At 37.7% G+C, this 276,589-nt stretch overlaps 4 protein-coding genes and 2 long non-coding RNA genes across 6 annotated transcripts; 2 read left to right on the top strand and 4 right to left on the bottom strand.

Moving 5' to 3' along the window:
- Positions 1–68,101: 68,101 nt before the first annotated feature.
- On the bottom strand, positions 68,102–82,611 carry LOC118646776. The gene is made up of 3 exons (XR_004964216.1): positions 81,689–82,611; positions 80,921–81,016; positions 68,102–80,318 (listed from the first exon to the last, which is right to left on the bottom strand). It is a non-coding gene; the product is annotated as an uncharacterized LOC118646776 (long non-coding RNA).
- Positions 82,612–82,778: 167 nt separating this feature from the next.
- On the top strand, positions 82,779–220,669 carry LOC114255686. The gene is made up of 8 exons (XR_004964217.1): positions 82,779–83,331; positions 83,409–83,729; positions 83,842–83,968; positions 134,399–134,527; positions 135,200–135,295; positions 135,897–135,968; positions 206,470–206,639; positions 212,313–220,669. It is a non-coding gene; the product is annotated as an uncharacterized LOC114255686 (long non-coding RNA).
- Positions 109,329–115,233, bottom strand: LOC105838051. The gene is made up of 2 exons (XM_028188751.2): positions 113,989–115,233; positions 109,329–113,040 (listed from the first exon to the last, which is right to left on the bottom strand). The coding sequence occupies exons 1-2, from the start codon at positions 114,467–114,469 to the stop codon at positions 112,829–112,831; spliced, it is 693 nt and encodes a 230-aa protein (XP_028044552.1). The 5' UTR covers positions 114,470–115,233; the 3' UTR covers positions 109,329–112,828.
- Positions 220,670–227,567: 6,898 nt separating the features above from the next.
- LOC105838853 lies at positions 227,568–238,112 on the bottom strand. Its single transcript, XM_028195125.2, has 4 exons — positions 237,935–238,112; positions 232,896–233,150; positions 231,650–231,844; positions 227,568–228,317 (listed from the first exon to the last, which is right to left on the bottom strand). The coding sequence occupies exons 1-3, from the start codon at positions 238,110–238,112 to the stop codon at positions 231,684–231,686; spliced, it is 594 nt and encodes a 197-aa protein (XP_028050926.2). The 3' UTR covers positions 227,568–228,317; positions 231,650–231,683.
- Positions 238,113–245,907: 7,795 nt separating this feature from the next.
- On the bottom strand, positions 245,908–254,566 carry LOC105838837 (D-beta-hydroxybutyrate dehydrogenase, mitochondrial). The gene is made up of 5 exons (XM_012684709.3): positions 254,200–254,566; positions 251,608–251,848; positions 248,446–248,598; positions 247,588–247,795; positions 245,908–246,875 (listed from the first exon to the last, which is right to left on the bottom strand). The coding sequence occupies exons 1-5, from the start codon at positions 254,404–254,406 to the stop codon at positions 246,719–246,721; spliced, it is 966 nt and encodes a 321-aa protein (XP_012540163.1). The 5' UTR covers positions 254,407–254,566; the 3' UTR covers positions 245,908–246,718.
- A 12,377-nt stretch (positions 254,567–266,943) lies between these two features.
- Positions 266,944–267,831, top strand: LOC118646775. Its single transcript, XM_036290402.1, has 2 exons — positions 266,944–267,146; positions 267,236–267,831. The coding sequence occupies exons 1-2, from the start codon at positions 267,100–267,102 to the stop codon at positions 267,816–267,818; spliced, it is 630 nt and encodes a 209-aa protein (XP_036146295.1). The 5' UTR covers positions 266,944–267,099; the 3' UTR covers positions 267,819–267,831.
- The last annotated feature ends 8,758 nt before the right edge of the window (positions 267,832–276,589 follow it).

Here is a 276,589-nt window from a genome sequence, read left to right as displayed (position 1 = left end):
ATCATCTTCTCGCGTCAATAGGCAATATACGCAGACACGTAGAACTTTCTCTGTAGTCCCCTTACGTAAAGGAATTAGATCTCGGTGAGGTGTTAGATGTTAGATGTTCCAAACCGCTGTTGAAGACACTGCTCCTGATAGAATTACCGTCGCAATGTAGCGACGTAACTCGATTTCGCGTTTGAAGATAATCAGGGCTCTTAGGCTGCATAGGCTACGACTCTGATCAATTCCATCGGATCGTGCACAATACGATATACGATACACAGAAACGTAATACTCAACTTACTTTAATTAATCTCGGATAATTAAGATTACATCCGACGTCTGCTCTCCGTCACAAATCTGATTGGATCTCTTGGATCACGTCATACGGAAAGTTAATCTAATATATCTCTTATCAAAAATATAAAATATTATTTCAGCTTCTCGGCTCGAGAATTAAAATTATAGGATGTATAAGATAAAAAGAAACATGACCACTTAAAAGTTGAATTTAATCTTGACAATTAAAAATTGTGATAAATGATTACGCAAAATATACCAAGCTTACCATCTTTCATTTGTAAATTTATCGATTTAAAATTGATAACATTTTAATGGTTTTAGCAGTATTTTTATAAAGAATATTTTATCAAATTTTTATAAATACAAATAAAAATTTAAATAAATAACGTATACAAAAAAACAGTTTCAAAACAATTTTTTTTAAGTAAACGGATAAAGTTTTCTTGTAAATATTAATTTTCGAGATCCACTTGACCGATTTTCTAATGCTCGGATTTATTGCGAGAGTATTAAACATAGAAAATTACAAATGAAATGATAAATTTTCGGTTGAGGAAAGATTGATTTCAATTGATCAAGGAATTCAGTCAAAGTGGTTCGTTAGTTTCGGGGAGCAACCTGCACTTATGTAAAATCTCTTCTCTGTAACGGCGTCTCTAGATTCGTTCCCTGAAATATTCATATCGGGTTTCCGTGGAGCGCGGAGCATGCTCTTCCTCCTCAAAAATCGGCCCGCCGTGAGCGCGTGAGTAATCAGACGTAGTAACGAACTCGTTACTCCCGAAACGCCGACCCCGCTGACCCATGATCGTTCGGCTGATTCATTCGCCGCGAGGGCACCCGCTAATTTCGCACCGCGCGCGCACGACGATTACACCCCTCTAAAGAGCGATGTTAACTCGAGGGAAAAGAGAGTGTAAAATTTTGCAGCGGAGCTCCACGACCTCGCAGATAAATCCGGGCGATAGTTGTTGCGCCCACATGTGCGATTTGCGTTTCTATAATGTGTACACGCTCGAGAGATGTATGTGCGTACGCTGCGTGTATGTGTACGCACCCCCCTCCCCACACACACACACACACACACACACACATTTCTCGGGCAAAGTTGAGGGTAAACTTGGTACGCTCACGGCATCGGTTAATGGCGTGGCCGTAGGGTGATGTAAACGCTTGTCTCTAGCTCGGGTACAAGTCGGGGCGACCTCCTTCTTTCGCGGAACACGACCGCGACACACGCTAAGATTTCCGATATTCCGAAACTGGCGCCGATGTAACCGGGGTACGTATATGTATACGCGGGCAGGCAGATACGTGGCGGCGCGTACTCACGTTCGTTCGTACTTGAGCCGCCGCCGTCGTGCTCGTTCACGTGCACTGTCTTATCGGCGCGCGGCTACGCCAATAATGGCCCTGCGCGAAATTGAAAACGCGCCCCCGCACCTCCCTCTCCACATCCCCCGGGAGACGGGGATGCAGAAAAATACGTCACGCGCCGCGATAAACGGTTCCGCACTCTGGAAACGTTTGCGCGCGTCTCTCCGCGGGCCTCCTCGTGACATCGTCGCGCCGATTCATTGAGATGAAATCCAGGCGTTTATATAAATTGTACACGCGTATGCCTTTTAATCTACCAACAAATAAAAAAAGAAACTGGAACCGTCAATTAACGTCATCTATTGATAAAGATCGAATGTTTGATCGGATAACTATTAATTCCTCTTCGACAATGTACTTCTGTTTGAGCCGCGTGATATTTCTTTCCAATCGAGAGAATTGTTGAAAACAGCAGAACAGCACGCAGTACGGCCTGGGGGAATTATAAAAAGATATACTACAGCGATATCGACTAAATCGGATTGGGGGATGAACGCGCAAGTTGAAAAATCGGGTCCAGCGGAAATAAATATCTCTATGTTTAGAGCTCAAGGATGACAGAGGGGAAGATAATTGATGAGAGAAATTTTAATTGAATTGGATGTTTTAACGAAAGAGGAAAAGATGATAATAGCTCGCCATTTACATTTTGTACGATAACTTTATTAACAAATCGATATTTCGAAATAAAAACGTGACGATTAGATGTGTCAAATTGATTATAAACTTAGAGTTATAAAGTACTTATTACTTAGGATGTTATTTATAAAAGTGCGATGACACTGCATCAAAGAGAAACAGAAATGATAACGTGTGCCCTCTTACAAAAGTAAATTTAAAAAATTCATTTTATATTTAAAAAAGCACACTGAGAAAAAAAGTTAATTTTACTAAATTTTTCAACTTAATTACATTTCTTCAATTCAAACATTTATATATTTTAGTCAAATATATAAATACTTATTAAAGTTCAAGTATTTAATGTATTTAAATTAAATGCATAAATATTTGAACTGAAGAAATTTTATCAAGTTGAAAAATTTTGTCAAATTAACATTTTTTCCTGACAGTATTTTGTTATAAAATTATATATTTATTTAAAACAAAGAAAACTATATATGTAGAATACATACAAAATATATGTAATGTATGTAATCCTTCTCCATATAGATTGCAACATTGAAAATCAAATATATGTAACTAGATCAACAGTAGAACTATGAAACCTATCGAATAATTAATTTGATATGAATGCTTCGAGAATGAAGTCTGTCGAAGCGTTAGAACGCTTAAGGGACTAAATTAGCAAAATTTTATGCTATACTTTAACTTTGTATAACTCGAAATGTGTACAGTCGAATAAAATGTTAAATGATAAAAAGAACATTCAGGTGTACGTATATTCGTGTAATAATACGCCCAAGTTTAAATAGAATGAGAAAGTATGTATAATTAAATGCTACAGTGTATACTCTGAAATGTTTGAAATGCTTGAAATTAAAAATGTCTTATAACAAATGTTTGGCCAAAACGAGGTAACTACGTATATAGTTCGCTGCTTGCATTTGCGGTTAATGTCGAACATAATTTAGCATTACACCAGGGTTCGAATGTAAGCGCATGTTCTCGCATTTATATAAAAGGGAGGAAGTACAATGCAATATTACATCTACACCGACAATTGTGATTCCATAAGTAATCACTAGAATTCATCTCAATAACGGAAATACGGCGAATGACTATTACATCTACAAGGGCAATATGATGTCTTTTCTTCTATAAATCTATAAATTTTGAAATTTGAAAAAACTGTAATTATCTGTAATTATCGGCGCGTGGTAATTAAAAAGTAAAATATTTGCAATATTTATATTATAATTTTATATACAAAAATATAACAAATACATTATACGTAGATTTCTATCGGGCAATTTCAATTTTTTAACATGTAATTCAACTTAAAATTTGATTCATCCTTCAATCCCATCCGCTTGTTACTTCATGTTATTAAATTCGAGATTAATGTATGTGTTATAGCAAAATTGAAATGTTTCGTCGGCTGCATCGTACTTGTGAGGTATTTTGACTAAGTTTCTCACGTACTTTGAACTAAGTTATCCATAAACTAAACAGCCAAGTTCGCAAGATTATGGCCGAAACACGGCGACCCTCAGGTTACCCGTGAGTGCGGATTTAGGTAGAGAGAGCTAGAGAGATCCTGGTTGAATCGAAAATTTTGACAGTCCGCCAAAACGAGATAGTTACGTACAGTTCGCTGCTTGCATTTGCGGTTAATGCTGAACATAGTTCAGCATTACACCGCCGATCGAATGTAAGCGCGAGTTCTCGGATTCATATAAAAGTGAGCGAATGTAATGCAATGTATTACAATGACAATTTTATGCACTGTGTAAAATAAAAGATTATTTTAGACAATTCAAATACAGTAATAATTTAACACTATAACTGTATGTGCTAGAAATTTAGTATTAAATTTCCTTCAAAAAAATTTCCAAATTTTCAAAACCCACTCCTTGTTTAAATATTTAAATAGATATTATTATGTGTTATATTTTATGAACTATTATCTGCACTTTCATAATTTAACGAACAAAACATTTACATTCAATTTCAAGATTTTCTCTCGCAATTGCCGTGTTTTCAATTAAACGACTGTTTTGCATCTTTGCATTAAAAATGCTCCATTGTCAGATTTTTATGAAAAAGACAAGAACATTTAAACGTTTTTCCCAAATGTTTTTTTCGAAACTGATTTCAGAAGAGAAGGCAATTTAATGTCTATAGTCCAAGACTTCAGTTTAGAATGTCAATTAATTGGAGACACGGAAAGTCTTAATTATTCAAATGGAATATCTGAGACATGTCGAAACTTGGGTCGCAGTGAACCGTTGATGCTGATCGTTTCCTATACCGGCGACAATGGTCCTTGGCTGATAACAATCCCCTTTGTTATCGAGAGAACAAGCAAAGCCACCGGGATAAAATTACCCGCGCTTATACGACGCCGACACTTGTTACCAAAAGTTGTTACGTCACGATAGATTTACTTTGCGTGTGTGTACCGATTCGTGCACACGTTCGCGGGCGAACGTAGCCCCTCAGACGCGCCAAAGGGTTGCTTATTTAAGAGAAGTTGCTTCGCCGATGAGTTCCACTGCCACGACTCCACGGTTGCTCCCGGGGCCACACTTGACCGGTTCTCGCAGGGTCCGAAATGTTACGCGGGTATTCAGTTTGTTAACTAATCAGGAAACCTGCCGAATAGTTTGGCCCGCTCTCTGCGTGAAATTCGGCTCTTTAACTGCGAAATCGATTTCTGTCCCTTTGTACAAGACTCGCATTGTACTCGTTCAACGTGCGGGGTGTACATTGTAGCGAACGAATTGGAAATCTCCTTCGATTCTTTATTAAACTCTTTCACGCGAAACGCCGCGTTTTGTATTACAAGTATATAGATGTAATAACTCCACGCTCTTAAGCGACGCAGGGTAGCTTTAGGATCCAACAGAGATTTTAAAAATGTACTCCGTTACTTTAGCCAGATTCTTTGCGAGCATGGAGGCAAAGTCATCACGTAGCAGCTTTTCGGAGTAAATTAATAAAGTTCCATTGGTTATAGACGGAAATAACAATATACTTTTGCGAGGTATATTATACAAGTGTATAAATTTTATATTTTTACTCATGTCGCAAAACTCCACTGAATACTTTTAATAATTTTTGTAATAAGATGGCAACTTTTGGCTCCATTGTAACACAATTAAAAGTTTCTCATAATTATCATCCATTAATATATTACCTCGATGAATTAAAGAAATGCGTGACTGGAAAAGCGGCGTATTTCCGACTATGGACTTACAGTAGTTTGAGTTGTAGATTGGAACATTATCTTGTAACAAGAGTTATAAAGTAAGAAACCCACCGTGCCAAAAGTGCGTTATTACTCACATTGGTCTGCATTTGCTGCATAATTTTTATTTTACCAATTGCGACGAATGCGCAACGTGCACCTTTGTTTTTACGCCAACTATCTTGTCTCCCGCCGATAGGTCGCTATCCGGACTTCGTTATTCCTCCAGACCACAGACTCACATGCGCGCAAATTTTGCCCGGGAAGCCGCTTCTTGAATGATTAATGTGAGAAGTGATTTATGGGGAACCACATTTAACATATATTGATCCTTAATTACTTAGAAGCGACCTAAATGCAAAAAGGCACGAGCGACGTGTATCAAAAAAGCGCGCTCGTATAGCACAGCATCCTCCTTTTTCTATCCTCCACTCTATCTTTCCTTCGTTAAAATTTTATTCGATGAATTTTTACACAGTTCAAGAAAAACTAAATAAAAAAGAATGCTAAAATGTGCTTTTTGACCGGAGGTTACGTAAATATTTTGAGCACTTTGCACACTCAGCTTGTTCTTTCATCTTTTGCGCTCGTGTGTCTATCTCTCTGTCGCGTTTCGTGCGCTTCGCAGGAAAAAGAGCGCGCAACAAAACACTTAATTAGCGGCGAAGGAAGATTAAAAAAAAGGAGTGTGCGCGAGCGGAAAGCGCACCGCATAAATAAAACGGGGGAGAAAATTGTTACACGATGACGGTCAACTGCCTCCTTCCTTCCTTCCCTCCTCGACTCCCCCCCCCCCGCTCCCACCTCACCCCGAGGGGGTACACTCGTGGTCGTAACGTCCCCGGTTTTAATTTTGCCACGTAATTACTCGTATGAGGAGAGGAAGGGATGTACGGCGTGGAGCGACGTATACATCCTGGCGTCGGTGCGCGCCAACGTAAATCCTCGGACGGGCTTTAAGGGTTTCAGTGGCACGGTAATTTTCAGTTAGCCTGCGGCTTGCGGCTTGCGGCGATGAGGCTAGTACTTAATGGGCTGGCCCAAGGCACAGCAGAGGCAAACATTCTTGCGCCGGGATGACGGGCCAACTTTGCGAACTTGCGTGTGCAAGTGCCCCGGCCGCCTCCTACCGCCCCTCTACCTCTAAATATCCAGAAATTTCCACGGTATCTTTGTACATACACTAACGAATTAAACGGCATCCCAGACTCGACGTATACGTGTTCGCGTTTAAGTAATATTTAGCTGCACGTTACGGGAGTTAAAGGCTGCATCTCTCCCGGCGATCGCGACGCGAACGTTGCCGCTTATACTAGCGGACCAACGCGTCATTATACGGCGAGCATAATCGATTCGTGGATACAGATAAATTTAACAATGCACGGGAAGAGTATTATTATTCAGCATTATATTGAATATGGAATTACAATAACACAGGAACGTTTGTTCATCAGATAGATCGAACGTGTAACCGTATTATAGGTAACGAAATAACACGCGGTAACATGCAGACTATTCCGAACTGTTATATTGTATATCTCTTTTTTTTTTTTTTGTATTTAAAAACTGCATTAACTCGACGAGGTTTTATTCTGCGAAAAATGAATGAAGTTTATTGATCAACGCTATTACAAGTTCGATACAACTTTGAAATAATTGCGTGCACAACGGGCATTTAGATTCCTATTAAACTTCTTTTGCAATATTTATTTCATCAAGCACAATTTCAAGATAGAACTTTTACGAAATGTAATATAAAATATTTATTTGATAAAAGTGATTTTCATTAAATCGCCTAAGTGATTCAGATAAATTCCGCTATACCAATATAAAGCAGATGAAACCATCGTAATATCCCATTGTTAATTATTTTATCAAACAAAATTACGTACAAATAGCGAAAATTTGTTACTAAATGATATAATCCATGTCGCAATAATTAATTGCAATTCTTTGATTCTTCGCTTCTTCTCTCCATTTATTTTATTTATCCTCGCGGCAAAAATTCGAAACTCCCTTTGGCCCCGGACACAGGATTCGTGCGCGATTTTTGAGATCAAAATTCCTCGCTTCGACCTACGATGATATTTAACTGTCCTCGCTCGTATCCCCAGTTTACGTAATGCGCCCCCCGCCCCCCAGAAGCTTCGATCTCGTTTGCTCATCGCGCGATACATCTGTAAAACCTATGTACACATCCCTGTTCGTATTTCGCATTCGATTCTCTTTCGGAACACAGAGAAAGGGAAAGAAAGAGAGAGAGAGAGGGCGGCGAAACTTTTCCCGTTTAACTTCCCGCAGAGGTGCGCGCGCGCGAGGGTCATAAATGAAAATTGGAAATGTCCGTGTACGCGTTAACGACGTGCTAATGCCCGAGGAGCGGCCCGTCCTACCGTCGTTCTATTTTCTCCTCTCGTCGTAATTCTCTTCATTTGTCTCTCCTCCTTCGCCTTCTCTCTGGTGTTTATTGGAGTCCAAGTAGTTCCCGGCGACGTCGAAGACGGCGGCTTTGTTTCACGAGAGGAATTTCTCAAGTCCCGTTTGCATTAATAACTATATTCCTCAGTCTCCCTCACCCTTTCGCTGCCGTTGCATCCCGCCCCGCTATTAATACGAAAGACATCGTAGACGCTCCCGTCCTACGATGGCTATTGCGGGATATCAATCTTGTCGCAAATGACCGTTTTCCACTCGCGATAGACTCCGCAGGATTAAAAATCCCATTGTGGTGTGCGTGTGTCCCTTATTTCTGCCTCGCGATCAATATTGAAGTACCGTGACCGTGTCCTACCGGAGTATCCCCTATTTAAAGCCCGATCTTATTTCGTAATAAATTTTGTAAATTGACGTGTTATATCTGCGATCTACTTCTCCGATTACGTTTTGACATTGAATTATAAATACCTTGTCGCACGTCAAATAAAAAGATATTTATATGTCTAGAAGTTGCAATTTTTATACACAAATATCTTTCGTTCTTGCATTAGAATGCAAGATGTAAATGTACTTCTTTTGTACACACGTACAATCTCATTCTTCGTAATCATACATTGTGCAGGTTTTTCTATTCAAATGGAATATAGAGTAGCCGATGTACTGTGTGTCACTTCAATATATAGTTCTCTCTCTTAATCTGCCTTTTATATACGCTTTATGATTAATATCTATAGCCATAGTGCCTGCTTCGGGAGATTGTTTAGATTTATTCTACGCTCCTTTCCTGTTTCGCGGACGAGTTGGTTAGAGTTTCTTTGCGAACGGATATCTTTGTGTCGTCAAGAATTCCTCAGGCCAGAGCATTAACTTCTCGCTTTATTTATCATTTCCATCTGACGACTAACATTAAATGTAGTCTCAAATAGAATGTATCTGTGCTGCAATATCAGGTAGATAGAAAAATATCAGCATCATCCCTGGAGACAACTGTATCCTTCCCCGTAATTGGTACGGGATATATAATATTCAAGGATCTAAAAAGGGATCAAAGCTTTCTGCGTAAATATGAGGATTTAATAATATATTCAAATATAAAAATATGTCAATTAAAATTTTTATTTGAGAAAAATCTAATTACACAAAAATCGGAAAAATTAATGCAAAATTTTATAATTCGGTTCTCTTTCCCCCGTCCTCCGTTTTTATGTAACATATCAGATTAATATCTTCATAATTTAATTTTATTGCACAAGCAGTTATTTGCCTAAAGATATTCAATCTAAATCACTAGTCGCGATGCGCTCGTGTCCTCAGCGTTCGTTCCTAAATGGCCCATTAAACTTACAATTAAAATACTTCATTCATTTTAATTCGTCGTAGGGGATTTCAACATAGGGTAAATTTTCTCGCTGCAAGGAGCAAGTACTCACGTGAGTAACGGCGTGCTACATTATTTAGTCAATTTTCCGCGAGTTTTGCGGTCGAGAACGATTCATTTATTTATGATGTATCTTCCGGTTCTTCGTGCCCTGGTTTTACTTGTGAACTTTTCTTTCTATCGCCAATGTCATGCCTTTTTCATCATGTCGTACATTTGTTATTACTTTTTCTGTTCCTTAAATTTTAAACCTCAAAATGCTTTGATACTTATAATATGTACATCTAGGTGTCCTCTTCTCCGCGATTTTAAAAAGACATCAGCATAATGATCAGCATTATAATAAATATTCCTTTTATTATTATAACATTTTAGCGTAAAATAAATTACTAATAATAAATTAGTAAACACCAAAATAAACGACACACATTTGGAAACACAAAAAAAGACAAAATCCATACTTGCTACATTCAGAGAAATACGCCGGATGGAATCGCAGGATATAAATACTGTTGACAACAATAAATTCTAACGACGTTAATCGATATCAGCGGTGTGCGATATTTCGCAACGTATTTATCTGTATCGACACACGTCTCGCTTTTTCCTCTCTTCCTTCAAATCAGCCACCTTATCCTTCCCTCGTGTCTGTTTTCTGACTACTCTTTCGACCACTTGTCCGGCTACATTTTCCAACTACGTACGGAGAGCTATTTATTGCGATCCTTACGCCACGATAGAACCTCTCGTTGCCGTTGTGTCCCTCCTTGAGGAAACAGTTTATCCGGTTGTTCGTCTTCCGCCTCAGTATACCTCGAGGCCTTTTCCGGTTTCTCCTGGTCTTCCCCTTCGGCTCTTCCTTCTCGATGTCCCCGTCGCATTCAGCAACGACGAGCGCACACGTCTAAATTGTTTTCCGATTCCGACATTTGTTGAACATACGGCAGTGCTGAATAAAGAGTGAATTCGTCATTTTTCTCTCCCGGTCTTTGCAAATTTTCTCTACCTCCGTTTATCTATTGTGTCTTCTAATAATTCAACACTTGCGTTTTTCAGATTTGCCCCGCAGAAATGAATAATGACTGTGCCTGAAGCTAATCTCTGAAAATCTCCCCAGGAAGAACATAAATGAGAGAGATACTGTTATGGAACGCTTGTCGCAGATCTAACTAATTTGTATAAAACATTGTATAAAAAATTGTTTTTAATTTTATTAACACGTTTTATATGTGCCAAATGTAAACTTAAATTTTTTAACTCAATGCAAGTTGAATATATTAGACACAAATATTATGTAAACGATTAATAAAAAAATGTATCGGACACAATTTTGAAACAAGTTTTAGAAATATATTTTTACAATAAAAATAACATTTATACGTTAACACGTACATGTTATTCATTTATCTTAAAGTTTACATTTTAAAATACATTTTTATGCTATTTGTTTGTTTACTTATAAATTATTTTAGCACTAAAAAATATCAATTTTATTATTAAACTAGACCACAACATTGCGCGCGCTTCGCGCGCGCCACTTAGCATTTTTATATTGAACATTGCACTTTTTTTTCTTCTGTAATATTACTCTCACACACTTTATCATATTTAATGCCCTTCTCTATCTCACGCTCTTTCTCCCACTCTCTAAATTATTAATTATAATATTAATGATATTAATTATATTATTTTCATATTGTTCAATATTACTCTTACACTTTACTTTCTTATTTAATCCTCTTCTTTATCTCTCACGCTCTCCCACTCTCCTCCCTCCACCCCTCTCTCGCTCACTAAACACAAATTAGTGATTATATTATATTTTCATGTTTCTTAATATCACTCTTACATACTTTATCTCCATACTTAATCCCCTTTAAATAAATTAAAAATTATAATATATTATATGTAATGTTACCTGTTAATTTTCAATCAATTTTCAAAACTTTCACTTTCTGGCGAACTCTTTAGAAAATTATTGTACGCGTCCGGAACTATAGGAAAACTGTGTTAAAATAAATAGAATTCTCGATATTCGATTAGCATTTCCCGTCAACCCTCAAAATTCAAGTTTTCCGGAAAATATAATTGTTTACAAAATGTTTTAATTAATTATATCACCTGAATTCTATAGCAAATTATTGTACGCGTCCGGAACTATGTGAAAATTACGTTAAAATAAATAGATCAGTCGATATTTGATTAGCATTTCAAGTCTAGCTTTAAAAATTCAAGTTTTCCGGGCAAAATAATTGTTTAAAAAATGTTTTTATTAATTATAACACCGTAACTTTCCAAAAACTATTGTACGCGTCCAGAACTATATGAAAACTGCGTTAAAATAAATAGAACTGTTGATATTCGATTTGCATTTCACGTCTAGCCCTCAAAATTCAAGTTTTTCGGGCAAAATAATTGTTTAAAAGATGTTTTAATTAATTATATTACCAAAACTCTTTAGAAAATTATTGTACGCGTCTGAAACTATATGAGAACTGCGTTAAAATAAATAAAACTGTCGATATTCGATTAGCATTTCACGTCTAGTCTTCAAAATCAAGTTTTCCGGGAAAAATAACTGTTTAAACAATGTTTTAATTAATTAAAACACCGTATCTTTTTAAAAAACTATTGTACGCGTCCAAAACTATATGAAAAATGCGTTTAAATAAATAGAACTGTTGATGTTCGTTTAGCATTTCACGTCTAGCTCTCAAAATTCAAGTTTTTCGGGTGAAATAATTGTTTAAAAAATGTTTTAATTAATTATATTACCGGAACTCTTTAGAAACTTATTGTACGCGTCCGGAACTATATGAGAATTGCGTTAAAATAAATAGAACTGTCGATATTTGAACAGCATCTCACCTTTAGCCCTCAAAAGTCAAGTTTTTCGGGCAAAATAATTGTTTAAAAAATGTTCTAATTAATTATTTCACCTGAACTTTATAAAAACATATTGTACGCGTCCCGAACTATATGAGAATTACGTTCAAATAAATAGATCTGTCGATATTCGATTAGCACTTGTCGTGTAACCTTAGAAATTCAAGTTTTTCGGTCAAAATAATTGTTTAAAAAATGTTTTAATTAATTATATTATCTGAACTTTATAGAAACATATTGTACGCGTCCCGAACTATATGAGAATTACGTTAAAATAAATGGATCTGTCGATATTCAAATAGCACTTGACGTGTAGCCTTAGAAATTCAAGTTTTTCGGGCAAAATAATTGTTTAAAAAATGTTCTAATTAATTATATCACCTGAACTTTATAGAAACATATTGTACGCGTCCCGAACTATATGAGAATTACGTTAAAATAATAAGATCTGTCGATATTCGATTAGCACTTGTCGTGTAGCCTTAGAAATTCAAGTTTTTCAAGCAAAATAATTGTTTAAAAAATGTTCTGATTAATTATATCACCGGAACTTTATAGAAACATATTGTACGCGTCCCGAACTATATGAGAATTACGTTAAAATAAATAGATCTGTCGATATTCAAATAGCACTTGACGCGTAGCCTTAGAAATTCAAGTTTTTCGGGCAAAATAATTGTTTAAAAAATGTTCTAATTAATTATATCACCTGAATTTTATACAAACATATTGTACGCGTCCCGAACTATATGAGAATTACGTTAAAATAATTAGATCTGTCGATATTCGATTAGCACTTGTCGTGTAGCCTTAGAAATTCAAGTTTTTCAAGCAAAATAATTGTTTAAAAAATGTTCTAATTAATTATATCACCGGAACTTTATAGAAACATATTGTACGCGTCCCAAACTATATGAGAATTACGTTAAAATAAATAGATCTGTCGATATTCAAATAGCACTTGACGTGTAGCCTTAGAAATTCAAGTTTTTCGGGCAAAATAATTGTTTAAAAAATGTTCTAATTAATTATATCACCTGAATTTTATACAAACATATTGTACGCGTCCCGAGCTATATGAGAATTACGTTAAAATAATTAGATCTGTCAATATTCGATTAGCACTTGTCGTGTAGCCTTAAAAATTCAAGTTTTTCAAGCAAAATAATTGTTTAAAAATGTTTTAATTAATTATATCACCTGAACTTTATAGAAACATATTGTAAGCGTCCCGAACTATATGAGAATTACGTTAAAATAATTAGATCTGTCGATATTCGATTAGCACTTGTCGTGTAGCCTTAGAAATTCAAGTTTTTCAAGCATAATAATTGTTTAAAAAATGTTCTAATTAATTATATCACCGGAACTTTATAGAAACATATTGTACGCGTCCCGAACTATATGAGAATTACGTTAAAATAAATAGATCTGTCAATATTCAAATAGCACTTGACGTGTAGCCTTAGAAATTCAAGTTTTTCGGGCAAAATAATTGTTTAAAAAATGTTCTAATTAATTATATCACCTGAACTTTATAGAAACATATTGTACGCGTCCCGAACTATATGAGAATTACGTTAAAATAATTAGATCTGTCGATATTCGATTAGCACTTGATCGTGTAGCCTTAGAAATTCAAGTTTTTCGGCAAATAATTGTTTAAAAATGTTCTAATTAATTATATCACCTGAACTTTATAGAAACATATTGTACGCGTCCCGAACTATATGAGAATTACGTTCAAATAATAGATCTGTCGATATTCAATAGCACTTGACGTGTAGCCTTAGAAATTCAAGTTTTTCGGGCAAAATAATTGTTTAAAAAATGTTGCTAATTAATTATATCACCTGAACTTTATAGAAACATATTGTACGCGTCCCGAACTATATGAGAATTACGTTAAAATAATTAGATCTGTCGATATTCGATTAGCACTTGTCGTGTAGCCTTAGAAATTCAAGTTTTTCAAGCAAAATAATTGTTTATAAATAATGTTGTAATTAATTATATCACCGGAACTTTTACAGAAACATATTGTACGCGTCCCGAACTATATGAGAATTACGTTAAAAATAATTAGATCTGTCGATATTCGAATTAGCACTTGTCGTGTAGCCTTAGAAAATTCAAGTTTTTCAAGCAAATAATTGTTTAAAAAATGTTTTAATTAATTATATCACCTGAACTTTTATAGAAACATATTGTAAGCGTCCCGAACTATATGAGAATTACGTTAAAATAAATAGATCTGTCGATATTCGATTAGCACTTGTCCGTGTAGCCTCAAAAATTCAAGTTTTTCAGGCATAATAATTGTTTAAAAAATGTTCTAATTAATTATATCACCTGAACTTTACAGAAACATATTGTACGCGTCCCGACTATATGAGAATTACGTTCAAATAAATAGATCTGTCGATATTCAAATAGCACTTGACGTGTAGCCTTAGAAATTCAAGTTTTTCGGGCAAAATAATTGTTTAAAAAATGTTTTAATTAATTATATCACCTGAACTTTATAGAAACATATTGTACGCGTCCCGAACTATATGAGAATTACGTTAAAATAAATGGATCTGTCGATATTCAAATAGCACTTGACGTGTAGCCTTAGAAATTCAAGTTTTTCGGGCAAAATAATTGTTTAAAAAATGTTCTAATTAATTATATCACCTGAACTTTATAGAAACATATTGTACGCGTCCCGAACTATATGAGAATTACGTTAAAATAATTAGATCTGTCGATATTCGATTAGCACTTGTCGTGTAGCCTTAGAAATTCAAGTTTTTCAAAGCAAAATAATTGTTTAAATAATGTTTGTAATTAATTATATCACCGGAACTTTACAGAAACATATTGTACGCGTCCCGAACTATATGAGAATTACGTTAAAATAATTAGATCTGTCGATATTCGATTAGCACTTGTCGTGTAGCCTTAGAAATTCAAGTTTTTCAAGCAAAATAATTGTTTAAAAATAATGTTCTAAATAATTATATCACCGGAACTTTACAGAAACATATTGTACGCGTCCCGAACTATATGAGAATTACGTTCAAATAAATAGATCTGTCGATATTCGATAGCACTTGATCGTGTAGCCTTAGAAATTCAAGTTTTTCAAGGCAAAATAATTGTTTAAAAAATGTTTTAATTAATTATATCACCTGAACTTTATAGAAACATATTGTACGCGTCCCGAACTATATGAGAATTACGTTAAAATAATTAGATCTGTCGATATTCGATTAGCACTTGTCGTGTAGCCTTAGAAATTCAAGTTTTTCAAGCAAAATAATTGTTTAAATAATGTTGTAATTAATTATATCACCGGAACTTTACAGAAACATATTGTACGCATCCCGAACTATATGAGAATTACGTTAAAATAATTAGATCTGTCGATATTCGATTAGCACTTGTCGTGTAGCCTTAGAAATTCAAGTTTTTCGGGCAAAATAATTGTTTAAAAAAATGTTCTAATTAATTATATCACCTGAATTTTATACAAACATATTGTACGCGTCCCGAGCTATATGAGAATTACGTTAAAAATAATTAGATCTGTCGATATTCGATTAGCACTTGTCGTGTAGCCTTAAAAATTCAGTTTTTCAAGCAAAATAATTGTTTAAAAAATGTTTTAATTAATTATATCACCTGAACTTTATAGAAACATATTGTAAGCGTCCCGAACTATATGAGAATTACGTTAAAATAAATAGATCTGTCGATATTCGATTAGCACTTGTCGTGTAGCCTCAAAAATTCAAGTTTTCAAGCATAATAATTGTTTAAAAAAATGTTCTAATTAATTATATCACCGGAACTTTACAGAAACATATTGTACGCGTCCCGAACTATATGAGAATTACGTTCAAATAAATAGATCTGTCGATATTCAAATAGCACTTGACGTGTAGCCTTAGAAATTCAAGTTTTTCGGGCAAAATAATTGTTTAAAAAATGTTTTAATTAATTATATCACCTGAACTTTATAGAAACATATTGTACGCGTCCCGAACTATATGAGAATTACGTTAAAATAAATGGATCTGTCGATATTCAAATAGCACTTGACGTGTAGCCTTAGAAATTCAAGTTTTTCGGGCAAAATAATTGTTTAAAAAAATGTTCTAATTAATTATATCACCTGAACTTTTATAGAAACATATTGTACGCGTCCCGAACTATATGAGAATTACGTTAAAATAATTAGATCTGTCGATATTCGATTAGCACTTGTCGTGTAGCCTTAGAAATTCAAGTTTTTCAAGCAAAATAATTGTTTAAATAATGTTGTAATTAATTATATCACCGGAACTTTACAGAAACATATTGTACGCGTCCCGAACTATATGAGAATTACGTTAAAATAATTAGATCTGTCGATATTCGATTAGCACTTGTCGTGTAGCCTTAAAATTCAAGTTTTTCAAGCATAATAATTGTTTAAAAATGTTCTAATTAATTATATCACCGAACTTTACAGAAACATATTGTACGCGTCCCGAACTATATGAGAATTACGTTCAAATAAATAGATCTGTCGATATTCAAATAGCACTTGACGTGTAGCCTTAGAAATTCAAGTTTTTCGGGCAAAATAATTGTTTAAAAAATGTTATAATTAATTATATCACCTGAACTTTATAGAAACATATTGTACGCGTCCCGAACTATATGAGAATTACGTTAAAATAATTAGATCTGTCGATATTCGATTAGCACTTGTCGTGTAGCCTTAGAAATTCAAGTTTTTCAAGCAAAATAATTGTTTAAATAATGTTGTAATTAATTATATCACCGGAACTTTACAGAAACATATTGTACGCGTCCCGAACTATATGAGAATTACGTTAAAATAATTAGATCTGTCGATATTCGATAGCACTTGTCGTGTAGCCTTAAAAATTCAAGTTTTTCAAGCAAAATAATTGTTTAAAAAAATGTTTAATTAATTATATCACCTGAACTTTATAGAAACATATTGTAAGCGTCCCGAACTATATGAGAATTACGTTAAAATAAATAGATCTGTCGATATTCGATTAGCACTTGTCGTGTAGCCTCAAAAATTCAAGTTTTTCAAGCATAAATAATTGTTTAAAAAATGTTCTAATTAATTATATCACCGGAACTTTACAGAAACATATTGTACGCGTCCCGAACTATATGAGAATTACGTTCAAATAAATAGATCTGTCGGTATTCAAATAGCACTTGACGTGTAGCCTTAGAAATTCAAGTTTTTCGGGCAAAATAATTGTTTAAAAAATGTTTTAATTAATTATATCACCTGAACTTTATAGAAACATATTGTACGCGTCCCGAACTATATGAGAATTACGTTAAAATAATAGGATCTGTCGATATTCAAATAGCACTTGACGTGTAGCCTTAGAAATTCAAGTTTTTCGGGCAAAATAATTGTTTAAAAAATGTTCTAATTAATTATATCACCTGAACTTTATAGAAACATATTGTACGCGTCCCGAACTATATGAGAATTACGTTAAAATAATTAGATCTGTCGATATTCGATTAGCACTTGTCGTGTAGCCTTAGAAATTCAAGTTTTTCAAGCAAAATAATTGTTTAAATAATGTTTGTAATTAATTATATCACCGGAACTTTACAGAAACATATTGTACGCGTCCCGAACTATATGAGAATTACGTTAAAATAATTAGATCTGTCGATATTCGATTAGCACTTGTCGTGTAGCCTTAGAAATTCAAGTTTTTCAAGCAAAATAATTGTTTAAATAATGTTCTAAATAATTATATCACCGGAACTTTACAGAAACATATTGTACGCGTCCCGAACTATATGAGAATTACGTTCAAATAAATAGATCTTGTCGATATTCGATATAGCACTTGTCGTGTAGCCTTAGAAATTCAAGTTTTTCAAGCAAAATAATTGTTTAAAAAATGTTTTTAATTAATTATATCACCTGAACTTTATAGAAACATATTGTACGCGTCCCGAACTATATGAGAATTACGTTAAAATAATTAGATCTGTCGATATCGATTAGCACTTGTCGTGTAGCCTTAGAAATTCAAGTTTTTCAAGCAAAATAATTGTTTAAATAATGTTGTAATTAATTATATCACCGGAACTTTACAGAAACATATTGTACGCATCCCGAACTATATGAGAATTACGTTAAAATAATTAGATCTGTCGATATTCGATTAGCACTTTGTCGTGTAGCCTTAAAAATTCAAGTTTTTCAAGCAAAATAATTGTTTAAAAATGTTTTAATTAATTATATCACCTGAACTTATACGAAACATATTGTACGCGTCCCGAACTATATGAGAATTACGTTAAAATAATAGATCTGTCGATATTCGATTAGCACTTGTCGTGTAGCCTCAAAAATTCAAGTTTTTCAAGCATAATAATTGTTTAAAAAATGTTTTAATTAATTATATCACCTGAACTTTATAGAAACATATTGTACGCGTCCCGAACTATATGAGAATTACGTTAAAATAAATGGATCTGTCGATATTCAAATAGCACTTGACGTGTAGCCTTAGAAATTCAAGTTTTTCGGGCAAAATAATTGTTTAAAAAATGTTCTAATTAATTATATCACCTGAACTTTATAGAAACATATTGTACGCGTCCCGAACTATATGAGAATTACGTTAAAATAATTAGATCTGTCGATATTCGATTAGCACTTGTCGTGTAGCCTTAGAAATTCAAGTTTTTCAAGCAAAATAATTGTTTAAATAATGTTGTAATTAATTATATCACCGGAACTTTACAGAAACATATTGTACGCGTCCCGAACTATATGAGAATTACGTTAAAATAATTAGATCTGTCGATATTCGATTAGCACTTGTCGTGTAGCCTTAAAAATTCAAGTTTTCAAGCAAAATAATTGTTTAAAAAATGTTTTAATTAATTATATCACCTGAACTTTATAGAAACATATTGTACGCGTCCCCGAACTATATGAGAATTACGTTAAAATAATAGATTCTGTCGATATTCGATTAGCACTTGTCGTGTAGCCTTAGAAAATTCAAGTTTTTCAAGCAAAATAATTGTTTAAAAATGTTCTAATTAATTATATCACCGGAACTTTATAGAAACATATTGTACGCGTCCCGAACTATATGAGAATTACGTTAAAATAATAGATCCTGTCGATATTCGAATTAGCACTTGATCGTGTAGCCTAGAAATTCAAGTTTTTCAGGCATAATAATTGTTTAAAAAATGTTCTAATTAATTATATCACCTGAACTTTATAGAAACATATTGTACGCGTCCCGAACTATATGAGAATTACGTTAAAATAAATAGATCTGTCGATATTCAAATAGCACTTGACGTGTAGCCTTAGAAATTCAAGTTTTTCGGGCAAAATAATTGTTTAAAAAAATGTTCTAATTAATTATATCACCTGAACTTTATAGAAACATATTGTACGCGTCCCGAACTATATGAGAATTACGTTAAAATAATTAGATCTGTCGATATTCGATAGCACTTGTCGTGTAGCCTTAGAAATTCAAGTTTTTCAAGCAAAATAATTGTTTAAAATAATGTTCTAATTAATTATATCACCGGAACTTTATAGAAACATATTGTACGCGTCCCGAACTATATGAGAATTACGTTAAAATAATTAGATCTGTCGATATTCGATTAGCACTTGTCGTGTAGCCTTAGAAATTCAAGTTTTTCAAGCAAAATAATTGTTTAATAAATGTTCTAATTAATTATATCACCGGAACTTTATAGAAACATATTGTACGCGTCCCGAACTATATGAGAATTACGTTAAAATAAATAGATCTGTCGATATTCGAATAGCACTTGTCGTGTAGCCTTAGAAATTCAAGTTTTTCAGGCAAAATAATTGTTTAAAAAATGTTTAATTAATTATATCACCTGAACTTTATAGCAAACATATTGTACGCGTCCCGAACTATATGAGAATTACGTTAAAATAATTAGATCTGTCGATATTCGATTAGCACTTGTCGTGTAGCCTTAGAAATTCAAGTTTTCAAGCAAAATAATTGTTTAAATAATGTTCGTAATTAATTATATCACCGGAACTTTACAGAAACATATTGTACGCGTCCCGAACTATATGAGAATTACGTTAAATAAATAGATCTGTCGATATTCAAATAGCACTTGACGTGTAGCCTTAGAAATTCAAGTTTTTCGGGCAAAATAATTGTTTAAAAAAAATGTTCTAATTAATTATATCACCTGAACTTTATAAAACATATTGTACGCGTCCCGAGCTATATGAGAATTACGTTAAAATAAATAGATCTGTCGATATTCGATTAGCACTTGTCGTGTAGCCTTAAAAATTCAAGTTTTTCAAGCAAATAATTGTTTAAAAAATGTTCTAATTAATTATATCACCGGAACTTTATCAGAAACATATTGTACGCGTCCCGAACTATATGAGAATTACGTTCAAATAAATAGATCTGTCGATATTCAAATAGCACTTGACGTGTAGCCTAGAAATTCAAGTTTTTCGGGCAAAATAATTGTTTAAAAAATGTTTTAATTAATTATATCACCTGAACTTTATAGAAACATATTGTACGCGTCCCGAACTATATGAGAATTACGTTAAAATAAATGGATCTGTCGATATTCAAATAGCACTTGACGTGTAGCCTTAGAAATTCAAGTTTTTCGGGCAAAATAATTGTTTAAAAAATGTTCTAATTAATTATATCACCTGAACTTTATAGAAACATATTGTACGCGTCCCGAACTATATGAGAATTACGTTAAATAAATGGATCTGTCGATATTCGATTAGCACTTGTCGTGTAGCCTTAGAAATTCAAGTTTTTCAAGCAAAATAATTGTTTAAAAAATGTTCTGATTAATTATATCACCGGAACTTTATAGAAACATATTGTACGCGTCCCGAACTATATGAGAATTACGTTAAAATAAATATCTGATCTGTCGATATTCAAATAGCACTTGACGCGTAGCCTTAGAAATTCAAGTTTTTCGGGCAAAATAATTGTTTAAAAAAATGTTCTAATTAATTATATCACCTGAATTTTATACCAAACATATTGTACGCGTCCCGAACTATATGAGAATTACGTTAAAATAATTAGATCTGTCGATATTCGATTAGCACTTGTCGTGTAGCCTTAGAAATTCAAGTTTTTCAAAGCAAAATAATTGTTTAAAAAATGTTCTAATTAATTATATCACCGGAACTTTATAGAAACATATTGTACGCGTCCCAAACTATATGAGAATTACGTTAAAATAATAGATCTGTCGATATTCAAATAGCAACTTGACGTGTAGCCTTAGAAATTCAAGTTTTTTCGGGCAAAATAATTGTTTAAAAAATGTTCGAATTAATTATATCACCTGAACTTTATAGCAAACATATTGTACGCGTCCCGAAGCTATATGAGAGTACGTTAAAATTAATAGATCTGTCGATATTCGATTAGCACTTGTCGTGTAGCCTTAAAATTCAAGTTTTTCAGGCAACAATAATTGTTTAAAAAATGTTCTCATTAATTATAATCACCTGAACTTTATAGAAACATATTGTAAGCGCGTCCCGAACTATATGAGAATTACGTTAAAATACATAGATCTGTCGATATTCGATTAGCACTTGTGTGTAGCCTCAAATTCAGTTTTTCAAGCATAATAATTGTTTAAAAAATGTTCTAATTAATTATATCACCGGAACTTTACAGAAACATATTGTACGCGTCCCGAACTATATGAGAATTACGTTCAAATAATAGATCTGTCGATATTCAAATTAGCACTTGACGTGTAGCCTTAGAAATTCAAGTTTTTCGGGCAAAATAATTGTTTTAAAAAATGTTTTAATTAATTATATCACCTGAACTTTATAGAAAACATATTGTACGCGTCCCGAACTATATGAGAATTACGTTAAATAAATGGATCTGTCGATATTCAAATAGCACTTGACGTGTAGCCTTAGAAATTCAAGTTTTTCGGGCAAAATAATTGTTTAAAAAATGTTCTAATTAATTATATCACCTGAACTTTATAGAAACATATTGTACGCGTCCCGAACTATATGAGAATTACGTTAAAATAAATGGATCTGTCGATATTCGATTAGCACTTGTCGTGTAGCCTTAGAAATTCAAGTTTTTCAAGCAAAATAATTGTTTAAAAAATGTTCTGATTAATTATATCACCGGAACTTTATAGAAACATATTGTACGCGTCCCGAACTATATGAGAATTACGTTAAAATAAATAGATCTGTCGATATTCAAATAGCACTTGACGCGTAGCCTTAGAAATTCAAGTTTTTCGGGCAAAATAATTGTTTAAAAAATGTTCTAATTAATTATATCACCTGAATTTTATACAAACATATTGTACGCGTCCCGAACTATATGAGAATTACGTTAAAATAATTAGATCTGTCGATATTCGATTAGCACTTGTCGTGTAGCCTTAGAAATTCAAGTTTTTCAAGCAAAATAATTGTTTAAAAAATGTTCTAATTAATTATATCACCGGAACTTTATAGAAACATATTGTACGCGTCCCAAACTATATGAGAATTACGTTAAAATAAATAGATCTGTCGATATTCAAATAGCACTTGACGTGTAGCCTTAGAAATTCAAGTTTTTCGGGCAAAATAATGTTTAAAAAATGTTCTAATTAATTATATCACCTGAATTTTATACAAACATATTGTACGCGTCCCGAGCTATATGAGAATTACGTTAAAATAATTAGATCTGTCGATATTCGATTAGCACTTGTCGTGTTAGCCTTAAAAATTCAAGTTTTCAAGCAAAATAATTGTTTAAAAAATGTTTTTAATTAATTATATCACCTGAACTTTATAGAAACATATTGTAAGCGTCCCGAACTATATGAGAATTACGTTAAAATAAATAGATCTGTCGATATTCGATTAGCACTTGTCGTGTAGCCTCAAAAATTCAAGTTTTTCAAGCATAATAATTGTTTAAAAAATGTTCTAATTAATTATATCACCGGAACTTTACAGAAACATATTGTACGCGTCCCGAACTATATGAGAATTACGTTCAAATAAATAGATCTGTCGATATTCAAATAGCACTTGACGTGTAGCCTTAGAAATTCAAGTTTTTCGGGCAAAATAATTGTTTAAAAAATGTTTTAATTAATTATATCACCTGAACTTTATAGAAACATATTGTACGCGTCCCGAACTATATGAGAATTACGTTAAAATAAATGGATCTGTCGATATTCAAATAGCACTTGACGTGTAGCCTTAGAAATTCAAGTTTTTCGGGCAAAATAATTGTTTAAAAAATGTTCTAATTAATTATATCACCTGAACTTTATAGAAACATATTGTACGCGTCCGAACTATATGAGAATTACGTTAAAATAATTAGATCTGTCGATATTCGATTAGCACTTGTCGTGTAGCCTTAGAAATTCAAGTTTTTCAAGCAAAATAATTGTTTAAATAATGTTGTAATTAATTATATCACCGGAACTTTACAGAAACATATTGTACGCGTCCCGAACTATATGAGAATTACGTTAAAATAATTAGATCTGTCGATATTCGATTAGCACTTGTCGTGTAGCCTTAGAAATTCAAGTTTTTCAAGCATAATAATTGTTTAAAAAATGTTCTAATTAATTATATCACCGGAACTTTATAGAAACATATTGTACGCGTCCCGAACTATATGAGAATTACGTTAAAATAAATAGATCTGTCGATATTCAAATAGCACTTGACGTGTAGCCTTAGAAATTCAAGTTTTTCGGGCAAAATAATTGTTTAAAAAATGTTCTAATTAATTATATTACCTGAACTTTATAGAAACATATTGTACGCGTCCCGAAACTATATGAGAATTACGTTAAAATAATTAGATCTGTCGATATTCGATTAGCACTTGTCGTGTAGCCTTAGAAATTCAAGTTTTTCAGGCAAAATAATTGTTTAAAAAATGTTCTAATTAATTATATCACCTGAACTTTATAGAAACATATTGTACGCGTCCCGAACTATATGAGAATTACGTTAAAATAATTAGATCTGTCGATATTTGAACAGCATCTCACCTTTAGCCCTCAAAAGTCAAGTTTTTCGAACAAAATAATTGTTTAAAAAATGTTTTAATTAATTATATCACTGGAACTCTTTAGAAAATTATTGGACGCGTCTGGAACTATATGAAAACTGCGTTAAAATAAATAAATCTGTCGATATTCAATTAGCACTTCACGTCCAGCTTTCAAAATTCAAGTTTTCCGCGCAAAATAATTTTTAAAAAAATGTTTTTATTAATTACAACACCATAACTTTTTTAAAAACTATTGACACACGTTTAATCGGCATCGCGGAAAAGCGACAACAATACTTCGAGAGATGCGAGTATTGATGCCATGCCCTTTTTTAGAAAGGATTCTTACTTCTCCCCCCCCTTTCTCTCTTTCTCTCTCTCTCTCTTTCTCTTCCTCTCGTATATTTTTTATTTGGCTCTTTTTTCTTTTTCCCTGATTTCTTGTAATTATTTCAATCAGCTATCAAAAGTGACAGTTTGACAGCTGAAAATGACACGAAGTAGTTTGACAGCTGGAAATGACACGAAGTGAAGACAGTCACAACGCACTTAACAACTTTATAGCGAGACAGCCAATCAGCATCTCGGAAAAGCGGCAACAATAAATTCGATTCGATTTAACATCTCCTTTTTTAGATAGGATACTAACATTGTGTTAAATTAACACTTGGCTATGCTAAGAATTAAAAATAAAGTTTTATCGATGATCGATTTTTACAGAAAACTATATATATGAATTATTCAACAAATTTGATCCAAATATTTTTTTTTTATTTAAAAGAGTCCATGCAGATCCATTCCTCTATATCCCGGTTATGTTCGGTAGATATTTCTCCCCGATCTTGAAAAACGAGCGACATGCGTGTCCATGCGCCGTTCAAGTTTAGGAAAACAACATTCTCGATCACATGGAAAGATTCTTCCAAAACCGGAAAAAAAGAGAGAAGATGCAAGCGAAATCATTGCTTACGTTTCTAGTATATAGAATTCTGCGATGGCACAAAATATGAGAAAAGTATTTTCTGCACGGGTCTGTTTCGGGACGCAAATGACGCCGGCCGAGATTGCGTTACGTTATTTGCTATCGTTGGCTGTCGGAACGTTTCGTCAATATTCAAATAATGGAAATGCATCAAAATCTGTTAGAAAGTAAAATAAAACAAAATATTACACGAATGTAGAATTAATATATAAATCTAGTGCAAGATAATTTAATATAAATAATAACGAGTCTGAAACTTTAATTTGTTAAAATAAAAGTTAAATGTAATCGTATATTTGCGATCTTCTTTCATGTTAATTTTTTTTTTCTAGTATCTTTTTTCTCGCTTTCCTCGATCAAACTCTGTCGATTCAGATTTCTTGTAATATGATGATCGTATTTCGCAAACTCATCAAACTCCGATAGCAAAAACGTAATACCTTCCGTTTCCATCCTAACTTGTTCGAGAAAATCGCGGGAACGTCTTAACGAAGGCGCGAAAAGAAAATTTGCATTTAATTCCATTATTATGGCCGTATTCTGTATTCCTATTCAGCATACGTCGACCGTCATCAGTGGCTGAGGACGTCGGTAGAGGAGCGCATATTGGACGACGGTCTCGAATTTAAAATGAGCAGGACACAATCATTTAGATCCGCAACAGCGATATACAGAGTCGTCGCGCGAGATGCCTTCCTGGCAAACGGCCCGCGTTTTACCCGGCGCGTCGCGTTCGGCACGGTCGGCTCAGAATTGCGGGCCATTCGTCAGATGCCATCCGAGCAAACTGTAATCCGCCACTTCGCTCTCTTCCTCTCCTCCCGCTCTCTCTCTCTCTCTCTCTCTCTCTCTCTTTCTCTCCCCCCTCCCCCTTCGGCCACCCTCTGCCGGCATTAATAATTAGAGCGGATAAAGGGACGTAATTGAATCAGTGCCTTAATTAAAAATCGCAATTAGTGTCTTCGTCTGGTCCCGGCTACCTGCCTTACGTAAGCAAAATTGAATTAATATGCCGTCTGGTCCGGAGATGGCACTCAACGCCATTACTTAATACTAGTATTACGAAACGCGGAGAGATCCATAGCGGCGGCGCCCGGGGTGGAATGGAAGCGCGATTGCTCGAGGACGAAATTGCTCGGTGATGGCAGGTCGCTCGCAAACACGAACGTGTCCAGGACTCACGTGGTGGACACACTTTTTCGACGAGAGGCCTTCCGATTTGCAAGCACATGATTGGGCGATCCGCGCCCGTGCATGCAGACCGACCGGAATTTCACCCCAGGTCGCCGCAAACGCGATTATGCCGCCGTCACGAGCAGCAATCTCGAGCGAAACCTCTTAACGCCGAAATTAGAAGTGGCGCGGAAGATGGTGCAGAAATAGAAACGGACAGAGGGAGATGAATGGGTTCCCTCAGTGGTCGAGAAAGAACCCTCGTGGCCCTTTCTTGTCGGACTCGCGAAAGTTGGAAGCACTTCTCTCGGCATTTGTTATCATTCCGCTTGCATTCCGCATATCCTTCTTCTTTATTGTCTTCTATTAGCTCAATAATTTCGTTACTTTTTTTCGTTACTTGTGTGATTCCTTGTAAATTAATACATAAAAGTTTAATAAAATTAAACAGAAAAGCTAAAATTATCTCGCTGAAAGTAACACCGGAAAATTTATGTTAAACTTAACATATAACGCATGTTCCAAATGGTTTACTTTTTTGTATTAATTTAACACAAGATAAACGTTAGAAAGCAAACAAAAATATTATGTAAAATATTAATGAAAAAAAAAAATGTAACACTTTGAGACAATTTGGAAACAGATTTCTTCAGTAAAATTAACATTTTATTCATTTATCTTTGAACTTACGTTTCAAAACTGTATTATTTTTACGTTATTCGTTCTATAAATGTTTTTTCAACACGAAGAAATATTGAATATCATTTTAACACAAAATATTTAAATAACATATCCAAGTTATGTCAATTTAACACTCGAATTTAAACATGCAACACAAAAATTTTAACAAGGACCAATTTTAATGCAAATATCAGATAAAGAAATAAATTTGTCACGATTGATTGAATTTCTCTCTATAGAACATACATTAACATCATATTCACGTGTGCAGTCAGACAACGCACACTTCTTTCCCATCCTTAGTGAGGCAGCCTCCGCGTCGCAAGACGTTAGGATTCCGCCAATATGAGCACAATCATGGCGCAAAGGACCAATTGCTCAAGTAACTGTGGCGCATTACCGCGCTATTACATCACACACGTCAACGCTAATACTCATGCGGGTTACGGAGGGCCGCCAATTAACCGGAGGCGTGATCTACTGGATATACTTCAAACGGACGGCGTTATGCAGGTCAATTGCATTGAACTGCTAAGGTGTTAATTACGCGCCCGGCGAGATCGCGGGATAACTTTGACGTGGGGATCTGTCGCCGTGATCGCGATTACGATTACGAAATATTACATCGCGATAACGCGGCGGCACCTCGCGTGCATGTAACCGGTAGGCAGGCAATAATTGACCTTTTAGCGAGGCGACGCATGGCGCGGCTGTATCGCGATAGTTTTTTTTTTCTCCCCCGTCATCCGGAAAAGCTCCAAGTAAATGTAGCGAACGTATCCGCCGCGCCTGTCGAAACGCGTGCGCAATTTCTTTCGCCGGCTTTTACAAAGAATTAATTATGCATGAAGGACCGGGGAGACAATTAAAACTGTTATTTGTGTAGCTTTGACTTGTAGCTTTCACATCGTAAAAGCTATCCTTTATCGTGTCCCACTTTCGCCTACTTCACATGCCTACGTTACATTTCTGTACGCGATCCCAATTTTAACAACAAAAAAAAATCAACGCGGAAACTGCATTTGCATTTTTTTTGTTATTAATGTTATATATAATATTCCCGAGCAAATTTCTGCGAATACGTCGGATATGTCAAACAATGTTTGGCTCATGCCACATTGTTCAACTATTTTAATGTCAAAAACAATGAAATAAAACGTCATAGAATTACAATCCTTTGACGTACGTTACGGCATGTGATAATCCCGACAACACATGTATCAGGAAAATCGCCATAAATTGGCGATAAATTAAGGAAGTGAGATTTTATTTCCCCACGCGATTGCTCATACCGTGAAACCATTAATTCCACAGCCTAATCTCCACGTCCCGCGATATTAGCGTGGCATTAACTGCGGAAGCGTGAGCGAATTTTCGTAATACGCCGGGCGGGGAAACTATTTTTTTTAAACTCGTTCCGCGCCGCGCGGTCCGTGTTCCTTATTATTCTCATTTTAAAGAGCACCTTCCCCATCTTTCGCGGAGTATTGCGATGGTGTTGCTCGGTATATCTTCCGATAGCGCCACTTCACCTTCTTACACCTTCACCTATTGTCGCCGTCTCCTTTCTCTCTGCTCTCCGTGCACGAACTTGCTACTCATCACGTTATACCGTACGGTCCCACTTTACGTTCTCCGTATCGCATAGCTGGCGTACATGTTCATTACTCTTGGCATTATTTTCTCAATAAGTCCGGTATACACTCGGCATGACTCGGCAACAAGAAAAAAATGTTTTATGCGAGGGAAACGTTTATTCATCGATAGATTTATATTTATGGATTTTTGACAATGAAAGCCATGAATAAGGATGACTCTCCGTTTCAAATAATATTAAAATGAAGAATTACGTCTTATGTTGCGCTATATGAATTATAACTTAAGATCATGCATAAAATTTTGTTATGTCTTTGTAAAGTAAAAATTTTCACTTTGAGACTGTTTGTATGACAAGTTACGCTCACAATTTATAAATTTTTTCTACCTGTCGCTGATCAAAAAACATTAATATGAAGGAAACCTTCTCGTAATTTCTCATATAAATTTTTCTTCTGTACTAGAAGATATGAGTACATTTTTAATGTAAAGTTAAAAGGAAATTATAATTGCACATTTCCTCTTCTACTACTGCACTCAAGTTTATTATTAGACGCTATAACAATCAACCGGTACATGCTAATTGTGACGCGGGCATGCAGGCGGACGCATTTATAGACACGCATTGCATAAGGAACGGGAAACGGAGCATCCTATGTATTGCGGGCAAAACGCAAAAGTGAAAAGCGCGAGGGGAGCGCCTTTGTCGTAACTCGCGCGCTTCGTAATTACGCGGAACAAATACCGAGCCGGGTATTTTCTACGTCTCGTTTTTTATTCCGCGACTTCTCCCGCGCACCATTGAGAGGGAAATTCATGAACAAACGTTCCTCCGGTGTTCATTTTCTGTCCTTACTCTGCGGTCGTCAAAAGCATTTGATTGCCGAACAAAAGTGCGTTCCTACGTGCGGGTAGGTATCGCGCGCGAATTGAAATTTCGGAATTACATCACGGTCGAATAAACCTCGAGAAAAGAGACGACATTCAAAGAGTTCCATCTAGCTACAAACATTGAAAAATTTATTTAATGTTTTTCGAACAAAATGTATAATAATCAGCAATATGATACAGTAAAAATAAAGGATGAAATTTTCGGGAGAATAAACATTTCGATTTTCTCGTAAGCTCAATTCAAGCGGAACTCGATTAATTAATCCATTATTCCAATTTACGAATAATTAATTGAGACTGTGTAGGACGGGCGCGTTAATAACAGTGTTCCGCGCGAACATTTCAATCGGAATCACGATCGCTTACGAGCCAGCGTATCGCGATTGGTTGCGATGCCAGAGGGTCTGGCTGCGGAGCGAGTATCCGGCGCGGTTTGCATTGAATTCGAGTGACTTAGGTTTAATTCGCCGTATTGGCGAGCCTCGTGCCGGGGCTCGCGAATGCTCGGTGAAATTGGCCGCAAGTGTAGACTAGTTAAACTACGGGCGGCCGGTTGCGGCGGACAGTCGTCCGATTTGCCGCCGGTATCCCACGTCCGACCTCGCTGCACCTTGAAATTCTGAAGCGCCGCGCGCTCTCAAGGCGATACGCTTCGTGGATTTCTCGCGGGAGATACGCGAACGAAATATATACGTGTCCTTTCGGTACGCCGCTATAAAGGCCGGTCGTTCTCCGAAGTCTCACGACCGACAGCCTCGCTTCCCACGTTTGAAAGCGGGACTGATTGAATTTACTTACGGTCCCCAGATTGCATTTGTAACAAAACGCTCTACTAGGAAAAGTTATCAATTATATATCAGCCGGTATGAAGCGGAAAATCTGTTCGGCTGGAAGTTCTCTCGTCAAAAGGCTTTGTGTACCGCGACAGGGCACGAGTTGAAAAATTAAAATGAGTGGCATTTATATTTGAAGGAAAACAATCACATTGCAATACAAATTTGATATTTAGCAATCTTTATATCGCTTCTTAAATTGTCTTTTAAGGTTTATATTAATTGTTCTATTAATTAATACATGTTAATTAAACTGAATTTTGCATTATATATTCGCAAGTTGTTAGATATTATTTTTATCTTTTTAGAGAAATTTGCGCTTTTCATTTTTTATTGTTTCAAACCTATCTCAGATTTAAATTAATACTAGTTTTAAGATATTAGAAAACTAGTATTCTATCCCATTTTGATAAAAAGAATTTCGCAATGCACAGACTCCTGACAGTCGCAAGTTAGTTTAGAAACATACAGAAACAAAGTCCTAAGATTTTCAGATTTGTCTTTATTTTCTCTCCAAGGAAATATCATCCGTAGATATTGAATTTAACACACGAACTGTGTACGAATCTTGGACAAATCGTGTCCAACGTATACATACCGACCATCCGCAATCGAAAGCGAAGCACCCTCGAACAACGAATCGTCGACAGCGTCTGTAAATCTGCGCCAGGCTTAAGGGAACATTCACGAACGTCTCACGACTGCGCCGGTCACGTTAGTAGGAACAGAAAAGCATCGTTTAGGTCCCTTTGTCGAAAACAGTTTCGAACCGGTGAGTCAGTCTTGGCAGGCCGCCAGTTCCGCTTGCTCCTCACCACCGGCTAGGTGGTGAGGGAGAAAGAGAGAGAGAAAGAGAGTAGCGGCATCGAGGACGGCGGTCGAGAACGGGCCACGCGCGAGGTCCTCCTTCTCCTTCTTCCCTTAACCGGGGAGAGTTGAAATAAAATGAGAGGGGTCGCAACTCGGAGAAAATAGAAAGTTGCCACGGGGAGCGCGTAAACATATAAATCTCGTTGACCGAGTCGAGCGGCCGGCAGGTTAGCTGCAGTTAGAAGTTAACACCACGCTCCTTCACCGTCCCTCATCCGCGTGCCTCTTTTTCCTCCCTCTCAGCTCCTTTCTTCCCCGACTGCTCGTCCCGATCGCGGACGCCGCGCGTGCCGCCGCCACCGCCGCCACCACCACTCGCTGGTGTTTCTTTATCTCCCTCGCAGGCATCCTGTAACGCGGTTACGACGAATGTTCGACGCCGCGGGAGCGCTCGCGAACGCGCTGTAAACAAGTCGTGTAAACAAGCGCCGCCAACGCCGTCGGCGGCGTACGAATCTCTTCAGTTTTCCCTCGCGTGAATTTATTGACTTCACATGCAGATCGGCGCACGTACTTCTCCCACCTCCCGGAGATCGTTCGCGAATCTCGCTAATATTTCAAATAAGATAACGACGCGGCTGTCGCTGATGTAGGGAGAAAAAGTGAGTCGAAGCATGATGGACATCCGAAATGTGAAACATCGAAGTTTTGAGTTTTTCGGCTCCTTTGAAAAATATGTATGGAATTTTTGATGCGTCATAATGACGTGATAACAAATTGTGTCGTGCGATTTTGCCGTCGCGTCATCGATATGCAAAATGTGAAATTTCTTATTTATAAAGATTTAATTTCACGTCACTCAAGAGTGACGTAGAAAAGGGGAGAGAAGGAAGGGCAAGAGAGGAAGAGAGCAAGGAAAATGTATACAAAGAAGATTATGTATATAACAAACGATGAAAGTTCCCGTGGAAGATGATACAGCGTGCTTTCTTCAGAAAGAGACGGCATTTTCAAAAGTAATTGACCGTATCTTTTAAACATGACCGTTATACAGAGAATCCGTGGAACAGTCGAATAATCCTTACGTACACAGACTTTTCCGATTTATTTTCCACGTTCGAAAATAATACGCGTCTCCTCTATCCCCACTTTTCCCTTTATCAATTAAGTTACTCTATAGTTACGCGATGCTTGCAACATTTCGTTCGATAACCCGTTCCCCTTTGCTGGGAGAAGGGGGGGGGGAACGATGCGAGATGGAGATAAAGAGGGGAAACTAGGTTAAAGAAGAGCAATATCTATTTGTCTGCGTAATCCCGGCTTGGATATCGGAGGCGGATTCCGATTAGGTGTTGTCGCTGGTGGATCCACTTCGCCATTGATTCCCGGTCCCCTTTCCAGGTCGATACGCCATTCGATCCCTCGGAAGTGCGCTTAATACGTATACATTCGGAAAGAATTCTAGCTTACGCCGTTGCCGGCGAAGTACACGGGGCGTAGGCGGAAAAGTCCAAATCGGTCGCGACGCGCGTCGGGAGAGATGCAAATAAGAGGGATTAAGGAAACTCTCTCGTGAATCCCGTTCCGAAGCTCACGAAGAGAGAGAGAGAGAGAGAGAAAGGCGTCTTTCCCCCGACCGACGCGTTTCCTTCTGGTCGTACAAAGACGGTTGTTTACGCGACGGAAACCCGCCCCGTTCCACTCGGGCCGCGCGCGAGACTATCGCGCACATAATAATAAATAATATTTTCTTTCACGTCGCGCTCTCGCATTCTTCGGACAACGTCGTTCGCGCTCCGCGCGACGGAAAATCCTTTTTATCATCGCTGACGTCTTCGGTAATGCGTTCCGTCGCTGTCCGTCGATTCCGCGAATCCAAGTCAGCTCTCATTAACCTCATCGATGGATCTTCTTACGTACAGATCCTCTTACGTACATCACGGCGAGTTTTCTCTCACTCTCTTTCTCTTTTATAAAGGACGAGGGAGGATGACGCATAAATGCTCGACCTCTTCTACTGAAAACCGTTCTCCCGGTTATAGACGTGCATTATCTGCGCGGACTGTGTTTAAAGGTGCTCTATGAAATACGTATCCATATTTCTCCCCCTCCCTCTCTCCCTCCCACTGCCCTTGCTTCGGTCTCGCCGGACTTCCTCCTGAGGGAGGTGGAACCGCAGAACGAACGCGAAACTCCATATATAGATTCGCATAAACGGTTTTACTGCTCAGCGAAGTTAAAGATACGCGCTCGGCGTTCACACGCGACCGTAACATTACGCTTGTAAAATACCGGTAACCCCCCCTCGTCGCGGTTCAATGCATCCACGTGGTCTTTTGAATTGCCACGTTTATTGTCCCCTAGACGTGTAATTGTACATACATATACCGCCGGCGGTCGAACGAGCGATAAACCACTCGGCGATATATTTCTTTTTTTTCTTCGATGACGCGTTTCTCCCGACGACGTCTATTACATGCACGAGAAACCAAGTGGCAAATCGCTACTAAAGTAGAAAATGGTAGACCGGACGAAACAGATGACGAGTTCCGACTCGTTGAAAGCTAATCTAAATTATTTCTTGCTCCGCACTTAGAGAAAACCAAACAAAAAAGTTATCGTAATTTATTACTGTCTAATTAACATTTAATAAGTTAAAACACACATTAAAAGTAAATCATAAAATGCGTGTGAAAATTATGTAAAATATGTATTATTTTGTAAAGAAAAATAAAAAATAAAAAATTATTAACAGTAAAGTTAAGAATGTATCAAATATTGTCGCAGAAAACTGCATATGAAAATTGTGAAATTTTTTAGAGGATGTAGTAAACTATTATATAAAAAAAAGATCATGTTAAAATTTTCTAGGTATTTATAATTTTAGGCACTGTTGTTATTTCTGAGGATTTTAAATAAAAATTTCCGGCACACAAAACCCAATCTTTTTTATATAATAATTTAATATCTCCTTTAGATCATAATAATTTAAAATACATTCCTATAATTTTAATTTTAGTGATATTTCTTTTTTATATTTTTATTAATATTTACAATATGATTTATATTTTACATGTATTTTATAATTTACTTATGTATTTTTATTTTATTATTAAATGAGAATAAAATAATGTTAGTTTTGACTGCTTTTTTTTCCTCTATACCCCAATTTAATTAGAAACGACAAAATATAATTTTAATATTCAAATCAGAAGAAAAATTCGCCGCAAAATTCGATAAACTTTTCCAAATTTTTCAGCCTCGACGTGTTGCAAGATTTAAGGAGATGTCCAGTCATTCCGGCGAAATAGCACATTTTGCGAAAAAATGGAGAACAAACGAGAAGGCCATGCTCCTCGTCATTATGTAGTAAATGCCTCGTCCTTTGGTAGGATTATATGGCATTCTCGGTAGATCGACGGTAAAAAAAAAAGAAAGAGGATAAACTTATGGAATTTTTGAAACCGTAGCTCGCGATTCCGTATGTGGGTCATCCGGAAAGTAGGTTGCAGAAACGGACGCCGGTATTCAGCGAACCGGTAGCAAATGGTAAACGGATACCAATACTCTGACAACTTTCGTCAAATTTATTGATAGATTGCAAAATCACTACGTCTGTTTACGCATCGCGATTATCGTTGACAGATCGATGCTCTTTGTTAATTCTTTCTTGTTATTAAAAAAAGTATGGGACAGAAACGAGTGGGGAAATGTTATATTAGTATTATCTCTCATAAAGTCAGTTTTTCACACAGCTCCGTTGAAAAATAAATATTTTTAACGAAAATATGTTGTTAAAAATATAAAATATGAAGCAACCGTCGATAACCTGTCCCGATATTGGAATCTTGCGTCGAATCGTTCGCGGAAACATATCCATCGTAAGCATAACACGCTCGATTAGGTTGGGGGCATGAAAATAGAATAGGATCGGCTTCCAGTATATCGAATCTTCCAGTGAAACGAGCTGGGAGACTATTTCGTTAGATTACAGACAATAATGACGAACGATAAATTGATAACTTCCAATCGTCTCACTGTACAATAAAGAATACCGTTTGAATTTCGTCATCGGTATAAGCGTTGATCTATACTACTTAATCCTTTAAATTCATCGTCCGTGTCTGGATCATGGAAACCATCCGCTGAAGTCATATAACATTTACAGTCCTACCCCTGGAATACGCTGCAGTGCGTATATTTTACGGATCTTGCTGCGCCGATCGGGCGGCCGTAAAATCTTTATCGTCATTTAATGCCTTTAGCATCGTCTTCCGTCGTATTTCCGTAAGTGCATCCATTCGTCGACGGATGATCGTGCTGAATATCATACATATATATCTCGCAGGTATATACGCCGATATTGTACGTACCTGCGGGAAATGCAAATTTATCAGCAGCGCAAGAGGCGTCCCGTTAATACCTGATCGCGCGGCTGTGTGTGTTGTATCGGCAGATGTGTTTCGTTGAGAAAATTTTCTTTGAAATACGATCAGCGAGTCGCAACCATCCTCCGCATTCGTGTACTTCTCTGTACGTTACACAGTCTAACGGCTATAATACACAACAGCAACAGTTTCCCCGACGTTTCTCTTGGAAAACTAGGTACCTTTGGGTGTGCGTATCTAGTTACTCTCCGCTGCATTATTCCTCCGAGAACGTATACCGCCGCGTTTGAGGTCAGCTTTGGCTTTTACTTCTCATTAAAACTATAGAGAGATGCCTATAGAGAATAGAATCTGAACAGTATCGAGGTCGCGGTTATAGACTTTACCCCTCGTGTTGCGTGATGCATCGGAAAGATTGTTATATTATTTCTGTACTTTTTCCATGGAGAGAATAATTTTTATGCACCGTGTTAAAATAAAATTAAAGTCTACAGATTTTAAAATATAATTTATTTTGTATGCTGTTGTTTGCAATACTAATTTTTATGATAGATTTTCTGAAATATAAATCGCTCATTATTTTTTAATTTTTGCCATTATTTTAATTTTTAAATTTAAATCAAAATTTTATAAATGTTAAATTTACTTAAAAACATTTATAAAGAACGATGTACTTTTTATTTTAATTTTAAAAGGTTTCTTTTTTTAATAATATAAAATTGTATACGTTAAAATAAAGTTGCTGCTCTGCAAAATGTAATTTATACTCGTATTATTACTATTTCTCTATTTGCAGCGTTTATTTTAACTACAGATTTTCTGTATATAAAATCGTTTCTTTTTTTGTCAGAAATCGTTTATCGTTATTTTTCCCATTTCCATTGTTATTTCAATCGTATGTGAGTTCAAATAAAAATTCTGAATATAAAATCTATTTAAAAATAAAAAATTAAAGACGTCAAATATGTATTATAATACCAAACAGTTCTTTTTTAACAAGGTGTAACGCGGAAGCTGTTAGTGTTTTCCACATTTTTTTGCTATAAAAGAAATATAGTCTTCAACTTCGCCAAAGGATCTTGCGTTTATTTTACGGTCACAAGTTGTGGGATACTTTGTATTGTATACGTCATATTGAAGAGGCTATAAAGCAACATTTTGTGGAACAGACAGTCATATCCTGAGACACTGAATACGTAATGAGGAAGACGTATACTTCGTGATCGGGGAGCTGCATTAACGGATACATCGAGGAGCTGTCTTCGCCCGTATTTGTTATCTACGAGAAGAACTTTCGATCGACGTCGTGTTGCCGTAATCCGGCGACGCGTAATAGCTGCTTCAACTCGTCGTCCCGTCGGAGTTATCCTGTCGTACGTTCTCGTTAACGTTCGTCAGGATCGTAATTTACGCGCTCGCAGACACCGTGGCGCGACCGCGGCCATTATTAATGAGAGCCCAGCCTAACGTCACACCGGTGACGACGTCTCTCCGTAACCGTAGGGCTGCTTTCGTTCCACCCTCCTCCCCCCCCCCTCCAAGCCAGACCGACGAATCCATTATTGCGGGCCACTTACTCAAATTACGATCCCGATGCCTCGAACGATCGTGGCCTGCAAAATTGACTTCCTTGCGATCATGTCTCGCGTGACTTCGTAATCCGTACATCATCCCAGGATTCGATTCACGGCGTTGTTTTAATAGTATCAAAATCGTTTGCCACCGTTTACGGTGCTTGCACAATTGTAAATGGCGAAGAATCGCGCGAGCGAACGTGATATCAAACAATAATTATCTGCAAAAGAATGATTTTGAAGTATCTAAAAATTTAGCTAGAAAGAGAGAAGGATACAGACCTGCAAATAATTTTGTTAAATCATCACAATAATTAGGGGAGAATTGCTAAATGCGTACTAGCCGTCTAAATCATATTTCTTTAGCATTCGTTTGTATTTTTACTTAATATAAGCAACATTTAGTGACAAGAATGAGATATAAAATAAATTAAAAAAAATTAGTTGGAGACAAAAATTTAACAAACATTAGAATTACATTTTGTTTGTTAACAATATTTTTAAAAATCAGATACAAATAATGTTAATTTGTTATTTAGTTGACATTATAATTTAATCATGCAATTTTTAATTATTATATTTTTATGAAAGAAAATTTATTGTAGAATATTTAATATTCATTAAATATTTATATTTGCATATCTAATTAATTTTTAGATACTTTAATAAAATCGATTTTTTTACGTACAATAAAAAATTTGTTGTTTCAAAAATATTATTTTTTCGTTTACTTTAATAAATGTGACATGGCTTCCTATTTTTTATTTCATAATATTTTAAATTAAAAATAAAATCAAAGTTTGGTAAAAATGAGAATTTTATTGCAAAAACTTTGTTATTTGAAAGAAAAGAGTACTTTAATTTAAAGACGATGGTATAATGACTATAAATTCACACCCCCAGTTAGTTCAAGTTAACGGAAAAGAACAACCGAAACAAGATAAACAAGATGTGGAGTCGTAGCACTAGCAAACTGCTGTTATATGTGAACGTGTTTATCTATGGACGATGCTGTTACAAGCTCAGCGGATGTAAAGCCACGGTTATGTATTTATTTGCGGACTCCGCAGTGGTAATGCCACGTACCCCGGAGCCATTTTTGGAAGTCGCCACAGCGAGAGAAGGCTTGGCAAACAGGGACTAAAAGGTTTGAGAGGAGTACGTTGAAAAGGAATGGTTGAAGCGAACTGCCCGTTAAACCAGGAAATATATCCGCGGCGGCAGCGAACTGTAATTTACTCGACACCCCCTGCGACCCCAGCTCGCGCGTCCGTGCACTCTGCAGATTTTTCTTCTCTCTGGCGCAATGAAGCAGCGCAAACGCTGTCCATTAAGCGTTACCGTTTGTAAAATATCATCGCAATGTGATTCCCCGACGCATTGAACGGAATCTATACGCTACCTATCCGCTGACATCCATGAGGTACAACGGCAACAAGATTCATAGCGGTCGACCGTGTTGCAAATTATACAATCGTTTTCTCTTTATAGCGAATTCGATTGCCTGTACATTTCCTAAACATGAAGTTATTTAAATGCAAAGCACAAGCACCGATCAAATAAATATCCAAAGCACATTTCACCAAATAATAGTATTAATTAATAATTATCAGTATTTTTCTCTGAAATTACTATTGAACAAGATAAATAAATTTTTCTTAATAAAGCTACAAAATTTCTTTATGTATTAAGCAAGTTACATTTATTTAAGATTAATAATTTTTTAAAAGATTTTATATTCTTATTTGTATGAAATATGAATGCCATCATACAGAATGATTATTAGTTTTAAAATTTGACACTATAATATTTTTTCGGTACACACATATCTATATATATAAGTCACGTATTAAAGTCATTTAATAGTAGAAAATTTTTAAATGCATTTGAAACAGTTCTGATAATTAACCCGAAATAATAAACAAAAATAAAAAGATTGCAACGTCTTTTCTGTCTTTAGGTAAAAATTTTTCAAATTCTCACAAATCCAAAAATTTGTCCAACTTGGTGCTCCATCAGGAGTTGTTGCATACATGCAACAAAATGGTATTTGTGTATATATTTTGATACTAGATTGCATGTAATTTAACGCGTACACAACTGCACAGCCGTATATATATGTATGTATCTACGAAAAGAAAAATACTATTCTTTTATATTTGCCACAATTCGCTGGAGGGACGCCGCGCTGTAACACTTTAAAACTACGTGGTAGTTTTTTCAAAAAAAATTTGTAAACACACCGTTATTCTGTATACAGGTAAATGTACGTACGAGGCAGGCAATAAATATTTCTGCATACAGCTTCAATAGGAAACATTCAACGGAAACGTTATTATTTTCGTCGAAAGCGGTACAAAAGAACCTAATTTTTGCAATCGCGAAATTTCGCGTTTGATCTCTTTTCACAATTAGCGAGATTAAATTTCCTTCAATTGTTACCGTTGTTGGCCGCGCGATTTTTTGTGAAATTAAAAAAATATTGCATTTTGCTTTCATTTCCCGTCTATCACTTACTGCCGGATTAACAGCGATTGCGAAGATATCGTACATTCTGCAAAAATTCGATTTACCGGGATTTCCCGCAACTCTGGCATGCTACAGTCTGGAACTGCTTCTGTTACTTATTGTCAATAGCCACCCTGTACGTCCAGGGTGAGTAGAATGATACGGACGATGTTGAAATTGCCGTGGTACCACGGCGAGATTGAGATTTGCACGTATACACACGTTTACACACGCCGCCGGTGCGGTGGTGCATAAGACTGTGTGCAGGTCGAACCCGAGAAAAGAAAATTCGACCGTAGATCGTGCTGGCATTAGCGAGTCAGTGAAAACTGCAGATTACTTGTCAGTCGCCCAACCGCGCGAGAGCGGACGGGGAATTGCATGAGGCTGCAGTTTCTTTTTCGCCGCGAAAATTATACGTCTAATAAAATCATTCAGCGAATAAGATCCCTGTGTCACCTAAGTCTTCGCTGCAATAACGTTTTATTAAAACACGCATTGAATTTCTTTCGGGTTTTCCAACGGCAATGCAATAACTTTGATTCTTTTTATTTTTACAACAGAAATAGTTTTATCCTTCTAAATTAAAGAAATGCATCAAGATTCTTACTCCTAAAACGAATGCTTAATTTAATTAAAACTGAACTATCTTTCTAATGAATTTTGCTCAGCAAAATTCATTTATTTAGATATCATTCTTTTATTGGTTTTTTGAACTGTTTAATTTAAATATTCCAAACGCGTATTGTACACATGCAGTTGATCTTGCACTTGAATATGCTTACAATTAGTGAAATACACATCTCTCTGGCATTTTCATCTATTTTAGTAGCAAAGAGTAGCAAGTCTGAACATTGATATTCATCCACAAATAAGAGTTTCTCAAATAAGAATAATTATGTTTCATACTTTTCCCCGCCGCCCCATGCATTTCCTATTACGTTGCCTTCGTATTCTTGTCTTTATCTCATTCTATTCATTTCCTACGACGATTGTTAATCTTTGCAGACTTGTTCCGGAGTCTAACAAGGCAATCTACTGCGACTATTCCGCTGTTTTGCACTTTGCGCGTCGCTGCTTCGCGACGGTCAAATCAAGAAAATAATTTCTTACGATAACCGAACTCGTAAAAGGAAGTTTACAATGATAATTTGTGCAATCTATTATTAAGTTTGTAGTTGGATTACGATTCGCTTTGCAAAATTACATGCAAGTAGGCTATATATACCTACAACTATATACAACCATATTTAGCTTTTAGAGAGAAAGAAGAAGTTAATATTGAGTGAAAAATGCTAATTAAATATGTTAATATAATAATTAAAAAATTAATTTACTTTTCTTAATATTTAATAAATATAATCAAATTTGGTACCTATGGAATATGTAGGAAAACAAAATTATTTTTAATTAAAGGAACCAAATATTAAAAATTGACATTATTTCACTCAATATTTTGCAGCAATTAAAAACTCTTTTTTTTATACAAATAGACAGATCTTTCGTAGTGGAGACGATAGTGAGATAGCGTTGGAGCAACGAAAGGACTCAACGCAATTCTCGTTGTGTTCGTTAAAATAAATCGTCGCCGACGGTATCATGTGTCCCCGATCGTCGCCCCGGCACTATAGGTTTGCATTGGTATGCATCGAATTTATCTCACCTCCACTGAGAGCAATAACGCCTCTTACGTTACCTTACCAGTTTCCAATTTAACAATAGCTTGTAAATCGCCTTTAAACTTTAAATGTGCGGTCATTCGCCCATCGGCCATGCTTACGGCACACACGCCGGGATAATTCTATTTTCAGGCATCGCTTTTGAAACGTGATAGCGTGTCTTTCGGACGGGGGCATGGAATGTATGTTGGGACAAAAACAAAGGTGAAAAAAAAAACGACAAAAAAACGGTTCGAGCAAATTGACAAACAGAAAAAAAAGTATCGAGTATCCCTTTCAAATTAATTCCAATTGTTGAACAATCTGCTCCCGTCAATTGCTATTGAGTTGAATATTTATATACTCTTTTATAATTATCATTTCTCTTGAACAGAATCAGTTAGCTGTCATTTTGTTCGCGGAGCGTAAAGCGTATGTAAAAACTGACGGATCGGTGGCTCCATTTGAGAGAGAAATATAAATTATTCTAAGCATTTTTCTACGATAAATTATTGAAAAAGATTTTATTGAAATAGAATGTAAAATAATTCATTGTTTTACCAATCGTAATAAAACTTTGATATCCCTTCGACTTTTTTAAATTCTAATTTTATTTTGTTGCAGTTTCTTCCTCATGTTTCCAGTCTCCATGTCAAATACGATCATTAAACAATGTCAACATCATGACATTTTGTTTCGAAATGTTCCGTATCTCGACTGTCGCCGTTGGTCAACGATATTTCGATTTCCCCTAATCTTGACATTCGGACCTGAGGGAGTTGAACGACAGAGAGAAACATGTGCAATAGAGTATCTACACCAATAGCCTGCAACGATAAAGTACAGCGTTCGCCAAAAACGTAGGATACCTATTGATGCAGAATTTAGGGAAACATTTTACGTAACACGAACAGTCAGACGCGCACCTGTAGAAAATATTGCGCACTTCTTTCACCAATTACGTTCAATCTCTCAAAAGTTTCTTCCGTACGGAGATCGATCTCATGAAGCTCCCATTGTTATCCGCCCGGCAAGTGCGTATAAATAAAACATGGTTCCACACGCGGGAGAGAGATTCCGAATGCTTATTTTTCATCGCATTTCGACATCGCGCTATAAAACACTTCAACTGTTTTGCTCGTATGGAAAAGGTTTCATCCTTGAACGCGCAAATCTGATCAATACCCGCCTATACTGTAAATTTCAAGAGGAGACGGTACGTACATAAATTCATAACACAGTAGCGAATATATACTTATGTGTATGCGGAGCTATGTACAAACAGATTCGCAAATAGCCAAAACCCGCGAGCGATCCGCGAGCGGAATAACGTGGTATAGGGGGAGGACGAGAGGGGGAGAATCGCGGAATTTTCTCTCTTCCGCGCAAGAAAAGTAGTCGCCGGCCATTTATTCCGAAGTTCCCGCAAATATCGCGCTTACCCGCAACTTTCTGTCGCCGCTGTATGGAAGGGAGGAGTAACCGCGGTTTGTGTCTCGGCGCGGAGGAAGCACGCTCGTCGTACTTGTACCCGCGGGGACGTGTACATTTGTTCGCCGGTGCAGTCGAACGGCACCACCAATTTTCAAAGGATATTTCCGACCGTCCCCCCTCGCAATAGCAGCAGGCAGCAGCAGGATAATCGAGACAAATGGCCGGTCATTCGTCGATCATTGGAGCGGGGACATTCTTACGAATTACCCGGGAACGAGCCGGCGCCGAAGATCGATTTCCAATCGTGCGCGACTATACGGGGATTCGTTTCGCTTCCTACGCTTCGCTATCCTATCGACTTCGGAGTCTTTGGCTGCGGAGGAGAACTCAACGCGGACCGAGATAAGAAGACGACGGCGCTCGCGCGGATAAAAAGAAACGCGAAAGAGATTGGGGAGCGAGCACCGGTGAGACTCGCGAAAGTGGAAAATGGACGAAGCGAGTTTGGGGTTAAAGAAACCGAGAGGAGAGTAAATCTCCCGGCCGTCTCCGCGGACGGAATCTATGTTCAATGCCTCTTAATAGATTAAAGAGACGTGCGGGTAGTCCATTTCACGCAGCCACAGCTCTTTATTTCGTCTATTCGTCGTATTAGGACATACCTAGTCGGACGGGCGGTTAAATAAATAGAGCCGTCCTTCTCCAAAGCCCAGTCCGGAGAGAGCTGTAATCGCCTTTTCGCTGAGGAACTAAATTGTATTTATGAACATCTTAAGATAGAAGAAAGTCATTGCATTAAAACGCGATAGGATCGATTGCATTCTTGGAGATTAAAGAGATAACGGCAATAGTAATATGTAACTGTTGAAATTCATGATAATAGTTTCCAAAAATTGAGACTAATTTTTTTTCTGTGCACTGCTCTGGTTAATATGTCATTAATTTAACCAACAATTCAAAAAATGTATTAAATTCGACTTGAATTATTTACTGTTCATTATTTACTGAAGGCATATGTTAATATGAACACTAATTATTTTTAGAAATTGTACAAACAATTTAATCAAATGATAATAATCTAATATATCTTTACTTCGCCAGTATAAGAATAAAAAGACTCAAGTAATAAATTTAATTTTGACCTAACTGGCCAGATAGATCAAAATTAAATTTATTACTTGAGTCTTTTTAATCAAATGGATTTTGGGATTAGACGTAATTGTTTTTTAACCACAATACCATACATGTGTGTTAAAATAATAATTTTAGCACACATAGAAGTTAAAAATAACAAAATGTTATTTAAGGAATTTGTTTACATTTGATTCTTCTACAGTATTTGAAATAAAATTCAAATAGCAATACAAGAATTATGCGCATTTGTAACGGCATATTTGAAGCAAATGAAAAAATGTAATAATAGACTCTGATAAGTCGAGCTAATTTTAATATTTTACATTCTTTTTACTTTTCTATTTTACACAATTTATCATACATAATGTAGAAAAAAAAATTAGAAAATTTTCCAATCACGGCATTATTATCTTATCAGGAAATTGCCACATTCGCGTGCTGTCGTAGCAATGTTCAAATAGAGGAAACAAATCCAAGATGCAACATTGGAAATGGATTTCCAATACTACGGCTGCTATCTTCTTCCGCCTACTTGACAGACCAAGAAAATAATGTCGATTTTCCAACATACTCGAAAAATTCTATATCCGACTTGACGTGGCATTTGCGCTTATAGGACTTTCCGACGTTCCGCTTTGGATTTCGTGTAAACGAAACAGCTTTCACATGTGATATTTCGCAAAATGCGATTCACGTGTGCGTTTTATATTTTCATTGAAATCTACAAATTAACCGACGCGGAAAAATAACTGCGGCGTAATTGACGGTGAAAAAAGGAAGGAGCCAATCGTCGCTAATAGCGGTCGTACATCTTACGCGGTTGACATTGAACAGGTGATGTCAATCAAGAGTACAAATGGATTATTTGCCGCTGTCTCAGAGATTGATTTTGAGTGCCGTATCGAAAATCGATTTTCAATCACGCTGATTCGATTTACTTCTCCTTCAAAGTCCACTAGAATGTAGATTCAACGCGCACGGCGAATATAGCCGAGGGCCGAGAGCGTGCGAAGTCAAGAAGCGAAAAACAGGCGAGGCGAAGGAGGTCGTTCCGGTTCGTCCGTTCCTTTAATGGCCAACGGCATTTGCATAGACGATCGTTTTAGGCCCCGATAAAACCGTGTACACTGAGGTTCATTAATGCCTTGGCACTCTCGGAATTTAGGATCCTCATGCGTTTTTTCTCCGATCGAATCATCGTTAGTCGTTCACGACTCACCATCTGACTCACCGTCTATAAGTGTTTGATTTGCATAAAGCAGATTAAGCGTACAAGAGTAAAGATAAGGCAATAATTAATGTAGTATACACAACAGAAATCGATCGTTATATGATCATTAATTTTCTTATTTTTAGACAGTTATGATGCACTGATATAACTGATATGTCGTGATATGTCAGATTAAAAAACAATGTTTAACTCGAATAATCCGAAAGTGCCGCGCGAAAATTAGGCATTAATGAATCCTAGTGTACGTTGATTTGTCCGCAGTCGTTTTAATTGCCTGCTCGCGTACCGCACGGGCAATTCTTATTGAGCCTTTCTGCTAATTGAATGAGCGTGGCAAATGGGTGACTATTCTGTCGCCACGTCGAAAATCGATTTTCAATCTTGTGGTTTCAGACCACTCCGTCTCAGATCCACTTCTGTTCCGCGACAAGCAACCCTGCGATTCAACAATGACCAGATAAAGTGAAGATGGAAGAAAAGGGGAGAGAGAGAGAGAGAGAGAGAGAGAGGTAGACGAGAAAGAAATAGGATTTTAGTGAGACCAACCATTGTGCACAACGGAGGGTAGGTAGCTTTGTCGAGCCGCAAGGTAGAAAATAAACGAGATAATTTCGATATGGGTTGAGAAAACCGCGCGCGGTGATGATTGTGTTAAGCTGTTGGACTTACCTAGTAACCAATTCAGATTGTGAATTAAGCTAAAATGTTTGGAGACAAAATTCATTTTTCTATCAAAAGAACTTTGAACGCGGTATCAGATATCTAATGTTGGAATTAATTTAATAAGCAATAGCAGAAACAGAATACATTTTCACATGAACGTATCATAATTTAATTCCAACTATTTATTAATGCATTTAAATATTGAATGACCTAAAATTAATTAAGAGTTATGAAATATTGAGTTAAAATGTCTATATTACACATATCATAACAGTTAATATTTAAAATTTAAATAGCGAGATTCAAAATTTTGATCGGATTATGAAGGATTAACGTTACCGTAGGCTGTTTGGCACGCGTTGATGTATCTCTCCGAATGTCATGCTGCAGAAAGAGACAGAGAGAGATATGTATCGATTTTTTTCTTATTATATAAAATTTTATCTCATTTTTCAATGTGACTGCTAATATTGCGTACGAGTACCTTTACGGTATCACATATCACAACAGCCTTCCTGAATCTCTCAAAGACGCGTTTCTTGTAACGATTGCACGGACTTGCTGTGAAACCAGAACACGTCGTCTCTAAGCAGTTTCTCAAAGTGTCGGCCGCTTCTTCAATCCGTCAAATAGCTTCCCAGCGGCAACAGCCTTCCTTGCGAAGTGCTGTCGTGACATCAGTCTACTTTGAAAATCTACTCGAAAAGCTGTTAAGCTCTCTAAAATAAAAATGAGCGTAAAGAGAACGTACCGCATGAGTGGCGTAAGTGATAGCGCAACATAATCATCGATATCCACACAAGACGTTACATTTTGAATTTAAAAAATATATTATTTTAACATACAATAATAAGACAAACTTTTTTTAAAGAGATTACAATTAAATTGCACATTAAATATATAATATATCACACTGGGAAAAAAATATTATTGGTTTGACATAATTTTCCAACTAAATTAAAATTCTGTCAGTTCAAAAATTTATGCATTTAACTTAAATGCATAAAATTCGATTCAAGTATTTATATAAGTTAATTGAAATATATAAATATTTGAATAGACAAAATTTTATTTAGTTATAAAATTTAGTCAAAGTAACATTTTTTTCTCAGTGCATATATTAAAAATATATGCACGATATATTACATAAATTTGTGAATATATAGAATACAGAGCATAACATATATTAATTTGTATTTTTATCGCTTCATCAAAAGGCTTTAATTTGATATTAAATAACTTGGTAAACTCGCTTTCAATTTGCATAAGGAAAACGTTGATTTCAAATTTATCCGAAAATACAGATTACATATAATTTGATGTAAATTTTAAATTATTTAAGAAAAGTTTTATACGACTGAAGAATATCTGAAGGTTGAATTTCGATACTTTGCGCAGCTGGTGAGTATAAAAAAATATTGATCTCGGAAGATGCTAAAAAATGCATATCTGCGCTCCATGTGAATTCGTACGAAATAAAAATACCGATCCTGGGAATTCTAGGTGGAATCCGTGCAACTCTCTCTCTCTCTCTCTCTCTCTCTCTCTCTCTCTCTTTCTCTCGTATCCAACGAATTTCGAGGTAAAGCTCGCGTGTTCCCAGCGTCGATCATATCGCTCGTGTAATTCGGAAAACTCGCCTTTCCTCTCTCTCTCTCTCCCTCTCTCTGTCTCTCTTTCGGGACATTAACAACGGTCATTACTGAGCACTTAGCCACCGCAATCGGAGGAGCCCGCAGTGTCGGAAACGGGGGGGATACTTCGTAGCTGGATTGTACTAGCTGGAAGAGGATTTCGCAAACCGCCCCATTGGCGCTGTCGGTGAAGCATGCTGCTACTGCTGCTGACCCGCGTATCGACCACCACGAGGTTCGGCCACGTACCCCCGGACCTCTCGCCGCGGGAAAGGGGTAGGATCCTGCAGAAGATACGGTCCCGTGCGCACCCTCCGTCCTCCGACCTGTCGTGGCTACTTCGATACCGATATCCCTTCGTCCTCGCTTGTCCCCCACGTCTGTTTACGTCGTTCTTCTTTCGCTAAGGATACCGCGTATCTGTCTACACCGACGTAAACTACGACTCCATTTGTCTTTGCCGCTCGTTTGTTCCGTCCGTTCATTCCTTTGCTCCGTTTCTTTCGCGAGCCGTCTTAGCTATGCGCGCTTCCTTGTTCCTCGCTCCGCGGGTAGCGATCGTCCAGTTAAGACGATCGATCGAACGTGGATTGCAAATCTGGTTGAGGCTGTTTGCCATCTTAGCATTATTGCCATGATACATCGTTACGTCGATGTATCGGCATTTTACACAAATAAAAGACTATATGCGAGATAAATAATCCAATCACCGACAGTGGTCCTTAATATTGAAAATCCGGTTTTAAATGCTTTTAATTAGATTAAAGTTTTACTTTTAATGAAATATCATAACAATTAGTAGTCTTTAATAATTGAAATAAAATATATATTTATGTAATAATATAATTCATATATTCAAAGGATTTAGGAGTAAATTTTCAGTATTTAGGACACTGTAATTGAGCCATTTACTCCATTATAAATTGCAGGAGTGCAAATTAATAAGTAATTTTAAATAAATTTTAAATGTTGATGCGCCCAGTAATTAACATTAAAAAAATACGAATTTTAACTTGTGATCAGAATATCATCAATTTCATGTGCGCAGGATATTTTGCAAAAGTTACAACATACTTCAAGGATTCAGGAACTCAGAGATAATTCTCTCTTTTAGCGAAAATTTTATGAGATATCTTTTTCACAGTATTTGAATTTTTCATGTTAATTATCCTGGTAACGAAGCATCGAATTAAATTCGTCTTAAGCTAAAGCTTAGTAAAAATTAGCTGAAGTTTTTCCTTATCAATTTGCATTCTTGCTGCTTCGTCAAAAGCCTTTAATTCGATGTTAAATAGCTTCATAATTGTGCTTCGCTATAAATTTGCATAAAGAAAAAGTTGGTTTCAAATTTACTGGAAAGTGCAGTAGTAATGCAAGGCAACTTAATGTAAGTTGTACGAATGACTTTAATAATTTATATTACGATTTGTGTTTCTACAATTTCTTAAACGAAAAATTTTTATCATGTATTTAACCGATCTAATAGCTCCAAGAAAACTTTAAAGAAATTCAATCTACATGTTATATTGTTTAATTTATGTAAAACATGTCGATTTAAAGTTATGTATAGAAGATTAATTTTATTAGACATAATCTCATAATCGGAAAATATCAGGGTATATGTTAATTATCTTATCATAATATTATTACATATTAATATAAAAAAGTAACTTAGCATTTCAGTATTATTTCCTGTGCTAAATTTGTAAATTTTAAAATATATCACTCCAAATTTTTACTTTAAATTTAGAAGACTCAAAATTTAATAATAAAAACATTTCTACAATTAATGTTTTAGAAAATGAAATTCTGCTTTATTGCCAAATTTTGAAAAAGAAAACTAATGTAATTTTTCCACGTCTCGTTCCACGATTTTTACAACAAGTTCTTTGAGATTTTTCAAAAATGTGCTATATAAACGGAGAATAAAAAAAGCATTATTTTTAGACAAAGTAGCTGTTCTTAGACTTAAATAGCTGTTCTTGCTCAGAATACAATATTTTCGGGACTGCCGATTCACGTCGGGGATGTTTCGAATCACTAAGTCGCACCGTGCTAACCTTAGTTTATTTGGCTTCTATCTACCGAACGAATCACGGCGTAATAACACGGAAAGAATGTTGCTGCGTATTTTCTTCCTTCCATCCACAAACGTATCGGAATACTGCAGAAACTCCATTAAATGATTACATCGTTAGGATTCACGCGACTACGTTGCGCGGCCCGCTGCCGCGGTAAAAGTTACTCGTGTATACGTAACGGGAACATGAATGTTTCACGTAGCCTTTTCGTGATTGAACATCTTGACGTAGATTTAATGTGGGAAGGGCAGCCACAATTTTTAATTGAAAATTCTACAGATATATAGTATGCAACGAACTGAACTCAGAAAGAGAAAACAGAATCTGATTATCTGGAATATATGTTTGTAGAATACATATCTGAACTTCATAAACTTTTTAAATTTGATTCGTATAATAATCATTTAATAAAATTAGTAATATAATGTGTAGATAAGATAAGTTATACGTAGAACAAAACCTACTAAATTCTGCTGCAGATTAAAGTTTCACTTACGCTTTATTTATCAAAAGCTCAATCATTGTCCTTCGGCTAAGGTCCATTTCGATGCAACAAACGCTTCGAAGGGATTTTTTTTATTGGTCAGTACGTAAAATACTTTGTCCCGATTAGTCAATAAAATACTCCGGAGCGTTTGTAGCGTCACACCTTTAAATTATTTATACAAATAATTGATAAATGGGAAGTCTCTCGATTTTATCTCACGTGATTGCCCAGTCTAAATTACATGTCTGAGGTCAAAGCTCTCAAATCTGGTTATTCAAGATACTGTTTTTGATTCTATTTTGTAGGATCCTTTGCTCCCTGTAATTTCGAGAGAAAGATTACCGTTGTGTTTACTTGTATACACTAATTACGTCAAGCTAGCTGCTTTTGTATGAAAACCCTTTAGAAGCAATATGTGGGTGCGACGTGTTTGTGTTAGAAGACATCAAGAAATCGAGAGCAAGGTTAAGAGGCGTAATTGCCGACGATTCGATAACATACGACTAAGTGGAATGTGAGGTAAGAATTGTTATGTCAATGGAGAAGACGGCCCCGAAATGAGAGCGTTACTACAGGAGAGCGGAGAGGAAAGTCGAGAGATGGAAAGAAGAGATTATTTTTGTCCATTTGTTGAGTCACGCTTCTTGCTTCAGGTTAAATACGTCACATTTCTTTATCTTAGCTTTTTTTACTTCTCTTTTTTTTCTACTCTTCTGTAGGCTTTACTTTAGCGCGCGTAATGAAATATTGAGATCATGACAAATACATTTCGCATTTCTTACTTTTCGCAATGATTTGGTAACGTGTCAGAAATATGGAAGAGTTGCCGAATGCAAACCACTTACTCTCTACTATATTTCTTAAATGATAATGATTGGTACGCAACTCAATTAACTTTGAAAATTGCAACTTGATATATTTAAGATACCAATTACTAAAATGTTTAACTGTATAACAAATTAATTTAATGTAAGCCTCTTTGCAACATGTAAAAATTATTTAAGCATTCAGTTATAATGATTATACTTAATATACTATAATACTAATAAATTAAACTAAAATAATTTTGCGTTGGATGCTTAACATAATATTGCTACAGAAAGTATTCTGTGACATTTTGGCCATCGATTTAATTAAATTCCAATTAATAATGAAATGCTCAATATGATTTTTTAATAGTTTAATATCATTATTTTCAGATTTGTATTTCAGCAAGATTATTATTTCCGTGCGTATTTATTATTTATGCGTATATATTAATGTGATATTATATTAAAAATATTGCTCATATTTAAACAAATATACATTTACATGTCGACTATATAGATGTTTCTATATTGGATTTGTGCTTTTGTCGTATTCTATGTGTTTGTTGCTTTTCTCTCCTGATGTTAAAAATGTTTTGCTGTTGTAATGAAAAATAAAGTAGGATATACGTAATGCTCGAAATGCGTGTTTATGTGGCGATTAAAAACAAACGTGTTTTTTATTAGTAAAAGAGTGGTCCGGTAGTTATAACAAGTAATGTATCGACACATCGAGAACGAGTTACGACTAGGTTATTACCTTCTCGTGATAAAAAATAACAATCGTTTGATGCGTGAGAAACAAACACGAAAATGGTTACCTTGTATTGTATCTCGCTATTGTAGCTCGCAACGCTAACTCTCTGTGGCAAATTTTACTCGAAGCTACACGAGTCATTATCGATTACATTAATTATTAATTAACCCTGCGCTCATTGGCTCATCGTATATATCGCAATTACTTATTCGCTCATCTGCCACATCCCAAAATTTAATGTGACAAATTTCTGTGTTTATCGCACGTTAAAACGAGGTTAAAGCCTTTTAAATAATAATTCCGAAAGGATCGTTGCATAATTCAATTCGCCCATGAGCGATATTCTTTTTTTATCGCGTGTTTGATGCAAATAAAATCAACACTCGTGCGTTACGTATCGATATTATTGTTCGGAAATTAATTTATTTTACAACTTTATATTCGTGAAGTTCGTACGTAATTCGTACATTATTATAATAATCCAATAATAATAACACTTTTGCATTGGCCGATGCTGTCAATAATTATTTAACAATTATCGCTTTTAAAATAATTCTTTGAAACTTTTCTCTCTCTCTTTCTCATGCGTGCACATGCTGCACGCGTTCAAACGAGTTCGACAACAACTCTTGCTGTTATTTTGCAACTTACACAAAACATGGGCAGGGATTATAACCGATAAACAAATGCCAATAAATTTAGTTAAAAATATTTTAAAACTTTAAAAATTGCGGTTGTAAGTTTCCATTTAGTAATAATTTTTTTAGATTGTTTTAGACGTATCCAAAGAAATTCTTGATCATTTGAGGACAACGGAAAAGATAAAAGTGCCGAGCAAATGCCGCTTGAATTTAAAATCCGCGGTTACTTCCCGGGCAACCTAATACAAATGTAAATAACTGCACGTAGATTTTCATGAGATAAACTCTTTTGTACGGTACTAAAGTCTTAATTTGTATGCTATTCGTGCGCGCACGCTTTACGTCTTACAATGAGAAGTCTGTGGAATGTAATCGCCGTGTTTGAAATTGGCTGTTACTTCACGGATATATTCATAGAGCATTTACATATCTAAGGAATAATCAATTGTTGAGTAAAAAATTTCAGTGTCCAGTGGAATTTTACGGGAACCGAGAAATCCTTCGGAGAAAGCGCGCGCACGTCGATCAACCATAGACGTGCGATTGCCTCGTAGAAAATCGCTCGGGAAAGATCAACATTGTCCCGTATTATCAAAATAAAATTTACCGTGGACAAAGGGTGAGCAACCCGTCGTCGCGGGCGAGTCGTGTGCAGAGAGATTCAGAGCTGAATTATGGAGATTTATGGAGCTTCCCGCGTTGCGGCGCGGGCAAACACAGGGGGGGACCAGGCCAGCGACTCGTTATTCGTCGCGTGCAAAGTGTACCGGGCCTTAAGCCGGTTTCGAAGCGCGCCAGAACGACCAGGGAGAAAAGTCGGCGAAACCGTTCTTCATTCTGCTCTCGATGGCCACCCGTTTCCCGCGTCCGCTCTCCCGTGGGAGCCCAGTAAACGGGACTGGATTATCCGTGGTAATACTCGGACGACGATGAGTTGCACAACGATGCGCGGAAAGAGAAAGAAAGAGAGAGAGAGAGAGAGAGAGAGAGAGAGAGAAGGGGGTGAGTTGGCCCTTCCTTGACGTGGCAAGGAAGAAGTAGAAGAAAAAGAAGTAAAAGATGAAGTAAAAGAAGGGAAGAAATGGAGAAAGAAGAGGTTACTACGGGGGGGGGGGAGGGCGCGGCTACTCCAGACGGTTAGCAAGAAATTAATTCCCGTTTAATGCAGTCCCTGGTTAGCATTGCAAATCTTCGCTCTCGCGGCTTTTCTCGCTTTTCTCCTGGGCGCAGCATCCCCGTGGTTCCGCCCGACCGTTTGTTCGTCCGTTCGTCCATCCGCCCTTCCGACCGTCCGTCCGTCAGCGCTCCATCCCTTAACTGCAGCTACTTTTCTTTTCTTCTGGCGAGTATTAAGCAAATTTCTTGGCTTACCTGCCAGCAGCTCCGCCGGGTTTTAAAAAGCCTATCCCTATTTGTTCCGTGTCTTGTAGTGCCTTTGTCTTCGCCTCTCGTACAAGATATGAAACTCATTCGAGTGCAGATGTTTGAACATATAGATCAAGGTATACTTTTACTTTGTGTCGCAATTAATAAATATAGGCGTGTCACTTTACTGATTTATGACAGTAGTTCCATAGATATTTTCAATCTTTTATATTCTGCAGCTTAGAAACTACTTCTTTTACTTGTTTTTATTTATTTAATAGCAAGTGCGTTTTTTTAAAATAAGGTATATCAATAAAGGTTAATAAAAGGATAGCTTTTTAAGTTTTGTAAATATTCTAGGAACGTATATTGTTTCCAAATTTATTTTCTCAATTCTGTTGAACTGGTTTCACTACTTACTTGGACATACAAGTAAATTACCTCTTTTCTTCTTTCGTGATATTTCAAAAATTAGATTCTTATTATAATTAATGAAAATCCCAACGTTGCAACTATCCGTTAATCCCTCCCATACAGTCGTTCATTGGCACTCGGGGAATGCGCATTATAAATTGCTAAATGCGGAAATCTCATTTCATCGTAAACCTGCTTTTGAAACGGCTAGTGCGACAAAATTTGCTTTAGCGCGACGTTCCTCGGGCGCGGACCTGATTTATAGAATAAAAGATAAATGCATCTTGTTTATCCGAAGAATTCTGTCGGGATGTGCAAACGAGTGCGCGCGCGCGCTCGTGCACGCACACATAGGGAAAATAATAATCACCTTGCGTGCCAGCGAAACATGGCTGTGTTGCTGAACGTTCGCTTTGGGACAGGCTAAAGCAAGAGCCTCGCTACAAATAATAGGTTCTCGTAATTATCGCGTTTAACCGGCTAATTCCGGCTTTGCCAGTCAGAGCTCAGGCCGCCGCCGCCGCGTTGCGGGGTAGACGGAGGGTGGAAAGGGTTGGGAGACAGAGACAGAGACAGATAGAGAGAGAGAGAGAGAGAGAGAGAGAGAGAGAGAGAGAGAGAGAGGGAGAGGGAGAGAGAGAGCGCTGCATCAGGGATATATTGCTGAGCATATACCCGGTGTAATGCGACGTCACAATATAGCGACGCACGCACCTCACAGAAACGAGAGAGCAGACCGCCTCGTGATAATATGCGAAATATGCAATATAAACCCTTGGTTCAAAGCGAATCAATATTCGCTCGATCGCTAAGGGACCAATTGAACGATAACCCATCCACGCGCGAAGAATAGGCGCATTTTTGTTTTCCCCCTTTTTTTACGTGACATTTTGATTCAGTTCTCTCACGTGTTGCGTCATACTTTCGCAGCGTTCTCGCTCCGTCATCACACGGCGTATTCCTTTTCAACGTGTGTCGTCAAACGTTTGATATCGAACACACGGGTGTGTTTCGTGTAGATAAATATATGCTGTGTATCCCAAAGCAAGCAGCATCTGTCTAGAACTTCCAATTAATGCACTCCTTGCGGCGGAACTGCAACAACATTTTGCGAGCAACATCTCCCTCGCGACGTGCACGAGCGCGAACGCGAATACGGTGGGGTATACGTGTATCATACGCTCATGATAATTTCGACCTTGCAATTTTGACGCGGCGCGGAACCTTCGTATGAGTATTTCCGCAAGCTCGCGATCCCTTTACCAGCTGGCGAAATGTCGAGTGTGGGCGAAGTAAAAATAACGCGCACGACTCTCGCCGAGATCTGATTGGAATTGCTGATATACTCGGAAAAATATGCTTCCGCCCGTATTTTTATCTTGCGCGGCGGTTCCGATTGGACACGAGATCTTTTTTCAGCGTTTATTCTTAAATAAATTAACGTAATATCAGTCGCACATATAAATTATGTTAAAAATATGACTGCGTGCATATAAATGTATGAATAAAACAGAAAAAAATGTGAAGATATGCAAGAAATTGCATTTACATATTCCTTCTATTAATATTGAAAAATAAATTGTATATGTTACAAAACTGATTGTATCTCATTTCAAGTCAGATGATGTAATCGTTTATGTAATTTTTTTTGTTTAAAACCTATCGAATTAATGTCTACCAATTTAGCTTTTATCGATGTAAATTAATTTCAATTTTTAATTAATTAAAATTAAAATTAAGCAAAGCTTTACATTACTAAAAATGAATACAACTTACTCAAAGTCAAGTTTAATCTGTTAACTTAAACAATAATGATGGCAACGTATATTTTTATATAATCTAGCTCGCAGTTGGGATGTTTTCAACAAAATAGAGCTATAACTATTTTAAAAAGTGACGTAACAATTTTCTTCTTTTATGAATTTATAAATCAAAGTACTATAACAAGAATAAGGACTGGTCAATTAGAGATTACGTTTACAGTCGCCTGTTACTAATACGCTTGACTCACGAACATGCAACTATCCGAACGTAGTTTGCAATTGTTTTAAATCCTTATATCTCATAAACTACAGCTTGAAATAAAAACCTACAAAGAACTATTTTACTTAATTTTTCGGGAACATTCTTGCTGATAGTGTTTTGATTGGCAAATCTCGGGATATACGTCTAGAACACCGAGCCTATAAGTCAATTTTTGCTAATTCAAAAATTCCTTAGCTAATGTGTCCCCGTTTAAGTCACGCGCTCGTGCAGCATGACGTGCGTGACGTTTGCGACACATTCGCAACTCGTTGGGAGAGAGTCGCGAATCGATAGGACGCTACATATACGTATGCATCGACCGCTTGACTTTCGCGCGAGGCACCGTGTTATGTCACGAGTGCTCTTAACGGGTGGTATATAATTATAAATATCACTCGTCTCAACATGCTAATAACGATTATTAATAGAGCGCGTGGCGAAGATCGCGGCCTCGTCGCGTGTATCAAACAGGGGTGATGTATGGCGGCATATATAATGGCGAGAAGTAAAGAAAAACAGGCTTGTAATTGCGCCTGCAACATGCAGCGCTCCGGGAAAATGTATTACAGTCGCAGGCCTGTGCGCTTAATTTTAATAATATCAAAGTATTTTCTTTTTATAGACGCAGATAAGGAGGAAATAAAAATAATGCGCATTACATCCACCGTGTGCAATCGCATTCTCTGTGGCACTGACATTTTCTCTACTTATGAACTTTCCAAGATACGGAGAGCACTATAAGTCATTCTTATTAATGCTGTGAGAATTCTACATTCTTCTTACATTTATGTAAACATAATGAAACAATTTAAAATTTAAAAAATGAAACGCGATCTTCATATCTCTTCTGTCGACTTCATTCCATTTTTTTTTTAACACATTAATAAAAAGTTTTGCCCAATGTTATGCCGATGTTCACGTAATGTTTTTTTTTTTAATCTATCAAGATATTTAACTTACAAATATCTACTATTTTTTAGAATTATCAATACAATTCTAGATTAATCTTTATTTTTGCAAAGAAATAACCTTCTCTTCCTAAACATTTGTCAAGTTAGATGCGACTTCTATTTATTAGACGAAATATTTTTATCTTTTTATATAAATTTATTTCTAATTTAGATTAACGAAATCTTTAATATAAATAATAAGTAAAAATATAAGTTTGACACCGCTCCTGCGTATAATACGGGCTAGTACTAAGGTTAAATGCTCACGGGGTCTCTATCGCACCTTCGGTCTCGCCCACCGTTTCTAAGATCGCCGTTGATTTATATTACGGCGATACGACGAAGGCAAATGAGGGATCAGAGCGCAATGTAGGAAGTTGTGTTAAACGCGGGTGGTAACGCGAGGTAGCAAAGTAGCGACATTTGGCACGACAATGTATTACGTGCTGATTACCGCGAAACGGTTGCAAGGCGAAGAGATAACGTGCAATCATGCTAGTTGAAAATTGACGGATCGGATTTGTTACACTAGAATTTGTATCGCAAAAATGTTGCTAATTTTGTTGTTTCTTTATTCGCTGTTCCGCGACGTAAATGCTCGACTATAAGGCGAAGAGATTAGATAACATCGCGATTTGCACGATGTGATATTCGAAATCTGTATTAAAAAGTATTAAAGTCACCGGCGTTACAAAAAGTGACAAAGTAATCAATTTTGAAATAATTTTACAATAGAAGTTCTGGTAGTACAACGAATCCGTACGAAAATCTAATAAGTTACAGGAGTGGAGATTAAATGCACGACATTTCTAGAATATTTATATGTTTGAAAAAGTAGATAAGGAAAGAAAGTAGAGGTTCAATAATTTTGAAATAAAGAACGATAACAAATATTGCGATATCGTCTAATTTAGCTACAAAATCTTTCAAGACTTCATTTCTACCCCCCTCCCCCCCACACACACACCACACACACGCGTGCACTCGCTCGCTCTCTCATCTTCGTTGATAACCCAATTAATTCATTAGCGATAGGCTCTGATTACCTCGGCATACATATTACCTATAGAGCGTTGCTATATTGTCGAGTTCACATATTGCGCTATCCATATTCTCAATTAATGATTACATTCACCTCTCCTGAAAGGCATAAATGTCTAAGTAGACACGTTAACAATAGAAAAATGTATGCTGCTAAAGTCAAAATTATTTTAGAAAATAATAAATGATGGATATCTTGCAATAATAAAAAGTTATTGCTTCGATCGATGTTTAAATATTATCTAATAGAATTGATTTGTTGTAAACTAAAAATGGAAGAAAATATATGCTTTTACAATAATATTATCGCATCAAATAATTTATGCATAATTTATTATTTTAAGTCAAAATATACGGCAATGCAAACTTGTTATCTTTTGTGTTATATATAAATTTATTTATTTTAATAAAATTTACAAATTTCTTCCTTGTCTTTGTATAAGCAGTTTTTGCCTGCGCAGGGATCCTACAATTTGCAAAGGTGAACATTGCATTACATGTTGAAACGCGATAAACTTCAAAACGATCGTCGGGAATTGCATTAAAATCGGTCGAGTGGCTGGAAACTAAAGGGGAGACCGGAGAGAAGTTTACACGCCCGGGCGCGTATTTCCTTGCTTTATTTACCCTCGTAAAATGCAACCACGCGTCCACGTTTGCAGAATATAAAAACATCTTTCATCTCACTCGAAACGTTTTTATTCGACACGTACGTGTTTGAATCGCACGTGTCGGAGATGACTCGGCGCGCGAGTTTAAAGCCGCGAACACAAAGCTGCGGATAAAGGGATAGCGACTTTTAGTAACTTTTCCGCGTAGTTGTATAAAGAATCAACGTTACTAACTCTCAATTCATAATGTAATCGGTGTATCATGGAATATTTATATTGAACAATCTACATAATTATCTTATAAAATCTTATAAAAGAAACATTGTAAAAAAATTATAAATATATAATTACAATATTTTATAGCAATATTCTAGCATTTAATAACTTTAAACATTTGATCTCATTTGTAACTATAAACAAGATAATTATTTTAAAAGTTAAATTAATATTTTAATTTTATAATTTAAAAAGTTTTTTCTCTTTATCTTTATTTTTTTCCCTTCTATCCTTTTTTTTAAATTAAACTTAAAAATCACGAAATTTTGGTTCTTACTCTCTCGCAATAATACAATACAAGTACATAACACGAGAAGTAACAAGATTATCTCCTCATGTCGATTTCTTTGACAGCAAATAACGAATATAAAGTTATGCATCGTGTGTAGAAGCATCCTGGCTATACAAGCACATCACGATAGTTAATCGGAAAAATTAAAATCTCATCTATTCATTCAACTTTCGTCATAAAAATGTTCGATAAAAAAATCGACTTGAATTCGGGTATCATTGGACAGCTCGTTAACGTGGAAACTCAATTAACGTTAGAGTGGCATATGCCAAAACGCTGCGCCCTCCCGCTTACTTTCACATTTTATGATGTAGAGTTGCATAATTGGAACACACACGCACACACATTTGGGCGTTACTACATTGTGCAACATATATTCCCGGCACGCTTTTCTGAAACAGCGTAGTGCGCGTCTTGTCGAGGCTCGTATAAATTAACGCAGATCGATATTAACCCGTCGTCGTTTTGCTGTTGTATCGCGATAAATTTCTCACTCTTGTATAAGTGGCGTGATAACGCAACGGTATCGTGCTCTTATAATAATCATTTATCAAATCCGTGTGGCGGAGAACACGTCTCTCTTAGAAAAACGGAGCGTAATTGTGCTCTGCAACATATTTTTTTTAACTTAGAACAAAGTAAAAGTCTGCAAAAGTAGACTTAATTGAGTGTTTCCATCCCTCTAAAGGTTCTTTTTATTTTTATTAAACGATTCCTATTTATTTAATATTTGCCACATTCCAATTATTTAGGCCATTATAGAAGGCAATACAAAACAGACGGTTTGCCTTTATATTTCCGAATATGTCAGCAACGCACGCGAAAATCGTACATTACATAAACAATTCGCATTTATTCGCCGCACCGTTGTCGAAGATTTCATAATATACGTTATACACGAATTCGTTTATACCCTTCCCTCTCTTTCTCTCTCTCTCATCAGAGTTACGCCCGTGAGAAATGAATGGTAGAGAGCAAGTCGGGCAGACTCATATATCAGAAATTCCCTTTTGTGCGCGGAAGGATAGTTCGTCGGCGCTCCTCCCTGCCACCGAAATATTCAATGGCTACTACTTGGCCTTTGTCTTAAGTTGCGCGAAATCGTGTCGAATAACTTCCCCCGCCGTGATAATTGTCTTTACATCGCAGACTCGTCATGTAATCAACGCGAAGAAAAAGAAACATTATTACATTTAAAAGGAAGTAAAATTGCATATCTAAGGTTAGATATTCCTAAAGAGACATGACCCGAATTACGCGATCCACCCTATACGCTATAAATATCACCGACGAATTATTAATTTTACCTTTTTATTTGTTCTGCGTTTATATTCGGCTCCAGTTTAAGTTGGTAACGAAGGACATAGACATTCACATAAACGTGTTGTCAAACGTGGCTTCGGAGATAGAACGATAATCAATAGCGAAGCCGGGGATGAAAAATGACGTTTCATTGTCATTTCAGGCAAAAGTACGCTCGCGGAGTAATGTCTCCAATATTTCCGGTCAGAATACAGCGATATCGTATCCGCTGTGTTTTTACAATTACTCGCTCTCAATCCAATCGCAAGTAATAAGCGAACAAATAAACGCAATTTAAATGGAAGCAACTCTCGATCGCTTGTCTCGCGTAGTTATATCGCGCTTCCCGACGTTCGGCTTGTAATATTGTTTCGTGTACCTAATTCGGTGCTTAATTCATGTACCGAGTTAGGTTTTGAGTCAATTTGTATTGGCCTTGCCTCCAAACCCACGCGGTCTCCACGTCCGTGGGACATAATACGCGCCCAAGGAAATTCAGTGCGAGACGATGATATTGCCACCACCTTCCAGTTGCATCCGGAGCAACTGTTTACGATTATAACCTTGTGAACGAAATTTCGAGCTTAACGATAGCTCTAGGGACGCGTACGGCGTAACGAGCGATTTTAGAGCTAGCTGTAAATGAGATGTGGTTATACCGGCTTGTTGCCGTGAGGGATCGTCGATTGGTGGGATGGGCTCATAATACGCTTGCCACAGCAGCTGCTGGTTGTGTAATTACAATCAATTGCTAATGGTCAGTTTGAAAGAAAGCTATTCGTGGAATACGGTGAGTCGCAATTATAAAACGTTTAAAAATTAAAATACAAACGATAAATTAAGTAGACTCATGAATACCTAAAAAAACAAAGGAAAGTAATACAATAAAGAGATATATCAACACGAAATTTAATGCGCAAATAATTCAAATGTACATCAATCGAAGTATATTATAATATACATCATCTACACGTGCAATAAGTTTAAACTTTCAACTTGCATCGTGCCTCAATTACTACCGATTCTTCAAATCCCTCGTCCCGGGGAGATAAAACGCGGGAAGAATTTAATCGGGCATGAAGAGGAAGAATGTGGGATGTCGGAATAAATATCTCCTAAAGAAAAATATCCGAGCGATAAATTGATGATAGATACATATATCTATGGATTACATAGACCCGGTACGGTGTACCTTCAAGAATATTTTACAAGAAGCGGAAAATAAAAATGTGCATGTGTGTGAATATCGTGAACTTGCACGTGTAACTCGAGTTGAAAACGTAATTTTTAATGCTTCTGTCGAGGACTTAGAAACAAGCTTAATCCTATCAGTAAAGGGAGTTTTGCGAAACAGGGAGAGCAAGGATAAAAGCCCATTACTTATTTTCAGAAGTTACAGTGATCCAGCTGTTCGGAAGGCGTTCCCGTGGCCATTACTAAGCTGAATTACGGTCGTCTATCAAACACAGCGCGCAGCAGTATAATTTGCAACTACTTGTGATATAATGCGCCTTGATATCACCATGTCACTGTAACTTTTATATCGAGCGACTCTCACGTAGTAGTTTCCTTCGGTCAGCTGTAAACGTGAAAACGCTCGTTTCTGCGGGTAAACGTTTAAAAAAACGCTATGAAGCGTTACTAAAAAAATAATTTACTGCATATAACAAGACAGTTAGCTCTAGCATAAGAAACATAATAATTTGGGAAAAACAATTACTATAAATTATTAAAAAAGTTTGTAATAATTAAAATTGATATCAGTTAATTGTAAAATAAAGATTTGCACACTATTTAATATCCATAAAATTGTAAATTTTTTAATACTTGTAATTTGCAAAATTTATATCTGATTTACACAACTTCTAAAATTAATTTGTACGGCTCACAGTTTATATATTATCATACATTATTATATATTTTTTAAAGGTTAATATATGATATAATATTATTTTAAAATGACCAAATGAAGGAAACGCTAACAAGAGATTGTGAAATCTCTTCATCGGCACACGCACAACATTTACTCAAATACTTATCTCAACGTCATTCAATTAACGTAATTCCAAAGATCGTCGAAGTAGATGTCGGCACGTATTGGCGTGTGCGCAATTTACGGCTTGTAAGTGGAAAGTTGGAATCGATCGATGTAATGCGAAATTAATAACCATATGGGAAATCCTATAAATACACAATTCGCACTGTTTCCAAAACAAATTGCCCATGCCTGTTTCACAAATACGAATCATTGCGTGTGTTAAGTTAGCACACAGCATTTTCCTGATCAAACGTGATCTTGAACAATGTGATTGCAAAAATATTTTGTGAGCGCGATAATATTTCCTCTTTCCTCTGTCGCTTTATTCTAATTAATTTTACGGAATTATACGGAATACGTAATGTTTCATAAATTTGCCGGCGCAGACTGCTGCACACCGATACACAAACATCACGAGGATCGTATATTGCGAGCGCCGTATTTCCATAAGCAACATTATCGAAAATCGTATAATGCATCCGGCTAATGGATACATATCAATCATACTTGTGGCGAGGATGTGCTTTTTTTTTTGCTCTTATTCGGAACGTCTACATACTGCCACGTCGCTAGCTCTCGCCAATATCAGAGTATCGACCTAAACGCTCGTGACTTTGGCCGAGCCGGAGCGCGTGCTAAGGACGGACCGGCGGCGGATCGATTGCTCGTTTCGGGTCACCCAATTATCGACGGTATGGCTCTTCGATGCATTATCATCGAGGCCTGATCTTCGGGAATTTCAATGTGCATCAACCTCTCATTAGGTTTATCGACTCATCGGGAAAAGCACTGTACTATTTCCGGGATGGCGCATTTTGTCTCTACCACAAAGGCGAGTTTGAAGTTCTTACGACATTTCTTGAATGAAAATTTTATCTTTAAAAGTTTATGCCCTTCGTAATTTTTTAATACAAGAATCTAAGAATTAATGATCACTTAAATGAGAAAATATTTTAACAAAAAATGTTTATGTTCAGTTTTATTATATAAAACTTATTTTATCATTTTTTATGTAAACTCTCTCTTAAAATATTACTAAAAATTTTTAATAAAATACAATTTTATTTTTAAAATGACGAAAAAGGTCTTGGAATATTTAGCCTTAATTTGACAAAATTAATTTTAATGATTAATAATTTAAAAATTATCCGGCAATAAAAACAAAGAATCTTATTTTAAGGTTCGGCATTTGTAATCAAGATAAAATGTTGCATGTCTGAGATACTTTATATCTAGACTATGAATCGCTGCAGAGTGCAAACTTGGATACTAAAAATAAGATTGGGCGAGGATCGCGCTGATGGAAAGCAGCCAGTTAGTGAAGCGAAAAAGAAAAAAAAAACAGAGAGAGAGAGAGAGAGAGAATAAAGCGGAAAGAAAGCGGAAGAGGAAGAGAATAGAAAGCACAAAAGTAAAACGGAAGGGACAGCGAAAGTGGATGAGAGAAAAAGGAACAAGAGTAAAAGAGAAAGGGCGGAGATAGAATGACAGGGTGAGAGAGAAAAAAAGAGCAAGATGGGAGACGAGCGAAGACAGTGGGGACGAGCGAAACGAGATGACGACGGCATCGGCAGAAAGCGGGGATCTAGGAAGTCATCCGAGAACAAGAGTATGGAAGAAGAGTCGCTCCGGGTTAAAAGGGATGAGGAAAAGCGAGACACGAAGGACGAACGCACGCGAGGAATGAGCGAGTAGAGGCTAAAGTGATAAAGTTTGCGCGACGGAGAGACCATTTTTTTTCCGCGAGGCCTTTTTTTGCATCCCCCAGAACGACGTCGCATTCCCTCCCTCTTTCTTGCTCCTTTCCTTTTTCTCTTCAAACCAGGGGGGGCTCCGCAGTAATTTTTATTTATGAGCCTTCATTATCACCGGCTACCAATCTCCCTTGTGTCGGAGGCGCGGGGGCGGTCGCCAGAACTAGCAGATCGAGACGGCCGAACCGCGGGGAAGGGGAGGAGAAGTCGGAAAGAAAGGCTCTCTCAAAACAAGTCGTCGGGAAATCTCCGCCGAGGCTCTTCCGAGATTTTATCGCGCGCGGCGGATACTCGCCCGCGCGCGAAACTGTGCGCGGGGTCGGAACAGCATGAGTATAACGAGTCCGTAGATCTTGTGAACGCCCACTTCCGCTTACAGTTTGAGTACCCCGGCGTAACACTTCCAGAATCCGTTCCGACACACCCTCCGCCCGACACACTCCGGGCAATTTTGTAAACTTCAACAAATTCAATCCCTGGAAGTTTTAACGTGTATCTCGAATATACTGCGTGGTAATAAAACGCGTGCCTCTCGTCCCCCGCGATGGAGTGTAACCGCTCACATTCAACTATTTCGAGAGGAATGAAGTTTTATTCTTCTAGAAGAAAAAGCAATCAAAAAGAAATTAAAAATCGATATTTATATTTATCTCATTTAAGCGCATTTTTAAAATTCGCGACATCTTATAATCTTTTCAATAGATAAATATAATATTCAGATTTACGTTAATGTTGTATCATCAGCATTAAGAAGTAACGCATTACTTGTAATTGCTATTATTTTTTTTAATAATCGTTATTTTTTTTCTCTTTGTAACGATAATAGTAGTTTCATTGGATTTTTACAATAACTGCGGAATTCAAGCGTTATATTTTTATCGTTACTTTAACTTTGTATCCATTCAACCGAGTTTCACACCTCTTCAGTGCAAAAATACAATAATCGGTGTACCAAATCACTGGTTAAATGTAATAAATCCAATTATAAATTTTATTTATATACTTTATTATTTTCTACTATATTTTTTTAATATAAAATAATATTTTTTCATCTTATATTTTAGACTACAGTCTAATATAATTATTACCAATGCTGGAAGTTTATAGTGTATATATATATATATATATGTAAGATGGACTATAGATTTTCAATCTGGTAGTAAATATTAGATACATTTTTAATAATAATAATTATTAAAGTAAATATGTCTCTAATGTATGAATTATATATATTTTTAATGTATACATATATTTTTTAGCGTTCTCTGTGTACAGTTTCCCTTCCTCCTTTTCTTCTCTCATAAGATTCTTGGCAAAGCAACAGAGCATGAGGCTTAACATCGTAACGCGCGTTTATTCAACGCTCCTGTCCCCGAACTTAATCCGTCTCCGTTGCCAAACGAAGCTGATTGATGCTTCGAGAGACTGGGTTTTCGCTCGAGCCACCTTCATTCGCCTCCCGTAGCAAAATTCACGAATTTCAATGAATGCGCCGCGTCGCGTCGCATCGCGATCCATCAGTTACGAGAGCGCGTCCCTCGCGCGCTTCTCTTTTTTTCCTTCGCACTCGCGGTCGCCGATACACCGCGCGGAAACGATCCGTGTAATTTCGCGAGCAACTTATACGGGGAAAGGGACGAAGGGCCGCGCAACGGGGTGAGGGATACGCGCGCGCCTGTCGACGTGGCCGTAGGAGAGTCCGGTGATTTATACGCGCTCGGCGCCCAATGACGCGAAAAGATTACGCGCTCGGCCGGGCGCGCGCGACGCCCGATTAGGGACGAGCGCGTGTGCGCCTGCATACGCAGCGCAATTTTCTCCGTTGCCTAATGACCCATAACCTTTGATTGGACTGTGTTTACGTGGCGCTTTAACCGTAGCACGTCTGCGTGCTCCGCCTCTGGTCGCGACTGACCCCCGTGCGCTAACGAGCAGGCTGCCTCGTACGAGAGCGAGTAAACGATGCCCCGAGTAACGGGGCTCTCGGCTGAATATGTGCGTTTATATATCAACTTTACTGTCGGGTGATAAGACCGCCGACCATCCCGGCGAAAGACCCCGCGATTACGTGTTTTCAGCGTTGTTCTTCTTCTCTCCCTTTAATTGCGCTCTGGCCTCGTCTTTTTCTCCCTCGCTCTCTGCCTCTCTGTCTGAATCGCTCCGGCGATACACGAGCCAGTCGGGGAAATGAGCGATTACAGGTAATGATTTACGCTTCCGCGCTTCCAGAGCGCCGACAGGAGCAACGCCAACGGAGTCCCCGGAGTGGCGCGCCAAATGTTTAATAATGGATAAAAATGTTGGCGAGCGACATCGTGCCGCCCGATGCAACGTTGCATTTTTTAAATCTACTAAATATCGCCGTTAACACGACGGAAATGGCACGTCGACTGCTGTCGCGTTACTCAACGAAACGTTCCTGTTCGACCGCCACTCTCATTCCAGAGAAGTGACGCGTAAAGGCGACGGAATTGTAAGCGCGTCGAGAAGAAAAATGTTAGATGTTTAATTCACATTAAAAAAAAAAAGAAGGTTCGGTAGTAATAAGTTTAAATGGCAATTCATAAGCTGTAGTGAAAATTTTCAGACGTGTCAAAACTCTATTATTATACTGAGTATTACTAAATTTTATATTAATCAAACATTTAATCGAAATTATTTTACCAAAACTGTATCTTTTTTCTAAATTAATTTCTTTTTAAGTATATATATCACGAAAAAGTTCTGAGGTCGACGCAACGTCTGCATCTACATTTCATCGAATATGTGAAAGATATGTCATTTTCAAAATCCATTACAGGTTCCTAACGAAAATAAAACAGAAATTTAAAGAATGAATATATAAAAGTACAATTTTTTAATGCGAATTTTGAAACTGACGTAGTAAGCCGGAATGCGTGCCTTAATCTGACCCACGTCATAATCAAAGGTAAGACCGTTGTTATCCAATTTCGCTCGTACTAGGCTCATTACCTCTTTTACACCCGCACGTATATACGTACGTTACGTTGAACGATAATGTTCTACCGTCGTCGCGAACACGTTTGGATTAAATTTGCATAGGAACCGTGTGTACGGACTTGTCGGGATGCGCGTAACACACACTGATATTTTAATTTCGAAATTCCGCGCGGATCTCCATTATTTTCGCGCGCCGCGCTGCTCTCGCTCGAATTTCGAAGTTTTTCTCGCACGATCTCGCGGAATACTTGCGATGCGCGCCGCGGCATTAACCCTTTCGATCGGAACGGTGGAGAAGCGTCCGCTGAAAAAGCTGCGGATGGTATTTATCCTAGGCCTCTTTTTGCGCGGATGTCGCGCGAAAAGTGCCGTTTCTCCGCAAACGTTACGCAAACATCGACCTCACATGACGATTTTAAATTGAATAATTATAGTTAATTGCCGTTATGCTAATGCAATTCGGGCACTTGGCAGCCACCGCGACGCTGCTGCGGAGAATACGGAAATACTTGGCGCGCGCACTGCACACACAGAGAGAAAGAGAGTGGTCTCGGGCTCTCGCGCGAACTCTGCTTGCATTTCTCGGCTACTCTGGAGTACGCTACCTCGTCATTTCTCTACGTTGTTTCCGTACCTCCCGGAGTTAACGCGATAAGCACTCGCTGCGGTAGAAAATTACACAGATACTCGATGTCGTGAGTTTTTGACCCGCTCGTTCGAGTTTGCAAATAAGGACGTTTTTTTTCTTTTCGCTGTAATCCAGAGAATGGAGATTCTCAAATTAGGTTGAATGTGTGTTCTCTTAAACTCCGTGAAAGAAAACGTGGCTACGCGTGATGTCCCATGATGTAGGACGGAGAGAAATTAAGAGCGGAAACGCGAACATTCCGCGGTATTCGTTTCTTCGAGGTTCTCCCCCCCTCCCCCGAATGTCACGTTATTCCATCTCTCCCGTTGTCCTACTCGACAAGGCACATCGTCATCGACGAGGACGAACGCTGGTGTCCGAGCCGTTGGTGAGCTCTTGTGCATAACGCGGACGGCGCTTTTGTTTGCGGGGCCCTGGACTGACGTCTAGTGGTGCGACATACGGCAGATGTTGTGTTGCTACGTCGTTACGAAATGTCCGCGCTGATTAATCACGGACAATGAGAGCCCTTCGCGTCCGCAACTGTCTGCCGCAATCGGCCGGTGCACGCGTGTGCGTGAGTCGCGTCGCGTCGGTCGTGCTTCCGTTAAGTCGAGAGGTAAATGCGCCCGTATTATCGCCGCGAATAAGAATGACGCGATGACAGATTTCTTAATGGCGAGAATTTATGAATTTATGAATTTATGATTATGATACTTATTTAGTACACGGATAGATTACACAACAAGGACTATTTATTATTGAATGTATTAAATGACATTAATTAATTTGGTATCCTTATTTATGTATATTTCTTTAACTCTTAAATTACCGTCATGAGTATTCGGTGTCCAACCGATTTTCAGCCACGGAAGTTTCTTGAGATTTCAAAGATAATTAAATTTTTTTTTCAAAATGGAATTCAAACTTTGTTTTAGAAACTTGAAAGTATGTTTATACATTTTTTTAAATACTAGTAAATAGATACAGAACTAGTCGGAATAAAGAGATCCACGATATCGAGAAGATATGTTTTTTATATAGACCGAAGCTGACGGTTTATTAAATCTAATGTCAATTATAAATTATAAATTTTTTGTAATTAAAATAAACCTGATATTCATACTATTTTATACGAATTATGTATCATTCTTTAAAATTAATTAGTGCCTTTTAGTTAACACAAACAAATGGGTTTCACAGATCCAGCATTATAATGCCAGCTTGAAGGGTTAAATAATATTTTTTATAATTTCTTGTTCTTACACGCGTGGTAATAGTTTTAAAATAAATGCAAGTATCAATAAACTATGTACATATTGATGAAAAAGTTATATATTGATCTAATATTTTAATTCAAGTCGCGATAGGATAATATGTCGAATGTAATTTCTACTTGATTTCCAACCGATAGTTTGATCATATATCCGCTGTGTAGATTAAACAGACACGTTGAATGCCGCAATGGAGTAGATAAACATGTTAATTCTTTGTAAAAATAACGCGCTATTTTTGACTAAACAAAGAATGCACATTGAAAATAATATGCTAAAAGAGTGCGCCAGAAAATATGCGATGAATTAAAGCTTCAGTGGGCACGAGCATTTTGAGCACATTTATTTAACCATGTTATTATAATAGACGGACAGCGTTATTTCACCTGCGGCTGTTTAATGTGGAGAATAATACGTTCGATATTTTATATTCCGATATTTTATGCAGCGATATCGCCTATAATTCCGTTTATAGATAGCACCTATCTCCTCTATTCAGGGACTGTAATTATAATTCACTACATCCCCGGCCCATTTAATAAGCAACGACAAAATCCAGTTTACGTACGGCGCGTTGATTTATCTATATATATTAATAGATGGAATTTAGCAAGTTACCGCGCGTGCAACCACGAATAATTACGCCTCTCTTGCGAAACCTGTATTGAAATTTCGGAGAACTTCGAAACCTCGATTTCTACATCGCGCTGCTGCAGCATACGGGAACGTAGACCCCTAATTACTGACGTTATCAAATCACCGGTAAGCAACCGTTTAATTTTCACATATTTGCGAACAAAAGGCTCTCTCTCTCTCTCTCTCTCTCTCTCTCTCTCTCTCTCTCTCTCTCTCTCTCTCTCTCTCTCTCTCTCTCTCTCTCTCTCTCTGTTCCACCCAATATCGGTTCCAATTGCAGTAAAAAAATTGATGCACAAGATTTTCGACCGGCAGATTTCGTGCGATCGGCCGAAGTCACATCGCCTTTAAAGGGTTCCGATATTCCGGCTTCGCAAGTTTGCAATAATGATTTGCGCGTAACGTTCTTGCGCAGATCCCGTCAATAATTAAGAGCGGCAACGTATTGCAACTTGTAAGCTATATCGATCGCAACGTTTTGCATTACAAATGGCGAAGGGATCAATTCTCCGCGTTAAGTCGTGTGTCGGTTGTCTGAGGAAGAAACGTGATATTCCGTATGCGCGGAATCCAGCGGTATTGTCTTTGAATTATAAAGAATTAATTTACAGAGATACATAACCCCGTCAGAGGCGGGTCATGTGATATTGCTGGAACGACTTTCTCAAAATGGCGCCGAAATTATGGTACTAAAAGTTCTTCCTCTCGCACTAAAAGTTTATACCGATCCTCCGGCTGATGTAAAGCGCGCGGTATTTCGCTTTTTGCGCTCGTGGCGCCTCATACGCCACAGCCGGGACGACAAAAGCTGAAAGAATTTTACTTCGTTCCGTCTGCTAATACACGAGCTGCTTTGGACCACAGTATCGCCCGTAAAACGACCTCGTCTCATAAACACCCGCGGTTTCATGCTCCCCGAGTCTTCGGTCAGACGAGAGCTCCGTTTCCGTCTACGCGCGCTTTTTGCTCTCGCTAACGTGGTTACAGGGCATTTTCTAGTCCTGAAATATGCAACGTTAAACTAGCAATTAGCTTCGCGCGTTAGTAAACATGACCAACAAGCTGTACGATATGAGGAAACGAACTCATATGCGTAAACTTCGTTCATTTCTAACGGGTACGAGCGAGAGAAGAGAAAAAGAAAACTCATCGAAACCTCTCCGTCAAATATCGAATTTTCGTAACAGCTAAAAAGCTCGATAGATACGAAATGTGTGAAATTAACAACATTTTTCTCACGTTACATTTGCAAGTTCGTTCTTTCTTCTCTTTTAATAAAAAATCTAGATTAAATTGGTTTGCTAGAGAGTTCAATGATTTTTATTATAATAAAAAAATTAATCTAGAAATCAACCAAGGAAATAATTAGTAGAAATTTAGAATGGTCTTCTTTAAAAGAAAAAAACTAGATATACAAAAGTATATTGTTTAGTAAGTTTTAAATTTTAATACAAATTCAATTTGCACTTACAGATTAATGTGCAAGATAAAAAATTGTGAATCTGTGAGATATTTTTAACATCTTTGTATGAAAATAATATTATTTTGGTACACACACCTGTCTAGACATCAATACTCTCTTTTTAATGTGAGGTAACTAAAATTACTCGTGTATTAATTTATCACGTTCACAGATGACACGATACAGTTTTAATCAAGTTTTCGAATGAATTGATAAAGTGCAGTCAGATAAAATACGGTGTCCCATCTATTATTGAATTAAAACGATACACAGTAGTAAAGTTCATTAATGATCAGACAGACTTGATAACATTGCAACTACGCGCTATTTTTGTAATTAACTCAAAAATAGGGGCAATTACATTTACTTGTTTTTAATACTTTTAACGACCATCCGTCTGTTAGACGATAACACGATTTTATCGCTAATCTACTAACTAAACAAGTAGAGAAATATTCATTCATTCACTGAGTGTCGAGTACAAAGAGGACCTTGTAAAATACAATAAGCTTCGTCGTTTCTCCTAAGCAGATTGCAGTAGGAAATAAATTATACATTAGACGAGGGCTTCATTTAAACTTTAGGACCTTCGACTAATCCGTCGCATACAAGAGTTGAAGAGCTGCAACTGATGTTGCTTGAGGGATTACATTACGTGCACGAATCCCTTTTGGAATTAAGTCTCGGCTTTCACTCTTTTTTCGCCCGAGAAGTTGCCCGGGTAACGCGCGACAGTGCACGGGTTCATGTAATTATGTTTAAAGAGCGAAAAGTTCTTTCGGAATTCTTTCTATTTTTAGTTGTGGAACAAATGCCAAGCTGGGCAGCTTTGACCGACAGCATCGTCGTGATTCCCGCGGGTACTCCCGCGCGTATCACGCCGCCGCAGAGATATCGCAAGTTGTAATTAAAAAATCACCTAAAGTTTTGCATTTCCAAAAGCCCGCTATTTTTTTTTTCCACCGCAACTTTGTTCATCATGAACGAGTTACTGTCACGCGCACGCGAGAGTAATGAGTACGCGGGATTCGTTGCGGCGGATGCTACGAAATTTGCATAATAGTATTTCAAAATTTTAGGAAAATTAAGTTATGCTACAACGGTGGTGTCCAGCGTCATTTGTTAAATTTAAAAGTACTAAAGACTCAGATAAACATTTTAAATGATCACTCAATAGCCGTTAAACGCATTGTCTCAGACATATGAGCAAGAATATACCAGGAAAAAGCTCAAGGAGATTAAATAATAATGTAAACTAAATCTGAATTATACAAAACACGAAATGTACTTTTACAAAAAGTTTTAAATCAGCTTGAAATATAGTTCGTCGAGACGTTTGTATAATTTAACCTATCAGAAATACTAAAATATAGTTGACAAAGTCAAATGTTTCGGAAGTTGATAAAAAATTTATTGTGCTTGTGAATTCACGTAAACGCTCTGATGCCGTACAAATTATTTAAGAGGTTTTATATCATTTTCAATGTCTGCAATTGAATTTTGTCTGTAATTAAGTCAAGAGAAACTCATAACGTTTTTAAAGTTACATCTTGCGATCGTAATACAGCACATTGTGCTTTCAACTTTCAGCCATTTAGCGGAGCTTCGATTACCCTTCTACGAGCAGAAAATAATAGGTCGACGGGATGAAGGCGAGATTAAATCGTGATTTTCCCATGTTTTCGCCCGTAATATCGAGAGCTGTGATTGGAGTTGTCGTGCACCACGTAGAGGCGCGCACGCAAAAGTAACGTAAATTTTACCGTTGAAATTAAGTAGCGGGGATGGCACCAAATCCCGAGCTTTACCTCGCTTCCTCGCTAGTTCGTGGCAGCGAAAAGATGATCCGACAAAAGATGCGGCGACACGTGACAGAGATTATCGCGGCACCGGACATATGGGGCAATGGCACGAAACCAGCGACCGGCAAGGATTTAAATCCATCGCGATAATTCTTCGTCCATTTTAATTCCCCTTTTGTCCTCCGTGCATATCTTGCCGAAGATAGGCTTATCCGCCAGCGGCGTAATGAGTTTTGTCGCTCGTTATAACGTAAAGAATCCGTCTTTTTTCAGCCGCTATGTTCAAACAATTTTCATTAGAGCTTACATGGAAGTAATAGTATTGAAATGAAAATGACAGCTTTTAATATTCGGAAAATCTTTTTCTAAATACATTAATGTACGTTCTAATTAACAATCGGGAGATTACTGGCTCGTAATTAGAAAGAAATGACAGCCGAAATAAGTTTCAATAATGATTTTGATAAATTTTATATATAAATTAAATTTTGGTTCCTTTCACACACAGATACTACAACTTTTGTCTGGATCATTTTTTCTAGAATCTTTTCTTTTTAGGATATTTCAATTTCTATTAAACTGGGACACTCACTATATAGTACGTAAATATAACGCTTATGTACACTTTAATTGCAAATTATCATACATTTGAACTATTAACTTGCTTCTGAGTCCACACATCACCGTTCAATGGATTTTCCATGTAAAATAATATTTGCGGAAAATCAGAAAATAAACGTTCTGTTCCGGATATCGATAAAATATGTAAGTATAGCTCTGATATATCACGTCATATTTGCACGAACCGTTCATGTGTCAGTGACATTTCCACGAAGATTTTTCGTCTTTTCTGAGTATATATGTACATCGAAAGAAGAAAAGTGATTAAGAGCGAAAAAAACAGGATGTATTTTCTTTGCATATATTTGTTACATGATTCTTCTTCGACTTACTTTTCTATCGTATAATGAAAAATAATTAATTTTTGACGTAATATGTAAACAGTCGTTTTTATTACGTCTGTCGCGTACAACGAAAATTTCTCAGCAATTCTTATCGACTCGAATGGAGGACTCGATTCAGGTGGCTCCATTACAATGCTGTTTGCAAAAGATGGTAAATTTTTGAAGAAATTTTTGTTGGGAATTTTTGCCGCAGCATTTCTGCAGCATTTTAAACTGCTTCAATCAAAGATACGTAAATATATAAACCTTATTTTGCTGAATGTTATTATGAAAACATGAAATTCCTCTTAGAAAAACCTCTTTGCAAGACGCGCAAGAACCATTTAATATAAAGTATCAAATTCCAGTTACGTAATAAAGAAAGGTTGGTGATATACGTGAGTCGCACCTTGAAAGGAACGTCGGATGGCTTTATCCCCGTTGACGTAGCTCGAAAAACCGTCGGACAGCTTCTTTGTCTTCTTGCTCTCGTTCATTCTTCTCGGATGCACGGCACGATAGCGTAATGGCCGGCTTCCTGGTTCTCTAATGGCTGGACGTAATGCAGAGCAGGGGGCTCTCTCGCACCAGGTACAATATCCTATACGCGATAATCGAGCTGATTTAAGGCCGCATGCTTCCGACCATGCAGGAAAACACTTCGATGTTAGGCACACCTGCCAGGTGCAGTCGGGGGAGGAGGAGAGGTTATATAGCCCCCGGTCCGCAAGCGCTTGGCGTGCTCCTAGGTAATATTCGGCAAATTCATGTTATTTCTCGCTTCCCGCTTTACATTGGAGTATTTCGCCTTTGATTCGCGTCCGTCATATATCGCCAGCTTTCTTTTCAATATCACATATCTGCCCACAATCCATTTCCTCGCCTTAATTCACGGTAATCTACTCAGTAGCACTCGTATTGATAATTAACATTTGCTATCGAATCTGATGTACTATACTATAATAGCTTTTAATATTGATGGCAATTTCGAAATTTTCATTAGGGAGAGATGGTTGGTATCATTGCCATAAATGCTTATTAGCATTTGTTAAATTGCCGTTGTTAAATTGTTTACTAACTGTATGTTGATTATTAATTTAATATCATGATATTATTCTATTCTCGTTTAACTTATAACTGTGTTTCAAGACCAGAAATTCATTGTTTAGCAGTTTTTCTTCAAATAATTTCTCACATTCTGCTACTGCATTTACTAAATTGTTCTTTGACATTTCCATGTCTCCTTCACAGAAATAGTATCAATATATATATATTCCAAAATTGTCATTATCATTAGCTCCATGTCATCGAACTATGTAATTAATCGCTAATTAATTATCTGTAAAGCTTAATGTTCCAGTATAATTCTAATTTCCGTTGCGTTATCGTTGTCATGCAGCTGTTCAAAGTAAAAAATCTTTTTCAAGCAACTATTAACGGCTGCAGCGTGCATTATACTCGTGTATACGCATATTTGAAATTTCACGCTTCAATGTTCCTTTCACTTCAAACTAGACGGCAGCATCGAAAATACGAAGGATAATGCTCAATTGCAGTTAGATGTGCAAACTGCTGTGTAATCGAATTCTGCTCGTACCTCATCAATAAAGCAGCTCGCCATGAACCGCGCAGCGCGTGATATCCATTTAACACGAATATAAACTCAGATAAAGTACATTACGGGAGCCATCGCGTTTGCAATACCGGAGATAGAGTACGTAATGTGATCCTTGTAGAATTTTCGGGCTGGTCGTTTTATTGCCAAATTCGACTTCTCTAGCTCGCCCTCCTCCTGCGTGGAACGTGACTGCGGGACTGGTGTTGAGGCGCGAAGGTGTACCCCGGTGTAGATTTAATCCTCTCATAATCCGATTTGCGGCGGAAACGGAAGAGCGCGCCGCGCCGCCCGGGGTCTTTAAGAAAACGTTGAAATCCGCAGTAAGCCCGCGGTATCTTCGCCGCGAATTATGAAACTGGTTGTCGGTAAATGGCTCGAGTTAATTATAGAGGTAAGTACCGCGTTAATGCGGAATTTCACTGTGATTCCTCATCCGCTCGCGAAAATATGCACAAAAATGTTGCAGAGCCGCAAGAGGAAATCCGAAGAAAGCTACACCCCCTGCATTTCCTGATTTACAAGAAATTATCGATATAAATCTGACCTGCGGAATTTTTTCGCGTTTCTTCAAAGATATGGGTACTATATAAAAAATGTAGATTTTTTAACGTTCTCTTAAAATTTCTTTTTATATTAAAACGTACGTACACACACACGTACACGCGTTCTTAACGAACCGTCAAAGACCAATAAATGTTCACTCTAACAATCTTTATAATGAATAGAAGTTTCGAAGAAATTATAATTAATAATAATTAATGATCATTTTTAATTGCCCGTCTGACAAAATCTTCTCTGCATTTAAATGCGCAACACAATTCTCAGAAAAGAATCCAATTTACCTGTTGCGGATTATTTGCGGATAATACAGTGAGACTCGATTGATTTCGCTAATGCGCGATGCAATTTACAGGCGCATTGTACTAAATTGAATAAACGTCATTACGGAATAGCGCTGCTCATTACGAGATATAATGAGATTTGACGAGACAGTGTAGATTTATCGGGCCAATTCTCTCTATCCGCCTACGAGCCGTCACTGATTTCGATTTCGTCCGTTTATTTCGAGCCGCGGTGTCAGCAGAAATTTCCATCTTCTCACGGGTAATCACCTACGAGCTAGCCAAGTGAATGGAAATTTCTATACATATTTCATCCCGTCTTTTATAACCCTTCGAGCTATTTGCCTTTCAGCGACAGGATATCGATCTGTGCGACTGCGAATTTCTTGTGTCGCTCCTACCGGAAGGACCGTGGTCGTTTTAGCTTCGAACGGAATTTTCGATAGAAATCCATCATCCTCGGAATAATAATAATCAAACCGACCGCTAAATTTACTTGAGCTTAACTTATCTCTCTATTTGCTCGTACGTAATTCTCCATTAATCATTAATTGTTAAAGTCATATACCAATGCAAATAAAATGTGAAAAAAGTACAACTGTTCCGCACATTACTGTTTTGAAATACAATTTTTAATATTCTTAGGAGAAAAGCCGATTAATTCATCGTGTATCTTTATTTTGCTTTTAATTTCTTCTGGAATTTAAATACGAGATTGGAAGTAAGTTTTCAATCAAATCGTAATCATTTTCAAAAGGAAAACCGATAACTCATTTTCCGTGGAACAATAGACTGCGAATTAGGTTGAAAAGTTAATTAATTCACGTAAACCTAAAAAAATCGCGATTAATTACAGCAAAGCAAAATAACAAATTTCTTGCAAAATTTATGTATCGGGCAAAGTAGAATAAATTTCGAACAGCTTACAGCGTATTACGACAGATAATTATGTATTAATCAATTGCGCGGTTCGCTGAGCCGTATCTATTTATAATTGCATCGCACTTATTAATTTATCGTTACGATTCATACGAATTTGCATTTTACAGCAACTCGCGCCAATGTAATTTGCGCCGAGACTCTGCGTGTGTTTAGTTGCAGTCGTCTCATTACGGAACGTGTGCATTAATGCACTATCACTGTGATAAAGATTATCGCCGGAATCGGGCCCATTTTGTTTTTCTCGCTGTGACGCGAAAGCGCGTTTTCGAAACCACGGAACCACGGAAAAAAGAAGAGGCACACCTCGATGAGGTTGCAACGGCGCGGGTTTTTCGAAAAGTTCCTCCACTATACGCTCCTACCTCTCGTACGAATTGACCACAACAAGAAGTAACATTGCCGTAGTCACTGACCACATAGATATTGCCGTGGCGGCAAAAGGGACCGGGAGAGGTGGAAGAGATGCTGCGCGCGACAAAAAGAGAAACCGCATCGGGGCACGTTCGCCATATGTTCCGCGGTATACGTCGTAACGGCGGCGCCTTTATATCTCACTTCGTGATGCTACTACCGTTATTACGTATCGTCCTCGTATACGAGATAGGACCGCGCACGCCGCCGTATACGAGCCAGCACACCTCCGTATGATAACAGCTCGGGCGGCGAGCGAGCGATCGATAATCTATCCCGCTCTAGATGCCAGACAACGAGAATCGTCCCGGCGCGCGGGTCTCATTGAATTTTTATCGTATGTCGTCGATACAGCACGTCTTCCTCCCTTTCCCTTTAACGCACGCTCTATCGAAAATTTATAGGAAACGCGTGGCGTATCCTGCCACTCTCGTCGTAATGAGTTAAAATTCGCGGCGAAAATAAGCGCGCCTATAGTTGCGGTTCGCACTCAACTCGCGCAAATCGGATAAATCCGCTGGATTTGCGTCTGGAAATTTTGGTCATCGGTTCGGCGGGAAGTTACTTCCGATTCATAAAGCGCGCGACGTGTGCAGATCGGGGCGAGAAAGCCCCGTGACCTGCGCTCGGATAAACCGTTGCCTTTCGCTTTCGAGCCACGACTGTTTCCGAAAATGTCCTGGAAACTCTACTTAATTGTCGCTACTATTTAATGTAATTAGCTACGTTGAAGCAGTACCTATTTTATTATTTATTACGGAACAAATCATGAGCAGTCACGGTGAATATACCTCGAACAAACCGGCGTTAAATCAAGACTGTTTCACTTACAACATTTTTCCATAATACTCTTTTTCACGTGTGCTTGTGTGTGTGTGTGTGTGTGTGTTTTATTCCAGCAAAAATTGTATTAACAAATACGAAAACTACCTACTACATTGTTTTCTATATTTAAACATTGTTGTTCCATTCTTTTGCGACGTATACGTTCGTTTACGTATCGTTGCAACGATCAAACACTTCGCCTTTCTTCACGTCACGTGACGACGTGACAGCTTTTCAATTCCGATAAACACGCTCACAAATCGGAGCTGCTTGCAAAAGCTGGTTTTTTTATCCGTTCCATATTTTCCTTTACTTATAGATATTCACTCCTCTCATTTTCTAAGCGAAAATCTCGAAGGTATAAGCCAATATAATTATGATATCTCCGGTCCTTTCACAACCTCTTTTGCAATTCATGTCGTGACGTTTAATTTGAATTGCAGTCGTTCAAACGCGTTAATAATTCGTGACGTCTTTAATCCAAAGGAAGAAATATCCTCTGAGTAATATCCTTGCGACATTTGCGACGGATATTGGACCACACTATTGTAAGTTGTGTGTCAAACATTTCCTTCTTACGTAAGGATAACGAACTAAACTGGATTAGTCCTGCACTTCTAAATTTATAAAAATTTATGTCAATTACGAGCTACACCCTAGTATTAACTTTTCACTTTTTGGACCTTACCTCCATTACTTTACCCTTACGTCGCATGTTAAGTCTTAAAAAAAATTTATATATTATATTTAATTATTTCTAATAATCAATTATACAAATACTTTTTAGAGATGTTAAGGTACATGTGAAAATTATTGATGAACAATTGATACTTGTAAAAATAATGCAAATTAATTCAGAAGTACTGTGACATAACATGTGTATAGAGTGTTAAGAATAATAAAATTTCAAATTTTAAAACACATAATATCAGAAAATCATTGTAATATAACTGTGTGGTTTATCAGGTTTATTTACTTAAATTTCGTAAATTTCTTAATTTTCTACGAATTTTTTTCAAAATTCTATGTAAAATTACAAATTTTTTAAAAACAAGTTTGATATAAATTTATTACTGCACTATATTTATTGTTCCATTTAATGTTCTATATTCAATAATTAATTCGATTAATCATACAATCATTGTACAAATATACAACACCAATTCAGAACTATGTATTCCCTTTCATTATCAGTTTAATAAACACTCGTAAATTATGAAAGAATGTAGATATATATATTTATCGATTTTTTATATTACCAAAAAAAAATGACCGAAGAAACAATTTTGTTATAAATAAAAATTAAATTTTAATTTAAAAGTAAAATTCGTCAAAAATTTCTCCAAAAATTACCAATAAAATCTCACACAAATTTATAATTTTTAAGAATAAAGAAATAAATTCTTATATTTTTCCGGTAGTAAACACCTGGTTATTTACCTCAAATTACAGTCACTGAAAGCTACGATAATAATCTCAATACAAGTAACTCACTCACCGGTCGATGCGTCATCATTGGTCTCTTTCTCTCTGCTGCAACATATAGTCATCATTGGCCTTTTTCTCTCTGCTGCAACATATAATCATTTAAGTCATAAACTACTTATACTTGTAAAAATAATAAAAATTAATTCAGAAGTACTGTGACATTACGTGTGTATAAAGTGTTTAGAATGATAAAATTTTATTAATACACATAATACCAGAAAGTCATTGTAATAACTGCATCATTTACCAAGATATTTACTTAAATTTTGTAGATAATTTCTCGGATTTTCTACGATTTTTTTCAAAATTCCGGGTAAAATTACAGAATTTTAAAATACAGATTTGATATAAATTTATAATTACATTTAATGTGTCTTAATCGTACAATTGCAAATGTACAACACTAATTCAGAACAATGTATTCCTTTTCATCATCAATTTAATAAACACTCGTTAATTATGAAAGAACATAGAAATATATATTTATCGACTTTTTACATTATCAAGAAAAAACTGACCGAAAAAACAATTTTGTCAAAAAAAGAATTAAATTTTAATTTAAAAGTAAAATTCGCCAAAAATTTTTCCAAAAATTACCAATAAAATCTAACACAAATTTATGATTTTTAAGAATAAAGAAATAAATTCTCATATTTTTACGATAATAATTGCCTGGTTATTTACCTGATCAAATTACAGTCACTAAAAGCTACGATAATAATCCCAATACAAGTAACTCATTCACTGGTTGATGCATCATCATTGGCCTCCTTCTCTCTGCTGCAACATATAGAGTAATTTCAGTCATAAACTACTTATACTTGTAAAAACAATAAAAATTAATTCAGAAGTGCTGTGATATAACGTGTGTATAGAGTGTTTAGAATGATAAAATTTTATTAATACACATAATACCAGAAAGTCATTGTAATAACTGCATCATTTACCAAGGTATTTACTTAAATTTTGTAGATAATTCTCGGATTTTCTATGATTTTTTTTTTCAAAATTTCAGATAAAATTACAGAATTTTAAAATAGATTTGATATAAATTTATAATTACATTTAACGTGCCTTAATCGTACAATTACAAATGTACAACACCAATTCAGAACAATGTATTCCATTTCATCAGTTTAATAAACACTCGTTAATTATGAAAGAACATAGAAATATATATTTATCGACTTTTTACATTATCAAGAAAAAAATGACCAAAGAAACAATTTTGTCAAAAAAACAATAGAATTTTAATTTAAATTTTTAATTTAAAAGTAAAATATGCCAAAAATTTCTCCAAAAATTATCAATAAAATCCCACACGAATTTATGATTTTTAAGAATAAAGAAATAAATTCTCATATTTTTCAGGTAGTAAACACCTTGTTATTTACTTGATAAAATTACAGTCACTGAAAGCTACGATAATCTCAATACAAGTAACTCACTCACCGGTCGATGCGTCATCATTGGCCTCTTTCTCTCTGCTTCCGGTGTTCCTTTCCTTCTTTCTGTTGTAGCTTCTGTGTCTTTGATTATATTCCCACTATCATCACTCGCGCAATGCATGTGCATCGTCACCTATGCAAACGGCCGGATCAGTTGAGGTTAGGTTAGGTTAGGGTATCGCGACGCCTCTTAGGAATTTTGTAAAGACGATCGCCCGCTGTTCAATTCCACTCACACCGATATTCGTTCGCACGCGACAGCCACTTCTAAAGATAAAATGAAGGAGGAAAAGACGCGAGATCGCGGAATTCCGACGGTATTTAGTCTCAGTAACGGAAACGGAAGAAGCGGCTCGCCAACCATCTCGTCCATATCACGGTATACATTTTTCGAGAAAAGCGACCAGATGTTACGTAAACGCAAAGAAAGCTTGAGCACTGTTTTCGAGATCTCAATTAACATCGACGAAACGAAGAACGAAACGAAACTGTGCCATCGTCGAACAAACGGCGGACGCTACGAACTGAGCCGCGACGTGTGTCGAACGCGACGCACTTCACGACACTGAAATCCCGCGTATACTCACACACGTCGTTGTTCTCGTCGTTATTTTCTATAGGCTTCAGGTGGACACACCACGATCATTGTCGTTCTTCGCGATATTCGCGACGAACGAATAAAAAGATGGCGCGATAAATAAAGTACGACGTACTCGACACCGTCTCCCCGACAGGACTGAGGTTACTTCTCGAGATGTAGGAGGGGAGGGGGAGCGGCTCGCCGGTCACCACGATACGAGTCCACTTTTCGGGAAAAGAGAAAATGACGACGATAAAAAACGCAAGCGAGGCTCGCGGGCGTCGCTTTCGCGATCTCGGTTAATGCGTCGGCGAAACGAGGAACACGGAATCACCATCGGACACGGCGACGGGCGCGACGAGCGAACTGAACGCGACGCACTTTACGGTATTAAATCCCGCGTATTTCACGTGACGTCACGTCGCAAGCTCGCGGTCATTTCTCGTACCTTGGGCGGATTAACGAACACACCGAAGTCGGTCATCGCCATTGTTCGCTTGTGACGGTGTTACAAAAGAGATTAGTCGTTACGTAAACGGAGGAGAAGCACAAGCAACCACTGTGATCTCAATCGACATTTATATCGACGAGATGAAGAATGCGGAATCGCGGTTGGACAATCGACACTGCGGAACTGAGCTGCGACGTGCGTCGAACGCGATGGACTTCACGACACTGAAATCCCGCGTACCTCACACACGTTACTCTCGTAAGTTATTTTCCATGGGGTTTAGATGGACCGACGGACACACCACGGTCATTGTCGTTTTTCGCGATATTCGCGACGGATAAAAAGATGCGCGATCGCGGGATGAACAAAGTACGACGTGCCCGACTGTCTCCCCGACGGGATTGAGGTTACTTTTCGAGAATGTAGAAGGGGGGAAGGGGGAAAGCGGCTCGCCGGTCACCACGGTACGAGTCTACTTTTCGGGATAATAGCGGCGGTAAAAAACGCAAGTGAGGCTCGCGGGCGTCGCTTTCGAGATCTTGGTTAATGCGTCGGCAGAACGAGGAACGCGAAATCACCGTCGGACAAGCAACACTGCAGAATTGAGCCGCGACATGTATGTTGAACGCGACGCATTGCACGGTACTGAATATTCCGCGTATTTCACATGTTGCTCTATTTTTCACTCCACAGCGCGGACTGACGAACGCATCAAGGTCATCGCAGTTGCCCTGCGATCGCGAAATAAGCAATGTGACGTCCATCGGCGATGAGACTGACATGATTATGGAATATTTGGAAAGAATGGGAAGAGAGAAAACGGCCTTCTCGGTGCGAGCGAATTTTTCGAGAGAGAGAGAGAGAGAGAGAGGGACGAGGAACAGTCGCGAAACAAGTGCACTTCACACACGATGTCTCTCACGGTCGTTTCTCAGAAATACGAAGAAATGTTTGTCGGATATTTGGAAAAGACGAATCGGAGCGATCGACTTTTAGTGGTAACACAATTCACTGGTAAGACATTGATTCAATACTGCTTCAACATTGGCCAATACTGTGCCAATGTATTGTACTGTTGTTCGTTCGATTCGACACTCTCGACACTCGTTCGTTCACGATGTTTCAGCAAGTTCCAGAAAGAAAAAGCCACTGATCCCCGGCGGAACACACTGGTCAAAACACTGGCAACTGTGAATACAACACGCATTCGTGTCACCGCGGTGAGACTGACAGTCATTTCCAAAGGCCAAGAGGTAAGTCGTCAACGATTCGCTTGTGAGTCGATCAGAGTCGCATTAGTGGTACTATTAATCTTTACAGGGTGAAAAGTAGCATCTTATCCGTACAAATGAATATTTTGTGTTTGATCACTGTTTCATTTATTTAAAGTAGTCCGAAAAATCCATTTAAAAATTCATGAACATATTTTCAAGTTTATAGAATGAATAACTACCTCTTTTTGGAGAAAAATAAAATATAGCATAATTTAATTGCCTCTAAAGTGTATTTAAAAGGAATTGAATACAAATGTCAAATTAAATAAAAATGATTTGTATTCCAGTGTCAAAGATTTAGATTAGCAATAATAAAAACAAGGTCAAAATAAATTAAAGTCACTGTTTTAGACTCATCTTTCTAATCTTTTATACTGAAATTAGTATTTTAAAAAGTACATTATTCTCTCTTGATATAATATTTGAGAGTAATATCTGAGAAAGCTACTATGATTAACAGGTTCATTAAGCTTGTACTGCTCTGAAGACATTTGCATTTCTTTCAGAATGGAATATTGACTTTTTACAATTAGCGTAGAAATGGTCGAGAGACACTCTTTCATTACAAGTGATTTTTGCAGATTTATTTCTGTTTCCATCCAAGTGATCATAATATTATTCAAACTTTGTTTCTTAATTTTATTATTTACGAAACACACAGTGTCCAACTTCAACTATTATACACTCTCTCTCTCTCTCTCTCTCTCTCTCTCTCTACACGCTGGTATCAACATCCGATGTGCAATTTAACGATAATTTCCGATAACTTCTTCGAATTTAGTCATCTTGGAGCGAGTTCCTAATAGAATGCTAATTTCAGGACGCGAGCTATTTCTCCACTGGGACAAGTAGTTTCGTCGAATCCCATTCGCCGGGCGCGTCCCTTACGCGAGTTAGCAAGTGTGTCCTAAAGGGCCATCCGCCTACCACACGTGGGCCACTACGCCGCTTCGTGCACCTATAATACACATCCAGGGCGTCGAGACGCGCCTGGAATCGGGTGACAATAGACGCGTCGGGAAATTGAGTTGGCACTGATTAGACATTGCCGGCGTGCCGTCGTGCCGCGACGGTTCGTTGGAATCTACTCCGGCATACCCGGGGAGTCCAATTCCGCCTTGGAGGCCGTCCGATATTACTCAAGACTTTAAATCAAGCCCCCGGGTACCCGGGCCGAGGCGTTGCCGGCCTCGTTGCGGCACGTCGCCGACGGCAAGAACGTACACCCGCGCCCGGAATTAAACGCGTCGCACCGCGGGAAATGAGTTTCGTTGCGGCGTGGAATATCTCGAATGCCGAAACGCTTATTTCGTATGTTCTGATACGTCTTTGCGAAAACCGCTCGCGCGCGGTCTGACACTCATCTACATATATATTATAGCGCGGTTTTGTTCCCCGAACCTGCTCCAGAAGAACCCACTTACTCGGATTTAATAAATACAGAGATACCGAAGAGTCTCAGAATGTAATAACGTTATTGTAGAGGGATATCATCAGCAAGCAATATTTTTAAAAATATTTTTATACACAAGTGTTAAAAGTACACTAGGTTTCTCTTTTTTTTTTTCTTGAGAAACATTTATTTTGACATTTATAGAAAATGTGTTTTTTAATATTAAAGTCTTTTTACTATTTTGAGAAAAACAAGTATATTGTTAAAATAAATTGTATTGATTAACATCACATTCCAAAATACATATGTGTGGTAACATTATAAGTTAATGAAAATATTCAAAAAATTTTTTGAGATTTTTCTCAAGAATTTCTTTTAAGCAGTAATCAAAGCTAAGATTATCAACATTGGTTGACTATTGTGGTTGTAACAGGAACTAATATAATAATCATGAAAACTTTATATATTTATGTATTACAATAATAAATTAAATTAAAGTAAAAAAAAACATAAGATAATGAAATGACAATAAAACATTTTTTTCATAAATTGGATATTACAGATTTCAACTTTTTATACGCAAAATAGCATCTAAAAAAACTTTTTTGCTATTGATGGAAATAAAAACAGCATGGTCAGAAAAATTTAATGTAATATTATATAATAATTAAAATTTAATGTAATATTATATAATAATTAAATTATATACAAAAAAAATTTACTGGATTATTTCTAGTCGTTATTTTAAATAAATCAATGTAAAATAATATTAAATTATTATTTAATTAGTAATATAAATTAATGTTGAATATATATAGACGGTAAATATTTTTGAAAATCGTTATAAATGAGCAATCAATGTAAAATAAATACTCAAATATTTAATAATTTTTTTACAAATTAATAAACACTATATAATTAAAGACAAATATTTTTAAAACAATTAAAACAGACATTGTCTGCTAATTGAATACCTATATATTTGGTTCTATAATCGTGTTTGAATAAAATTAAACGATAAATTTATATCTATACAAATATGTATGGTAAACATACGATAGGTGACAAGTAGAAAAATCTACTAATCATATGATTTCGAAATGTTTTTATCTCGATCGTGTCAATCGCGAGTCTATTCCCCGTGTATTATATTGCGTTAAATCGTTGCATAATTCTCCTGTATTTCATAAATTGCATCGAGCTGCTTCCAACGTTATCAATTTTGTGCAGATACTGGTTGCGCCAGAATATTATCGGCCCATCCGAAAATTCTGACGAGCAAAATGCTTCGGGCACCCCTCATATTTTCAAGTTTTGCATTCGATAGAACATACATGCGGTCGTTAAATACCGGTCATCGATCAGTGTGACAATTTTCGATTTATCGAAAATGTCTCGAATTATTCAAATACATTTTTTTTCGCGTATCGATCGCGCCGTGCCTGCTTCGCCTCTCGCGATTTTTACACCTCTTCGTCACGACGTAACGAACTACCGCCATAAAATATAGAAAAGGAAAAATTCCGGGAAATCACGCTCGTATGTTAATTCTTTGCCGACGCCTTTATTATCTCTTTTCTTTTACAGCTGAAAAAAGAAAAATCAACGATACGCGAATCCCATTTTAGATTCAGGTACTGAAAAAGCAACGTATTTGCCGCGTGAGTGAAGACGAGAGCTTTTCGCTGTTAGTTTAACTTCTTTTTTTATTAACGAATAATAAGACCGCAAAAGCGACGTAGTTGTAAAAAGCGCCCGCGGTTTCCGTGCACGAAATTTAATTATCACGTACTTGTCCTGTTCATATCTACACGAAGCTTTGCCCTTTGCGACGTATGGAGCCGCAGATTATAGGGCTTCACGTGAAAGGAAGCTCTTATGTGTTACCTGCTTAAAACCTGTTTATACTTTCGCGACGATCTAATGAGCTTGTAACTGCACTTTCTATACCATTTGATGTACATCATTTCGCAAAATATTTTCAAGCGTTGATGCGTAAAAACATCAGAACATATACGCATTACATATTTTTTAAAAAATAAAGTAACAAAAAATTTTAATTGACATTTTTTAAATTTATTTTTTGTTTGTTCTTTTTTTTTCAAAAATTTGATTCGAATTTCTGCAACAGCTGTTAAACGATAGCACCTCATATTGTTCAATTTGCAACAAAAGTAAAATTGAAATGAATTTAATATTTAATTTATTGACAAAAATGTATATTTTGACTTCAATTTGTATGATTCAAACGATGCTCATCTTTCATTATAACGACAATTTTTCTTCGTGATGAACTATAATTATAGGAAATAAACGTTGATAATTAACTTCGCAAAAACGAAAAGAAATCTTGCAAAAAAAAAATCTTATCGAGATTCAAGCATCCGATGTAACAATTAATTTCCACGGAAACGCGAATCTCCCATTTTTAGTCTTCTCGAAATCAATGATGAATGAAAGCGATGAATAATATTCACATTATTTCACGATGGTTTTTCCCGACGAGAGTGATCGAGAACGGTCAGAGGGAAATCGATAGAAAAGGTCCCGAACCTTTTTATCCTCCGTGATCCTTGTTGACGTGGACTACATGACTTTTCTTATGCGCGCGTTATATATAATATATTTGGTACGATATGAGGCCGCGGAGCATGGGCCGAGGGACCAGTAAGCTCGTGAGAAAGATAACCCTGCGGCTCGAACCCTCCGGCGGTGTTATGCCGATAACGGAAACCCGTTTCCGTAAACCAATGCTCTCCTCAGACCCTTTGGGAGTAGGTACGTAATCTATTTCAGCCCTTACGAGGATTACGCGGATTTTACCGTGTTCTCCTTCTGCGAAGACGAAACTGTCCCCCATATCGCCACCGGACTCACATAGTATGTAGGATGGCCGAGTTATTCGTACGGCGAATTAAATTCGCCTCGTCCTGGCTTTACGCGGCGGATTCAGGCGATATCAAATTTACGCGTTTCGGGCGCGATCGTAGTAACGGGCGGAATTTGCGAGAGTTCCCGTAAGATAGAAGTAACGTATAGATTGATAAGAGCCGATGAGAAGAGAGATTTCAGAATGAAAAACACTTGTGACTCTTGAACGGTAGTATTTTGCCTGGGGCTCCAGGGAAATATGCGGAAGAGCACGCGAGAATATAGCGAGATTTCTTGCTGCAATAATTTCTTAAATATTTAAATTAACGTGTGGAAAGCCACGCGTTTATCCTGAATAACGGCGAGGTTCCGAAAATATATTGCCCGAGTGACTAGCGCGTGAGAGCGCACGTAACCTTACGCGACTCTGACTGCTTACGTAACCCCCACGGCCGAGGCACACGAATCCCGAGGTTCTTGGCAGCGCGAATCCTCGAATATGGATATGAGGATGGAGAATTAGGCCCCGTGGCGGTCACTGTTCCGTATAACTTCGGTAACGTACCGCGCATGCCTCTCGTCTCCCGAATTCGAATCTGTACTTTGGCAACGGTTGGTGCTCTCCCGAGATTACTGGGTGTCTTGAGAATTTCTACAGATTATCGATAACATAGAACGGGAAATAGCCAAACTAATTTCTAAATGGAAATGACAAATGGACAATATACGACATTTATCAATTGAAGAAATGTAGCACGTAATACAAGAGACTCGAGATTCAGAGGTCGAAGTTCAAACCGCACTAGAAGTGGTTTTTAGTGTATTTCTTTAAAAACAGCATACATAACAAATTAATTACAACAGTTAATTACAAATAAAATTATCATCACTAACAATTTTTCGATTAAAAAAGAAAGATTTATAAAATTTTTTATATCGGAGATACAAACGCAATTTTTTTTAGAGATCCTTTTTCTATTTTCCTTCTTGTTTTTGATGATACTAACTCTTGTAATTACGTAAGGTTTTTATTTCAACATATATCTCCAATTTTGGCAATACATGCTTAAGATTTTAGCTTCAGATTAGATTCAATATCATCAAAGTTGTATAACAATAAATGTGATTTCAAAGTTTTAAAGTCGAAAAACGTCGTAAATTGTATAACAGAAAATAAATGTCTACGGAAGTCAATCTCGCTTCGGTCTACCTATCGGAAACTCAGACTTGCGCTCACTGCTGTTTGTTCAAGAGGATCCCACAGATTCGCATAGGGAAAGAAATCGAGGACGAAAAGAAGAAAGTGTCGAGCTTTCGCACGTCCACGAAGTTTCGCTGAATAGCAGTGGACACGACGAGCATGGATCCCTCCCTTTTTCTCTCTTTCCCCTCTCCCCTTCTCTCTCTCTCTTATTCGTACGTTTGAGGATCGTATTTTTTTTCTCCGCACCACGACGGGCCGACTAACAGAATCCCGAAGTTTGGTGGAGCGCCAGATTATGATCCACTGTGCTATACATTGTGCCGATCGACGACGACGGACCGGTGAGTGTAACCCGGTTTTCGTTCAGTCGCCTGCACCAGAAGTTGGCGAAACTTTTGAAATAAAAAGGATTGGATTAAATTATCACTTCGTTTCTCAAAGCTCGCGAGTCGGATCGTCTTTCTTATGTAATTTTTCGCCAAGAAAGAAAGATGCCAAATCGCATTTTTGACCAATCACGATTTTATCGCATGTCGAAATGTCGTACACACGTATAATAAACGCTATCTATTCCGTTTAGTCGCAGAAAGAGGGTTTGTGATATAAAAAGGAATGAGAAATGTCTGTCAATTAAAAAGGATTTAATCGACAAACGACAGTCCATTGCTGCTCTTTTGGTCGCAGAACACACGCACATACACATACATACATTTATGCAAAAACAATTAATTATGGTCGGACTGATCACCATATGATAATTATGTGGCACTTTGAACTCTCGATATAATCGCACACGACGCGCATTTTGTTATTGTATACTGCTGTGATGAAATAATAACGAGAGAGTAGCCCGAAATTGCGATCCGCTCGACACCCACAACGTTTAAAAAATTGAAGAGCAAACGGTGAAGGGCTTTAATAAATGATCAATGTGTAAATACTGAATTTATGCTACGCGGTTGATAGCAAATATTAAACTATCAAATATCAAAATATTTAGATTAATTGCAATTATATTGATTAAATATGTTGCGCGATGCCGCTTTGATACAAAATCTATCTGCCTAGTATCGATTCGTAAGGTTATAATACAACTAATTATAGTCCATTGACTGTCAAAAAATGTGAACACCGCATCGGCATTTAATTGCGCATGCAATACATTTCGAACGCTAAATTCCATAAAGTAACAAGAGATATTATTAACATAACGACTGATATCATAATTTTCCAGTGCTTAAATCGCTCGCTCTAGCGAGTCGTGTATTATTCTAAAATCGAAATAATAAATGATATAATTTTATTTACATTGGCAAAAAATTCAAATTGCAATAAGAGATATATTTAAATTTAAATTTTATTAAGAGAATAATTATCACTTTTAAATAACATGAGATAATAATTTACGCTTCTCATCTTTCGACATTTTGATTTTAGTCTCGAATGAATAAATTGCGCGAAATATCTGCTTCGGCAAATAGCTGTCGCCTCAATGCGCTTATGGTCGTAAGAATGAATTATTCGTGTGGGCTGAACATTTAATAATTCATAATGATAAGATCGCATTTCGAAAACTAATGTAATATTCTAACGCAATGATTCGCAAAATATTGCCTGCCCGTTCGAGTTTTAATGTGGAACCAAATTGTATCAGCGAACAATAAACTCCAGTCAGATCATCGACGACACGACGTTACAAAATAAATGCAGTATACTCGGTTTATAAAATGAACGTGCTTCAAATATTTGGGGACCTATCCGATAACCTCACGGTTAACTAACCATATGAAGTTTGATAATCAGTGACGTACTCGTATCAGGATCTTTTTATAATTACGCAATATTTGTAATACGGTATTAAAGTACCGTGCAGTAACGTTATCCCGCACGTAAACCCCGCGTATCCCGCGCTATGTATCTCGGACTCGATGTATGTCCCGAATCCGGTATCAGTGCGACCTGCAATTTAAATTCACTAATCCGACGATACTAATTACCACGCCCGAGAGATTTCCAGGTCTGCGGCGTCTTCCATCGTATCTCCGGTTTGTTCCACTTTCGAAAGTTCCCATTGACAATTAATCAGCAGTTCCGAGGAACTGCGCGACAAAGCGCAGATACGTTTCCGAATGCGAGAGCGTCGCCGGACTAAAGGTAAATTCGTCGGGTACAGAGCGATGCTAATAAACGGCCGCGGCTAGTGCAGTTTACGAAGCGGGGGAGGCTCCATAAGTGCCGGACGAATCGTGAATGAGATTAGCCCAGTTCCAGTTACGGTTAGTCCGAAATTTTGTGAAACTGTTACGGCCACACGCTGCTTGCCGAGATGGAAAGCGAACGGGCGGACTGCAAGCTCCATCGCATTCCCTCCTCATTCCAGCGCTTTTATACTCGATCTGCTAGTGCGATTGCAGAGAGCGGCTTAGATTACTTCCGCAGATTCGAAGGAGAAAACTACAAAGAGCTTTCCACGTTTGTCGTGATATTGTCGTTAATTGCATACTAGTTTGGAAGGTTTAAACGATGAATTAAACTGGTTAAAACCGTTCAGGCTCTCAATATATTTCAGATAGAAAATTTATTTTACATTGTTAAGTAAATGACTTAATTTGCTAAGGCACGCGTTGTGAAAAGTAGAGGGTTTGATTTCTGGATAAGAATAATTTTTGCAGGACAAGATTTCTTTATAAAAATTCTTTTTTTTATATAACAATATGTATTTTTAAATTTGTGATAAATATATTTCAAGATGTCAGAAAAATATTCTTTAGAGAAAAATAACTGTTACTTAAAAGAAGGAAAAGGAACAATCGCGTTTTTTAGCAATAAAATAATATTTTTCTGTGTGCGTATTATTTTCGTTTAACTTCGAATTGTATTTCGAGATCGAAAAATTTATTTGACACGCAGTTTGATAAAGTTAAAAATATATGCAAAATTGCACAAGAAATATCGACACTAAGATTTAGCTTCTGAATAAAGTTCATTTTTAATCAGTTGTGTTTTTACTATCAGTCAATATTCTCTTATTATTTATATCAACGTTTTATTATTGTTTAAAAGATTTAACTCATTTACTTTTTTAACCTATATCTTTTCTATTTATATATGTCTACAAAGAGATTTGATAATTGTAAATAAACACATTAAATCCGAGCTGTTTATACTGCAATTTGATTTTTTTCATTATTAACACAATAACATTATAAAGGTCCGTGATTATTATATATAATTATTATAAATTTTATATTATAAATATAAAATAAAATTTAATGTTACTTTTAATCATTTTTATTATAATTTTTTTGTAACGGCAATTATGCGAATAATGAAATAATAATTAAAGCGAATATTTAAATGATAAATAAACTTTTATTCTATACTTTAATTATATTTAAACTCTTTTAGAATTATTGATGCTACTGTATCAATCAATTTTACCTGTAATTTTTAATCCTCAAATTTTTTTCTATAACAATATCGGTTATACGATCCAGGGTTGCGAAGGTTGCTCGCAAAATAACGTCATGTCACACTTGTACTATTTTACAAATAAACGTACAATACCGTTGCTTGCTACACGTGGCATTCAATTTTATATTTGTAAGAGTAAAATTCGTTTCGATATTACTCTTCCAATACCGTGAAACTCGATGTCGAATGCTATCCGTTGGCCCACAAGAGATTAAATTGCAAAAGCTTTTCATATTACATTACAGCAGAAATTAATGCAATATGTTCCATGATTTAAAATTCACTAATATATTATTAATCCTGCAAACGAAAGCTAAAAGCACATATGAATACATAGTAGTATAAGTTTACATGATATGAGTACAAGAAACGAGTATTATCTATTACAAAAATCAATCAAGACGAAATTTCTTTTCGGATAACGATCTATAAGTGAAGATAGGAAAAATCACAATGAGTCGTTTACAGGATAAGTTTTGTTACGCGGTCAAAATTTTTTCCATCGCCGAACGCGTAAATTGCCGAGTTATCGCGCAATTTCAGTTGTCCAGCAAATCACGAATCACGCCTGCTTGTTAGCTGCAGATATGCCTTGTTTCGTTCATCGTTTATGTCATTAGTCTTATACCGTTCGCCCTAACAATGCATTTCTCTGCGTTTATCGGGCTCCCCTTCTCCGTTCCTCGCACGCACACGCGTTTCCGGTTCGTTGAATTGGCTTCGTTATGTCGACGGGACCTCAATTCCCAATGCGATACGAGCCAATTTGTATCCTCCGGTGACCCGCCGCATCTACTATAGGCCGCACTGACGATACCGTCTAATGATCGGAGCCTGTGTATCAGGCACGCAGGTTCTCTGACAGATTATAAACTTCGACGCATATCCTCCCTGTACGTGTACAAACGCGCATTCTCCGGCAACGTAGGCTCGAAATACGCACGCTCGAGCGCGTATTTTGAGACGCCGACTTCGTACGCGAATGCCGTCCCGATATGATTCCTTATCATGCATCAGCCCGTCGATTGCATCGATTTATATTCGCAAAGGGACACTGTCGTATAGGACGCAGCTTCTATGCGAGAAGCCATTATGCGTAAATGAAAATTTAAATTAACATATTCAGCAGAAGAGCGAGAAAAAAGGATGTTTTTTATTATCTTTTTTTCGTTCAAGTTCTTTTCTTAATTTATTCAGCGCACGCGAGAAATGCAACAAGATATCAGGAGAATGAAGGAAGCGGTTCGGAAATTAAATTTTTGCCTCTGGTTATTAAGCAACCACGAGAAACGGATTTTCTACTATTACTAACAGTAATAATAAATATAATTTTCTTATATGAAATGAAATAGTCTGTGTAAATAATTATAAAATTGTATAACTTTTTTTTCCTTATTAATTAGGTTATAAAATTTGTTATACGCATTTATATATAACATTTGTATCTTACATATTTGTACAACACTCTCGAAACGCGTCAGACTTCTTTCAAAATTTTCCGAAATTTCAAAAAGATTGTCGTGTCCCATTGAAATCCATTTGCAATTCTCTCCATCATTACCATGATATTTTTTTTTTAAACTCACCCCCTATTGTACATTTCCTGTAAATTTATAATTCCAGATTTTCGCATTGGAATTACCGACTTCGACATTTTCCGATGCCCGTAAACTTTTCACGCTTTACACCCGCGATATCGATTATTGCATTTGCATAAGCGATCTTCCTTATGAAAAATAGGATGGATGCCTATAACAACGTTTTTTTTTTTTTTTTTCATCGGAGTTTTCTCTTCGAAGTTGCGGGGATGCAGATGAGTGCAACGTAGCGCGTGGCCCGATGCATTTCCTTGCTGCATCGCCGTTACGCTCCATATACGACGACCGGGTCGATATTCGCAAAGGGATTCGCGATATCCGATCAAGCTTGTCGACGAGATATCGTCGTGCGCACGTCGACCCATATCGCCCGCAGTTTCACGACTCCCGTGGATTTTCGTTTCACTTACAGGGATTGAGGAACCGGTCTTACAGGCTGCGTTACGACCGCGAGCGCGAATGAAATTGTGATTTTCGGATGCCGAGACACGAGGCGCTCCCGAACTGCTTCCTCCTTGAAGACATACAAGAGCGAATCGTGAGAAATATCCGAAATCACGTATGCAACACTGCGCGACGCTCGTCGAACAATTTGTGAAATTATTATCGGCTCCTTCGTGGAACAGAAAAATTGAATCCCGCTGATGAACTCATGACCGAAGTTTGACAGATTATGAATAGATGCGTGATGGAAAGTTATTATATAACGACTTTTTCGAAAATGCATCAGCGCGTAAACTTTTCTCATCATCTACGAGTTAATGGGTGCGCGTTGCTTCGCCGTAGACTTGACGAATGGATTTACGCAATCCATCTACTTTTATCAAGATGAAGACTGAGTTATTTCGTTAATAAGATTGAGAAAATCGTAATAATTTCTTACAGAGATAATCTTCGCAGAGAAATGTTTTGCTAATTAAAATGCCAAATGCGTAATAAGCGCAGTATCTCATTCTCCGGAGAATTATAATTAGGAATAAAGTTAATAAAAGTGAACTTAAACAAAGTAAAACTCTTTATAATAAGAGATATTATACTGTTTAACATTTTATATATAATAAAAAGTTGGATATTAGACCGTGTGAATAACGCAGAAAGAAAATCAAGAATTTCTTGAGGAGATCATTTTAATAACATTTTTAGATTAAATATATTTAGCTGTTCTACAATACTTTTACATTATTTTTACCTCAAGAGAAAATTATTTTTAGCATAAGTGTAACGTTTAAGTGTCATGATTCTGTGACCGAGTTCCACTAGGGAACTCAAGCGGAATTTTAAACGGACAGTTGTTTATGAACTACGCGTGACGAAAAAAAAAATTATGTCTCAGACTAAGGTGTGTTAACGTAATATAAATCTGCACGAGCGCTAATCCACGCATCCTTGATGAAAATGATGCGCATAATACCGATAAACATCGTCAGATATGCATTCAAATCAGTTGCTACTTCTCGTGGGGTACATGACAAGATTCATTTACGAGCAGATGAAATCGACGGAGAGTGCCGGCGGTGCCATCGGACACGCTACGCTCGGAAGTAATTGACTCGGGGATGAGCAGTCACATGGCACGCGGATCGTCAGGACGTGTTCGCGTCCCGCGGCATCTGGCAAACTGGCGCGCACGACGGCAAGTTTCTAATTTATTTAGTTTACGCGCTAAACAAGAGTTATACGCCGCCCGTCGTCGTCCCACCTCCTTGTCGTCGTCGTCGTCGTCGTCGTCACGGCGAGGCCCTCGGTAAACACGCGTACGTAAACGAGCGTAAATCTTCACGCGCGAGAAGCTTGAAATCGCATATACGAAGAGAAATCGCGAATGATGTCACTCGCGTTAACAAGACCGGGAGATGAAAGCAAATGTACATGCAGTTCAGCAATTAAATGTTACGAGACATTTTCGCCCGTATTAACTAAAAAAGAAAATGTTACATATGTAGTTTTTTTTTAAATAAAGACTTTTACTTATAACGTATTTTAATTACTGTGTCGTATATAGATAACGAATATTTTTACGCGGAAAGAATGATTTTGCTGAATTCAAAAATAATTATATCGAATCATTTTAAAAAATTATTGGACGTTTAAAAGCTGGTTGCTAGAATGTCCAAACTTTTTAGAGTAATATTGTCACGTTTGAGCGTCCTACATAATTATTTTGATGAAAATTATTTTCTGATCTGTACTTTACTAAATTTTTAGATATTGCAGTAAAATTGTTCTTACGAAATATTATACGATAAAGTTTATACGGTATATATTAATTGTTATATCCGTATTTAATAAAAAAAACTGCGTTAATTTGAGTGTTGTTAAAATTCAACGATTAGTATCGCAAACAGATTAAATAACGTTGTAACTTAATGCCGATAGTATGTATGAACGTTTATATTTTCCGAATCTAATACCAAATCGATGGGCTGTTTCGTTTTGCATACCGCGAGGATTCGTTCGATATTTTTCATCACATCAAATATTTCACGACAATGAATACCGTGGAAGCAATAACGCGCGACCGGGATGCAAACGCCAAGGAAAAATATTCTAAGCAAGATAGAGGACGGATATCGATGAGTAGTGAGGATCGAGCTGGCAGGACCACTACCGAAAAATTCCGTTGGTATTCAATGGGCCATCACCGGAATTCAATAGTTTCTCGATACGCTGCGCCGAAATATTACGAAAATTTTGTAACCAATTTCCATATAGAGAGAAAGACAGAAGCTGAGAGAAAGAGAGAGAGAGAGATTTGTATATGTATTCCAAAAGGAATGCATTAAAATGATGTGTAATTTATAATTGAAAATAGATAATTTGCGGGAAGTAGAAATATGTAACGTATGATTAATATCTGCGTTATTACGCGCATTAAAATTAATTTTCACTTACAATTACATACATACTTGGTCTACAACGATTACAAAAAAGCAAAATTTTCAAATTTGTGATAAAATTGAGAAATGTGTAACATATGTACATTAATTAACTGAACTGTTTTCATTTAAAAGCAGAATTTTTTATAAATTTTTTTCTATTTTAGCATATTAAAAAAATTGCGTATATAAAAAGTTAGGGGCGAATATTAATTTTATCTATTGATGCAATAAAATGCAGAATAAAGCAACGCATATGAACATTGAAAAAAAGTTGGTGAGTTTTGTATGCAAACACGCAATAATAAATATTATGTTATTAAAATTTTACAACAATACGCAACGTAAAACATGTGCAATAGTCGGTAAAGCGTGTACCGCGGTATACGCGGGAATATGCAACGTCATGACGAACGCGAAAACGCTTGGCAGTGGATACAGATGCGTCAGACGACGAATGGAAACGTTTCTCGTCGGCGTCTTCCGTCCCGCGCGCAAACCTGACTTGTCGTTCGGCGTTTTTTTTTTTTTCACCGTTCCGTTCTCGCTTCTCGTTCGACAGATATAAAAATTCAATTGCCACTCAGGTGAGGAGTGGTTCTACTTTCCTCGCCTATCTAGTCCGCGCTGCGAGTTGGCCAATTTCCAAGCCTCGGCGGAACGAATATCTCTCGGTCTCGGTCTCTCTCCCCCTGCCCCACGTTTTACCCTTCTGCGTTTTACCCTTTTGACTCTTTTTTTTTTTTTGCTCGCGCGCGCGTAATCCGCGAACGGAGGTGCGTCACCGGGGTGCAACAGAGCGATTTTCGCGGCGTGTTTACGTATCGACGTATCGGACCTATCTGTAACGAATTTTTATGAAAACGCCGACGTTTGCGCGCGCGTTCACAGCGATATGCCTCGCGTGAACGTCGAGCGTGAAACGCGACGTTCTGCAGGAATATTGGCGGGTAGTCAATTATCGGCTGCACTAGCTGCGCATCTTTTCAAAACAGCTCTCCTCTTCTCCTGTCCCACTTCCGTTGTTCGTCGCTTCTTTTCTTTCTTCCTTTTTTTTCGTAAAAATCGGCTTTAAAAATTGAATTGTTCGCTGCACAAAGAGTTCGAGTTGCGAAACAAAATATTTCGCGATCAAGAAAAGATTTTTTATTATCCTTGTTACGCTTGTCTATTTCCATTATTAATACGCCTCAGTAAAATATTCCTGCTGCAAAATGTTTCCGTACAATAGGGAACAATTGAATAGTGAAGCAGTTTTGCAATTAAGTCTCTCAAAAGCTAAATTAATTACAATTCCTTTTTTTAAATTTCTTTATTTTAATATCAAACTTAAAGTGATTAATTTAGAACTTTTTAATCAATCTTCTCTATTTTTTATTTCACGGAGTTAATTGACTTTATTGTTAAGAGAATTGGTTATTAAATAATTTGGAACATACAATACTGTTGAAATGTAATTAATAACAACAAAACGAATAAACTATCCTTTTATAAACTGATTACTTTCAGATTTAGAATAAGAATAATATTGCAAACGTATAATCGCACAAGAAAATTCAAAGATTGTTATTTGTCAGATTTACTAGAGCTAAAGCAAATATTTTTGAAGAGAAAAATCAGGAGTCAAAGCTCTTCTTTTCTAATTACATTATTTTAAGCCAATATTTGAACTATATGACGCGTTGTCTCAAAAGTGTACATACGCGCACTTTGTTGTCAAATGCTCATGCTCGATTCACGAAGACCACGTAATTAACTCAAGCTCCATTTCGCGAGTGCCTTAGTATCCTCGAGACGCTTTCATCGATGATACTTTAATTTCAACAAGTTGCTAATTGCCATCCCGTGGGATCTTAGCGGTGATCGAAACAGTTCAAGCGTAAACTACGACAGAGACTTCATCATGTCACAAACGCGTTCCGCACACACAAGCAATTCGACGGCGCTCAAAGTCGAACTCGACTCGATAGAAGAGAGGAAATACGCTGGGTTACTCGGGAATATGGTCTTCTAGAAATGGCTGACTGTATTTATCCTTTACCGCGGAATCGTCCGGCGACTAATGGCGTTATGAGATCACATTCGATCGCGGCCGCATTTAATTATCCGACTGAGTTATCTCGACAGTGTAATGCAGACAGACAAACAGACAAAAGACTGATAGGATACAAAAAGGACGGACAAAAATTTGTGTATTAACTGTAACTGAATAAATATGTTAGTCATGTAAAACGTGAAAAATGTAAATTGTCAGAGAGAGAGAGAGAGAGAGAGAGAGTACTGAAAATGTACACACACAATTATTGTCCCGGAAAATAAATCAATGCAACGACTTTCACAGATTTTCACAGAAATGCATAAGGCTCCATATATATACATTTGTTGCTATATATTTGTAATAATAAATGATTTAGTGCTACACAAGGAGCTACAATGGCGTAATATTTCGAAACACGGTCTCGAACCATATCTTCACATTTTCACCTCTGGTCTGGCATGACTCCAACAAATCCTAGAAATCTCAAAAGGATTACTGCTTTGGCCGACTACGCTCCTACATGCACGGATATTCCAAAAGAAATACGTGCGATAAACGAGCAGAGTTGAACACCGTATTGCCGGTCAAATAAAACGAATGTTTGCAACAATTGTCTTTTCAATAATTCACATTTGCACGCACAATAGTTAACGAGCACGTAACTAACCCAACACTCTGCAAAAGCGTGGAAAGAGAACCTCGATCATTAATTCTATAAAACAATTGCACGATTGCAAAATAAAAAAACCAAAACTGATATAACATTTCCTGATTAAACAGAAAATAATAATGCAAAATAGTATATGTTTAAACAAAATAGTGTACATTTTTAAAAATGGAATAGATATATAAAATACAAAATTGAGCAACGCGTACACTTTTAAATAATTTAATAATTAATTTCATTAATCTTTTATTCAAAACATTTAATTAAAGAGTTTAAAAAAAAAACTGAGACAAACATGTATATAAATATAAAAATATCTCTTCAAATTTTGAAATTTGTTTCATTTGGAATAACGGATTTATCTCTAGAAGGAAACAAAATCAAACAATAATATCTATCTATTAACAAATAATATCAAGGTATTATCAAAAATGTTATTAACAATGTTTGCTTTGTTCCCCTTTAACAGAAATGTGTCTCGTTCAATATGTGTCGTACATACACATCGCGCAGCCCGATATCTCGGAACTAACGAGATGTTATCCGTATCATCTCGGACGGTTATTTGCTCTGTTTCATTAATTTGGAAACTACACTTCGACAAAATGGGTGAACGCTTGATAAATAAGATACGACATAATGCGAAGAGTTGCCCCGAGTTCGTCCATCACGCGCATCTACGCGTCGCGCTCGAACTCGTTTACTCACGTTTTATGTACACGATGCCAACGTGCAACGTGCAATCCCGCGGGAGTCGGCTGAGGGTTAAGTAGGTGCCAGGATGATACCAGGCAGCCAGCGAATGCTTCGGCAGTCAGGCACGATGAAGCGTCTGACGGTTCCTCCTCGGAGGATTTGGCGTCACTCCGAACGCAAAACGTGACGTCGCATATTCAGCATCGTGCAGTATCACATCCCTCCCTCCCCCTCCCACATATTCTCGGGTTGTACTGTGTCTACCCCCTTTGTTATCCTCGAGGCATCTTTCCCTTCTTCTCCCTTTCCTCTTTTATCGAGGACCGCTTACGCGCCTATCTATTGGATTTCCCCGCCGAGGTCGAGAAGCTCGAGGAGACCCTCGCGTGTCGTCGAAGTGGTTTAGGCTGATGTGGCTCGTTCAGCTCACGTAGGACGGATCCTTTATCCCTATGTGCGTAACGGATCCACAAGGGGAGAAAGAAATCTTGACATCAGAAGTTTGTATATTTTTTAGAAGATTGTATATGAAATCATCTACAAGCTACTTGTATAACTGTATAACTTGTATAACTGTAGAATTTGAAAATACTACTTAAACGGAGCAAGCACTTTGTAAACTGATCTAGAAAAATTCAGGCGTCAAATTGTTGCTGTTAGATAAACGGAGCATGAGGCATAACATGTAAAATGTTTCAGTAATAATCAAACCAGCACACTCGGCAAACCGATATTTAAAAAAAAAAAACAAAATAACTAGAACGGTTCTTTAAAACCAGCAATGAAAATTAAATGTAATATGCAAAGTGGTACTTTTAAATTTTTAATTTTCTATCTCAAATATTTTGATGTCTTTAATGTCAAAATGTATTTAATATAAAAACGTTTTTAATTAATCACCAGATGTATCAGAAAAAAGATTATTTCATAAAAATTTTTGCATTTTTTGTTTTTACTGTACTTGTACGTATTTGGCACACATAATATCAAGTTTACATCAAATAACGCGCAATAAATGATAAATTAAACTGTATTTCTATACGCAATTATATCTATAGTTGGGAATTTAGACTAAACAAATAATTAGTATACTTTAAACAAAGTTTTGTTCATGATTTTCTTCGATCCCGCAACACACACCTTATTTAATCCTTGCTTATCTCCTTAAGGACAAACTACATGCTTCATTGTTATAAGCGTAAATGAATCTACATACTCGTCACGGAGCTCTAATCCTGCGGGATACGAGGCGCATGAGATACATCGAGTATCATGCAACGCTCTGAAGCATCATCGAACAGTATCGAGTTCGTAGATCGTCAAGTGGCGATTCGTATGTTATGATATACATAATAGCATGCAAAAGTTTCCCCATTGTCGAAAATTGCCCAGTTGTGCTGCACAATCTATTGCTTCGAATACAAGGAGCGCTTTGTTTCCTTCACCCTAGTAGAACAGCATCCGAAAATATAGAAAAACGGATATAATCACGTTTTTCTCGATTGCTAATAATATTAAATGACAATTAATATGCGATTTCTTAAATTTGATAATAATTTGGCAATTTATTAAATATAGATACGGTAATTTTTTATTTGTTGTCAGTGTTGTTATATTCTCAGTTAATAAAATTTTAAAAATAAAATGGGGTGCTTAAAATTCACTGACATTAATTAATTTTAGTATTAAAACGTAACTTGTTTTCTTCAATTTTACATTAGAAAGATAATTTTATATGTTTGTATATTTACTCTGTTTTCTTATTTTTTTATTATACTCCTATTATATTATTTCTGTTAGTTTTTTCTTCTTTGACTTTGCAGACAAGAAATCACAGGGATATTATGCAATTAGATACATAAATTCCTTTTTATACAACGTAATCCAACACACAGGTCATCATTAGTAATCGTAGCTCTATAATTTCATAACGAAGAGATTATTTGTAATCAACCGGCTCCATACCAAGATTCCATTGTGTGTACAGATTCGAGACTAATCGAGTTATCCAAGATTATCTGATCGCAGTTGGTTACAATGAGGACAATTGTTTACGCAACTTTATCAGATTTGTGTAACTAAAATTGATACGGACAAAAGTACGAATGTGTATTAAAAACATATTTCCACTAAACCGAATAACATTGGCGATCGCGCATAATATTATAGACCATTAAGTTTGAAACGGCGGGCGTTTGTATGAGCGCGTCATTTCCCTGGTATTTCTTTCATTGTCTATGATAATTTTTCTCATAAATTCTTGCCATGCGCTTTTTATCTTCTCGGAAAGATTACGAAGAGGCGATTTATCTTCGGACGCGTCGCTTTATCTCTTTTTTGGAGGTAGCGTCATGATCGTCACGACGACATGGAAAACGCCGTGTTTTTTCATTGCAGCCGATATTAGAATAAAATTGAGGAACGTTAAAAAATATTCGTCAATAATGATAGACATTATATTGCTATCTGTCCGGTAATAATCTCGTTACAGGTGCAACTTTATTATTTTATTTTACGACGCTAAACACAATTGGCAATTAGTCTCAGTGCCATTATTCCTCGGAGTAAATTTCATTTTTAAAATGTTTATGAGTTGAACATTTTTGTATTTTGCAAATTATTTCTCTGTTCTCGTGGATTTTATTTCACAGTCTAGGAGAAACCATTTATAATTTTGCAGAGCGTTCAAAATGTCATAACGCGCGATGAGCGCGCGCATACACGTTCTCTAGAGAATGCACGTTGTGTAACAAAGCGGTTTACACGCGAGACGCGACTGGGAAGTCATCTCCTTGGAAGGCCATTATACAGAAGAGTTTGTGCGGCTGCAAATGTTTTTCACGAGAAGAGTTTTCATACAAAAGCCAACCCGTGCTTGTAATTGACTATACAGGTTTTCGAATTAAATATTTTCCCGCGTTGACATTGTAATCCAGAAGAGAAAAGGGAGAGACGCGAAATTGCCAAAGCCGTAACGAATGGATCCTGTTGGTAAGCCAATTGCATAATTCCGCAAGCATGCACTATGTATCGGCCGTGAACGATGAAGCCCACTGCGAAACGTTCTCGGAATTCATTTATGAGAAATGTATGAAGTGCTTGTATCAGCGCGCACGGGAATAAGACTGCGGTACACTGTTAAATTTATAACGTTGAATTATATTTAATTTGAATTATTTTTCATTTTATTCTCATTGTTACTCGGTATGTCGTCAATTTAATTAAAAAACAAAGGATTTAATTTAACTCAAGAAATATTACATTTGACTTAAACTTAATTTATTATTCATCAAGTGCATATACGTTAATGTAAACGCTGTTTGAAACTTAGCAATTTAATCATAGAAATGAATTGACTGCATGAAATAATAAATTTCGACACAGGTGGAAGCTAAAAATAATAAAATATTATGTTTAACTCTGAGAATTGATTTAAATTTGACTTGATATTTTTTAAATATTTATAAGAGCTTAATATTAAGGAACTGTGCAGGGACTGCGAAAGACGAAGCGAGGGAGGCGCGTGTGTACGTTACGTGCGTATTTGTGCGAGAGCGGAAATAAGGAGCGCGAAGAGAGCAAGTAGCACGAAAAGAGAAGGAATGAGGGTGGTAGTAGTCGAACGCGCAGCTAGGACGACAGGACGAAAGAGTGAGAATTGGATAACCCACTGGTATGACCTACATTTGGCCTACGGGTCACAGTAGACTGGGTTATTGATTCAGTTCGCTCTTAAACACAGTCTCCGTTTCATTTCGTTTCACCTGCTCTCCTTCTCCCTCGATGATCGCTGCCGTTTCGCTGACACCGGTCGTCCACGGTGTCATTCGAATTACGGCGAGCAGTTATGCCCCGTTTAGATTAATGAATTCTTTCTTTAATGAATTCGCAGATTTTAAAATAGAAAATTATTTATTCCGCAAAATTCTTTGTTTTCCATTTGTACTATCTAGTAAAGCGCCGAAATAAATAAATGTCAATTAGCTATATTTTCAGAAACATTGTTTGAAAGTTAAAATGATTATAACCATTTTTTAAGCTTTTGCATTACCTTAATTGACTTTTTTCATGCAATATTTATTTTATTTTATCGACAACGTCATAAAAAAACCTTACAGAAAATGTTTGCCAAAAAATAATTAATTAAACTTTTTTAAAAGTATTTTTACTATTAAAATACAACTATTAAAATAAATCAGTGATATCTTTACAAAGTTCATTTAATTACTTTAAAGTGCTACTGTAGGCGAATTTTCAGCCAGGTGATAATTCAGTTTTTGTTATTAAAGTTTCGATAATTTAAAATAATAAGATTTTTTATATTGAAATCATATAAATTTAGTTCTAACTTGCAACCTATAAAGTAGAAATATAGTGTAGAAGAATTTTTAACTATGTGTGTAAATTTTCTCCACCCTCCGTCTTACGTATGCGTGTGCACGCACGCGCTCGTGAAATTCGATTCGCGTGAGCACGGCAAGAGATAAAAAGTCACGTTCGTCAATCTCCGGCTTTTCCTTCCACCTCGGTACTCCGGGCGAATCGAAAGATTAAACCAGTACACTCGCGGTCGAATCCTCGCGGTTGAATCCGCTGTGCCTCGCAAGTTGCAAGTGAGATATTCTCGAGCGTGAGCGTTCGATTCTTCCTCCAGAAGGACCGGAGGGACATTTCTCTTTTTCTCCCCCAAGTGTGATTCTCTCCGCGCCGAAAATTTGTCACTTCCGCTCGGCACACTTTGGCGCACTCGGTACGCGCGCGAAAGTCTTTCCACAAGCTCTCCATGACGGTCGACCGTGGCCGGACGGACCCGCGCGCGCTTCGTGCCGCGCCGCAATTGAACCACTTAGCTACTTTGCGAACGTTGTACTGCTAACCACCTGACGCGTTCCAAATTAAATAGAGAAAAACCCCGCGGAAAGTTCAACTACGGCGGGAGCCGCTCTGTAAAAATAAAGCTTATTAACGTGAGGGGTGAGAGAGAGAGAGAAAAAGAGGGAAGATTCAGTACTTTGCTATCTCCCGGGGGCGGTTAGAAAAACAGTCGACAGCGCGAAGTTTCTTTAAAACCCTTTCTTAAAACTACCTCTAGATTACGCGTTTAATAATGTTACTGCAAACTTTAAGGCCAACTTCGATCGTTTATAACTTGGGTGGGAGAACCGTTGTGCGGACTCGGCGGACGGCAATTTTCGTTTCGCGGCATTTTTGTCTCTAATCTCCCGAATACGCCGTCAAAACTCATCAGCTCGGTCGCGGGACACGCTCGTTGTAGTCCGCGGCTGGTAAAACTTACGGGCGAAGTTATAAGTAGATTTAACCTGGAGTTCTCTCGCGACGGTAACAACAACGTTAGGTAGCGCGATTTAAATCCTACATTTATTTGTTTAGTACATTTGCACCCGCGTTTGCCCGTCGGCGCTCCCTGAATAATTCATTACGCGAAACGCTAAATACTTCAATCGTAGATAGCAATAACAGACCCGGCGTTTATAATGGAAACAATAGTGATCTCGCTAAAACAAACAACAGGTCATTAAACAGGATCCGTCAGCAACAAACTACGGAACGACCTTTCGCGAACGCCCGTCCATTTAATATATGCTATGTTTACGCTGCCATAAGCTGCCATAAATACGATAAGGAGTATCAAAATAACGCGGGCTTCGGGCGTATATGCACATATATGAATAACGGGGCACGGTCAATTTCCGCGCGGGTGTCAGCGTGAAGGCGCGACGCGACGTTTCAGAGAGCATCGGCACTTCGCAGCCTGTCGTTCCGCGTAACGCGCGAGCGAGCGTTAACGTTAACTCCCGCCACGCACACGCCACGCCGGGAGAATTCAATTACGAGATAAAACTCCGCGAAGGGGGGATGGGGGGAGGAACGATTTATCGCGCGCGATGGCAGGATTATTTCGTAAAATAAACTCGTGTGAACGTTACCGCGCGGGCGACGACAAGCACGACGACAAGCACGGCCCCTCGCCGCGCGCGAAATCGCGCATACATCAGCCGGACGTCGGCCACTTTGACGCTACAATTATAATAAATCAGTTTGCAAATGGACGGGTCGCGGGATAGAAACGCTGCGGCCGGATAATCGATATAGGTTTGCCGGTTTGCAAAGCGGCCGAATAGAGCGGCCGATACCGGCCCCCCGCATTTCAATCGGCCGGGGAGGAAATACCGGCGCGGTCCAGGTATAGGCCGTCGGTACCGATTGCCAATTCCGCGCGTGTACGCACGTACGTATAATACTCGCCGCACGCGTGCGCGTATGTGTGCGCGGCCGCCTGGCACACTTGTTAATTGTAATCTGAACAAACTGTTGCGATGGTGGGTGTAGGTTCCTCTTAGAGTGTAGGTTCAAGTAACATTTCTTTAACAAAATGTCTACGGAATGGAGACACTTACATTTTGTTAGGGAAATGTTACTTGAACGTAATCTCGATTGCACGGTCAATTTCCCCCGCATTAATTGGTAAATGTTCGTTATCGGTTGAGCCTTGTAGAAACGCCTTGAGCTTTATGGAAACTTGACTACCTCTCTCTTGAGAAAAATCTCATCTTACGTGTTATTGAATAACGTTACATAAAATTAATAATAAATGATAAATTCTTACTAAAAATTATTCAGAGGACCTGAATATTTATAATTATAATAACGAGTACATGTTTTGTATAATTAAAATTTTTTAATTGAAAAAATGGAAAAATTAGATTTTTAACATCATATAAAGGTTATTTTTTGCAATTAAAAAAAAATTATATAATTTCTTAAGTATAATATGGTAATTATGTAATTATTTTACATATAAAATAATTGGGGTAAAATTACTGAAAATTTATTTTATAAGATATTTTATATACTTTATTCTAGTATATTTTAGCGTAAATATAAAATATTTCATGTACTATTAATTTTTTGATAATTATATTTTAATATTTTTATGTATAAAATAATGAGATACATCAAATGTAAAAAAAAATGCATAATGGCTAACATTGGTTCAGCGATAATTTTTCGTAACGCTTTAAATACTCTACTGTATACAGATTTATTTTTAAACATTTCTAGTTGTTTTTTTTTTTTTAAGTAAATATTGGACTTACAGAAAATCTATAATAAAGTAAGCATGTAAAAGTAGACAATATAATTTCTCATAATTAATAAGTTTTCAAAACGACTGAATTTTTGAGATTCTTGCGATCGCAGTGCGGTTATGCAACAATTTGGTGCTGTTAGGTTCAATTATTATCGTGCGGCATACGCGAGCCGAAAATATTTTGCTGGCATGACTATCGGCAAATTTGTCAATTTTTAGTAATGCCTTTTATTATTTTCCAATCGCGAAAAATATAAATCTCTGAATAAAAGCCATTCCAAGAACAAATTGTCTTTAATAGTCTGGTTTTAAAACGAAAATACAAGTGTGAAAATTATTCTTTTATAAAACTTGATTTGTAAAACTTTCGAGCAATTGCTCGTAAACATCATCGTGAAATAACGTCTAATAAATCTAATTGTTACATCTGCAATTTTTATATTGTATATGGTTTATGGTCACAGAATATCTGTACGAATAGATGCTTAAAACAAATTATTTTTAAACTAATGTGTTCATTTATAATAAATCGAGAAAAATTGATATTTTCCTACTTTAAATATTAATTTTTCTAACTCATTGAAACGTCATTACTATAATTATTACAATTAAATCTCCTAAAATAACTAAAAATAAATTTAATTACGTTTCACAAATATGTTAAAATATGTTATAAAATTTATTTATTAATTATAACATTTATGCATTATTTGTTAAATGTATGTTATGAGTACATTAAAATATATGTTGAAATATTTAAAATATTTTTTTCCGTAAAAAAAATTTTACAATATTGGGGTCAGCTGTCCCATTATTTATGTACGATTATTATATCTAGCGATCCCCTTTCTTGATCGCACGAGATCCACTGGTATTACGCAAAATGATTTATTACTGCAAACACGCGCAGAAAATGATTCGCAAAAGTTACGATTCGCCAATCGGCTGTCTACTTTTCTCCGCTGTTTCGTGAGACGAATTACATCTCGTGCTTTTTTTATATCAAGCTCGCTGGTCGTGCGTGGATTTACGGCCGAGTCGAGCTCAGCATGGCAAGTGCATCATGCAGAACCTTTTTCCGAATATTCAAGACATCACATGTACGTTTCTCCGGGAATCCGCGGAAAAAGCTGATTTGAAAATCGGACAAAGGCTATTACAGTTACTCAAATGAGCTAACGGGCATAATTTCGCACTTGGATAAAACTATTGCTGATTTTGGTTTACAATATCAACATGTTTTATTAAAAAATATGTAATTATAAATAATTAACTTGACGTTAGTTATATAATTACAAATACATTAAACAATGAAATTTCAAAGTTTATTTGATACAGGGTAATAGATTTATAATTAATAAAACCATTAACAAAGAACATTAATATAGACGTTATCAAAAAATGAAAAAAATTTTTTTAAACATTCTAGTAATTTATTACATATTTTCCAGAAATTTTCTATTCTCAAAGCGCTTTTGTAACAGGAGGGCGTGCTTTTAGGAAATTACAATCTGCGTAACTATAATATACACGCGTTGATATGATGCTGCATAATGCATGTTCGCATTCTAATTATTATAACGCTCGGGGTACGCAAATAAAACCACGACGTTCTCGTTATGTTGACGAGACAACCTTGATTGCGACAATCATACGTTCCAATCAGCAATATGAATTATTAATTTGTTCGTTCTGCAGGCATAAGCAATGGTTATCAATTGATTTGATAAAACGTAGAACCGCGTTTTGGGCAAAATCCCTGCTGGAGTATAGTTACGCGACGTGCCGTAATTAAAATTATAATTGCATTGATTTAATACCTCTCTTCGTAATTTCATAATTTCGATTCATTACAGGAAAACGTAATTGACCCGTTAACGAGAAATTTTTCAAATTTTTCGTTTGTTTCCCACGCCTCTGTTTCCGAATACACGAAATTTGATTACGATATATATTCCCGGCGAGATGAAATTCGCCTCCGGAACGTTCTCTGGAGGGTTTCCTCAAACACGGCTGAGGATCACGTCGGAGGTAAACCGTATAAACTCTCCTTTGTTAGACAGCATGCGACATTTACGCGCGCGACAGCGCGGTGGCGGCGGCGGCGGGGTCCTCGATCACGAGCGATTTGTTGAGGGTGCGAGCAGCGGGAGGAATAATCAACGCGATGCCAGCGGTAATTAGTAGCTCGCGCGCGGCGCTGCGGAAATTGCCGCAGGCGGCCGCTCGACTCTCGGGGCTGGAAACCTCCCTTCCGACCCCGAAATACCTACGTACGTATATACATATAGTACGTATACATATCGTTATCGCGAACCGTTCGGAACGAACGACGACGGCACGTAAGGTCGCGGCAAGCGCGATTCCGATACGTCACGCGAGCGGCGAACTTTTCAGACGCGTGATAAAATTATCAGACCCCTCTCCCCCGACGCCACACTGATATGAGATTCATCGTTTTTTTTATTGAAAGACGCTGCTGCTGATTCATCGTAACACGTGCGTCGGGAATAATTATCGGGAAGCGCCGATATCGATTTAATGACGTAATAAGCGTAATATTTGGAGCGTTAGCGTTGAACGATTTTTCATCTCTTTGCCTCTCTTTCTCTCCCTTTCTCTCTCTCTCTCTCTATATATATATATATCTTTCCACTCTCTTCTTCCTCCCAAGCGTCTTTTCAGGTATCGCGTCATTGTTAGCTCGAGAATGTGTTTCTTCTTGTCTTTCCTGGAGTCGTGTAACACAGTATTGCCTCGGATGCATCCTCGACGGGATTACGCCTTTTTTCCTTGAAACACTTTCGATAACGATGTTTCGTCACCGGAGAGTTTGCGCGAGATGCAGTTTAACGACGATGTGCCCGTCTCTATCTATACGTCCCAGCGTAATAGAATAAAATTAAATGGCTCTTTCTTTACGGCTTGTCGATAGAAAATCGCCTCCGAATATTCGGCTGTTACGTCGCACATAAATTTGTACAACTTGCACTACGTATCTTTCTGTGTCTCGATTCGTTTCACAGTATTCTCGACTCACCTTTGACTGACTTGTTTCTCATTTTCCGGAAACGTTGCGTTTAATATTCGCGAAACAGCACTTTATAATGTCCACGTTTGTTTTGCGACTATATGTGGCGTTTTCGTGAATAAAACGCGCGCACTCTTTTCGCATACTTGAAAAATTATTCTTTTTGAAATACAAGAAATTAAATTAGTAAATTAACCATGTGAAACATAATTGTGAAACGACAGAAAGAAAGAGAGAGAGAAAGAAAGGGAAAATTTCCTATTCTAAATGAGCTTTTTAACTAAATGAGCTCTTTTAAGTCTTGTAAAACAATGCAAAGAGACACATTTCTTTCCACTCGGTCACTTTACAACAGCATCCGCGCCGACAATTGATTTTTAACTTGTAGCCCGCGCGGCCATAATATTCAATGGATAATTCAATCCCGTGACCCGGATTTTCATTTCGCCGGCGAGTCGAAGCCCCGCGCCACTCGTTACTCGATAATCCCCGTGATCAGTGGCAATTGGAATCTCCTCGCACTTCGGGGCATCAGAAGTTATTACTCGCGCGCTCCTGTTACGAGCAGTTTATTTTCATTAGAGCGCGATATTCGCCGCACAACGTCGCACCGCCAATTCCAGTCCAATCGTCACGTACATCGCGCGCGGATCTTTCGCCGTACATACAGCTTCCCGGTTATTAATGATCGATAGCCGTGTCGTAATAAGGTGCCCCGTCGCGTAACAATGTGCGTATCTGCCACGCTGTTACAGAAACGTGCAATATTACGTCGCTCCCCGCTGAAACGCGCGACAGACAATTACGTGGCGCAACTTTAAAGCAATTGCGCGCCACGTGTGTATCATCATTGTCACTTTATCTTTCTGAGCTGCGATGTAATGTGTTACGACATAGTTCTCATCCTGTACCGTCTACGTAATCAGCTCAGCCGTGTATCAGTTAATATGACTTGAGCGCACGTCACTAGTGTTTTTGCCGTGAGCCGTTATAATTTGGAAATGTATCACTCTTCAATGTACATTATACCCGTTGAATTTACGAAAATATGAAAATTTATGTAAATAGTAAATGCTCTTAAATAACTTTTCCAGTAAACATGATAGAGAATATTTCGGGAAAATGATAATGAATTTCGTGTATTGTATTTTCAACAAATATTATATTTCTCAAATATATTCTATATTGCTTTTTTTAACGAATCCGAGTAAAATTCGGGCTATTGAGTAATTTTAGTGCAGCACAGAAATTCTCGCAAATTGAGTAATTATAACTTGTGGGTGGTTTATACATATAGTATATTTAACTTTTCATCCATTTTAACGGGAGTTTTCAAATAAACGCGAACGCTCGATTAAAATGTTAATCAATTAAAAGGTTTTCGATAAACGTAAAAAGAGTTTATATGCATAAAAGAATAGGAATGCATAATAAAAAAACATTTTCGGTCACGTTACTTCTATTAAGCGAAACGTCAGTTTTATTTATCGGAAACCTCTATTAATTTTGTAAATCCTTATTCATACAGTTCATGTGTCTATCATGTTTCGTCAATAATTATTGACAAAATTTCATATTCTGTCGGGATAGCGGGGCAGTACTGCTGTCCAGCCAACACAAAAGGAATAAACATGCATTCTTCCGTCATGTTTATGTCGTGTATAAATGCGGGATAAAACTATATTTACAATGTATAATATATACCATATACGTTATCCCTGCATGTGACGTCGGACGGACAGCGGGCCGTTGTTGCCTTTGGTATACAAAACGGAAACATCAACGTTGACGATTTCGTAGAACGAGGAAAAGTCTAATCGTGCCAGGTACAAAAAGCGATCAGTCACCGGTTGTCATAGGCGGTCGCTAAGTTTTCCCGTTTAGTACGTCGCCGCGTGCGCGGCTAACGCGGCGTAGTCGTGAAGATGGGTCTCCACGTCGTGCCCTTGACCGCCGTACACCCCGCCCGAATGATCGTTCTTCCCGGAGGTGTGCACCATAGCGTGAAATCCCTCCTTGTCCGCGTGGTAGGTGACGATCCGAAGACTACCACCTGGATCCTTCACGGTATATTCTCCGGACACGCTGTGTCCTGCGGAAAGAAATGTCCGATAAAAGGCAGAAAGGAATTTCTCGACGCAGCGATTTTGAGATTGTAGATTATGATAGATGGTCGGACGCTGCAACATCAGTCTGATTGATCGGTCATATTACTAAATGATTTCAGTCTTACACAGTTATATAAAGTGCCACTTAAATGTTTGAATTCCACTTTGTAGCGTGTCTCTTGAATAATTTAAAACTTTTCGACTGAAATATTTAATAAAAAATGTGTTTTTATACCTTTTCTTATTCGTGTTCAATATTAAAAATGCGACATATTTAAGAGTTGAATTAAAATTCTATTCAAGCAAAGTCTAGTCATAACAAAGTGCAGATAAAGGCTCTTTTGCTTGTTCGAACTCTTGAATCGTAATTCTCGACGTGTCTTTCACTTTCAATCGCTTGTAGTTCAAAAACTAAACTAAACACTTTTCGATACTTTAGCTAAGGAAAAATTGATTTCAACTTGGTCAAGGAATGCATCTGTAAAGTTTGCTCAATTTCAGGGTGAGTTTATACCTCCACATAGCACGCTAGTACAACGATATCACACCGATGCGCCGTTGAAGCCAGTTTACAATTCCTCAAGTCAACTTCACTCGTCTCGAGTAAGAAAACGTAGTTCCGACTGAAGAGTTGATACGAAACGCGCGCAGGCGCGCGCAAACACACACATACACACACACAAACACACACACACACACAGACACATGTGCTCTCGAGCAGTCTCCGTAGAAATGCAATTTTCTTTTCAACCATGGCAATTTTTGCCGACGTCAACCGACGTCGGAACGCTAAGCCGCCGCCACGGTGGCAAGCGGATAAACGGTAGCCACAGGTAGCCGACCCATTCAGAGACTCGGTGGCTCTCGTCGCTGTCGTCGTCCCGCGAAAGTCACGAAGAGATATAGAAGTGACTTTGTCCTTTCTCACTCACCGTCGCTGGACTCCTTCTGTCCGTGAAAGTCACCGGTGTGATGATCCTCGACACCGTACGAGAACTCGTATTTGGGCTTCGCCACGTAGTCGACCGTGTAGCCGTCGTGAGGACGATGCTCGTGGTGAGTGATATAGTTGTGCTCGCCGTGATGGTCCACAGGTACGTGTGGCACTTTCACCTCGTATTCGGGTCCCTGCACCGGCCCATGGAAATGCATGTACGAGCTCGCCACCGAGACATGATGATGATCATCCAGCGGTATCACGCCGGCGATTGATCGATCGACCAGGGCGAGGCCGATGGTTAGTGCGACGGTGACCTGCAGCACAAGAAGTTTATGTCGGCGGTGTCGTGTTGTGTCCGGCGACTCACCTCCGGCACGACGGAAGGGGCTTTCGATGCTCTGATAGTTATCGATCACGGTTGTAAATAGCGCGTGTTGTGAACCGAAGAGTTCATTTACATAACCGTTGGACATATATTTACCCCGGGACCCTTCCGCAGGTCTTCGTAATCTCCCGGTCTATTGCAGCTTTCTTATTTACGGGGAGAAAAAAAAAAGCTGCCTTTAAAGAAAAAAATATTTCTTGTAAAATAAAATCAATTGACAGGGAGAAATTGTCGTGCGAAGGGAAATGTAATTTAAACGCGTTTTTACGCGTTTTCAGTGCCAAATGCTTTTTCCCGTGCGCGCATATAAACAGTCGAACAAATTGGAATATTTCAAGCTAGTAGAACGCGTTCGGCGAATCGAAATTGCACCGGAAATGTAATCGTGATCTACACGATCAATGTCGCCTGTGTATACAAACTCACTCGCCATGATGAAACTCTAGAAATTTACGATATAAACATCGACATCGGGTAGCGTAGACCGGGTCGTCGACCCTTCGTTTTTAATTACGGGGATCCCGAGAGTTCGATTGTCAATGTTTAAACCAACATGGACCAGTCCAACGGAAGTGACTCGATTAAAAGAGCGAAATGGACGGGTGATTCATCGGGGAACGTTTCTTCGTTTCCACGCTTCATCGGCCTTCGCGTCTTAAAATTAAAGCTCATTCGATATTTAAATCCTTTTAATTATATGGAGTTATAGATTGATATAATAAGGAGATTACGCTGTCTTCGGGCAAAGCTGAGCGAGTCTGATGTAAAACAAAAAGCACGGCGATACTCGCAGATTATTTTAAAAAAATCAATACTCAAAATAGTAAGTTCACACTTTAGATAAAGTATACATAAAAAATATAAAAAAGATTATTTTATTTTATGGAAATTTTGTGAAAACTAATGTCACACCCAGGCACTGTTTTATAGTAATTGTACATATAAAATGCACGTAGAAGTGCAGTTTGCATTACTGCATATATAAGTACACGCCCAAGTTAGGAATATAGTGCAATATATGCGGAAAGAGATAGAATATGTGCATGTTAAAATGTACTATGTAAGATTTTACATGCACTCGTCGAGTTATGAAACTTTGCAATATCATGTATATTTAATGTATCATTAGCAAAAGGCCATATATAAATATATATATGTGTGTGTGTGTATATATATATATATATATATATCACATTATAATTTGCGCAAAGTTTGGAGCGTGTAATAAACAAGCTACTTTAAAGACAATTATCTATATTAACTTGATTTAAAAGCCCTCGTAGTTCTAATATCAGTTTTCCCTACAATAGAGGCGTAACACGAGATCGTTAAAATACATAAGAAAGAGGTGTATGTCCGCTCTGTACACGCGCACAGGCACATTTACGCGAGAAAATAATAGAACTCTTGGCTATAAAAAAAAAAGTCTTCTGAGGTTGAGAAGATCTCGAGATTAGCTGGGTACAAGAGAACGAGCGCTTAATACAATTAAAGGGAAGCGTTTGTTACAAGTCGGACCGTGCACTTTTTAATTTTCATGAAGTTCAACCCCGCAGAAATCTTTACCCACCTCTCGGGCAACGCCCTGCCGCGCTGCGAAACGGACGCTATCTTTCGCCAAAAACTTACGTTTGCAACAATCCGGTCGAACGAACTAATTACATCGCGTAGACTTAAATACCGAGGAACACTTTAATCCCATCTTACATTCACGACATTGCTCAGGTCTCCGCGACAAAACCGCGCGTAGAGCTACCTCTCTTCTCGCTCCGTTCCGAATTATTTATTTCGTCGTCTCTTCTCATCACGCTCGTCTCACCGGACCAATTATATGCGTAATTTACTGCAATTTAAAATCCATCGCCCTTTACATTCCCTTTTTTTTTAGATCTTTTGTACTTCACTCTCTCTTTTCGCTTTCAATTCTCTTTCTCTATTTCTCTGTCTACATGTCGAGGGACTGTTCTTTTAACGAGCACTTTCTCCGATCCGCGTCACTTTTCCTTCCTTCGCGAATGTATTTCGACACTCTACCTTGAAAGTCATCTTCACCATTACGATATTTCAGGCGGCCAAGTGAGTACTGCAACTTGCTAGCTTGTTTTCTAGGCTTTTATACCGGCACGCTCTGCATACACGCCGCTACGCATACACGCGCGCGTGCATCCGCGCCCGGTTCCGGTTCCGATCGCTTATACAGATGTCCACGTGAAGATGCACTTCCGAGACTGGCAGATAAACGTCGCACGGAGACGTCAAAACACGCAATTATCAGTAAACAAGGAAGTAACTAACAATAAACTAGATAAACAGGTAACAAAATTAAGTACACTAGAGCTTCACTCTCGTTAGAGACTTTCAAGCATAGGTACGTACTAAAGTAAAAGAAGAAAGTTATATTAAAAAAAAATATAGCGCTAATTCGAATGTAGCGGTCTGTCAATCAGTGTACAGAAACGAAATAAAAATAGAAAATAGTTTGCGTGAAAGCGAGATTGCATACGCAGAAACTTGGAATTACGTATACAAAAATTTAACTTGAAATGAGTATCCACTTTTAACACGTAAAAAAATGCAAACTTTACATAATTATAAATAAATCATGCATAGCTTGTACACAGAAAGAACGATTTTACTGAAGTGTCTAAATATTCAGACTGCCTCCATTAAAATAATTATGTACACACTCAAACTGGTTACTAGAATGTTAAAACTTTTGATAGCATTGCTCAAGATGCTTTATAATTATTTTGATATTCCAACAAATTTATTTTCAAATTTGCGTCTAGCTAAATTTGTAAAGGCTTTAGCAAATTCATTCCAATTGTGTGTGCGCGCGCACACACATAGATTTTTAAGATTTTACAAGTCATTTCAAAATTTTTTTTAATTGATATTATAGCATAAAAGTACCGTAGTCTAAAAATATTACGAAATAAAAATTAATATTGAAGAGGAACTTGGTAAATTTTTGTTAGGAATCTATTTTAGGAATTTATTTTAGTTTCTTGCATATACGTGTTTTGTTTGTTGTATGTAAAATTACTGACAGTCCTGTGCGTAGCATGCATTCCACTTCGCAAGAGTTGGCGCGAGTTCCAAATGGCGTTTCACGATGACTTGCAATGTCATAAAACCGATTACGTATTAATAGACAGCGCATCTTCAGGTAGCGTGCATTGAAAAATGATCCAGGAGATCGCATTAAATCGCTTCCTTCCTCTCAGCTGGCATCGCAAATGGCTTCCGCCTTCCTGTGAGATATGTACTACAATCGCGAGCTTTCCTCAACGTCGAGACGCAATACTTGACTTGCTTGAGAAGAGGAGAGTTCATTTTTATCTGTGAATATTTATTTGAAACACTTTTATTTCAAACCCAAACCTCTTTTCAAGGGATGTAAATAATTATTAATAAAATATATAAAGCGCGAGAATATTATGCATATATGAAGTGTCCATATAGATAATGCGATATAAATCATATAATTAAATTAAATTAAATTACGTAACTGAGTATGCCTACCTGCAAATAATTATCTGTACTTTATGGGATGCAAATAATCAACTGTAATTACACTCATGTATAAAGGTGTTATTATAAGTTAAGAGAATAATGCATTTTAATCATATTTTTATTATTTTTTAAAATTAGTTAATACCCTATGTATAAAATGAATTACATAAATATTATCCAATGCTACTAATAATTTACGAGGAAGTTGTATGCGTTACTGATATTAATTTAAATTTATTTTGTTAGCTAAATAAAACCGTACATATATATGTTATATTTGCGTGTTATTCTTGCGCTGCAATATTTTTTGAAAGAGTAAATATTTATTGTGCATAAGAGTATTACGTTAGTTTTCAGCCTCGAATATTTTTCCGAGTAATTTCCACAGATTTATTGGAGTTGCATTGCAATTTTTTCGCTCAATATTTTTAATTTTTAAATTAACTTATTAATTAATTATTATAAATAAAGACCATTCTTTGCTCCTGAATGATTCTCGAATCAAAATTCTCGAAATTATCCGATTCGTTCGAAAACAGGACCTCTATAGAAGATGTGCCCATTTGAATAGAAAGCAATCCTTAAGCGCAGCTCTCCATTCATGTAAGATTCTATTGCTGTCTGTTGCTCCTGAAATGGAATAATAACAGTAGAATGATGGGAACAGCAAAAGAAATAAAACTGTACAATGATTGTTGAAAAATATTTTACCGTAATCATGTAACAACTTTCGACGGTTAGTTTTATTTTTTTTTTTAGTCTTCTATAGTTTTTCAGTTAAATTATCCGTATTACAGTTTGTGAATTATCAAGGGGAGAGCTAGAGACAACGAGGGTCGCGTGCTTTGTAACAATTCACATTTTATATTTAAAGAGCAACATTGACATTAAACAGCTGACACAGAACTTTTTTTCTTTACTACAGTTTAAAACGCGCTCGGGGGAGATACGGCTTTCACGAAAGAGAGCCAACCGGAAGTTGGCTTGGCGCTCGATGGAAACCGTCTCCACCGTCTTCTTTGTCGTGACGATAAGAAACGTCGAGTTGATGCAGTTGCGAAAATTCTCTTTACAACCTCCTCTCGCCGGTCGCGCGCGACACACGCGATATTAAATCGAACACATGCGTAACTGGTTTTTGCCGTTAATTCCACAGCGGGGCTTCCCGATTAGCGCTGATGATTAGCATATTCACTGGAGTGCAGTGTATTATATGGTATACATGGAAAATATCCGTGCGATTTGTCTATTTGAAATAACAAGCGGCGTTATGTGCCTGTAATATGGTAAATCTGGCGCAACAACTGCACGTGCAAATGCGATCATGCGATTAACGAGCTACCGTTTATACATTATAATACGCGCGGATTAATAATATAAGTATTATTATAATATATTATTATCGCAAATGCCCGTCACTCGTGACATACATAATTTGATCGGCGGGATTTACGGTGGTGTCCAATAAGGCACGATCGACGTTAACGATCGACCTCGCCACACATTTGATAACCCGATTAATGGACTACGACTATGATAATGAACGTGAAGGGAAATACAGCCGCGGGCACTCGCCATACGCACCGCTAATTGGATTTTCTTTGTGAAGAAATTCTGCGGATATATGTAGTAAAGAGCGCCGCTATTAGCCGGCGCGCGACAACCCTTTGAAACGCAAACGGCTGTTTCGATGGCGAGAACGACGACGAGTATGCGCCACGCGAGTCCGTTTCTTTGGCGAATATAAATGCGTTCAATTATGCGCATACATAGCCAAATAGTCCATATCTCCACATCAAACGATTAAGTGCATTTGTGACAGCTCTCTCTCTCTCTCTCTCTCTTTCTCTCTCTCTCTTTCTCTTTGTGCTAATGTCTCTCTTTATTATTGTCGCTCACGAAAGCATATTTCAAGCAAGTCGAACGCAAGATATTACGTATGCATAGCGATAATCAAATGAACTTACGGAGTCCCGGCGGAACAATGACACGATACAATCGTCGTGCCGCTGTGGTGGCGCGTTTCGTATCGGAAAGCGCACGTTAAATTGTTTTTTATCTTCATCTCGAGAATTGGAGAAGATTACATCGCAAGTGTATTAGGTGCGTCACCCTCCAAGTAATTTATCACCCGCGGATAATAAATTGACCATGCCGTATCTCCGTCCAAGTATTCGATAAACGGAAATGATGTACGCGCGATAAAAGTAATAAATAAATTAAAGTCCAAACTCTCATTAACATGAGAACTGTGCGATTGACGGTACACAAACCGTTGAAGCTAGCCGCGACGAGCCAGCGTAAATAATTTAGCGCACATTGCATTTCGCGATTTGCAGGTACATTTGTAAACGTCGCGCCGCCGCCGTCGCTGTATTACGCGTTCGTTTTGCACGTGATATGCGTCAGAAGGTGAACGAGACTCGATTAAACTAATTGGCGTTTTCATCGTGCATATTGAGAGATGTACTTCGCCATTTATGAGCAATCAATTTAATGGGATATCTAATTATTGTAATGCAACCCTTAACTCCGATTGTACCAAGGTATTTATGATAATTACATTCATCAAATAGACGTATCTAAAGTGATATCTCTAGCACTTTAAATTAATCTTGTTATCCGCAAGGAGCACAAATGGATCATTGGCATATGCAGGATTTTTTCGAGTAATATTTTATCAATTCTTTTATCACATAAATGACAATTTTTTTCAATCAAAATATGTAGCTTTTTAATATTGCTACTATTATTAGATTAGATTATTAGTAATATTACATAAGTTATTACATATAAAATATTTATAATTGTGCGTGACTCTCTTTCGCCCTCTCTTTTCCTTTCCGTCTGGCCGTATCAGTTAAAGATTAATTATAATCTAATTGCAACCGTACAATCTGCTCGTGATAACTTTCTTTAAATTTCGCGTGTTGCCTCAGCTCGCACGATACCCCGTCGTCGAAATTCCGCGAATCGAAACAGTTTCGCGAAGCCGAGGGTCTCGCACCGTATATGAAAAGATCAGCCGTGTACATGTGGTCCGAGCTATAAAAGTCGCGATACGCGCAACTTCGTATCCCGAATCGTAAGTCAAGAAGCTCGAATCTCCCGGCGCGGGTACGATTCCATCGGGGCGATAAGGGGCTTCCGGGGCCGAGAGAAAGAAGACTCTCCTGTCTTACGGGGAAACCTGAGTCCTCTACATTTGCGGCTTCGTTTAATCGCGGAGCGCTCGGTCACAGTTCCGACGACCCGTGGCACACCGAGGATCTGACCCAGATCGGCTGAATCTACGGCAATTTGCACTTGACGCGTTTGCCGAACAGCGGAAAGGAAAGGTGACCAGACGACGACCCTTCCCCGTTGACGGCGGGCTACCGATTTCTCGGGGACATTCCTCGAACAACGACATACAAATATCTTGTATGTAAGCGTAATTGCTTCACAGCACGACGCACAAAGATGCGCCGAAACATATAAATATAAATTAGAGATGTGGATTTATTATTAATCAACTTGTTTCTTGTACATATATGCAAATCTCTTTAATACAAATGTAATACGATTAGAAATTTGGATAACAATGAATAAACATAAATAATATATTATATTACAATAGCATACCATTATCGTAAAGGTAACAAGTTGCAAAACTGGTAATCTTTATCAATTCGCATCGTAAAATATGAAATTTTAATTTTAATATAATATAAAAGTTCGATTTCCTTTAACAGAGATTTATTTCGAGGAGAGAGAAAGAGGACAATTCTCAACGCGGAGATAACTGTCAAAGGATAATTATGTTAAAATACGGTAACAATGACGATTGATGGAAAATAAAAATTCAGAAGGAATTTCTGTTCTCTTTGGATTTGCTGAAATCAGGCGAGCACGAGACGAGGCGAGCAAGAGTCCTCGAGTAAAAAGCAATAGTAAACGTCCGTGACAAGCTCGTAAAAATGTATTTACGCGGATTACGCGAATTCCAAGCAAGGAGAACGGAGTTTTTATTCTCGGTGGGAGAAGGGGGAGGGGAGAGAGAGAGAGAGAGAGAGAGAGCGCGCAGACGGGGTTGTCGCTGGACGAGATCACGAGCAGTCGGAAGCAGTTCGCTTGCCAGCGCTCGCCCGCGCTTATTGCGCCCCAGTCGTCAGAAGCTCAATTAAAATTCCCACGGAAATTTCTCATTCGCTCGGGACACTCTCTCTCTTATCCCGACGGGGGATGGGGGGGGGGAGAAGGGGAAGGGCCCCAACGGTGAGCCCCACGGCCACGTTGTACGACATGCTAACGTCGCGGAATTTCCCCGGGCTATTTTTCTCCCGGTGCAATTTCAACGGCGCGCTGTACGTATCACTTGGAAAACGGGCACGCGGGTTAACGGCTAACGATAAGGCTAACGTAATTCTGTCCGCCCTGTTCCGCACGAGATATCGCGGTCGCAGCGGTCGAGGGCGAGGGGAAGGGTAGTTTTAGAGCCGAGGCCTCGTCTAGAGGCACCGCGCCGAGCGTTCGGCGATTAATCTCGGGTACATAATGTCCGCGGCGACGTAACCGGCGACTATGAAGCTTTTAATTTTTACGTTTCGTCACGTACCGCCCGTTGAGAGCGCGCCCGAATTAATTCCCCGACCGCGATGCTACGGCGTTACAAATTGTTAAGATGTACACGATCACTAAACAATTCTTCTGTTATCTTATTGCCGCGGAGATAAAAAATATGTTACGCTCGGCGGTACCGCCATTTTCTCCCGCTGTACGTTCTGCGTTTGAATTTACCAAGTTGATGACGCCTGAATAAATTACCTGAACTGGCAGTTGCTGAATTGCTAAAAATTCAAACTATATAAAAATGTTTTAAAAAAATGTTAGAATGTTCTCGTAATATTTTTTGTAAGACGTAAAGGTTTTATTTTAGTGAAATCTCTTTGATTTGATAATTATACGCAATTGCGTGTGGAACTATTAAATCGATAGTAATGCTTTTTTTTTACAATTTTAATCCGCTGGTTATTTTTATGGTGTCGGTCAAACATTATATCATCTTCCTTGAGCCCTAAGTGGCCACAAAAACACGGGACGGCGAGAGGAGCTTTCGACAAGTTCGCAATACAAAAGCGATGAGATCTTAACGAGCATCCCCGCGTAGTTAATCAATCTTCATTCCGGTACTTAATTACTCACAAACTTACTCACACGGGGCGCGAAAAGGATTATCGAGTGTTGTTTCCATTACGGTAACAAAGCCGGCAAATAAACGACAATTAAGATAACACCTGTATCGACACAGGCGATCTTCCCACTCGTTGAAATTGTTGATAAATACGGAATTTAAGCGAAACATCTCTCTGATTTATGGCTTTTTGTATCGGTTTTCATTGCACACTTATAAAAACGAATAAACGATGAAACATTATATAAAGAATATATTCTATTCTTAGCAATTTTTATTACATACACACACACACACACACAATCATTATTATTATATAAATTTTTTTTTTCTCTTATATTGATATATGAAGCAATTACTTTGTGTAAATCTTTAATGTTTACAATCTGCCCGATATTTATCGTATTTTTTGTTTCTCATTTATAAAATTATTTATTTATTTGAATCTAATATTTCTCTTAATTCGAGAAAATTTACAATTTATATAAACTGAACAAGGAGATATTTTTCATGAAATATTAAATATATATAATTTCTCTCTCTCTCTCTCTCTCTCTCTCTCTCTCTCTCTCTCTCTCTCTCTCTCTCTCTCTCTCTCTCTTTCTCTCTCTCTCTTTCTCTCTCTCTCTCTCATTTCAATGCAATAAAATAATAATCCCTTTCTTCATTAAAAGATTCAAGTGTCCGTAAATGTAAGAAATTTTATCTAAATAAATAACAGAGATGTATGCAGATTTTTATCAGATTTTGTACGTAACTTTATTAATGCGACAGATGCGATAAAAGACGTAGCCACGTGTTCCCGCGGATTAACATGTCGGCGGGCTGTCAACGATTCTTCACGGATCGGTAGTGCTGTTACGTAAATCAAAGTTCGAGATTCCAATACACTTGCACTTGTCACGCTTGCTTGCTCAAGCGCAACACCTTCGCTCTGTGTGTAAAGCGGCACTTGTCGCGATCTTAAGACCTGTTGATCGAGCGGAATCAAGTTGCTCGTTACCGAACAATGTTCTACATGTGCTTAGACGAGATACGCAAACAAACGTACTTCAATAAACTTGCCCGTACTACTCTCTGAAACATTGGTCTCTTGATAGTCCTTCATTAGCCGTTTCTAAGAACATGTGCAAACTCTTGTTAATTTGTTACTCTCTTTTTATTATTTATTATTATATGGATGTTGTCATATCTACATTAGTTGCATCTATTAATGCTTTGTATTGATGAGAAAGAGAGAGAGAGAGAGAGAGAGAGAGAGATAATTTATGCAGAAAACATTTTACTCATTATTTATGTATTTTATCAAGACCTGTTGTGTGTGCAACAAGTTATTACTTCCAAACGTACTGAACGTTAATGTTGTATCAATAAACAGTAGAAATGTAGCTATTTATCCACGTTTAATGCATTTCATTCTATTAATCGCAGTTGTTCAGTTTCACAGGTACTTATCAATAACAAGTAGCGCATACATACTCGAAAATAACTAATTTTGTGCATGCACGACAAACGTGACATATAAATGTTCTAAAAATCTTTATAAAAGTTATTATTGTATATTTATACATTCTATAATAAAAAATTATTTATTTCTTTGATTTGTAGTCAATAAATTTATAATTTATGCATTTTTTGTATTAAAAAAATTTAAGCACAATAAACTTTAAACATAAATATAGATTTTATTTAGCTATTACACTTATTATATTGTTTTTTTTACAAGTTTATAATATTAATTTATATTTTAGTTAATTACAAACCTAATGCTATTTATATGACATTTAGAGATTACCATTTTATTTAAATATCATATATCCTAAAGGCAGATATGGATTTATTAATAAATTGTTGTTTCGTACGAAATAGCGCAAAATCGGAATGACCAGTACTTGCGTCAATAACGGTTTCTCTTGGCAAAATCCAGCCACAATTACTCCAGCCATGATTAGTGCTGCGCGAGAAAGATAAATAGCTTTGTAAACACGTCGCGACAGCTGGTGCTCACAATGCTCTATCCGTGGTTATTAATGATCGAGATTAGAATTTTATATGACTTGATGTATCGCGATGGTAGTTTCCCTTTCACGCGTACTAACGCGGTAATACGCACGTTTCTAATATATCAGCGCATTTATCGTCCTTATCGCTTCGCTAGCGCGGCGCGACGAAAAATTGTATTACGCGTGGTGCGAACTGTCACACCGTGATTTATTTCGTGCAACGTTGTCTCGCGAGATTATCAACAGAAATTTATTCGGTCAATGAGCGTGTGATCAATTACACTTTTAATCGCGTTACTCGTAATAAACGACTAAGTCACTCGTTGCATTAACGCAGGCATTCGTCGAGTTTAAATATTCATACAGTATGCAGAAGTAATGCAAATAGTTGTACTACATGTTACAAAACACAGGTATTATACGTGGATATTATACATATAAATTATATCGATTAATACAAATGTGCATGGTCACCATTTGGTGCCATTGTTGAAACAAATGTCGTGAAATTAAAGAATTTTATGCCAACAATAAAAAACTAGCAATACAATTTTTTTTTATGTGTAAATCTAATTTTGCAGAATTGAGATAATTATTCTCAACAATGCAATATATAATTCTCATTAAATAATTTTAAAACCTGACAAAATTATTCATAAAATTAAATATAGTTACTAATATACATTATTTTTTCAAATAAAAATAAGATTTATTAATAAAAAAATTGCTATTATTTTTGCTTTATCGCATTTCTCTATTTTTTTTTAAACGGTACGATTTTTAAAAAAATTTCTGTTATCACTAACATATAACGTGGATCCACTTTAAAAGTGTTTGATATTACATGATATTAACGTGTGATATTATATTAATATTTTGTGCATTTAGCGCGATCAATTTTTCTCAATGAGACAACCGTATCTTTGTCTTTGGCACTTAAGGCAATAGTGGCGCGCTCCTCAGCTCGCAGCACTTTGTCGAAGTGAAAGATCAAAGCCTTTGTAATTCTATATAACTCTACGACGCGACGTTACATGAAAGCGATCCCGCTCGAATGTGTTTCTTGAAAGACCCCGCGCGCGTGCCACGTACCCACAAGCGGTCAAGTCGAGAACCCCAGAGCAGAGTTTGTCTATCCAACGTGTACCAATGCAAAAGGAATTCGTGATTAACCGCCCGCATAGACGGGCTCCTACCGGGACTACTAAATTATCGAACTTTAGTAGAGATATCATTTATACTATAGCGAACAATACGAGACTAACGATAACGTCTTCGCGTACGTGTAGGTCATATATATTTAAAGTATATAAAATATCGTGATAGACTTCTACAAACAAAAAGAAATGTTGCAAATTTATTACATTGCTCATTACTTTCATTTCTTTATAATTAATAGGCCAAATCATTAAACTAAAATTATATTTCTATATAAAAATGATACAAAATTTTTATGACTCGATACATTCAAATTCTGAACTCATTAAAAAAAAAAAGGAAAATTATATATATATTGAAAATAGTAAAAATAACACGAATAATTTTTACTAATTTAACATGAATAATTTTGGCAGACTTCTAAATTTACATGTTTAATTGTTAGATCTTAATTTAAAGAGAAATTAGAAAGCAACATACGATAAAGCAATTCTCTCATCTTTTTAAAGTTTTATGTTTCGAAAAAGTCTAATTGATAATCTAACAAAATGTTATCATAAAACAGGTTTTAGACTCAATTTTCAGTAACATATGTATTTTTTAATTAAAAACTTTTTCACTTAAACGTGATTTTAGCATGCATCACGACCAACTTGGTAATAAAAAAGACAACAACGATGCATAAATCGACACGCGAAAATCGCGGTCCAATTTTCGCTACACATTAATTTAGTTTCTCAGTGTTGAAGATTGTCGTCGTTAAAACAAATGATGTGCAAATTTCGCTAGAGAAGATGGAGGACGAACGAAATGTCTGAACGAGCGGACTTATATCTCATGCTTACATCTCATCCGCCTTTAATTAAAGCTGTTTCCGCCGCCCTTGGGAATTCTTTATCACGTTACGCTGTCGCATTTTCTTCGTCGTACGCGGTGATGCTGCGCCGCGAAGAAGCAAATAGGGTAGCTCGTAAAAATTGCGAGAAACAGTCGCACCACGATTAATGCAACTTCGCGCAGTGCACGCATTTAACTTGCGCGTTATGCAAGTCGTATTTTTCCCCTTCATCACTTCACGCGACAGAATTCCTCGCTATATATAATATATATAAAACAAACAATTCATGGCTTCCTCCCATTACTATTGTAATTATCATAATAGATCGCGGCGGCAATATTATATTACACGCGGCGCATTATTCCGACATGACATAAATGAGCTCCGATAAAGCTGATAATTGACTCCTGCTCATCCCTCTCGCAGTCGCGCCTTCGAAAAATTATATGTTCCAACTTGGAGGACAGAAAGTACATTAATCAGTGTCTAGATTAAATTTAATACGTAAATAATATTTTACAAAATTAACTTTTACTTTAACTTAAATTAATTTAATCTTAATTTCTGATGTAACTTTTAATGTAACTAAATTAATTTTAACTTTATTTTAACTTATTTTTAACTTAACTTTATTTTAACTTAATTTAGTTTAAAATATTAACTTATTCAACTCTATTAATTACACGTAATTGAGATCATAATGAATCCAAGAATGAGCGCGGCTTTGTAAAATCCACGAACACATAGGTGAGATAATACACATAAATTGCGTTCTTAGTATCTCTTTGTGATACGCTGATGCTACTTATGGTTGTTATATTTATTTTACCACGTTTAATTCGTGTTTAAAAAAAAATGGTAGAAGAAACTTTTTACAACCGTTTAATTACTTCCTTCTTTCTAATCTTATTTTTAACCTCATGTGTAAGAATTTTAATTGCAATTTTTATTCGTGCATATTTTTACGGTAAAATCGATGGTCTTGCTTACAGCAATGTTAATAGCAAATATATGCACTGAAAATTGACTACAGATTATAAATATTTGGTTCAACTATGGAATATTATATTACATTTTATACTTGCCGACCTTATCGGTTCGTTCTTTATATCTATATTCAAACTATTCTTTTTAGTTCTTCATGAACATTGTTCCTCTTCAATTACACTCATACGTATTTTCATTCGTTCTCGAACTTGTAAGTTTTACTGGTTTCTCATTTCACAGAATCTCAGAATATTCTTTCTCTCACATTTTATTATTCTTACATTTCCTTTTAGAGAGATAATCTTACTTACTAAGCTAACATTTCTTACTCTGTAATTTCATATCTATTATATAATTTTATTTATGTCGGTCTTCATCTTTTAAAGAAAAATGAATGTGATTAGAGGTGTATTATATACATAAGTATTTATGAAATAAAATCTAAAATCTAAATTTGTTATAATAAAGTCATAAATAATTACAAATGTAGAATTAAATGAAAAAATCAATAAAATAATAGAAATAATAGCAATATTACAATTAACAGAATACTGGCTTGTTATCGGAACGTAGTCAAGTTATAAATTGAAGTAAGCGAATGTTTGCGACAATGTGCACTAAATGTTATCACACGCAGTTAAGATCCTTGCTATTGTGCTGTAATGCAACTCGGCGTTTAACGAGAACAAGTGTAAGCACTATCTAAAGCAGATGGAGATGTGTATCTCCTTACGCGAAGTGGCATGATATATTGTGTCAGATCCGCTCGCGGTTTTCCTCTCTGATTAAATCTCTGATTGCTGGCGATCCGGCTGAAGCTACGTAAATGACGAGCGGGTAATCAGTTCCGAGTGGAAGAGGAGTTAAGTAATTTGTGAAAATAAACGCTGACGGCGTAGGCGAAGCGCGCCCATCGAATGGCGGCTAGGTGCCTGATTAAACTTTCGCTATCCGGCCTATTCGAGGCGTCTTGATTAAATTCACAGCGGGATAAGGGCCCCGCTTTCAGGCCGATGAGAGGCGGCTCTCTCGACATGTGCCGAGCCCTCGAAGGGAGCAAATCCGCGTATTCGAATCCCAGAATCCGAACTCGCGGCGAATCTCGCATCCCGCCTGGCAAACTGAGTTACGTGATCCGCGCATTGCGGAAAATTACGCGTCAAGCCGTGTTATGGCTTTTAAGGTAAACAGGTACTAAACACGGAAATATACAGTGGTACACACTGCAAAACGGCACACTGTAAATGTATTTCTTGCATAAACAATGCACGCGCGAAATTGCCTTACACTTCAATGCTTAAAGTCGAAACATAAAGATGAAACAATATAGCAGACATATATATATATATATATATATATATATATATATATATATATATATATATATATATTGTGTGTCTGTGTGTGTGTGTGTGTGTGTGTGTGTGTGTGTGTAGATGCGTGTATATTGTACAAGTAGCATTAAATAAATAGAAATGTCTATATTAAACGCAAATATAAAGATTAAACATGTTCACCAAGTTATACAATATACAATATGTATGTACATACATTCATGACTTAATATAGTCACATATATAAACATAGCATTTATAAAATACAGTTTTTTTTACAAGGTACCAATTCCTTGATGTAAGAAATTATATCTGCAAAATTATTTGAAATATTTGCAAATTTATAATTGAAATAATATTATCTGCAGACATGTAAACTTTGATTTTGATGTCACAAAGTACTGCGAACCATATTTCAAATAAATCCATTTGGCAGCTCAAATATTTAAATCTATCAAATTACTTTTAAATAAAAAGCAATCAAACTCTAACGGAGTTTCGTACAAGTTTTGACTAAAACATGTCATTTTTAATATATATAATAGTGTTTAATTTAATTAATTAAAAACATTTAGTACGAATAATTACTTTAAAATGTAAAAGATGTACACAATTGCATATGTTATATTACATTCAATAAAAAAGATACATGAATAATACGCATCAAAAAGTCGAAAAGCCAATATGTCCAATATATCCGCGGGCGCAAGTTCTCCTAAAATAAATCAATATTGACAGCATAGCCACACTAAAATCGTCAGCATGTCGCACAAAATCCGCACACCATGCGCTGTGTACCTATATTACAATAGTGAAAATAGGAATATATGACAGATAACCCATTGTGTGTTTGTAGTTTAACAGAAAATTTAATTAAACTCACGCGTTTAATTTATAAATTACACGCTTCTATTACTTGTTTATATTTCTAATTTTAGGTATTTTTTTAATTAAAAAATACACCATCGTCGTATTCGAAACGTTTGTATTTATTTTGAAAATAATGAAAATTATATTCTAAATTGTAAATTCTTTACAATATAAATTTTTTATCTCATCAGTATTTTTTGTTGCTCTTTTCTAATTGTAAAATCTCGTGATGTAGGTAGTCCTCATTTATAATATTTAATTTTTTTTATACTGTCTTCAACTTTAATTTAAATAAAATCGATATGTAAATTTATATTTGCGAAATAAAAAATTTTGCACATTATAACCTGAAAAATACCAAGTTAAATAAATACTGAGTTGCATAATCAACATTGTTAATCGCTTAATTATTAATTGGCGAGGGCGATATCTGTTGGTCCGATATTGGAAATGCGTAATATTTCGCGAAATAAAAAAATTGGATTACGCAATTGTATTACTGAGCATTTGTGCCGGTTGTCGAAGTGTCGTAATGCGGAAACGAAAAATCATACTTAATGTGCGAGCGTAGAACTACGCGAAATGTAATCCTATCTCTGACATGGGATTTGGAGTTTGGTATTTAATTAAACTTGAGATAAGGCTTACCGAACTTGATAGGATACACTACAAAATGGAAAATAGATGCGTTAGCGAGCAGTCATCAGTGTTGCTTCATGTAGGTACACGATTTATTGTTAGGATTCTGCGGACTAGAAATGTCTTACTGTCAATTATTTTTAGTATTTTCTATTTCTCGACTTTATAAACTTCTACTAAAATGTAAAGAAAAAAAAATATTTTTTCTGATCGGTGCTACGTGTACGTAAATAAATAATTAAAAGATGAACAGAATTTATACGTCAATTGAATAAAATTTAAAAGAAAACTGTATAATAATCTCTTATAAATCTCGCATTAATTAACAAATAGAATTCTTTTGTTTTTCGTCATCTCAAGTCTGAAGTAGAATAGAGTAGGATTAACAGAAAAATAATTATTCATTATTTGTTTAGATTCACTCTATTCGTCCCGACGATCATCTTTTTAGCTTCCGGAAGCGCGTGGAAGTTTAATTGCGGTACTCCGAATCTCATCATATGCTAACCGTCTCTTTTCGCGGTTCGCAGAGCGTGACTCTGCGCAAAGTACGAAATTCGATTTAAAGTTGAACACGATAGACGGACGGGGGGGTGGTGGTGAACGAAAGTATTTGCGGCGGAGCCTCTGTTCTCGGTAATATCCCAGCGGATTTTTAGACGGCGTAGCCATAAAAGGTTTTGATGTCTCGATCAATCACCTCATCCGACTGATATTGGACGAACCGCGGCAGGCGCCAGCATCAATCTTTGATTATCCATCCTCCGATGCTCCCGTTCCCGCTCGATCTCTCGCTCGATCTTCCCGTTGTTTTTAGGCACAATGACGAGGCGAGGACGATTTGCCCATTTATATTTACGTCTTGTGCGATCGTTGAGACTCGACATATGGAATCCTTTCAAATAGGCTTTATATTCAAATAGGCCCCCAACACACATACACGATACTCAAACAGATATTATAAATAAAGATGCACGGACAGTTTAACAGTTTTAGATTGCTACTTATTCATTTTTTATTTTTCTTTTTTCTTATGTTGACACAATACTCTCGATAAAAATTCTCTTACAAAAATCATTCATAATAGCATTTCAGGATTAATATAAGTATTTCTTATAATTTTGAAGAATTTTAATTTTGAAAATTGCTAACTTTAAACATTCGTCTTTTTTACAAATGGACAAACTCGTCGATTATGCATAATTTTATACTGATTATTATTATAACTAATTATATACAACAAAGAATATTTAATCATCAGAGAAGAATCATATCTTCTAACAAGCATTATACCAAGAAATTTGATGAACGAAGCACAATACATTTTATATGACGGCATTTCATGCTTCATGTTTAGCAGTAATAAAGGTAGAACAATGCGATATATTTTGAACATAAACAACGATCATTAGCATGCGATCTTTATTGCAATCTTTACGGATTTTGGCGCCGTAAACGTCTTTATGACGATCCTTGTTATTATAAGCGAATACATATTTCGAATTAACCTGATAATCTTCGTTTTCGTTACTATCCTTATCCTTCCAAATGGGTTTCACTGTTTTGTATCCATGATGATGTCGGAGCAGAAGAGCCTTATCGGCTCCGGCAAACATTAATGCAGTTGCCTGAGTCACGCTTGAACTCGAAAATATTTCACAAGCCGTGGCATTAAGATAACGGGAACAACGATTTACATATTACATCGCGATATTAAATGAAACGTGTCATGCCTGCTTATGTATGAAAGCGACACTTACTACCGATTACGAGGAATTTGCATAATGAGAGTTAAAGTATGTCTTCAATACTAATTTCATATACTTTTCGGCGAGATAACGATTGCACGATTATGCAGCTCTTATATATTTTTTAGGAATTACGCGCATTCTAACGTAATAACTTCTATTTTTAGAAATTACAATATGTCACACTTATATTTTATTAACTCATTTAACTTTATTATACTCATTTTTGGTGCTCAAAAGCAAAAGTACTTAATATATTATACCTGATATATAAATTAGATGATAAATTTAAGTAAAATAATATATTAATTGTGTGAATTCAAAGAAAGAAATAAGATTAATATACGAGCATAAGAAGACAAAATTTGAAAAAGATAAAGACCTTGTTTCTATATTTGCTAATCTAAATCTTTGACACTGGAATACAAATTATTTTTATTTAATTTGACTTTTTTTTCAATCCATTTTAAACATATTCGCCGGGCAACGGGCGATGACCTCGGTGTGTTCATTAATCCGCCCAAAGTACGAAAAATGACCGCGAGTCTGCGACGTGACGTCGTGTGAAATACGCGCGATTTCAATGTCGTGAAGTGTGTCGCGTTCGACACACGTCGCGGCTCAGTTCAGCAGTGTTGCTTGTCCGACCGCGATTCCGCGTTCTTCATCTCGTCGATGTAAATGTTGATTGAGATCTCAGTGGTTGCTTGTGGTTCTCCTCCGTTTACGTAACGACCAATCTCTTTTGTAACGCCGTCACAAGTGAACAACGGCGATGACCTCGGCGTGTTCGTTAGTCCGCCCAAAATACGAGAAATGACCGCGAGCTTGCGACGTGACGTCGTGTGAAATACGCGGGATTCAATACCGTAAAGTGCGTCGCGTTCAGTTCGCTCGTCGCGCCCGTCGCCGTGTCCGACGGTGATTCCGCGTTCCTCGTTTCGCTGACGCATTAATCGAGACCTCAAAAGCGACGCCCGCGAGCCTCGCTTGCGTTTTTTATCGTCGTCATTTTCTCTTTTCCCGAAAAGTAGACTCGTACCGTGGTGACCTGCGAGCCGCTTCCCCCCTCCCCCCCCCCTCCTACATTCTCGCGAAGTAACCTCAGTCCCGTCGGGGAGACGGTGTTGGGCATGTCGTACTTTATTTATCGCGCCACCTTTTCATCCGTCGCGAATATCGCGAAGAACGACAATGACCGTCGTGTGTCCGTCTGAAACCTATGGAAAATAACGACACAACGACGTGTGTGAGTATACGCGGGATTTCAGTGTCGTGAAGTGCGTCGCGTTCGACACACGTCGCGGCTCAGTTCGTAGCGTCCGCCGTTTGTTCGACGATGGCACAGTTTCGTTTCGTTCTTCGTTTCGTCGATGTTAATTGAGATCTCGAAAACAGTGCTCAAACTTTCTTTACGTTTACGTAATGGCTGGTCGCTTTTCTCGAAAAATGTATACCGTGATATGAACGAGATGGTTGGCGAGCCGCTTCTTCCGTTTCCGTTACTTCCAAATTCGCGATAAATACCTCAGTCCCGCTGGGAGACGCGAGTGCGTGAGACTAAAACCGTCGGAATTCCGCGATCTCGCATCTTTTCCTCCTTCATTTTATCTTTAGAAGTGGCTGTCGCGTGCGAACGAATATCGGTGTGAGTGGAATTGAACAGCGGGCGATCGTCTTTACAAAATTCCTAAGAGGCGTCGCGATACCCTAACCTAACCTAACCTCAACTGATCCGGCCGTTTGCTTAGGTGACGATGCACATGCATTGCGCGAGTGATGATAGTGGGAATATAATCAAAGACACAGGAGCTACAACAGAAGGAAGGAAAGGAACACCGGAAGCAGAGAGAAAGAGGCCAATAATGACGCATCGACCGGTGAGTGAGTTACTTGTATTGAGATTATTATCGTAGCTTTCAGTGACTGTAATTTTATCAAGTAAATAACAAGGTGTTTACTACCAGAAAAATATGAGAATTTATTTCTTTATTCTTAAAAATCATAAATTCATGTGGGATTTTATTGATAATTTTTGGAGAAATTTTTGGCATATTTTACTTTTAAATTAAAAATTTAAATTAAAATTCTATTTTTTTGACAAAATTGTTTCTTCGGTCATTTTTTTCTTGATAATGTAAAAAGTCGATAAATATATATTTCTATGTTCTTTCATAATTAACGAGTGTTTATTAAACTGATGAAAGGGAATACATTGTTCTGAATTGGTGTTGTACATTTGTAATTGTACGATTAAGGCACGTTAAATGTAATTATAAATTTATATCAAATCTATTTTAAAATTCTGTAATTTTATCTGAAATTTTGAAAAAAAAAATCATAGAAAATCCGAGAATTATCTACAAAATTTAAGTAAATACCTTGGTAAATGATGCAGTTATTACAATGACTTTCTGGTATTATGTGTATTAATAAAATTTTATCATTCTAAACACTCTATACACACGTTATATCACAGCACTTCTGAATTAATTTTTATTGTTTTTACAAGTATAAGTAGTTTATGACTGAAATTACTCTATATGTTGCAGCAGAGAGAAGGAGGCCAATGATGATGCATCAACCAGTGAATGAGTTACTTGTATTGGGATTATTATCGTAGCTTTTAGTGACTGTAATTTGATCAGGTAAATAACCAGGCAATTATTATCGTAAAAATATGAGAATTTATTTCTTTATTCTTAAAAATCAAATTTGTGTGAGATTTTATTGGTAATTTTTGGAAAAATTTTTGGCGAATTTTACTTTTAAATTAAAATTTAATTCTTTTTTTGACAAAATTGTTTTTTCGGTCAGTTTTTTCTTGATAATGTAAAAAGTCGATAAATATATATTTCTATGTTCTTTCATAATTAACGAGTGTTTATTAAATTGATGATGAAAAGGAATACATTGTTCTGAATTAGTGTTGTACATTTGCAATTGTACGATTAAGACACATTAAATGTAATTATAAATTTATATCAAATCTGTATTTTAAAATTCTGTAATTTTACCCGGAATTTTGAAAAAAAATCGTAGAAAATCCGAGAAATTATCTACAAAATTTAAGTAAATATCTTGGTAAATGATGCAGTTATTACAATGACTTTCTGGTATTATGTGTATTAATAAAATTTTATCATTCTAAACACTTTATACACACGTAATGTCACAGTACTTCTGAATTAATTTTTATTATTTTTACAAGTATAAGTAGTTTATGACTTAAATGACTATATGTTGCAGCAGAGAGAAAAAGGCCAATGATGACTATATGTTGCAGCAGAGAGAAAGAGACCAATGATGATGCATCGACCGGTGAGTGAGTTACTTGTATTGAGATTATTATTATAGCTTTCAGTGACTGTAATTTGGTCAGGTAAATAACCAGGCGTTTACTACCGGAAAAATATGAGAATTTATTTCTTTATTCTTAAAAATCATAAATTCGTGTGGGATTTTAATGGAATTTTTGGAGAAATTTTTGGCGAATTTTACTTTTAAATTAAAATTCTGTTCTTTTTTTTGACAAAATTGTTTCCTTGGTCATTTTTTTTTGATAATATAAAAAATTGATAAATATATATTTCTATGTTCTTTCATAATTTACGAGTGTTTAACTGATAATGAAAGGGAATACAATACATTGTTCTGAATTGGCGTTGTGATTTGGTGTCACATTTGTGATTGTACGATTAAGGAACATTAAATGTAATTATAAATTTATATCAAATCTGTATTTTAAAATTCTGTAATTTTACCCGGAATTTTGAAAAAAAATCGTAGAAAATCCGAGAAATTATTTACAAAATTTAAGTAAATACCTTGGTAAATGATGCAGTTATTACAATGACTTTCTGGTATTATGTGTATTAAATTTTATTATTCTAAACACTCTATGTCACACGTTATGTCATAGCACTTCTGAATTAATTTTTATTATTTTTACAAATATAAGTAGTTTATGACTGAAATGCTTCTATATGTACCTTGTTTCTTTGGAAAGTATTTGTACAATTGATTATTAGAAAAAGAGCATAAATGTTATAAATTGCAGTGCTCTTACAATTATTAGATTGTCCAGGGAAAGAGACTCGCGGGACAAAATTGTCGAATCGTATGTACGGAGTGTTAGTGTGTCTTACCTCGTGTAATTAATTTACAACATGGCCCGCTAGCAATTCTTGGTTTACCACGCGATCCAGGCACTCTTGTACATTCCTGAGAATGTGACACAATTGGGCTATTACGGCCATTCATTACAGTGGTAATTGTATTCGGCTTAATTTCACGTTGCGTTTTCGCGAGTCGCAAGAGGGAGGAGGGGGGGACAATGGTGTCCCGCGACGTTAATGCATTGTCGTTACCGCGAATAGTCGCCGTTGCGCTCTTTATTCGTTGCGCTTTATAAACGCCAGCCGGAGGGCGCGATTTATGTGTGATATTTTTGTAATTTATCGTCACCTTCGCTACGGCCCATGGGCGATAAATCTCGCCGCGAGATGCGTCGAGATTGCGGACTCTCACGCCGGCGTTAATCTTCCGGCGCGAGGAACGCCTCTGACATCCGGGCCGGGCCTTTTAATTTAAGGCCCTTCTTAATTACAAATTGACAAGTGTCCTCGTGGGCTTCAGGCTTAGCCGGGCAAAATCTCCCCTACGACGGTGACGAATAATGTTTTGAAAGCTTCAGCTTTCCAGCGATACCTACCCGTCTTTTTATAGTCGCTGCACTTTTTTTTTTCTATTTATCTAATGCACGCTGGTGTTGGATAAATGTAGAAGAGTTAAGAGTTCTATTTTACTATTTGTTTATAATATTACATTACCGATTTTTCTATATTATCATTTTAACGATATCAGTACGGGAAATTATGCGAAAGTAAAAATTTAGATAGTTTTTTTATTCTATAAGTTTCTTGCAGCGTTTTCTAAATTCATGGATTAAATATACACTTTAATCTATTTTAGTATAAGAATCCAATTTTTAGGACAAATTTGACAGATTTATTATTCTAATACAAAATTTCATTACTCACTAATTTGGCGCGCGGAATTATCGGCTGCGGTGATTTTGTATAAAATAATAATTGGCGTTAATTCAAAATAATGAATTTTCTTAAAGACAATTTTTATATTAAAAATAATGATTTTTTGCTATTAAATATTTATTAATAAAGAATTATATATTTCCCAAGAAGAAATCTTCACTAAATTTTTAAGTTATTTTTCTCAAATTATTATCCGGGATAATATCGGGATAAAACGACTTGAGAAACAAGAGGGAAGATTAAATTAATTTTATATAGGCAAGAAATTATAATATACTCACCCCGGTTGTTCCAGAATCCTATTTCTCTCTTAGGGCTCATCTTTCTCTCGGGATGTCAGGCTTGTTAGGCTTCCTCGCGTTGTACAGGACACTCGGATTAATTATTGATAAAAATCTTTCGCGTGACTACGGCACTTCCGTTTCATAAAACTCACGCTAATAACAGATCTTTAAAAAATCCTTTTAGTCCGATTACTTGAACGGCACTCCCGAGACGAACGCGCGACGAACGGGCTGCGATTTCTTTCTCCAAGTAAATAAGTTATTTGAATCAAAAACAAATTATATTTTAACTATCGTCATTGGATTGCTCGTTTCAAAAACTATAACAAACGATGTCCATTTTACTTGTGTAAAAGCAGGACTTTTTTGTTCTTCTTTAAACACTCTTCCTTAAAATTTAATCAGTGTTATAAAAAAATATTATTAATTATAGATTGCGAAACATTTTCTTATAATATTCATTTTTCATTACTTCCAAAATTTTACGTTAAAGAAAATTACGCAAGATATATGGTTTTGCAAAAAAAAATTGTCTTGATACGCTTTATAAATCGTTAATTATACAAGCCAGTGACCATTTATTGCAATAATCAAGGTATCGTGATGTTCACTATTTTTTTTGTTATTTGTTGCGATCTCGCTCTGTAGGATAATGCGACAATACGAGGCAGCAGTTATGACCCGCTCGAGTGTCAGTAGTCGAGTGTGAATGATAGCGCGGCGGCCTGTAAACCGCGCAATGACGCATTGTACGAAAAAACAAATGCGGCAGACCGCGTGTCAAAAAAGAAAGAGCGATTTTCGTTATCACTTCCATATACTCTTAATGATTTATAAAATAATTTTACTTTTAATATATTTCGTCCCTTGCATCACAAATCAGTTTCGATGCAGCGTAACATTTGAACATCGATCCGAAGAATAAGGTTTACCTTCTTTCCATCGAAGGAAGTGTTTTTAATCGTATTTTTGCTAAGTGTAGCTGGTTGCGAAACCTGCAAGTTTAACTTTTTCTATTTTCTATTCGCCGCATGGTAGCCAATCTTTTGTTTCGCGAGTACGTGCTTCAGTGACAACGTCGTTATTTACGAGGCCGCTACAATCTACGCACACGTAGTTACGAACTTTAGCCGTGTAACGGAGGATCGGGGAAGTCGTTTGGCGAGTTTTGTCTAAGTTAACGAACTCGGAGAGCGGAGGTATCGGTCGAAGTTCGTTAATCGATCGCCGGAAATTCTTAGAGATACCTCGCGTGGTTAGTTGTCAGCGGTAATTTGGAGTATGTGACAAATGTTCGATACATTTAAAATCAACTAAAATTTCGGGGCTGTTTGTTCTCCCTCGAATGTGTTGGAAGTTTAAAAAAAAGCATTCTTCATTATAATGTAAAAAAAAACTGGCATACAATGGATTGAGAAGAAATTTTTTTTATTTTGTTAATTGTAATAAAATAAAATCGAGGTGATAAATTAAAGTTTCATGGAGTGACCGAAATGTGTAAATTTGTAATTATCAGTTCAATCATCAATTTTTAATTGTTGACAAAAGTATCTATTTCCAATCCCGAGCTGTTCTTTAGTTTAGTTTTGTAAAAACAATTTGATTTGACTTGAAGGGATCACGCTTCGAATGAAAAACACGGACCGCGTATCTTTTGTGAGCACTTTAATTTAATCACCGGCGTTATTTTATTTCGACGTTTTAAAATTGACGCAACGTAGGGACCGAAACTGTAATTTTGACACTGTCAATTGTTATCTGATTACGTGAAAGCTGCAAAAATAGTGACAATATTTCGCCATTGCACTCTCTTCAGCGACGACAATTTAATTGTGCTTCGAATTGGTCCGCAATTTGATAAGACTATTTGAAAAATACCACTTTGAATCAAGTGGTAACTTCTTATCGACTCGACAGTAATAAGGATTTGCTTACATCGCAACGTTACGCGGGTAAAGTACACCAGCATGCTCCCAATTCAATAAGCATGGGGACAGGTGTTCCGTCAATGGTTAACTTTTTATTTAATTTCCACCCCGGCGCGGCGCATGGAAATCCTCACTCCATACGTTGGTCGGAATAAGAGCACGGAAGATTCCCTGGGAAGATACGCCGGTATTTCAGAAGAGCCCGGGATAAATTCAACGTAGACGGGGATGAACGCGAGAGGGGATGCGGGAAGGGTGGGACTTTTTGGTACACTTCCTCCATTCGGCGGATGAGAACGGCATAATGTGGCGTATTTTGATGGGGCATCGTGAGTTTGACGCGCCATGTAAAATTTCGCCGGCGAGGAAGCGGATCACCGTGAAAGCGGCTTTATCGCGAGTGCGCGCCCGGCGTCTGACGTTAGGGAAAAGGCCCCGCGCTAAAATTTCATGTCACGACGAAGTGGAAGCAATTTGACACGCGTCCCGCCACCGCGCGGTGTATATCAAATTCAAAAAAGCAACGCTCGGGTTCCACTGAAATACGATAACGTGCTGCTTTTTTCCCCTCCGCCCCTCCTCCCCGTAAACACAGCAAGCTCGCATTTCTTTATGCGTCGGTGTGGGTGAATAATGTTACGCGGCTCTCTCCAAATGATACTTGTAATAACAATAGTTGTACATTGAAGTTTTTTTATTGCGCGACATACGAGTCGTTAAAGCTATCGACGTTATTGGAATGGCCGAGGAAGTGACACGGTAAATAAAATATTCGCGGAAAATAGATATTGGATAATTCTGGTATGAACGCCGCATTTATCAGGTATATTAAGCTGGCTGAGCCATATCATCAAAACACATCGATTTCTACATTGGAATTATTTGCTAATTATTTGCTATTTTTTGCTGAAAAAAAATTTTTTTACTCCAGTCAAAAAAATACCAGTGACTAGCTAGCTTAAGCTATCTAGCCACTATTTTTTTGCAGCAAAAAATAGCAGATAATTAGCAAATCCAATGTAGAAATCGATGTGTTCTGATGATATGGCTCAACCAGCTTAATACACCTGCATTTATCAAAAATAGTCTTAATTTATCAAGTATTATTTACGTTTAAGGTAAATATAAATTATATCAGTATAAACTTAATACAGTCTATTAAAAAAAAATTTGGAAATGCGAAATATTTATTTTTTGCATTTAGAAGAAGAAATTTTTTAAATTCTTTACTTTTTTGTCGTGTATCAAAAGGGATGAGATAGCCATGGATTGCAAAGAATGCTCATCTTTATCCTGTATCCTTTGTCTTTTTGTACTTATGCATCACGAAATAATCAATTAAATCTCTTACGCTCCTTGCAGAAAGAATTACATAGTTTATAAGATATACTTAATACAAATTAATTCTACTCATGATAATTTTGTTAATATTAGCAGTAAAAGAACTTTGAAGTCACAGCATGGTTATGACATAAAGACCTATAATGGAGCAGTTGTATGCAAATTATCTTTACTCTTTGTATTTGTTCTGACTTTTGCGTAAATCTCGCGCTATGTAAAGATCGGGATTACCATAATTTAATAAAATAACGAAACATGAGAAAGTCGAGTAATTGATGCACATGTATTACAATTTAGTACGATAATTTAGTACAATATTGTTACTAATTACGAAAACTGTCAAATTGTTTTAACTCTAATTCGAGGTATTCTTGAAAATGAAAATTGCACAACAAAAATCTCACAAGAGTTTGGTGTAGATCATAGTTGTCATAGGTAAAATTTAGTCGCTGTGTCATCGCGATTGCAGAATGTAATCTGTGTTATTAAAATGTAATCAGAGCTCTTTCACTCTTTCCAAGTAAATCACTCAAACTTTTATTAATTTTCCTAATTACATTTTATTGATTTTAGCACAAGTATCTTTATCTTGAAGTATTTCTGTGATCTCAATGATGTAAACATCTTTATCTAAATAAAATAAATTATCGAAATGAATTATCTCTTTTCAGTCTTGGGTGGCGCAACCGAAAGTTATAATAGAAAATTAGGAGGGATCATTTTGCCAATGCCTTGATCCTTTCTCTACGACGGGGTCGCGACCGGATGTTAAATTGAGCGTGTAATACCGAACGAATCGGCATTAATATCCGTGGAATTAACCCGATACTCGGTAATTAAATCGATTAATTTCCATTTCCGAGTGGCTCGCGCAATTTTCGAACGCGTCCCGCGATTAATTCCGGACCCTCTAACGTTCCCGCGATATTTTATACTCGGCCGCAAATCAACGGTCACGGGAGCAAATTTGCGATGCATTTAACGGACACGTGAAGTAATACGAGCGTAATTAATTTCGTATTTTTTTACAGTACACCAGGTGTATCGGTTTCGTATGCGCTGATGGTAGAGCTTCCATCCCCTGTAACGTTTTAAAGTTAAACTCTAAGAGCACAACAGTCGGCTATTAAGGCGCTTTGAGAAAACGGAGGATATATTCAGCGAAGTCTGTCGTACTATACGATAAACTAATTGATTTATTTAGAAACATAAAGATTTGACGTTTTATTTGAAATAAAAAACGACATATTTTGTTAACAGGGTAGTCACACAGAAATTAATCTTCCATAAATTTTACTTTCTTATTTTGCATTAATAATAGAATGAGCGATACGATGTTACATTTCCGCCATCTCCCGATATTCAACTTGTTGATACTCTGATCTATTCTTCTCTTCCATGTTTTTAACTACTCATTAATTTTACTCAATAACTCATACTTTTTCATATCTATTAACTTACACTTCTTACATACTTGATACTTTTGTCATGTTTAGGAAATTAAAACATGAAAATAAATCTTTGTTTTTTCTCGAATATTTTAAATGTAAATATTATCTTTGTAATATAACGTGTACATAAAGCGGATTTTCTTATTGATATTAGGGATATTTCTATTAAAATTTCGTTAGTCTTTTGAAGTCACTTTGGCGATACTTCTGAAGGTTTCCACATTTCAAGTTAAGGATTTACTGGACGTAATCTCGAGTTAGCAGAGCTGCAACCGCTGAATCCTTTTTAATAGCCTTTTTACAAAAAGTCGACATTTATTTTCAATACCATGTAATTACACGTGAGAGAAATAAGGAAAAATATCTTGGTCACGAGGGAGTACTTGCCAAGAATAAAAATGTAAAAAAATGTTAAAAAATAATAATAGATCCCTATATTAAATGCAAAAATTGAATTTTGTCGGTGCCGCAGTGATCAAAACGAAAACATATATAATAACATTGAGATAAAATTTTATTATTAAAGTACAATTGTTGCAAGAGTGACAAGATCTGATCACTCTTCCACAATATATATGTAACTGTATTTTAATAATGATAATTTTATCTCGGTATTATTATATTTTCGTTGTGACCACTTTATTTTAATATCAGACGAATGTGCATAGGCGCATTTAGATTGGCTTACCCATAGGATAAGCGACACGGAGTAATCCCTCGGGAAGTTATTCCGTGACGCTGCGACGTCAGTCGTCGTTATAAGCAACTGGCGTGAACCCAGCAATTTTATTCAAAATTAAGTTATGCCGTTTCAGTCATAGCTTTTACTTAGAAAGATTGCACGCGAGCTGTGTGCACGCAGCGAAGAAATCAGATATTTTTGAGGTACGTTCCCTTAGGAAATTATAATATATTACTTTGCAAAAACAAGTTTGAATTTGTTTAATATATATATATATATATATATATATATATATAAAGTGTTTATTTTTAAATAATTCACGCTGAGGGGAGAATAGAGATGAAAATTTTTTATTTTAGGAAAATTATATGACTTTTTTATATGACGTTTTTTGCATTGATATTTGTATCTCGCAATCATCAAGATTAAATTCAGTTAGTAAAGTAAAAAATGAACAATTACCGATATTATTGCTTCGGATTTTTTATAAATGCTCTGCAACAGCGGAATGACAATGAAGATTCGACGGCTTCGTCAATTTGCTGTTTTAAATCGTAACGTTTACATACGGATGTGCACGTGGTCGATTGTACGGTTGTAATGCATTAATAATTTCAGTTACCGTTCATTCAGTTTTTGCGTGTACCAACTCGAGAATTTACATTGCGTGATATGTATTCCGATCGATAAACACATCTACATTTCAAGATGATTGTCAGTGTCATTCAATCAACCTCATTGTATTTTTTATTTCTTATTTTCTTTTTTTCTTGAAATCTCGACGAGCATTGAGCGGTTCTCACATAACTTATGGATTTAACAGAACACAGACTTTTTTTTTTTAAAGATTCTAAGACGCCCTATATATATATAGGGTGTACGCCCAAAGCCACTTAGAGGGCTGACAAATTAACGAAGTTTATGATTTTTATTGCGGACAGGATTCCTCCGGTCGTTTGGCGCTGTAAATTAATCTCGCGCGATGCGGTGGAGGTGAAAGGAGAGGTCTGCATCGGTTCTCCCGCGGGATTACCGTCCGGCTAAGCGCAGTTTATTTCGTCGTGGTTGCCGGTGTAATCGTGCGATGCGGTAAGACGTTCGTCTCCAAGGGATATTAGGAAATAAGAGATCGTGAAATCGCGATACACTGTGCTATCTGTGTTTCCTCTCTATATACGATTCTCGGGCACTGTGCCAGCTTCTCGCTTGCGTTCTTTAATCTGCTTAATTTCTTTAAAATACTTTCCAGTGGCTGTGTGCGCGTCCCCCCTCTTTTTTTTACACCCCATTCCTCATTGTTTGCAGTTGGCAAACGCGACGACGTACGATGCAGAAATATGTAGATGAATAGGGACTCATTCCGACGGATTGGTTTTGTTTTACTCTTCAGGGATTGCTTCTCTCACTTGAGCTTTCCCGGCAACATATTTTAATTTAAAAAAAGCCGAACGCAAAATGAAGCATCGTGTTTTGTTCCGTTCGAGATAATCCGTTATCGACAGCTTGGATTACCTTCCCTCCCCCCCTACAAGCTCGGTACATGTATGTACAATAACTGGCTCCTGAGCAGAGCGCGACGTGAGTTTCTTCGATATCATTGCGAACGTCGGTGTAACACAGACAATACGATGAGAATCGATTCGGTTCGATGAGCGCTCGCTTCCCGCGCAATGAGGTTGCTTCACTCGATCTTGGTGAACCACCTCCTGCATAGGGAATTTGCCACCGTATACCGCCTGAAACCAATCTCCGTCAACCGAACCGTTTCACCATTTTAATCCGCAACATCGCGGCGAACGAGACATTCGCGGAAACGAACTCCGGAACGGTCTTACGAAACGAAATCAGTCGAATGTGCGGGATATCCCGGACGAAGAGAGGGATCTCTCCTCCGAGTAGTACGCGTGACGCTTGCGAGCGTTGGGGCAGTGTCGAGCAAGTTCAGCTTATGAAGCTGCCAAACGGAATGGGAGCATTCCAATATGAAAGGAAATTACTTATTAAAGTAAAGAACATATTTTCGGGTGGCAGTCTCCAACATATTCATCCTTCTCTTTCTTTCTCTCTCTTTCTCTCTCTGTTTCTCTCTTACTCTCGGATTAATACCAGAAGACTCGGAGAAGAAGTTCGGAAACGTCCAATTCAGGACCAATTTCCACGCGACATTGATACAGTTCGAAAGCTACTGAGAAGGAATCAAATCAAGTCCTTCCTAAACTTATTCGAGCGTGTTCCGGCACCTGCGGATAATTTTGCGAGACGACGACGTCGCGACCTATGAGAAAGTGATGTTTCGTTAATCTCGGTTAATATCAGCCGCGCGGGGCGGCCTTGTAACTTCGTCGAGAAATTTTGGCGACGTTCCCGGCTCAGAGTGGATTTACAGGGCGGCGAGAAGGGGAAGGGGCGAGGAAAGAGAGAGAGAGAGAGAGAGAGCAATCGCGGTACCAACGTCGGAGCGCGGGAACGCTCGCGCTCGCGCCGCCCTTGATGCGCGTCACCATTAGTGCCGGGTACCGGTTTACCCCCGGCTATATATGTATCCGCTGAAATTCGCGATGCACGCGAAATCCGGGATAAGCCGTACGATTTGCCGTGCGGCGGGCGAATCCGCGCGACGGCACGTCGACCTAACGACGGAATGAATAACAGAGGAAGCGCGGCGGGCGCGCGGTTACCCTTCTGATAGCCGGCTGTCGTATTTCGCGTAGGAGAGGGCCCCCGACGCGCTCTCTCTCTGTCTCTCTCTCTCTCTCTCTCTCTCTCTCTCTCTCTCTCTCTCTCTCTCTCTCTCTCTCTCTCTCTCTCTCTCCGTGACGTCGTCGCCTGCCCGGGGATAATCGATTGCCGGTGCATTCAGCGCGACGATACCTCTGCGGGATGCATCGCGCACCGTTATTGTTGGAAACACCCAGGAGTCGCACGTGCGCATTTCAATGGTGCCGTCCGGAAGAGATAAATAGGTGGGCAGTGTGAGCTTTATTTTTGGCCCGCTGCACTCGCTCGCGAATGCCGCGATCGGTCCACTCGTCGACTGCCGTGATCCCTATTTGAGGACCGCGTTGGAAATAGCAAAAAGTGATATATCGCGCAGGGGGAGGAGGGTTAAACTGCATCCATTACTGTGCGCTAGAGCAGAGAGAGAGAGAGAGGGAGAAAGAGAGAGAGAGTTTCCGGAATTATTCGGTTAAATGCGAGGTAAAATGGGTTGAATGTTAAATAAATATTTGATTAAATGTAAACGACATATAGTAAGAATTTTGCAATGCAATCGAATTATTTTTGTTATTAATAAACATTTTAGTCTCTTGTAAATACAATAATATCTCATTGTTCCGTGAGTTAAATTATGATTTTCAATCAGCGATCTTCCAATTTACGGCTATTTGAGTAAAAAAAAAAAAAAACATTTATTATTAACTGTTTAAAATTGATTTGTTAAATTTAATTTATTTTGTTATTTATAATAAAAATACCCCGGCGAAAAGAAGTTAATCTACTCTTCGGATGAAATTAATTGAAAGGGAAAAAACGCGGAGCGATATATCATCGTGAATATTAGAATAGATCTTTGCAATATCCATCCGTTCGTGAGGATCGATGATCGATGTTTCGTTCGGCAAAGTTGTGAAGCGTATTGAGCCGATTTATTGTCGGGCCTCAGATCGGATGAATATAAATTTTTCAAAGATGCCACACAAGAAAGAAAGGAGCTACAAGGTGGACGTCGGGATGACATCCAAGAGTTGTAGATTCACTGAAAAATATATGGCTGTAGTCCCCCTCCCCCGACGCTAGTAAATCAATACCGCAAATACCAATCTGGTAAATGACGCGGAGAAAATCTTAATGAGCTGTAACGTGTCGATATTATGCGTATCAGATCGGCGCGAGCTTGTTATTAATCATTGAAACTAATCTATTATATCACACCGTTGTATAATGTTACGCGTTTTAAGATAATTAAATTGTTAACGTTTATCGTTGACGTGAGGAAAGTTTGTATATTTCTGGCTTTCTCATTCTCTGATAGCCTATTGATTAAAACTCTCAAGTACAAATAATGGATAGTTACATTTTATTTCTAAATTTATTTACAATTGTTGTTTCCCAAAGTGGTACATTTATTTGGAACGTGTGTATTACATATATTGTAATGGAACAATTTATGAAGAACTTATTATATCGCAACGTAGCATGTAGAAAATTACGTAATTTACAACTAGCAAAGTTGAGATTGCAAAATAGAACCTGTAAAACTACACTGAAACACTACTAAAACGCAGGAGAAATAAAATCAAGCAGAGTCTTTATATTCCTCCTCTACAGAACATTTTATTTCGGGGGGATCTAAGCGATTCGATTGCGATCCACTCAAACTCGTTTTACGATCTCTCTTGCTATACGAATCCGATTCGCGTCTATAAAAAGTAATACTCGCGCCGATCATTGTGTTTATTCGCCCGGAAAATTCATATAGTATATCTCTTTTGAATTGTCGTTGTAATGGCCTCAATTCGGTAAGAATGGAAAATAACGTTCGCAAAAGGAATGAGAAATCGACTCGATCGCTTGAGACTCGCGTCCGACGAATGTATTACACCTCCCCCTCCCGCTCCCCTGCCCCTCTCGGTCAGGCCTAATATAAAAATGACGCGGGGGATCGCCAATCGACTTCATTTTATCCTGCACTTTATTCTCCGTGTAGCCTCAACGTGTTATTGCGCAGATACACGGCAGGTTAAGCCGCCATCGATTTCTGATACTATCCTGGCTCAGAAATAAGCCGGCTCCTCGACATCTCCACTCTTTTCGTTCGCCGTCACCGAAGCGTTTACGCGATTCGGACACTTTTCCATCGGTAAACAATATTTACCGACGCATACGCGATACGATATGCAGCGCGGCGGATTATTCTTCTGGGATTGTGGAAATGTATGGGATACATACATTCCGGTGCAACTCAGGAAGGTTCCGTGGGAACTGCCAGACGAGATGTATCGATTTTTTTTAAACAAAAGCAGATACGTTACAGAAAGAATAACGAGATACTTTTCGTAAAGATAAATTGATATTGATTTTAACAATGATTTTAGAGACGACTGAAATGCTTGATCGAAAAAAATGACATTTATATGCTAATATATGTAAGACAATAAATTTTACGTGACAAAACTGATGCTACAACTGTGGCAAATGCAATTCTTCACGCAAAAAGTAAGTTGAAAATATAGAATAAAGTTTTTTGTACAAGACAAAGTGGTCTTTGAAAATATAGAATAAAACTTTTCATACGAGAGACTTTGTCTTCGACAGAATAGACTCGAAAATTAATAATATTTTTGCACTTGTTTTAAAGCTCAGAAAGATATATTCTGCTCATTTTTTTACGAGGAATTATTATGTTGTCATCAATTCTATATTATTTTTTTCATGTTATAAATTATTTTTTGAATATAGTGTATCTAGATAATAAAAGAACTCTATTTTTTTACGATTAATTTTCGAGATAATAAAATTAGAAAGTTAACAAGTGCCACATACATATATACAAAGTAATTAGTGCAAAGTAGGTAACAGAACTTTAATGAATAATCTGAAAACTTTGAACGAATAAATGAATGTTTTTACTTGGTTTTAACTTTCCGCGATACCATTCACGTTATGATCAAATCTCGAATATGGAACAACACAAGCTTTTTCTACTATTCCTATTCCGCAACGTAGCCATCGTCCTATACGAGACAGGTGATTGACTCAACAACTACGCTCAGTAGCAACGTTTATTCGACGAACGATTGTACGTCTGAATGATCGTAAAATGACGGAAGTAGAAAAAGAGCGTCTCGCGCGCGGCCGTTCGTGTCCTCGGCCGTCTGACCGGCGACGTTCGTAACTACTCCGCTCGGCGCACCTATTAGTCACTCGCATCACGTAGATCCGAAACTGACGGAACGATTGAAACTAAAACGGGAATCGAATCTTACAGGCCTGAAGAAATGTCACGAGCGGTATATTTCGAACATCGAAATACGTAAGATTGTTATTGCGATGGATGCATACAGATGTGTTAAAATATTTCGATTAAAACGTGACTACAAATAAACATCATTTCTTACATGATTAATTTCAAGACTCTATACACACCCGTTGTTTTTCAATATCTTCACTACGCACTCTCACATATACTTTAACATCTCCAAAAAGTATTTATATGGTTGTTTAAAAAGAATGCGTAAATGTTATAATTAATAAAAGTGCTTTTAGTTTTTAAAAAGAAAATAAATTTGCAAAACAAAATTGTCGAATCGTGTAGCCAGAGCAATATTTTACATTGATAAAAATTTATAAATGGCAAATAATGTAATTATTTGCAATTTTTTCCTCTATTATCAAATAATAATGTTTCCAACGTGTGTTGTTAGTACTTAGAAGTAAAGGATGTTTTATCGAGAGATGGAACGTTATGTAATGTTTAATCAATTTTATCGCTCTTAATATGTTTACACTGTAAAAACATGCATTTGCCGCATGGCGTTTAATGGGCTCGGACGTTTTCGTACTTCGGAATGATTTTTCGCTCGAATACACGCTCGCCATAACCGTTGGACTAAAAAAGAGATCAAGCGATCGTCGACGACGGCGCGCTGACTCACGGCTGCCGTTACGGTCCTCCACTTGCAGTTACGATAAGATTTCGTACGGTTGTCCTGTTGTTCTCGCAGAACTGCCGAGTCATTGAAGGCAAACGAGCTGCAGCACGCGGGGGATTTGCCGACAATGGCGATACTATCGCAAGCGAATTCGAAACTCGATGATTCAGTCATTTTCTAGCGCATTCCGGTGCACGCAGTCGTAAATCAAACGTGTATCGCGACAAGCTTTCTCGTTGCAAAAATTGCTGAAATAATGCTTTCGATATATGAAGTGACACGTATTGCGTTGTGACGATTGGAGGTTCGACAGCGCGTCCTGCGTGCTGACAATTATTGTTATTAATCGCAAATTGTTACGCGTTTTTCTCCAACGCATTTACGCGAGAATAAAAGCAATTTTTTTTTTTTAATGAAAATTCTTTTTTCGTTTACAACCGTAATATCACTCTCATTTTATAATATCTGCGAGCTACACGGACGGAATAATATCAGAGAATAAGAGCAGTGTAACGGTTGAAAAATATATAACAGAAGACAGTATAATTTTAATTTTTAATTACTTGTTCACGCATTAAAAAGATTGCAAAATTACGTAAACTAACGTGATGTATATGTAAGTTTTATCATAATTACAAATTTTTACTTGTTTATGCAATTTTATGTACGTTTTTACCGTTTGCATCACACAAGTCATAGTCAAATAAAGATTACATGAAAATAAAGATCCTAGGTTTATCAACGCGAAGAGTCGAGCAGCTGTTACACTCTTTCACAACGCAGTTGTGAAAGAGAGAGAGAGAGAGAAAGAGAAAGAGAGGGGAGGGACATAGAATCGACGAGCAGAGTGATTAAATGCTCGATAACGAAAGGGCGGTGGCGTTCTGACAACCGGTGTGTGATGACTTCCGTCGAAGCGATCAATCGATTCAAGTTCTCGCGTCACAAGTACACGTTGGGAACAACGATAAAGCGAAATGATGATGATTAGCGTCGGGCTTGCCGACGATAATTTCCTGATCTTCAACGCGATCGTCCGAGACCGTAGATCGAGACGAACACCTCCTCTTCGACTCGTGTTGCCGCCGTAAAATTGTAAATCTTCCCCCGCGCTCGTAAATTCACGCGGCGAAGCCGTCTGTTCGTGACGAATATGATTACGCGGTGCACGAACGTTGACACCGAGCGAGTTTTCCTCGTGTTGTCGAGGACCGAAGCGCGATACAATCGTGATTTATAGAGTGCACGAGTGCGTTGGGATGCGAGGGGAACGAATACACGCTCTTTTCATCCCCCTCCAGCGCGGTATTTGTTGATGTCCTAAAAGAAAGATGAGCTTGTTAAAAGAGAGGATCTACTTGTTATTATCGATGTCTCATATGAGATGATATTGATGTAAGATGACCCTCCAGCTATTCGAAATAAATTACATCAGCTCGCATTTTTCTACGTTTTTGCACCTGCTTGGTACATATTCAATAAATACCTACAAGTTTGGATATTTAGCATTTGTGTTACGTAATTAAAAAATAAATTAAAATTGCTTAAACTAGGATTCTTGCGATATCTCTATTTTTCATATATTAAATTCCAGAGATTTTGTTAAAACGTATCACTTGTTTTTTTTTAAACTGTGCCATTTAATAATTTGCAATATTTTTTACTCTTTATTAGCCGACTGTAAAAGTTTCCTTTTAAATTTAGTTAACATAAAAAACTAATAATTATTAAGAGAGATGTACAAAGGATTGGAAGATAGGTTAATTGTTAGCTTTATACTAGAATATTGTAATTGATTTAATTTTCATATTGATTAATATATATTTAATATGCAAAATGTGTAGAATGGATCGGGCTGTAAAAATGCGAGCTTTTCCATTTGTCATGAACAAAGGTTACTCTTCTCCACAGCTGCCTGCGCGACGGACCTTGAGAAACGCGTAACGGTGTGACGGTATCATCGATCGTAAAGGTTTGATGGACCATCAAGGACCATCATGGACGAATCAAGGTACCACAGAGTCGTAAACTCCGCCACGTCGTTTCGCCAGTCAATTACCGGCATGCGCACTTGTCATGCGAAAAGATTGCAATATATGCCCGTCAGACGTCCATTATTAATACTTTAATGGCACTTCCTAGATACCACGAGGTTAACAAGGAAATAGAAATTCGTGTATTATTTAAATATTCCCCGGAGGAAAAGTTAAATTTAGCTTTCTCTATTTTATGGAAATCACAAAAATACACACTTAGCAAGCTACTCTGAATTTTATACGAAGTCTTTCATTTAGAAAATTTAATATCATATATATCTTAGGTTGAATTACTACATTTAATCCATGAGTTAATATTTATTTATTACGAGAGGAAAAGTGTACGCGGTAAACTCAAGACGGGGGGCTGCAGCGATCCTGATAATACACCTGTAAATGTGCATTTAAAGCGTTGCGATTTGTCCGTGATACAAAAAGATATTGTCAGTACGTGAAGCAACTTCCACGGAGATAAGCTCTACGGAAATAAAATCTGTCGCATCTTAGGACCGGTATTACTCCCCTTAATGCCGTTTTATGCCGCGTTTGCATTCTGCAGCGCAAAACTCCGTCCTCCTTTTTCCACCTCTCTCTTCCGCAACTCGCGGACAATTCTTAACGCTTTTATTTTCACGCGCTTATGCGTTTTCTTTTTCTAACTCCCTCGCTCGCGTCTCGTCCGTTCTTATCATCTGCCTCTTTGTACTCCCTTATCTCTCTCCCTTTCTGCTCTACTTCATATTCTCATTTCCCCCTTCCTCGCTGCTGCACTACACCATCGGCGCATTTCTCGCTCGCTGCATATTGACGCGGAGACGTCGTAAAATTCAGTCGCTGGCCGGAATAGCAAGTCCAAGGCGCGACTAAGGGCCTGCACGTAAAAATCGCCGGGTTTCGAGGCCGATGCCGCAGGCTTTTCAAGGTAAAGCTCGTTTTCCCCAGCGTATCAACGCGTCGCATCGTGGTCGGACCGCGAGCCATCGTGGCCAGCCTCGGAACACACCGTCCACTTCTCACATCGAGCTCAATCCGGACCGCAGGAAGGTTCTATTTTCTGTACAGGACACACAACGCCGGGATGCGCTACGCGAAGTGTGCACCGCGTTCCGAACTTGCACCGACCGAAACCATTAGTTCCCCCGACAAACTGTTGCGGGGGCATTATCGTTACTTTCTTGGATTTCCACAACGTTCTCGCCTCTCGTAATACAATGCGCACGAGAGGAATGGCCACTGTAAGAGAGTCCGATAAAGCCCATTTCGAATCATTTGTAACTCGTGACGTAATCTGAGAGGAAAAATTCTATTTCTTTTTTTTTTGCCATAATATTAAAAAAAGGAATTGCGGAACTGTGATTCTATTCGTGTGTGAAGTCAGGATATTTTAATTATAAAACATGTTTTCTACAACGAATTGACTTATACTTATGATCGAGTTTTTGTGGAATATTTTTATACACAGAGAGAAAGATTTCTCTAGATTTAATAAATAGTTTTGTTCGACTATTCCAAAGCATATATTTCTTTGCTTTTAATCAATTCCGTACACATTTTTTTAGATTTAATAAAATTTATTAGAAACAAAGAAATATATGCTTATCAAATTTAAAGAAATCTTTCTCTCTGTGTACTTAATGTATCCTATGAATGCCATAGTATATTGTAAATTAAAATATTGAAAATTTGTTCCGCACAATAATTTAATACATTATGTACGCACAGACATACATGCACGCGCAGGCAGGCACAAACCGTTTTCGTTTTATTCGTAAATAATCCCGATCTTTCAGCCGCTTAATAAATCAAAACTTTTGTGTCTCGCCGGTAAACAACCGCGTGAAAAATAAATAACGTGGTTAAAAAATCACGTATATCCGTTTATTATGCTCGAATTCCGCGGCAACGCGCGCGCGCACGGCGCTGACCCTTTATGCACGAAAATTCAATTCGAGCCGTAAATCCCATTATATCCTCTTCTGCGGATTACAGGCTTTAAAATGCCGCAGAGAGAGAGAGTGCGGGCTCGAATTTTTTCTCACCCGTCTGCGAATCGCGGCGATGGCGGCGGCGGTTGGCGTTCGTTGCGGAGGAAATAATTTTTCTTTAAGCCGGCGCATCCCGGAATGGGCACGGGCGACATTTCGCCACCGGTATCCCATCAAACATCATCGTTTGTTTGCGCAAACCTTAAAACCCGCGGGAGCCCGAGAGACGGCGGGGAGGGGGGGGGGGGAGGGGAGAGAATTAATCGTTAACCGGCGCTGCACGGTGGGCAGTGTGGAAATGACAGGTCATGCGACACAAACGCCGCACAAACGCACGAACCGATGGATATAGAAACCGATGCGATCGCCGCTAGGTGCTCGGAACGCGGTCCGTCCGTGTTTGTAACACACGAATATACGTGCGTAAATCGCTTTTCCGCTTGCGGAGAATATCACCGGAGACTATTTGCAAAGCTGACGACAGGTCGTCTCCAATTTTACGTTATTATGCTGAAAATTCAATATTTACGAAAACTGCGTTATTATTGATAGACACGTTTTATCTAAAATAAATTTGCCCGCGGATAAAACTTTTATCGATTATCGGATCCTTAATTTGTGCGCCACGAATAATTAGGAAAATATAACAAGAAATTTGTTTAATTCGATACTTCCCTTCGGATTATATTCCCGCGTGGAAAAATTAAAATTCGCTCTATAAGAAATAATAAACAGGATTATAATTTCGAGTACGCAAGAAAATGAAGAGAGTAGCATGTAGAAAATTAAACGATTAACCCCGAGATATACTGTGGTTTTGATAACTAAAAGTATAAGCGTCGTGCTTAACGAACTTCAATTAACGTTTATTTTCTTTCTTTCTTTTTCTCCTCTCTCTCTCTCTCTCTCTCTTTCCGTTCGTGAATAAAAAATCAGACGCTTGCCAAAAATATATCTCGCGAGTGTCCGAGCGAATTTTTCCTTCGATCGAAGGTGCCCGTCGGAATATCGCGCAGTCGCGCATTTATTTTTGCCATTCCATTAAATTAACGCTTCCCTTAATTCGAATTGCAAATATTCGGTAGTGCGCCACGTCGAATTTGCCTCAATAATGAAAACTGGCTACTTTATGCGCGATATGCGCTCTCGCCTCGGGCCAGAAGCGGCGGATCGATCGGCGTAAATTGGAAAATCGCGTTGAGTCCCGTGTAACGCACCCACGTATTCGACCGCGCACTAATCCACTCTCACCAGCCCTCCTGACAGTGTAAATATCTCCGTGTGTCCCACGGCTCGCTGAGTGGCTCGTTCTCATCGAAGTTCGATTCAAACGGAATAATTCGCTTCCTCCGCTTAGCGGCCGGTCGGAGACTCTCTCGCGCACGCGCGCGTATGTAAATAGTTATCGTTTTTTTTCCACGCGGAAATGTCCCGCGACGCGTCCCCCCCGGTGATAATTAAATAATCGCGCCCGCTCCTCCTCTTATCGGGTTCCAATGTTTCACTGTCAAAATGGTGACTCGGTCGTTCAATTCGCCACTCGTGAATTTCATGACGATTCTTTTAAGCCGCGCTCTCATTGTGTGTTCCGAGTGCTCCTGGTGAGAAAAATGTTAACGCTTTGCTCATTTTGCCTACAAAATCGAATAAACCGCGCTAGGTTCAATACGTTTTTTTCATTAAATCGATTGATTCGCTTATTAATATGATTTTTAGAAAAACGAATCTAATCTTTATTATTAAACTTAGGAAAACACGTTCCGTCGAAACCGTTTTCTTCGTTTTACTCTTGCGCACGGGATATGCAAAACTACAATCTTATCTCCATACTTATTGTTAAGTTTTTTACTTTATAAATTTTCTACGCGAGAGTGTAATTCCAAGTGGGACAATTGCGGGCGCGTCGCGTCGACTGCACGGAAACGATGTTGACACTTTTGCGACTAACCGTTACGCAAGATAGTTTAACAAACTGCCGACGGCCTGAAAACGGAAGCCCGGATAGATGGGAAAATAGTTGCCGTTCCTTACGTTGAAGAATCGTTAACCCTTCAGAGTTACTTCGTTGACGCCGCTCGGGGGCGTCCTGTCGGAACGTCAGGACGTTGAAAAACACAAGAATTTACGAAGAATGCTTTCAGCGAACTTTAAGTAGCTCGAGAAAAACAAAGGAGAATGCGAATTCCGAGGAAAAGGGGTTAACGTGCCCGGAAAGTAAAATGTTTTTCTTAATTAGTAATATAAGACATCGTAAGAAACTTAATTCTGATTCAGTCCTAATGATATCTATTCACTGAAAATAATTTTTTTGGTACAGTGAGGTTTTCTAATAAGCTTTAATTAGAATTAATTTGATTTCTTTTTCTCTCGTTTCTTTTACATTTCTTCAAGACACTCTTTTTTCAGAGAAAGTTTATTGAAATGAATATTCAAGAAACAACGGGAACTCTTAATCTTAATTAATATTACTTCGAAATATACACGTATACGTACACAAAATCTTTCTCAAGTTTATTTGACAGAAATACGCGGCGAGTTTCTGTTACCGGCCTAATAAACGGCCTCACAATCGAATCCTCAGTTTTTGTTGCGAGTGGCATTATACCTATTCAACCCTTCTGACGGCGAGCCTCCCCAGCTCGAGTTTCAGCATCGAAAGCGCGGTGCATTGTCCGTGTTGGCCAATTCAACCCTTGGCAGGCCGTTTCACCGTCGTTCGCATTGGAGAGATTTTGCCGAGAGTGTTGCGAACCACGCTCTCTCGCGATGTGTCACGCGTAAACACGGGCACGCATACACGCGAACGCGCCGCACAAAGGTTGCCATGCTGTCTCTTGCATCTCTCTTTCTCTCTTTCCCGATGGACGGTATCGCGCACCAACCAGCAAGAAGTTGGTTCTCGTGTTTGGGTGTTACGTGCCCGCGACGCATATCAACCGTAACTTTCTACCGCTTTTTGCGGTCCCCGCCGTCGGCATTCACGGTGAAAACTGCTGATTTCTAGCGGCAGGCGCTCTCACGGGGCCCCACATATTGTATATCCTGCAAAACGAGCGTCGACTCTCGCCGAATCGAGACGAAATTTCGCGCGTCTCTCTCTCTCTCTCTGTGTGCGAGTCGGCGGCTGTGTTCACGCCTGCCTCTCGCAGGAAGTACTTGCCTCGCGTGTCGATGACCGATAAGTGTGCGAGGAGGATGTCCTAGTCATCGACGAGTGTCACCTTAATCAGCGAGTCTTTTGTAAGATGTAGAATGGAAAGTATCAGCAGGTGTTGAAAGCAACGATCACATGATTGACAGAAATATATTCATACTGCACGGAAGTTTATGCGAAATACTTGTAGTGAATGCGATCGTCTATACCGCACTACTCTAAATTTCTATGCTAAAGAAATTTCTAAACGCTATGTGTACACGAAAGTGCGATAAAAATATGAAACAATTGTGGTGACTGATAATATTATTTAAGTCGTGATAATATTATTTAATAAAATATATGAACATGTTTATATATTTAATTGAATAATATTATCATGATTTTGTAAAAAGAGAATAGGAAAGATAAGCAAAAATGGAAAGAAGAAAGGAAGATTTTTGCAAACAACATTTGTGAAATTGCAATAGTATTTAAATGTTTTTTTTCCATTTAATAATAAATAGAAATTCGAAGAATAAGAAAAATAAGATGCATCTGCGAAAGGGGAAGGAAGCGGTACGATCGACACATTTGTGATTTTCATCCCCATTAGATTTCGAGAAGCCATCTATTTTGTTTCCATCTCTATTTACACTATTTGCTAACAATGCAGTCAAATTTTGCAGAATATTTATAATGCATGTTCAAGGAGGTTTGCGTACTTTAAATCTTCACAATGACTGAATCCTTGATTGCTTTTGTAAAATGCGCAGCACTGTGAATTATGAATTTATGGCGTCTGAAGTAAAATTCATATCAGAGATAAACGGAAATAATGTAAAAGTTACATAACGTATGAAAATTTATTCTTTCTTTCTCTTTCTCTCTTTCTTTTTCTTTATATGAGGTTAACGAATGCATTGGAAGTTAAATAAAAACTCCATCAACGATAATATAAAAATTATAATCGATATTTTTTCTATATTTTATATAAACAAATTACGTATTGTTATTTAAATGAATTTGCTCTGGATGGATGAAGCTCTGGCAAGACCTTCTATTAATAAAAAAAATACAGTTTAAGTAATATGTTTTATATTTCTAGAATTCTTTATGAAAGTAAAAAAGAGTTTAGCATTTTTTATATAAAAAAATGTGCTAACTTCGAATTTAACATGACATCTTTCTCTTTAAAATACAAAAATACAATAAATATTACCACTTTTTCAACAACAGGTCCAGTTAGTACTATTCGAGTTTTACCATTATGTGTAATAAAAACATTTTTAATTATTATTTTTTACATTTTTAATATTAAACCCGGCAGGTCACTCAGAGGAAAAGTGTCACACTGTTTATTTATCGCAGTTCTCGCTAGTTCCAACGGAGTTCTATGCTTTACAATTATTTTTTAGCAGAGTCACAACAGTACACTAAAAATTATTGTGCAGCATATTTCTGGGAAACAGTATCAACTGACCATCGTATACGCGACGAATCGTAAATCGTAGAAACTGAGTAAAGAGACACGGAGATCAAAGCGAATAACGAATACCAGAGAAACTTGATTTAGCGACATTTCGGTGCACCTCGTAAATATTGCAGACGTAAGGTGAAAAGCATTACCGATGTGAGAGAAACATGTCACACGAGATGTATGCGAGATGTGTATTTCTAGCGTGAATTTTCATGAATTCCGTACACATCTTAAGGAAATTTAAAGCGGTCAAGAATACCGAAGAGAAATCCTCGTTTGCAATCACGTCCGCGCGCGTATGCGCAAAATGCGTTTAAACTGATAATCACCCCTAGGAAATTAATGAGATACCTTTTGTATCACAGCGTCGTGATCGTATCATGCCCTTGATACGTTAGCTTTTGACGAATAATCAATATTTCACTCGGAGAGAGCTTAAGGAATAAAGCCTCTTTGCAGGAAATGGGGGAAAAAGCTTCTTAGGAACGCTCGGTATGCCATCTTCTCGACATCCGATAAATACTTTCGACAAGTTACGTGTGGTTAAGTACACGTTTTCACATTTTACTGCGATGCGTTTACCGAAGAATGATCTTCCGAGAGTTTTAACGAGGCAACTGCTCCGTCTTACATAGTGCCTCTCCTCGCAAACTCGCATCTTTTGTGTTGTTTGCCAGGAAAGAAAACTTACTCTCACCGTACGTTGCTTTCAAAGCGAGAACGCGACATCACGGTACGCGTGTAAATATTACGTTTATTAAAAAGCGCTGATTGCGAGTAACGTTGTCATGCGGACCGACTCCCTAATTAATTTAGTGAGGAAGGAAGGCCTGCAAAATTTTAGTTAGAAAATAGCTATTTTAATTTATACTGTCGACGTGAAAGTACCCCCGATGTTAATGAGGGTTTTTTTTATCTTATATGTATGCTTCTTCTCCAGCTTCATAAAAAAAACGCGTCAAAGCCCCCGTCTCTCGAACGAGCGACTGTATAGTTTTAAAAGTTTGCTGTAGTCAGTAGTACATCTAAACGTAATATTCGCCGAGGTATGTAATCGCGTAGGTTATCAAAATGATTTATTTCCCTTTCATTAAAATTTAATTTTAGATCGAAACGAGATGTGAGTTAATCTCTTGAATGTTTTTATTAGTTAATGTGCGACGTACCTACGGTTCATCCCTTAACAGTTTGCGTATGAACACAGCAGGTGCTTCATACAAATTACTTGATTTAAATTAAAATTTAATTCACAAAGCGATCCGATATAATTATTATTTATTAAAGAGATTATGAACACTAATGTTAAAGCTTCTCCAAAACAATCAGTGTCTCATGACATAGATGTATCTTTTAATAAACAAAACAGAAGGTTTTTTGCTGTATTAAATTAATCAAACAAACAAGTAATTAGTACGCATCATAAAAATGTATGAAAAGTTTCAGACTTAACTACTTGAGCGATTTTTTAATTAAATTTATATTTTTAGTTAACACATTTTCTTGTCAACACTTGCATTTAACTAATATTTTGGTAACAAAGATATACAATATTAAATGAAATATGACTCAGAATTAATTGTAACTTATGAAATATATTTATAAATTTATATTGAAAGTAGAAAAAATTGGTAAAAATATAAATTGACTCTCTGCAATCTGATTTTTTTATGCAGTCTACATTTTTTTATTCTAGGTTTTCAAAAAGTTTTGAAAAATTCAGAATTATTTTTCAACATCTGCATTACGTTGTCAAAATTTGTTGAATTCAAATAATGAAACTGTGAATAAAACCTGAAATTTTGAAATAAAATTTTGCTTTAGTAAACAGATTTAGATTGCAAACAGAGGATTAATCGTGCATTATTAGAAACTTCAAAATGAAATTGATTGGCTTGGCGTCTGCGAGAAACTCGTTTATTGATCGCGCCGTTAGTCTCACGGCGGCGGGGAAGCCTTCGCGAAGTAGAAAAAAAAAAGAAAAGAGAATAAGCATTGATACACGAAGCTGTCGAAGTCTCGTAAGCCGCACGTTATGTGGGGCAAGCAACCGCCGGAGGCTTCGGGTTCGGCTTCGGCGATCCTGAAAGCCTGCTGTGTCGCGTCGGCGCCACCTCGTCCTGTCGAAAGCCGGCTTAAAGTGCGCGCGGCCTCGCGATTCCGATAAAGTTTTCGTTACGGGATACATCGTCCGGACGCGCGCGCGGGGGGGGGGGGTATACGAGATACGTTCATGAGAGAAGCCGAGAGTCGATTTTTCGCCGCGCCGGAGAACGGCTCTTCCGGCGATGCGACGCGGGGTGCACCGGTGGCGCGCGCGCGAGAGGGAAACGAAGGGGAGAAACGCGGTGCAACGTGATGCAATAGTGGTTTATAAGTACACTCATGAATAATGCAGCAGCGCGAACAAAAGTGCGCGGTGTGCGCATTCGTCTCTCCCTCTCTCTCTCTCTCTCTCTCTCTCTCTCTCTCTCTCTCTCTCTCTCTGTCTCTCTACCGCATCTCGCCATATAATACTTGTGTATTTTACAAACATCGCCCGACGCTGGCCGCGTTTTCACGGCGACGCCGCCGCCGCACCTGGCCGCGTGTATACATGCACGCGCGTATACGCGAGATTTAAATAACGCTTATCATTTTCATTTTGCGGCCACGGGAAGCCGCGTCCATAAATTAGCATAGGCGATCCCTTACGTTCATTTTGCGCCCCCGACGACGCTCGCGCGCCACCGTATTGACATTTATTTCCGGTTGAAGGTGCGAGGACAATTTCCCGCGTTACGCTGCGGTATGTATATGGGTTAAATGTAAATAACACATGCTGACAGTTTGGCACGAGAGCTTTGTGAGAGGCCGACGGGGTCGACGTCTGTCTGTCAAAAAGTTTTGTCTTTTTTAATCGAACACTGTCGAAAATGGATGGTTATGTTAAAATTGTACGTTTACTTTTACCCGGGTTCAGAATAATGACGACTCTCACGCGAGCAAATCCTCGTCGTTTCCGTTTTTTATTATTTACGAGAGTGGTCAGTAAGTTGATTAATTGTTCGACGACCGTGATATAAATGCTTATTTGACCTGGTTCATCGCGAAATAACGTTTTACATTTCTCTTCTTTTTTTCGCACCATTTTTCCACTTTCCTTCTTGTCGACGAGTTTAGCTTTCAAGTGCTCGCAACGTTTCGTGCTCCTAAAAGCTTAAGAAACTTCTTAACGTCTGCAAAAGCGCCGTTCCGTCGCGTCGTTTATACTTATAAAAAGAAGCAGAATTATGACCCACCGCGTTTGCACGGCGAAAACGCAAGCGCGATTATGTATTACTATTGTTTACCTTTTATACCCACAAGTGACAGGAAAAGTCGATATTAAGTTAATGTATAAGACATTAATTTCTTTAGTTGAAACTTTATTTTTATTTAAAGTTTATGATTATCTATTCACATAATATGGGGTAGTTTTTCTACAAATATAAATTTAGAAGTCAAAGAGCTATTATTAAAAAATTGATAGAAACAGATAGGAAATATTTAATCGTTTTTAATCGTACTTACGAATCGGAAACAAACACACAGTTAATTGTGACAAAGTTTTAATCATGATAAATTGCTTTTAAAACTATAAAAAACAATAGATTAAAATAAGAATTCTATCATATTCCAACGATTGAATCCATTTTCACTAAATAATGATGAGAAACAATAAAATTTGTGGCAGCTATCGTGTCGGTCGCTATCGTTTGATTTCTCTAACGTTTATCTTATTCTAGATAATAATAATATTACTATGCACGCGATACAGAGGGAGAGTCAGAAAGAAACGTTAATTACTACTGTAATCTTTTCACGTATCATCGTGTGCGCTTTCATACTTCGCACTCTTCCACATGTGAAATATAACACGTCGTAATCGAGCAGCACATCCGCCGCTCGCGATGCCGATCGAAACGTTCAACGTCGGCGATAATAACCGAGTTTTTGCTTCCGCGATGTTACGTCCGCCACGCCGCCGATCCGAATACGCCGGAGTAAATCGGCTTTCACCTCTCGCGTAATTCCCTTTGAATTGCGCGCATTACGAGCGTGCGCGTGAATAATCGTGTAACGCGATTCCGCCGCTTTCCAGCGATTAACGGTGATCGTTTAGGTCTGACGGATCGTTTAATCCGAAGTCAAACATCTGTCGACGCGCGACTGCGTCGCTTTACGTTTCAGCTGAGCGGTGGCCAATCATGGTGACACGAGACGCTCGTGGTGGCACTTGGACATTGTCCTGAGACGCCGGCTTGATGCCCACGGCAACCGATTTCAATTGACACAAGAGGAATTAAATTGTCAGGCGATCCGTTAGTCGCGAGGGATTACATTATTCCGTTTAATTCGTCCTTAGCTGGACGCGACGTTATTCCGCTCTCTGTACTCCTTCCAAACAATGAGATTTCTTGCGGAAATCTCGACGTTTAATTTCTACACAAGATAAATTGTTACGATGTGGAAACGCAGTCTTTATTCTCTTGCTGTGAATAAAGCACAAGTTTTTTTATCGTGTTTGTACAAAATAATTATTTGAGGCAAAACGATGTTACGAGGTATAAAACTTGAATGCTGTTAAACATTACCGATAGCTCATTACAAGTGTTAATTGCGGTTAATGTTTTATTTTGTGTATTTTTCACTTTGTTGTTACTAATTGTAGATGTATAATTAATGTGAAAATTTTCATAAAATTCAAAATAATGGGAAATAAATTTATAATATCATTTTATAAAGATGGAATTCATATTATGCACGTAAAAGCTATTTTAGTTGTGTTGCATTCAAGAAAAGATATCAGATCAGTGATATACATGTATGATAACATGATAAGGAAACGGCCAGCAATAGGAAAGCAAAACTAGGAAATAGTCTACAGCAGCTATCCAATTCAACTGCCTGCAGGCAACAATGTCGGTCTGATAGATAAACCCTAAACCTGCTCGGAACATATATCAATCTCTTCGTAGCATGGAGATTCTATTTTCTCGAAAGGCTCAGCGTATCTCATCGTTCTAGAATATGTTATTTCTCTGTCACGATAAGAAGAGAATATTCCCCCTGTGAGAATCTCGGCTCGGCGTGCGTGTATCGGTGAGAATGTAACGTCTATAGTGACGGTTCAATAAAATCTTCAATTCACGGGAAGTTTTAGAAATTATCTAGTTAATTTAAAAACAAATAAATGAAGGCATTTACTATTTGACAGTCGGTGTTACGATTCAAAATGAATGTTTCTAAATTGTTAAATAATTATGACTAAAATAGTTGTAATATAAATTCGAAAAGGACACAGTTTATTCTATATTGGATAATTACTTTAGTTACTTAATATTTTTAATTAATTAATTATTTGTAGGTACGAATAGACGTTTTTTTCCGGAATATATTTTACTATATAGATAATACTAATATTTTGTATAAATATAAATAATTATGCATCACTACGGTTCTTTTCTGACATGTGTGCACAGTAAACGAGGGTGCGTTGAGTAAAGAGCGAGGGTGCACATCAAAAGAATAAGCTGTCTTTTGCAGGTAAACTTTTGCATAATCGATACACCTGTTTACCTGCTTGCTTCGCTGAAACGCTTTATTGAAAGAGGGAAAATCTTATTCAATTATCTCGTGGTGAATACGGATGAGCTTGCTCGTTTTTACTATAACGAGACGTATCCGAATACGTGCCGAGAGTTCGATAAAGATATCTGTGTCAGTTGTCAATGCGCGTCTTTTTCGCGTTATACTTTGTACTTACGTATAGTAATGTGTATAAGTGCCTCCACTTTCTTAACCTTAAAGAAATATGAAACAATAACGTTCGCGAACGAATTTAGCTTGGAATTAAGTACCCCGTAAAAAGTGGTAATGGAGTATATGCGCGCGTACAATTGACGTGAAGAAATTGATGGGCATGACATTACTCGCAGGCTAGCCACGTCGCTATCTTTTCTTGTCCACGTTAATTAACATATTCTGATGCATTCATCAACCGCACAGCTGCACCCTTACATTTGCATACATTCACCGACAGTATATCAAAGTCATTGTATTCGAGGCCTCCTGGAGCGGCGCGCTGCTTTATTGGTATAGTAAAAATAAAGTGTGTGTGTGTTTGTGTGTGTGTGTGTGTGTGTGTGTGTGTGTAAGCAACCGGAGCGAACATAAATAAATGGGACGTGAGGTAGCGATGGCTGACCTGTTAATCACAGGCTATCGATCGATCTAATTAATGCACCTCGTTATATCAATCGGTGTAGAGCTCTCTCTTGTTTGCGATCGCCGAGGATTTACATTGTACGTGGATTTCTTTGTATCCACAAATGTACCGACTCCCTCGAGCGGCGCCAAGTGACCCGGTGTAATCATGGTATATCGATCGCGCCCCTGTTCATTAAGATAATTAATTTGAGCCTACACGGTTTCATAATTTGTAAAAAAAAAAGAAGTTATACAATCAGAATTACAATCTTAAAAATTAGGGATGTATCTTTGGACTCTGAGAAATTAAAAACGTTCAGTCTAGGCGAACGTAAGCTCAATAGATTGTATTAGATATTGAGATTTTTTTCTAGTAAAAGCCTCCGTCGCTTTGAAAAGTTAATAAGTAAATGAAATTTTCGCCGTAAAAAGATTGCAGCAATAAATTGCAGTGAAGCTGTTCAACTGCCGCTGTTTACACCTGCGTACAACAATTTTTATTGTTACATTAAAGATTTCGAGAGTTTTCTCCGTTTAACCCAAGCGAGCATCAATTTATCGCGTCCTCCTTTGAGCATTCTTCACGGTTGCACCGTTCGCCAGATAAAAACGCTGCTCGAGACGATAACCTCCCTCCCTCCTCCTCCCTCTCCTTAATACAAGCTGTTCTCGTATCGCGCGGGCGATAAAGGCACGCGTTCTTGTCTAGGAGGAGCTCTTTCTACCGGCGCGGTGCGCGGGGTTCTTCCACGTCTGTAAATCTGCCTCGCTCATAAAGAGCCCATCGTGCCGAGCGAGGAGTATCTTCCCAGACGCCCGCTATTGCGACTTGTCGATAAGAAGAAATATTCTCCCGCGCGAGAGAGCCGCTTGCGCGCGAACCAGCTCTCGTGCGCGAACAAGTGTGAGAAGAATGGTGGGCTCTCCCTCTCTCCGGGCGGGGGCGCGAAATCCGAGCGGATGCCGGCGCCACGCGCGCGGCTGTGTGCACGGGGAAAGATGATACGTGGAAACCGCCCCACGTAACCGGAGTATACGTATCCTGGCCGGATCTCCTCCACCTCCGGCTGCCGTTATATATTCCAATTCGATAGACACGTTTTTCCAATGTCTGATAGGAAAATGGCTGGCTCTATCGGTTCCCAGCCATGGATTACCCGCTTGTGCCGGATAGCGACGGTCGGGGGAGAAAAGATAGCTGCGGATAGAGTGGATAGAGCCGGAAACTCGATTTTTCCGTGAAAAACCTTCAAAAGTTCTTTCGGCAACTCTTTCTCTCTCTTTTTCTCTCTCTCTCGCGCGCGCGCTCGATCGCAGTCGATCAATTAATTTCACCGACGTGTTTACGTGCAGAGCGAGGAGAACGAATTACGGTAACTGGATGAAGCTCTCTTCCTTTCCCCATCGACGTGTGTCGCGATACGTGCTAATGGCGCATCGATAAAGCACCAAATACGTGTATTCGTTCTCTCGCGATCAAAACAGAGGAGTTTCGCAAATTAATTTGTTTTTGTGAAACCGTTATTTAAAACCCTTTTTGGACATCTCCGGTAAATTGTAGAAGGCGCACAAAGAGAGTTGCACTTGCAGTTTGTCCTTTGACAAATAATTGTTAAAATTTGCTCTCTACCTTTCCCTGGTGCAGTAATAAATTTGTCTGTTGCACTCTCTGCGCATATGAAGAATTTCATTAAACATAACGTCCGGTTAAGTGTAATAAATAGAATGTCAAAGAATCTAGCGTTTAACTTTTATTTTTTAATTATACGGTAAGTTATTATCGGAAAAAAGGTGTCTTCAGCAACGCGCTCTTTGTACACACGCACACCTGTACGCGCATTTTGTTCATACGCTGCGGTTTCCACGTTGTCAAGATCCCGATGCGCGAGTGCTCTTCGTTAGAATTAATTAGCGTTAAAGCGAGCCTGACATGCTCGCGAGGTCGGATAACTGTGATGCGTGCTACTTTCAAGGGGTTAGCTCTCTTTAATGGTTTACCATAATATATTTAATCTCGTACCGCATAAACGCGTACACGTACGGCGATCTTAACGGTGGCAGGGGGAAAAAGCCGGCACATTAAATGTTACATTTTACATGCGCAGTACATTAAGGAATTAAATGGCTGCCTGTGCGTAATTTGCATAAAACGTCCGATTATACCATTACCCGCGATTATTGCACTAAGTCAGTGGTATATCAGTGGCCAAATGAAGTAAAAACGAACCGCAATATACTTACTGTAGGAAATTTAAATTGCATCGATAAACAAATAAATTACAAATATTAACAGGATCTCCATAATCAATAAGATATACACTGACAAATATATATATTTTGTTTGGTCATAATTCCAATTACTGTGTTTGTACGTTGCTTTTAAAATTGCTTAAATCCTTGAATTAAAATAGGAAATTTATAATTGAATTGACATTGAGAACTTTATTACATAATTTTAATTTTGATATCTTGCATTTGTATATTTTACGTATGTACATTTGATATTCTTTATTGGCATCAGTAAATTAAAATATAATTATAATACTGATAAATAATAAGTTGGATTAAAAAAATAATTGGTAAATACAATTTTAAAACACAATATTTTACTGTTAAATAAAACCACACATTTTGGCGCATAAGCATGAGGTATTATTAAATCACGAGTTAATTTGCTATAAAATTTGTAGTTATAAATAATTTTATTAAAATAGGTAGTAATTATAATAAAGAAAAAGAAGCTGCGAAATTAAAATGAATGATGCGGGAAAATAATTAAAATCTTTATTTATATAATAACGTGTACACTGGAAAAAAATTTATTACATTGAAATAAATATATTTTTTACTACATTGAAATAAATATTTTTTCAAATAGTACCAAGCAGAAGTTTTGTAAAAAATAAATAATATTTATTTTGAATAAGATAATATTTTCTATAATTTAGAAATTGTATTATACATTTTCCAGATTGATAGAAAATGTATAATGCATTTTCTAATTTATAGAAAATATTATCTTATTTGAAATAAATATGATTTATTTTTTACAAAACTTCTGCTTGGTACTATTTGAAAAAATATTTATTTCAATCTAGTAATTTTTTTTTTAGTGTACACAGCTCATGCATATACGTCTAAATGCTTAGTGTTGCTACAGGTAACTTTTGTAAATTTTAAAATTTAACAAGTACATAAAGAAGAGAGAAAAACGATTAAAAATTTATGTTCTAATTTTTCTGCATTTGTAAACAGAAGGTTGAAATTTAGAGTTTTTTATGTTTTGATATTTTGTAAACGCATTAAGTTAATTATAATGTAACAAATTAGGTTAATAAATTGTTACATTAAATTAATTAAATTATTTTTTTAACTTTTATTATATACGAAGAAACAAAACTCGTGACGCGTATATGGAAGACGACGGTATTTATGCTATTCTTGATTTTTAAAAAATTTCTTTAGCATTAATTTCCTTCCTTCGTTTCTCCAACTCTACAATTCAGTAATAAAAAGTAGGAAGAGGTAAAAGTACGAGATACTTTATCTTGCGTTGGTAGTCAGAAGGAATGGAGATATTCGCGCAGCACTTGCAATAGCGAATTTCCCAACTAAGGTATTTCACGGGGGTTGAATTTGCACTCGACACTTTTTATCGCGAGGTTTTACAAAGAATTACGCAAAATCAATTGTACCGCTTATTTAACTATGAAATGCTTCGTGTTCTTCATGCATTACGTCCTTAGAAAAGCCCTTTTAAAAGTCTTTAAAGGAAGCCCGTAACGTTTATCTTCCAGTCACTGGTTCAATTCATTGCCTCTTGCGAACGGGTACTTGAAAAATTCCAGTAACATCTAATTTCATTCTCGAACCATCTTCAAGCGTTATGAATTAGTTCCGTCGCACAAAAGCTTTATAAAATTCCTGTCTCACGTTTCCATATACTTATTTAAGATTACTTATCTCGCTCTACTACAAGCTTTAAGCCATTATGTACTCTTATAATAAAGGATTTTGCAAATAGACAGGTCTTTTTAATCGAAATTTACAAATAAGTACTTCTCTGTTACATAATCTGGAATAGATCGTACGGAAATTTAATTCGTATATCGTACTAAACGATATTTCTATTGTTTTTGCATGAACAACATTTTTTTTATCTCTGCTAGAAACTCTTTTTATCACGTTCCGAATATTTCTCAAACATCCTATAAATAAAACGAAGATAGAAAATCTATTTAGCAAGATAAAAATGTTTTATTTCTTGGCGGAAGGGAGGGAAGGGGGGGAATTAACAATGGCATATTTTAAGCGAGGTCTTATCTCTTTCTCTCCTGTACGCTCTTCGTAGTGAAAAATTCAAACGATAGATAACTCACTCGGGCTAAATTGACCTTACGTGAGTGCTTAAGAGTTAAAAGCTTTTCAATACGTAATAACGTTACGCGGACACGGGAAAGGGGGGAGGGGGAGTTACATTTGTCATGTCGGCCAATATTCAACTATCCGTCCGACTGTTCTCTCCCGTGCTGTATCCCGTTTTCGCGCGCGTATTCGTGCGCTTTGTACAAAATATACCCGCGCGTTGTAGTTACACAGTTGTTCCGTTCTCCCCGATGAATTTCAATGAAAACCCACGGGGCGAACGTCGGCCCCTATACGCGTCGTTCCAAACGCCGCAGTCGCGCCGACCGCAGCAGTCGGCCATCGGCATGTCGTTTGCGGCCGCTGTTAATTCGTCACTCGTTTCTAACGACCGCAAACAAGTTCGGCCTTTCGATTCTCCCGCCCCGCCATTGAATCGCGCCTCGCAATTAGGCGGTGGGCACACGAGCCCACTAACGGCGGAAATTCGACCGTGACTATTCGACTTCCGCTCGCGTGCATTTGGATCTTGGAGGATCCCACAATTCGCAGTTCTCAATTAGAGAGCATTCACGAAGGAGACTAGCAATTCGATCGAGCGATCGAGCGACGGATGGACGAGCATGACTCTGCTGTTCCATGACTGGAATACGATATATATGAATGTAATCGGCTGCACACCGACAATTTCTTGCGATTTCGAGAAAGAAGAAGAATGCTTTGTAATATTGACGAGATGTTGAAGTTTAGTGTTATCTTTCTCTCTTAGACGAAGAGGAAAGAAATGAAAGAGAGGATATTCAGCGTATAGAAAAAAAAATTACATCAAGTTTTAGCGAAACCGGAAACGATTTAATCAATATCTGTGATTTTTCGTATGTCAAAATCAAATCGGACAGTATCATAAATAAAAGTTTATGATTTGTGTTGAGAGTTTTGAAATTGTTTGTAACATAACATTCCTATTTCCCGTATAAAATGTTGACTTGTTGACTTTATGTGAAATTAAAGAATAACGAAGAATTACCTCGGAAATGAAGAGAAATGAAGAAATAAAGCGCTGCTGCAAAAAAGTGCATTTATTCATTCTGTATCGACACATAACGAAATATTCGTGGCGACTGAAACGAGCTGTATCCATTGTCCACTTCTAGCCAGGCACGTTTGTTTTCCATATTTCATAGTTACGAGAATATCAGTATTCGGCTACATTCGCTTGTTCCGCGAATCTGTTGTCGGATGCTCGACCTGGTATTCACTGTAAATGCACGACTTTTATTTGTCTCTGCTAAATGTTGAATTGTTGGTAAGATAAAATGGCAAAGGAAATTTAATTACCGCGCGTAATTTTTAGTGCATATATATACTGATTTTTATACGGCATATTTCTAAAAATCGCTAACCTCTCCCACTTTCTCAATCTCGTTACAAAGTCAAAGTCCGTCGATTATTCCGCGTATTTGATTGCGTTCGCAGTAAAAATTCAATTTATCACGCGCGACATAAAAAAGAAGACTAATGTTGCACTATAAATAACTTATTTCTATAAATTTTCAGTTTTTAAGGAAATGAGAGATGGTTTTTATTAAGACTCACGGGCTTGACGCGAAGACAAATTTTGCAATATATCCCATTTACAGTGACATCCTTCTTGGCCAAAGAATCGATTAAGTTCTATGAGCGGAATACTTCGACAAATGGCCGTTATTTATCTCAATCCCGCGGCGGGGTCTCTATTCGTCCGCGGTATTATAATACGAAGATCCCTGAATATAGTGGATCATCGTGACGCGCGCTGTACTTTCCGGCGTGACGCATTAAAAATATGGCCATTATTTTAAATTCAATGGATACAAAGGATCAGACAAGCCGGGATATTCATATTCTTTCATGCATACTTGCGGGTGTACGTAAATATTTTAGGCGTGTGTATACCAGCGTGCGACATGTTTTAGAGTGCGGCCGACAGTGACGCACAGCCTTTCTATTCGCACGTGTGCGCGAGATATCTCCGGCATTTTATCAGTAAACTTTTATTTAAGTTGCAAGTTAAAAAACTACGAGGACAATCCGAAATCGAGCGCAAAGCGATATCTTTCCTCGAAATTTTCTAAAGTTTAATTGAACGTCACGTATACAAAAGAAAGAAGGTGCATTTATGACAAAACTATGAAAAGTACTTTTTTAAAAATTCATAGAAAGAAGAATGTGAATACATCCGATAAATATATGAAAGCTTTTTGTCAATTAAAATTATGTAATGAATATAATGATATTAATAACATAAGTATAACTATTACTTGTCAAGTTAATTCTAATAAAACTATATACATATATGTATATAAAAGTAATTATAAGTTAAATTTAAATAAAAATTTCAAGTTATAAAATTTCAAGCTCTAAATTCTCAACTTTTGAAACTGTCATATTTAGAACTTTGTTTTCTCATTATTCAATTTCCTTCTTTAAGTTTTTAGACACGAGCATCGTCGCTGCATCGAAATCGAGACAAGCGGCATTCTGTTAGCTTGTTCTCCATTATTCGTAGTTGGAGGGAAAATGCACGATGCTCCGAGACACTCTGAATACATGCGCCGAGTTTTCTCTCCTCCGAGTGGACATTTCTCTACGTTCCTTTTTCTTCCCCTTCCACCCTCTTTTTTTATCTGCATCACAAGCAATTTTCTTGAATGAGCGACGCGATACGCGAGGAGAGAGGTGTGTTTCGTGTTATTACGCGACAGGTACGAATGGCGCTGACGCACGAGCGCAATGGTAAATTGTTGATGCAAGTCCCGTTTACATACGTCTTACGTACACCTGTATGTATTTTCACGTGGAAATTCAACCACCGGTATACCGGACGCGTTCCGGCAATGGTTCCGCGTTACCGGGGCCGCGCCAGAATGAGAAACGCGCGCGTGGACCTCGCGCGCAAGCCGAAGCGCAAATAATGGGCCGCGAACGAGGGTGTTACGACGGGGTCTGAGTGAATTATTCCGCGAGAATAATTACCATGGCGAATAAATCATTTATCACGCTTTTGTGTTACGTGCCTGAATTCGGGGCGGGGCGGGGACTCGGCCGAGAAACGAAATTAACCCGACCCTTAGCATTTAATCGGGTAAAGATATACGGGGGTGATTTGCGCGGGCAGCTTGTCAAGATAATATTTAAATCCCCTGACGACAGTGTCGTTAAAATTATCGTTTACGTTTAGAAAGAAATTGTTCTTTGTTAGCACGAAAGAAGTTAAAATATTCTATTACATGCATATATAGTTTCAATTGTGTTCTTTTTATCGACCAATCTCGTCTTTTATATAACGTTTTAATGTGACTGATATTACTACTATCGATTAGTTTACTAAATTTTGTTATAAAAATATTTCATGCGCCTTGTAGGTATTCCGACAACAAACTAGAATAATATATACGTTAAAGCGGCAGAATTAACCTGCTTTTTCTGCGTTATAATTATTAAAATTTCGGGAAAATAAAACGTGTATCGAGACACAAATTTAATATCGACCATATCGTAATTAAAATACAACATTTTGTGTATTTAATAACTCTACAATCCTATTGTATTTAATATTGAGATTATCATAAGCTTATTTTGTTAAATTTGTTAGAAAAAAATTAATGTGTGAAGATTCTTAATATACAGGAAATATTCCTGAAATTATTTATTATTTTTTTTATATTTTTATACGTGCTTATTAATTATTAAAACTAGAACGTTGCTTGCGCTGGTTATAATGTTAATAAAAAGTTGCGATTTATTTTTTAAAGTATTACTTTTTGAAAGTAATAATAAAGCGAAAAGAGAAAAGATTTAGTACAAAAGTGTAGAAGCATCACTTATGCACTATAACATTTGATTCAATGGCTCGTTTGGCGACGCGCACTCGGAATAGCTCGATCGTCGCGTCGTTCATTAATCGCCGCTGATTTAATCGCCATGCTGTCAAATCTGAAAGGGACGTCTAATGCATCGGGTCAACGTGCAGCCAAGTTGTTGAAACGAGATTCGACGGCGGTGCATATCTGTACCGTGCCTGTGACAGGAGACGAGGAAAACAGACTTTCCGTCTGATCCTGCCGGCTTTGCTGCGGTTGCAGAGCAAAGTTAAGCTCGTTAGTTTCAGCTTTGCGTTTCTTTCACGCCATTCCGATAACATTGGCCCCGTCCCGCTTTTGTTGCACACAACCGCGATCGCCGCACGTACCTTACATATACATGTACGTATGTTTAAGCGCATAAAGAAAAGCATGCAAAACGGCAAAAGCCGGGTCCTGCGGAGGTGCGACACGGTGGGCCGTTTGTGAAGGATATAGGGATGAAACACAGGCGTAAATCCCGAAAGGCAAACGTTTCAAACGTGCCCTGATTTAGGACTTTGACCTCACCGAGCTGGTAGACGATTGTAACGTTGGTTTTGTCTGTGTTACATGGAAAGAGAATTGTAACTTTCATCAGTCCGGTGTCACATTCTATTCGGTCTAGATAAATGGGATGGATCAATTTATTTGAATATTCCGCTTTCATGTAAGAAGACCGTTCCTCTAGCTCTCTCTCTCTCTCTCTCTCTCTCTCTCTCTCTCTCTCTCTCTCTCTCTCTCTCTCTTTCTCTCTACAAAGGATTATATTTTGATGAAATCAAAGCATTGCACCCCGCGAGAAAAACGAGTTGTTATACCAAATCGTTATAGCTCGACGATATTACCTTTTACGAGCGTCGCGGATTTTTTTCTGTAAACTTATTTAACGGATGTATGTATAATTTTTTCCTATTTGGATGTAGGAAAAAATGAAAAAACACGCGGTTTCGCGCTTGCAATATGTTTATATTAAAACTGAAAAATATAACATTGTTTTACTGCATTGCTAAAAGTAAACGCGGCACACATGTGTTCTCAATTGTCTAAAAAATCCTGCGGATTACCATTGGATGCATGTAGAACAAGTTGAGATTAAACGCAATGTCGGATACAGTTTACCAATTTTTCATTCAACAATTTATTCGATTTGCCGGGCATGAAATAAAAAGAAAGTCTAGCATAACGGATCGACTGTTGCAAACTAGCGCGATATTTTATTTTCACGAGCGCCTATAAAGCGCATAGCTTCGAAATTGGATACATGCAGCAAGTGTTGTATACAAACTTAAAATTACAGTTTCTATGCCTAGCTATACCAAGAATATGATAAGAAATTTTCTGCAGATATATATTTCTTTTCTCGTATCTTTGTACTTTTTTTATTTGAAAACTCAAATATAATTTAAAAAATTCTTCTTTTCTGCAACTTTATAGGATGTTATTAATCGAAAAAACAATTTTTCTTTTTAAATTGTGATTTTTGTAGTCAGTTTTTTTAAATTTTATTTATTACTGCCGCTTTTGTCGTCATGTTTACCTTTAAAAGAACTTTTAAATTAAATTTTATTACGTTAAATTTTAATATAGCATATGTGTGTGATTAAATATATGTAAGCTGCATGTACATTGAAAAAATGTTTGACAAGAGAGAGAGAGAGAGAGAGAGAGAGAGAGAGAGAGAGAGAGAGAGAGAGAGAGAGAGATGCGGCTTCGAGTCATTTATATAAACTCGCGGAATCTAACAGCAGCGCGAGTAAAAGTATCTCCTAAAAAGCAACTTGATGCTTAGGGAATCGGATTTGGATCGCAGACGCGCACGAAATTTTTCCAGTTTCCGCTTGCGCGTCGAGTGAGCCGCGGAAATAGATTAAATCCGTATACCCCAGTTACCCTATATCTCCTGCGAAGTAATTCGAGAGGTGTATTCGAAAGTTGAAGCGCCTGAAAGTTCCTCAGCGCGACCTGTAAGTACGCTGAAACTTTTCGCAGCATAATATTTCCTTTTAAACTGGCAGAAGCATGTATCAAGGGAGAATGGGAATGGGATGGTGAAAATATTAAAAATACCAGCTCTCTACTTGCGAGAAATACACATATTTAAAATATTTTTATATCTGTAGCAAAAGAGATATGTATATATGTATTCCTTGATTGTCTCCGGGATTCCGAATAATCAATCGGAGTTACGCAAGCTATTTTTGCTTCCATCGAAAACTAACGCTTGATTTGTCAGAAAATTTGTATTTTGCGATCGATTATACATACATACACACATACATACATATAGTACATACAGCGAGATAGACATGTAGGCTCTTCTTATATTGTTAAAATTACGGCGTTGCCAGCGTTTTAGCTAAATCACGTGATCATCTACAGCCAATCACGTGAAACATGTTGCAACATTATCAATGGATTAGACGCTTATTACAACGTTGCTAAATCTACAACAGCAAAGAATCCGCGACAAACGCTCTTATCTTTTCTTCTCCTCACCATCTCGCGTAACCAAAACCGACGTACATTTAAGCGGTTCTTTCCGGGGCCCGTAACACCCCCACACCAACAAGTTTTCTCTGCACACCCCGCACTCCCCTCGAAGCTTTAAAACCGGCCTAGTATTCCTACTACCAAGAAACTTATTTCGTTAAAAAAAAACTTAACGACATGAAACAGACGTTGCTTTTGTATCGTTAAACACTTAAATGTAACGTTGTTCGCTGCCTTTCCTAAAACCGATGCGTCACTACGGAAATTGCACGCGCGGCGCGCAGATAATTCACGACAAACTTTTTTACGGTTTGTCCTGTCAACGCGATTAGCTGATAACGCGTACAAGTGCCGGAACGGCGGCGGGGAATAAAAAGGTTCTCGATTTTCCAACATGACGTTTTCACGCTCGCGCGCTCTCTCGCGACGGGTCATCCCGCCGATGTTGTTCGAAAGCCCGGACGTGGGAGGAGGGGGATTTTCGCGACGCGCTCGTGGAGTATTTTAAAGTGGATCCGGTAGAACGTTTTTGCGTCCCCGCGTGGCAAACGGCAGGTTTTACAACTGTTTCCAGCATCGAGAGGCTGCGACGCGCGGCGGGTAGCGAGGAAGGAGATAAAGGGGATAACAGGGATGAAGCGCCGGGCTGTGTTCCTGTCGTTGTCGCGCGGTTTTACGAGTGCTATGACCGGCGCGCTTAGAAATCGTTTGCGAGTGAAAAAGTTTTTCGCGAATCCATTCAATCTGTGAAACTTACGTGCGCGCGCGCGCGCACTAAACGTATCCGCTTTCGAGAAACAAACGAAACCAAAAAACGGAAAAAAGGATTTGCATGGATCGTCGAAAAAGAAGTTAATTTACGGGATCAAAATTAAGGGAAGAGTTGTTAAATGCGTACCAATCACTCGTTTGCTTGCTTTTTTTATTTCGCTCTTTTTATTTCAACGTTACATTTTTTCACTTTAAAAAAAATACGCTAGAATGTGTCGATAGATTCAAGCAGAAGAAGAAAGTGGTTTCTAAATTAAATTAAAAAAAAAGAAACCAAAGAATAATATTGATTTCTGATGAAGCGTTCTCCAACTTGTAAAAGACGCTATAACATCTCGAAACAAAATTGCTTTTTTTAAAAGATGCACTTAGTGTCGAAAAATATAACTTTGACGAAAGAAAAAAAAAATCTTACGAAGCACACACTGCTGTGTCTCCCGATGGTGCCGATTCTTTTTTCCTCTCTGTTAGTACATGGGAACGAATGACAACGGTCGAAACGTCTGAGTATATGGTTGTACGCCCGATATCGTTGTACCTGTTAAATCCGACATGATACGTGACGAGCGCGGGCCAATCGATTATACCGCCGTTTGGTAAGTCATCCCCGCGCAAACAAGGAGCTTCACGTCAACTCTGTGAACTCAAAGACATCGAGATCGATCAATGGCGCACGGCGGCGATGTCGGGAGTAATATCGAGTTGTTTGTTGTCGGTCAACATCAATTAAGCTGTCGACCGTGCTTTAAGCTCCACGGCTCGCACGGACGAATGGCGGGAGTGATCGACCTCTCGCGATCTAGCGTTCCTCTATCGACAGGTAACTGACGTATCTCTTCGAAATTGTTACGAGTAATACGATCGTCGAATACGCTTTAATTCTCTCTCTCTTTCTCTTTCTCATGCAGATCTGTACGGCATTAAAAGCTCAATTCTTTTCTCTGAGTCGCTGATAGCTTATCCCGCGATCGTTTACATTCTCTCTTTTCCGTAAGAGGAGTCATATCTCATGCTCCTTAATAATATTTCACCTACCATCGAATTCCGACCGATCCGACCATTCGGATTATAGGCTTAGGGGGTAGTAGAGAGACCCCTCTTGCTTCACCACCTGACGCGATTGCCAATCGAGTTGAGCCACGGCTTAAGTCGAAGATTATCACGATGTACCATATGCGTGCTTGGTTACCCGACGTGGTTGCCGGATGTGCATCCTCTTGCCATCTCCATCAATATCGCGCTGTCCAATTTCTTGTACGATCTTAAAGTTTCTATTATTTAGTGAAATGTTTTATTTTATTAATTCATGTTTCTGATACTCTATAAAATGTGCGCTCAGCATTTTCATTGAAAATTATAACTTGATTAATTTATAAAGTAAAAAAAAAACCGCACCTTTAATTTTTTATTACAATAAAATCTAGTCTGTTAATTTATATTTTATATACACATTATTTTAACGTATTACTTACGTAATTAAAAGCATACATATTTCTTGAAATTCTTTTTTAATTTTATTACGTGCTTGTTTATAATTAAAATTTTAGAATTTTTGAGCGCTTTTGTGTAACAAAAAAGAAAAACGTGGTAAAGAAATTTTTTTATTACTCTACTGATATTATTATACAAGATCAAAAAAAATTATGTGCGTCAAAGGAATTAATAATATTTCAATGTTTTACATAATTGAAGACTTTTATTAAATTTATCATTTAATACCTTTTCTTTAAGCTATTAAAATCTAGGACAGTGTGATTAAAAAGAAAAAAATTACGTAAAACTAGAAATATTCAAGATTTTTAATCACTGTCGAAAACAATACTTTTTAATTTTTATTACAAAATACGCATCTCTTTTTAATCTAGATATTATCAATTCTCATTATCTGATTGCGATTAATGTAGACCTGTACAGTAAAAATAATCGCGAAGCGGCGAGATAAATTAAGAACTCTCGACAAAATAATCCACAATAGTCGTAATCTTTCCGTAATTTTTCCCAACTCCCGCGCGCTTATCCCTAATCTTCGTTAATTCTTTGTAGCGACCGTCTCGGAAACAAATGGCCAAACTTGAGACGGCTGAGTATCCGCGTTTTCGTCGCGGTAACCCCGCGCGCGAGGAAGCAGTATCACGGGAGGAGAGGCGAGACGAGCTAAGAAAGCTCGGCGTTCCCATTCCAGTTCCAGAGCTATGCAAATTTCATTTCAAGGGAACGCGTCTTAAAGACCGATGCCTTAAAGGGGGCTGCTCCGTTCACTTTAATCGCGGCCGTGTCCTTAATTGTCGAGCGTATACAACGCGAGCGAGTAAAAACCCGTTGTTTGCGAAACCCCGAGGCGCGAGAACAGGAGAGAGTTGGGGGGGGAGGGGGAGGGGGATGGAGACGGGCGTTAAGCGCCGTATAATTCGCTCCTTAATGCCCGATTATCATGCATTATCTTGGCGCACGTGCGGCCGCACGACGCGCGCAAAGCGGAATGAAATTATTATCAGAGCATCTTCTAGTTTTGTAGCCTGTTGTAGCGGATGACTTGGTTATGTTATCGGGTACTCTCGGTAAATAACGCCGTGCCGCTATTATGCCAGCCCGTTTGCGCCAAAGAGATTCGATTAAGCCGACGTAGCTCTGATGCGTCGCATCAAGGTTCGAAGACCGATTAAAATGAGCGCGAGCGATAAGGCGAGACGAAGAAGATGAGAGATCGTTTCCCACGTCTTGGTGGAGGGATTAACGATTTTATTTGATTATAAAATATATAATATATACGGTAAAATGAAGTACGCGCGCGTGCTACGCGGGAAATGGATTGTTTCGCGCAACTTGCTATGGCAAAGAGCTAGAAACTAGCAAATTCCGTATTATCGCATAATCCCACGGAACGCGTATCACCGCGACCTCGTTAACCATTCTCGGGACCGCGAAATTCGATTAATGTATTTGTTTCTAATGTATCCGTTTTCGGTGTAAGTTCAAAGCCCATTTACAACGACTGGCAACTTCAACGTCGGCGATGGTAATGCTAACTCCCTGCATGTACATGACATACTTCGTGAATCCGACAACGTATATACGTGTACCGTGCACCTGGCGCTTGGTCCGCAGGAAACCTAATAATTGGCAGTTTAAGATAGAAAGAGATAGGTTTCTCTTTCAATATGTCTTTTCCGTACGGCAAGAAAAGATGAGAGAGATTATCGCAAGAGAGAAAAATGCATATTGAGAGTAATCGTTTTTTGGTCTATTAAGAATAAGATTAAGATGCAATGAAGATCAAGTAATTTGACGTTATTTTATTCCTTCGCGATATATTTCGAATCTTTTTACTTAGAATTTAAAATGTTTCTCGGCGAGACCGTATAGAAATTAAAAATATAATAACGTCAGAGAATATAAATATATATATATTTAATAACGTCAATTGTATGTGTGTGTGTTGAAATGTTTTAACGAAGGTATTAAAAGTACTTTGAGGTCATCGCCCGTTTAAATAACGAGGCAAAAAAGTCTGCTCCTGCGAAGCACAAAATGAAGAAGGAATTAAATCGAAAGAGAATCTTTTGACGCACGACGCGCTTTAAAGTTCGTTTGCGCAAACACGATCGCGAACGCGGCGACAGTTATTGTGAGGGAATTGCGAGCTCTTTTTTTCCTTCTTCCGCGGGCTGCCTTTTTGTTTGCAACCGTGACTTCGGAGATGGGAGGTGTAATAATGGGAACAACGCCGATCGAACAGCCGCATAGATACACCGCAGGCAGGGGTGGTGTGGCGTTGTGCATTGGCGGCGGCATTGTATTGCGTTCGACGTTAACGATAATGTAATACAAGGTCCGATGGTTCTGGGAAAAAAATCACGGTATTTATGAATGAAAGTTTCGCGAGTGCTCCTTTATCAAGTTTAACTTGATGCATTAGCTGCAGTTAACGCCACGCTCTCACCCCATTCACCGCAACTAATCTCTCTCTCTCTCTCTCTCTCTTCCTCTTTCTCTCTTACTTTAATTTCTAAATTAGTCCGCTCATTATGTAGATGATGTTACAGTGTACCAACATATAGCAATGATCCTTAACTCTATTTACAAGTTTTTAATAGTAAATGACATCTGAATTTAAAACTTAAATTTTTTATTTGCTTTGTTTTTACGATTTTTTCATTTTTTTTTTTTTTTTTTGTTAAAGAATTTTAATTTCTCTTTTAGCTATTTGCGCTTATTTTTTTATATAATATATAAAGTATGTGTCGAGAGGAGAATCTTTTCAGAATTATGTGACGTGTAAAAGTTTTCACAAAGTTGTCTGGCTTTTTTCGTATTTTTGAACCTTTCGAAATTTATGAGTAATCCTGTGTGATCTCGGAGCCGTCTTCCGTCTTGCGTATACAAACCTGGAATGTCGCTTTTTCGAAAAGAACGACGAGTCATGACGTGAGCATAAGTGATTTCGGTTTTGTTGTGTGTACTTTGGAAAGGGTGGTAAGGTCGGGTCGAAAGATCTTTCTTATTCATACAGTCACGATGACAGCCTTTATTTTTGCGATGATCGATTTTCCATCAGATGGTGTTAAGACGCTACCGTAATGCTAGGAATGCCATCGTAGGACAGTGCCGCGCTAAATATTCGTAATGAGATAGAAATAACGTCATAGATTACCGACATATTCGTTCGATTTCTCTGCAACTGCAGACTTTTTGAAAAACTTGAAATCGCATTCTTCGTAGAATAAATTTTAAGTTGAGTTTTATTATGACATTGTTTAATGTTGGAAATTAGAGACTTCAGAACGAGTCAATTTGTTATTTTAAAAACTACTAATACTTTATGCCATAAGGTATAAATTTTTGCCGAAATTTTTAAAATCGTTTTTTGTTATCGGCGAGACCGATCTTTAAAGAAGCGGAATTGTGAACTTAATTGTCTTAGCGAGGCACAATTTCTCCGGATTTCTTTATTCAAGCCAAATTTTGCATGGTTCATGGCAATTACTCATTTTGTCACGATATCTTGACAGAGAAATGGCAATTATTTATCCAATAAGTGTGCAATTAAAGTCCGAAAAAATAGGAGCCCTCTACTCGTTAACTTAGTTGCTTTAATAACAAAGAGATTAGCATATTAAACAGTCTGTTACACCGATCGATACATAAATACGTTCGCTAAAATTCTAGAAGATAAATTCTTTGAATATTAAGGTATTATAATATATATATATATATCGAATATTATTTTTATCTTTTATATATATATATATATATATATATATATATATATATGCTATAATTTGATACAATTAATACATCGATAATAAGTAATTTAAAATATATATATAATAAGATAATAGATAAAGGAATTTTTAGTAAATAAAATATTAATACAAAAAGAAGGAAGAAAGGAAAATAGGTTGTTTAATTAATAATATTTGAAAATTGTATTATAATTGATATTATAGTTATTCATTATTTTTACTTAATATAATATTTATATTTTCTTTATTATTCTTTATTTTCGTTACCAATACTACTTTTATGAATAGAGAAATTGCGTGTTAATTTTTAACACCTAACTCTTTAAATCAATTTGAAATTATAATTGTCAGAAAGAGCTCTATGTAGAAAGCCTTTATTTTTTATTTATCTTACGAAAATACATTTTTTCCGTCCTTAGATATAATCGACCCAATCTGTCTTGTATAAACTCTTTATACCGTATACTAGCACAATCTCCATTTTATGCATTGTTATCAAACTGGCACGCTGGAAATCGCGAGCAACGTATCAGAATTTTTCATTCCGGCGCACTTGCGAACTCTTTCGCTCGATCCTCTCGGAAATTCCGCTACGTAAGCGAAACCTTCACCATGGACGGAGATACTGGGATTCCCCTCGATGCCGCTAGGGTCGAAAAATCTTTTATCAGCTATTTAACCAGAGAATATTAAAAAGATTTTTTTGCATTTTCCATATACATGCGAACATCATATCCAGTTGTCGAAGAAAATAAGATATGGACGGATATTTCTTGATTAAAATTTGTAGCAGGAGATCATCGATCAATCAAGTAAATTTTAAATCTTTTTGATTTATTAATTATGCGTCTTAAAACAAAAGATTATATATGTATATCATTTATATTATATCAAGGAAAAATAATTTATTAATAATATTAATAATGACAATACTTGTAAATTTTTTAATTAAAATTTTTATACGTTTATTAACAATGTAATACATGGGAAAATGATGATTTTCTATATATTCGCGAGTACACTTATAATATCAATTAGACCAGACTTTATAACTAAAGACTCGAGAACTCCTGCTGCGTGGTTTCCTCTCTTTTCTTATTCCGTCAAGCGCTCTTCTACCTAACTCTTTTGTTATTACATGGCAAATGTTGTTACTCGTTTAAAGTTCGTCGTTATAAGTTAGCGACGGAGAAGACGGGAGATGACAAACATACAAAATATTTCATAACTTGCGATCTTAATTTTAATGATATTACAGTTAGCTGCGTAATATGCCGGTGTATCAATTTTAATACTAATATCTTTGCATTTATCATGAAAAAAAGGAATGACAATGTCGATATTATTACAAAAGTATTTAACTTATTTGCATTTTGCTGTTGATCAGTTTAACCTATATAAATTTTTATTAATGAATAAATTAAGAATTTTAGATTTTCTTCATACAATCTATGAGCACTGAATTTACTTTTTGCCTGCAAAAAAGGTTTGTTAAAAATAGAGTTTTCTTTTTACTAAAGAAATTACGTCTCTGTTTGGAAATTCTCCTATTTTTCTCTCATACATTTTCAGTTTCACTGTTAAATTCGATCGCGTCGCGAGTTTACGAGCAATTATTTTCTGCGAGTGCGCTTGCGGCACTTCATAGGCGCTCACGCGACTAATTGATAATTATACACCGTTCGGCTCGCGCTAAAGGCTCCGGTTGTCCGCGTGAAAATTGGCCTTTATGTTTGCATCGCTCTGCTATCTCGGAGGATTCGCTTACGCTGAAGGTCCTGATGATGGGCTGGGTAATTGGCTTCTTGATCCCGTTGCAACGGTTCTGCGCATTTCAAAGCGCGTGGATGATATTTGTTTATGTATTTATGACTTTTACGTGTCGCTGCATTAAATATCTCTAATGAGAGTAGACAGCGAGCCGGGATTTCTGTCAGAGAAGTCGCGTCCTTTCGCGGTAGTTTATCTCGTGATTGAGTTCAGATTGATAAAACTTTCAAGACTATAAAACGTCCATATAAATGAAAGAATGGTGATAATTTAAAAGAAAGACTTATATACATAATAATTAAATGATAATTTTATTAGAGTTATTTATAAATTTAATAGTAATGGTGACTGGATATTAATTAATGATCTTTCAATATTGAAAATATATACGCGACACAATTCAGAGGGTCATGAATTTAAACATTTAACTTTCTCCATTAGAGTATAAATGTAAGCGGTACAGATATCTGTGTTCGCAATTTACTATAGTCAGTCTGTTTTCTCTTTCAACAAACGTTTAATCAAATGACCGTTCCCCACGTGAATTTAAAGCTTCACACCTATTAAACTTATAATTGTGATTGTCACAGTATACAATAATACATATGTGTATATAATGAAATTATTCAATGTTGTTGTCGACCGTATGCAAAATTTCAATTTATATCACCTAATTAATATGTGGAATAACAATGAAGGCTTGTTTTCGTATTTGCACATAATAGATTATTGTAGTAATTTTGTCAAAGAAACCGTCGGCGTTTGGGTATAATTAAACATTAAAAATGTCACGTATTTTGAGAAACAAAGCAGATTTATTATTTTTTTTTTTTTTATTATTAATTTGTATATATATTTTAGGAAGACTGGAAAGTAAAGTTGTGTATATAAATAATGTAAAGAGTATGTGTGCTTGTTAATAAAATTTATATAATTGACATTATTTTTATCGATGATTATTTACTTATTTATTTTTCAATTGTTTATTTGAAAAGAAACTAGTCGGCTTTAATTCGAAAAACATAGATAAAATTCAAACATTATTCGCTCTTTCAGAGGTTTTTTCCTGTACGATGTACTCTGATGATCGGAAGAAATGTTAATTCGATGAGATGAATATAGTGAAAGAGATTAATGTTATCCATATTTTCTTTTTTTAAAATCTGTTTTGTTATGTACGATTAAGCCATTGTCATGTTACAGAATCAAAGGTTAATTTCTTCGAGAAAGAAATTTAAAAATTAATAAATTGGACGGCTATCATAGAAGTAACAGTAATTATATTAAAATAATGAATTAACAAACCAAATACTATATGTATATATATTACATTACTTATAAAAATGGCATTACTTTCCAGTGTTTATAATATTATTACTTAATGTTTATTAATTATTTATGTTAGAACTGTTTGGATGCGTGACATTTTTATTTTTAGCGCTTTTATTTCAGAAAATTTAACGCGTTCTTGACTACCACATTTTAGTTGGAGAACGAGACTCTTAAACTATCTTCAACTTTTAGAGAGACAGTTTCAACGACCGGCAAAGATGTGTTGTTTCTCGGTCATAAATGCATTTCTGTGCGTGCACGTAATCGCCGATTTACACCAGAGAAATGGCCGAAGGGGACGAGTTCCGCGTAACGTGCGTTTTAAGCGTCACCTCGTAAAACGGAACTTTTGTAGTTTTTTTTTTTACACGACAGTAAAAATACGTGGACGAAGTTATTAAAGTCACCGAGCTTACTTCTTCCCCGTAAGCGCGCTGCGGATTCTCCAAGCTCCAAATGCGTCTACTTAATATTGTATAAGAAAATATACGTGGTAACGGCGGTTTTAAGGCAACTCATCAAAGAACTTGTTATTTTTGTGTGTCAGATTTTTATTTACCTCGCCAGCAATTCTGATTGTGCACCGAGTTTAATCGACTGTAATTGTGATATAATATTTAACGGGAATTAAAATCGAGTAAAAGATCGCGAACTTGTTTAACCTGGCGACTTGTTCAACTACTGGACAGCTGTTTTATTATGACGATATTGTAAAACACGTCGAAAGCCAGGAAACGCGATAACAGATCTTTTCATGTCGGTACTTTTTTTAATTATATGATTTTTAAGCGCCATTCGGCATAATTATAGATTAATTATAGATTAGAAATAATTAAGAACGCCGGCGTACGTTATTCACGCGAGACGATGTTCTAGTAAAAGTCAGACTAGAGCTGTCATGACTGGAGGATGCGTTAACATAAAAAAAATCAATTAAAATAATCTAGTTTTCATTAAAGTTTTATGTATGTTATTTAATTTAGGGCGAATCATACGGCGCTGCTTAATCTTTGATGAATAATTTAATTGTAATTCAAATCTGCGAACAATCGCTTTTGCCAGTACGTTTCGCTATTGCGTGAACAGCGCACGCACAGTAGTCAGATAAACAGAAATGATCTCGCGAAATCGGATGGAGTGATGCAGCACGCAGATCCCGTACGCTTTAGCTGTATTAACAAATATAACGCCGTGCTACACAGAGCCGTAAAGCAGCCGCGCGTTCACATGATTAGAGTGCTTTTGTTTCAATCTCACCAGCTCGCAAGATAATAGCGAATTCGGATCTACAGAGGACGCGTTTGCGTATTAATTAGCGGCCACGTGCACGATTGCGCGACGACGAAGAACGAACTGTTCTCGGAGCCGCTGCGAAATTAGAGAACGCTAGAAACACGCGGCAGTAGCAGAAGCAGTCTAGCTATGTAAGCGTCGATTCATTCGAGGACGACGAGAGAGAGGGAGAGAGAGAAAGAGAACACCTCTTACGTTCGATGACTGTGCTCGGCAGACAATGGCTAATTGGGAACAAGTGGCACTCGAAAATGCGTCGATTCGCCGACGCGAATGCCGCGACGGAACGGCGGCGCGGCGACGATGCCTCGATGGGCACACCGAAAACGCCATGTTTACGCGAGCTCGCATTGTTCGTAAACGGAGCCATCGCGCGGAGAAGTAATGACGGTAATCCAGCTATCTGCCGATTACGTTGCCCTGATAATTAGTGGTAACTCCCTGTGGTGTATAGCGAAAGCTTTATTTTCATCGCTGTTTGTTCAGCGGGTTAAAAAGCTTTTCGACGGATGGGTGCGCGAAATGTCGGGGAAAAACAGCGCGTTTTCATTGCAAATATTTGTCCGAGCGAAAGAGCAATATCGAATGTGAGAAAATTAATAAAATGCTCACAGTTTGCGATTGCGTTTTGTTGGGGTTTTTGATTTTTTTAGCGGGTTCCGCAATTAGAGAAAAAAGTTATCGAAATCGCTCTTAAATCGCCGCCACCTCACAAAAAAATTTTAACGACTTGTACATTTACACAGTTTTGCGATTATTTGAGAACTATATTGTATTCTCTAAATTGCAATCGTTATATTTTCACTGATTTGCAGTGGTATACTTGTAACTGTGAGTATTTACTGGCTGTTAGTGATTTTTACTTCAGAATTAGTGTATAATCACTGAAAGATCGGTGTATTTATTTCACAAGGTTCATTGGTTCACAAGCTATACTTTTTGTAGTTGAATTGCAGAGAAGTTGAGATAAATGGCTAGATTTTGATTTTATATGTAATAATCACAACTGTTAAAATTAGATTAATAGGATTAAATATTTTTGTTTTCGCAGATTAGATAAACAAAGTTTTACAACATGCCTTAATCTTCTAAGTGTAATGCGATTTAGGCAATCCGCTTTCCAAGTCACAACTTGCAGGCTTTAAAATCTCTTATTTACAAAATTATAATATTAAAATATTTATGAAAAGAATGCATGAAAAAGGGAAAATATTGTACTTTATTATGATGTAAAAAATTAAAAAATGTTATTTATAATTTTTAAGTTACAAGCCTCTATGTGAAAAGTGATATATCTTCTGATAACTTGTATCTAAGTATTATAGTATAAACGAGATAAATTTTTGCCGAATCAAATAATGAATGGCAAGTAAAATACAAAATGAAATCTCTTAGTAGTAGAGTAAAATAATATTTAAAGATGGTGGCGTATTTATTCTCTAAATTTCTTAGGGCCAGTTCCAACTTTTTGGTAAACTTACCTATCAGATAAATATATGTTTGTCTTTATTTATTTAAGAAAAGAAATGAAGATAGACACATGCTTATCTGGTAGATAAGTTTACCAAGAAATTAAAACAACCGGCCCTTAGAGTGAAATATTACTCCAAATGAGTTGATTTTCACATCAAGCGATAATGGAAATATTGCAACTTCTTGATAGTGAAAATCTACTTTTCACAAAAATGATTGTTTTAACTCTGAACATGGAGTAAAACGTGTTACTCATTTCAAAGTAAATATTCACTTGATGAGAAAATAAAGTCTTCACTATTTCATCGAGTGAATTTTTCTCTTTTATGTTACGAGTGAACAAATTCACTTATATTACAAGGCTTTAACAGAATGGCTTGTAATTTTAGAACATTGTTTTAAAATTATAAGCCCTTATAAATCTCTAATGTAAGTCGGCTTTCACAAATAAATTAAAAAAAACATCACAAGTTATAAGAAAAAAACATTTATATCAAATTAGAAATCATACTCTTCACGAATGAAAATATTCCATTCCATATTATGTAGAGTGGAAATATTTAACTACATAGAGTGAAAATATACTTTGCATAATAAAGTACATATGTTTCACTTTATTTTGCAAAGTTAAAAATTTATTCTATAACAAAAAGCGAGAGAATTAACTCCATATGAGTAAAAAGTCACTCTAACTCGAGTGATTCGACCAGTCACTCAATTTTTTGAGTGAATTATCACTCTAAGAAATTCAGAGAGTAAAAGATTAATTACAAGGAATTCCGTAGAAATTGAGACACTTTTGTAAGTTATAAGTTACTTTATATAATACTGGATAGTTTCTTTGCTACGACGCAAAGTTTTTCTCCCTCGTGCAATCTCGCTTCATTCCGCGACTATCTATCCAAGCGATAACTGAAAAGTTCAACAAATTTTGAACAAATATTCGCAGTCTATGCAATCAGGCAATGATGTCACTTGAAACTCAATTACCGGAGTGCTGTTGCCACAGATTGCTAAACAAATCCGACGACGAGAGGCTTTCGAAAAAGTCGTCAAATCGGGAAGCGGCGCGAGGTAGAAACGCTCGCGAGTTGCAAAATTTGATTAAACTAACATGACTCCGCTGATGAGTTTAAGTTCCGCGCGCGAAACCCGGCGTGATCGCGATATTTTCTCGTAGTTCGCGCCGAATGTCGTAATTAGCGATAATTACCATGGGAGTGGACACAGCAGTTCAGTATTTCATTATCGATAATAGTCATCCCGTTTTACGACATCGAAACGTTGGCGCAAGGCTGAAAATGGGGTCGGCGAGCGAGCCAGTCAGCGTACGCGAGAGGGCGAAAAGTCAATCAGAAATCGGGTGTTGAGGGCCAACTCGGAATAGGGACCAGGGCAGGGGGAGGAGAAGTTGGTCGGTGGAAATGGCGGATTAACCCGAATAATCTGTGGAATAGGCGAGAAGAGGAAAACTGGGAGAGTGCATGTCGTGAGCGTGTATACGTGCGAACGTGTGCGCTCGAGAGGGAGAGAGAAAGAGTGAGAGAGGGGGGGGAGTGGAGGGAAAGAGAGTGAGAGCGAAAGGACAGGGAACGTATGAAACGGGAGAGAAATGACGGAAAAAGAGAATACATGGAGCGATAGCCTTGGAACGAGCGGCCTGAACGAGTTTCAGGGTACCTTGCACGTGACGCCCCGTACAATCCGCTAATTGAAGGAAAGCAATTAAAAATGTTTAATCGAACGTTCGTTTATGACGCGCGGGTACGAGTACGGAGGGGGAGAGGAGATGGAGATATCCAATCGCGCTGCCGTCAATTTCTATCAGCGCCGCGTGTTGTTCGACTTATGGATTATAGTCTTCACGTTTTGCTTCTAATAGCGTAAGCTTATCGATCAAACATATTGATATCGATGCACCGATGTGTATTGTTATGCTGTATTGCATAGCGCTGTTGCGTGAGATTATTATCCCCCTTTTACCTTTTTCACACACGCGCCGCGGTACGCGTACATTCCATAATTCCGTGTAATTCCACATGGTACGGACAAATTGAAAGAGATTTCACGGAGAAATGTGTACCCATGATTTCTATTAACGAAATAAAAGCGGAAATCCAGCAAGATATTCCTGCCACACGCAGTACTATTTGACTGCTTCCGACTGGAATAATCGAATGATTCGAATGAATTCATCGCGTCGGTCCTGATTACCCAAACATTAATTACATAGAATTCAATGAGTCCTCTTTGATTAAGATATAATAAACCTATTTACTTTTCGTCTTTGTTTATTAGACAAATAAGAAAACAAATGAATAATATATTTTGTTTTTTACTAGGTAGGTCAAACACTGTGCCGATAATATAAAATCTTATTTTTTTTATGTCACATTATTTTTTTATGTTCTGATGAGTTCCCGTTTCAATTTTTTTTAATTCTCAGGAACTCGGTAATCGCTAAAATAAAGCTATTGAGCCATTCAGAACTATTTGATTTGAAATTTTGATAAGAAATTAGCACCTCGTTTTTTTAATTTCACTTTGCAACCATTAATCAACAGAACTCTTTTTCTAAACTACAGAGGACTCTTTATTTCTTTAAAATGGAACGGGAACTCATATCAGAACTATATTTTAATGTATAGGGGCTAATGTAACACGTTAAACTAGCGCTGTTTTCATTTCCAGCAACTTGAAAACTTCTATAAATGATTGCTAAGAAAAGAAACTCCATTGTACATTATGTATGTTCATTATCTCATTGTATTTCTTAGTAATGTATAAAACAGGTTGTAAACATTCCATTGACATAAAAGTTTTTCTTACGTAAATTACGGAACGACATTAATTCTTCGTTAAACATGACGTTGCGTTTAATATAAAACTCCTATTTGTTGCATGTTCCACATTAAGGACATTTTTTGAGATGAGCTCTCTTTTTATCCATCCTATCACATTGAGGTAAATTAAATTTACCATCTCACGTATATAAACAGAGAATGAAACTTAAAACTGATCTCTTTAATAATTTATGAAAATATGTTCTCTTTACTTTTGCTAGCTTAACGCGTGTCATTGTCTGCATACTCTTTATTAATTACAACTTCCCTTACATTATATATTTAAATTTCTACATATGTACATTTATTATTCTAAATTATAAATTTCTAAAAATACAAGATATAGTTTCATCCGTTACGTCGCATTGCTAGTAAATTATTTTTATTGTGGATGAAATTATCACGCAAGGATTTCTCTTAATAAAATTTTGTCTTCAATCTGTAAATATTCTCATTGCACTAAGTTATGAGCTTACCGAAGCTAATTAAATGTATAACGCATAATTAACATATCGTTATATTTAGCGTGATGTAAGAAGCTCATAGGATATTAAAAACGAAATGAGATCTTAGAATATCATCTTCTCTCCCCTGTCTTGTCAACACGTGCATGGAGCGGTGCATTTTCCATTTCCTGCGAGTTTGCGTGCTCTCGTGCCATTTCCGCGAGTTTCATCTTTTTCTTGAAGGAAAACATCATGACTTCATAACGAGCTGGCAAGATGCCGCTCTTTACGCAGTCGGAGCACACCGGCAACGTAACTTAATTATGTGCCATATTGCGAGACTTCTGATGGAATAGCTAGGCAGAGTTCTTCTTCTGGAAAATCATAAATATTTTCATTGGACCATTTTCTGGTTTACCGTGAAAAAAGCCAGAGCCGCGATTCGTCATTGACGATGAAGGTGGAAAACGCGGGGCTGATTATAATAGGGCGATTACATTGAGATAAGAAGCTCCTCTTCATATATTCTGCGAAACGTTATGTCCTATTTTATATCCCTCATTTTAATGACCATCTCGCGCTACGCTGCATAATGCAAACATCTTTTTTTTTGCTCGTGCATCGTATATGATATTAAAATATGAGTTACACCATAAAAATTTAAGCACTGGTCGTTTTGAGCAGCTCAAAACAGTAATAAATGTAATAAGTTTTTCTGATGCATTTCTTAATATTTTCGGTTTTGTAATAGAAAATTAAATTGTTATATAATTATACCATATACATAATATATATAAAAGAGTACTAATAAATTTCCCGTGCCATTAACAATATAATTTGTGGCACAATAAACAGAACAGAAAAAGGATATCTTAATGGGCCGGATATTTTTATGTCCAATTATTTTTTTTATGTATTTAAATGGTTCAAAAAGTTTTTAAAAATTCATAAACATACTTTCTAATTTCTAAAACAAATGTACTTTTTTTGAAAAAAGTACAACGTAGTATAATTATGTTTAAAATTTTGAGAAACTTTTATAAATAGAAATTGGACACTCAAATTAGTTTAAATGTTAAAACTGCGGTTTTCATATTTGAGCGTTTTACGTAATTATCTTGATTGTCCAGCAAAATTATTATAAAATTGGTATCTAGTTAAATTTTTTTGCATGATTGAGCCTTTAAGTATTGAAATTTCGTAGAATAGGTTTGCTTATTTTAGAGTTACGTAAATGTAATTTTCCGTGATATAACTTAATTTTTTAAATATGCCGTTAATTAATGAGTTAATGAAAAAGATTTTTTCTCATTTTCGGAAGCAGTTTATTGCGCTTTTATATAACTTTGCCTAACTGAGTTTTATGTAACTGAGTTATATAAAAGCGTGAGGAAAATTGTTTCTTGGATAGGATGACGAATCTTCTCTCGTCATACCATCGTTAATAACCTTTGACCCAATACGTAATTAACAACGTGTTATGTCTTAATATTAAGGAGAATTTGAGCTGCGCTGCGAGAGAACGCTTGTCGTACGAACCTCAGGCAGTTGTTCGCATTGTCCGTATTGTTCGGGAAAACAATGCTGGTAGAGACGAATGGACCGCGGGCGTTGTACGACGGTCCGTGTGTAGAAACTGTCGGTACGATGTGGAATCCGGTGACCACTCTTGTTTCCCGGATTTTGGTTCCGCTCCGAGAGTTCGAGATGGTAATCGCCTGGTTCACACAGCTCGGCACACCTGCAAGGGAAGGTCAATAACATGATAAATTTCTAATCCAATTAATCAAAGCATCAAGTGCACTCGATGCACTGATATAGCTTTCAAGGAGACATAGACGGGCAAACAAAGATATCTTGTACAGGAATGTTGTTATTTTGCCACTTAGGAAAACATATCGTGAAAAATTTTTTTTATCACTTATTTATTAAAATGTAAAAACTAAAGTTAATTTTTAAGACTTTTTTTATATATTATGTTTTATTGATAAAATTTCTTACTTTTATAATATTGATTAATTGATGAAATAATATTAATTACTCATAAATTTGTCAACTTGTAGCTGCATTTGCAAAATATAATTTTAAAATAGTTGTATGTATCAAGAGATACATGAGAAAACAGTTGAAAATCTTAAAATTTCTTTAGATCTCTATATATAATAAATACGATTTTACTCATTAAGTTTATAAATATAATAATCTAAATATTTATATACTTTATTTACATGCATTTTTTTAGTGTGATGATTAGAGATCTGCTAGTCTGTCTGTTTCTTCAAATATTTTGTGCTTATATCAAAGAATCATTATCTCGCTCTCTATTCGCACGCATTGCAAAAACGCAAAATAATTTTGTGTATCATTCTTCATTTATGTATAACATTTTTCATGTACGCTTACTGTAAAGAACGTCCGTTTTTTATATTTACATAAATATAATATAATAATTTGCCCTTGCTGTATGATTTTTTATTATGTTAAAATGATCTCTGACTGCAAATGGGAAGAATATCGTGTAATCTAAATTATTTTAGTGAGTGCAGCATTATTCTCGACATTCCATTACGTTTACTGCGTTAGAATCAACATAATATAACATTAGAGCCGTGTGTAATCTTTTTCATGAACGTTATCCGGGAGTACACAGGAGGGCGGATTGTACATCGTGGCATTACATCAGAATAAGCTAACAGCGCTCTGACCTAAATGAGAGACGAAAACATTAATCTACTTCGTGATAAACCGTGTTTTCGCGACTGCGTACCAGCCCCTGGTCGCGAAACCCTTTCAAAAGCGGAACGTGAATTGAAAGGCGACGAAGCGTATTATTATAATGGAATATCTGAACATCAGATATACCGTCTGCGACAAGAGCACTTTACTGACGCAAAAAAGACGGTAAAGCGGAGAGGACTTAAAGAGCCATTTAATTTGAGATGTTTCAACGTGAACTGCATATCGAATGCGCGTCGTTGAATGCGGTTTTTAAACATCAAACGATATTTGCTGCAAAACGTAAAATGCGCATTTGATCAAATAAAGTTTTAACGTATTTAATTAATTTTTTTTCTGTAGAGGATAACGTTTTGCGTCTCTTTCAATTTGTGCTCTCTATCAGTTGCTGTTACAAGAATTGTTAAGACTTTTATATATAATTGTCCTACATATATATGAAGCAAAAGTTTATTTTCTTCAAATATACAAATCATTAAAATTAAAAATGCAATAATATTTACCAGAATCTTTCCGTTCTTTACTCGTTGCACAGAAATTTTTACGATTAAATTAAAATTGTTTATTTCTACTATCATTGTTTATTCTTGCGCTATCGATTTTTTACTTAAAAAAATTGACATATTTCGTAAATTGTTCCCGAATATAAAAAGTTCTTAATGAATTAATAAACTAATTAATCGTTGAGATAGACAAACTTTTGTGACAACACGCTGGGGTATCTTCATAAATAACACAAGCTACGATGTGTATACTTGAAACTTTTGCATAGCGTGCAATTCTCTTTATTTTTTCGTACATACAGCATCCAAAACTTGCGGTGGGTTACATCATCGATGATTTATTCGCGAAAAATAAATGCTGAAATAAACACTAGAATAAACAGAGTTTTCCTCTTTCCGCCTCGCGCGTTATCGCGTTTGGCAAAGTTTGGGCTCTTTTCAAACATACTCGAGGCACTTCGGTCGCGCGTGTGCGTTCTATAAAAAGATATTTTTCCCTATTTTTTTTTCTTTTGCGTCATATACACAGCGTATGCACTTCTAACACTAAAATCTCCAACGTTCACGTACGGTTGGAACGTGCCGCGTATCTACTTCGCCTTATATGCGATACTCGGATACTGCTAGAACGCTGGCAGTTTCTGACGATGCAAATTTAGAGTCAATATTGCTGCAGGTTTCCAAGCTTTCCAAGCTGAAACTAAGAGTTCAATCAAAAGTGTCGGTAAATGCTTATTTTTCAATCGAATATTCGTCTAAATAACAATTTCATTTACAAAAGCAATATTACGCCACGGGTAGATTTACGAATTGCCCGCGAGAATATTGGAAAATCGAGAGCACCGCGGAATATTTAAAATATCATATTTTTCATATTATATTTTATTTTTTATATAATTATATTTTTATTATTTTTGATCATTCTTTGCGTAACAACTTAACCTTTTCTTGCAGCTCTCTTTTATTTGAAATCTTTCAATACTGTTTGTAAAATGATATTTTGCTTGTATAAAATTCTTTTGAAGTTCGAGGAATAGGATACTGCTCTCAATTTGATACATTCATCGAAGTTTGTATCGCAAGAGAAACGCGCGCTTCATCTTCAATAGCTTATTACTCGAAAGCCATCAATGCCTCGCCATTAAAATTGACGGCATTCTCCTCTCTACGTTTGGCCTTTAGCATCGATCACTATACGGAAAGCGTTCAATGCCCGCGACGTCACTCTGTATAACTGACGTAAAATGAGGAACAAGGCGGACGCGGAGGCGAAGAGGCAAATCCATCGTGGGTACTTTAATTCGAAATTGATTTCTCCTGCCGTGTCCTCCTCCCTCCTCCTTCCCTTCTTCCTTTCCAGTATGACCCGCCTTTCGGCCCAAGTCCTTTCTGCCGTGTCTCGTCATCTCTAATCTTTCCGATCGATTTGAACTCAATCATTCTCTCGCCCTTCTTCTCTTTCTCACTGTAAGTTTCCTTCCTTTCGGCGTTTTTCTTCTTTCGAGGACATATCTCTCCGTTGACCCGATTGCTCAGGTTTTTCCTTCCACCTTACTGTTTCGCAACTGCCTTTCGTGCGACTTCGATGCATCTCTCTCGACCCCGACGTCCGTGCCATTTCACTCTTAAGTAATTCGCCCAACCAAAACGATCTTATTCTTGTCCATTTCCTCCAATTTCATTTCCGCTCGACAAGCGATATATGACAATATCGAGTCAACCATACAGAAGGTAAATGCAGCAGCAAATAAATTCTAGAGGGACGTTGTTAGATAAAAATGCAACTTTTTTCTAAATATTACTTTTATTATACATATATAGCTTTTTGGTTTAACACTTTTAAATTATAATAATATTATATAAAGAACGTATTATTAAAAAACAAAACAGAATTATAACATAAATTATATATATTCTGTATGCTTATGATTTTTTAGAAATACGTTAAAATAAACTATTTTTAAATGCTTTCAATTATTTGCGATTTCAGTTCTCTTTATTTCTACTTTATTTGTATTGTAAATTATATTTTATACTTGGATGTAATAGAATTGTTATTAGAGAGCATACAAATTTGGATTTTGGATGCATTAGAAAAGTTATAATTGTGTACAAAACGGAAAATGCAACAAAACAAAAAATGCTAAATACGACTAATGGGATCCACTTCACTTTTAATTATACGAACGTTTTTACTCATTAGTGTTGCAATGGACTTAATTAAACGTATAAATTGGACACTAAATTGGTCGTTTTCAATTGTTTCGATACTGCATCGCATGTGTCATTATCCACAGCAAATATAGTTCGTAAATTAGAAACGCAGAGGGGGTTAAAAGCCTTTACTAGAATTTAACGCAAATGGCTTAAACGTTACTGTTTAGTCTCATTACAGGCAACGAATTTACTAATCACAGAGCCAATCTATTTGATCCCAAATTAATGTGTTGTTGGAATCTAATATTGAATAGCATTTGATACTGCATGTTTGAAATGTTTAATATGAATTATACGTTGATAGTACGCGAAATAATGTTAATACAGTTACTAGCAATGTAGAATAGCAACATTGACTTTAAAACAGCAACAATTAAATATTCAATACATAAAACAGTAAAAATGTGTCAAATAAATCAAGTTGCTGTGATAATAATTAAATTTATCCTGTGCATTAACTTTAAAAAATCGCTTTAGATTTATATTTGTTCCAAAGACGAATTTGTATTAGAATAGTGTTTGTGTTGCAAGTTTACAAGACTCTGGCTCTTGAACTGTTCGTCTTGTCAGACTCACAAACGATTGATCGACAGATCACAGGTGCATTCCTGACAAGCAGGTCTGCACATTGCAGTAAAATGCCTATCAGGCGAGCTTCTCTGTACAACTAGCTAATCACAAGTTCTATTGCGAAGAGATCTACACCATCAGCGGGAATTCTCTCCCGTAACGCAGCTAAGATTCTGGCGGATCACTTTACGGGTCACCGCGGACTAAGCTGTTCGCTATGCGGGGTAGGTCACATATACCGTACAACCTGTTTGGGAAGTGGAGAACCGGAAACGTTTATTCGGCTCCCGTTTCATCGACCTCTCGCTCTCGCTTCTCCCGTCCTTCTCTCTCCTCGTCTATCTATCTATCTATCTATCTATCTAACTATCTATAATATCTATCTATCTGTCCAATTATCTCAACAGCACAGTTCACTGTTCTAATTAAACTGCTTCAACTAGAAGGGACAAAGGATTAGTTCTAGCGCCTTGTTTAAGAGAGTGACTTTGTATAGGAACGCATGCAAGAATAATTATGGAATGTATGGATCATAAATTATTGCGTAACTATGGTTAACTGCGAGCAGATCATACATTACTACTGCGCAAAGTGATCTGGCTCTGAGTGAATTACAACTGGAGAAGCTATTAATAGATGCCTGGGATTAGTATTGGATTCACAGCAGGTATTAACAATAATAATTCATAGGATACCGCATTAACAAGCGAGTAGTCGGTTCTCCATGTGACAGAAAGGTTTCCGCTGGGTAGGGTAACGACGAGGAAAGCGAAAAAAAAAAGAAAAACAGAACGTCGAGACAAGATCGCTTCGGACAATAGGTGGGTAATTCGATACTGACTAACAGCTACGTCCGCTCTTCGGCGTCACCGCCGTCGCGACGCTTGTACTTCGTGCTCTAGCGACCACACCCCCGCGCCATTCACAACCCCACGCGCCCGAGCGTGTGTACACACCCTTAACGCCAACTAGGCTTTTCATTACGCAGCGTGATTGATGACGACCCATCGTTCCGCGATATTATTTTGAGTAGGTGCGCGCCTAGGCCGGCAACCCGCAGCAAGACCCATTATCTGTCGGTCCTTTCGCCCCCCGACCTCGTCGGCCGCCACCTCTCTCTCTCTCTCTCTCTCTCTCTCTCTTTCTCTTTCTCTCTCGCTCTCACCATCGTCCTCGTTTCAACGGTCCGCCATCGCGCGCACGCCCGCCTTTCGTACCCAAACCCTTTTGTTCGGCGTGGTCCGACGGCGCTGCTAATGGAAAGCACTTTTAACCGATGCTAATGGAAACGCGCGCCACCGAGTTATCTCATCGATGCCCGACGCCGCGCCAGGAGAAATCACCCCGAAAAATTATCCCTCCCTCCAGGGGCGTGCTCTCCCTCGTCACGACTTTCGATCGTCGGATTTAATACTGACACCGCATAGCTGAGGTTGACGCTTGAGGGCTGAAATAATCAGTCAGGGCAACGATAAGGGCACGGGAATGTTGCTCTTGCGGTACCTTTACGTGCGCACGCGCGTCTTCCGCAGTCTCTCTGTGGAGTCGCGCGCGGAATTTCGCGAATTCGGAAAATCTTACCCGTGATGGTACGTATGAGCGACGAGGCATACGTGTATATTCGGAAGAGGTGAGACGTGCGTAGGAAAATTTATGCGAATTCTATGAACGTAAAATATATTTATGTGCTGTTTTATTTGTCGGAAAGCTTGTTCATTTAAGTGCAGTTGTAAGTAAACGACGTTGTAAAAAGAAGCGCTTGTATACGTAATACCATCATTTTGCTATGAAACAAAAGGAGAAATAATAGTAGAAACTGCGCAACAAATTTTGAAGAAGAGTGTGATTTTAAAGATGTCTTGGATACTTTTAAAAAACTTTTGGAAAACAAAATAAATACGTAAAATTAGAAATACATTAAAATTGTCTGCAACAAGATTAATTATTGTTCAAGAATTAAATCGGGATTATTTAACGCGAGGAAATAGTCAAAGGATAAAAATGTGAACGGATACAGGATTGGACGCGTTCGATTTTCCTAACGATCTTGTTTCAGCTTTAGTAACGTGTCTTCGCCGAAGGATTGAAACCGTCGTGCTCGCCCGACGTTATTAAATGCCGTCATCAGACCGTTGTTACGGAGTACATTTTCTCAAGCGGATAAAATCGAGACTTTCTTCGCTGAGGATGAAGAAAGTGGATTCCTAACGAGAGCGTCGCCGCGCGCGGTGGCGTTTACGCCACATCGATCTTTTCCGTGACGAATTTTCGTGTCGTTTCACCTCGCGTCTCTCCATCCTTCCCCTTTTTTTCTTCTTCTTGCCACCACCGCGGAGAATTTGTCTTGGTCTTATCTCGGCGTCGTGCTGTAACCATCTGCTGCGCGAGAAGGCTGGCGTACTCTCTGCCATAAATTCCCATCATGTTCAAAAACAAACAGAGTAGAATTGATCCATTCTCTTTCTTTCTAAAAAAAAAAAAGGGATGAGCTTCCACCGTGCTTTCGCTCGTATGTACACGCGCGCGCGGTACATGTCGTTTATAAGAACTATATTTGTTATTGACAGCGAGATCGCCTCTCGCAATTGCGTTACGGCGAAATATACGCAATTTACCGAACAGAGATACGCAGGGCAAAAAGTACTGAAGATAATGTTTTATGTAATTGAATAACTCGTAAAAAGAGATAAATATTATGACCTACAAAAATCCCTTACTTAAAATATTTTTTTATCGCGGCAGAAAATATTCCACTTATGCTGAGGCAGGAATTCTCAAAGTATAGGTTGCGAACAATTTTTCAGCTATAGCTGAAAAATAGCTATAAAAATAACCATGTATAAAATAGCCATATATGGATTCGAATTTCGAAATAAATTACTTATTAAACTTTTTGCCTATGAGAATGATTCGCTTTGATGAGAAAAATATGAGTAGAAATATGAAATATGTGCTTTTTTAATATCTTTATTCTTCATATACATATTTTGAAAAGATGTATAAAATCAGATTTAATAAAAAAATTAAAAAGAGGTATGGGAGTGAAACAAATAAATAATCAATTTATCTCCTCTTCTTACTTTTTCGTAATCCGTAAAGCCAAATGGCTCGCGGATGTTTGCAGTTTGAAAAAAAAATAGGTCGCGAGCTACATAAGTTTGGGAGAGAGAGAGAGAGCCTGTGTTAGGGATTATTTGTGGACATAGTTCACATTTCTCGTCTACCCGTCCTTGCATAAAGCCTGTACGGATACACAACGACCGGATAGTTTACTTTTTACAGACGTCGTGATTGCGTATGACAAATTAATGACCCGGCACGCCTCATGCATGAGAAGTTTCATTGCGGCGCGAAAAAAGACGCGTTTCGTCAGAGAGCGCCGTGTTCCGGAATGAAAATCACGTTTGCCGTCCGTCAGTCGGGCGGCTGGACAACGTGCCCAGCATTCCCTCAAGGATTTTTCGTCTAACGGTAATTATACCTAAAGATTCGTTTAGCGGAAGGTCCGGGCTTCGAGTGTTCTTTTCAGCCCGCGGTTGGAATAGCAAGAGCGTATCGACGACGATGACGATTCTACCGTGGAAAATGTATGCGAGGGAGAGGCCTAGTTTCCTGATGATCGTAAACTCGAGAGGCTTCCCCGTTCGGCGCGCATCGTAGAGAAATTCTCAAAGTCAAAGTGGATCACCGCCGTGATAGGGTAACCGAGCGTATGATTTATAGCGAATTGAAGAGCCCGCATTCATTTCTAGGAATGGTCTAATCCCTTAGCAATCCGCCTACGACGCGATTGGATATCCTCGCACGAGTTAGTTTGTTCGGCCCGATTGCGACTGTCCATTTGCGTAATTCGCCACGTAAACTTTGCTCTTTGGGGGAAAGAGTTAGCCGCGCCCGCGCGTGGAAATCGAATAAGAATCCTAAAGCGAGCATACCAAAAAAGGGAATGAATGCGCACTATCCTCGCAACAGAGCGCGAAATACGGGTGGAAGCGAGGAGGATTTTGAAACACCATTTTTTTTCGGCGGTAGTTTTAAAATACAATTTTTTTTCGGGTCAGCCTCCCGCGAAGAAGCACCATTTTTTTTCGGACAAAAGCTGTACTATCTACAGAGTATCTACATTTCTCTCACTCATAGTACCTACAGTTTACAGTGTGAAAAATGGTAGTTCTTCTCGCTCGAAGCCCGACCCGGGCGAAACTGTTACGTAGAACTGCCTTGTATTCAAAACTTTTCTCCTCTCTGCTTGTCTGTTCTGTTTGCAAAATAACATTGGATGCGGTTAGGTCAAGATTTGATTTAGTCAATTTGTTCCCAAAATTGGGTTATGTGCATTATGTTAGTACGTTTGTGGCAGGTTTTTCTTTCCTCGGTTACATCAAAACGTAAATCGAACTTTTTCTGTAACTATCATTAGGACTTGAAGCTTGTTTCCTGTTTTTATACATATACTATAATTATTTGTAATTTAAGTAAACATATCAATGAACGTATCTATAATGTGCTCTGAAAAAAGATACTTAAGCGTTCATTTGTGGGATATAAATTTATTTCGCTGAAACAAATCTTTATTTAAATATAGTGATATAATATTTTATTTCTAGCAGATAAGCCAACTATAAGAAAAATGAAATATATTTCATTTTTATTAAGTTACTTTCTTATATATATATATTGACATTGTTCAATATGTCCATAAGTCAATTAATTTAACTAACAACTGTTAAACTTAACTTACGTAAACATAATTTGTTTTATATTGTGTGTGTTAATAGTCGGTTTGTACTCGCCCAAATGGAACGCGGTACTAAATTATTGCAAATGTTGCTTTTATTTAATTTGACATTTATTTAACTAAAGTCAAAGATCATTAGTAATTGCTGTTTTAATGAAAAGCATGAGATAACCGGATGCACAGCAGATATTCCTCATCTCTGGACGCATTAAGCGATCTTACGAGGGTTCAGTGGTTCGATGAGTTCCGATTCCCACGATTTTTGTGCCGCCGGCTTCCTATGTGATGAAACGTTTTCCAATTACTTTTGGCGCAAGTGGAATCGGAAGGCACTTACGAACGACGCTACCTTCTCGAATACCACTATATATTTACTGGAACGAATAAGCGCGCGCGATCGCGAATGGGAATTACGATCGTGTTTGTGTAAAAATTGTGTTGTGCTAGCGCGGCGTACCTTGAATTTGCCCCGGTGAGTTACCTTCACGTTAGAAATCGACGACCCGCCCTATGAAAAGTTTTCTTTCGACCCCGCAAACTTCCAACCCCGCCCCGGTGATTTATTCATGCCTTTTGTACTTGCTTTACACGGCGGCGTTTGTTTCTGTTGCTTAGCGTAGCGTGCCATGTCGGATTTGTGACGCGAAGTTTATGCGAAGTACACGTAATCCCTCCGGATGATATACGACCCGAAAAAGCAACAATTAATTTTGAAACTTTTCAGAGCAGCCACATTAATTACGAAGAAGCTCTTTGCATTTGAAAAGAAAAAAAATTGATGTAGAATTGATCCGAGATAAAGAGAAAGTGTTTCAGTCTCAGCACACGAATTTTTTCCCTTTGTAATTTTTATCTTGCGAGACTCAATTCTCTGTTGAATCGCAATTATCTCTCAAATTTTCTTCATCATATTCTATCCATCTTTCGAATCTTCAGGCATTTTTCAGAATTTCACTCCAACTCCTTCGTTTTTATTCTCTATTTTCCTATCAATTTGAGTGAAATCGACTGTTCGTGATCATTTCGTGGCTCTGTTTAAGAAAATGAGTAATAAAATAACTTGTTCCCTTCATTTTATTGTTCTTGCAACTCTGAAAGTTTTATTTGGAGAAAAAGAAGGATCGTCGAGTTCGACGTGAAATGGAAATGACTCTTGAGGAATAATAATACAGATTGTCAGATCCTGACAATCCATAGAGGCAGACTCCATACAGAACTTGTTGGAGATTTGCAAGTACGGTTTAATATTCGCGAAATTCTCTCTCCGGATCTTTCATCCGTCATATATGTTTGCTCGTCGGGCCGTATCATGAGGACAAAGACACTCTCCTCTTTCGATGTGTACACGCTCGTACTACGTACGCCGGATGTACCAATAACGACAATGCAGCTCCGACGTTCAATTCGGTAAATGTTCGATTTTTCAAGGCGTCGACGCGCGCAGAAGTCGGAGCTCTTAACGCGATCGCACGGAGATCGTAATATCCAACTTACGAGCGCTTGAAAAATAGAAAGAAAGAGAGTGTCGGAGTGCTTATTGGAAAGTATGACGCTCTTAACCGTACCGAACTCGACTCAGCTTTTCGCGCAGGATCAAGCAGGGGCGTGTCGTCTCATTAAATTCGCGACCTCTCTTCGCGGCGCCGTTCTTTCCATCTCGTTTCTTCCCTGTCTTCATTTCTCTTTTTCCTTTCTTCATTTTTGTTTTGTTTTTCCCGCCTTGACGATGTAATGTCAAAAAACGATGAAAAATTTGTATCTTTCTACCTGTGAGTGGAAATTAAGTAGAGTATGCGATGTAGAAACGAAAGACGCTACCGTTAACTCGTCGCCAGGGGAGCCTTGATGTTGTAATGATGCGTGGGAAAGGGGAGAGTTTCATAGAATATCGGCATGAGGACGGATGTGCGCGTTTCAATCCAGTGGTTAGCTCGGCCAGATTACGATCCGCAAGCGCTTCATTTCTCTGATATCTCGCCACATTAGAAGCAAATGAGGCCGCAATGCTACGTCGAACGTAAACTCGCTGCATCTCTATGTGAACCCGCTGTGGCCAAGAAATTCATGTCCCTCCTAATGCGCTTCTCGCATTACGAAGTTATATTATACAGGCGTGTAGAGTAAAACTTTGCGTTACTTAATTAAATGTTAATCGAGCCCGAAAAAATAATTTTGCCCGCAAAGTGATAATCTTTTACAGTTGTGTGTAAAAGAGGAAAGGGGAACACGTTTTTCTTTCTCTCCCGAATGCATGCTTCGTTGCCCGCGCGTAAATTCTGAAAAATTATTAGTTCTAAAGTTCAATAAATCATCAATTATTGTCCCAGTTTTGCACTCGATGAGAAATGTACTCGTGTAATCGATGAATATTAAGCTAAGAATCTTTTTGACGCGCTCAATTTAACAAATTTACTGATACTACAATTACAATTACAATTTTATATTATATAATTAATTAATTGGTTTATAACACGATTAAAAATCAACAACGGTGTATCTAGAAAATTAAATTGTTAAATATACTTTAGACATTGTTAATTTAGACTTTATTTTATTCCAGTAAGAAAAATATGTTCTTTATAACAATTTGTTTTATAAATCCACCATCATACACTTGAAACATACCGTTCCATTATTTTAAATTTCTTCGTCTTTGATTACTGTTTTTCTCCTTTAAATCGAACCGTTTATTTCAAAGTAGAGTAATAAATCCCACTTTATCGGAAGAAGTTATGAGAACTCAATGAGAAAACGTAGACAATGATCGGAAGGAGTCCGTTCATGAGGTATATGAGAATCGATCTTGTCCGAGTACATCCCGTAAGAAATGGGCGAAGAAGCCGAGGGACAAGGGCGCGAAAAGTGCAATGAGTTCCAACAGGTAGCCGCGGATGCGACTGTGGTTTAAAAGCAATTTTCTTGTCACACCCCGTCACATTCTTCTTCGATAGTTTGGAAACGATCGACTTCCCCTTGATTGCATACATATTGGGAGCTTTGTCGGTCGATATTAACGGCCACGGGCTCTTCCCGCGTTGGAAAATTATGGCTTGGCATTGCGAGTTATTTACAGGGGCCTCTCCACTAAATGCCATCGATACTATTTCCGCGTATCGAAACGTCCGGACAAATATATCATTCCTTTAAAAAGTTTTAACACGTCACAGTTTTTTAAATGCTCCTTCGTAATTCGGGCTGGCTCGGAAGTTTGATTTATCGCATTTATTTGATGCACTTATGGAATATCAATTTTTTGGGGGGGCTTCGCGGTTTGCCTCTCGCGTTTGTCAGAACTCGTAGTTCTTCTGAATGCGTAATGTCCGATGAAAGCAGAGTAGTGAAATTTGAAGCGTGAAATGCAGATAACGATCGCAAGTGTATAAATGAATAAAGTTAGAGCTTGCGCCGGTCCTCGAATTTTCGGTACGACGAAACGAGGCCGAACGAGCGGCCACGTACGAAGTTAATGGTTGCATAATTTATGCAGATCGTCCCGCTCCGCGAAAGCCTGTACTTCCAAAACGGCCAACGGAAACGTACACGATTTTGAATGTCGTTGAATGCGCGCGCGTTGATCACGATGGACCATACATTAGTGAAACGTCGGCCGTCAACGCAGCCTGATTGGCTCACGTGACAATAGACGCATGAATAATTTATCGCGCAATTGTCTTCGTTTCCAACTTTGTTCCCCCGAGTGCGAGACCATATATTTATTGCATTTCGGTCCTCGCCGGGTAGTTCTATCGATTTCAGTGTCTGTTCCGGGAACGTAAAAATTTTAAAGCTTAACAGGACACAACATTACCATTTATAATGTATTCGTATATCGCGCATATATATTTTTGTGTAAACTTTCGGACTACTTTGTTGCTTATCTTTAAAATATTGATCAAAGGAGAAGTGTTATTCTTTTAGCTAGTAAACTCCGCGAAGAATATTGCGAAGTTTCGCCTTTGAGATAGAATAATCAAGATATTCCGTTTAACAATTAACAACGAAGTTCTGGCAAACAATGATTTATTCCTTAATTTTCTATTATTGCGCTATAAATTATTTTTGCGATATGAAATGTTACATGTTCCTTCTTCTAAAAATAATTCTGGTCTTATCAATTTTCTTGTCGATTTGATACAGAGGCATGTCACTTTTTTTTTTAACAAACTGACGTAAATTTCTAACGGGAGATAAATATCTTAGTGACCGAACGTCTCTATACCCGGAAACTTATTAATTTTAAATATATTTTTATAACATTTTAAAATTTAATTATATAATAATTTAAATACTTTATATAATTTATGTAATGTAGGTTATTTTAAATATTATACTTTATATTGTGATTATTTTATATTGTGAATTCTTATAAAAATTTAATAAGCTTGGCTCTCCATTATTACATGCCCGTTTACTGAGACATTTGCCTTATGTTTTGCAAAATTTTAACTTATTTTCTTTGATATTTAACTCACAAGGGAAGTCATCCGACGCCAATTTGATTCTCCATGAAATATGTTATTGAACACAAAAATCAAAGAGACACGTATTTTTTTAATGCGGAATTTCATGTTTAGAGGGTGAAACACCTCTTCGGGGAAAAAAAAACGATTCTTACACCTTTCGGAGCGAATATCGTCAGAGATATAAAAGAAAAAACTTTTTTAAAATACCATCTCTAAACATGAAATTCCGCACATTAAAAGAATACGGTCTCTTTGATTTTTGTATTTAACAACATATTTCATGGAGAATCAAATTGACATCGGACGCCCGTGACACTTTCTTTGCCAGAGTTTTGCTTTCTATATAAAAATCCTTGAGTACATGTTACCCCGGTATATATTATATTATTTTCTCGCAACGATTGATTTTGACATTTCCGATATGTTTCAGGGCACGCGTATTCACGCGTAGATGAAGACGTCACTTACACCCTCGAGACTTTTGGCAGTCCCGCGAGGAATTCCACTAGGCGCTGCAGAAAATCCTTAAAAGCCGTAGTTGCCAAGTTTTAAAATACAACGCCAGGCTATGGGACGACGCGTTGTCCTCTTCTTCGTAAGGTAAGTCGTCGCAGCTACCATCACCATTTACCCATTGGTAAGTTTCCAAACTTGAAAGTTTTGCGAATCGCGCATGTACTTGGGACGTATCCGAGTATCTCGCGGATGGAGTTCGTGTGCATTCGCTATGTATATGCATCGCCATACTCTCTCCTCCCTCCCATCTTTTCCCCACTTTTCAGGCCTTCCTCTTCCGCCGCCTGACGACGCGCGTTTCGCATCGCGTTTGCCAACTCGCGCGATCGCGTTTCCTCGTCGAGGCAGAGGAGTCCTCCCTGCCTATGTCATTACGAAAAAGAGCAAGCTGAGTTTCTAATCCGCTAAAATCCGTTCTCCTCCCCTTCCTCCAACTTCACTACGTCTCGCAACTTGACTACGTTAGGGGAAGGTACGATGGGAGGATGGGATGAATCTTCCTCTCTTTCGTCTTCGGATAAAAGTAAATAATCCGGCTTCACGAAATAATCGGACACAGTTTGAATAACGGGAGCGTGCTCGCGGAAAAATTGTAAGTTGCATACAAAGCGTATCGCCTTTCCTTCTGCGCTATTTTCTTACCTGTCTACTTCTTAGTCTGTCGTAGGAGAAAGGATTTTTTTTTAAAAAGGAAGTTACAAAACTGTTGTAATTCTGAATCGTTTAGGAAATAAGTTTTATTCTGTGTGTTTATTATAAAACCATACCAAAAGTATTATTTAAGCCTTTAACCACTAAGATCTGCTATGAGTACTTATTGACTCTTTTCAAGTTTTAATTGAGTTATATATATACGGTTTTCTATATATATAAAATTTCTGCTGAAAAATATAATTTCTCTATATATATTTATGATATATTCTTTTTAAAAAGAATCTATCAAGATTTTTATTTGATTCTTGTATCATTCGAGCTTACGTTTTTGACGCAGTTGGAATCTGCGAACCAACATAACATAGACTTATGAAAATAGATCAGTAAGATCTTATTTGCGTAACGGGACTAAGAAATTGCCCGTTTCTAATTTCGTTCACTATGTTGTGGCGGAAAGAAAGATGCAATAATAACGAAAGCTCAAACTTACTGCTTGTGAGCTTTCAGCGCACCTGTTCAGTCGTAAAAAATTGACGGGCGACTAAATCGTGATGGAGGGTCGTGAAATCCCGTGGTACCGTCGCGGTATCTACGGTCGGCGCTTATATCTTGTTTGCGAAGTTTTCGCGCGCGTTCTCGTCCGTAAAGAATGTCGCGGTATTTGCCTCGGAAGTAGACCGCGAGGCAATAACATTCGCGATCGCGCGGCGCGACAAAAATTTGCATCGCCTGTTATGCGAGGCGAAGTGGGTCGAGCGACATTGGATATAGTATACACGTAAGGAAAAGCGTTGCTTTTTACCATTATGACGTCGGCTTTCGAGATCATTGAACCGACGGCAACAGTGCATCCCTCCTGCAGCAGAATAAAATGCTTCTGCTGCAGTTATTCAAAATGCTTCTGATCGGCAAATGTCTTCGAACGAACTTACTTATTTTTATTTCAGATTTTTGAATGAAATACTTAAAAATAGAGAAACGAGACACAAAACAATAGAAGTGTTTAAATAAAACGTTTAATTTTTCCCTCGTAACGTTCTCTATAATCCTCCGCAATAATAACATTCTACAAATTCGTTTAACGGCAAAAGTGAAAGAGTTACGGTGTTCGTTTTAAATATATTAAATCGCATGCGACAAAATGCGAGACAATTTAAAAACGAGAGATTTGCAGGTTTACAGGAAAGGACAGTTAAAATTGCAATCCGATTTTCGGGCGGTGGATTTGCATGAGTTGTTTTGAGGTATCAAAACCGCGTTGCGAGATAGAAGAACTGCGCAAATTAGGTTCACGGTCGCCGACCTAAAGCGCGCGATTTATTTCGTTTCCATTAGTTTATTATCAGTTTACTTCGAGCTACCGCAAATCGGATTTAATGCTCATTACGGAGGCGGCACGAGAACTGTGCGTAGCTATCGGATAAGATCGCCGGGATTCGATCCGCGAACGAGGGACTATCTCGCGAAGTGAACTCTGCCGGCGAGATCTCTGAGCCAAGTTACAGCCTGGGAACTTCCGTTATACGGAGATAGCCCGGAGTCGGATTTAATCCCGATATTCAATTCGGGCAATCTGCCTGAATCGGGTTACTAGAACTAGCTTTGAGCCGGCAGCTGCCGACTTGTCGATCGAAGACCTTTCTTAACGTAACAGAAATCACGCGCGAAGACACGCGTAAAAAGACGAGTTTAGCATAACAGCGATTTTCGATCGCGATAACGCGTAGCACGAGCAGCATGCGTGAACAATAAAATTGCACAGAATGCTTCATTAACCTCATTGAAGTTTGATTCATATTAAATTCAAGCAAATCTACATGCAACATAATTTATTTTTTCAGAGTATCGATCGCCTAAATCGTACTATATCTTAATTTTTATAATCTGTATATTTTTACTTGATATAATAATACATTTATATTTTTTGTTTTAGTATTTTTATTTAATATAAGCAACATTTAGTGACAAAAATATGAATGAAATGAGAAATAAGTAACATAAAAATTCTTAACAAGTAACATCTTATTTTGTGTATCAGCAATATTTCAAAAATATATATGATTAACGTTAAAATTTTGTAGCTGACAATTACGTGATCGTGCAATTTTATACTAATTCTTTATATTTATATAAAAGAAGATTTATGAATATATCAAGATTTTTACAAATACTCTGTATACCACGCGTCTCTTTTTTCCCTGCTATAGTGACACAAATAAAGACGTAATAAACATGTTACAGCGCTGCATCCCCGCGGATCGGAATCGTTTTATGCTTTAAGCTCCCGTTCTTATGTAAATCCTTCCGCCATTGTATGTAACGTCGAGCTTTTCTGTTGCATTTGTGTGACTTTTCGCGTTTTGCGAGAATTCCGTTCAGAACCTCCCCCCTCCCCCCCCTCCCCGCTTTCGACAAGCTTCTGGTGCGGGATTGAAAATATCGCCGAGAATTTATTCGACCGTTGTTAACTCGCGAGTCGTACCAGATGTTCGTACCTATGTACATAACGCAGAGTGTTCTTTCTTTTCGCGATGCTCTCGATCTTCCGATACGACGCTGTTCCGGTTTTGATGCGGAAATACACGCCCGACATGTTCGCGCGCTAGTCTTTTCGACAGTAACGCTTTACTAGCGTATCGTAGTCAAGCGACATCCAACCCTTTTCGCTCCCGAAGGGACGCAACACAGAATTCCTCGCGAGAGAGGGACGCTTAGATTTTATTCCGCGTCCGTCGTATTCGTCCTTTTGTATTCGACGAAGCATCTCGCTCGAACGAATTTTCTTTCCAGGGTATTTGTAATTTTGCATTTACATCTTTATTTATTCGAGGTATCGCACATTCGCTCGTAATACAATCAATTGTAGAACATTATATTTGTGCAACCATGGATATAATGAACTTATTAAAAATGTGCTACTTTATTATGTATGTAAGGAAAGATACGTTATAAAAATTACATTTTTTTTTATACGGGGCGTCTATAGGGGCTCGTAATTTTCTCTCTCTCTCTCTCTCTCTCTCTCTCTCTCTCTCTCTCTCTTTCTCTTTTAAATAGGAAGTAATATCGCCCTAATTTACTGGATTTTTATAATTTTACTGAAGGCTCACAAAGGCAGGTAATTTTAATCTTTATTTGATACGTAATATTACAATATCCAATTGTTTTTGCGATCGTTATCTCGGATCTTTTACCTATTTTCTTTTTTTCTTTCTCTCTTTTTCCTTCCTCTGTGCTTCAGTTTTACTTTGCTTTTTCTCTCAAAGGATGTTGCTCAGTAATCTGGATACTGCGATGCACCAGAAGCAGGTAGAGGCGAAGGATTGCTAGGTCAGTGCTTTGTAATCCAGGGGACCTTCTGTAACCTACACACAGTCGCGCGAAATATTGGTTTGCTTATCCTACCTCGTTGAATTCAACTCCACGATTCTGCCTCCCGAGTGCTGCGTCATAAAAGTCAAATGGCCGCGTAAAGGAGGTGGCTCGTGTGTTCTGGAGAATAGCCAGAGATATGGCCAATACCACGAAATTTAATTGTTTGCAAGAGAGCGAGCGTGTGTGAGAGAGAGAGAGAGAGAATGAGAAAGGGAGAGGGGACTTTGGATTACGGTACTCTCAAAGTGTAATCCGATTACAACTCACAGCCTCCGAGACCCACATCCCTCCCCAAATTACCGCATCCTAGTCTTCGTAATTGGACCGACGTGTACTGACCGGTGTAATTTCCGTCAACGAGGTGGAATGCGTCGTTACTTGATCTCCACTTTCTGAACGACAAGTACCCCTGGCTGCGGCTACTCACAACAATGACTTGCGGTCTAAACTGGATTTTATTTTCGCGGAAAACACGCCGGTGCAATCCCACCGTCCTGTAAATCCACTCGAGTTTACCAGAAACCGGAAGCACACAGACGAAGTACTAACGTTGATAATGGCCGATTACGGAACCAGTTGTAGAGGGATCGATAGCGGGTATTAACTGTCACGGCATTGAGCATCTCTGAGGGGGTAGGAAGTGCCAAGTAAATGCGAACGCGAACACTGTGCAATTGACGCGATAATTAGTTAATATTGTCGCACGCGTTTAGACCGCGTCAATACGTGTTTATTTAAGAAACTTAATTACATAAATATTGCTCGTATTATTACACAAGACAGACAGCAGTTATAAATGTATAAATTTTAATTTTTATTACTTTTTATAGAAACAAGAAAAAGAATTGTTTTACTAAATAGTTAATAATTTTTCAATGACTTATTTATTTATTTTTACAAAATTATTATGTAAAAAATTATATAGTAAACTCAGATATTATGGCCATAGCTTTTTAAGATGCAAAAAACATACTTTTATTTTTATTATTTTTAATAGCGTTTAGTACGTTACTTTACTGAAGCTTAAGGCATGTAACACTATTACATTAATCGACATTAAAGAGAAAATAATGAGAATTTTATATTATTAAACTATTAAAATGTAAACATTGGCTATTTTTCACAATTTTTAGGCAAAAGATGGTCATAGTATTACAGGACACTTGGCCATAGTACATATTTTATGTACTTAACATTTGTAAAATAATAAAAAAAGTATAATTTTACATAATAAATCTTTGTGATTGCTCAGCTGAGATGATGTCTATCTCTTGGGGAGTGACAAAACATAGAATCGATCTATATTTTACGTACGTTCGTGCTAGATCTGTCGAGGGTACAAGTAACGAGCGATCGAGAAACAAAACGATCACCAAGGGTGCTCCAAACTCGGGAGTAGCTCGTCCTTTCGCTATGCGTCTGCGTTTTCCCGACTTCTCTCGCAGCCGCGAGCTATTGTTCTTTCAATAATGGACGAGCCACTTCGAGATGAGGCGAAGATCCAACAATAATGGCGCCGAGGAAAACGCTATCGATGCTACGTGTCGTGGAATAGTACACGTGAGACCATGTAGAGATAATGTTTACGCTGCAAGATGCGCGTTATATAAATCGACACGCATTCCATTTTTATCCCCAGCTATATCGCTATATCTCTCCTGCATCCTGTACATTTCAATCTTTAGATTCTACAAATGCGTACTGAAGTATTTTCCATTGTGTTTGCAGATCAAAGTGACACGTAATCAATCAAGCACGTAACTATTAAAGAACAATACGGAATTTTGTAGAAAAAACGCGGAATGAAATATGTTACTTTATTATTTAATAATAAAATATAAAAAGATACAATCTACATGAAAGAATTAAAATGGTTTTTTTCTGTAACCTAATATCATAAATCACAAATTTTTTAAAAATAATATCTGACGAGAATTGCAGAATCAATGAAAATTCAATTCAATTTTGTAAAAATTATTCGACCGTAAATTGATTGGTATGCAAACTAATAACTTAAAAATTAGTCTGAAATATAGTTTCAAAGGAGAATGTCTATTAGTATCGTCTTTGACACTATCTAATTAATTATTGGCTTTTTAGATTGAAGAAAATGGGAAATGTAAATTATGTGAAGTAACGTAAATGAATGTTGTTGGAAATAGCGCGTGCTTTTAAAACAACCTTCACATCGCTCAACGGCTCGTATTATGCGGCCCGTCCGAGCGCGAGTCCGCTTCTGCATAGGCTATAAACTGCCCGTTTAGCGGACGTATCAATATTGGCGCAAAAATCGTTGATGCAACGCGCGGGATGGGCCTCCATTAGAGCCGATCGTTTCCCTCGTATCCTGTCGGGCATGCCGTTTTTCAGGCGATCTACTGTGCGCGAGAGAGCACAAAGCAGAGGGGGTCCGTCTCGACACCGTTGTTTCGGTCGGCCGGAATTGCGTGTTGGCAGCAGCAAATGCGTTACGGTCTATCAACTTTTATCCGAAACGTGCCGTCCGCCACCGTGCCCGTAAGCCGTGGGGACCGCGCTGAACCGGAGGTGTTTTGGGCTCGTGCCCGGATTTGCATGATATGGTAATTTTTCTCGATACGCGACAGCAGTGTCACACGAGCGTCCACACGATATCTCTCTCTCTCTCTCTTTCTCTTTCTCTTTTTCTCTCTTTCTGCTTCTGTCTGTTCCTCTTCTCCGGTCCATGCAACGTATGGCGCATACACGCTACTGTATCACCGTGGACCCCGGAGGCGCATCTAGACGCGACGAATTTTAGATCGAGAGATAGATCTTCGTATGCGAGCCACGAATAATCCCGCATGCTGCGAAATTCAGATGAGGAGAGAGAACGCTGCGATTTGTATCGCTCGCCGGTGTGTTTTGCATCGCAGTTTGCGACGTACAATTTCCCCCTTTGACATGTTAACACGCCATCGTTCTGTGGTTGAAATCCCACGTTGTAGAAGGAAACAAGAAATGTAAAAGTGCAAATGACGACGATTCCGTTTATATCGTCGGTACATTAGTTTCTCGCGTAATTTTACCGCGAATTGAAATTGAATGTGAGCTGCTGTCTATATGCGCATTTTATGCGATTTTATTCAATATATTAATAAGATAAAGTGCAATAGTCTTTTATTTTAAATTTATCAATCTAATGAAGAATATAATTACAATGTAAAAAAAAAAACAATTTTAATTAAAATTCTCAATCGCTTTTATTTCTCCAAGATTTTAGTTTAATATAAACCACCTAATTTTCATTTGTCTTCTTGTTGCATAACTCAGAGAGAGAGAGAGAGAGAGAGAGATACGCACCTCTTACATAAAAATACACGGCACATAGAATAAATAGAATTCTTTTCTGGGGCGGCGCGAATTATACATCGTTTAAAGTGAGCTTTATTATTGTGTATACATCGTATTTTAGATTTTCGCCACTTTCGCGACTTCGCTTATGTAATCGAAAGCGTTATTACTTACGGAATAGCAACGCTAATTCAGAAGTGTAGGCAGAACAAATAAATGGACTGATTGCGTGTATATAGGTCTAGCTCAATGAGCGAGCGTGGTGTTCTAAGCTTCGACGAACATATTGGGTCACGTATTGGAACCGGCGCGATCACTATCGCGCGAATAGACTAGCAGAAATTGAATTGCACTTGCGGAGACTCTATACGTGCCATTGAATAGTGTGTAACTCGCCATTACCGCGTCAAATACGGGTATACGCTAAAGGAATGATTTAAGTAATTCAGAAACTCTGTCGGCCGCTTTACGTCTAAGGAGACGTCTCGTTGTTTGCATTAAATTTAGCGAGGCGTTTAAGGAGGGAAACTCCGTGAATGAGAACGATTTAAATTACATTTTAATCTTACGTTTGAGAGATAAACTTTTGATACAAGAGATCGCTCGCTAATTTCTCGGTTGGCGAATTTCTTTGTAAACGTTCCGTAATTATCTTTAACATTTTAGCCGACAGCATCGGTGCGTTGTAATATTTACGCAAAGAGAAACGCTTATCGATGTTTCAAAAATATGGATATAATGAGTTCCTCTAAGTGATTAATCGAATAAATATTTATGCATCGTGTAGGCATAGCTGAGATGCGCCGGAGCTTCGTAACTTGAAAGGATGAAATTAAGATGCCGTCCTTTGAATCGGTAGAGATGCCGCGCCGAGAAAGAGAGCCGCGTCGTTTCCCAAAGAAACGAGCGGCGGAGCTTGTACGCCGAGAAAGAGTCATCGGGGGTAGGTGGCGGGGGGAGGAGGAAGCGCAGCCGCGCGTTTGGCGTCAGACGCCGTATTAATTTTTCAGGGCGCATCAGAGATGCGAGCGAAAATTAACCCGGTGCATGCGCGATCGACTCTCAAAGACGGCAAGGTATTTCATATCGTGTGCATAAATGCGTAAGGCGACCTCTGTTACGAAACGCAGGGGGAGATCAACGCGCGGTGGCGCCTGTTTACAAATTCTTTTGAGAACACGGTCAGACTGATTATTCCGCACGAGGCGAAGAGAGAAAGAGAAAGAGAGAGAGAGAGAGAGAACTCGAAAGAATAAATCACGGTGGGGCGCGAGTGCGCGCACGGGCCCCGTATATTACGCGAATAATCACGATTGATCATCGCGGGGCGGAAGAAAACTGCGGGAGATGATATATGAACGGCGAAACGTACGGCGCGCACGTGGTTTCAATGATTCCATTTACGTGAACGATAATACGCCCTCAGTCTCTCCTCGTATCGAGACTCCCTTTCTTCTTTCTCCTCTATTTCTTTTTTCCTTTCCTTTTTCTCTTCCTCTCTCTCCCTCTCTCTCTCTCTCTCTCTTTTTACACCGCGCTTAGAACCGCGACTACGAAAGGGTGCTTTCACCCTCACTCGTACAGGAGGATCTGACAAATTAAATTTCACGTGCCTCTACCTTCGCGTCGCGGAGAAAAAAAGACAATTCTGTGAAATTACTTATGTCTTCTCAACTTCGGAAGAAGGGTAATTTTGTCGGCGTGTGTTATTCCGGTCACCACTGCCGTTCTACCTTTCCTTCTGATTTGCTCCGACGCCTTGACGTCGCCTTGTGAACCAGGCAATCTGCAGGGCTGGAGCGCAGATGCCTTGGTAGAGTTCTGCAAATGCGAAAGGGACGAAAATAATGTTAGCGGACGTCATTCGGGACGAGAGAACATTTGAATTCGACGAGATTCGTAGAATCTCTTTCACGATCTATATGTTATCTATCTCTTTTATTTATTTACAACACAGTGTTGCTACGAAGTAACAAAAATAATAATAGGAAAAAACTGAAAAAAAGACTTTTGAGGAAGATAAATTAATCCGAGTTAAAAGCGAGGGAGAGAAGTAATTTTTATTTCTTCGCGCACGCAAGAAATTTTCTTAAGATAGCCATCTAAGCATCTTTAATAACCATTTTTCATTGATTGCCATATTTGGAATTTTGTAATAAATGTCTCGCTGTAAAAAAATTTCAAGTAATTAAATTAAATTCTTTTATAATATAATACACGAGAGGCAAAGACACAAAACTCAATCAACGTTTAAAAGGCACAATGTAAAAAGTGTAAAAATAAAAATATAAGGTATCATTAATTACTTGAGAGCATCGTTTTTTAATGTAACATAAACGCTCAGAAAATCTCATATTTGTTTTTCCTTTACGAGAGCACACAAGCTTAACGTATTTAGTATAAGGGACGATGGTTTTCGTTTATAAAACTTTTTAATTCGGCCCTGGGCACAGGCTAGCTCTGTCAAGCGTAGCCACATTCAGACATCGTCACGGGGAGGGGGAAAACGGCGGCGGGTTGTCGGAAACAGCCGGTGGCAATAATGCGAGATGGACGTGATAGGGTGCGATCGATTTTCTCGATCTCGGGGGAACGGACTTCTTATTATTCCGACTGAGGCCGAGGCACTCCCGAGGAAGCGTTGTTATTCGATTCCGGCCCGGCGTCGTCGCTCATTCCCTCGAATCCGCAGCCGCCGCCGCAGCCACTACCCACCTTTCGCCCCTTATTTCCTTAGCCTACTTCGTGGCCGTAAAAATCCAATTCATCCCGGGACGCCGCGCCGGACAGGAATAAGAGTATTCCGTGAACGTCGTCGTAGAGTTGTCGTCGCGGCACGTTCGTAACGGCATAACAAACCGCCGCCGTCCGTCGAATGGAGTTTACCGCCGGCGGGAGAAATTCGGCAATCGAGAATCGTTGACGTCAAAAGATATCCGGCGAGTTCACTACACGGCTATAAATCTATACAGTGTGCCACGGTAAATCGTGGCACAATCGGTGAGGAAGCGCTTTCTTCGTGAAAGCAACTTAAAAATCGCGAGATAAATTCTCTTTATTGACTCGTAGAGAAATTTTTCGAGAGAAACGGTGATCTACTTAAATGCTTTCGTTTGCGAAACCTTTATACGTAATCGAAGAAAAGCAAATTGCATCTTTTAAAAACTTTCATATCGAAAATTATAAAGACTTCATTCGTTTGCACGCATAATCTCCTTTAACAAGGAGACCAATCTGTCTCGGTCTGTCTTATTATTGGTGCAGCGAAGAGCCATTATCGCGTTTCAAAATCATCGTTATTTAGAAACGATGCGGCCTGGCGGAGGGGAGAAGAAGTTTCACGGTTCACCGGCTAAAAGTGCCCTCACAAAAAGACCATTATAAATTCCATTAATACTTGCCGGGCATTCGGGCCAAGCCGGGAGTTTAATTATCTCTCGTGGGCAGCCTTCTCTCCGTCCGCGTGGCGCGGTAATAAGTAAAAGGGGACGGGTACCGCTGAATTAAGTAAGACTCGATAAAGCGATCGTCAAGAATTAACAGGTCAGCTCGCGTTCCCTCGGTAGAGGTTACTTTTCAATTTACGACATGCATTACCGCAGCTTTTTCGACACCGCCATACGTTAACTTAACTGTAGGTTATATATCAGACGCGATTCTTTAACTTTTACGGGGAAGATGTACGATCGTCAGCATTTAATCTTGGTAGCGTTGGAACGGATGCTTGGTGGTACCAATCAGCTTAATTAACTGTAACCAATCGATTTAATTGACTGTTGATTATTACTTAACACGCCGCATTTTTCGATTAATCAAATTTTATGTATTTACTTTTCTTTCCAATGTTGTTCTATTTTCGCGGTTTTCGTGTTGTTTAATGTCTTTTAATATTATGTTAATCCTTCGCAGACCAATCGAACTCGTTTCAAACTCAATTTTTTCTATTTTGCCGATCTGCTTCAATTTTAAACATGTGTAGAAAAAAGTATAAGAAACATTTCGGTTCATATCGTATTCATAAATGTTAAAAGTTTTTTTTCAGAATTTTTTTCAGTTTTTTTTACACCCCAAAAACCCTTTGAAAAGTGTAACTGTTTACTAGTGACCCAGTTTGATTAAGCAGTGAAAAACAGTTGGTCTGCAGGGGATATTAATATATACGAATCATTCATAGTCAATTTGTGATATTTAATACACTTGAAACAACATCATTTAAAATAGCGAGTGAAAATTACTGTTATTATAATCATTATCGAGCATGCCGGTTGTAATAGACGAACAAACAATGTGCTATAAATGAAAAATGTGAAGAGATAGTTTCGACTTTCGTCTCGTCAGAAATTCTTAAAAGCTCTTTTTATTTATTTATCCAAAGAGTTTACCTTTCAAACGGTATACAAAGTATGCGAAAGATAGAGATAGAAATAGATAGATAAATCGAGAGAGAAAGAGAGAGAGAGAGAAGGAGCTGTGGAAATATGTTTATAAAGTAAGAACTCTTTTTGCTTTACGACGGTGCGTAGCGGCGGCTGGCGAGGTAACGATTTTCTTCCGTCGTGAATATACTTTATTTTCTTAGGATGCAGCCTGATCAGAACAGAAGTTACCAACTACTTTATTGTAAAGTTCCCGACTGGGATAACGATCGGTTAGTAACGCCTGGTCTCTCTTTTATTACCGGATTTATAAAGTAGGATGCTTACGTCAGCGGAAATGCAACGACAAAGAAGCTTCGCGATGTACATTTTCTGTCGAACCAAATTTTTGTTCGCGATCCTATTATAATGAAATTGATATTTTCGAGAAATTACGCTGCAGCACATAAATCAAGCGCTCTCAAGAGTCAAACTGGAAATTTCATTATTTTAATTGAAGATTGCAGTTAATATTCCTTTTATGAAATTTGCGTCAAGTTTAATAGGTTAATTTAAATGAACGAATTGTCATGAGTGATCGGAATTCGGGAATTTTCCGTTAATAACCTAGAAGAGATTTTAAGTAAATACATTGTTTCTATTTTATATATTATAAAATATGCATTACTCAGAAATTATATAAATTGAGAATTTGTTACACAATGCAACGATATATAATCAAGATAGAAACCTGCGAAACATCCAATTTTTACACATGCTCAGAACAAGAGATCACAAAGTTCTCTTTCTCAAGAGCGTTTTATGAGAGTTCTACTAGTTCTTTGGGAGATTCGATCACAATGGGGTGCCATTATCAACATACTTCAAAGGCCAATCGAGACTTTGGCTTATCGCCTATTATCAGCTTAACTCGTTTCCATTTAACTTTCGTAACACCAGGTCGTTCCGTTTTTCAACTAATCTACATGCGGCTCATAAACTCTAATCCAGTTACAGATATAAAAAATTTTCCAAAGTTTGATTTTTTAATTAGCTATTTTTGTTAAAAAAATAATGCTATAACTATATTTCTGTTTCTCTTATTATTTTTATGATTTTCAATCTACTGATTTTCAAATATACAAAAAATATCTAACCATATATATGTAACACAATTAAATGTATTTTTATTAATAATTAAATGATAATTAATTTGCTACATGTAATTAAGAAACTAGCAACTACTGTGATTGTCCAATTATATTTTATTTGTGTACTGTTTGCAATTTACGAATAGTGCACAATTTCAATGATACATATTATATGCTTTATTAAATTCAGCTAAAGATTCAATTCTTATCGCACAATTACTCGTTTGCATATGTCACCTCTTTGTTCACCTCGAATTATTTCTGGTGTCGAATGACGTTTCAATTATAGCAGTCTCCGGCGCGCCGACTGTGTTTTCAATGGAATGAAAAGTAAAATCGCGGGAATGGGAGCGGGATTGAGTTTATAAATCCCGCGATGCTATCTCATTGCGAGGCGTGCATACACTCCACATTTCCACTGTTCTCGCAACTCCCCAGCGCGAGAGGATTAAATCCGCGGGATGTTTGGCAACGCAACCCGTCCGCTCATCCCATAAAACACTTTTATCCAATACGTATCCAAGATTTCCATAAATTTGCGCGGTCCTCCGGCGCGTCCGCGATAAAGCATCGTACCCCGGGCGGAAATGCGCCATGAAAATATTCCGCGGTAACATCTCGGGGCTGCATCACGCATGGCCGACTCGCGGAGTTCTAACGGATTTTCTCTATTTTTTTTTCCTTTTTGCGACAAAGAAGCTGCTACTTCCTTTGCCTTTCGACGTGACACGGTTCGTTTATTCGAAAGCAAAGGATCGCTCACATTAGTCATGAATCCCCCTCCCCCTCTCTTTCCTCCTTTTGAGAAAAGAAAGGCTGTTCCTCTCGATCATGTGCGGTCGGCCGTAATAAAACTTTCGGAGACCCGGTAATAAAAAAACTGGCCGGAGGAAACGACTGTAATGGACAAAGGATCAAGGATGGATTATTTGCGGAAATGTTAAGTGAAACAGCCAGCCAGTTTGAGAAAAATTGACATATTTGTTCTTAGCAAATATGAGATACGTCGCGTTTAATGAACTTTCTGTCACAGTGATTCACTTAAATCTTTTGAGACTTTTTAGGACTTTGAAATATCTCTAGGCAAGTAATATAATAACGTACAGCTGGCTTTTGTCTGGAATTCTTCCTGCACCGCTTTTGCGTTTGAATTTTTTAAAATATACTTTTTGTGTTTATTTTTAAAAACCTGAATGAAAAGCAACACAATGAATTTCATATATTGCAGCATTTTAATACATTGTTATATAAAAAAAAAAAAAAAAAACAGATTAAAATGGAATTGAACAATGAAGCCTTTGCACCATTCGACACGATTGACCCAGTACATTTCTTTTTTTGAAAAATTAAAAAGAACATTCTAATTAGTTATAATATTTATTAGAAAATAAACAACTATACAAATATTTTCTAGAAATGTTTAAGTGTATGTAAGAATTCTTTTCATTTTGAATTTTATACTTGAAAAATAATAAAAATTAACTTAGAATCGTTATGACCCAACATGTGTACAGAGGATTACGATTTGAGATTCTTGTATGGTTAAATGGAAGCGGTCAGAATACATCAAAGGCATTGTTACCCTTTCATGTTGACGTGAATCGGTTACTCCGGCTGATTCCGAAAGGATAAAGCTCCTTCGTCCCGAATTAAGGATGGCTTTTCGACTTGACAAGTTGCAAACTGTCTTTGAAACTGCATTGAAACTCCACCAGATATATTTGCGGAAGCCGATCTCTGGAAAGAAGCGACTTTATTTCTCGGATTTTCGTTGCGCGTCCCAGTCGCGAACCGTAGCAAAGCGGAGTACGCAATGATATCGGAAAAATGGGCTACCGTATAAAGGAATGGGGCGGGCAAAAGAAAAATACAGGAAAACAAGCGAAAAGGAGCAAAGCAAGGAAGAGTTCTTCGCGCGACGTCACCGAGGTGTTTGGCGCTTTCGTAGCAGACAGTAAATTCTTGAGCGACAATAATTTTGCGATGCCCCCTACCCATTGCTTCTCGTTGTTGCCGGATAACATTAGAGACCTGGTTCTCTGCCAAGATACATCTGCCAGCACTTACTATTTCATATATGGTTATACGTACGCAGAATGGACCAGAAAACGTGAAAGTGTGCAATAGTAGTGAAATCTATAATAAATTTTGATCAATTTTATTTCAACTAGCGTTTAAAGATATTTATTATTAACACTTTTTATAAATTGTTCTTAAACATGTGAATGGATTTTGCAATATAAAGATTATAAGATAATATAGTTAGCGGATATACATATACTTTTAAAAATTAATAATTTAATAAATTCCCTCTCTTTCCTTTTCTCTTTTTTTCCTTTGTTATTCGTTTTCCTTTTTCTTTGTCTCACTCGCTCACTCTTTGTCACTCATTGTTTTTTTCGCTTTTCTCTTTTACTTGTTCTTCCTTCCTTTTTTTTTTCATTTTTTCTATCACACTCAGTCTCTTACACTCATTATCTCTACTTTTATCGCTCTCTTTAACCCTCCTTTAGTCATTCTTATCTCTTTTCCTCTCTCTTTTCGTTATTCTTCTACTTTTCTCTTTCTCTTCTCATATTACCGTTTCTTCTCTTTCTCTTTGTATGATATGTGCGACTTTGTACGGCAGGAAATCGATTGTCGATTTCGGATCCCGTTTCCGCCGTGTTGCCTTCCGTGTTACAGTCACACACCTAGGTATATCGCGAAAGACGACGCGTTTTATTCACGGGCACCACCGTTACGCTCGTTTTGCGGACACACACATCGTCGAAATTAAATTTCCCCCTTCACTCTGCTCCATGCTAACGCTCTGTGATACCGATTCCCTCGGATTCTTCAAAGGATAGCTTATCTTCCAAGCGTCGCTCTCCTTGACCGCGACGTGGAGAACAAGCACGAACACGCGGCGAGATGTCCGTTTAATTTCCGTCTTTTTTCCCTTCTATTCTCCTCTCTTTCACTTTCTCTTTCTTTCTCTTTCTTAAACTCTCTTCTTTTTATTCGGTACAAAAAGCAATTACCCAATGAGGTCGTAATGTCTGTAGTACGGGGAGTTTCTCTTGTTTGAGAATAAAATTTAAATTCCTGTAATACCCCTTGTTCTACCACTATAAAACACAATGTACAATTATACTCAATTTTCGGTGAAGAGTAGTTAACTTTTTGACAAAGAAATTCGTTCATTATTCTTTTTGCATTTCTTAGCAATTTATGAAGCTTATATTCTTTCTCCCCCTCGCCTGTCCCTCTCTCTCTCTCTCTCTCTCTCTCTCTCTCTCTCTCTCTCTCTCTCTCTCTCTCTCTCTTTCTCTTTCTTTATATTTCTAGCAGTTTATATAAAATCTTAGTATTTTTAGAATTAAAGAAACAGATTCGACTTTATGTTAGCAAATGTGCACTATTACATTTTTATTCTGTTTTCATTGTGTTTCCATAATGTTAAACCTTTTTAAGAAAAAATGTTTTCCACCGAATGCATCTAGAAATTATTTAAAAACGAGTCTTTCAATTGCGGTATGGTCGACGTAATCGATATTGTTACTCATATATTAGGTGGATTTTCTCGTACCGAAAGCACGTCGATTTATAGTACGTTTTTATCGTATTTCAACTTAACTGCTACACATACATTTCCACGTCAACGCAAGTACGTTAAAGTCACGAACACGAGATTCTTCTTACCACCATTTTGCCTTAGTAGCTATTCCACAGTTTCCCGTTATTGTGCGCAGTCACTTATTTTCCCGAACGCGAGGGAGAACGGCCGTTGGGCAACTCGTGATTTCGCGGATTCGCATTTATCACACGTCCTACAAGATGGTGAATCTACATCCTACGGAATTGTTTTCCGATATCACTGTTTCAATGATCTCCGAAGATGATAGGAAGAGGGAATCACCAGCTGTTGTCATAGACGTGAAAAGACTACGGACTGTAAACTGACTTATGTACACCCTTTCGGAAAAAATAGATTATCGATTACGTTGTGCCGCGTTCGGCTGGCGTTGACAGCAACGTCGCTTGAAGCAAGAGCCTAGTGATTTTAATGAAAAGTTTCTTTATTCGCATTTGGATCGAAAACGTCGTGCAATCAAAACGCACCGCGGGCATCTTTATTTCGTATCGAGGAGGGGGAGGGAGGACGGAGGCACAGGATCAGAATGGCAAGCAGCCTGCCGTTTGCCGTACGGAAGAGCGAGTGTACGGGAAAGAAAAATAGAATTTCATTACTGCGTAAAGCTGCACTCAAGTAAAGTCGTGCTTCTATAAAATTTCATCTTTGTTTATACCGGCACGCTGCATTCTATTAAATTGAAACCGTCATTCACGCAACGAGTACGAAGTACACTTACGTATGTGAATGCAGATTTTATTCGCCTTTGAATTTGTTTTTCTTTTGCACATCGACAAATATTCGATTACAACTGATATATCTTTTCGTTATTTTTCTCGGACATTGTATTATTTTGATCGGCTTATTAGATTTTAACATATTTAAATTAATATTTTTTAATTGTTTACTTTTGATTCAAATTTTTTATGAATATAATGTTTCCATGTTTTAAATATTTGTTTTAATATTTTGTGCGAAATAATTTAGTGTTAATTGCTTTTTGCTATGTATGTGTGTGTGTTACTCAATGCTTTAATATATTACTTCTTATATTATTATCTGTGATTTTATATAATGTAATTTGTTTTACTTTTAATATATAAACGATACATATAACATTACAGTTTCGAAACGTAACAGCGTTAATTAAATTTTAACTATAATAAAATCCGCTGCAATGTATTTGGAAATTATCATTATTATTTAATTATTTCTTTAATCCGCTTTAAATTATTTTGGTTATTAAATAGCTTTTTTTATTCGTAATTAACACGTGACGAAAACGTTGTCGCGAAACGCGCAGCGAGGTGTTCATCCGTTTGCAGATGCTGCGCCAGATCTCACATCTGCCCTATCTACTTCACGTCCGCGTTTCTCATCGCCTCGGCGGCAAAAGGAAAGAGTCGTACGAAGAAGCGAAGAGTGAATATCGGAATATGTGATTCGAGCGTGGCGGCGGTGGCGGCGGCGGCGGCGCAAGCGGCTGCTGGCACGAGGGTCGCATTACCATTTTGGCCGTTGGCCAAACCCAGTCTCCGAACTCCGGGAATCTCCGATAAAAGATAAGCCCTCACCTCCTGCTCGCGGTTAAATTCAGATGGCACACCCGGTAGATAAACATACCCGGGGGAAGCCAGCTCCGAACCAACTCCCTGCCACCCGCCGGGACTCCCCCCCCCCCGGCTGGGACCGCATCGGGGATTTCCGTAGATTTACAAGCCGAAATTTCCTTATCGTAATCAACCGGCTATATGTTTCTTCTGGCGGTCCTAAGAAACGAAATCGAAAGGAAGGGAGTTATTAATCTTGCGGTAATATCGCCCATGGAACTCCGCCGAGAGCATTTTCTCTCTCTCTCTCTCTCTCTCTCTCTCTCTCTCTCTCTCTCTCTCTCTCTCTCTCTCTCTCTCTTTTTCTCTCTATCTCTCTCTATCTCTTATCTCCCTCCCCCCTCCGAACGTACAGTATAATTCTTGCGCGTTGAAAGTACTGTTCAGTGAAATCGGAATCCCGTGAAGAAACTTAAATTAAAACTTCCTCGTGAAATAATATATTGAGATACTTTCGCGAAACTGTATTAAGGTTCACATCATAAATTTTAATTTACTTTTAAATGTATATGAAACAATTATTACCTATATTTACAAATTTATTAGTTATATCAACATTATTGTATGATTTCATTAATTAATTGTGCTTGAAGCTTTATCATTAATGTTCTTTCCATAATTGTTTTTTTTTTCTTCTTGAGGACCTACATTATCAATATTATGCTGGTATACTACCGTATTATGATGACGTTATATTCGACGTTTGTTATTTTGCAATTTTATAAAAATTGTATTCAGTTTCAATATCTGATAGAAGCAAACACTCACGTTGTTACATTGAAAATTTCTTTTTTTTTTATGGGCGAACTTTGCTTTTTTTCCTAACGAGACAATAACGCAGCAGAGTTTTTCGTACATTCAATCGATATCTGTCGAATATATCCTCCGGCTATCCATAAGATTATGATTAACGATGATGATGAAGTTCGCAGACGAAGAAGCGTAAATAAGGGCGACGTCGAAGATTGCGGGATGTGCAAATAATTGAGTTTGCTGATATCAACAAGCATTTCGAAATGTTTTAATATTATGAATCAAGACGTAATCGTTACAAATTGTACAAATTAGACGCGTTTATGTGGAGTCACAAAACTATCGAATATCTTTTTTTTATAGTTGTAATGGGTGTTTAATTAATGTATATATTAATGCAAAAATAAAATTTTACTTTAAAGTTTAAACAGTAAAAGATAGAAAAACTTTAGTTGATGAGATATGCCGATAGTAAAAAAGTCATTTATGCAAATTCTATTACATTTTTATAAATAAATAAATGTACATACACATATATTTTTACACATTTTGACATAAATAACCCGTTAAGTGGATAAGTTGTTTTTATCTTATTTCAATAATTTTATACAAAACATAGATAGAATCGATAAATGACTTTATTCTTTGTATACTTGCGTTTGTATGTCTACAATAGGTGCCTTTTAAATTACATGTGTTTTCTCCATATCAATATAAAATTGAATCATGAAATAGTTAAATGTCGGTAAATGCAGGTAATGGAGGGCAAAGATCTGACAGAGTGAAGGTAACATAGAAGGCTAACTATTCATGAATACTACAACTGCATAACTAACTGATGCAGGCAACAACTAAACTAAACCTAAACTACTGATGAACGTTATGATCTAAATGAAATATTTAGACCATTTCAAGGAAATAATCATTAGAGTATGTTGCGAATAATTGTGTAATTGTGGAAGTCTATTATTTGAATTTTTGAATATATATTTCGAATATTTGAATAATTTTCTATACAACTCTTTATTTTTGAAAAATAAAGAGTGAAAAGACAATATAAAATAACGCTTAAAAATTTATGGAACAATATGTTTGATTAGGCAATAAAAGGAAAATATAAAGTAAAAATATTTTTTTAAATAAATTTTTAAAAGCATTTGAAAATTTAATATAAATACGCAAGTTAGGTTAAATGAGCAACTCAGCTATTTTTGTTTTTGGTATATTATCCTTCTTTAGAAATTATTTAAAATATGAATGTTATAAACTTGTAATTAGTACATTTATTCTTTGACAAATATTCTTTACAAATTTTTTAAACGTTAAGAAAAATATTTTTAACAATTAATTGCAAATCTATATGAACGTGATAAAAAACTCACTCATTGTTACGAAGATTTAATGCATTAGGTATCTAAAACAAAAAATTAAAAGAAATTTTTTATGTATATAACAAATGTAGTTTTCGTTCAACCTATAATAGTTAAAAAAATTGACTTTTGCAAAAACGGCAGTTTTGGAAAAAAATTCGGCATTTCCGTTCTTTGTTCACAACTTTTTCTCATCGAAAAAATAAAAAATTGAAATTTTTATTTGATTATAGATCAGAAAAAAGAGAAACGTGAAATATCTCCTAAAAATTGTGAGTCAATCGAATAAAAACTAAATGAGTTATCGTGACAACTGTTTTAAAAATGTTGTAAAAAGTGTTAAAAATTTTGTAAACAATTTCTAACTTGATAAAAACTTTTAAAGTTTGTTATTTTTAAACCTAATCTTACTTAGATACTTTTAAATGTGAGCTTTTAATTTGCTTTGTAAGTGTGAATATTGTATATCGTATCGTGGTGTATTGTGAATCTCTTCAATGAGCTGTAATGTCAGATAGATAGTATTGCTTTTTCCACAAGATAAAAAGGCGAATGTTGTTACATCGTCAGTCACGTAGATCAAACGATAGAGCTGAACAATACTGTGACAGACAGCAAACGAATGCCACTTGATTCTTTTATCAGCATTCCACTTGTTATGAGTTTCGTTTATTGGTCTTAAAAATAGTAATAGAATTTTTGTTATATCTCCCTCTGATTGATATATCTTTTTTTTCTAGGATTTTATTTAAGTATAACCTTCATATTTTTAAATTACAAAAGGCTATATTTATTACTAAAAAGCATTTAAAAATGAATTATTTTTAATGGTATATTGTGTCAAAACATGACATATTATTAAAAAATTATTTACAAAAGAGAATCACAAAATATAATTAGAAACAAAAAACATAAATTTATGAAATTTAGAGTAGTAGACAGCTAACATTAGCACATTTCATTGTCATGATTTAAAGTAATTTTTATATAATTATATGGAAATTACACATGATTATTTGTAAAATCCTAATGTAAATTTATGAATAATTTAACGTATTAAATGTTAAGAGAATTTCCAACTAGAACATTTTCTTAAGTTAGGCAATTTACTGTGAATGTTAATAATTTATCGATGAAAGAAATTAGGGTAGCGCAGGTATACGTCAGCATGTTCGCATGGTACTCCTTGATTATTATACTTCTTGGCTCACTCATGTCCTGAAGGACTTCCTATTACAGGAAAGCTGGATAAAGTATCAGATTCGTGAATTTAAATAAGTGTTATGCTTCAATAATGGAAATCTCGCTTAAACGTACGGAAACTTTTCGTGTTCTTCAGAGGGAGCTGGCACCATTTGAGGTTCGTAACGAGCCTTGGCAGCAGAATTGCCGCGATCACAATGCAAAGGCGAAATCGTACGGGAAAAGTCCCTTTATCAAAGCTATATAGAGGGCCTTTCAGCGCATTAAGGTGGCCCGCGCCGTATTATCACTTTCAATTTATTCTTCTTTCCTCTTCTTGGCGATTTTCGTGAGCGAGATGTAAAGTCGAATCACCGCTGTCTGCTGTAATGGCAAATAAATGGCAAATGTCATTGGTAGAGTTTCAAAGAACGATATAATAGATTTATTTTCAATCAAATCGGCTCCTGAATTTTTATCTTATTTTTAACTTTCTTTTCTTTTTTTCTTCTCTTTTTTTCTCACACAACTTTGAGTAACATATAGCACAAAACAATTCTCTTTTTGAAAAAAGTTAATAGTTAATTTTTACAATTTTGGAACATCACACGTCTACATAACATTAGTGCACAATAATGCAGTAACTTTTTATAAATTTTGAATACATTTTATAGATTGCTTTTTCATTTTCGACAAAATTTACATTTAAATGTGTTTTTTCTACTTAATATAATGAAAGAACATATTTGTTTATGTAAATCTCGGTCTTTCATAATAGTGAAGAATGAATTAGATTTTTGCGAAAATATTTGACGTTACATAATATTTATATTATGCAAACATAAAATTATATCGAGTATATATTATCTATTGGTGTTTTTATCTGGCGAAGAGCCTTAATCTAAAAAATATAAAATACAAAGTTAATTAAATTTTAAAAAATTTTACATAAAAAAAATCAACAGATTTTGCATGCGTATGGAAATATTATTAATGAATTTTGTGCTTTTTTTTTATCTTCAAATCTTTTTTTAGACAAACATACTTTGTTCACATCTCACATCGAGAGATTATTTCTTTTATTTAAGCAAAATTCACTATACGTGTCGGATTTAAACGCAATTTAGATCCCAATGTCAAACTGTTTCCCTTCTTGTAGAGTAGATTTGATCCGCAAATACAGACGCCTGACAGGCTCGCAAGTCTTCGAATTACATTGGAAGGAATGTTCTCCAATTCAATGGGATGCTCGCACCTGGTTGGTGATTGATCCTTACCAAGCCATTCATTTAATAAATTAAATTACGCAGAGCTGACAGCAAAATCAATCATAAGCTTTTGGTTAGTGATCAATTTTATAACGTGAAAATTAAAATATATTAGCCCATCAGAATGCCATTTATATATACATTAAGTAATAAAAATCTTATTGTATCATCAATGTTTATCAGCTCAAAACTAATTGCATACATTATAATTCATTTTAGTTTACGAGATAATTAGTGCGTAAAAATTTGTTAATCTCCAGTGCTATAAAATATGCATTTTACCTATTTAAAATAAATCAAAATATATACATATTTAAAAAATGGCCATTACGTGTAACGCATTTGTTCATACTCGTATTATCACGCCATTGACAAGCAATGATAAAAGTGTTTTCGCGTACTTGGCAAAGTGAATAACGATCCAGCCAAGCAAAATCCCGGCGAAATTGCAAACAACAACGTAAAATGCGGCGAAACGAAATGACGTGGCGGACATTTCGCGTCGTTTAGATTACAAAATTTACATGCGACCTGCTGTGAAGTGGCTGCTTTACTTTATTACACACGTCGGTGATGTCATGCATTTCCCTCCCCGTGCACGGTAAGAAGTCTTTTTCATTCCCCTCACGACATCGGGATGCCTGTACGGCTTTGTTACCCCCGTCGCAAGATTAACGAGGTCTTACGCAAGGGAGGTTTGTTTGCTCGCCGCACACGGAGTTGATGGCAGCGTAACGAGACGTGTTAGCCGCCGTGCACATAAGACTGAGCCTTACGAGACGAGGCGGAAAAGTGGTCGCGTGGTAAGCGCGGACGAGCCGCGTGTCAGGTCAGTCTGTGCGATTTACAGAAGTCGCGGCAGCTTAGCGCCACGTTTTTCATTCAAAGGTGGGCTTTTACACTTTTTAACATCGCGATTACATAACGACATCTTCTCACTTTCAGAGAAATGCATACTTCTTTATGCACGCTATGAATAATCATTTCACGTTTCGCAATTGTCTTTATATTTAAATCGAGGCAGATTTAACTTACATGCAAAATGCAAGACACGTAAAAAGAAACGCAAAGGAAGAATTTAGCCAAAGAAGCTAAAATATAGAACCTAAAATATATTTTTAAAATAGCTAATGTAATTGCAGGGAGTTTATTTTATATTAGTTAAAATATAGATGTAATAGAAAAATATTCGTTGAAACCAAATTTAAGCTGAATCCATTGTACCATTATTTTTGCAATGAAAGTTAATATAGGATTTATAGTGAAGCTAATAAAGACATGTCACGACAAGAGTGAAAAATAGTATTATATATTTTATTCTATTCTACGTGATTTTTTATTTACGAGAAACATAGCAGACTTTACCAAGTCCGGTACGATATTTAATGAATAATCAACTGACTCGAAGTACGATTATGTAACGTCGTACATTTAGTACGGAAATATCCGAATTGTCGCTTTGCATTATACAGTTCTGTGCGTGCTAAACTTTCCACTTTACAATACGGCAATACTATCTCTCTGCTAACTGTGACATCTGTGTTCTCTCTTTACTTTAATGAAGAGTATATCGCAGTATTGACCAGCATGAATATTATATTAATATAGCATCGACACTTTGGATCAATAAAAGCTGGGAATTTTATGTAACGTATATCAGTTATGCTATTGCAAGAGAGTAGATATTTGTTGTATAAAAATCATAAATACAGAACGTGCATACATGTCTTGTGAACAATAACGCATCAACCTATTTTAGAAAAAATTCTTGTAAAATATATGAACAGAATTATAATTAAATCCAACAAACGTATTAAATTTACGAATTTTAAATTATAACTTTTAAATTGATAAATACTTCATAAATTAAACTGAATTTTATAATATATACAACAAACTTGAAAAATTTTCTGCAATCGCATTTTTAAATATAATATATATATATATATTGTTAAATTTATATATATATACGAATAATCAAGCAAGAATATTTAATAAATTTTATGAAAAAAATTTGTATCAAGGAAGTAAAAAAAATTATGAATCTAATATTCTACTTTTCCCATCTTTGGTAACTTTAAATACCAATATAACTGACAAAATAGAATGCAAAATCAACAAAAATTAAAATTATTCTCTTGAAAAGGGACCTTTTTATTAAATTCACTTAATATTTCAAAAATTAAAATATAAAAAACTCGTCTCTAATTAAAATTGCAAAGTAAAAAAAATGAGAGAAAGTTTTAATTACAGTTATGTAACATAATAATAATTAAAGAATTTTGTGCGATGAATAAATCTTCGCGCGTTTTGTACTTCTATAATTTTTCGTGTCAGGGCAGGTGATGAAAATGAGTGCAGAGTGCGTCGTAAATTCATGAAACAGCAAATATTTATTTAACAATTATAACGCGGGACCGAGAAGTGACCTGAGTTAAGCGTTTTTACCGTCATATATCACACTTGGGTTTCCTTGACGTCTTCAATGGTGTCCGTAACCGCCGTATGTACCGCCATGATGGTTATTACCGCCGGAGTTGTGGACGTGAGCAAAAAATCCTCCGTGCGGATCGGCGTGGTAGGTCACGGTCCTGATGTTACCGCCCGGTTCCTTGACGGTGTACTTGCCGACGACCTTTTTTCCTGGCGAACGAAAAACCGCTCTAGCACCAAATATCGCGATCGGTATATTACGGCGAATTTATTGCCCATAAATGCGCATTAATTGTTGAGAACTAAACACATCGGATGTGTCATCGATATTATGCACCGCTCCCGTCCGCATATCATATTACGTCAATACGCGACTATCGCCGCGATGTGTAATTAAAATGCGCGTCAAAGAGCAACGCCGTGTAATCTGATCCCATCATTTATTATCTTTAACTACCGACTGTACAAAAATTAAAAGGAAAAACGGGAGTTACGACGAAATAAAAAAAAAAAACACTCTGGCGATAAGTTTAAGCGCGCGGCTCTCCGCTCTTGGGTTATTGCGATTCAGAGTTGCGCTTTCGAGTATCCCTCCCCCTTCCCCCGCCACCAGAAGATCCGCCAGACGAACTTTTATCGAAATTTCTTAGAAACTTTCGGTAACATTTAGACCGCAGCATTTTCCGCGCTGTTGCACGAGCATCGTAAAAAATTCAACAACTCTTTGCATGATAACATAAATTTTAATAGGTTTGATGCTGAATATAATTTACGAAGTTCAATCTATCGTTAAAAAGACTGTACTGGAAATACAATGTTTAGTCGTGTATATTAAGTAATAACATTACGTTTCTTTTAATGAAAGGATGAAAAATTGACAGATTTTATATATACACGTATAAATGTAACAATTTTTATATGATTTCAACGATTAATTAACTGCAGTTATTCTTTGCTTACAAATAACATTACTTTTATAATTACAGTGCTGGTTCTTTAATGCTGTGTTCGTAAATGTCTGCCACTTGGATGTGCAATTTGATATGAAAATAATTTAGTTAGATCATCAAAAGTATTGCATAAAACGCTCAGATTGATTGCTAGAATGTCAAAATTTCTTTGTAGCATTATTCAAACGGTTTTTTTTTTTACTATTATTTTAAGAGTCCGATAAAATTATTTTCAATCTGTATCTAGCTAAAACTTTTTGGTTTAACAGTAAAGCCGTTCTTTTCACGTATAAATTAGGGATCTGGCTTACCATCTCTGTGTTCTTTTTGTCCATGATAATCGCCAGTGTGATGATCCTCGACTCCGTACGCAAACTCGTACTTGGGATGCGCGACGTAGTCTACATGATGATGGCCATGATTATCGTGGACAACTACCTCGTGTCCGGACCCTACGACCGGTCCATGAAAGTGCGCGAAACTGTGAGCGTGCCCTGCCAATCCACTTTGGATCGCTGCAAGGGCCAATATAGCCAATAACAGGATAAGCTGTCGACAAATTGTTGCTATTTACGTGTACTCCAAACCAAAGCACGAAACAAAGTTTGGAATTTTATAACTTAGAAGCATTTTATCTATAACTGATTGTAAGTGGGAGCTTTCTACTTTATGGATTACGAGAGGTCTGTGATAAACAAGTTATGATCTAATAAAAAGGCTTATCAGTTTAGAAGTCGAAAATATATAAAAGAAACATTAGTATATTAAAAATATATAAACTGGAAAAAAAAAGTTGAAAATACTTTACTCAAAACAAAAAAATGTGTTTTAACATTTATAAAAATGTAAAAAACTTTGTTCTCTATTATTTATGAACTATTATGTATATTAAAAATTAAATAGAATTAGAAACATACTATAGTTGAACTATAATGATTATTAATTACGAACATATCGAGCTCCGACGGATACACACCTTCGTGGCCATATTTCGTGGCCAATATTCGCACTGATTCCTAAATTGCGAATGATACTCTTGTCGGTACTGATGAAAGTTTATATAGCGCGCGCCAGCGTTTATTTTTGCCGAGAGAATTTCGCCACCATTATTTAGCGGACGTACAAAATGGGTCTCTGCGAATGACAAAAACACGACGTGAACCAATCGTTTTCCTATGCATAAGATTGGACACTCCTAGCGATGAAACGCCGCTATTGCGAACGGGCACGCATGTGAACGCCCGTCTCGTTGAAACAACGTTGAATCGATTTCGCTCTATCGATTGCGTTACGGAAGAGTTTTTTTTTTTCCAAAAGTCTCGAAACGGTTGGCTTTCATTGGCGATCGTAGCGGAGCATCGAAGCGCACAACGGCAATATTCGAATACGATAATGGACCATTCGAGACGTGAAGAAAAATAAATTAACTTTTTCAATATATATATTTAAATCTACATTTTTTTCAAGAGATCTAAATTTTCCTTGTTTCTACATTATAGAAAGTTTAGATCAGCTTTTGAAATAAATAATTGAAGATATTGAAAACGGATTAAATAACGGCAGGAGTTTACAATAAATTTATTTATTATTTTAATAATAGTATTACAGAGATTTTATATAACTCTTCAAAATATAGGAAAAGGGAGTTTATATAAGAATGAAATATTTACAAATACAGTAGATGGTTTTTAAATATTATTTTTATAAATATTGATCCCCTTTGTACAAATCAATTTTTATTGTGAAAAAGTACGAGTTTTTTATATGAAAGATTTACTCTGCAGATTTGCTTTAATAATAATCTTCATATCACAGAATAAATCATCACAATTACAGTTGTTACAATTAGATAAGTCTGATTTTAGAATTTGATTAAATAACGCGAGGCAATTATTTCGTTCGGATAAAAATGCCAATAACCGATAATTAAATTTTTACGGTAATTAAATCACGCGATTGCTATTAGTTTAATAAGTCACTGTCGTCTTCCAAATCGCAACGACTAGCTTCATTATCGGAAAATTTCGCTCGCGTCGCACGCTGTAACAATAACCTATTTACGTTACAAATGCGTTACACGTGTAACGCGCACCATAATGAAATTCAAGCACGCGATACGCTTGATATCAGAGATTTAACCTTCTCATCCGTAACTCCGTTGCCTCCGCGTCGGCGGAAAGGCAAAGTGAATGCGCGCGCGCGTTACGAGCATATTCGATGCGCCAAATAAAGTCGAGCTCTCCAATATCAACGAGGACGGGATCGGATCGATGCAACGGGCGAGACCGTTTCAATCACCGATTTCCATAAAAATCGGCAGATCAAGCTTTGATTACCGTTTTAAACAGCTGCGATCTCTGCGATTTTGCTAATTTACAGAAACAGTTGCAGGCGTGTGCAGTCTCTTTGTCGCGGAAAGTCCCGATGAGACCGTGTGCACTGAGTAGATTTCAGATTTAGGAATTTAGCTGTCTCTCGAGCAATCTCGTACCTGAAAAAGAGCAGCAGACTCGTACAGTCGACTCGTAATCCGTCCATTTGCTTTAGTAACGACCGTATCGATCCGTCGCTGGACGTCGCTTCGTGAATTTCGTGTTATCCATAGGGGAGCACGTCGCGTCGCACTAATGATATCCGGCTTATGTTCCCTTTGCACATAACTTAATTTAATTTGTTGCTTCATATTGTTACCCCGCTGATATTCGTGCTGATCTTGATTGATCGAGCGGCAAATGGATGGCGACAATTACCGACAATTATGTTTAATAAAGCGAAAAAGCGAAACAACAGGTTTAGTTAACGTTAAGTACACTTGGTTGCTCGATTTTAAACAGCAAGATAATTTAAAGCTTCAAAACAATCGTTGCAGACGTATTAAATAACGATTGACAGTAGCGAAAAATTAATCTAGCGTTTGTAATCTTTTTCCACATTAGCTTAAGGAGATATGATGAGAATAAAAATCAAGATCTACATATACTAGAGATATTATAGCAGGTATAAAGTATGATATTTATAGAGGTATAGAGTACATGTTATAAATATTAGTGTTTTATTTTTCTGAGTTATTAATTTTTCCATTATACACACAACTAATAGTAGCTGAAGATCTGATTGAACATTATGATAAAAATGACTATTCAAGATTTAAAAAAAAAAGAAGATTACATGGAGAGAATAAAATAACATTCTAAATAGCCAAAAAATAGTTTAAAAACATCGTGATGTATTAGTCGTTCGATGCATCTTTTATAAAATACAATGTATAAAATTCTAACTTAAATTTTTATTTTCCTAAAAACTACACGGTTTTAAAATTTTAATATAACATTTTATAATATTCTATATAATTTTTAGACAGATAGAAGCATTTTAATTTTTTTGATTATACTTAAAAAGAAAACAAATTAATCCTTTGTTTCCTTCGATCGAACGGCGCGAGTAATCATGTGTCTTAACTTACCGTCCTAATTAGAAGCGTATAGATAACAAGGATCTTGCAACAGATTAGTGATAGCACAACAGTAAGAGGCCCCAAGCAATATGTTTGGTATTACAGCGGCTTTGTAGGAGACAGTGAGTTATCGGATACGAGGATATCCATTTGCCGTCGTAAGGGCGAGAAATGACGGTGTACACGAATAGTTTCTAAATTATACCACGCCCTCATATTTTCTTCATAAAGTCACGCAAATTTGACATCATGCTTGTACACGCGTGACAATCTCGACGATCAGAAACAGTAGCATCTTCCACGCATTGCCTCACACAACCACTATAATCGACATGTGGGTGCGCAGCATTATCTAAGCTAACTATCAGTCTCATACGCAGATTAGCGTCCGCGTCCAAGATAGATTACGTCCGACCTTATCAACGTGACCTTATCAATCTGTTGAAATGTATTGTATTATCTTCCCTTCTCTTTACGGGGGGGGGGCGGCCCATTTTTATTCCTTATATTATAGAAATTTAATATTGAGTAAAGAGCGTGTCTAACAATAAAGCCCTAAAACATGTTAATATAGAGAAAAGTGATGTATCTTTGATCAATTTTCATATTCTTTATTATAAAAGTTTTATTTTGGTACATAAAAACAATTTTAAATTTTAAAATATTTTAACTATTGACATTGATATATATTTTTGTAGATTTAAATTGTTACTTTTTATATATTTTTTTTAACATTAGGAAAAGATCGAAATTCTGGTCAAAAATGCAACATAATGCTTCTCTGATTAATATATAAAAAATATATATACATAGAGTCAAAATAATTCCATGTTTTAATATTTTTCACATTTTGTAAAGTTTCATATAAAATAAATAAAAATAAATTCGAACACAAATAAAAATAAAAATAGATAATAGAATAATTACCAAAGTTAGTTTATTTTAATATATATTCACAAATAGTTTTCTAAAAAATAAAATGGTCTTAATTCGACTGTGGTATTTTACAAAAGTCATGATATCTCTTCTATATGTGGCGGGAACGTGAACGATGTCATTAACAGACTGCATTCCAGAATAGTGAAGGTTCAAAGAGAATACGGCATGTAAAGATTTATATAGCATCGCTTCTCGTGGTTCTTACTCAAACTGTTGCGGTTGATGAACAACATTCAAGTTGAAATCATATTCCTTGGACGGTGCAGCGAGCGCTAGTGGAACTATGCTAATAAGTCTTCCTGATTTTCGCGATCTTCAACGCGACAGTTTTAAGCGAATCTGAACGAAAGATACAGTGACGTGTAAAATTGGACGATGACGGGTGCATTCAGCGTACCCAGTCGGGTTTAGAAATGTAAAATTACGTATAAAATTTCCGTTGGAATCTTTCCATTTCTTTTAGGATGGTCTGTTTTTGCACGCGATATAATAACGTTCGCATATCTTGCAAAAGAAAATATAATTGTTAATACTTTTCAGTGATAAAATGTGATAATGTAAAGAATTTGTACCTATAACATTTTCATGTAATTGGAAAAAGAGAATAAAAAGAGGAAATTCTTGTAATAATATTATTTAGCTTATTTTGCATTACTACATTGATAGCAATAATCTAACCTGCTGTTGAAACCGAGGACAAGGATTATAAGCTCGGAAATGTTGCGAAATGTGAAACCCTGGGCTGTTCGCTCCGGGAAATTCAACGTTTCTATCTCAGCGCCGGTCCGTTCCTACAACACAGCTGTAGTCTCTCCGCTAAGAGAACTTAATAGAAATTGTCGAAGCGTTTGTGCAATGCGATTATCCGCGTTAGAAACCGGCGAGATTGGCGACGAAATTGGCGACGAAATTGGCAACGAAATTGGCAGGCCCCGGGTCAGTAACACAATGACCAACCGATCTCCTTATAGAATGACCAATCCCGTTCGCCGCGATTATTCGATCGTTCGAAATTTCGCTTCGGTTTCGTATTATCCTCGCCGCGCCACGTCGTTTTCCCTGTCGCGGTGAATTTTGTCGCTTCATCTTTCGAAGGTCCCGGACCACCACCACCACCGGTCGGTCTGTCGCGCATTGCTGACTCGAGAGGTCGGGAGGGTTATGCGGAAACGTGATCGGATAAAAACATGTTGCGGCGTGCTGATGAGAGAGATCGGCCAACTCGGTGCATTCGGTCAGCTGAAACCGGGCGAGAGCAACCCCCGCTCGTTTTGATGAAACGAGATCACGTGATTGCGGTAGCGGCCAGGAATGAATTCCAAAGGAGGGTCCACTTCTCGGAAATTAAGAAGTAGACCCTGATATTTCTACATTGATGCAACTTTGATAAAGAAATTATGCCGTGTACCTTGATAGTCGGATATTTTCTGACAAACTTGAAGTTTCTTTTCTCGTTGAAAATTTTTTCTTTGGTAATTCATGTAGCGCTTGCTATTAAAAATTATGAGGCATGCGAATTAAAGTTAAAAGCAGGTACACGTATTTGCATGTAATAATTAAAGTACGGATCATAAATTATGAAATAATTTTTTTATTGATATACAAACAATACGTGTAATATATCTATTCCATCTACATAATAATAATAAAATAATAATAATAATAAAAGAATAAAATATTCAACAACTTATAAGAGTATTATTTTTCAACAATACATGTAATTCACAAAATGTAAAAATAAGCATTTAACATATTGCCTACGATCGAGTTTGTACAGAATGCTGGCTCGCTTACAACGTTATTCTCGTTAGTCACTCTTAACTTTTTCATTAATTATTTTATTGATAATTGTTTATTAAAATATCTTAATTATCGGTATTTATCGTACGAGCTATCTGAACGATTATTTCTGCCGCGAGTTATAGATTTTGGCATAAAACTCGTCGTGAGGATCAGCGTAATATTTTACGCTCCTGACATTGCCACCAGGCTTATTGACATGATATTCGCCCTCTACATGCTTACCTGCGGTTCACATCATAATTAATATTCGCATATTTGATTGCAATCAATGATACCTAATGAGATCATATTCTTCTCTCTTTTCTTTATGGAGATTTATAAGAGAATATTGCAGAAAAGTCTTCTAAATACAATATTTAAAGTATGCAAAATTACAGAGAAAAATTTTTTTTTAATTACTGAATTAAAAAATTAAAATAATTTTTGATTTATAACATTCTGTTTAATATTTATCAGAGTAATGTAGCGTTTACTTATACGGAATGGAGATAAAAACGGTATTTGTATAATAGACTGAATGAAGATAGAAACTCGCGTATCTTTTTTCATACGTTCCAATTAAATTCACGTTTACGCAGGCAGTTACGCATTTCTCGAGTACGCCGTATCGGAACAGCTTTCCCGTAAGGTCCGTGCATTTCATTCGCCGGCTTTGCTGGCGTTTCCAACGAATGTGTAATAAACTCCTATGTAACCTCTCTCTTTCGTATCAGTCACAGTTAAATTTAACAGGCGCATACCGTACATGAACGAACACGAAGGGGACATTCGAGAGAAATTTTTGCGAGAGAAATACGCCAGAGAAATGACGGACGCGTATTTACAAGCCGCAACGCATCCGGGGGATAAGAAATGACTGTTGGCCCTTCCTAGATTCTAATTGAGAGCAGGGCCGGCTATCCAGTTACTCCGAGATTCTAATTAAGAGCGCGGGCTCGAATTGCATTTCGCTGCACCGCTGGCTCCGGATCAGTAATGCGCGATACATCTAGGGACGCTATATCGATGCTTCGTCAATAAGAGAACTGTTACACGTACGTGGTATTAAAAAGAAAGAGTGATGGTTTTGAAACTGACGTTTTTAGTAACAATCGGTAAAGAATATTCAGGAATCGTTTTTTATATCAATGAAATTAATAATATCAATTTTAGTGATCATTATTTGCAATTATTGGTGGCAGCAATAAAATTATTTTGTTTAAGAAGAAATTGTGTTGTCCTTACGCACCTATTGGTGTAACCGATAATAATATTGATGTAACGTAAGAGTTATAAGTGCTTTAGATGGAGAATATTCAGAATTATACTTTTCTACACTCTCTAAATTACATCAGTGAAAAATCACTGAAATCAGTAAAAATACACTGATTTCAGTGGTATACTTATAACTTGTCAATCAGTGAAATAAATACACTGATCTTTCAGTGATTATACGCTAATTCTGAAGTAAAAATTACTAAAAGTCCGTGAATACTCGCTAATTATCACAGTTATAAGTATACCACTGCAAATTAGTGAAAATACACTGATTACAATTTAGAGAGCATAAACTCCCCGTCACGGTGTTTCTTCTATCGAATATTTGTACTTGGGATGCGCCTTGTAATCGTGATGATGATGTCCGTGCTTATCTTTCTTGGCTATCTCCTCGTGATGGCCTGCCACTGCTCCGAAAAAATGATGATACGAGTAGGCGTGACCGCCATTGTGAACAGATCGCGATTTATATCCGCAATCTGTTTCTCGCTGTTGTCTATCTCTACAATTGATTTTATATGAGAGTATATTATATTTTCGGATTCTTCGAATAATTGATCGTAAACGTCCCGTCGAAATTTTTGTCCGAATTTAAGCCTCATTTCAAGCCGCAGTTTTCAACGCGCGAGAGTATCAAGATGAGATACTTTGCAGGGATCGATAAACCTTTCACCAATGCGCGTAATTGCCTGCTCGAGTGACCGATTCTATGAATTAAGCGAGAGACACTCACCCGCCGCATTTTCCTCGTACATCCCGAGGAAGCTCTTAACAACGACAGCGACGAAGACGACGCAGACAATCAATTCCTGCAAAGCGAGGGAGGAACATTCGAGCGTCGTGTAAGCGGTCGACAACGCCGCCCGTGAAGTACTGTTCGCTGTTAAAGGTAAATTGGTGGCCGCGAATAATTGGAAAAGTTAATCTCTTAAATCTAATCGAGGGAGAAAGAAAGAGAGAGAGAGGGGGGGAAGGGAGAGGGAGCAATGGAGTGAAAGAGGGACTAAAAACCGCGCAGAGGAAGCAAAATTCATTTTTCGACACGGCGTGTGGTGCGGCGTGTAGTAGAAAATTACCGAAAAAAAAGCCCTGCCATCATTCTTCCGTTCCGAATATGTGCGCCAGACCGGAGACGCTTTTACCGCTCGCATAAAGACCTCCGAAACACTCCGCGCTCGTTACTTTACGGTCACGACTGCGTGATACTTTGTTCGGCGCGGCTTCGTCGATTCGTTTTATGGAGGGCTACGGGTCGATAGGATCGGTGAAACTTGAAATTGGATCGATCGTCTTGAGCTTGAGGTCGGGAGGCCGCGTCTCTCGCCCGCGGCCAGGTAAAAGTGCCGAGCCCTTCGTGTTATTCTTCACGTTATACGTTGTAGTTCTTTGCCCGGGCAGATCATGAAAGGTTAATATCCGTCCACTTCCCGCAAATTGGATATCAAAGAAAGAGAAGAGAAAAAGAGAGAGAGAGACGGCTTCGGACTCTTTCGCGATAAATGCGCCTTTCAAGAAATTTCTAGCTTCACTTGTGAAGTAGGTATGGTAGTTTTATTAAAATCTTTTGGAGTGGAATATTTTCACTCCCAACTTTTTCTTGCATTTATAATATTGCTTTAAATTGCAGTAGATTAATTTTTAATTGATCGCATCTGATACGTTTAATACCAGAGATAGTGTTTAATACCAGAGAAAGTAAGCCCTTGCAGATATTATAGATGTTAATATCTCCGTTAGTATCTAAAATTTTTATAATTATTTATAGAATTATTTTTTTAGTAATCTGCAGTTATATAGTGATGCTAATAGGCCAATAGACAACAACCAACATTTGTTATAATAGTATTTTTAATTTCTGAACATTTTTGACCTGATTTAAGGTATCTTTATCGTTGAATTATACATACTTCGGTTTTTGTTAAACTTGGGAATATTATTACACAAATATATGTACATTTAAGTATTTCGTGTTATTTAACACTTTATTCAGCTGTACAAGTTTTGAGTTATACAAATTATAGAAATGTTAAATTTTTAATTTAAAATATTGATTATTAACAAAGTTATTGTATAAATGTAAATAAAAACCATAATACTATCTTTTTCTCTTTATTCTTTTCAATACTCAAATTCGTAAAATAAAAAGAAAGAACATTTTGTGTGCATAGCAAAATAATCAATAAGTCTTTGCCGCAAGGGCTTTATTGTGGCGTTTTATAAAGATGGATAGTATTTTATGTAGCCTTTTCTCACTAAAGCAACTTATGTACAACGATACCTTCTTAAGCTCCTATTGGACGATATACTTTTATCAAAAAAAATATACGCCGCGCAAAGACAAGGTGAAAATTTTAATTAAGAATATCTGATTTTCTTTTTTTTTTATTGGCAAAGTATTTTGTGGTTTGATTTCAAAATACTTTTTAAAAAAGCAGAATTTTTCAAAAATTTACTTATTCAAAATATTATTCAGAACTATTAATTGCTCGATTAACGTTATAACTCCCACAATTTTAATTAACGCAATGTTACAATTACTACTTGCAAAATTTTAATGCAATTATCATTTAAGTGTTTGAATTTACAATGCAATCAAGATTTTAATACACAACGTTCGAAACGGTAAAATATGGTGTTTTCGTTGTTTCAATTGTTATATAATTGTTGTGTAACGGTTGTGCATTACGGATGTGTATGGGTGAACTAAAAATTATTCAGCTTGCCCGGCACAACTCGCTCGCATTGTAGCGCTTTCCACGCTAATACTTTCCGGGATGCGCAATTATTCCGACGTCAGCGGCGTAACGCGCTCACAAAAGATGCAACACCTTCCACAATTTTGTTCGCAAGAATACGTAATTATAAACGACGTGCGCATGCCTCCGTCCGACCTGTTACAACGCGAATTTCCGTTCCAGCAAAGCGCCCCCAGTAATATTCTCCGGCGAACTGTGCCTATACGGCCCGTGGCGTATCAACTTACGATATCGAATGCTGCGCTATCGACTTTAGTTTACCTTTACAAAGGCCATGTTTCTTCCTTAACGAAAACCGCCAATGGACTACCACCGGGACCAAAGGAACGGGATCGTTTTACAGTGGCGGCCACCCCCGGACACGCAAAAACGGTCTCTTTGAACCATTAATTCCGTTTGTCGTACCCCTGCGGTTGGTCTCCCGCGATACCGCACAGTAAGAGGCGTGTGACCAGTCGGGTCGTAGAAATGATAATAATTCTTTGAAACAACGGCCATGGTACGACCCCGGTCTTCGTCACTGCCAGACATGAATTGGCGTCGCGATTTTACAGCCGGGAAAGCAATGGCTCGGAAATAATAAATGTACGATGTAATATGTACCAACTTTTACGTTCTGTTCCCGTTTGATCCATTAGTTTTTTCTAGTTGAATCCTGAAAGATAAACAGAAGATTTAGATTTGAAGTTTTAAAGGTACGTTTCTCACAGAATCTTCGTTTTTCATGAAACGTGAAATTCAGGTTTACATTTGAAAGAATCCGTCTCTAATAAAAATTACATAATTTTTAATAGCTGAACAAAGGATTGAAATTATGGAACCTTCTGCGGTTAAATAATGTTTGTAAAGGACACCAGCACTATAATTAAATGAGAGTTTATTCTCCTCCTCTTTCTCTCTTTGTTTGTGCACTCATTTGATGTACACGGTATTGATGGAATGATTGTAAACAATGAGATTGTATGTCAAATAGCTCTTCTAATGTAATAACTGACAACAATATCTTTTGTCAAGGCGATGAATTTCGAACGTGATTATCACGAGCTTGTTGATAATTTCTGATTGAAGTGGCTAATCATTTGCTCTCTCGCGAATTTGAGAAATAATCATGATAAAGGATATATTTTGAAATAAAGACTGTTGTAATAAAAGTCATAATATCTAGACATATTCATTTATAAGGTATTATATATAACACAAATTAATTAAAATATATTTTTATTTAATTAATGTAATAATAATAGTAGTAATAAAATATGTTTGAATTAATATTAATTAAAAGTTGAAAAAATATTTTAAAATTACAAAGAAATTATATTGGACTTACGTTATTTTTTAATATGTTTATTCTGAAGCGCGTTCAACTTTAAATTAAACATGAAAAAGGTATTGATATTTTTTTCGTATAATTGTACGGATATATTATACGCATATAGTATACAGTTATATACTTGAAATACTTATATACTTTTTTAAATAGACGTTTTAAGCAATGGTTGTACACTTTTTTTATTTTTTGAAACATGCGGCTTCGACATCTTGTGAAATTATTGCTCACGTGCCAATTGCCGAAATAGTCAATCAACATTTTTCATCCGCATTGCCGTAAAGGTAACGCAATCGCGGCCGCAGCGAACCGGAGATTTTTGCTCGCTCTCTCACTAGGAGCACCAGGAGAAAGCGCGCGCGCGTATTTTTCGATTACCCGGCTCGTTCTTGCGCTGCGCAATTTTCCCGTGGCATCATTCCGCCTGACCTGAGTGCAAAACTCAGAGGCGGCAGTCAGATCAGTTTTAATTTCCAGCGCGATAGTCACGACAGCGGGAATAACAAGCCATATTACTTACATCCGATGCATATGCATTACGCGCCTTGTGTTAATTTTACTTCGAGATTTTATTACTTGCATTGCACGCTGAGCAACATAGGAATTATTCACGATGAATTATTCGCGAAGCTCGTGATGAGAACTATAGTCGCTGATGCGAAAGATAATTTGCAGCTTATATTATACTACCAGATGTGTATCGCGAACGGAATAATTACAACTGTGGGACAAAGTATAGATTGGATGACAAAATTGAACCTACCAAATATTACGTGGATCGTACAATGTTTAATGAGAGAGAAAATATTTCAATTCAACGGATTGATATTTTCCGTGCTAAAATGCTTAATTAATGTCGGACGTTTCTCACGTGAGGTGTACTCTTGCGTAATCGAAAATATTTAATTGTTTAGAGAAAGTACTTGAATATTCAAATGTACTTTCAAGTATTTTCTGCGTAAAACTGCACGAACCACTCTGCTCGAATTTTGTTAGCACTTTATTCAGAAGTTACAGACAATTGCCATTTAACGAAGTGAACGCAATTTCGAGATAAGCAATAACTCTCATATTTTCCGGCCATAAATTTTTTTAAATTATAAAAGTGCAGATTTTATATTAAAAACACTTGTTTTTTCTTATATTAATGTATATACTAAAAGTAGGAAAAATATTATATTTTAAATATTTCCGCTATTAATGAAATAATAAATTGGAAAATGAGATACCACAAGAACCATTTTTTTCTTTCTATATTATTTTTACATAGTTTGACAAACAATATATACAAAACTTATTGATGTTACAAGTAAAAGAATATATTATAAATTACTTTCCATTTTAACTTAATGCAAATTTATGTTCATATATGTTATGCTTTTAAGGAAAATCTATCATCTTCAAAATAGATTTACGGGCAAAAGCTTCAACATTTCAATCAAGTTTTATAAATACAAATAATTTTTATAAAGAGATTTCTATATAATTATATAAAATTGTCTACCAGTGGGAACAAGATGACTGAATAACTATTGTGAATTTCAAGATACAAAGAAGTACTACAAACATTATTTTTGTTATTTCAACTGTAAAGGAGAAAGATAAGAAAAAATATAATAAATATATATTTTGTATTGTTGAAAGTTTATTTAAAAACAATCTTAAACTCTCTTTGTGTAAACTTTATTTGAAAAGACTTCAGAAATAAGCACAAGAAAAAATTGTAATATCTGTTTTTTTTAATTATATAAATTTACTAGTTAAGTCATTAAAATTCTTTTGTTTTATTTTATGTTTTCAAGAAATCCATGAAAGTTATTCAGATATTTTATATATTATAAATCTGATATTTACACATACGCAAAATGTAGAAAACTTCGCATACACATCTATCGGAACCTTTTAAGTAAAACACATTTTCCGTTTCAACCTCTTGAAGTATACATTTCGCGAAGTCGCAACACAACCAAATATTTAAACATCGCAATCGAAGATAAATCCATCCGGACTCAATGTACAAATTTAAAATGTATTAGACTACAAAAGTTGAAACATTAAAACACTTTGGAAACAATTTTATTTTTATTCTACAACGTAAAATATTATTAGAATGATTTTATTTTTGAAAGAGAAAGGGATGGAAAACGCACTTGTCAGGAGTTAAGTGTTGTCACGAATTTATTCTAGTGGCGATGAAAATTACTGGCTGTTTCGTTAAATGTCTCCTCGAATCGGTGCCGGGACCTGACAGCACGTACGCGATACAAAAATATGGGCGGGGAACAAAAGTGAGGATTCATAATTGATACCGCTCGGGACATGCAGGCGCATGAAAAAATGACATCATTCACACGCGGGGGAAAATGTCGCCTGCTGTGAAACCGCGAGAAAGCAAATCCCGCATATGATGCTTTAGGGCACGCGGGATGACACGTCAGCGCAAATGACACCTCGAATACACGCGCACGTGTACCATTATTCCACGTTCCCCATTGTTCCCCGTATACTAGGCGTATCGCATCGACTCGAGGAGGAGTCCCGCGATATATTATTACGTCTCGCGATCTTTCGGTCCGTTTACGCGACGTGGACGTGAGATTATCGACAGAAGAGCCTCGGCTTGACGGACATATCGTAAACGCTTAGAGGACACGACGTCGTAATCGCAGGAATCAGAGCGTTCTGCACGGAATGAATCGATAGCGGTGCGGTCCACGTCCCTTCCGAGGCTGCTACGCCAGACTCCACGTCGACCCTGCAAATAATTGAGCACTGTTCATAGCAATTAAGTCGATCGTAAGCGACAGTGCATTGACGTATAAGGGAGTGATGAAATATGGATGAATTTTGAAAATTAATTCTATAAAATATTGACGCATTTTCTCCTTTTGTATCTCTAATACATGACCTCATTTAAATAAATTCTAATTCCATAAAGGTTCAGATTTCTACTCGATTATCGAAACTGAATTAGTAACAGAAAATGATATTCATATGACATTTATATAATCTGGAGATAGTAAAGACACATAAATTATTATTAGGAATCAGGACTCGCTGCTGATGATCAATACAGCCGATTTTCATCTTTACGTTTGACATTTCCGTCGATTCTTTCAGTTATTATATTGTGGAAAATGATGTCCTTTGCGATTCTCCCGTGATCATTAAGCTTCTAAAAATAAGTGAGCGAGGAGCAATGTCTTTGAATGCGGAACAATGGCTTCATTTCTAAGATTGAAATTAATATCGTTAAAGGGAAAATTGTATGAGAGAGAAATGAAGAGAGAAAGCGACAGGGAAAGATAGAGAGATAGAGGGAAATAGGATAGTATTATATAAAAGAGAGTGAAACTGTGGAAGCAGCTTGCAAAACTTTGGGGCGCGATGCCTGGAACCGACTTAACATCTTTGTTAGCCCGCGGGAACGAGGCATCGTAAACTGATAGTCGGCGGTGGCGTCTTACGTCTTGAGAACGGGCGATGCATAAAGAACGAGGGGATTCACGGGCGGCGGCTTGAGAAGCACGACGTCGACGCCCGATGAATGTAATTCGCTTTTTAACGCCTCCGCGGCACCCTCCACGGCTCTTCGGGACGCGCTGAACGCCACCAGGCCGGAGCCCGCTTTGCCGCCGTAGCTTGTCTCGGAGTCACCCAAAAGAACGATGCGGCCTTAAGAACAGAACATCTTCGGTAAGCCGCTTAAAGAATGAATGTGGTTTTGCTATCAGTGAATAATCGTACCGCTACGTCAGGTGCTCTACTTCATGCCATTATGCATTGCTTTCAAAGGAGCAATCGCTACTACTACTTTGTCGAGAAGCGAACAAATTTCTTATTAACTCAGACTGACAAAGAAATCTTGACTTGACTATTTCTTCCGTAAAGAAGCTTTTATTTCTTGATTAAAAAATATTTTCGATATTTTCTTGCTACAAATTTTTTTATCAAAAATCTATTCTCCAATTATTTCTCATTAACTCAGGGTAAAAGAGAACTCTTGACTCAATTATTTTTTCTAGTGAGATTTTTAATTGTTATATCGATTAAAAGATTTTAATATTCTGTTGGTATAAATCGCAATAAAAATTTTTTATTAGCCAAAAAACAATTTTTCATTAACTTAGACTTAGGGAAAAATCTTGACTCATTAAATTTTGTAACGAAAATTTTATAATTTATAAATTATAACAAAATTTTTTGTCGCTCTAGAAGCAGCAGTTATTCTGTTTGAAATGAGATAGAAAGAAATGTTGATCTTTTCTGTAGCGGCAGATGATTTTTTCCTTATTCAAGACTTTTGAAAAAATTTTAAGTATTACCTCTCTTGATGCGCAAAAGAGGAATGAATACTCGGGCTGTTCTTAGCGGGGCAACCAAGTTATGACGCAACATCGACTCCCACATAGAGCTGGTTTGCTTTTCTATGACACCTGGTAAAACTAAGCCGCCCGTGTGTACGACTGCCCAGAGACCTGCAATTAAATAAAGTTCAGCGTTTTAGCACACTTAAAGCGATTTTCCCAAGTGGTGCGGTAACGAGGGGCAGATGAAAGTTTATCTCGTCGAACTTCGCTCGCACTGATGAGAATGATATACAGTTTGTTTGACAAGACTCTGGCACGAACGAAAGCTATTTGTTGTAATAAACTGAAAAAAAAAAATGCACACAACGATAACTAAGGCTTTCTTTACGAAGTATTTTAGGGAAAGACTTTTTATTCTTGCTCTCTCGTTGGCATTTTCTATCTAACGATGGTTTCCGGATAAAAATTTCATCAGACACACTTATCAAACAGACTGTACAACGGGAGGAAGGCAATCGCGAATAATACCGCACAAGATGACTACAATTACGGTTCTCCCGATGATACCGGGCATCTGAAATTACATTTCCAATCGGAAGTATGACTTACAAATGAAAGTGCACCATCATCCGCTAGTCCGCGCTAAACTAAACAAATATATTCGGCGTTTCTGTCTCATTTTTCGCGACGGAAAACATTTGCCTGACAGTTCGCGAGTGTAACGAATAGCAAAAATCTGCGAATACGACGTTTGCATTTATTTATTCTACGCGATGGAGGTACGTTATTTCCTCGTGTTTTCCCATTACGCAAACTTCCATTATGCGCGCAAGATATATTGCATGACAAATCTATACGAATGCAAATACTCGTCTCGTAAAAATCTTGTTGGAATCATCGGGAAAGAGGAAGTTGAGAGTTGCACTAAAGTTCCGAATGATTTATTCGAGTATTTTACTTTTCCGCCTTTCAAGCTATTCTTCGCAAAAATCGTGGTATTTAATTCGCGTACCTTCCCCCCCGAGCTAGTACCTGTGTACACGTAATACACCCTCTACCAACGTCGTATCCATCGTCGGCGTCGATAAAGCCCCGGGGCGCTTTATCGAACCTGACAAGCTGGCTGAATTATTATGAAAACGAGCACTGATTCTATATCCAGAATATTCATTCGATACTAAATTTCATTAAATTACCAACGAGGTGAATTAATCGGAAGTTCACTGGCGTTCCACTCGCACGGGGGGATAACTAATAATAGAGTTTAACGAAGCCGCGTATAAAAGTGAAACTGGAATACGCAGAAACTTTTAACTTGTCTATAGCTGAATAAATATTGATGTTATTCGAGAAACGTGCAACCGACGCTTGTTACAATCTGTATGAAAAATTATTTCATTCTTTTTGCATACGCTTATTAGTTATCATAATTAGCGCAGTGAATTAAATGACGCAAAAAGTATTTGCGAAACGATAATTACGAGAAATTTTTAAATGTTACAAATTAAAAGAAGCACAGATCCGATGTTTTTTTTTTCAGCCCAATTATACGATAAAATAAATATTTAATTTATATGGAAATTATATGGAATTTTCCACCGGTTACTTTTTGCATTATAACTCGCGATAAATCAGAACTAAAAAAGCGACTGTTTCTTTGTGAATGCTCGAAAAGTTTTTTAAATGACACATTAATAGCGTGATTTTTCATGTGATTTTCAATTCAGTTTCTTTCTATATAAGATTGACGTAAAACTTTCAAGTCGATCTGTCAAAGTAGTTTATGTTTAACAGCACTTCGAAGTTATTATGTTTGGCATTTCGAAACAATACCAAACACATCCGCTTCATTCACCGAGTGATTGGTAAATAAGGCGGATTTAGCAACAATTCGAGGTCATATTCATGAATTTTGGGTATTATAACTGCTGAAATGTAAGCCGGTGCATTGTCTTGAAAAGCCAATAACTTCAAAGCGCTGTCAAACACAACTTACTTGATAGATCGACTTGAAATTTTAACGTCATTCTTATAAAGCATAAAACTATTCACTAAATTAATTAATGTGTCTAAAACATTTTTCGAAAGGTCAAATATTTTTCAATGGATATATTTGGAATATTGAAATAACGTAGATATTAGTGCCTTATTAAATTAAATTAAATCGAGATATAGTTTAAATATAAACCTATACCACATATATCTACTTTGCTCACGTAGTCAATAAATTACGAGAAAAAAACCGATAAAAATAAACAAGTTATGTCTTAGTTATCAGTTACTTCAATAGTGCATTGTGCATTTATCTGCACGCAAGCAAACTCCATTAAATTTTGTAACGAAGTGTTTTAGATGAAAGTGCGGAAATTAATATTCGACAATGACTTTAATACCGAAGCCAGAATGGCTTTAATACGTTGGTACCGTAACGTCACAAGGAAGTAATTATAAATTAAATTAAAATACACAAAGAGAGGCAGCGAAAGTATAACCATCAAGAGCATTATTTACATCACGCACTTTCTACACAGATTACACGTGAAGATATCATTTATATGATATGCATATGATATGACGTTAAGTTATATCTTTTCGACGTGAAGAAATAATTAAAGTTTTTTTTAAAGATGTGTTATTGAGAAGAGAACTTTTATCCATTCGGAAATTTCCTTTTCAATCTTCCGCGTATTTGGAAACTCGAGTATGATACTCAACGTCTTACTTTCTTCGGTGTCGATAATAATTTAATTCGAGAAATGAAGCGTAACTTATAAATGTACTTTCATATTAATTAGGAGACTTGAATATTAGGCGACAGCGCTTCTCCTTTCTCTAATCATACGTTATAATGCTGTTAACATGAAAGTATGAAAACCCTTGCAAAAGTTGTCTCCTTTTCTCTCTCTTTCTCACTCTCTCTATATATATTATATAAATTGTATTTTTATAACAGTTTCTGAAGTTGAGAAAGTTAATTATATTCTCTTAATAATATTCTCATCAATACCTCAATCTTGCACGCTGACGTTTAATTATTTTTCAGTTAAGCCTCCTCTCGAATTAGTTATACTTCTAACTTTCTATTTAGTTTACAATCGGTATAACGGTCATCTGTCGGCTGGCTCGATTTAATGGTTAACCAAAGAAAATCGGGCTAAATGAAATAAAACGTCTTGCCGTCCTCGCCAGCCGGAAGTTTCGCCCTGACGGCGTCCAAACAAGCGCGCAAACTGTCCTCTCTCGTCGGGTCCAGCTCCAATGGCACGATTTGACCGCGGGCACGTGCGGCTTCCGGTTGTTGCGGACCACCGTCGCCTGCACCGTCGGGCTCGTCCTCTTTCTGCCGCTCCAGCTCGACCGCCTTCAAGATTTTGACCGACGGCGAGCTACCCGTTGGGTCCAGCAGACCCGCGAACACCTGTCGCAGCAGGGACATGACACGTTGTAGTACATTATGTTTTGAAAGACCACCACCACCGTGCACCGCCGCCACAACCCAACATTCCACGTGCCACTCCGTTACACACCGTTATTGACACCGCTCGATACCGCGCGATATGCTTTGACGTTGATAGGTCACGTTAAATGACACATAGGCTCGAGTGTAACTAATGAATCGGGCCTCAAGTAAGGGACGACAAGCTCAAACTTTTTCTCTCGGGGTGCTCTGCCTTTAATCTCAGAAGAAATTTTTATAAGATTTAGTTGACATTTTAATTCTTGCTGAACACTTGACTCGACTAAATTTGATCATACTTTTTGTGAACGTTTTGTAAATGTTTTTTTATATTGAATAATTGAATGCTACTGCGTAAAATTTTCAGTTTTTAAGATTATATTTGCTATTATTATATTTGCTAAATTTGGATTTTTATTTAACAATGGTAGTATCGACGTCAAGCAAAATTAAAGTTATTTTGTGTATTTCTGAAAAGTTTTTGCTTTCGAATAATTCTGTGTTTGAAGTCCTACATCTTAAAATACCTTTCTACATCTGTTTAACTTCCCTTCGAATTATTATTAATTGTTAAGGTCAATTAAATCGCACACTGGATTTGAATATCGTTTAACGGTATTCATGCAAATCGGTGACGGTCCTTTGACTCCGCTCTTGATATACGAAAGGTAATAGGTAATCCAAAGCTCGAATTTCAGAACGTGGAACAATCGGACCGCAATTGGAATCCGTAATGACCTCCATATCAATTTTGCCTTTGTGTCACGTGAAAATTCCGTCGTTTTACTTCAATTAAAGTACCGACGAAGCATGCAAATGACATAAGCTGATTGACTGCGAATCGATAATTAACGAAACCGAACAAGATTTCGACATCGAATGCCGATCTAAATGCTGAAAGGCGCGGCGCATTAGGCGATAAATAAAATAATTCTACCGTTGAATTTTAGAAAAACGATTACGTTAAAGTTAGACGACTTTTTCTATCATGAATCACGTGTACGCAGAGGGATGAAATTATTGCCCCAGCTTAAGAAAATGCCGGTGATTTTCTACCTGGATTAAAAGTTATAACAAAGTAAAAAATAGTTTAAAATAACTATATAAGTGTATCGTTTAATAAAACTGAAATGTCATAAACATTAATACATGTAGTTCATTTTAAATATTAACACGTTTGTAAAAATTATTTTTAAATTTAATAATCCTTAAATTTTCTCTGGAAAGGAATAATAAATACAACATTGCTATCCGCGATTCCGATTATTCGCGAGATCGGCGTGGTGGTCGCGCCGCGCGCCGCTCCGCGAGTGAAGTCTGACCTTTGCCGAGTAAGTATCTATCTTTCAACGACAATCTTTGGGAGGCCGCGACTCTTGAGTGGTGACACGATATACTCAACGGGAACGACCGGCGGACACGTGAATACCTGTCGGGAAACTGTCGGCAGGACTGATTTAAGGGCTCGCCGATGTTCCGCTGCCTTGACACGAGGAAACTAATTTGGAGCCCGGGCTCCGACAATCTGAAATATGTTGCACGCCCGAAGGGATAATGGGGGATTTCTGAGGTAAGGCCGCGGGATATTGCGTTTCAACGGTTGTCGTCGCGTCGCGCCCGCGGCTCAACTTTAGCCGTCTAGATTCCGCGAAACCGCGGAAAGAGTGGACGTGACGTGCGAGGTCGTGACCGACCATCTAATCCGTTTTAAGCCCGGCGTATCCAGAACTGGCTGACGGCCACTCGTGCTACTCCCTTCGTGTCTCTCGCGTGATAAAAGAAGACAACGACAAATGCGAATGTTCTCGTCGCGGAATAACACATGCAATAGCTTTCCGCTATTATAAGTTGGAGATTTATGCAGTTGCCAGAGCTGAGACTAGGAGGCGGCCTCCAAATGGTAGCTTTGACCCAATTCCGGGCGATAATCACGAATCGCAAGAAACGGAGAAACGAGACGGGCTGCCGGCGCGGTAACGCGAACGATTCACCGACACAGGCACCGGACGTTCGTTTGTGCGCGTTTCCGATAATCTGTCGGCGTGCAAAAAGTTTCCGCCGGGTTCCCACGCAATAAAGCGGCGAGCCGTTACTTTGGTGCAACCTTCAGCGCAGCATTCATGCGGAGCTCTCTCTCTCTCTCTTTCTCTCTTTTTCTCTCTCAATTTTAAATATTTGCCGGAGTCGCACGGAGAGAATATCGGCGGCGGCTAGCAGCGTGTAACGGGGGCGAGCGTGTACCGGTGAAGTTTATGCCGCTAATTTATGGCGGTAGAGAGACGCATATTCCATCACGGGGCCGTTATTATTACCTTGTAGCCGGCTTCGTAGAGTGCAAGGGCGATCTGCAGGCCTACGCATGTATCACAGCTAGTAACGAGTACGTGATGTCTGTTGCGCGACTCGTACTCGTCAGTGGCATTCCTGGACTGTCGCATCAGGTAGGCCAGCAGGGCTGCGACAATGGAGCACAGTGCCAATATCTGCAGGGCCAAAATGGCCCCAGTTTCAACATCCATTGTGACCGATTGGCGCGGCAAAACTCTACGGAAGAACAAGAGAGGCAGGTCGCGTAGAGAAACGATTTTATTTTTTATTTAGCCTCGATGGTCAAACAAAACTCGAATAGTGAATAAGTGAGTTTCGCTGTTTTGTACCTTACATTTTTTCTCATTAAATACAAAAGTTATAAAAATAAATTATAATATATATATAACTTATTTAATTTATATAATACATATATATATTAATCCACGCATGATTGTGGGCAATCTGGTTACCAGAGAATTAATGAATATCCTCGGTTAAATTAATTTTTTTTTTATTTAACTTTAAATTAAAGGTAGCAAAATGTCATATAATTTTAAACAAGATTACCACAGATCTGGAAAACTAGGAAAAATCATGGAAATTTAAATCAGCTAGGGGAAAACGTCGGAGAAAGATAAAAAAAGGTCTGGAATTTAAGCTTTGCTCACGATTCCTTTAAATGCTTTTACTCTTCAAAGTATACTTATAATTTTTTGCATATTATATTTTATATTTTAGATTTTATTAAAAAGCTGCAGATAATGGAGCCGTTATTTAAATTATGTTTTCAAAACGCGCAACTAATATATTTTGAAGACAGCTCGGTCAATTTGCAATTTTACATATATTTTTAGATGTAAAGATCTAGTGCTTGACATAAGATCTTAGAAGCTTATTTATGCCGGAATTAAAAAACAAATAAGATTTGTAGAGGAAAATTGCTTGTTGATTTTGCTGCTATTTTATTTTAACACTTTAAATGTAATATTTTTAAATGACTACGTTAGGCTCGTTTTTTTCTTGTGAGTAGTCATCGTGAACAGTGTTTTTTAAAACATGATTTAGAAAAAATTGAATTATTTTATATTATTTTTTAATAAAATTTTGAATGTATAAAGAAAAGTTTATCTTTACAGTAGTATGAACACTTCTTCCGTTTTTTAAATAAAAAATTCGCAAAATTAAACTTGTGCTTCGATTCTTTACGATTATATATTGATCAGCGAAAATTCTCTGTTGTCTGATGAACATGAAGAATTTAGCGAATTTCTAAATTTATTTTCTATGACTTTTGAATTGTAGATATGAAAATTAAAATCAATGTAAAAATAATGTTTTCGCCAACGATGACAGTCTCTATTTCAAAACTGCTGCGCCTGGAACCACCGGCAGGAAATTCCGCAAGAGTTTAAGCATATAGAAACCCTCGAAACAACTCATGAAAAATTGAATTCTTGTTTTAACAAGTAAAGGCTCTCTCGGTTAGAAGATAGAAGAGTCGAGAGGAGAGTCCGAGAAGTGCAGCCGGCGGAATTGGTTCCCTCGATGAAAAGTGAGCGGCGAAGCGGGTGGTCGCTTTTGCCGGGACGAGGCAGGGGGAGGGGGGGGGAGGAAGGAATCACTTGCCTTTCTAAACCGCATCTAGGCTCGCGGCCTAGACACGTACCAGGTCGATTTTCCGCGTTCGAAAGAAAGACTCGGGGAGCTTCCCCCTTCGGGAGCTGATAGACACGCGCGATTCCGACAATCGTTGAAATTCGCGCGCGCGCGCTCGCGCGACTCCTGTGTTCGTTCTCCTCGCTCGGCTGACTTAATAGCGGCGGAACCGTGTACCGCTAATGTGCCGAATCGATTAAACCTCGTCGCCGCGTCGGGGGTGCCCGTATTTCACCGGTCGGGACGGGAGGGGACATTTCTCCGAGGCGAGACGTTGGTGTGCGAAATGTTTCTTCGCGTACGCTTTCTCGCCGCCATCGGTGCCCGTAACGGCGGCGGTGAATCGCTCGCGCACCGTGAATCGGGGGGGGATTAATGCCGGCCGAATAATGTAACGTCGTCGTCGTCGTCGGTGAGACGAACCTCATCGATCGTGCGGGGGTTCGAGAGCGGGACGCCTACTCGGGATGCGCAACTCGTATACGAATTTCTTTCGGAGAGCGAGATATTTCCTTTCTCTTTCTCCTCTTTCCTCCTCCCCCTCTTTCTTTCTCTCTCTCTCTCTCTCTCTCGGTATGTAAATGTCAGCTCGTACACGCGGAATGGTAGATGCATTTCTCGAAGAGCATTGTCCGATGCATATCAGACATAAATATATGTATACGCTAAAAGAGATACGCCGGGATGTGGAACCGATGTTTGCCTCGGCATATTGCACGATAGCATTCTCAAGGAGCTTTCTCGCGAGCGCGCGCCTCCACGTGCACATTTCTCGTATTTCCAAAGTCCCCCTCCGGCAAAATGAAAAGAAACGTCATTATTTATGTTTCATTTGTCCGCGTTTTGAAGTTTGTTGTTTGACTTGGGAGTAGACGCGAGCAGGGGGATGGTGGCGAGGAGATGTGTTTTAGGTCCCCTTTGCCTCGCTGTTAACGACGTTGCTTTGTATTAACGTATGCGCCGCTCGCGAAAGGGGAAGAGAACGTCGTCTCTCTCGCGACGACTGTGCCGGGGTGACGGTACCGCTTTGCAGTATCCGAGACTTCCGGAAATAAGAGATTACGTTGTACGCCAGGTGTGTACTATGCTGTCATTCTCAAATCTCGTTCGCGCATAAACAGGATAGCGGGGATTCGCGACGCCGCGCACAATGGAAAGCGCCGTAACTTTGCGCCGCAAGAAAGGTAGCGGGGCGGGGGAGGAGGGACGTGGAGGGGCGCAAAAACCATCCGGTCTTCTTGCGGATACTTTCTTCCGATCAGCGCGAGTCGACCGACGCGCAATTTTCTGCATCCGTCACGCGTCAAGAGCCCGCGCGTCGCGATTCGTAACTCCGTGAAAAATAGTCGGGAGCGACAGCACTCGCCGCTGTCCTCCCCCTCCTCCCTCCCCCCCTCCCAATAACGGATCTCGATCGCCGGGCGAGATTTCCACTGGTCATAACGAATCACCTGGCCAAAAGGACCGCGGTGATGAATTAGCGCGCTGTCACGGGGACCGCGGCAACGCTGAAATTAATACGTTTCAGCGCGGAATCCGCGTGACATTTCGCACGTACACGCGTGCACACCTGCGGCCGCACGTATGCACGTTCAACGTGCATGTCGATGCGTAACACACAGCGCGTTTCTCTCGTCCTCTTGGGTCCGGATTATTATCGCGTTTAACTTTCCATGTGGTCGAGCGGCAGATAAGCGGTCGATAAAGGATGTCGCACTTGCGACGATAAATCGGGTTTATTATCTTTCATCGAAAATCCCTGCACGATTAACTGACTCACTCTCGCTGGAACTGATTTCCCCGATGTCCTCCTCATTTTTCATTCGTCGGCGGATGATAAGCGGCGTTAAGAATTTGTGCCTCATTTAATCAGGAACTTTATGCCTTCTTGTTTATTTCGGCCTTGCAAAAAGAGAACGTGCTTCTTCCACGAGTACGCGGGTTGATTTTACCAAGGCTGAATTGGAAATGAATGTTGTAAATAAATGTAAAGGCTATGCAGCCTTGTATCCATTCGCGTTAAACATAATTCTCACGTAATTATTTCGTTAATTATTTCTCGTCTTAGAACTGGATATATGGGCATGTCTGGAACATAGGTATGACATTTGTACCTTCTATTCCCTAGACGGGAATTACGTTGATTATTCTAATTGCAAACTGCGGGAGTAATTCAATAACGAGCTGTTATGCCATCATAATGGTCACCAAATTAAACTTCGTATTAAGGAGAACACATATATTTCTCGGATATACATAAGAAGATACATATCTGAAATTATTAATGGGAGATTCCATTCTGGGTGTATTAATATTTGAATATTTGTGCGGTACAAAATTACATAGGTATAATCGTATTCGTAAATTTAGAAGTGTGCAATATTTCTTCTCAAGTAAATTTTAAGACAGTCCGTTAAATATAAAGAACTTGTTTCCCGTTTTAACTCGAGTATCTTTTTCAAGAGCTATTTTCAAGCATGTCGTAATTATAATATTTTTTCATATAATTAAGCTTTTTATTTAGTTTTCACATTTCTAAAATTTACCAAGCTACTGCTTAAAACGAAACAATCGTAGTCACATTTAATTATACGGAACAATCGACAGAACGTTTAAATTTAATAATGAAGCACTTTTCACGAAATTATCCCCTTTTCCTTCCTCCCCATCGAGAATGCAGACGAGGAAATAATATCTGGCAGATTGACAACAAGACGTACGCGAATGTTGTCTTGCTTGTTATCTTATTGCCATCCGGCTCGAAATTGGATTTGCAACCAGACCCGAAAGGAGGATATTGACTTGCGGATAGAAGCAACTGCATATTGCAGCGCCATGCTAATAAGCGGCTATGTCATCTCAATTAATCGCCCAGCGCCTTGCCCGTCATGGAGACGTGTGCCGGTTGGAATGTTGGAAGTTGCAACGGGTATGCACGAGGGTCAGACGGGGATCGGGGGAGAAGAGAAGAGGAGAGAGAGAGTGAGAGAGGAAACGCGAGGCTTTCCACAGGGACAGTATGCGCAACTATCCACACAATTGGGAAACGGTCTCGGGGTCTTCCTGTATATCGCCATATACAGCATGTGGTACATACACGCGAGCGATAGGAACGGCCGAGAGGAGACACGACGCGCACGTACATACATACATATATATCGCGCAGCTGCGCGGCACGTTCGCCTGATAAAAATGAGCGGCGCGAGCATTCATCAGGCGAGCGGGACTATTACACCGGAGATAATCGCCGCATTCCTTCGGCGATGCCGGCTTTCTTCTTCGCATACAAACGTGAGCGCAACGGGCAACGGTGTGGAGCTCCCGCGGATTTTGTGCTATCGGCGCGAATCAAAACTTCTCGGGAGCGCACGCTTCGGGGTGGCTCCAAACATGCAATTAACGCACGTTAATTATACGTAACCCTCCGAACGCTTCCGGAATTCTCTCCCGAGGATTCGCTCGAGTTAAATTAATCAGCGAATCGATCGAAAACAAATAAGCGATAAGCGCAAATTGAAGCGGAAAAGAAGCCTACTGAAAACTCACTTTGGATCTATTATATAAGAGAGAAACTCGGGTTTGGGAATCCAATTAAATTTACAATCTCATACGCCGTGCATTTTAATATGTTTGATATTTATTAAGATATATTTTATATGTAGTTTATTTTATGCTGCAAATTTACGAAATATTATAATTTTTTAAATCATCTGACGCGTTGATGAAAACTGAAATGGAAACTTCTGCCAGTGATGCTTTTCCATCAGAAGTATGTTTTTAATTTATAGCATAAAATAATCCAATAGCTTATTCCAACAGTTTCGTAACTGTGCACAAAATTGTTTCGTTTATTTAATATTATTTCTCCACAATTTTACCATCTTTTACACACATTTTCAGAATTAAAGAGAAATAAAAAGATAACGATAAGAAATAAAGTAGAATTGGCGCTTCGTAAGTTTTACATCTTCCGATCTGATATTGTTAACAACAGCCCAGAGAATCTTTTTAGTTTGAACATTTTAGTTTGCTTTTGCTGGTGGTGTATCACTGACAAGAGTTTTCATTTCTAGATGAATTTTCTCTAAAAAATTATAATACTTGATGAATCTGTAGCATACGAGTGAACTCCGAATATCCTGTGTCGGGATAATTAATTTTGCGACTGTATGTGTACATTCCTGTGTCTTTTAATGTATTTCATATTATATAGTCTATAAAATTACATAAATTCTGTCACGAATAAACAATGTGAATTTGCTTTAACGAACCATCAAACGGCACTAGAATCTGTATAGATTTTTCATTCAAATTCCGCGAGCATGGATACCGCTCGTTTGTCTTAATTTTTTAAGAAATTCATTATTCCAAGACCTTTGCAACATGTACTGGGGAAATCAAAGCGATGTTACGTTCGAGTACGTTCTGTACTGTTGCATCAGTGATTACCGTTTGATAATTAATGCGACTTGATACCTAATTACTCGCGATCGCATCGTCAATCATCGATTCGCTCGGTTGTGCATCTCCGCGCGCGGTATAGTTAACGATCAATGGGAGGAGTTGAATCCCGATCCTGTGGGTAACGAAGCATTTTAGGAAGCGCGATCTTCAGACGAGCTCTCTGTAACTAATGCATGCCAAATAATTATGCTCGTCGCGCTGCCGCGCCGACGTGTTCGTCCCGCCGCGAAGTTAACAGACTTTTTCCTCGGATTCCGCGTGTGTTGAGATAACGACGGGAAAACATGCCGCGAAACGTGTCTACATTACAGATTCCGTTTTGAAAAAGCGACAAAACACGAGCGACAAAAAGAAAACAGTCGAATGTTTCCTTTTACTGCGCGCGACTTGTATTAAAAAAAAAAAAATTCTCCGCGAATGTGTCCGGGGGGGAACTTTTAGTTTACAAATAAAATAGTAAAGACAGAAATTTATCCTTCGTATAAAAAGAGAAAACAATTAACCGAAAAACCACAGTCTTCAGTCAACTTCGAGTGGATTTATAGAGCTATAATATGAATTCGTATGCGTACAGAAAAATACAATACTTGCGTTAAAAATATAAAAAAAACCCCCAATGCCGATTGATTATTTTTTTCCGATATTTTTCGGAGGGAAAATTTGCCTCTAAATTGACAAAAAAAAGGATTGTGGCTACAACGGTTTTGTGGTTTCCCGATAAATTGGACGAATAACAAAGTTTCATATCGTATCTGCATATTGAACTATAATTCCTATTGCATAAAAAGCTGAATAAATACATTTATCGAGTTAGTCAGATTGAGAGTCCATTATTTACAGTTTTGTATTATTCGTGCAATATGACTTTATGCTGGTCCGCACCGTTAATGCGCACTGACATCGAGCAAGCAGGCAAAAAAAAAACGAGACCCAAACCTAACGGGACCGATTGTAACGTCGCCAATGCTCCGCGATGATATCAAATCGGATATGTATAAACTTTTTTTTTTTTAAATCATTTTTCGACCTCTCATTCTTCGCGGAAAATTAGTGGTTTAAATTTCGCTCTTGCATCTCGAATTAAATTATTGATCTCTATCTCATGAGAGAGGGAGGAATTATCCGTTGTCGGTCGTACTCACGAAAATTCGCTGGCTGTTCGCACGCAAATATCGACGTGGTTTTCCACGATGAGGACGCGTCGGTTAACGGGCGCTCCGGGCGCTTGACCGCTCTTCTCCTTTCTCCGTAATCGTCAGAATGATTTTCTCGAGGCTTCTGTTTACAGGTGTGTGCGCGCGCGCGCGAGCGCTGCAGCGTGGTAACTCGTGGTTTACGCGCGCGCCTGTGTACGTGTATTAGTCATGGCTGTGTGCGTATATCATTCCCGGATAACGAAGCAACGGTACTTGCAGTTGACCGCGGGCGGCCAGCACGGCTGTGTGTAAAAGGCAAATAGTGTTGGCCTGTGTGTGCGCGGTTCAATATTTGCATGACAATTTGGACGTCACGCGCGACGCTCATCTTATACACCTACTTCTGACAGAGAAGGCGGGCCCCCTCACACACACACGGCTACCACAACGGTGTACTAATATCATCGTGCGCCTCCTAAATCTTTAATCTTTAATTAAAATTAATGCTTGGCGACAGAGAGAGAGAGAGAGAGAGAGAGAGAAACTAGAATTTTGTTAAAAAAATCACAAGCTCGCCAACGGGGAGTTCTTGCGCACCGGTAACAATGCGCTTTGATGTTTTTCATTTTTTAACCGCATTTTTCGTCAGTCAGTTTGTTCTCGCGCCGAGGATTTTGTTTCTCGATGGTCACATTAACGGATACGGATATAATCCTGTTATGCGTTTGGAAAGCGCGCGCGCGCGCGTGTGTCCGATTTTCCCGGACCTTCCCGTTTTGTTTACGTTTGGCGGCCGCCAGCAATCTCGTAATGCATAATGCGATAATGTGGAATTAAATAATTTTGCAATAAGTCGGCGATAACGTGGAGTTAAATAATTCTAAAATGGCCGGCAGGGAAACGAGCCAACGTATTTATGGCGCTAATTAAGAAACTGGTACATATTTCATCGGCGCAAAATATCAGTTACAGCTTGCCGCCTGCTCGTTTCAATTACATGCCGAACAAATTTGAATTCTTGGAAAAGAAAAGGTACACATAACAAAACGTTAACGTTACTCCGAACTTACTAATTAAAAAGGTATTTATAGCTGCGAGCAATTAATACGTCCATTGAAAAGGTCTGACATAATTTTTATGATGTGAACATCTTTGCTATTGTTCTCTTCTGTTATTAATCGCAATAAGGCAACATTATACGTAACAATATTATCAGACAATACATACACCGGAGTATTACGATTGCGTATAAGCTGCTGGAAGCTATCTTGAGCTACGTGAAGCTACCTGAACCGCACGAAGCTACTTGAGCTGCGCGCGAAGCTACCCGAGCGATTTATTTGTGAAAGTATCGGCGCGTTCGTTTTGCTACATTCTTATTACACTCAGCCGCATTCTCATGACTTCCTGCGGTGCAAACGGCAATCCGCGTAATGACAACCGTCGCCTCGGTCTCGTATATACCTCATTTTACATCCCAAGAAATTATAGCAGCCAGCGATCTAACGTATAATATAGAATGCAATATGACTGACATGTCCGATGGTCGTCGCAATTGTAATGAGAGCCGTACTTTCTAAGGATCCGCGAGTAACGTTGGAAATAGACGAAATCGATTTGGTCGAGCAGAACTTTAGATTTCTATTAATATGATACCTAGATGTATGATGATCCCGGTGAGAATATGGCGACGAATATTTCACAGATTTGGAAATATTAGCAGTTTATATTTGAATTTAGGAATCTAAAAATAAATATATCATTTAAATTCCTAATAATAAAACAGTAACATTGATTTAACAAGAATGTTTGGAGGTTCGAGAGGTGCAATCTTTCTCTTTTTTAATTTCAGATCGCTCATGAGATTAATTATTTTTATCGAATAACATTTTGTTTAAGATGCAAATAAAATCTGAATAAGCGGAAAGGGAAAACTGTGTGCGCGAGCGACTTCAGCTTCTGCCGGCGCAAAAATTTCCACGGGCGTAATTAAGCGACTCGGGTGGGCGACGAGAGCGGGCGTGCGTGGAGTTCTAATTGCATTCGTTAGCGGCCGACTGCGATCGCATAAATAAACCTCGGGTGCGGTTTTATCAGGATTACGCGATGACGGACTTGGTTTTACGATTTTTCCTTACCGGAACCATATATTCTTTGTCTCTTTCTCTCTCTCTTTTCCGTTGGTCTCGGCCAAATGCGAGCCGCGATGTGGCACGTAACGTGAAACGCTTAGAAAGTTTAAGTTAAGCTAAGCACTTTTCCCGCCGCCGTGTGCCGAACGTGGCTGGGAACGTTGCGCTCGTCCAGGAATGCGTATCGACGACGAAGGCCTGCTGAGCGGCGGTTTCATGCCGTTACGGTCGTTGTTCGCGCGGTCGGTCGCCGACATCGCCGGACCTCCGGAGTTTTACTCTGCGCGTTTACTTTCGCGACTGTTGACGAGGAAGTGCACCCATCCGGGTAATATCGGTGTTGCTTTGCCGGCCCCGGTGGAAATAACCAGGATCTTTCGTCCTCGACAAGACCCTCGACGGAGGAAGCAGCTCCTCGAAATTAGACGGTGTACTCGTAAAGGGAGGAAAGGAAAGAACGTTATTTGTTTGGAATGGCCACTGATGAAGTTGATCAGGCCTTACGGAGGAAAAAAAAAAGCAAATTTCGCATTGTGAATCCCTTTGACGATGCCTTTTCATCGTCTTCACTTAGCGAAAAAGCTGAAAATTTGAATGAAAAGCGACGCCGTCGTCGGGAATTTGAATGGAAAACGACGTTGTCGGCGAAAATCCGAATGAAAAGCGGCGCTGTCCTTTCGGAATTAGTTCGTCTACCACGAAGCAGGAGGAGGGGGAGGGTTCAATTATGGGGATGATGTTGAACGCGGGGAACGTTATGCGGACTACTAATGTAGTGCAATAAATCACTTAATTGAAATCACAATACTACTTGGTGGTTAATTTATGGTTTTCGGGAGAACTAAGTGCGCTCTCTCTCTCTCTCTCTCTCTCTCTAATGGCTGACTTTCTTAAGTTACGTCGGTTTACCGGCGGGATATTTGGCCGACATGGCAATTATTTCTGTCGACCTGATTTCGAAGTTTGCGGCGGGTGGCAAGAGATAGCCTATCAATTTCACTTGCAATAAGATGTAATTTCCGCACAAGGTGGGGGAGTGCTCTGCATCACAATGTCCCATCCCGACGTTACACGATTTTGTTTTTGTTTTCACTGTTACATGAATGCGCCAGTTAATTACACACAATCCTGAAATCTGAGGCATGCATCGATGCGCAGCGGCTGTAACGTTTCGACCTACCCACGGTTGCTTCGTAAATAGGGCATGGCAAAGGTGGCATCTGCCTAAAAAAAGGAATTGAAGGCGCCGCTTTTTGCACGTGCAGAACTTCTAATTAGCATTAAAATAGTCACAAAGGAATTTTAATACATTTTAACATTGCAAATCACATTAATAAAGATAACATTTGACTAGATTGATACAATAAATGATTTTAACTAACACGATCTGATTTGAATAAAATAACGAAGAATTTTCTGCAAAACCAAATTTTTTTTTAAATCTGGGTTATGGTGTCAACTAATTCTCTATCAGTCGTATCGTGAATAATTTTGTTCCGGCAGGGCTCAAACGAAAAACAGGAAATATAAATATTAATAGGTAATAAATATGAAATTTCCGCGAGAACCAAACAATCCAGAAGTTTTTTTAATTTTTCTTCTAAACGAGTCCTCAAAACATTAATTAAGGCTCACAACTTTATTCTTATACCTATTATTTGGTGAAAAATTATCATATTTACACAATGCAAATTCGAAGCCAAGTTTCTTTTTTCCAGAAAATTAAATTTTTCAGGACTTGTTTAATCCTTGTTAAATTTTCAGGAAACAAAAGGAAAGCAAATTAATTGGCAATTAACATTCGCACACAGTCAAATACGTTTCTCTCTGGTAGGATATAAAAATCAGATTTAATTGCTCTCAGAACGAATAAGATACCTTGAATGGAAAACGCTGTCCAACTCGCGTAAATGCCACTCCCACGATCTCTCGAGGCGAGGAGAGAAACCGATCTCGTCTCGTTTCGCAGCATTTAGAAATCTCGTCGTTATCGGCCACTTCTCTCTCCGGCAAGACGAGTGTCCGGGAGATCGCAGGGGATTATAAGCCGTTCACAATGACGATGTTAGCGACGATGCCGGGCGCGTCGCATGCTCGCAGATACAGTGAAGACGATCAGAGAGAGAGAGCAGTTTAATTACTTGGCCGCGGCGTTAACGATTCGTAATAGTGGCGCGAGTGAAAATTAAATCGCCAGTTAAGTAGAGCACGGAGCGAATCCGAATGCTCGGCAAAATTGCAACCCCGGAATTAGGCGCGGATGTTGCGCCGCGAGATCCACCGTTGTCGTCGCCTTCACCTCGTCCGCCCTCGCAATCCTTTCGGCTTAATTAAGACTTGATTACGCGGCACGAGGACCGTCTGGGTGGCGATTAGAATTTATTGCCCAGCGATGTCTCACGCCGTTTCGTTCCCGCGCGGCCTTCGTTCGCTCGTAAACGCGACACAACGACGCAGAAGCATTATTCATGACACGGATAATCGATCGAAGATCCCGGAAATGGTCTCGTTCGCGATGACACGGTCGGCTAGTGGCGATAATCGAAGGTTCTAAAGCGGAAACGGCGAGCCTCGCCCTTCCCGAGACAAAGGAGTCGCTCATGAGTAGGAATAAGGAGGTGGTTCTGACTACGGGGCTCCGAGGGGGGGTGAGGGGCGGGGGGGTATTTGCGGGGAGGGGTATGACGTCACGGGGGGGTATGACGTCACGCGGGGGAGGGGGATGACGTCACACAAACGGATGCCGCCGCTTATCAGTATAAACATTTATATAAACAACATGCTAGTTGTAACCTGATATAAACAAATACCGGTCGGTAGCCGCTTATCAGTATAAACATTTATGTAAACTACAAGTCAGTTGTAACCAGAAATAAACAATAACTTGCCGGTCACCGCTTATCAGTATAAACATTTCTAAGAAAAATGATATGCGAGTTGCAACTTGATATAAACAATTAGGCCCTGCGGCTAGAAGTAGTAATTAGGTATAAACAATTTTTATCTATGGTTCTTTCTGTCGCTTATCAGTATAAACATTTTTTAAGTAAAATAATATGCGAGTTGCAACCTGATATAAACAAATTTCTAAGAATATTTATCGTACGGAGCGCCGAATCGTCGGCAGCTGATAAATTTATTCGACAGCTCTTGGAATAGCTATAAACAAAAATCGCTGACCATATCCGGTAGCGGTTTGTTATAAACAAATTTTTTATCGCGACAAGGAGCGCCGAACCGTCGGCAGCTTAAATTTCTACATAATGAATCGGTAGTGAGCGCGTTAAAATTAGATAATTGTGGAGGGGATAAAAATTAGATTTTTTTTTGTGGAGAGGGATAAAAAAAAGGGGGGTATTTTATGGAGGGGATAATAATATAAAAAAGAGCTCCCGACAACGTTATTGCATCAGTCAAATAGTGGAATACGAACGGTAAAGCTTCATCTACGTTACCGCAGCAGTTGATTGGTGGAAGTCGAATTGTAAAGTGTCTGAAGAAAGAACCGTACGAGATGAACTATTACGTTCCGATCCAACAGAATGACGGGTGCGATAAATCGTAAGTATTTTTAATTAAATTAAAATCTATATATTTAAATCCTATATATTTTCTATATTTTTCTATAACTTGATATATTCTTTTTACAGAACATTATCGCAGCCACGCTATACTCCTAGCATCCTGGGAAGGCGATTCGCTTTAACCGCCACTGCCTACAAATATTTGGATATCGGTGTCAGTGTGGGACTTGAACCTTTTGTGGAGATGATTCTTGGTGACAACAAAGGCAATCAGATACCGCTGTCACGTGACGTATGGATAATAATGATCGAGAAACGCATGGATATTGAGCGACTCCTGCAGTCAACCACCGTTACATCGCTGTGGATTGATGATCTTCTTATAGAACTCGTCAAATTACATAACGGGAGTGTCGTAAAATTTACATTAAATAACAAAGCCTTGTATATGAAACCTTTGACCGTGCAATTTTTACTAAATCTTGAAGATGTTATCAATAATGTATACTTTAAATTGTCGCGGGATATGTTTGTAGTGAAAGAAAAATATAATCGATTTGTAAACTGCTTGCAGCGAAATAACATTAATAATAAGTGCGATGCTGTAAAGCTATTAGATGAAATATGTGTAAAAACTTCGCTCATAGATTGCGAACTGATGGTTTATGCATCAGACAATATTGTATATGATGCTTTGAATAATAAATAAATATGTATTTGTATAAAACGTTTTAGAAATATTTTTTCCTACTAATTATCCTAACTTAAAAAACTATTTTAATTAATAAATGGGGAAGAGGAAATATAAACGGGTAATGGAAATATAAAAAAATACACAACACATAAAAAAATTATTTTTTATTGCTAGACCACCAGTTAAACAGTTTAAATACATTTTGTAAAGCGCAATTGTTCACATGATTTCGACAACGTAAGGTGTACGTAATGTCCAACTTATTTAGAGGTTTTATGTCTTCGTAATGCACTTCGATATTTTCGACATTAGCTTCCTCTTTCGCCTCGTCCAGGAGTAAGTCATGCAGCCATTCTCGTTTCTCGCATCCCTTTACGTACACGACAATTTCATCATCGTTGCAGTTGTACCCATCACTGCCTTGGTAATTAAATCTCTAGCCATGCTGTGCGGAATCAATCCATCCTCCCATGATATTCCGTGATGATTCACTTTCAACCACGCCACCTGACGTTTTTCTGCCTGGTAAGGTATTCCCATGGATAGGTGGGTGTAAACATGTAGTGGGTGAGTTCAAATCCATCTTGAGAGAGGCAAATTCCTTAACGATAAATTCTCCACCAACGATGAAACCTTGCAGATCCACGAACGTTGGTACAGACATGACAGCTGTCGTTGAGAATACTGTGATCCGTCTCGACGCGTTATAAATTTTATATCATCTTGATATTGTTTTGGAGACAAAATGGCGCCGCACTTAGGTAATTTTGCGCACAACGTGGTCAACGGGTTGTACTGAATCACACGATCGTGTATAATGAGACAGTACGCGGTAGTGTTCGCGGGCACGTTTTCTCTGCATTCAAATTCTAAGCGTACGTCCACGGTTGCGCTCTTGATCGATTCGTTTTGTCGAGAGCAATCGATAATCACGAATGGACCATTATGTCGAAACATGGTGACGGATTGATTCGGTTCGAGATAATCATATCCGTAATAGTTTTTACAGAAATGTGCGTACGTGTCGTACAGAATCGACCATTTATTTTTATCAAAATCTAGATTCAAATCATCGTACGGATAACATTCCGAATTTAAATAGAGTTTTGCGTTGATTAATTTGCAATGATCGAATCGACTCATGTTTTCAGACATGTTATTCTTCCGACCAGCCTGCAGAGCGAAAACGACGTATCGAGGCTTCTCGAGCTGAGTAGCGGTCTTGATGGCCCACGAATGTTTGGGTTGTGCTTTGCAATAAAGGATACTCATATAGATCCCAAGAACGAAATGCCATGCTGAGGTATCGCCCGCTTTCCAGAGCACGCAGCATCGACAGTTTATTTATCTCGTTCAGTAACACATGCGGCATTCGCCACTGAACTTTGAGTAATTCAATCTTCGGCTCCAATTCTGAACTTCCCATCAGACAATTGTTATCGTTACGCGCGCGTATTAAAATCAGCTCATGGCGAGCGTTGATCACCACGCGTCTGTAATCTTCACAAAATCCCAACAGCATGTTGAGCGGTACGCAAAATTAAAGTATCCGTTCGGAGGATTCCACGGATCCCAGCCGGCGTTTCTCGCGATTACGCTTCTGGCAGCTGACATAGTTACATAGTTCTTGAGGGTGCTGGTTATTCCGACGTTTCTGTTTCGATCAATCTCCACACCGTCGAGCTCGTATCGAATCTCATCGAACATGAACGCGATGCAATTATTTGCCAATGTCACATCAGATCCCGCAACTGGTTTCTTTATTATAAGTTTTCCTTCAATGTATAAAAAACTTTCGTACGGTAACGTGTAAAGATCCTGCTGTTGTATAGGAATTCTTATCTCATCGTTGTATTCAAACGTCGTGTTGGCGAACGGATTGTACGTGTGAGTCTCGATCTTGACGATGCGATCGTCAAAGATCGGCTCGTCCTCGATATTTAAAATATCCGTCATTGTCGCCACAGCAAATCCCAGAGATTGTAGATATTCAACGTTCGACGCGGTGAGCCTCTTTTTCTTGGAACAGTCGGATGATCGAATATTATCGAATGTCGTCGCAAAAGTATCTGATGACTGCTGTAACGTTGGTGTTTTCGTCGTAAAGATGTTTATTTTTCTAGCGCGTTCCGACGCGTTTAGTACGAGCATCTCACGTTCGCGTTATCGTTGCAGCCGTCGTCGCACATGCAATCTGACGGTAATTTCTTCTCCTCGAAAATCGAGCAAATCGTCCGTTCTGGTCAACCACGCGTATCGTCAGATTCGTAACGCTCCGCACGATGATCGGCAGGTAAATGATCTGCGAACGGCCTTTCCGAGATCTTATATCCAGGTGGCACGTTCGGTGAAAACTCGTGTATCGCGTGCACGCTTTTGTCGTTTGCTGTACGCGCCCGCGGTCACGTTGCACTCTACGCGGATAATGTTTACATTCATTATGTTGATCGACACGTCTGACGCATGCCATATTCGCGGTTCTAGTATAACGCTTCGATGTGAATCCCAGGAGCGAGCCGATGTTGTTTGGTTTGCCAAAATTTATTTTGTGTACGCATCTGATCTCGCATCTCATCGTATTATAGTTTGCGCGAATCGTTATTGGATCTTTATCCCCGCCATTACTACCTTCAGTCGTGACGTCACGTCGCGGACGTATTTGCGAAATCTCACGTTTCAAAAACTCGTTAATGGCATGCAACTCGTACGATCCCTCGGGAATCGTAATCTCCGCGTTGTCTTTGCCAAAGTAAAATTTATTGTTCGAAAGCATTCACGTTCGGTATCGTGTTATATGTTTCAAAGATCGCTAAACCGAGCTCGTAATCGTCGTCGCTCAAATCTATAGCCGGAGAGTAGCTTGCCGCGAGAATGCTGCTCTTACCGCTCAGCGTAAGTGTCAGCGACATGTTTGAACGAATACTGAGATTAAACAGCGCAACGTCGGTCTTTAAATCGAGTGTAAAAATAGCAAACAAAGTTGTCCGCAATTCCTTTGATCGTAAGTTTGATACGACGTTCGATTGTACTCTATCTTTGTCACATCGTCCCCAAAATATCGTACGAGTTCTCTGGGTGGCCGCAGATTGCCGAAACTGTCGAAATACGCTACGTGATTTCTCCTCTTTGCGTACGCTACCCAGTGAGTACCGGGACCCTCCGCATCGTCCAGATTTACGATACCGCTCTCGTTTTGACGCGCACCGCTCGTCGGTAGCGCGTTACGCATAAACACTCCTCTGAAATACGGGATACACAATCGTTTTGCCAATTGAAGTAGTTGCATGTTCGTCGTCACACCCGCGGGTATTCTTAACGCCTCTTTGACATATTTTTTCGTTTCGCTTTTACACCTTTTCCGTACTTGTACGGGGCGAGGTACAACCCCGTCCGCCTCTGTACGGGGCGAGATACACTCCGCGCCCTTCCATCGCGCGATTGTGACGTTGCAGCTCCTCGAGCTGACGTCGCGCAGCTTTGCTGTCGTTTACCACCTTTGTCACACCGGCCCGCGCCGCCGATCAATGATCCGAGCGCGCCCAACATCGGTAAAATTGTAACATGCCGCCTCGTCTGGCTGTCGGAAGTATACGTTTTTTTTTCATTACCTTTTTTTCTTCTTCATACCCATCCCTATCTTTGTCTTGGCTTTCATGGCTGCCCAGACAGCAGCAGCGGCTGCTCTTTCTCCGAGAGCCGAAGTCTTTCGCGATTACGCGTTTTCGTGCTTTCGCAGCGAGTATCTCGTCCGCCGCGTGTCTGTCGGCGAGCTCGTTGCTCCGAGAATACGCAATGTCGTGTTCGCGGCACGCTGCGTCCAGCGGATTTATACCTCTATCGCCTTTAGCTAATCGTTTTTCCAAGTGGGTTCCCGGTCCGCAAAATTGATAACCGGGGATATGTAGCTCGAAGGGAACGCGTTTATCACGCGATTCAAAAGATGACCGCAGCCGCTTTTTACCTTTGCGACAGCTGGCATTCGCTACAATTCTTGATCAACGGCGCGGGTCCGTCGATGTGCGTTTGCTGCCACGGCTGATTATAATGTTCGTTGCAGCGACGATATTGCTGAACTTCGAAATCAACCTTTATATGTCCGGAAAGCTTGTCCCACACGTGTTCGATATAGTTGCCGCACTCGCGTAACAGAATGATTTTTGGGTACGAATTGTAACTGCTCAGCACTCAAATTTATAATATCAGAGGGATGTGACAGTATGAGATACATGTTTGCTACTGAGCGATGTGCGATTTTGCATGCCTATAAATAGTTGGCGAGATTTTTGTTGCCTAGTAATTTTTTATTACTTGCTCTAAAAAACAGTGCGAGTACTATTATGAAAAATAGTTTTCAAGCCATGAGTAAATCGTCAAAGGGCAATAGTTTATTCGAGCATCGATGATAGGCTCAAGTGGCATCTCCACAGCGTGGGATAAGTACCAAAATCATAAACAAATGCCTTCGAAGCCGGACTGCACCATCAGTTTGAGTTTCAACGGTGAAGCATTCACTCGTAGGACACTGGTTAGAAAATTAAAAATGTGGTCGTCAAATAAAACGGCACGGATTGTAAGTATTTTTATATCATTTTGATTTTTATATTATATATATAATTTTGTACTAATTTATATTAATATATTTTTTACAGTGTTTATCTAAACCGGAAACAAGGCTAAGGCTGCCCAACATGCCAGCGTTGGCTTTATTCATATAAGAAGCCGGCAGGCGCTGCGCACAGCGCAGCGCTACCCCGATACATTTCCACGCCTCAACAGAAATGCCTACGTGCCCTTACCAGCGAACATCGTAAGTACCCCTTTTTCTACAAATACATTGTGTTTTTTTTTTATAATTGATAATTTTATATTTATACATGTATTTTTCAGTGTTATTATATGTTATTATATATGTAATTTTTTTGAATCATTATTTGTTTAGTGTTACCGTTGCGGAATCATAACCACACGCACGATCGTCCACGTCCGCGGTTACGTGGACGTGGGCATATCATAAATTAAAAATACAAGCAAGCGAGGCATGAATCAACTTTATAATAATTGGTTATGGCGCGAAAATGGAAAAGACGAGAACGAAGAGGAGGACGATTTGTTCGATCTGTTCGATTTGCGATATCTCTTTGGAGAAGAGAGAGTTGAAGAAATAGAGATGGAATGCGACTGGGAATACGACATGTTCGCGAAAAATTTAGTAAAATGGATTGATATGATTTACGATAGAAATTAAGAATTATATTTTTATAGATTAGCGTCATATTTTATATTTTATATTTTATATTTTATATTTTATATTTCCCTACTTCTTTTATTTTGGATATATATCATTGTATAATTTTATTAATATTTTAAAATATATAAAATAGATATATCACATATATTTTTATTATTCATCCCTCAATCATTTTATTTATCCTGCATGCTATCCTCTTTGGTCTCACTCGCGCGACCGTCGATATATTCCTTTTCTCACTGCATTCACACACACACACCACACACACACACACACACACACACACACACACACACACACACACACACACACACACACACTTATCTAGCATGCGTCTTCTTTCTCTACACACTGCGTTTACACACACTCGCGCATGCACACACGCACGTACACACACCTTCTCTAGCACGCGACCGTCGATATGCTTTTTTCTCTATACGCTGTGTTCACACATACATGCACATACTCACGCCTTCTCTAGCACTCATACACGTCTAACCGTCTTCTCTATTACGTATACACAAGCGCCTTCTCTAGCACAGGGGGCACGCATACGTTTCTTTCTCCGTACGCTGCGTTCCCACATACACACGTCTTTCTCTAGCAAGCGCCTTCTCTAGCACAGGGGGCACGCATACGTTTCTTTCTCCGTGCACTGCGTTCACAAACACACACACCTTCTCTATCACGCACGTGCACATGTACAAAGGCGCATTCCCATAGAGCGTACGCTGCACTCACACACCTATAAATAGGACGTTCGATTCAGATATATAATCAGATTCAGAAAACATGAGATTCGTGCGACAACCTTTGACGATTTGCGTAACGAATTACGACGATAAATTACAATCGATGGGAGACGGCGGGGTGAGGCGTAAGCATGGTGCGATGCTGCCGAATACTATACGCGCCATCATTTGCGGTCCGTCAAATTGCGGTAAACCAACGTTTCTGATAATTTGTTGGAATGTCCGCACGGTGTACATTTCGAGAACGTGTACGTGTACTCGAAATCGCTACAACAGCCGAAATATCGGTATCTGGAGAATTGTTGTCGTCGATGGACGAGATCGGTTACTTTACGTTCTCCAATAACAGTGACGTCATTCCACCGAGCGAGGCGCGTCCAAACTCAATTTTCGTCTTCGATGACGTTGCGTGCGATAAGCAGGATGTCGTGAGAGAATATTTTCAATGGGTAGACACTCGAACGTCGACTGCTTTTATCTCTGTCAGTCGTACGCGAGAATACCTAACATCTTATACGCGACAACGCCAACCTGCTGATCCTGTTTAAGCAGGACAGTACCAACTTGAAACACGTGTACAACGATCACGTAAACACCGACATGTCATATGATGATTTTAGTGAATTATGTCGCGATTGTTGGCAGCGTGATTATGGATTTTTGATGATAGACAAGGACAGTGCACTTGCTAACGGGCGATACAGAAGAGGATTTAACGAGTTTGCAGTACCCGCGGAACGGTTAGTCGTTATTGATACCTTGTCGGGGTGAAACGTACGATCAACACTCTCTGTTAACATGGCTGAGAACAAAGATATACGTGAGCGCGAGAAAATCGCGAAGGAGATTGAAAAAACGAGCGAATCAATTCGAAAGAAACATCGTGCTCTAAAAACCGGTAGGATCGAAGAGGATATCGCTACTAGAGACACTTGAACCGTTGATCGAACCGCTGCAAAAGATTATTGACAATTCTGGCGTACGCGCGATAAAAGAGGAGCCGATTGATAACGTTTCGTTCACCCGTAAACGTGAGAAGGAAGAGGGGGAAAATATGCCAGTAAGAGAAAACGGTCGAACGTCTCGTTCGATATCTCTGCGCACCAAACCGCAAAATCTATCATTACAAATTTCAAACATGTACCGATGATAACCTCCACACCACGTCCCACAACCGTACAACCGATAGAATCCGTGAGAATGTTTTCGAAACGACGATGACTCGCTTGCGACGATTGTTCGAATCAGGTTACAGACGTCGCAAGGACGAAAGCTTACAAGCTCAATTTGGTCCGCTGGGTCAAAAATATGTCGTGACTGTCCTGAGCGGTAACCGAGAGAGCGATGTAAACATAGACAATATATACGGTGTTCGTCTCGAGAATAATGGAATGATGCTCGGTAATAAACATTTCGATGTGGACAACGAGGATAATATAATTATCGACAATGTACGTTACGCTGGTACACCTGGTCTTTACGAATTGATCTTCAAGAAAATCCCCGCCGATGACATCTACACAGATGATGATTTACAAAAGTACAAAAGCATATTGTTTGCCACAAACGTGCATAGACGCAATTACGCCAAGGACAGTCAACTACGGAGCAACAGAGGATACAAGTACAAACACCTGATCGCACCGTTGATGTCGATCGAATCTACGCCGAAAAAGAAGAAATCTGGAAAGGGATTACCTCACGCTATGACGTTAAATGATAACGCGATCGATTACGTGCACTGGGACAATCCCAATGAACTGTAGATCGTCTGCGATTACTCGAAGCATCGCGTCGAGCCGGTCACAACGCACACGACAACGAGATTCTGTCCATCATCGAGGAACTTCGCGAAGCGGGTCTTATTATAAATTAACCTGCGTAATCGCGAAACGTGTCAGTCGATTGATTGATGTCACCCCATATCGTATCAAGATTAAAAACAATGAGTAATAACGAACGGCGAAAAGACGGTTACGAACGTTTAACGAACAATTTTGATCGGTTCCTGAATCAACAGCGGACGGTTCAGGAACGGTTGTCGGATAGCTATCGAACGGTGCAGGATCGCTATCAAACGACTCGGGAACGATTGTCGGACGGTTATCGAACGGTTGTAAATCAAGTCAGGAATAGTTACGAACGATTGTCTGATCGATCGTACCGGAAGACAAAGAACCACTGCTTGAAAGACGATAGAAAGCAGTGATAAAAGATAATTCAAACGTGAAACGAACGCGAAAGAACGGGTACAGAACAGAATCCAAACAGAAAAAAACAGGAAAAGAACAGAAAGAAACAGGAAAAGAACAGAAAAAACAGGAATGGAACAGGGGAAAGAACAGAAACGGAATAGAGAAAACAGGAACGGAACGGGTACAGAACGGAAACGGAACGAAAAAAAACAGGATTAGAACGGAAAAGAACAGAAACGGAACAGAATGGAACGAAAAAAACAAGAACGGAACGGGTACAGAACGGAACGGAACGGAAAAAAACGGGATTAGAAACGGGAAAAGAACAGAAACGGAACAGAAACTGAACAGAAAAAAAACGGGAACGGAACGGGTACAAAACGGAAACGGAAACAGAAAAAAACAGGAACGGAACGGGTACAGAACGGGTACGGAACAGAAAAGAACGGGAACAGAACAGGGAAAGAACAGAAACGGAACCAGAAAAAACAGCGAAAAGAACAGAAATGGAACAGAAACAGAACAGAAAAAAACGGGAACAGAACAGACAAAGAACGGAAACGGAATAGAAAAAACAGGAACGATCGGTAT

Source organism: Monomorium pharaonis, chromosome 7 (genome assembly GCF_013373865.1).
Source record: "Monomorium pharaonis isolate MP-MQ-018 chromosome 7, ASM1337386v2, whole genome shotgun sequence".
NCBI classification, from domain to species: Eukaryota; Metazoa; Arthropoda; class Insecta; order Hymenoptera; family Formicidae; genus Monomorium; species Monomorium pharaonis.
The sequence above is the reverse complement of the archived record's forward strand: the minus strand, read 5'-3'. Positions and strand labels throughout refer to the sequence as shown.

What these genes read in the sequence shown, in the direction of transcription:
- LOC105838051 (XM_028188751.2), bottom strand. Translation starts at nt 114,469, where the DNA reads ATGTCCAACGGTTATGTAAATGAACTCTTCGGTTCACAACACGCGCTA. An exon ending in ACAGAAGGAGTCCAGCGACG is followed by an intron (nt 113,041 to 113,988) that starts GTGAGTGAGAAA and finishes TTCTTTCCGCAG; the next exon opens with GACACAGCGTGTCCGGAGAA.
- LOC105838853 (XM_028195125.2), bottom strand. Translation starts at nt 238,112, where the DNA reads ATGCGCGACAGACCGACCGGTGGTGGTGGTGGTCCGGGACCTTCGAAA. An exon ending in GTCATTCTATAAGGAGATCG is followed by an intron (nt 233,151 to 237,934) that starts GTTGGTCATTGT and finishes ACACGTAAATAG; the next exon opens with CAACAATTTGTCGACAGCTT. An exon ending in ACAAAAAGAACACAGAGATG is followed by an intron (nt 231,845 to 232,895) that starts GTAAGCCAGATC and finishes TTCGTTCGCCAG; the next exon opens with GAAAAAAGGTCGTCGGCAAG.
- LOC105838837 (XM_012684709.3), bottom strand. Translation starts at nt 254,406, where the DNA reads ATGGATGTTGAAACTGGGGCCATTTTGGCCCTGCAGATATTGGCACTG. An exon ending in ACTTCCGGCTGGCGAGGACG is followed by an intron (nt 248,599 to 251,607) that starts GCAAGACGTTTT and finishes ATTTAATTGCAG; the next exon opens with GTCTCTGGGCAGTCGTACAC. An exon ending in TCTTTTGCGCATCAAGAGAG is followed by an intron (nt 247,796 to 248,445) that starts GTAATACTTAAA and finishes TCTGTTCTTAAG; the next exon opens with GCCGCATCGTTCTTTTGGGT.
- LOC118646775 (XM_036290402.1), top strand. Translation starts at nt 267,100, where the DNA reads ATGAACTATTACGTTCCGATCCAACAGAATGACGGGTGCGATAAATC. An exon ending in AATGACGGGTGCGATAAATC is followed by an intron (nt 267,147 to 267,235) that starts GTAAGTATTTTT and finishes TTCTTTTTACAG; the next exon opens with AACATTATCGCAGCCACGCT.